The sequence below is a fragment of the Amblyomma maculatum genome, chromosome 11 (assembly GCF_055883805.1).
Source record: "Amblyomma maculatum isolate TAMU_Amacu chromosome 11, ASM5588380v1, whole genome shotgun sequence".
Lineage (NCBI taxonomy): Eukaryota > Metazoa > Arthropoda > Arachnida > Ixodida > Ixodidae > Amblyomma > Amblyomma maculatum.
In genome coordinates this window covers 8,044,599-8,269,598 of record NC_139354.1, presented here as the reverse complement: position 1 = coordinate 8,269,598, position 225,000 = coordinate 8,044,599, and the positions used below count along the sequence as shown (strand labels likewise).

Sequence of the window (225,000 nt, the reverse complement as noted above, 5' to 3'; positions counted from 1 at the left end):
AGCGGTTGCATTGTTAAGTTGTGCAAGAAAAGAAAGATTTGAAACAGTTCAAAGCCCAGATCTTTTTCGTTTTCACGGTTCCGTTATGACGAGCGCTTTGATTCACAAGATAAGCGTGAATAACATAGAAATTATTTTTTGTTGTGATAATTCAGCGCCCAAGAACTCCAATGTGACAATACGTCTGGGGCACATCTCGGACTGCCCTAACTTGCAAATAAGTGATTGCTTCAGGGTTTACTCATCACGAAACTACAGAACAACCCCGCCGGGGTGGCGCTGTGGTTACGGCGCTCGATTACTGTTCCCAAGGATGCGGGATCGAATCCCGGTCTCGGCGGCCGCTTTTCATTGGAGGCGAGAAAAGCGCGCCCGTGTGCTGTGCGTTGTCAGTGCACGTTAAAGAACCCCAGGTGGTCGAAATTTCCGGAGTCCTCTACTACGGCGTCTCTCATAGCCTGAGTTGCTTTGGGACGTTAAACCCCACAAACCAAACCAAACCAAACCAAACTGCAGAACAGATAAAAATACTAGACGTAGTACTCCCACTGTGCTTGATGTAGATAATGCACAGTCTAACTGCAATCATACATCTTTATCTCTGCCTATGAAAACCAAAACGCCATATTTATATGATCAGTGCCTCTTAGCAACAATCTGGAAGCAAAAATAATGTAGTCGCCATAAGGAGGTACAGTAAGGCTATGAAATGCTCTGCTTAGTCGTGTTCTTTTGCCAACAAAAGTGACACCGTAACGGTGCACCACTGATTGCCGTTGTTCGCTACGTGAAAAAAAAAAAAAAAAATGAAAAAAAAAAGAAGAAGATAATCGGCAAGTCCTGTAATTTTAAAATGTGAGGGCGAGCTTTTTTTATTACGCCAAAATTTTGTTTCATTTAGCTTACTCTGGAATTATATGAACGGGAAATAGGTGCGAATAATTGTATTGACGTCAAGGTTGACAACCGCATTACGATATTTTTGTTTAAGCGGGATGCTAAGATAAGCGCGCGAAATTTGAAGAGCATGCAGGTAACGAACGCTCGCGAGTGTACGAAGTCGAGGACAGGTTACCATGACAACGAATAACAACTTGCGCCTCCGGAGCGCTGCGGTTTGAAAGTGTGGAAACCTGGATGCTATGTTGTTTGAAATTGGGTACCATGTTTTGTAACTCATGGAGGCTGCTACTTGCGAAGCACAACCAAGGAAGAATATAGCACGGGGAACGAAGAAACCTTGTAGTTTTTAACCGACAAGCAATGTTGTCTGCGGCGTTCTCAACGGCAAGTATTTAATAGACAGTTTCAGTAGCAGTGGAGATGAAAAACAGCTTAGGGAGAGGAGTTCGGTAGTTAATGTAATGCTATCGTATTAGCTTACATAGTCTATCAAGGCCCAATAAAGAAGCTTGGTGTTACAAAAGTGATTTGGGAGTAATCGCTGTAAAGTGCAGCTCTAGGAGAAAAAAAAGGTGAAAGTGAAGAGCGACAGGTTAAAATATTTAAGGGACTAAATACACCCAGTTGGTTTTGTGCTGCCTTCTATCAAATATTGCATTAGAGATTATTTGCCTATAACCAATAAATAATTTATATTTTTAATTCTTGTTTCATGCGCGTTCGCTTTTCACCAGCTTGGCAATGCTGGCACATGTAGATTATTTTCAGGTCACTTGGGGTGCAATAAGCTGAAATATAATTGCTGATACGCAATTTTAACTGCAAGCGTCAACCGCGCTGCTCCAAGAGCTTGAATAGCAACAAATGCCAGTTATGTTTCTTTTTTTTTTTTTATGTGTCAGGTGAGATAAACGCGAATTTTATATCTTAGCCATCATTCGGCTGATGAAAAGAAAATCGACACAGCGCAAAACAAGAAATCTGAATATAAATTTTTAAACGATCCTACGTAGGCGAGTACTACGGATTCATCCATGTATACAAATGTCTTTTCATCATCATTATCATCATCACTAGCAAAGGCTTCTCCCATGCCCTTCCAGTTAACCCGGTCTTTTGCTAGCTGCATCGACGTGATCTCCGCGAACTTTTAAATATCATCGGCTCGTCTAACTTTCTGTCGCCAACCTCTTACTCTTGCCTTTGCATGGAATCAAGTTTGCTACCCTAACCAACCACCGGTTATCCTCCATTCTCATTACATGCCCCGTCCGTGCCTGCTTCCTATTGATTTCGACTAAATGTCGTTAAATGAAATTTGCTTCTTACAGACTCTGCCCGCTCCCTGTCTCTTAACGTTGCACCTATCATATTCCCTTCCATATACATCTCGTCGTTGTCCCAAACTTATGTGTACTTTCCTATTAGCCTCATCATTTTATACATATCGATGCGTCATTTCTAATACATAACAAGGCAGCAAAAATGTGATGTCTGTACTCTTCTGCGCTCATCAACTTTTACCTATTGGTAAGAACAAATATTGAGAAAGGGGTGAGGCAAGGCTGCATACTGTCGCCCTGCCTATTTAACCTATATGCAGAGTGCATCATGAGGAAGGCCGGTCTGGACGAGTCTTCAGCTGGAGTGAAGATTGCTGGAAAACGTATCAACAACCTGAGATATGTGGATGATACCACTTTAATGGCAGAAAGTGAAGTGGAACTCAAGAGACTTCTGATGCGCGTACAAGAAGAGAGTGAGAAGTTTGGGCTTAAACTGAACATTAAAAAGACGAAGATCATGGCGTCTTGCCCTATCAAGTCCTGGAGCATCAATGGACAAGAAGTGGAAGCTGTGACAGATTTTCTGTTCTTGGGCGCCAAGATTACCTCGGAAGGAGACTGCAGCCATGAAATTAGGAGACGCCTGCTTCTGGGAAAGAGAGCAATGGTTAGCCTTGACCGCCTAGTAAAGAGCAGAGACATTAGTCTGCCAACCAAGATCCGTATAACCCGTGCTATGGTCTTTCCTGTTGTGATGTATGGATGCGAGAGTTGGACTGTGAAAAAGGCTGACCGCCGAAGAATTGACGCGTTTGAATTGTGGTGCTGGAGAAGACTCTTAAGAGTTCCTTGGACTGCCAGAAGATCAAATCAGTCGATATTGTCGACCATAAACCCTGCCTGCTCATTGGAGGGTCAAATTCTAAAGTTAAAGCTCAGCTACTTTGGTCATCTGATGAGAAGAGAGGAGTCGCTGGAGAAAGATTTGATGGTGGGAAAGGTTGAGGGTTGCCGGAGAAGGGGTAGGCAGCGAACGCGATGGTTAGATGGCATTCTCGAGGCATTGCAGATGAAGCTATGTGATGTTAAGAAGATAGTGAGAGACCGGAAAGCGTGGCGTCACATGGTCCATAGGGTCACGAAGAGTCGGACACGACTGAACGCCTGAACTGAACTGAAGAACAAATATATCAGAAACATGTTTGCTTGGGATTCAGATGATCTGAAAAAAGAAAAACACCAACTGACCTTCATTTCAGCGAAGAACGTGGGCAACATGAATGGGTGATTGCATAATCATGCATTGTTTATTGTACAACAAACATGTGACGATTGTTTGACGCTCACTCCAAGTGAGCATTAGTCGAATAGGTGCATGCCAGTTGTGGCCGCCAGACATGCGTCTTTCACCTATTTTCACCTTTATTATTTGGCTTTGGATTCGGTCGGAGAGAATGTAGAATTGTTTTCCTTGTCGAATCCTGGCATCCTAAGCTATCTACTTCTTTTGTCAAAACTGAGAGTTGGCCAGAAAAGTAGATGGACGAAGACGCTTCTGCGATCAACATACATACTTTAGTGCTCGAAACGCGACAGCTCCTTGCCCGAGCTTTCATATCGTCACTGCACTCGCACTTTCACGTAATTCACACGACAGTACAAGCATTTGATATTTATCTTTTCCCAGCGCAAAGTATAAGATGGTGGACACCCTGATAAGAGCTGCGAAGCCACTCAACTCCGGCAGAGTTTGAATTGTGGGAGCACCTTGAACTCACACTTAAAATTTAGTTCAAAGTTTACACCTCGTGAAAGCGCCTTGAAGCAGCGTTGAAGTGTTCGCTACGCTGTTCTCAATCGTTTTTTTATTCATTCACTTTAATTATTGTAACACTTTTCAAACATACATTGTTTAGCGAATCCATAGCTGACGGATAGTGTCGAATCTATGTTCATAAATATAATATAGTGAGACGAAAAACGACACGAAAAAAAAATTGTTACACACTTTACGACATTATCACACATTATAATAAATGGATATAACTTCACATCACTGAAGCATTACATTCTTTGCATTTTTTATAGAACAGCAGTAGAGAAAGAAATATGTTGAGTCATACAAATACACATTTACCAACATCAAGGAAAAAAAAATGTATACGTCACACATGTATTGACCGACCTATATGAATAATAGATATATTCCAATACATATTCCTATATACATATGCATGCACATATATACACATTGCTATATATAATTTCGAACTTGCATGAAAGAAAGAAAATTCAGAATCATTTGCCCCAAAATATTTTTTTTAATGCTATTGTGTTTGGGATGCAAAATGTAGCAAGGATATTTTGCGGAAGAGAGCTCCATGCTTTCACACCTGTATACATCAGGCGCAGCTGGCCATAGTCGTTGTGAGAAAATGGCACTAAAAAGTTTCTCTCGGAAGCAGCGCGTGACCTAATGCGGGGAGAAGTAAACATGGCTGAAGGAAAAGGTGTTTGATTATGTATTATTCTGTAAAAAGGTATAGAGCTCCGGTAATCATGCAGAGTGGGTAAAGTCATTATTTTCGGCTTTATGTCGGTGTGCAGTTTTTATGGTACGAGAATATATAGCTCTCCTATCGTAGAAATAAATGATTTATTTACCAACTATAATAGTAGCAGTATAAAACGTTTTATATTGGGAAACTGGATCATGGGTTAAGGGCTGTGTGATCGGGTCCTCAGTCCGGACTCCGTTGGCTGATGTCTCTGCCCGAGCTCTCGCAAGCAAGGTTCTTTGTGCCGCTAGGTCGGAGCTGGACAGGGCCACCTGCCAGTCTGCCCGTAATGCGTTTTCTTTACCAGGTATGGCTTGGTTTTCTTGGGAATGGTAAACGTCTGCTTTCTGACGACAAAATGTACGTTTAGATGAGAATGTAGCTCGACTAATTTTGTGCAGTCTAGCTGGGCTGTAGCAGGAAAATGTCGTAAACGCCTGAGGTGACACTTCTGATTTATCGAATCTTTTAACAGATGCTGGGAATGTTTGTATCGCTAAGAGGACGTTTTACAGTATCTCGCGATATGTAATCACGCGTAACGTTTTCACCAAAGACGTTGCTGTATTGCAATGTTGACCGCGTGACCACTGAGAATGTACCGGTTCACGCGGTCACGTATTTTTCGCCGTCTGCGATAGCGTTTAGTAGGTTTTTTTAGGGAAGGTATGGGGAGTGGAGCTATATAACGTGCGAAGTGATATTGCTCAGCCTAATATTCGCGCATTTGATGTCACAGTTTTCAAGTATACAATGCGAAAGAGAAGGCCCTTATGTAGTACACCTTGATTCTTTCGATAATATTTCATTGGATCCAATAAACTAGCAGTGCGATTTCGCAAACCAGGACTTCGAAAAAAGGGGGACTGCAGATCACACTCGCAACCTTAGCAGACACGAACATTAACGTAATGACGGAAAGGACACCATTTGGAGCATACGTGAGCAATCCGAGTGTATTTCCATATTCAATAAAAATGAGATGGCAATCCTCGTAACTAACCGGTTATAGACTGATATGTGCTTATTGTATGTCAGAGGGAATGCACCTACGAGTTAGTACATTCTTGACAGCTTGCATGCGGGGGTACAGATTAAGCTTTCTACTATCGTTCTGAAAGGTATCAGACTTCGCATTTCTTGCTCCATAGCTGTAGGCAAGCCCAGTTTTCTCCCCTTGACACTTTCATTATTGTCATGCAAAAACGATTAACTCCATATTTATGCTGCCATTTAATGCATGCTGTGCGTTTTAACCAAAGGGTGGGTGCTAATACTAAAGTGGGCACTCACCTCGAATCAGATAGCTTGTCTCATAAGTACATAAGAAGGGAGGCAACAGCCGCAGAGACAAAGGAAAGCACAGAGATTATTCCTTTCTCTCGTGTTGACCAACGTGATAAGCCGTGTTAGCGGACTTGTTGGCGAAACATCTTGCGAAGAGCAGCGCAGGAACAGACAGGCAAAAAAACACAAGAAGACCGACGTACACAGCGTTGACTGTCCTTAGTGTGCGTGTCCCCTCCAGCGTGATGTGTGCATATTTATTACTCTTCGTCTTTTGATTGAGCAAGAAGCAGAAGCAATAGAGCCTTTCAGTTGTTATCGTTCAGCTCGTCGGTCTTCTTAATTTTTCGAGCCTGTCTGTGACTGTCTTATGTAAGAGGAAATGCGAGATATGTTCATGCGAGGCGAAATCCAGAGTGAGATCTAAATACCCAGTTCCGCCTCGAGAACGACGCCTTCATAATGAAAATAACAGCAGTAAGCCCATAAAAGAGCTTATCTGTCATGGGTAAGCATTTATCCCGGATCGCTCGGGTGCATGAGTGTCAGCGCGATTAAGTATTCATTGTGTTGTTTAGATTATAGGGACTCAAGCTCTTGGTGTGTGAGCCATTTCCTATCTGTAGAGACAACGGATGCCCCTTCAATGTCAATATGTGCTTCTGGGGATCTATGAGTTACAAAAGCGTTGATAGCAATGCAGTTCTTGCGTTCGGTGCATGATAGCTGCCGTCGCTTATGCGTCATGTACTCCCATAATAACTGGCAACTTAATTCTTTCCGGCGTCGTTCATGTGCTGTTGCTAATCTTCTCCCGAAATTACTATTGTTTTCCATGTCCACTTCCGGTTCCTTCATTGCGGGCGTTGTACCACTGCACCACCCCGGCGGGGCTGGAGTACTTCTGCGATTCGCTTTTCTGCGGTTTTCTTGCCTCGCTGTGCCCACAGCTTAATTTATTTTGTATTGCTACGTTTTGTGCAAACTTGTAGACAAACTGGCGGACGACAGATGATTGATTGATTGATTGATTTATGGGAAGGGAAAGGCGCGGTAACTGTCTCACTTGTTTTCAGGCGCTAAATGAAGACACGAAAGAGAGCGAGAGACTTACGACAATTGAAGCAAAACTGATATCTGCATCTCTTGCTGTGCCCCGCCGGAGTGGTGCAGTTTTTTTTTTCTTTATTACAATTTTTTTTAAGTCCACAGCATACACTCTGAATACACAACAACAAAGCAAAACAAAAGGAATGCTAAAAGCAGTAGGCACATTCTGCCTAAAGCGCTAGATTTAAAAGGGCTTTACTGAAGCCAGCTGGTCCAGTACAGGTAGCCACTCCGGAGAATTATCTTGTGCAGTGGTAAGACACCCGACTACTGTGCTGGAGTACCCGAGTTCGAACCCGACTGCGGCGGCTGCGTTTCGATGGAGGCGAAACGAAGAGGCGTCCGTGTGCTGTGCGATGTCAGCGCACGTTAAAAGATCCCCAGGTGGTCGAAATTACTCCGGAGCCCTCCACTACAGCTCCTCTTTCTCTCTTTCCACTTTAACTCCCACCTTCCTCCCTTCCCTTACGGCGCGGTTCAGTTGTCCACAGAAACAAGTGTGACAGATACTGCGCCTTTCTCTTCCTGTGAACCAATTATTATTATTATCATTATTATTATTATTCCTTGCTGCGCAGCGAACCACACATTCCAGGCGGTGGCCCTTGATGAAAGTGGAGTCATCGCTGGCGGAGGCGGCGATGTAACCGCGACTGTTGACGTCTCCGTGGATGGGCGGTGGCGGCGTGCCCAGCGCTTCTTCGCTCAGCGGTGCAAGAAAAAAGACGACCGCTTCTCTTCCAAGTCCGCTATGCTGGGGCTTCCCGTTACCACGGCAGCGCTCATAGCCAACCTTCTTGGCATCGGAATCGTCGCCATGCCGTTCGCCTTCTACGCAATAGGTATATGGATATTGTGTAGCAGATGCTGTGGGACGTACGACACATTGCACCTCGCTCGTAGCTTGAAGTCTGCCACAAATTTCATTTATAGACGCTGGAATGGACATGAGCAGTGCGTTTTTTTTCTAAAGCCCGTCGCACCACGTCTAGAGGAAACCGACCGACCACTAGAAAAACTAGAAAATCATGTTTAGCCCTGCTTGCTTGTGGTGCGCAGAGAAGTGGTTATATTTTGTCCATTCGAATTTAATTCACAGCTGGATGGGGTCATTTTGTTTTTCAACTAATTGGAAGCTATTATCCATTTATTAAACAGCTAATCGTTCATTCATTACTAGCAATGTAACCAACCACGTTTATTTGGCAAAACATTGAAGATATACGGCATAAAATATGCCATCCCTAAAATCACGCCCTTCAAGCTGAAGCTTCCTATTAACTGTCTTACACGCACAGTACATTGCACCTCTCTCCTATCTTAAGTTTGCCACTTTATAGGCGCTGGAATGGACGTGAGCAGTGCGATTTTTTTCTAAAGCCCGTCGCACCGCGTCTAGAGGAAACCGAGCGATCACTAGAAAAACTAGAAAATCATGTTTGCCCCTGCTTCCTTGTGGTGCGCTGAGAAGTGGTTATGTATTGTCCATTCACATTTAATTCACAACTGCATTGGATCATTTTGTTTTTCAGCTAATTAGAAGCTATTGGTCAGTCATGAAACAGCGAATAGTTAATTCATTAGTAGCAATACAACGAACCACGTTTAATCGGTAAAACATTGAAGATACGGCATAAAAAAAGGCACATCTAAAATTACGCCCTCCCCGCTGAAGCTTCCTATTACCTGTGTTGTGCGCCAACTTCATTATTTTCAAGCTTATTAAGATTTCTCACTACCAGCGTTTAAAACCTAACAGAAATTGATCCTGCATTTTCTATTTATTCTTTATTTTAGAGACGACAGACACCATCCATACTTACTACCATTCAAGTGCTGCTACTTTATAATTTACAAACTTTTGAGATACATTTCGCATAGGAGCTCAATACTGCTACGATACTTGCTTGTCTTTTTTACTGAAGTATAATGTACTGTCCTTCTCGCGCCCTCACTGATTTAGGAGGTGCGTTTAAACTTTGAGTCTTGAGGAACCATGGGAAACATCGGTTTGGACAGTGTTTTGCATTTCTGGCAACATTGAATTTCCTCTACGTCATACGTGAAGCAGCCAATCGTATCATCTTGGTTCTGAACGAGGAGACCGAGAAGCCTCTTCTCTACTTCTACAGTACCTCTACCTAGAGTAACCGTGGAGTTACCGCACTTCCCTGTACTCCCTCTCCAGTTTCCTCACACGCGCACACATACCCAGTGCGGCTGAATTAAGGTGCCGGGAAATAATCGAGTTTAAAATGCAACAATAATGTTGCGGTAGTGAACAAAGGAAACTTTTTGATCAGCTTTTGAGCGCTACAGATAGCGGAAGGATAGGCCTTCACTAAGAGCAGCTAAAATGCTTTTACAGTGAACTTTCAGTGCTTTGGTTTGATCTGACGCAAGTGCCGAGTTTTTATGCGGAATTTTTTAAAAGAAACTTTTCTTAGATAACTTTTAAAACAGCGGATCGAACAAACCACAGGTAAGTATATATTTTTGCCCAAATGATTACCGACATGCCCATGATGGACAAAAGTTTGCAGGAAGGGTTAGCTTATCGTGTTTCTGGGAAGGGGTAAAGAAAGCCTCACTATCGCCATATAGTTGTTTGTACCTCTTTTTACAGGATGGAGTGCCATCCTAGTCATTCCGTTGATGGGAGCTCTAGCCGTATTCAACGTGGGAATGCTCAACGCCAGCTGCAAAATGCTGGAAGAGCGCCGAAAGGAATACCGCAGGTTCCACTGGTACACGCATTACTTGGATGTCGCATCCAAGGCGCTAGGCCCAGGGGTAGGGTACGTGCGTCGTTTATTCTTTTTTTTTTTTTGTGGCTAAGCACATTTCATGCCAGTCATTTTGTTTCATCTTCTCAGCAGGACCCAATGCTCGAGGTCACTCGCAGCAGTTCAATATATAGCTGTAGCAGCAACAAACCTCAGCGTTCTAATCAATCAATCAATCAATCAATCAATCAATCAATCAATCAATCAATCAATCAATCAATCAATCAATCAATCAATCAATCAATCAATCAATCAATCAATCAATCAATCAATCAGTCAATCAATCAGCTAGGAAGCCAGCCAGTATGTCGATCACGTTATAGGCCAGTCGACAAGTTAGTCGATTAGGCCAGATAGTTAAAGTTGGTCAGGTAAGTCGTTTAGGTAAGTCAGACAGGTTATTCAGGACAGTCAGCCGGTAAGTATATAAAGGTAAATAAATAAAGATAACAAATGCATAAAATTAATTGTGATCTGTGCATTGGCAGCAGATATGAAACGCCAGCAATCTTGCATCAGTCTGACTACCATTCAATCGATAGTTAGTATATTAACCGGTAGTTATTTAACATAACTTTTCACCCCGAGGTGGTCACGCATGTGAGAAATATCAATGCATGGAGCAGGTCGCCGCCTAAGTCGCCTTGTTTCTGGTGCTGGTTTTGACGTTAGAGCCCAGTGATATTGCTTTGTCCATAACAGGAAAATTATCGGAGCAGCGCGCCTCCTGTGCGTGGTGGGGCTGCAAGCAGTGGTGATCGTGATCGCAGCCGAGGCAATCACCGATTTCGTGCAAGCGGTGTTGCCAATCCCATTCATGCACGGCTTGGCCTACTGCGGCTGCGTCGTCGTCTTCGGTTTGCTCGGTGTTGCCATTAACGGACCCTGCGCCACCATCGAGAGATACTGGTGAGTCGCACGCTAAAACTAGGAAAATAGCCCACTAGACACTGCCTACTAATAACCAAGGCGTGCAATGCTATAGGACAGGCACTACACGAAAACGCATAACAGTCCCATGTACGTACGTATTCTTTGAAGGTAGACCACCTATGAGCCATCCGTACACTTACGTTCGTACTTAACTTGAAGCTTACTTCAAAATAAGGTGTGGTACTCTCTTTTCATTGTTGCAGGGTTAACACTTCGAATAGCATATAACAGAACAATTATATGATTGTTCGCATGTAGGCATAAGCAGATTAGGAAACGTAGCGCAAAGACAAGGACAAAATGAGGGATACATACACGAGCGCTTACTCGCAACTGATTTTTTATTGGAAATGCTAACAGGATATACAGGATGCAAATAAAATGATCAAAGACATGACATAAAGGAGGTGAATTGACAAAACTGTGGAAAAAGCAAGTCTGGAAAGATACACAAAACACATGAAAAAACTACTTGACAACTTATTCAAGGTATGTAATCTCTACTTTTGTTAAGTTAATGGATACTTCGCGGACACACTTATCCCCTCCTTTCGTGATATGATATGCCTCTATAATTTCTGTTGTACGTTGATTGCGCGATCTGCCAAGCACGGCAGATTTATTGAAAATGGGGTGGCATTTACATTTCGAGCAATTTTTAGGCAAATTGTTTTGTGCTGTTGGGGTTAATATAGAACTCCTATGTTCAAAGAGGCGGACATTCAAACAACGGCCAGTCGGCCCTATGTAGTATTTTTCACAAGAAAGGAAAATTTCGCAAATTACCTGCGTTCTGCACTGTACATACCTAGATTTATGGTTAACATAGCAGCGGTGCTCACTTTTTAACGCGTCTTTTTTTCTTCTAACCAAGGCACACACACCTGACAATTTTGTTTGGGCTGACATTACTGTGCCTAAATCATACCGATTAACGACATCCCGCAACCCATGTAAAAAACGATGGACGTATGGCAGAATCACTGATTTTCGTTTATTGCTGCACAACTTACTTTCTCGTGTCCTTTCCCTTCACACAAAGAAGGAGTTTGTCACATCTGCTACTGATTAACGGGAGCGGACGACCAGAATTACTCAATCTGTTAACTTGATCTAGAAAACTTTTACTAATTCTATGCTCGCAAGATTTAATTAAAGCAGAGCGCAAACAAGACGAGACAATTGCATTTTTACCACTTTGGAATGTCCGGAACGAAAATGAAGTAAAGGCTTAGATAATCTATGGTGGTAACCCCAACACACGCGCTTATTCCCAAAATGAAGAGATAAGTAAAAAAATTGGAGAATATTATCATTGGGCAATTCAAAAGTAAAGTTCAAACCATGACCACTTTCTTTGAAAACCTTTAAAATATCAACGACAGAATGATTGAACCGATTGGAAGGGAGAAAAACTAAATAATCATCAACGTAAGGGAAAAGGTTAAATGAAAGGCCATCTAGATTCTTTTGAATAGCTTTGTTTATTTGGCCAAGAAAACTGTCTGAAAGAAGTGTGGGATAAGTGTGTTAGCGCAGCATCCATTAAGTTAACAAAAGTAGAGATTACATACCTTGAATAAGTTGTCAAGTGGTTTTTTCACGTGTTTTGTGTATCTTTCCAGACTTGCTTTTTCTCCATTTTTGTCAATTCGCCTCCTTTATTTCACGTCTTTGATGATTGTTTTGCACCCTATATACTTTGTTAGCATTTACAATAAAAAATCAGTTGTGAGTAAGCGCTCGTGTGTATCCCTCATTTTGTCCTTGTCTTTGCGCTACGTTTCCTAAAATGCAAACGCACCAACTCGCCCAATTCAGCATTCTTGTGCATAAGCAGAGCCCTTCGCGCTGTCTTGCGACCGTCGTTGGACAAGATGAACTTAAGCTGCATGCACAAAATATCAGCTTTCATGTTTGCTCGACTCTACCCAGCTCGCCCTCAAACAATGGAGTACTTCTTCCAAAATGTCAGCAATTTGGAGCGTTCCCAGCAGCGGCTGCATTCACCATGCATGCACACTAATGGCACGGGTGAAGTGCCTGCATATCGTCATCTAGGGTATTTGCTGCAAGCTCCTTCATTATAATTATCATCATCAGCTTGACTTGAAAGAATCGTAGTTATTCCCAGATGTCGTCGAACGTAAATGCAAGGGGACTGGGCCAAAAACATTCGATTTCTCTGAAACCAATGCTTAATGATCAAGATTTGTTGGTTTGCAGTTTAATGCGCGCAGTTTCGACTGGGCCGCTGATATTCACGAAATTAAAGGAATGAACATAATTATGCCTTTGAATATTGTATTTTGATTACTTTTGGCAGTACCCGTGTCAGGTGAAGCACTAAACATAACCTTGTAATAACGCACAGATATGGGCATTGATTCGCACGTAGAATTGCATATCCTCCTGAGTTGGTGTGATTCCATTTCTAGGGGCCACCTTATGCTTCGGGACGCAGGGTGACGCATAGAACACAGTGCTGTACCGGAGACTAGGGTGCCGTTGGACATCCTCATCGAAATGAACTTTGCATCGCAAGTCGAGCGTCGGAGCTCATCAAACAAAGCTTTGTCGTATTGGGTGGCCAGTGCCAAGTGAGCTTGAAGTGAAAACGAACTAGGAAACAGTAGTATATTTCCGCATTTCACTTGTGTAATTCAAATTTAACACTCACTTTCATCCCTATATACGCTCGGAGGTCTGCATAGATTGAAAATTGTACAAACCTTTGCCAAGTGTCTGCTCCTGACATCACGTCTAGAGATTAAGGATGCTAGAAACAGTGAGTGTACTATGGGTGAAATAAGCAACTTCGGAAGCGGAACAGTTCCCCCGCTCCATTAGCGAAATCAATTACCGAGAAAAGTTTCTGGTGTCAAAGTTGCTAATGTATTCAATATTTTATTAAATTACCTGCCTACTCGTGGTGCTGGATCTGATGCTTTCAGGTGTTCATATTAAAATGATGAAACAATTTTTCTGCACCCAGTCACGGAAGGCGAAGTATATGTATTTAATGTCCGTGATAAGATATCTTAAAATAAATCCTAATAACATTACCAGTTGTGAAATTGATGATATTTAAATGCAGCCAATCAAGTAAGTAGTTGATATATTAGCTTACATATTTGTTTACATCGTTAGCATATGCTTAAAAACAGCAGTTTTTTCCTGTAAAAATGCAATTAGCAAAAGTTGTTGCTTACAAAAATGGAGATAAAATTATTTTCGCTACCTACATGCCCCTCCCCGTTTTGCCGGTGTTCTCAAAAGCCTTACAGAAACAAAAACAAAACAACGACTCCATCTAAGGAAGTCAAACCTCTTCCATCAATTAAATTTGGCAATATTGTAACGTAACGTTACACAGAAGGCGCTGTGGCACTGTGGCACCGAAGAACACCAACAGCCAGTCAGGGCAGCACGAAAGCGGAGCACCGTTTCGCTTCGTCGTCTTCTCCGAATCGCCGGTTCAAATCTTCGTCGTCTATGAATGGCATATGTGTCATTGCCCCCCTTCTTGGCAGCATCGCCTCGATGCTGCAAATGCTGCTTGATGCGATGGGCTGACAGATGTTATTCTAGGTTGGTGTGGGATACCACAACACAAAACGGGGCACCATCAGTCTCAAGAATAGTCAGCGGGGCGATCGTGGTAGGGTTTCATCCGGACGACGTGTACAACATCAGTGAACTTGCGTCGTCTGCGGCTTGAGGGATCTTGGGTCGCGGATTCAACTTCGTAAGTAACGTCGCTGAGGCGGCGGAGGACACGATATGGACCGAAGTACCGGCGCAGCAATTTTTCAGACAACCCACGATGACGAACGGGCGTCCAAATCCAGACATAGTCTCCAGGCTCGTAGGCAGCGAAGCGCCGTCCCTTGTTGTAACGGTCAGCGTCTAGTTGCTGTTGTAGGTATATGCGCTGCCTTGCCAGCTGCCGTGCTTCTTCCGCACGCTGGGTAAAACTAGCGATGTCCAGGTCAAGCTCACCTTCGTCGTCGGTGTATACGGGCAGCATTGTATCCAGTGGAGTGGTCACTCGACGGCCGAAGACAAGCTCGAAGGGTGTGAGCCGCGTCGTCTCCTGAAGTGCCGTATTATATGCGAACGTGGCATATGGGAGGATTTGATCCCAGGTCTTATGTTCTATATCCACGTACATAGACAGCATGTCGGCCAGAGTTCTGTTTAGCCGTTCTACCAAGCCATTAGTTTGCGGGTGGTATGCCGTGGCCCGTCTATGGCTAGTATGTGTAAGGTTCAGTACAGCCTTAGTCAGGCGGGCCGTAAAAGCTGCCCCGCGGTCGGTAATGATAACAGCCGGAGCGCCATGACGCAACACGATGTCGTGGACAAAAAACTCTGCGACTTCGGTGGCAGTTCCATTTGTGAGCGACGCGGTTTCAGCATATCGGGTCAAGTAGTCTGTCGCGACAACAATCCAACGCTTTCCATTAGTTGACTTCGGGAAAGGACCGAGAAGATCCATTCCCACTTGTTGGAATGGAGTTTGCGGTGGAGCGATCGGCTGAAGAAATCCAGCTGGTTTCACGGGTGGAGTCTTTCGGCGTTGACAGTCACGGCAGGTTTTAACGTAGGATCGTACTGAAGGTAATAATTTTGGCCAATAGTATTTCTCCCGAATTCTTGCAAGCGTACGACTAACTCCCAAGTGGCCGGCGGACGGTTCGTCGTGACAAGCGCTCAAGATGTCAGGCCGTAGGTGCGTAGGTACTACGAGTAGAAATGTCCCTCTTGATCTTTCAAAATTGCGCTTGTAGAGAACTCCACTTCGTAAAGCGTATGAATGCAAGCCACGACGAAAAACAAGCGGTACTCTACCACCGCGTCCTTCCAGATAATCGATGAGCGGCGCCAGCTCCGGGTCCTTGCGTTGAAGGTCAGCCATATGGGATTGAGTAATAGCCCCAATAAAGGGGAACTCGTCGGCGTTTTCTACTGCGGTGGAGTCCAATGGCGCGCGTGACAAGCAATCCGCATCTTGGTGTTTATGTCCCGACTTATAGACAACAGTAACGTCATACTCTTGAAGACGGAGGCTCCAACGAGCTAAGCGTCCAGACGGGTCTTTAAGGCTTGCCAGCCAGCACAAGGAATGATGGTCGCTGACAATACGGAAGGGTCGTCCGTACAAATATGGTCGAAACTTGCTGATGGCCCAGATTACCGCAAGGCACTCCTTCTCCGTTGTCGAATAGTTCGCCTCTGATCGTGAGAGTGTTCGACTCGCGTAGGCGATAACCCGTTCTACTCCGCCTTGCCACTGAATGAGTACCGCGCCGAGGCCAACGTTGCTGGCATCAGTATGTACGTCTGTTGCGGCGTCTTCATCGAAATGGGCGAGTATTGGGGGTTTGTGTAGGCGGCTTCTAAGCTCCTGGAAGGCTTGCTCTTGATCGTCTCCCCACAGGAAGGGTATGTCATCTCTGGTTAGTGCTGTCAGTGGTTCAGCTATCTTAGAAAAATCTTGGACGAAGCGTCGATAGTACGAACAAAGACCTAGAAATCGTCGAAGTGCCTTTTTGTCGGTAGGACGTGGAAAATTTGACACTGCGGTAGTCTTCTCGGGATCAGGGAGAACGCCCTGTGCACTGACAACATGGCCGAGGAAGCGTAGTTCTTTGAAAGCAAAGTGGCATTTCTCAGGCTTGATCGTTAGTTGCGCGCCTTTGAGTGCTTGAAGCACGATGCGCAACCTGTCCAAGTGTTGCTCGAAAGTAGGCGAGAAAATAACAACATCATCTAAGTACACCAAGCACGACTGCCACTTGAGACCTGATAAAACCGTGTCCATCATACGTTGGAACGTGGCCGGTGCAGAGCAAAGACCAAACGGAAGCACCTTAAACTCGTATAGGCCGTCGGGCGTCACAAATGCAGTCTTCTCTCTGTCTCTCTGATCCACCTCGATTTGCCAGTATCCGCTTTTGAGGTCTAATGAGGAGAAGTACCTGGCGTCGCGTAGCCGGTCGAGGGCATCATCAATCCTGGGCAGCGGATAGACGTCCTTTTTAGTCACGTTATTTAACTTTCGGTAATCGACACAGAATCTCAAGGTGCCATCTTTCTTTTTGACAAGGACCACTGGCGATGCCCATGGGCTCGTCGAAGGCTGGATCACGTCGTCCGCAAGCATTTCATCCACTTGCATTTTAATGGCGTCACGTTCCTTAGGAGAAACCCGGTACGGGCGCTGGCATACCGGTAACGTGGTCTCATCGGTGATGATGCGGTGCTTGGCGACAGGAGTACGACCGACCTTAGAGCCTGTGGCGAAGCAGTCTGCGAAATCGCTCAGAAGAGCCGAGAGAAGATTCCTCTGATCGGGCCTCAAGTCGGGGTTAATTTTAACGGTCTGCAGAGCATGACAAGGTGCGGCCTCCTCTTTAGGGTTCGCTCCGGTGGTGCATAAATGAGGCAAGGCAGTAACATCGTGAAGGACGGCAACAGCCGTGTCCTTGGCGAGATGCCGCATCTCCTTAGCAAAATTTGTCAGGAGGACAGTAGCACAACTGTTCTGGAGTTGTACGAGTCCTCGAGCAACGGCTAATTCCTTCTCGAGTAGTAGCGGAAGGTGCCCATCCGCGATGCCCTCGTAATCGTGGAATAAGTCATGCTTTACAAGAACCAACACACTAGAACGTGCCGGAACCCTCACGTCATCGTCGACTATACGCAAAACGTTCAGACCCGGATCTTCGTTTTCAATGCGCGCCACGGCTCGTTTCGTCGAAAAGGAAACACGCGCTTCTTTCAGGTCAATGACAGCGCCGTTGGTCTGCAGGAAGTCTAGACCAAGGATCAAGTCTTTCGAACACTCAGGAAGCACGATAAATTCTCCGACATACACAAAACCACGGATTCCGACCCGCGCTGTGCACTTGCCTGCAGGTTCGATCAAGTGGCTTCCCGCCGTGCGAATTTTCGGGCCGGACCAATGTGTCAAAACTTTCTTCAATTCTCGGGCGAGACCGCGGCTCATTACTGAATAATCCGCACCAGTGTCGAGTAACGCGGTGACATCCACTCCATCAATCGTTACACATAAATCGGAGGTAGTATGCCGGATGCTGTCGCTACCTGACACAAGCGAAATCTCGTCGGGTCGGCCTGACGATGACGGAGGATCTTCACATTTCCCGACATCAGCGACCCTGCCTCCGAAGGCCGCTGGTATTAGTTTTCCCGGCTAGGGCTGGGAGAGGAGCGGCGTCGGGAAGAGTGGGGACTTGTCGAACGGTAGCTCGTCGGGGACGTAGACCGACGCTCTTGGTAACCGGACGTGACGGGATACTGTCGCGCTGCAAGGTCGCTTGCAATCTCAGTAGGCCGTTCGTCATACCGAGGGTGGAGTTCCTCCGAGGCGAAACCCCGCATGTTGACGCGGCGGTACGGGCATGCCCGGTAAAGGTGACTGGCTTCCCCGCAATGATAGCACAGGGGGCGACGGTCCCGGGGCCGCCATACTTGACGGGGTCGCTGGTACATTGGCGGAGGGGAGTACTGAGGCCCCATGCGGCTCCATGCGAGGCCCTCCATGCGAGGACCCTGCGGCTCCATTGCTGGAGCTGCGGCGTTGATACTATGGTCCGGCGGGGGAGCCCTACGTAAGACGGATGCGTAGGTGGGCCTCGCGTCGATCGTCTGGTGGGGAACGTGCTGCTGGGGAACGCGCTGCTGGGGAACGTCAGCAACTTGCTGAGCTGCCATACGCACCTCGTCCCGGACGACTTCAGCCAGTGAAGGAAAAGCTGTTGTGTTGCAAGGCATCCGGAGCGCTTGCAGTTCCTCCCGCACGACAGAACGGATGAGATTTCGTAGTGCGTCCATGTCGCTGCCGATATGCACAGGAGGTGCGTCGGACCCAATGATGTTCACGTCACGGTTGTACTGACGGGCTCGGTGTTGCAGCGTTGTCTCCATGGTCGCTGCCTCGCTGAGAAACTCCGCCACAGTGCGCGGTGGACTGCGCACCAGTCCCGCGAAAAGTTCTTGTTTAACGCCCCGCATCAGGTGACGCAGTTTCTTATCTTCAGGCATTTGTGGGTCTGCACGCTTGAAAAGGCGTGTCATGTCCTCAAAGAACATACGCACGCTCTCGTTCGGGCGCTGATTGCGCGAGTGTAGCGCAGCTTCTGCTCGCTCCCGGCGGTCGGCGCTAGGAAAGGTGGCTTTGAAATCACGACAGAAGGCTGCCCAGGATGGGAAGGCAGCCTCATGGTTTTCAAACCATGTCCGTGCACTCTTCAAGAGCGAAGTACACGTTGTGGAGCTTGCGCTCATCAGTCCACCCGTTGTAACGAGCAACTCGCTCGTAGTTCTCAAGCCAGTCCTCGGCGTCCTCGAACACGTCACCATGAAAGGAGGGGGGTGTTCGCGGCTGATGACACAGGATGTGGGTGGGAAGCCTGCTCTCAGATGTCATTGCAGCAGGTTCTACGGCCGTCTGAGGATGCGTCGTCCTGGTAGCGGCCGGAAGGGGTCCGAATTCAGGGGGCTCTCCACGTAGGCGGCGGCCGACACGTTGATGTACGGGGGTAAGCTCCGTATTGACAGGCTGATTATGCAGGACTGGATCGATACCTGGCAATTCCTCCACCAGATTTGTAACGTAACGTTACACAGAAGGCGCTGTGGCACTGTGACACCGAAGAACACCAACAGCCAGTCAGGGCAGCACGAAAGCGGAGCACCGTTTCGCTTCGTCGTCTTCTCCGAATCGCCGGTTCAAATCTTCGTCGTCTATGAATGGCATATGTGTCAATATCATTTCAGTTTGGCCGTTTCACTTCTGTTGAAGAAAATTAACCTAATCTGCACTACTTCAACAAACCGAATGTACAGAAAAGCATCTTGAAAACAAAACATTGGTGTGGTTTTGGACTATTGAAAGGCTACTCATCTGTAAGATAAAATCTTTACCCCAAGTTTAAGGTCTCTTAATCTTTTTTTTTTTTTTTTTTTTTTTATGCCGCCAGCGGATGTTGTTTAAAACCTATCAACTGATTTCGTGTAGCACTGTACAATTAAGTGGTCACATATCCTAAAATCTATTTCCTCCAAATATTTTCCAATATCTGCCTTAACCGTTACCCGAAATAAGCGTTGTTATAGTCGGCTTGATTCCATCGCAGACTCCAGCACCTGTCTTTCAATTACTTCATTAGTCGGGCTAAAACGCCGCTATCCATACTTTCCGAAGCCACAGGGGGCGTCTAGTGAAGGGAATCCGAATTTATAAATTGCCGAAGTGGAACATTGCGAACGGTAATAATCATCTCTGGCCGCTTTGTTTAATGCGCACTGCAACCGGCTTGCCACCGCCCTTGGTGCCCCTGCTTATGAAGTAAAGCATGCCCACATGTGACGCTATACGGCACGCAAAACATTTTGACCTCCTACTCTCAGGTGCATCCGTTATCTCTGGTTCTCGTGATCTTCTTAAGCACGAACTAGTAGCATGCCAATGAGGGATGTAGCGCATGAGGTAGTCGAAACCCTTGGTCTGCTTCGTTTAGGTGAGACGCTGTCACATTGTCAATGTCGTTCATGTTCTTTTTTAGTCTTTTAGTGTGAGTCTTTTAGTCTTTGGGTACGTCATTAGTGGTGTGCCAGAAAATAGAGTATAAGAGCCCAGCCGAGGTGGCGTAGTGGTTTAGATGCCCGTCTACCCTTCTGGAGCACCCGGGTTTGAACCTAAACACACGCAGTTGCGTTTAGTTGGAGGCAAAATGAAGAGGCTATCTGTGTGGTGCGCGATATCAGTGCACATTAAAAGATCCCCAGTGTTCCTTAGTCCACCACTACGGCACCTCTTTCTCTCCGTTTCCACTCCCATCATCCCCTATTCCTTTACGGCGCGGTTGAGGTGTCCACGGAACAAGTGTGACAGATACTGGTCCAATTTGCTTTCCTGTGAACCACTTATTATTATTAAGAGATCTGTACAGCGCTCTGACCTCTTCATTGCAGGTGCAGCGCTGTCGCATTGCCATTTTCTTTGATTCTACTGTCACTCATGCTCGCTGGCATCGCCGACAAATTCGAGTCCGATTCGGAGACCTTACTGACCCGATCGTTGGTGGAGCGGATTCAACTGTTGAGAGGCTCGAGACCGAGCGGAAATTCTCCCATGTCATTGACAGGGAGAATATTCGAAGAACCTTCGACCGAGTCCTTCTTTGTTGGTCTGGGCGTCGTTGCTTTCAACTACGCCAGCGTCGCCGGCTTCACGCACATCAGGAGGGACATGGTGACGCCGGCAAGCTTCAGACGTGCTGCTTCATACAGTGTTACAGGTGAGCTGTATAGCGATAGGCAATTGCACCTGTGTGGGCGCTTTTGGCGAACTGGTTTAACTTTTCAGATCGCGTTCAATATTACTTTTGCCTAGCTTTTTAAATCTTGAAGTGCCTTGTTCGCGCCTTCATTTTCTGTGCACCAAGGCTCCTAATGCCACTGGGCACAGTCTCGTTTAGCTATGTTCCCATATGCCCTCTCGTTGTTCTTTACGGAAAATAGATAATTTAGATATCGAGCCTTTCTTTATTTCTCTTTGTACTTTATTGGGCTAGAATGCATGTCTTGAAGAAAATAATTACTGCTCTTACTCTGGGTAGAATATGCGGCTGCCACTGTTTAGTTGTCTTTTTCCTTTACCAAATCTCTTTCGTTTCTTTCGTTATCTCCACTTCGTATGCATTGAGTCCATTTTTCACACCTTATCGTGCTGCCATATTGAAGCCTACGTATTCTCTCGACAATATCTTTATATTCATCAGGTAGCGCTTCAGCTTTGTCCGCTCTTCCTTCTTTCTTTGGAGAGCTGAAGAATAACGTAAATACTGGACCTTCATTTCAGGTGATTTCAGCACACGACCTTGCTGAAATCATCTGCCCACCCCATTTTGTAATTCTATGACTGCCATGTTTAACCAATAATATGTTTATTTTATATATAGTGTTTATACGTGTACCCACCCATTTTGTAATACCCCTGAACTGTGGGCCTTTGAGGTAATAAAGTGATGTGATGTGATAGCGATGTTTTCAGTGTGGAGGTCTCTGCAACATGAACTAGGTCGAAGTTTTGATGATGGAATTTATGAACACCTCTTTAATGATGTGCTGAATGCACACATTTCTTTTATTTTACAAGTATTTATGTTATTTTACGTGTCACATCCTATGCAAATACTTTTTAACTCTAGTGCAAAAATATCCGCAGCATTTACCTTCCGCAAAGTTTTTGCTCCGTTTTTTATTTGAGGGACCTGCACGTACCACGTAGCCCGTAGTGAAGGTTGAGCAAGGAGGCTGGTAAATGTTTTAGATATTTCATATCCCATGTACGTTCACGAATGAACGGGTAGGCGGACGTATATGTAAATACACAGATGCACGGAAAAGCAAAAAAAATCATGTCTCTTTCGAAGCTTACTCTGGATTATGTAATTTTGATTTCCGTCAAGGAACGAGAGGCTGTTGTTGCTGCCGGATGACAAGCCCAATAGTTGGTTTGGCGTTTTAGATTTCTGTATTATGGCACTGAAATGAATGAAGTGTAACTAATATTATTAATTCATGAGTTAAAACATATTCCAGAGATCTCCGTTTTACAAGCTACCAGATAATAAAGTAAGAAGGAAATAATTACTGATTAGCATCCACCATACGGTGGATGCTAACGGTGGATGCTAACCAGCCGCATGGCTACAAAAGAAAGCTGTACACCTTCCTCTTTACTTTTGGAGTTGAAGAAATACTCATCATATCCGAAGCTTGACTACAATGTAACGATATACAGCATTCCTTAACACCTTTGTTTCAAGTTTTAATCCGGTGTCACCACCTGCACGGGACTGTCTTTCTTCTTTTCGTCATTTTCGAAGAGTAAAATTCACTTTTTACCTGTCCTGCTTCTTTATAGTCTCACCTAAAGGCTCGTTAGAACACCCAAACGCAGGGGAGCCTTGGGTTCAGCCCTGGCTGAAGCGTTATCCTGTTCTTACCAGCAGTGCTAGTGAGTTTGTGGCTGGTTCCTCCTAATAATACCCGCACTCAAAGCAGCCACGCCTGTATGCTTGTACACCAACTGGAAAAGCACCCGCAGTGGAAATGAAACAGTAATCAAAAGCTTGACTGGCATGTTGCCGAAATCATTAGCTGACAAGATAACCTAAATAGTGCACATTTTTCGCAGATGGAAGGATTACTCAAGCAAATGTTATGGGCTGACCGGCTTCATTTACTTCATCAGATAAAACATTGCTAATAAGATATGATCGATTAGAACTGCTATATTCTTTGCAGAAGCCACTGAGTAATGCATTACACAACATATGCATCCTATTTTCAGAAGGATCAAGTCGATATGCCGGTGCATGTTATACGTTTCTTGTTAATTCTTTAAAGCTGCCATATTCCACGTAAGCGCCAACTAGCACAAACCTCTGCAACATATTCCTGGTTTTAGTTTGTTATTCTTGCTTTAAACACGATGGCTGGCTCGATTTGGGTTATTTTTAATGGGGTTTAGCGTCCCACAGAAACTACGTAAGGGGAAGGGGAAAATGCGCCCAAACTTACGTAACAAGTATATGACGTACAAAAAAGACGCGGTTGTTATAGCAGCTGCCGCCGTGTCGTCATGACCTAGCAACTCGTGGCATGCTTATGTATTCCTCCAGTGCGGGTGGCCGCAGTGATCTCAAACGTTTTCAGTTTTTCAGGCAGTAGTAGTTGGAATAACAGGCCTTGTTGGTGCAACATCTCCATTAGTTTACCTTTGCCTCCACTACTGAATTCGTATTTGCTTTGCCCTTTCCTATTTTTAATGTTCTTTTAATTGCAACTTTGCTCAAAAACGCCGTAATTTTTCACTTCCGATCATGCGGTTTACCGTGCCGTGTAAACTAGCGTACTTCCCTTTGCAGCACTAATCCCCTTACGTACTAAATGATACCAATAATGCGCACAACTTTAATTTATGAGTACAATGAAATTGGCCAAAGCTCATGCCTTTCTAATGAGGGCTTTTCTCCGTTGCTTTTAAAGGATTCACGGTAGCCTGCCTTCTTGTCGGAGCCATGGGCTATGCTGCATTCGGCTCTCGTCTGAACGGCAACATCGTGCTCTCCTTGAGCTCAATGAAGACTAGGCTGGCAGCTGATTTTTTCGTCGCCACGTGCTACCTACCGACGGCGAACCTGATCTCGCAGATACTCGAAGAGCGCGAGAGCTTCGAAGACTATGGAAAGAGTGAGTACTGAGCAGCCCAACAACTTTGTAACGAACTTCTGGAGTAGTGGTAGCACTGGTCAGGCACGTATCAAATGCGTGTAAGGTTAAAGAGAACACTAAAAAGGAATACCATAAAAACACAGAACGATTGTTTCCATAGCAAGCTACTGGCGTTTTCGTCTTCTCCTAAAGGTGGCCAATTCGAAATAAATTTTCCGAAACCTTTCTACATTGAATCCGCCGGCGAGAAATGAGAATAGTTACGTCTTTCCTACGATACATCTGTGATTTCTCCAACCAATCACGAGCGGCAGTCCTAAATATGGAAAAATTGGGCGGAAGCAGGAATAGCCAAGGCAGCTGAGCTGGCCGTCACGGCGTTGAGTTCCGAGCGAGGATCACATTTCCGCCCCGTCCCCTCCTCCTTACCGAGAGAGAGATCACGTGCTACGCGAGCGGCTGCGCCTCGTTGAAAAATACGCGCGTGTCGTAGGACTAGGTTCAGTGAGCACAAGAAAATTACGTCAAGTTGTCAAGTGAAGCTACAGACTACTGAAGAAACTGCTCACTGCACTTGCAGTCGACTACATCGGCGAAGACACAATGCACGTGGTCTCCTGTGCATTGCTGTCTTGTCGTGATGAGGGGTCCTCAGAGGCACGAGAGCAGCATTTGCGCTCTAAGGTATTCTAAGGTATCTTGCCTGTGCTCACCTATGGGGCTGAAACGTGGAGGCTAACCAAGAGAATTCTTCTTAGGTTGAGGACAACCCAGAGGGCTATGGAACGAAAAATGGTAAGGGTAACATTACGAGATAGAAAAAGTGCAGAGTGGGTCAGAGAAATAACTCAAGTTACCGACATTCTAGTAGAAATTAAGAGGAAGAAATGGACATGGGCAGGACATGTAGTGCGAAGAGAGGATAACCGATGGTCGCTGAGGGTAACAAACTGGATTCCAAGAGAAGGAAAGCGTAGCAGGGCGCGGCAGAAAGTTAGGTGGGCGGATGAGATTAAGAAGTTCGCAGGGGTCAAGTGGATGCAGCTAGCACAGTACCGGGTTAAGTGGAGAAATATGGGAGAGGCCTTCGCCCTGCAGTGGGTATAATCAGGCTGATGATGATGATGATGATGATGTATTTCATTCAGTGCAGGTGCGAGGTAGAACTCTGATGTGGAATGGTTGTCAAACGAACCGCTGTGCTTCCGATTATCTTTTGTTTGTTAATCGATTGCCCGCTGAGAGCATGTAATCGCAGGTGATCACAGATGACCCTTACTATTGACTCAATTGCACTCTTTATAATTTATGCGTTCGTGAATTTATTTCTATTCATAGTAACGATCTCAGCATTTAACTACTGTTTTCCTATTCCCGCGGCCACTCTACCTACGTGTGTAGAGTAGCCACAGCCGCAAACACGTTTGGCTAGAGGCTTAACCTTTTCCCCTATGCTCTCCTCTTGTCACCATGCAGTTCAAACCTAACAGAAAATGCGGCTGGTGTTTCACTCCAGGGATCGTGTGGAAGCGTGTCAAGGTGGCGTCTCCCCTGATGGCATGCGCCTGCCTTCTCTCCCTGGCCGTGCCCCACGCGGGTCTGCTGATGGCGCTCGTCGGCTCCCTGCTCCTGTGTCCCGTGGCCTTCGTCCTGCCGCCCATCTTCTACGCCGGCCTCTGCAGGGGTTCGCCGCAGTGGCCCGAGAGGTATCGCAAGTGGTACCTCGCTTTCTACTTTACCCTCTACTATTCTGTGCTGCTCGCATTGGTTCTTTTCCTGACTGTATTTCCTGCGGAAGTCTTTTATGGGAAAATGTCGTTGATGCCGCAGTTAACGCTCACTTGCTTGCCGATGAAAATGATCAGAACGACACTCCTCCGCCTAAAGAAGGTGGACTTTTTTGCATTAGAACGCCCAAGATACTCAAGCTTGTGTCAGAGACCTTTTTTGTTAAGTAGTTAAGCCTAGTTAAGTCGAGCACGAGAGCAGGGGAAGATTTCTCCCCACTGTGTATCACTAATGGTACCCAAAAGGATGAAATTCTGAATCTCCGATATGTGAGATGGATGCATTATTAGGAGAACGCTTAGTTGAAGGAAACCCTGGGGGCTGCCGTCCATTGGTATTTAGCCTCCGGGATAGCATTTTCTTTTCTGCTATCAGGGTTCGAACAGGTAAGCTTCGTTTGCTGCTGGTTTAGGCCACTTGGCAATCACCGCAGCTGACTTTTTTAAATTCTAGTGATAGTTAACCATGACTTGCACTTTCCGAGTACTAGTTAATGTCTATTATTAAGACGAAAGCCTTTTAATTGCTCATAGTGTCGTGGAAAACTTGTGTCCCGCTGTTGCGGCGGCTGTCGCGAGGCGTTCCTTCGCGCGTTCAAGTGTGGGAATGCAGGTGGCAGGAACGCTAGACAAGATGAGACTTCTGAAGGAAAGGCGCTGTATCCGTCACACTTCCTCCGACAAGTGTGCGTTTGGATGTACGGTACGTCATCGCTCCTGTTGTGTGGCGTTTATTGGCGCGCGTTCAAGTGTGAGATTGCAGATGACAGGAACGCTAGACAAGATGAGACTTCTCAGGCTTTCGCCTTTCACTACTTTAGTCGCTAAAGTCCCTAGTAATGTTTTGTTACATCTGCCATTTTCCACTCCATAGCAATCTGTGTTGTCCTCAACTTAAGTAGCATCCCTTTCTTTAGCCTCCACGTTACTACCCCATAGGTGAGTAGCGGTTAGATACAGCTGTTACATACTTTCCTGTTGAGCGATAGCGGTGAGCTGCTAGTCATGAGAGGTGAGTGCTTGCCAAATCTCCTATATCACAATCGGATACTCCTAGTTGTTTTTCTTCGCGCCTTGGATCTAGACCTAATCGGACTATTGGAAGGTCGTGCTCAGGCGGACCTTGTATAGCTGTATGTTGAAAGGGGTTAATTTTTTACGTTTTTTTTTGTAGGCTCAGAAACAAATTAATGCGAAAATTCGAATGAACTCGGAGCGGTGCATTTTTATCCTTCTGCAAAAACATTCCAGATGCTGAAGTTCCGCTTTAAGAGTAGAACGCGATGGGGTTACTGAATATCATCGTCACCTTTCATACTTGTCGTTCGCTATTGTATGTTTGTCAAGCAATTGACTCAGACAGCTGCTTGACCTTGTTCTGCAAATTCCTTACTTTTTTATTCACATCCGCTTCTTCTTTTGATGGGAACTGCGCTTTTCCCGTTCTTACAGTTTCCTGCTTTGCATATTATTACGAGCCACAAACCCAAGAATCTATCGGTTTTGTGATTTTATGTCCTCTTATACTACATTGCAGGCCGCTTAGCAGAAACCTGAAGGTGACCATGGCAATCGCTTTGATCATCGGCCTGGTTGTGCACATCGGTGGCACCGTAGCGGCTATAATGCAGATGGTGAAGCACTTCGAGCTGGACAGGCAGTCATGCTTCAGAGGATTCTGCTACGAGAAGCAATTCGGGCTGACGCGACCCCCACAAGTCTACATGGCGTGGCTGAGTCATTCTCTCTTGGGGACCGAACATGAACGTAACGTTGGCAATTGCAGCTACAGGTTTTCTTGAGTGGCTGTACTCTTTGAAAGTTACCTTCGCACGAAGGGACTTCTGGGTGATGGTTCAATGCTGCGGTATTATGCTTCGTGCGATTAGCCTCCAAGAGACGTCTGAGGCTTTGGTTGTGCCGTTCGCGTTTTCCAACTGCGTGCTCTTGAAGTTCGAAGTCTGATACCTGGTCGCAGCGGACAGATCTCGACGCCCGCAAAGATAAACAGACGAGCATCTATGGTTCGGTGCAAGTCCCGGATGGTCAGAACGAGTCCCGAACCTTCTTCGACCACTAGCTAAAGCATTTCTCATATAGCACAGTATTATTCTTTAGGACATAAGGAACGTTCCTTGCGTTGCTTACTACGGTCGTTTTGAACATACGGTGTAAATAGGAAGTTGGAACGAACCGAAGCGACGACCGGATTTTCGGATCTAAAATGTGTTCATGACTGATGCAGAATGCCAGGTCTGCAGTTACTGATTTGTCGAAGCTACCGTTAACCTGTTGCTTCCCAGGAGAGCACTCAATACCAAAACAGGCACAATATTAATTTAGGGATGATTGTCTCCTCATAATGTAACATCCTCGAATTAGTCAAACATTTACTCGCAGGCAAATAGCTAGATCGTTTAGGCACTATCGAAAATAGGCTTTTTATTCTTCTTCAGAAAACAGAAAGGTGCGTGTCTTGTATGAGAGACGGGATAGATCAGGCAAGTGGGGTTTCCAGGTCTACCCAAATCTTCTCACGAACATGTTCCATTGACAGGGATTGTGGCAGGAATTTTTGTATTAAAACAAGCTCAAAACACGAGCACCGTGATAGCTCAGTTCCTTAGTTTAATACTTCCTTTTTGTCAAAAATAAGTGGACTGTTAGCTGCTAAGAGTCATCATATAACTATAGGCCTCATGATAGCAGAATGTTCAGATAGAATTGCTCTGGTCACTAGCAGAGCGCCTGAGTTCAAGAGGTGTAATATTATGACAACTGAACTCAAGGGAGCGAACGGCATTTGCCATTGACTAAGTTTATCAATTATGTATCCCTCCGACAGGCTCAATCTAGAGCGACTACTTAATGACGCGAGCGGGAGTAAATACGACAATGCGACAATCAGCCGCCGTTCTTTGCGGTTAGAATATGTTGCGATTTTGATCCGGAACATTGTAGCTAAAGCTTCCCCAAACGGGCTCTGGACAAGCCGTTGAGTGTAGATTAATTACACTTACTTTTCAATGGAAGACTCGAGGTATATTGCTGAGAATGAGAGCCTTTATATTAGCTAGATTAGTTTATTGCTGTTATAGAGCAGAGAGAAACAGGTATACATCAAGATGAGGGAATGAAACTAAATACGTGCACTTTTCTCTGTTAACTGTTTAGTTTTCTAATTTTCGTGATTTCGGTTTATATTTTTTTTTGTCATTGCCCCTTTACCCTCCTTTCGTCTCACATTTTGTTAACGACGCATTAGCGTTTCGAGTTCGCACTCTCGCTGTTTTCCGAACACTTCGCTGAAGAAAGTTGTACACCTACAGTGTAGAAAGAAAATTTGCTGAAAAATAAAAAACTTTTCTGGCAGCTGTCCTGCCAGAAGTTTTCTGTTCTGCTATGCTTTCTGTTTTTGAATTCTTCTGTTATTTTACAGTTTTTCTGTTTAAACATAATAAAAATTTTTGTACGTTGAAAAAAATTTTCTGTGCGTCAATTTATTTTTCTGTCGCAGTTAAAAGATCGATGCAAATATTTTTTTAGTCGTCTTTCATTTCAGATGTTTTTCTTTCTATAATGACAATAAAATTGCGTTAAGCGCCAGTTTCTTCAATGAACACCATATTTAAGGCGAAAGCCCTGCTAACTGCAACTTACGAATATCTCTCGACGCTGGCAATGCTCGATGGAACTCATAAACTTGGCCGGGCAACTTTTGTCCAGCTACCGAAAAACGGCAAGCGGAAAAATGCGTAACAGATACCACTGTAGCAGCCCAGCCAACAATGGACCTCAATGTGGCGGCGCTATTCTTCTTTCGAATCGATATTGTTACGCAGCCGATCGTCGGACAGCGGCTTCAGGGTTGTCATGCAATTTCGCTTTCTATTCAGCATTTACTTACTATTCAAGTAAAAATCAGTTTTGCGGTAGAAAATATAACAGACAACAAAAATATATCGAATTTTTTGCCTTCTAATCAAGGTTTGGGCTGGTAGACAGAAAATTACGTTTTTATCGTGAACGTATTTCGGTTAATGAAGTAGAACAGATATTCTCTGTACGGGGACAAAATTGTTCTTAAATAATATCTGTAATTTCACACACATTTTTTACAGTGTAGTTTAATTTTGTGGAAGGTTTTTTGCCATGTTGCACACTTAAACTATCTCAGAGTTCATTTTGACTCCTGTTTTCGGGCTCTCATTTCCAAATAATTCGGAATTACCTAAAATAGTCAACTTACCAGCATGGAGGCTAGTATTTTCGATTATCAATAAAGGTTACGCAATTTGTATTGATGGTTTTCCTGTTTCTTGCTTTTCTTTGCAGTGCCTCGTTTTAGAGCCCTATAGTACCGTGCAAATAAAATCTTATGATATTTTTTTTTTGTGCTGTGTGCCTTTCTTGGAGTGACCAAATTAAGAACTCATTGGCTCGCATTGCGCCTGAGGGCACGCGCTGGCGCTACGGCAGAACTTCATTTATCGAAAAAGAAAATCTGTTATTCAATCACCGGTATTTGCCCTGAACGGAATTTATATTCGATGCTTTTTCGCATTTGTCCCATCTGGCCTTTAGTTCTCAGTCTTAAGATATTAATATCGAAACTCAATAATTAGAATCAAGCATGTCGTGCTCGTTTGCGAAGACGAATCAAAAGGAAGAAAATATGCAAAAATGTTTTGCGCACAGCGTCAGTGAGTATTCTTCGTGTTGTACAAGAGCGTAGCGCTCATTAATATGCAATATCACCTCCCGTGATTTCAAATTGTGACGCTAATAAAGACTTCTTTTCAGGGAAAACAGTGGCGATAATGAAGAGGTAACCTAGTCTTCTTTTTCGGCGACGCCAGAGCGCGAAGTTTTCGACTTCCCTGTTTGAACAAGGCAGCTTTGTGTTTAGTTTGAACGGCAAATCGTGTCTCAGCCACGCTACATAATTTGGGATATTAGAAGGCGGATTTTGTCTCCAGATCAAGCCATGACAGTAGCGCATTGAGAGTGTTTGAAATTTGGAAATCCATGCATTTCAGTGAGACTAACTTCATACCTCTCAATACCTTAAAGCTTTCCCGCACAATCATTCATCTACCATATATCTTATAGAAGCTGTATTAATATATAACGGCACATGATGTGTTTCAATAGTTCAATGGGACCACAGCCAAAACAAAATGGACGTTGCAATCTAGATCGATAGTTGCATTTCAATTTTCGGCTTCGCGTTTGCCTTGGATAGTGCTTTGCCGAAAATGCAGATTCGATTTTCGTAAACATTGGCGTGGTCTTGCCTAAAAGGAATTCGTTGATCAGTGCATTTTTGAGTTATTAAATAATTGTACTACACACCACAGTGTATCGTTTAGAGGTTATAAAAGTTGAGGTCCTTTATGGGAGGCTTGTCTCGAGAAAGCATGCACATTTCAAACTGCAGATTGACGTTTTCAGCCGCGACGCATAAAGAATTGAAGACATATCATGGTACACAATTTTAATTCCTTTGCATACCGATCATCTTGTTTAGGTGTTTTTATCACTTCAGAGCACTTTTTTCAGTGCCATATATTAAAGACCGCGCATTATTCTCCTAAATGGGTGCTCTTTGATGTGGATTGTTCCGTTCAATATGATTGTCAGATTTAAACTTGTACTGTTTAAATTCCAGAGCCCAACGTATAAAAATTATTATTTAAGAATTTTTAGTACCGATTGGGATTATCACAAGAGTGGGTTGAGTTTTCGTTTATTGAAATATGGATGTGCCCCGTTGCGGTGGTGCAGTCGTAAGGCGCCCGAACAGTGTGCCGGAGTACCCGGGTTCGATCCCGACCGCGGCGGCTGCATTTCGATGGAGGCGAAACGGAGAAGCGTCAGTGTGCCGCGTGGTGAAAGATCCCTAGGTGGTTGAATTTATTCCGCAGCCTTCCAGTTCAGCTCCCCCTTCTCTATTTCCACCTTCATTACCCCTTCCTCCCTTCCCTTATGGCGCAGTCAGGTGTCCACAGAACAAGAGTGACATATACTCGCCTTTCCTTTCCTGTGAAGGAATGGTTATTATTGAAGCGGGAGCTTCACTACGGACACCAACTCGAGCCTTCAGCGTTAGGGCCGGTGGGTGCCTGAAAGAGCACCAACTCGGGCCTCTCCGTTCATTTGGGAGGGTGACATTAGAATCAGCCTGTGATGACATTTGAATATGCGCTGCTCTTATGCCACGGGCAGGAGCTACCAACTGAGGTCGCTCCTTTCATATGGGATGGTGATATTAATCAGCCTGCCAGAACCCTTTGCATTCGCGTTACCCCTTATGCCATGTGGGCTGGTAGCTTACGCTCTCGCGTCATGCGCTTAAAGCTTTTCTCCCAATAATGTAGCTCTCTACATTGATAGTGCGGGACAGGGGAATAATGTACCAGGCAAAGGAAGCTTCCGCTTCCATCCTGGTTTAAGCAGAGCTAAACAATAGGTTGCTATTATTATTTTTAAAAGAAATTTCATGGGTGAAGGAGGCCAAAGGTGACTCACATGACCACCGGACTAGACCGAGACACCTAGAATTCATACAACCACAGTTTGAACACCATGCAAACACAATATGACAAAAACTGCACAATTTTACAGGGGGACTTCCCGGTTTCTCGTATACCAATGAATGTAAGTATGTAGCGAACTGTAAGGAACACCTTTATTAAAAAATGATATAATAATGACAAGAAATATACCACAAATAAGATCACTTGCGAGCGCGAAAAGAAAGATATCAAAAGATATAGTCGTTGATCATAACAACAACAAGTATACCGGAATTGCTTTGCCTATGCCCTCGAGCTGATTTCAACATCATTCATTTTCGTAAAGAAGGCAGAGAAAAGCAGGTTTTCATGACATCGATCAGGTCAGGATAGATGTTCACCAGGTTAGGAATTTGTCAACTGAATTCCGTAGTTTGTCTTGCATGAATTTTTGGCAGACCTGTATGATTTTTCTCAATTCGTAATGTGGCTTATATTTTGTATACTTTGATACAAATAGTGAAAAAGCAACCTCGGAGATTCGCAGCTTAAACAATCACTCAATGTCGATTCGGCCCTAAACGCAATGATGTTCAGCTACGTCTTGATAGTTCTCAATACAGCGCACGCTTTTTTTTTGCAATGAATAGAGGCTTTCCACATTTGACCTAGTAGTGGTTCCCCATACAAGTAAGCAATAATGTACCCGCGAGTGAATGGTACTGAAACTGAGCTAAAGCCGTAAATAACGAGACCACAGTGGATGGAACCTCGGCATAGTGCAACACTGCGCCGAATAAAGCGAACATGACAAAGGTGGCAGTGTTAATCTCATTGGGAATCATAAAACAAGGACAAGCCACCCAAAATACAAGAACTGAAATGCATGCAACACATGCGGATGTAGGACGTTGTATATTACATCGATTTTCGCAGCGGTTCCTCATAGATGTTCGCGGTAAGAAAACGTTGAGGTTTCAATACTTCTCCTAAAGCACTGCCAAAGTTTTATATTGTAGGCTATGTAGTAATAGGAGGACGTATTTCCTTTCAACTCGTGCGAAACGAGAAAAACTAAATGTATCATTGCTACAAAAAATAAAATAAGAACTTCCGAGAGCACTGCAGAATCTGCACTGGAGAATGCGAAAGTTTGAGCGTTGCTGCTGCATGCGGCAGATCGCGCCCCTTGTGCAGCTTTAGCCAGCAAGGCCAGGGCTTGTGCAGCGCGGACTGAATTTTGTTTCCAAGTCCCGAGTTGGTTGAACAGTGTTCCTCTAAGTGTGCGAGTGGATGGTGCACCGTCGCTCTTGTCGCATGGCATTGTTTGGCGCTCGTTCGTTGCAGTGCTCCTGCAAGTGTGGGATTGGAGGCACGGCATCACTCGTCGTACCTACAATGCAATATCGACAATACCTACTGCAATATCGTACCGTCGTACCGCCAATACCGACATGTAAACAGCTTTATCAAAGTTCATCACCATTCACCAATCCGCACACCTCTGCACTGCCTGAGCTAGCATCTTCCATAACAGACGAATCCCAGCCTACTCCCCGCCGCAGTGGGATGCACCCCGTGACCAAGGAATCGGCAACCGAATGCAAACCAACTGAGCAACCAGGAAGTTTAAATAAATCTATGTTGAGCTCGCTGTTGTATATTGTTAGGTAGTTGAAAAAGGAGCAAATAGTATCCATTATACGTATTAATCTGAGCTATACTTCATACGTTCCATCCACTGATAACGCCCATAAGGCTTTGTCAAGGTAAGAGAGAGAGAGACAAGAACGAGAACGAAAAGACATTGATGTTAATTAGGCGATACCGAGTAATTAAACTGCTCGTGGGGAGGGGAACAAAAGGAGAAGAGAAAAGAAAGTAAATAGATGATTCGTTCTTGTGCGCGAGCTCACTGTTCCCTTTATTATCGAGATGGCTGCACGCTCACCTTCAATAATTTACTGCACTCGATTGATAGGCTATTTTGCGGCATCCTAAGCTTACCCGTATAAATACTTAGTGTACATCTAGATGAGGACGAAAGGAGTACAGTGGACACACGAAGATAAGCTCGTCAAATGTGCAGAATCAATCATGTACCAATTTCGCGCAGAAAGTCGTATATCGATCAGAGCGGCAGATGCGTAAATGACCGACTTCGTGAGCATCGAAGAAACGTGAAAGAAAAACACAGAGGGCTTCTTGACACCCACTGCAGGAAATGTGAACCGAATGCCGATTCTGCTGCTGCGCCCTTTCTTACTCTAGTTCATATATGCTTTTGCACTCCTATTTAGAGAAGTGCAAAAGCGCCAAGATCAAATCTCTCTTAACAAGGATTTTAATTTGATAGTCCAATGGTGCTCAAACTGGCAAATGGCCGTCAACCTTAATAAAACAGTATCAATGTCAATTACAAAAAAAGAAATCCAAGCTTTGTCTTTGGTACAGTTGCGACAACATCATCCTGAACTCTGTCACTCAGTATAAGTATTTCGGTGTCGCATTATCACCAGATCTCGGATGAGCGGTTCATGTGGAATATTTGGCAAACAAAGCGATGCGAAAGCTAATGTTCCTGAAAAGGACCCTGCGCTACTCTACAAAGGAAGCCAAGCTTCTGGCTTATGAGACGATTATACGCCCAGCAGTTGAATACGCGAACGTGGCGTGGTTTCAATTCACCCGAAATCAAATAACTGCGTTCGAAGCTGTCCAGCGAAAAGCCGCGCGTTTTATCTGTAACAGATATAGGCGAACCGACTCGCCGATGCAGATGCTGGCCGAGATCGGTATTCATACATTATCTAGCCGAGCGATGCTACAACGTCTCAAATTTCTGTATCTCATCCTGCATAACAAGATTAAAGTAAATCCTGACACTTATATTTCTTTTAATACCTCCAGAGAAACCCGTCATAAGCATCATCTCACACTTCAAGAATATTTTTGTGCTAATAACACATACAGTTTCTCGTTTTTCCCGCGAGCTGTGCGAGACTGGAACTCTTTAGATAAGGAAGTGGTCTCACAGTCCACTATCGACAAATTTGTTGAACTTGCCGGAATTGTATATTGTCAACCACGAGGAAGTGATGACATCATTATGTGTTTGTTTTATTTCCTATGTGTAATGTGAACCTGTGATGACGTCAACCTGTGAATGACTGTATCTTTCATTTTTTATATGCTTGCTTCCTTTTCTTTTTGCTAGTATTGTAAGAGTTATCGATTTTACCCTTCTGTACATATGTGTGTATGCCTGTATGAGCAAAGAACCCACTCCTGTAAAAATCCCTGATTGGGATTGAGAGTATCTGAAAAATAAATATACAGGCTCTGCTCCCAGAACTGGTCTTAGTGCTAAATCATCTTGCTCACCACTCTATCATGGATGCACCTTCATCACGAGGAGCGTATTTGTAAACTGATGCACGAAATTGTCGCGGAAGATATAATTGGTAGTTTGCAAGAAAACTGTGTATCGAAGTCATGTGTACCCTCATCTCTGAAATAATTTTTGTACTTGCGAGGCCACTGATAATGGGCTTCCCATGCCTGCGTGATGCTTGTTCACGCTAGCATTTACTTCACTGCTCTGTTGTTCTAAACTAAATCTGTTGCGAGATAGAGCTCGTGTGTGCGCTGTACCTCATTTGTCCTCGTCTAGGTGTGCGCTAAGGTTTATGCGGATCATGTATCACCAACAAACACACAGCTCCCCGTTAGCTAAGCTGACAAGAAACGCTTGAGCGAAGAAGGAATAAAGGCTGTGAAAATAAGCTTCTTAGCGATGTCTTGTCATAGATGCTAGGAGCTGGAACCTTTAACTAACAACCGGCATGCAGCCGCATCGGCATTACATTAAGTGCCAGCGGGTAAACGGCCTACGGGAAGAGTTTTGTCGTCGTCGATGTGTGCTCTTCGCGTTCACTATCGCCTTTCCACCAACGTTGTGCAGACTGCAAGCCCCGGAGACTAGGAGGGCGGCAGAAATATGTATGGTAAAGGACAAAGTTCGTGGTGATCGTTCGTACTGCCTCGGTAATAGCTATATTCGGCCGGCGCACTGATGACTACATCTAAACTTTACCCCGATGATTGGTTGATTGGTTGACTGATTGATTGAAAACAGTTCGACTACCGATATAGGAGGTTCCCCTACTCCACCAGTCAGGTACGCAGACCCGAATCATAATTGCTACCTCTTAGCGATGACCGCATTTCCGATTTTTATCGCTGTCGTGATTAGAGGGGCTCCGGTTCCATCCACCACTTCCGCGACTGCAGCTCCCGATTTCCCGGTGGCTGCGTCAGTGTACGCCACGGTGTTCGGGTCAAGCTTGCTCATCTCCTTTTCGATGGCTTTAGCTCTGTCTTTTCCTATGCATTTGTTGTGAATGGTGCTCATGTTTCTTGGCATGAGAAATCCTACCCTACTAATCATATAAGCCTGTACTAATATCTCGACAGCGTTATTGTGAACGCTTCCATAATCACGTCCGTCTATGTCGGGACACTGAACTGACACAAACGCCTGTGAAGAAGATAAGAAATAGCGCCTCGACAAAGCATTCAAAGCCCACAGAGGGATGCATATAAGTACCCGTCAGACCGAAGCTGCTTGGGAGGGAAGCTGCCCCTGGTGCACGTAAATAAAAACGTCCCAGGAAAATAAGTTCCAGAAAAATGCAGCAAAATAAAAAAAACAAACTTAACTCGAAAAAAAGGCCCTGAAAATTGGCCACTAGGAAAATCGTTCCCAAGGCAAAAATGCGACCTCAGTATGAATTCTTCCGGAATTCACGTCGCTACAAATACACATTTTATTCCAATCTTTCTCGGCTTTGAGATAAATGTAATCATCATTTGGGACCTGGGTCCTCCGGGCGCCTGACATTTTTACATGCACAGCGAAAAAACATGGTGAAAGAGCCATGCGACTCTTTATATATTGCGTGGTTCCGAGCTCTGCTGTTCGTTAAGGCATGTCTGATCAGCTAGGTAATATTACCCGCTGAGAAAGGTACAAGCGCCTCGGAGTTTCATAGTGTTGGGGAACCGCCCAAAATAGAAGGCCTCTCTAGAACTGCCTCGAACACCTTCCGATGAAGATGATGATGATATCACGATGATCCGGTGATGACGGTGTAGAATCTTAGCGGCACTTCCGCTGGTCCTGGAGATGCTGTATTTGGGAAGGCAGGCAGAGGCTTAAACGGTCGTTGACCATTTTCACCCCAACGTATCACTTCAATATTCCCGTTCAATAAAGCCGGTGTTCAGCTCTCATTTCCCCCGCAAATAAGGCAAAAACGAAGCGCTGCCACTGTGTTATCACTTCCATCATTTTTTATTTCATGAACGCCAGCATCAATTCGATATTTTGTCACTTTCAAGCCAAAAGGTGGAGGCGCTGTACGACATATCATTGCAGCTCACCGCGGGAAACGCAATCCCTGCTTGGGCACATTTTTTCCTTCTTTGCAAATAGGGACTTTTTTTGCAGGGATGTTTCTTCCGGGGTCATGATTTCCGGAGCCATTTACTCCGGAAGCAATTTTTCCGAGGAGGTTTTTACCGGAATCCGGCTGCTCCCGGCACTACGATGATGTGAATCAGAGGCCTCCGCTGTATGCGGCGCGGGTGCGTTTGCCACCTGCGTTTGTACAACCTGTTGTGCAGGCCGACCTTGCACCCGGCGCCGCTTCGGTGGTGGACGGCGACTGTTGTAGCTGTTGCGACTGAAGGAAGACGGAAAAGAAAATGCACGGGCCTGGTGGTGGCTCTTTAGATGAGCCACCTCCGCTGCCTCGTGCGTACAGAAGAGAAAATAGAGTAGAAAGAAAAAGAAGGGAAGAAAGACGCACGTCGCAACAGCCGTCGTCCACCACCTAAACGGTAGTGGGTGCAATGACGGCCTAAAACAAATAAAAATGTGGTGGCAGGCTAGCCCCCACGACAAGCGGCAGTGACCTACCAGTCCCAGCCCCGTAGGGCCAGGAGCAGCCACCAACCTTTCTTTCTATCCTTTTCGACGGCGGCTGTTGCGATGCGAGTTTTTTTATCTTTCTCTCCCCCTCACATTTTTCTTTCCTTCTTTCTTTTCTCCTCTCTCCATACGACGCAGCGGTGGTGGTTCAGCTATAGAGCCAGTCAGCAGGCCCGTGCACTTTCTTTTCCTTCATCCAACAGTTGCAACAACACAAGCTGTTAGAATAAGGTTGGGCCAATCCATCCCCCAATTCTTACCATGACGCATTGGCCTTACAACCCTACATCGCGTTTGGAGCGCCGTGGTTTTCTTTACTCAAGTTCAGCTAGATGCAATGCACAGCCGAGCTATGATGGCAGCATTGGTATGTTTTAGCAGCAGTTAAGCTTCACCACCCGTTGCTTCTTGCGCACGATCTGATATATATATATATATATATATATATATATATATATATATATATATATATATATATATATATATATATATATATAAACACAACAGCTATAGACAACAGCCGAATAATCATTCACATCTGCCTTTTATTTGAGGCTTGGCTTAGACCACGGCAGCTGAGCGCATGTTATGTTAATGTGTAGCCTGACACTTTGTCGTGTGTATGCGTGCGCGCGCGCGCGCGCGTGTGTGCGTGTGTTTGTGTGTGTGTGTGTTTCAGTTGTCCGCACAGTACTTTCCACACGAGAAATGCACATTAAAACCTTCCTCCTAATCTGGACGGAAGCCGCGCTAAGTGTGCCCAAGAAACAACAACATTCCGATATTCGCTGGCGAGTGCTTGTGCTGTCGCTCGTTGCCAAGGGTAATTAACCGAGTGCCCTGGAACCCAGAAAGGCGGTAGGAGGCAGCGAAGGCGGCAAGTGCACGACGGGCGACTTGCGCTTCCATGTGGACGAGCCTGCTTTACATAAAGCGTCTACATATTTTCTGATCATCGGTGAGGCGCTAGTATCATTTGCCCGCATGTAGTGCAGTTCATAGCCTATGGCTCTTGCCATGCCGAGCGGCTGAAAGTCGGAAGCGGTGCTAGCTTTCAGTTCAGTCGCGACGAGCCCCACAGAGCCGTCGGTCTCGGCTCTCGCAGCGGTTCCGGCCTTAGCATTTTGGCAGCAGGTATACGTCTGCGCTTAGCACGCCATTCAGACCCATCGTTTCGGTCGTAGCGCGTTTCCTTCTGCCTTTTTTATGTAAGGGGGCATACACCAAGGTGCAGGTGATAAGGTCAATCCGAGTGCGCCTGTAAGGGGTGAGTCGTACTGTTTGGTTAATACTAGCCTCGCGCGACTCAGCTTGAAGCGTGCAAGGTACATATCACACACGCGCAGTAACTAGCTGTACGCGGTCATCTTATCAAGGATACGGCATGAGGTCGCGGGAAACAAAGACCAAAATAAAACAAAAAGGGAACAAAGAAATTGTTGCGAAATGCAGATGTCTGTTTTCTGTTTAGGAAAATGAAGGGGCTGATAAAGCAATCTTCTTACTGAAGGATGAGTAAATTTGCTGTGCATATGAAGCACTTAATAATTTCGGATACAATGTCTAAGTATGGAAAGTGTCGCAGGCTCTAGCTCTTCAATATTGAAATTCCGGACAAGTAGTCACTCCTCTTTGTTCTATCAGTGAAACATTTCGGAGAAATATACTACGAACAGAAGGCCCGAGAAATATGAGAACCAATACGCATTTTTCAGGAAGGTAAAGAATTCGTTTGAGTCCCCTCCATGCCCGCGCCCCGGAAGGAGATTTCCTACATTTCAGGCCGACAGCCGTTGTTGTCCAAATAACATATGGCACATACCCACAGAAGAGGATTGGCCAAGAATTGGGTAGTAAAGAAAGTTTTTGAAGCATACTTTCATGTAATAAAAAAAAAAACTCATTTTCCTTGTTATGTTATCACCTCTTCTTTCTTTTCGTCTTTCTGCGAAACCAACGCCCCATCCTTCATAAGGCGTCAAAGAAGAAGAATGCACACGTCACTACGGTTTCTTTTGTTTTCGGAAATAGAAGGAAATTAACAGGGGACTTTGTTTCAACGTATGAAACTACTATGCGCACGCTCATATGACCTAAGTAACGGATGCGCACGCGCAGGGCTTTACATATCTCTCCGCATTCTCCGAGGCAGCTCTAAGTGTAGCAAGAATTTCGCGCGTACTGAGACGATGGCAGAACAGCGAAGAATGAGAAACTGAAATATTCCGAGATACTTCTGCAAAATGCTACACTTACTGCAGATGCGGGGCATCGGTGACACCATTAAACACTCAGCGAAATAATTCAGCATGCTTACGCGCGGCAATCGTTTAAAGACTATGGCAGTTTCGGAGTTTGAACAAAATATATCTAATAAAAACTAGGATAGTGTTCTAAAAGGCTGCAGGGCCCTAATTATATTCAGCTTTATTTTTCTTGTTTCTACTTTTTATTTTATAAACATGTATCCAAGGCATTTTTAAACTTATGTCTGTTCTTCCGGCCTTCCACATTACATCCATTTTATTATTTTATTTGTCTTCTCGAATAACGAAAAAAAAAAACATAACAAAAAAGAATGGGAGCTTGGATCAGTAAAAGCTTTGCCTGGCTTAAAGCCAATTAAAAATAAATGAACGGGAGAAAAACCTGAAGATTAAAAAAAAAAGCTTTTTTAAACAGCGAAATAAAAATTATAATAATAAAAATTTAAAAAGAGAGAAAAAAAAAACAAGGTCCGAGTCACAAGGTGATCCACGCTGGCCAAAATAAGAAGAAAAAAACAACAACAAAAAAACAACAACAACCTAATGTAGCATGCAGACCTGCATAAATAAAGCAAAAACAGGAAACAGAACCGGAAAAGTAAAGAACAGAAGCAAAACAAGGGATATACAAACATGACAAAGAACGTACGAAGAGAGAGACAGACGTACAGAACACAAAGACGTAAGGAAAAAGAGATTGGAATGAAATAGTAAGCAGGACAGTCGACAACAAAAGGAAATAGAAATAAAATCGGGGGGAAAATAGAGATTGGCCGTCTCATACGGCATTGCAATTGGTGGTCCTCATATCCAAAAACAGCAAAAGAAAAAACAGAAAACTAAAAAACTAAAATGAGGAGCAGAAGAATACGAAAAATGGAGAAAGTTACTTCCACGCTACTTCCAGTAACCAAGGCTGGAGAGTAAGTTAACTCGACGCCATCGCGTGCCATACTCATGGGTCTGAGGATGTCATAGCGCGTCGGTAACACGGACGCGCTGCGCTTTCCCCGCGCGCACGAGAACATCTTGCCATCGTGACTTCAAGGTAACCCACCCAGCGGAAGTCGAGTCCGTCACACCCGCTGCCAGTGCACGAAGCTCCGCACGACTAGCAGCCAGGCACTTATCATGCAGTACAGATGCCTCCATTCGCCACGTACATTAATTGGCTGTTCAAGAGTCCGGGTGACACCTGCACAACATAGCCATTAGAGGAAATGGTTACCGAGATTTCCAACCGCAACTCACACTCAAGTAAATTGGGCGCCAGAATAGAGGGCACGTAGATCCAGTCTAGCCATCTTGCACCCCGCCCCCTAGCGTGCGTTGCCATAAAACTGCCACCATGTAATGCGTCCGATGCATGTGTCCTGAAGGTGCAGGGAGCGGATAAGTTTCCCCGGCTCTTTGGCATAAAATTAGAGGAGCCCTGTCGAGACTCCCTGATGTCGCGCCACGAGTCTGGCACGCAGTTAAAGTCCCCGAGAAGGACATACGTAACATTATCAAGAAAATGTGGTCCAATGAGCCTGAAGAACCCATTCGTCAAATTACGCGTGACAGGCGCGTAAACGTTGGCGAAGCGAGTCTATTGAGAAATTGGGCCACCGCAATCAAGCGACCATCGAGACCGGATGTGCAGTGAGCACTCGATCTGAATGTAGGATTAAGAAAAACCGCACTCACACCTCAACACTGCGAGTTCGTCACAGAAAGAAATACATCTATACTAAACTGAGAAAGCAAGGAAATGACATTCTGCAGGTCTTCGGAAATTGCATTCCTGCAAAAACAAAACATCGACAAACTTGTTAGGTGTAACACTTGCTGCTGCTTATTGGGATTGCGGAACCCTAACGTGTTAAGAGAAATAAAGCGAAATTCAGTCATCATAACAAAACAGTGATTGAAGTCAAAACAACGAAATAAAACCACGAAACGGGTAAACGAACAAAATGTATACAGACTCGGAGCGCAGTTCTGTGGCCCAAGTTTGCGCGTGCCACCCTGTGTCGGCTCTGGGGAATGGAATGGCGTGTATGACTTCGTAGTCCAGTTGTTCAATGCGGCGAAGGACGAAATACCGCCGGATGGGTTTGCCCTCAGTCCGCGAGGGCAAATCGGTGACCATACCCAGACTTCTTCTTCTACGTCTCCTCGCTTGCACTCTAAGTCACACTGGACGAGTCATCGAGCTTTCTCTGCACTGTGAAGGTAGGCGGCGACATCCAGGTTCTCCTCGTCTGTTACGAGTGGCAGTATTGCATCGAGCGTCGTCGTGGGCAGGGTCGACCGAGTTGTCTCTTCGACAGCGATGTTATATGCAAACATGAATTTATTTATTTATTTAAAATAGCCTAAGGGCCATACGGCATTACAGACAGTGTAATAAAAACAAAACAACAATATGAGCATAGCTTTACAAAATGTTGCTGGTTATATATTGTTACCTAAGGCATTCTTGAAATAAACAGTGCTCATTAGTTAGTGCCAGTGATGCGGGAAGGTTATTCCACTCGTCGGATGTACGGGGTAAAAATGAATAAAAATAGGTTTTTGTTCTGCAGAATGGCACTCCAACTTTGTGGGCGTGATCCATCCGGGCTGACACGTACTGCGGGAGTGAAATAAGTTCTTCGCGCAGGTGAGAATGATGAAACATTTTATGAAAAAGACGAAGACGAATTGTTTTGTGACGATACGCGAGGGATGCAGACCGAGGCTGGCTTTCATGCTGGATACGCTTGCTGGTCTATTAAAATTAGGATAAACTGGACCATTTCCAGTGAGTGCGTTAAGTTCTGCTGATAAGGATACCATATTTACGCTGCATACTCTAGTTTAGGTAATACGAGTGTCTTGTAGAGTAGACGTTTAAGAGAAGAAGGTGTTTTGCGAAAGTTACGACGAAGATATCCAAGTGTTTTGTTGGCGTTGTTAATAACGTGGGTAACATGAACAGTTCAGGTAAAGTTGTTAGTAATGTGAACACCGAGGTATCTATACGAGAATACTGAGTCTAGAAGCATGTCGTTAAGGTGATAGGAGGGCAAATTAGTATTCACTCTATACACAGGCATGAATTTGCTCTTGTTAACATTGAGGTCCATTAGCAAAGATTTATAACAGGTTAAGATGGAATCGAGATCAGATTGAAGAGTTAGTACGTTGCTTTCGCATTTTATTTTCCTAAATATTACACAGTCGTCGGCGAATAGGTAAATGTTAGATGGAATATGGGAAGGTTGATCATTATTGTAAATAAGGTAAAGAAGCGGACCGAGTACGGAGCATTGAGGAACACCGGAGTGAACCATACTCGAATCCGCTGTAAGGTCATTAATTGAAACGAGCTGTTGACGATTAATAAGAAAAGCTTCAAGCCAGTGGGAATCTTTGAGTCGGGATTAAGCTTCTGTAGTTTATATAGTAGTAAGCCTATGGCTTACTTTATCGAACTCTTTGGCGAAATCAATGAATACGCAGTCGGCTAGTGAATTACAATCAAGAATGACATGCAGCTTGTTAGTGAATGATACAAGATGAGATTCGCATTAGTAGACCTGCGGAAACTGTGTTGAAATCGCGAGAAGAAAGAGTTTGATTCTAAGAAATGAGCTATTAGGATGTGTTCAAGAGCTTTACAAGGGATGGTGGTGAGCGCGTGTGGCCGGTAGTTTAGTGGAGAATGCTTGTTACCAGATTTGTGCAGTGGAATCGCCTTCCCGACCTTCTATGCGGCTGGTAGCGAGCCCTGGTCAAGCAATTGCTAGAAAATATTTGTTAGTATGATGGAAGAATAAGCACTGGTACACTTTAAAAATACTTGGCTTTGAATAGATCACAACCCGGAGCGGCGAATATTTTTAGCGAGTTAATTTACAACATCATCAAGGTCAATTGTAACAGGATACATGGGCATATAACCGAGTGACTCTGCACTTGGAAGAGGGGGATTAGTGGAGATAAAAGAATTGGTTGTGAAAACATCGTTTAACACAGATGCCTGCAGTTCCGGGGATATGATATAGTGCCAGTATTCTCAAGAGTTATGCTATTGCTATCGCTTGGGTTAATAGTGGGCCCCAAATTTTCGTACACCAGTGGATAGCATTGATGGAAGGGTAATTTGTAAAAACAAAATATACTTTGCCTGTTCTAGAGCTGTTATGTACTCGAACGAAGCTGTTTTATAAGCATTGCAGCGGTTGTTGTTAGATAAATATTTCGCGAGTTTGTGCAGACGCTTTTTCTTGTTATACAATAGGTTGATATTTGTATTGTACCAAGGATCGTTGATGTTAGAGGTAATCCTGCGGGTTGGTATGTGCCAAACTGTTAAGTCTTTAATTTTGGCCACAAACAAGTCCCAATTGTGCTGAACGCTGCGGTTGTTAATGTCTTCCAAGAAAGGTTCTAGAAATATGCAGAGCTCACTGTTTATGGTGCCAAAGTCGGCCATATTGTAATTATTTGTTTTTGTTTTCTTCACATTTTTTGGAGAAGTGGTAATTTCAAAGGTTATGAGCGTATGGCCGCTGAGACATGACAGGTAAGTAATTTTGGAAACGAATGAAGATTGCGTTGTAAGAATTAGATCAAGTGTATTTAAAACAGTACCCGGTATTCTAGTAGCTTCGTTTACGAGTTGTGTAAAGGAGAAGGAAGTCTTTACCTTGTGTAGGGCAGGAATTAACGATAATGGGGTCAGTGTTCCACGCAGTATTTGGGATATTAAAATCACCGAGTAGAAACATAGGTAATGAAGGGTAACGAGATGTGACTAGGTTAATTGCATCGCGTAGTTCGTTCACAAAGTCAGAAGGTTCTGATGGAGGACGGTAACAAACTCCAATTATATGTTTTTGGTTATTGAAAGCGATGTTAGAACAAATTAACTCCAATGAACTGGGTACCTGAGTGCATTGTGATTGCAAGTTTTTATTGATTGCTAAGAGAACTCCGCCTCCCTGCCTGGTTGTGCCGTCACAACGATAGAAAGAAAACTTTCGGGTAGTCGGGAGAAGTTCCCAGTCGTTTATTTGTGGCCGAAGCAAGGTCTCTGTTAGTACAATAATGTCGGCGTTAATAGTTTCAAAGGCGGAGGCTAATTCGTTGCGCTTCTTAAGCATGCTACGGATGTTGCAAAAGAGAATTTGTGTGTTAGATAGACATCCTCCACGTACCCTCGCGCTTTCCTTACTGTCACCGTGGGACGATGCTTCTCCATTGCAAGCATTTGTTTTTTGTGGCATGGTTATTTCAATGATGCTGTCAGTGGAGGCATCGTATGCCTACAGTTTTTCGTTCACATTTATTTTGTTGTAACGCAACTGGAAACTCGATGAATCTGGTAGGCTTTTCGCTTATGCAACTAGCTTGATTCTGGCTGTGCGAGTGGCAGGGGAGTAACCTTCAGAAACAGTTATCTTCTTATCTGTCAGTTTGCTACGTGTTGAAAGTACTCGTTCTTTCAGTGTGAAGTTGTGGAATTTACAATAATGGGACGACATCTGGAAGGAGAATAATAGTCGAGGCAATGTCTATGTTTTATCGATAAGTCGGATAGATTATCAACAATTCCTTTTACGGCTTCTGTCGCCCTTTCTTAAGTTTGCTGACAAGACCTGCGTGAGTCAGGAATCCTTCTAAAAAGCAGGTGATTGCGGCTCCTCCAGTTTATCGAGCCAAGATTGCATAGAATCGTGCTGCTTGTGCAACGTCGGCAGGTAACGGCGGCCAATAATACTCTTCTTGGATTCGGTGTGACGTGCGTGCCATCCCGAGGTGCCCTGCTGTTGGCTCGTCGTGGAAAGCCCGCAAAATGTTCCTCCTAAGTTCTTTATAGCATGACAAGACGGTATGGGTTCCTGTTGGGTGCAAGGTTCTTCACGAGGACATCGTTTAGTAGGGTAAAAAAGGACAACAGACGCCCCAAGACAAGACATGACAAGACATTGGACATCAACCTCTCCTACGGAAACTTTAGCGCTTGCCTCAATTATTCCATAGTAGTCTCGGCACATCTCGCGCTTCAAAGAAACTGATAAGCTACGTTTAGTGATACCGAGCATGAAAAAGCAAAAAGCAGAAGATCCTTCCGTGCGGTACAATAACAGATGCACGCCTGCGGCTGTTGAAAGCAACAAATAAAAATTTGTAAGCTTCGTGACGATATGCATGGCAATTGAACGCGACGCAAGAACGAGCTGGGCAGCTGTCGTTCACACGTGCTTATTTGTAGGTGATAAAAGAAGGCCTTTGATACCACGAAAGAAATCAGAAAACCAGCCGAGAATGATATAGATTGTAGACATCACTTTCATCGCGTTCGGCGGAGATCGGAAATGCAACGGTTGTTTGGCGGCGAGAAATTTATGAAATGACGTGCCACTGTGCTGACACGTACTGTGAAGGGATGCATATCGGCTTAGTGCTTGTTTTCTTTTTCTTGGTGCCACGAGCGTCGTGCTCGCGGGTTTCCATTGCGCTAGCGAGGGGTGTGTTCTACTTGGACCTCTTTAGCTCGTTTCTTAGTTTCGCCGCCAGGTGCCGCAAGGATTGTTGGAATCGCGAATACCCTCCGCAAGTGCACACATCGTCGCATATTTATTCGTCTTCTCCACATACATCGAAAGACTGGAATGATGTGCCTGACGAAGTGCAGGACTTGACTTCTATATATTTCAGGACTTTTAAAGACATCCTTCTGCGAGGCCAGCCACGCCTCATGTAAGACACCTACTCTGGGTCAGTTAAGGTATAAAATAAATAAATAAGTAAAATTAAACAAATTGTAAGCGAATAAATATATAAATAAACGAATAGATGCGCTCAGATTTAGCATTAGGATGCATCGCAACAGTCATTAAAGTTCTTATTTGGCTTCTCGCCCCTTGAGGTGCGCTGTCGCGGGCTTGTTTCCCCATCAGAAAAAAAAAAAACGCCTGCTAGCGTTCACAATCGCTAGCAGCAGATTACGTACCAAAAGTATGGTCAACTTTTATTGCACTTACGAAGGCTATACGGTACCCTTGGAATCTAAGGGAGGACGTTACTCGCGTAAATGCGTATTTCGCTACAGTGCATTGCGACCAACAGGTTTCTTTTTTTTTTCTTCAGGCATATCTACAGAAAATAGTAAACAATAATTGGAGGGAGTTCGGGGAAGTTATATATCCTCAGAAAGCACGCCGCGTTGCTCTTACTGACGAAGCGGGATAGGAAGCCAGTGACGTCGCTTGCGCTGTTGTTCTTTTTATCACCAAAGTTTAAAAGACACCCACCTCCTGCTGTAAATTGGTAAAGACACGAGCGGCGGCTGAAATATGCTCCAAAGTGTTTTACAGAATTATTTGAGGGGGAAGTGGTAGCTAAAATTAACAAGCAATCGGCTCCTGTCGGATCAGTGAATGCGTATGAGATAAGTTCTTCATATACGAGAGTGTTGGCTCGTTTGATTAAGGAAGGATTTTGTGCATTAGCTTAAATAAGCATGGCATAAGAATGCTTTCAGAGACGGAGTCTTTTCATTTGTAAAGCAATGTTTTGAATGTCAATTAGTGTATGTACATAGCTGTTCTGTGCCCAAACACAGGAGCTCGAAAGGAAAGTGCAACCTCAGTAGACGAACTGAGACCGAGCGGTTGAAAGGGGTTTTCATGCAGCCACCCACGCATAGCAAGGAAGCGGGGACAGGACAACAAAAAGTGATCGATTGTTTGCAGTGCAGCCCAGAGCGGGCACAAAGGGTAGACTGCTAGACCAGATCTATAGAGGCGGAAGTTTAACTTAGGTATGCGAGAACGTAGTTTCGTAGAAGAAACTTCAAGCTTGAGGAAGGGTCGTTTATATTGCAGCAAGGGAAATAAAGAGGCTGGTAGTAGTTAAAGGAAGCAAGCGCCTGGACTACAAATCTTTGCCTTTATATATATCTCCGAAATGCAACCGGCGCAATATATGCACAGGTTCGTTGGAGAGCTAGTGACTATAGGTCTTGAAGACAAGCATTCGGTAAGGTATGTGCAATCTGATTTATATGGTTTTCCTGCACCCCGGCCATCAAACTGACCTTGCTAAACAATGTATTGATATACACAAACAGGGCAGGCTCGTTTGGGATTTGAAGTTTTGGTTAAAGGAGGGCCTTGGCTCTTTCCTTCCGGAAGACACTTACTTGCAAAGACAGTCAAAACTCTTTCTTTTAAATCTCCCAATCCATCAAAACTGTCATGATTTTCGAACACTATACAGGAAGATCCTTCAAAAGCAAAGTAGACTTCACTTTGTCGTTCCAGGCTTCGAACGTTGCCACTTGTTGGAACAGGTCGAGCACGTTTTTCGCATCCTCGTCCGGCTCCCCTTGGAAACAAGGGGGCTCACGGGGTTGGACGAAAACCAAGGGTGCTTTCTGCTCGACGGGTAGCATCTTCGGGGCACGTCACGGTGTTAGGATTCAGCACCCCCACTAGATGTCACGTATGACACAAATGAAGAATCTGGGAGTGCACTGAAGAAATTCTTTATTGGGGCTGACTTGCGCCCGCAAAAGAACTAAGCGATTCGGCGGCGGCGATAGCAACAATCGTGCTCGGCAGTCGTCGAACAAAGAATGGTAGTTTCACCATAGAGAAAGAGATTGGTAAAGAGCGGACACTCCCATAGGGCCCAGCGGCCCATTTGACTGTAGTGCACCAAGCGGCCGGCGGCAACTACTTCCGGTCTTGCTGAAAGGCGCGCGATTTGAATGCTAGCCATGCGCAGCGCCCTTCCCTGCCCTTTTGGCGCATTATTTTGGTTTTAAATAATCTGCTAGTGTTTCTATTTATTTTCAGCATGCATAACAACAGGAAAAATAGATTTCCAGTTCTCTAAACTGGCCAACGCAGCTGCGCCACAGCCTTTGCAAAACAGTATTGCACAAAAGACGCCAAGTGCTTTGTGAAATGAATTTATTTTGCTGCATATAAAACACGAGATGCAACAGATGTAGACGGATGCATTGACAATATTTGACACACATTAGGCGATGTGCACAATAAGGAGAAATAAAAATACACAAGGTGAAAAACAGCACTTGGGTAGAGTAAAAAAGTAGCATAACGTTGATTTCCGAATTATTGCAAATGATATTTAACAAAACGGGCATTATACATAAACTACACAGTCCCAGTAGTGGCTACCTTAGCAAGGATAACTTGTATTGTCCAGGGCAGAGAGGAGTACTGACGCTTGAGGGAAGGCCACACCAGTCACTCGTCGCATCTGCCGTGCTTCGGCTGCAGTCCGTGGGTCCATGCAGTGCTGTTGGAAAAGGAATGAACATGATGCAGAAGGTTGCAATGAAATGTAAGGCCACTGCACCGCGCACACATCTGTGCATGTGGGTGGGTACTGAAAACTTAGTGAGCAGCAGTTATGGTCCAGAACAGAAACGCTGTCATTCGTAAAATTGATACAAAAGCTACTCTTGCAACGTAGATGTCAGGAAATGCAGGCTAACCTAACCTATCTGAAAATGCATTTCTACAGAGCGTGAAATAACAGCCACTAATCTAACAATATTCCTCAAGAGCACTGAACAGCTGAAGCAATGAAGCTTGCCGCATAAAACATTTTTCACTTTAACGTTGTCCCGTTAAATGTGACGCGACACCACGCAAAAGTAGTCGTTCGCAAAACCGCGGCCTGGCCTCACCGCGGCCGGCGAGCACGTCATGTTGGCTTGCCTTTCATACGAGACTTTGTGAAGCGCAGACCACCGCGCTTCACAAACTGCCCGAAATGCCTCGCAGTTTTACAAGAATGAAACATTTTTCACCTTGCGGTTGCCCTGTTAATCGCGACACCACGCAAAACTAGCCGTTCGCAAAACCTCACGCCAGGTCACATGTCATCGCGGCCGGCGAGCCATGTTGGCGAGCGCCTTGTCATGCCTGTTGTCTGCCCTTCACGCGCGTCTTTGTGAAGCGCAGACCGCCGCACTGAGCTACACTGCCTGAAATACTTCGTAGTTTAACAAGACAGTCAAGAATGAAACGTTTCTCACTTTACCGTTGCTCTGCTAAACGCGACACTTAGCAAAACTATAGCCGTTCGGCAAACTGCGTCAGCATGGCCGCACAGGCCGGCGAACACGCCATTTTGACGCAACGGCGTGCATTGGTGCCTTCACATGCCACTTTGTCAAGCGTGACGAGCTTAACTGTTCGAAATGAAGCTGCTTCCCGGGAACACAACATATTACACCTCGCCGTGGTTGGGAACCGCCAGAGTTACGGCGTAATGAACTGCGCCTGAACAGCCGGCGCGCCTGTTCACGAGCTGCGAAACTTATTGGCACCGGCCGACATGGTCAGCGTAAACTGCTTGAAATGCAGCGTAGTTAAGCAAAAAACGTTGCTCACCTTGCCGTCGTTTCCAACTGCTGTCGTTCTGCGCAGCAGTCCACGAGAGGTCTGTGCCGCACAAGCGCGGCGAGGCACGAGCGCACAACCGCGCCCTTTGACAACTTCTTGTCGTCTGCTAATGCTCCGGCAGGCTACCGCTGCAGCGAGTGCCGTCGCGCGCGCGTCCGCGCATGCGCACGTTGGTGCCGCCATCCATCAATCGGCGGCAGGGCAAAACGTCGCGCGTCATTTCCTGGGGCCAGTTTTCGCCGAGTGACCGCTCTTTACCAATCTCTTTCTCTATGGTTTCACTTGCCAGCACTGAATTTAAAGACAGCGAGGAAAGATCTAGATAAAGCCGCAAACGGTACTAGCATGGGGTAAAAAATTGCGCAAAAAAACACAAAGGACAAAGAAGAACACATAAGACGTGTGACAAGCGCTAGCATGACCTGGGACATTGCAGAAACACACGCCAGTGGCTGCAATCTTTGAGATAAGTACCGACGCATCTTGCGCGACAAAGAAAATGATAAAGCGTCGTTTCGCGACAACGAGCATGAGCAAACATAAGCGCGCTAGAATCACGATGTTGAGACCGCATGCCAGCGGCGGTCGAATGAGAACAAGTAAAGATTTAAATAGTTCACAGCATTATTTATAGTGTTTGATTTTATAGAGACACTTAGAGAAAATACACAAAGATGATTCCTCCGTCATATTTATTATTGCAGTGGCATATTTAACCTCCCACTTGATTATTTTCTCACCAAAGAGGCTGCGATACGCAAGCGTCTTTCTGTAACACTACCGAACACGCCGTTCGTTGCTGGCAGTGTTAGCAGTGTTACCACGCATGACATCTGAATCCCTATTGACAGAGCCAAGCAATAATCTTCGGCGGGAGTGGATGAAATCAACAAAAAAGTACTGCAATATACTAAAGGCATTCCTGCAGCATATCTAGGACATTCCTGTTGATTTGAAACCCTTGAGCTATAATACACTAATTGGGCTATAGCTAGAATACACCTGCATAATTTGGGATCATTGGACCAAGTATAATACCGCAAAGCTAGAAATGATAGGAAAAAAATACAGGTGCATACAATCAAAATTTCTGGGCGCTGACTCTCCTTCCCAACTGATTTGTGTCATTGGTATTGAACCACTAGATGCTAAAAGGTGCACTAAAGAAAATTTTGAAGACGTCTTTTAATGGCGAGAACTCGATCGACAAGCTCCGAGCAGTAAAATTGGAATTATACTTCCCAGTTGTGGTGCTCTTGAAACTGTAGTGATACTAGTTGAGGCGCAGCAATGTTTACAAAACAGTGAAATCGCTCCTGGGCATTCACTGCAGGGATTGCAACATTGCCCAAACTAGAGTGATAAACAAACACCGTAATCAGCTAACCCTAGAAATTCTAGAAGCCTCAGAAATCGCGAGGTTAGATGACGCTTGTGTTAACAGTGCTTCGGTGGCATTAACAGTGAAGAAAATAACATTTTTGAAGAAAGTCAATGAAGTCGCTGTTGTCACCCTCAGCTGCAGATAGCATACGTGAATGTCATCATTTTTTTTCCTCTGTTGGTTGCGCCCGGTGCATATATTTTCATGGGGCAAGCAATAAAGCTTCAGTTGAATGTCAGCACTCGTTCGTGTACTTCCTACGTCCCCGTCTTCTTTGCGCTGTCTGCACTCATGGAGTACCAACTCGCCCAAGCCTCTGTTTTAGCTTGTAAGGGGAACCACCATGAGGGTAGTTACCTTAAAAGCAGAGGGCGGCTCAGCGAAAGCGTAGGAATGTGTAATCAGAGAGCAGTCTTACTAGCTTACGCTGTTTATCGTCCTGCTAGGTAGATGGTAGGGGCAAAGGCAATAACGTTAACCGAGGGCGGGTTCTAAGGGGAGCATTCGGGATGGCGTTACTGTGAAAGGAGGACAGTAAAGAGGAGACTACAAATGTGGCCCCATCCCTGTGGCTAGGTTGCCGCGAAACGCGACGCCCGATGAGATGGTCATTGGTGGCGGTGTCCTGCGAATGGAACGGCACTGACGACTAGAGAGGAGTGTTAGTCAAAGTGCTATCGTGATCCACAGTAAGAGGTTAATGCTTCCTCGTACCGGGATCATAACAGCACGCTGCAGCCATCTGAAGTTGCAGAAGCACTCCTGTGAGGCAGGCGCAGTGCGCCGAAATGCTTCGTCAAGTGGCAGACACTGTCGGTCTCGACGCCAGGAGCTCTTCGCCAGACGTCGCCTGCATGCAATTCCACATTCTTCCGGTACGAGAAGGCACGGTAGCACTAGTGAGCCCGTCTGAGAAACTAGAAAGACTGCTCTTTAACCCGATGCTTACGCGTGTAGGCCTCAAACTGCCTTACTCCATTACAGTTGCGCTAGTTAAATTTGACGAAGATTAAGAAGAGACGAAGTTCCCTAGCCGCAGTGAGACAGAGTTGTTAAAAGCTGTTTGTCATTGCCTTCAGTTTCTTTTCGTGCTTCTAATTTCAATTAATAAGGACTAATTAGGTAAGACTTAGTTGTTGGTTTCAGGAACAAAGTGTCAAATCTTGTAGACATCTTGGAAAAGGGCTAACGGAAAAGTTTCAGCCAGCTGCCATTCACCAGTGTATTTTGCCTGTTTTCAACGATACCACGCACAATACAAAACCTTCCGCGTGATAGTTCTCCTGTTTCAGTGTTACAAGACGCGTCTCAGAACAAGACGTGTGTTTTTAACTGCTCTCTCGATTGGGCTTTACGCGTTATTTTTGTGCGAGATATGCACGAGCAGCAGGTAATAACTTTATTTTGAGGTCTATAATTAAATCTGCTTAAGTGGAACCTTCGTGTAAACATCGCAGCCAGCTTTTTTTTTTCCAAGTTAATCTACAGCTTTCTGAATGGTAGTATCTTACTGAAGCCTTTAAATGAAAAGTTGGCTGACTAGTTTTTATTAATTATTTACATTTGCAGATGAAAAAAAAAAATGCTACAGAGTATGGTATGCTATTCCAAATGGAAATTCATCTAATTTCCCTGGGTTTCGTTACAGCCTGGTGGAACACCTTGCATACATGACAAAAATACGTCTACGGCTGTCCTTCAATCGCGTGTTAAACACTGGTAAACATTGTACGATGCTTCCAGGTTTTTTCTTCTTCCGAAGAATTGTGAAACATAGAACCCTCCCTCCGACATTGCCTTTATTACAATCCCGTCTTCATTTAGAGGCTGTAATCATGCAAAACTCAACCTATCGAGAAATTTTATATCTATAAATATATGAATCAGCCTTTTTATTTTAATAAATTCTGCAAGTGATCTTTAAGAAAAGTAAAGTGAAGTGAATAAATGTCGTTCATCGCGTTTCAAGCATGATTTCTTTTTTCGTTTTCTTTTTTTTTTTTTTTTGTCAGGACAGCACAGCGAACATGTGTCGGACCAATCGTTTTAGCCGCTGGCATGAAATTCGAACAGCGGCCGCAATGCTTCTAAATTTGTTTTGGACAAAACGGCCCTGTGCGTAAACAGTTGCGTGTGATTAGTATTTGGCGTAGCAACAGCTGAAATCATTACGATTCATCTCGGTTGATGCTGTTCGACTACATTAAAGAAATGGAGTCGACGGCCAAAGTTAATCGAGCACTGCCGTCAGACGCAGCTGCCGCTACTGAGCCTTGTTCAGGGAACAAGAATCAGTGGCGCGAATACCGTAAATCTTGTGTAACTGCTGACATAAAGCTCTTTTAGTGGTTACAACAATGCAGTATTTTGAGCTAACCGATATACTACGAAAGCTGGGGTATAGAAAAAAAAAAGCATAATAAATGTGGTCGAAAAATTAAGATCGCTAGATTTTACGAAAAATGAAATCCAAAATTTGACGTTCTGCTCAAACTTTGCAACAATGAAAGTTTGATGAGGAACCTCGCCACTGCTTTATAAATCCCACATGAAATTTACTCCGTCGCATGCAATCAGAGAAAAAGAAGTAACCAAAAATTCATATGTTTTCCATCAACATTGTCACGCTTCACCCACTGGAGTAGAAGACAATCTGTGACCTTTCTCAGAACTCAGCAAAGTTTCTGAAGCTTACCGATATTAAAAGGGCTCCCCACCACCGCCTATGCGTGTTTCTTAAGGGGCACTTACTCACCGACGAGAATGTCGGGAAGATAAGGCTTCGTGATTGCCTTGGAAAACTTTTGGGCAGAAAATGGGAATTCTAACTCAAAATCATTACCTATGCCGCGATGCTCACATTTTACATATATAAAATGGTGCTCATTCCGAGCTAATGAAAATAACTTTGGGCAGATAAGTGCTTTCTCTCAGAATGGAATAAAATATTGCTGCGGATTTCGTGAAGGTCTGCCGCGAAAAGGCTCGCAGTGCTGCGATTAAATCTGCGTTTTCTGTCCCCTCGTTCTGCCCAACATGAGGCAAACCGAATACAAAAGCACACTTTCCCGGAGTGCACTAACCACAGTGGGAGTTTCTCCCTCGAGGAGAAATGTAAAGGTTCTTTATTTCAGTACCCTCAGACCTATGAATGGCATTAGACAAGGGGTTTTGAGAGAAACATTTAGGAAATTATGAAACGTAGATTCGTTATTAACTATTAATAGTGATATCGCTAGAAGCGCTGAGTTGGTTCACAGATAAAAGTTGGTGCATACACATTTGAAGCAATGGCGAGGTAAAGGTGGTTTCAATCTGTGCAGGCTTTCGGCAGAAATGAGATACAGCGAATATTAGTACGGCGAAAGAGAATGACGACCTTTAATCGGTGGTGAATGCAATAAATGATATGTGTGAACGCTGAAAAAGAAGTTCGCTTTTTAATGACGGGCAGCAAAAAGAAACATTTATGAAACACAGACAGGAGAGAAACGTTTCGACGGAAACTGGAACTCTAAGATTTCATCTCGCTGGAAAGTCGCTAGCTGTGAGACGATAGAGGTAATGAAACGAGCGATTTTGTACAAAATCCCTGAGGTCGATTAAAGTATGCTCAGTTAGATCCCTTATAGACGGTACGTATTCCTCTTTAGGCTTTAATCGAGTTCAATATAGTGTCAATTTGAGGTATAAAGAGTATTCGAGCAAAGTTTCAACGCCAATATCCTTTGATACGATTTCCGTTCGCAGTGACAACGTTGATCTGCATGGTCCAGAAGAATCGTTTTAAGATCATGCATATATATTTAAGAATAAACTTTCTCTACTTTATGATTTCTAATAAGATCCTCAGGAAGTCTACGTTGTAAACGTAAAGGAAGGGCCCTGGAAATTTCAACATGTGGTTATTTATTCGCACAGCACACGAGCACCTCGCTTTTCACCTCCATCGAAAAGCGGCCACCTTGATGGAGATGTAAGATGTTTAGATAGGCATTTCTAACATAAAAAAAGGTTGTGCTCTCGCTCTTCCTCGTAAAAACACCAATTACCGTGTGCGCACTTAAGTCTCCTAACGTGAGCAAATTCGAAAGCATGTCGAGATTCGTGCCTAGATCCGTTATGAGCTTGTTATTTTCGTTGTTTCTCGGACGACTACTCTATGGACATGCTTGACGGTCGCATGTAGCCATGACGTCATCAACTCGTTGTTGACGTTTTCTGCCTTTACACATTCGTATCACGTAATGAGTCGACGTAATCGTTACGATTAACTATCACTACCACAACTATGATCATAACTAATAACTATCCCTACCTTATCAGCAAATATCTATTTAATCTGAGGACGTCACATGATGAATGTTAATGTTGACGTAAATTCCCATTATATTACTTTATCAGTCTCAGTTATCTTACCTCTTCATAATATCTGTATCACTAATTAACACTATCGTTAGGAATTACTATCTTAGCAGTCTTCTCAGTAACTATTGATGATGTCACATGATTACCGTTAATGTTGACCTAAGTTCCCATTGAGTTATGCTATGGATGTTATCTGTCTTATACCTTTATGACTATCGGGATTGCCATGACTCCGATCAGTAATCTGCATGCAACGTTTCTATGACATTTTGTGGTAATAAATGATCCTCTTAGTTGCCTCTTAACCTGTTATTACCTTCCTTCTTATTGTTATTTCACGTATACATTTTGTGGTGACACATCCTGTTTGCTTTCGCAATAAATATTCGCTGCCCCAAACAATGCACGCTTATTGCACAAAAGTCCCAGCGATATTCCGATCACGACTCGTCTTACTAAAGTGTTAGCAAGTGTTAGCTCAATGCCAATTCAGGACCCGGTGTCATTGCATTCATAGCTGTAGCTCGGCTCACGACTACATCCATAGGTTTTCCTTCCACGCTGTGTCGATCGTTGCCGCTGTCTAGATTTGATTTGATTTGATTTGATTTGGTTTTTATTCAGACAATGACTCGGATACAGAGGGCAAAAGGCAGATGAACTCTACCTGACGGGGGCCAAGCACCCGGCACAATGCTCGCAACAAGCAGCAGAAACAAGAAAATCATACAATCTCATTACACAGAGAACTCATAACTATGAGATGAAGCGTATACCCTCAATTTACGTTTGTCTAGTGTCAAATTAATGTTATTCCCATCGATACTTCTTTGTAACCGTGTATGCAATGAGAATATTGTTATCAATTTGAAGTGATGAACAATTTTGTGAAGGCTTATTTCGAGGCGTGACAAAGTCGGATATTTGCGACCTTTATGTGTGAAGGCTTTCTGTTATTTTGTGCTGGCGAGCGAGAGGCTGCATTTTATTTTTCCTGCTTTATGTGGTTTATGTGAACAGGGTTAACCTTTGGTTTAATTGTGGAATTTTAGTTGTATTAAATTCTTGGTCGTCAGATGAGCGAGCAGTTTAGTTAAGTTTAATTTATTATGCCTAAATCTATTCCGATAGTAGTAGGGCCCAGACGCAACCATATGGTAAATGACCATTGCTAGCAATTTTTCATGCGGCATATGGTAAAAAGCTTCATGTTTCGCCGTAACGTTAAATATATATTTTTGCATACCATGTGCCAAGTCAAGCTGGAGAGTGCCTTGCCCGATTTTGTTATCGGAACGGTGTACTTGACCGGAGCCAATTACGGCTTCTTTAAAGAAGTGGTCTCCAATGTCAGGTTTGTGACTGCCAGGTTTTCAATGGGTTACCTAAGCAATGTAAAGAAACAAACATTGTACGGAGACTCATGTCACACTCTGTTTCCGGAGCCCACGTACACGTTTTTATACTCTGGGGGCATGTATCGAAGAGGGTTACAGAGATGCAGATCCCACCGCTATCAAAAAAAAAATTCTTTTTCAAACCGCGCACTGGAGCTTTGTCTGTAAAGTGTTTCCAAGAAAAAAAAAAAGGCTTTTTCCTAACATGGGAATTCACCTCCCTTCTGTAAACAATCCAAAACAATATATCGCGTATTCTTGCACTGTTGGGAAGAGGCTTATTTTTGGGACGTGCTACAAGGAACTCTTCAAAAGACTTACCGCTCACCTCGTATGGAGCTTGATTTCTGCCTACAGGTCATGAAGATGGTTGCCATTCTTATTTAGTTATGCTCGTGGACCTTCATTGTATATGGCGCTCACAAATGACCGGGCATCAAATTTCAATCTTCTGTCCCGGACCCGTTACCAAGCTTAGAGCCTTGGTTGCGCTTAAAGAAATTTTGTGTGAGAAAGTCATATTCGAAGGAAGTGGCGGCTTTTGCTTTTTTTTTCAATGTATTTTGATGTCTGCCAAAGCCTGGCAATAAATAAAAAAATGTCTGAATTATTGGGCGAGAGCAAATTGATGAATGATTGACTGCCTTGAAAGGCGGTGGAACCGGGTTCGATCCTCGAACCAGGCCTAAATTTTATTTAACTGCAAATTTTCTGAGAAAAACTGTACAGCTTTCCTCTGTATCTGTATGGATGCGCTTGTGTGGATGTCAGTGTGTTATTTACTCTCTTGGAAGAAGGCAGCTTAGCAGGTAACAACACAAAACAAAAGAAGCACACACAAACACAAGGACAACGCTGTACTTGTGGTTTTGTGTGCTTGTTATGTTTTGTGTTGTTACCTGCTCTGCTGCTTTGAGATGTGTGGCCAACCAGCTAAACGTTCGACTCTATTATAGTAATTACTTCCTTATTATATAATTCCTGTATGGTACAATACGGTCATTTCTTTCTCTTTCTTTGAATAACCTTATCAGTTCTTACGCTGCGAACCACTTTGCACAAAAAGAGCCTGATAAATAAAAATTATTGTTTCCCTGGTAATTTTGTTAATTGTGGCATTAGGCACTTAGCCTTACAAAACTACGTATATATGTAGGTCTACCCAAAGGCTTTAAATTTGCCCCTCAGTACACCACACTGGGAAACACACCGTGCAAGATTTTATGTTAACCTTCGAGGGCTCATTGCGGTAACGTGTGGTGGATACTGACAAAATGATTTAATCTCATGGCAGCTGCAAAAGTTCCTTTCCAATTGCATTAGCCCAGAGTGATTTAGTTATGCCGATTTAGAGCACATGACGCTGCGGCGCCGATGCCACGTGGTATTTTCCCAACGCGCGGGTAAAAGTGGCGAGCGGGCAGAGAGCTGGTCACGGACCCGGAAATTTGTGACGGGCTCTGGTAGGTCTGACCAACGCTCTCCAGAGCTACGCTGTTTTGTTCTTGACTGTAGGCGGACCCAAATTAATTGCACTGCAGAATTCAAAAGAGCAATTTTTGGAAACCTAACTGATTATTACTTCATTTTTAAGAATCGAGTCAAACAGCGCTAGGGGAGACCAAACACGTGAACGACGGATACATGCGCTGTCGTTCGCGTGTTTCGTCTCCCCTAGCGCTGTTTTACTCGATTCTTAAGCATGTACCAACCAGCCCGTATTTGCCCTCTTCTGGAATTACTTCATCTTCATCAGCCGGACTATACCCACTGTAGGGCGGAGACTTCTCCGATTTTTCTGCAATTACCTATGTTCTGTGCTAGCTGCGTCCACTTGAACCCTGCGAACTTCTTAACCTCATCCACTCACCTAACTTTCTGCTGGCATCTGGTATGTTTTCCTTCCCTTGGAATCCAATTTGTTACCCTAAGCGACCATCGGTTGTCCTCTCTTCGCCATAGATGCCCTGACCATGTCCATTTCTTTTTGTTACTTACGGTTGGCGAAAAACGACTCAATATTTGACAACTCTAACTGTATTAGTTAATGTGTAACCATATGTTAGCAGTTAACCAGCTTGCTAGTCACATTTCCTAGTCAACAGCCTTCCATTTGTCAAGCATGCATAACTCTTGCGTACAGGCAGCGAGCGACGCCCAAAAACAAGAGGAGAAAAATAATCTGCTTTCATAGACAGCCCGTCCAACGCAGCAAGCTCTCTGGTAGCTTCAGCAACACAGATAAGCGAAGCAAACGCACTTCGCACAAGTTTTAAAACGTGTTCCCCAGAACCGACACCCGCTGAATTCTAATGTCTATTGTAAGATCGCTTCCTCCTGGGAACTGCCAGTTCTAACTGTTCTCACAACCATCGACTTCCGTATTGATTTTGCAAATAAAGCATAAAAGAAAACAAAAAGCGCATGCAGCCGCCGAAGCGCTAGAAGCTGCGAGAATAGCTCCTTTCTGAAAGTGCGCCTAGCGCAGTGGCTTTTTTCCCTTCCCTGCTTACTGCATCGCCTTGCACTACTCTGCTTCTCCAGAACAGGTATAGATCGAGGCTTTCAGCGGTTGATAGGCACGCGCAGAATTCTATCACAAGTCACACGTGAAGGTAACCAAGCTCTTAAATATTAGGGTGTGAATATAACAAAATGCTGCTGAGAGTCCCGTAGATTTTTTTGCGGTAGTTTTTATTATCAAAAGGTAGCTATATAGAAAAGATTAATCAGCATTTTAAGCACTAGCTTTGAAATAAAAGTGCGAATTATTGCAGATCACCAGGAGAAACAGACATTTAAAATGCCTGCAACAATGTACTGTTTACGTGATGTTTTGGTTTTAGGCTTGAGGGTGGCGGGAAGGGCTGGTTAGCTTTAACTCGCAAAATACAAAACATGCCACGTGATAATATACTCATTAAAACGTGCCACGACTAGGCCAAAACAGTAATCATTATTATTTTGAGCGCTGTTCGTGAAATTATGTTTCGTGTATCGTGGGAGAGAGAGAGATCTGCTCCAATCATAATCATAATCACCAGCCTGACTATACCCACTGCAGACCGAAAGCCTCTCCCATATTTCTCCACTTAACCCTGTTCTGTGCTAACTGCATGCACTTGACCTCTGCGAACGTCTTAACCTCTTCCGCCTACCGAACGTTCTGCCGTCCCCTGCTACTCTAATAGCCGTCCCTTATTACCGGTAATCATAACGGTAAATATACCTGTGTAAATGGTGCCTCTGTGCAAATATTTCTGGCAGCTATGACAGAAGACATGAGACTTTACTCCTGAATTCATAATGAGAAAATTGTCTACTAATACTAAATCATTACCTTTGGAAAACGATAAAGCTGCAGATTATACCAGGCGACTTTCTAGCGCCCTAGGTTCGTTTCACTGAGGAAGTACAGTTAATTCGATCATTTCTTTTTAAAAGAAACTCACTCCCTTTCCTTCTGAAAACGTGATATGGTATAATGTGAAAGGTTACCGCCGGCCGTTGCAGTCTGTAGCCATCTCGTTTAAGACTATTTCACTCAGACTACTCCCGATGTAGTCCCTAACGGAACGAAGAATTTAAATTGCCGAGATTTCTTGTCCAGTCGAATGCTGGCTCTCTAGTACTGGTCGTCGCCTCTGTTGGGCGTTGAATACTTTTATTCTCTTCCAACGCAGGGAGGAACAGTTTGTCTAGGTAGACGTAAGAAAGTTACCTTACTGTTGGTGAAGTAGTTTTGAGCGTACTTCAGTTTCTTCCCTTTAATATATTTTACTCCTTTATAGCTTCCGCGCGTTGCCTTTCCTTATGCTTTCCGGTCCTTCCTTTGTAGCCCCCTCACTCCCCCCTCCCCCTCGCATTTTTTTTTTTGTAAACACAGTGTCAACGTGGTCACGCTTTGATGTTTTGATTTATGGGCCCATGATTTGCAGTGATAGGTCTTCTTCCAAGTTTTCACCTTTCATCATGCTCTTCATCACAATCTTTCCACTGTCTTTCAACAGATTTGCATTTATCTGATCCTTCCCGGTTTCTTTACTCTCTTTTATTACTTCGAATGCTCTCTTGTTCTTGCTTACATCTTAACGAATTCCCTTTCTGCTCAACTTTTTCGAATGTAAGTCATGCGTATTCTGATCAGCTGTCATGATCTGTCTTTTTTCGCGCTGCGTGGGTTCTTTCTGGTCGGCAAATTAAGAATTCGTAGTTTCGGGGCCTGAAAGCACGTGCGGCCATTGAATTCAAATTTAATTTTTAAAGCAACAAAGCCGCGTTTCCTTATTCATTAATATTTGCCAGCAGTTGAATTTCTTCTTGCATTGTTTTCCGTTTTTTCTTCATAGTGTCTTGTTTTGGTCTCCCCAATAGCGAGACACAGCAATCTGAATTAATAAGATATGTTTGCAAAGACGACTGATGGTTTTAACGAAGCAAGGAAAATCGACAAATTATGAAAAACTGAATTCTAATTTTAATGAAGGATGAAAGTTCCAGCAACAGTGCTGATATCGATGGCCGTGGCCTAACATGAGGCGCATTAATGAGGAACATCACGGGTGTCAATTTTTCATTTTATGACTATTAAACAATCCTTCCTAGAACGAAACATTTGTCGGCAAAGAAGCAGCAGCATAGGTTCCTCTACCTGTGATCACAAAAAATAGATTTGATTTCACTCATGGAAGATTTGTTGTTATACGTTTACTTGCAATCACAGAATTGCATCTCGGACAGACTTCATAGTAACAGAATATTCGAAGCGATGAAACTGCAGATCAGCGGTCAAATTTAGCTTAATTTAATGCTTACGACTCGCCGACCTCTCTAACAGAATGTTCCTATGCATGAGGCTAATTATATATCCATACATCGAGCGTAGGTTTTAGAACCGGTATTCAGAAGTGCAGGAACTTCGTTGTTTTTGTTAGCAGGAGGAAGCGTATTGTTCCGCAACAAGTTCCGTTTTACTCAGTTTTGCGGCACCAGTGCTGTATGAAAATCGGCCTGGCCCTGACTAGTGTTTGACGAAACTAGTCAATGCTGCTTATAAGGTATAGCCGAGTTACTATTCTGGCTTTGAAAAATGCAAATGCAATAATTACTGCATTTAGGTTTTTTTTTTTATAAGCGAAAGGCGAGCAGTTTTTTGGGTTAGGATCGCGTAATAATAAGAAACCATTTCTTTGACTTTCGCCCTGGCAAGGATCACAGTTTTAAAAGCAGAATCCCCGTTTGTTCCTAGATAACATCAAATTGGGAGACTATTTTCTTCTGCAGATTCACTCTCACAATTGGTGACTCCCTGGAGTCGATAATTTCTCCTTTCCCTGCATGTGAGACTCATGACAAAGACGCGGAAGAAATAGTGAATAAACATAGGTAAAGGGCCCGGTGTGGCTAGGAGAGTGTTTGCAATGGAAGCGTAACCTTTTAAGCGCTTTTTGATGCATTAAGGCCATTATAAGTCTGCACGCTTATACATAGAACACTTTCAGCATAGCCTGGACCGCTATAGCTGCTCATTTACCTCTGCCGAAGCAGTTGTAGTGAACATAGAAGTGAGCTTAAGAAAACAAACCAAAAAGTATATATGAGCCCCAAAGAGTAGATGCCCTCTATGAAGCGTGCCTCAAGTAAAGCGCAGCGGAAACTGTAAACTGCCCGGCCCTACAAAGCAACGCCTCACTGCATTTCACAGGGGTGGCTTCATAATTGTTCAAGCATTTTTTTTTGTTTTTGTTTTCAAATGAGTCTCAATAAAAATTTGTTATTTAAAGTACACTGGCAGTGGGAATTTGCTGCCGTCTCCTTATTACTCTTCTGTTGCTCGCACGGCCAGTAATCAGTCAGTGAGAGATCCATCGAATGAACTGCGGAGAGTTGCGAATGTTGTATAGTTTAGGAAATCTGCAACGATCGTATACTGCTGCCCAGGTAGCAGAAAATATTACAGCACTGTTATATCTGTGCTTCAGTCGAGGCTTGTTTTACGTTATTTTCTTCTTTTCCAAAATTTTTAGCGAAGTTAAATATAGCATTTCATAAAAAGGTCAAACAGCATTAATCGAGCATTTATATGCAAAGTAAATGCGCAATTCTTGAAAATGATGAAGCAGCTCCACACCAGCAGGCGCAACACTCGTGATGGTACACAACGTGAGCGGTTTACGAAGACCACAATACAGCACAACTCCCGTACTGACCTGTGAGAGTCAAGATTTTATATTCATCACAGGTGAGTGTCAACTGAGTGATAGCGGTGAGTGGATAAAGCAAAACTTCATAACAAAACAATGAAGCCACGCATGCCCTCTATGGGAGGCGTCATCTCAAAGGTTTAGTTGCAAAGAAGTGTTATTTTAAAACGTGTTTAATAAAAAAAAAACTGCATAAAGACTGGGGCTCACTGCTTGAAATATATGTGCTCGATTGTTTTATAGTTAGGATTCAAAAAATGATTTTAACGTGTATAAGGGTATACTAAAACAACATTTATTTGTAATATTAATTTATTATTTGAAATACAACATAAAACATTATAGTAACATTCAAAAGTCACCATTATTATAATTTTTCTTTTAGATGTTCCACTAATGCATTTTTACGTCCCATGAAAATTCGGCAACATTCAGACAACTTACATAATACTTTCATAACATTATTCTAATGCTCCATGCTACCTGAGTAGTTCATTCCGGAAAATGCATGAGAATATCATCTCACCGCCACATTGTGTGTTTTAAAGTCTCCGTTATTCTGGCATTTCTCTTCCCTTTGTTTATGGACAAATCAGTTTAGGAAGCGAAAAAAAAAAAAAGCTTTAAGTGTATGCTAGGCCAGCATAAGCAAGGACAGCATAATGTATTTGACAGTTTCGAGGACTGAAGTGCTTGTGCAGCCTACCCACGTAGCGCTGAACGCAGACGCGACTCAGACGCGGGCCGGACAGTTGCGAAAGCGTCTCTCAGAGAAATGCGAGGCATAGCACGCAGTAGAGCTGGTGCGCACGTCCGACGGTGTACGTGTGACTGGGCTGCTAGCCGAGTACGGACTGGACACGCCTTCGATTGAAGGCTGCGCACATGCAGGGTACGCATCAGTGTGCATCACGGATGCCGTCTCCGTTATTCTTTTTTCTTTCTCTCAGGTGGGCACCATTCTTCAGTGGTCCCTTTGAAAGTGCAAGACATAGTTGGGGCCGCTAAAGATAAGGGCAGTTGAAAAGCAAAGAGAGCAACGAAAATTTATGTTTGCACCGGCGGCAGCGACTGAGTAGCAATGGCTTTCGGCTCCTCAGACCGAGGTTGTGGGAGCCAATACCGATACCGTCTGCCGATACCGTCTGCCGAGGCAGCACTTCCAAGGAGCAAAAAAAGACGACAGGGGCATAGCCATAGCTAAAGGCAAGCTTTACGCGTGGAAGGTAGATGCGCTTTCGCACCAAATAGGCTTAGTTAGCCATATTAGGTGGGAGTATGCCTAACACGCTCAGTTATGTTTAGGGATCCGTAATAACGGCAATATGTGTTTAGACATGTTCGGAGTTCATTTCCTAACCTATGCTTCAGAAGCAATAATTATCTATAGTGTTAATTGGGCTTACTTGGTTTTAACTTTTATATTGTCCTTAGTCCTGTTCATGGTACTCATAGTAGGTATAGTCACCCGTAGCAAGTCGTATTAGAGCCATGTGTATGCAACCAGCAATGGCCAGGCGGCGCTACTGAAGCTAATCGTCCAGTGCTACCAACGCCGACGCAGAGTAATTTGAGACGGCCGGCATGGTCGCGTTGCATTCGAGTCGTACGGCGGAAAGCATGTCGGTCGTCATTTTTTGCGGCTTTAAGGCCATCCAATGCCTTGAAGGCTACTTCCGACCACCGGTACTGACGAAAGAACGACGTCAATTTAAGAATGATGTTTTCAACTTGAAAGATGTCGACGATAAAGACCTCACCGAGAAATTCCTCCCACGACGGAATAAGGGCGTGTGCGACGTTGAGCCTCGCGTGAGTAAGCGCAGCTTTTTATTTATCTAATGCATGCAGACCTCCGGCTCCAAACTTTAAAAGTGAGAACAAATTTGAGAAGAAATTGATCGCTTGTTGGTTTATAGTTTGCAGCGGAATCATACCTTCATCGAATCGCTGTGCAGATTCGTATCAGGCCGAACACTAGTTTGTCGCCCTTAGCTTTGGACCCAGCCGCTGAGGTTACGGGAAGACAGGTTCAGTTGCCGGTACGGAGGCCTTGGTGATTGCAAGCAGTGGGCGGACGTAGTGTGCTTAATTGATAAACGAAAACGAGCATCTATATTGTACCTCCGCATCGCAAGCGTGGGAGCCGACGGGTAAGCCGGCACTCAACGACAAAGTGTCGATACGTGAGGCCTTTGGTGGCACGCAACGCTCTATAGCCTGAGACAAAAAACTTTTGTACAGCTTGAGAAGTCGGTGAAAGAGGTTTTGGTGCGGAACTAGACACGGAGTTCCTGCCCAGTGAGCAGGGTCTCAAGGGGCTTCCCACGTCGGCGTTTGATTTGTTCGGCCCCAATGGACTCTATCGATAATCGTCTTAGTCAAAGCTGTAACCTCTACGTCTAGACCGTCTTTTGATTTTACGTTCCGAATAAACGCCATAGTATAGAAGGCCCGATAGCAGGTCGAGCACAGAGATTTTGGAGCGAAAAGCTTCACTACGAGGGTCGGAGCCTAGCTTCGCGCGAGCCGGTGCACAACTTTGCCAGTTCTGCGCATGCTTGAAACCGAGTGATGTATGCCGTATGCCGCGATTGAGTGAAAGGCCAGCTGCGCAGCCCCCTCGCCAAGCTCTGCCGGCGTTGCCTAGCAACGCTTATGGGGTGTGCGACTCCTCCTCATTAAAAAAAAAAAATTAGTCTCCTTTAGGGAATCGAAGCCTCCATCCCTTGAATCCCCTCGTGAAACGCTGTTCAAAATTCCGCTTGTCTACCGTGAGGATGATAGCGGGATTCTGCGAGTGACAGATATTGTGATTTGTGTGCAATTTGAAAGTACCAAAGACTAAAATAGTTAAGTCCCTCAATTAAGGTGACGTCAAGGATGTGACGTCACCCATCTGCCGTCAACTATGAGAACCAAGCGGGAACGAGTGCGCTCCAACGCCGCCGGGCGGCGCTTCTTGCCTTCAGCGAGTGACAGATGCTGCGCCTTTACTTTCCTGTAAACGAATTATAGAACGCCGGTGAACTGAGACGCACTCGACATGAAAGCCAAGAAGAGTTTAGCTATTAAGGAATGGCGCAGAAGACATGAAAAATTAACTTCTTATCATCCCGAGGTAGTCACTGCTTTTCGCTACGTGTATCCAGGCATACCAGGGCTAAGCCATCTTTAATTTTTGTATTTCGGCTTCCATGAAATGCGGACATACGATACTACACGACTGCGCTTAGAGATTCAAAAGAGCATCGGTCTCTTCCATGGACAGCCCTCGATTTGAAGACGTTTTGGAAAAAGCCATTTGTTTTCACAGTCTGTGGAAGTGCGACATTTATACACAACCAAATTTCCGCCAGGACATCATACACCGCGAATTTGAAGCACAGGAAAATACAGGCGCTTTGAGCCCAGGCCTGAAATTCTGCAGGTAAGTTTTCGTTAGGTGGCGCTACAAGGTAGGCTACATTTTTCATGCATAATATCCCCTTTGAGGACACCTGTTTGTTTCCAGGTATATACAGGCCATAGCGAAGAAAAAGAAACATCAACAAAACTGGCTGAGATTAAACAAGTTTTGCTTTGCGCATATCATTTAAAACTCGGATATAGCCACTGCCTCCAAATGAATGATTTTTTTCTTTCCTAGGAACATTCGATGACCTCAAACTTACTCCCCATTAGAATCTAGCTTATCAAAAAACATGAGAGCTAGCGTCATCTGTGAAACATGTTAGAAACCTTGATATGTCCTCAAATGCTACTCATGCTACCAGCAAAAAGCAAAAAGAAAAAAGATCATCCTCAAGAGGGAATCGTGCTCCTACCACTCCGATTACCAGCTACTACTCCATGCAGTTTTTTTTTTCTTTATTGCCTGGCTTTCACACATTGCATTTCACGAAAAAAAAATCAACGAAAATTGCAGAAAACGCTATTTACGTATAACCTCCGCTAGAATTCCCGCATACACAACAAAGGCCAGGCCGGGCACGGGAGCAAAATATCTTAGTTCTCCTTGTCCAGCGTTGCTGCTGTCTCCATGGTAATGTAGGGACGCTTACAAGGAAAACGACGCATTCAACCCGGTCGCCGGGAGGTTACATAGCGCACGCCATCTGCCGCCAGCTATGAAGACCAAGCACCATAACGAGCGCGCGCCATCGCAGCCGAGTCGAGCTAGCTGATTATCTCGAATCCGACACGGAAGAAGCACTCGGGGATCGGCGTTGATCTGGCGAACAAACACTACAGTAAAATCAGCCCCAAAGGGTTTCGCCCTATCGCCCTTAAGGGATCTTAACTGCCTAAAGAATTTTTTCAGTGACTTATCCCACCTGTGGCAATAACAGGATTGGAATAAAAAGCGAAAAACTGGCATATTTCTGGCTAGGCGTTTTTTTTTTATCCGCTCACAAATTTCTTCTGAGATTCGTTTCTTTCTTTATATCTTTTTTCTTTTGCTCCACGAACTAGAAGCGAGCTCCATCGAGCGATTAGGATTGAAATAATCCCTCATTTACGGAGAACGAATTTGTTCTTCGCAGATGGAATTCTTACTCCGGATCGTGTATTTGAAAACGGCATAATATCTGCGAAAGACGCGACAAGAAATTTTGCCTTGTCGGAAGACGTGTAGGTGGAGCCGTAATATGCTAAGGTGCTCGGTGGAGTTTACTTTTCAACTATTCCTCGTCGATCACCACCAGCTTATAGTGTGTTTTAGTTTCTAGTCTCCGGGAGACAGGAATGTCTGTTCATTTTTTTTTGTTTTCTTTGCTGCAGGTGACCTCAAAAATTAGTAAGGACTGCGATTACGTGCTGGCAGCTCTAAAATGTTGCAGTCCGCTCGCAGCAGCAACTCGCGACACTTATCTCGTGTTTCAGAGTCACATTAAAATAGAGCGCGGCCGACAGCCACGGGCAATGTTGCGCAAAGCATGCCTCTGTTGTAACCGGCGACTTCTTTTGATTCTTTTTGTGGGCAGTAGCACCGGGTGAACAGGGAGTTCGCTTCAAGGCTGTCTATCTCCTCCCTGCCTTCTTTCTGTTGTTTCCACGTGAGAAGGCTGAAAGCGCGTAAAAAATAAGATCGTCGTTTCTCCCCGACTTGACTTCCCGCCGCACTGTCACTGCCGCGAGTTGCATCTGAAAGCTACAAGCATACCCCAGAAAGTGTTTTTTGATTGCGTCCAAGATCTAAATTTAGAAAAAGCCATAAACCGAAATTATTATCATGAGCCTCACACTGCAGTTGCAGTCGATCATTGTTTATCTGACGAAGCAAATGGCACCCCTATAGCCGCGGGAAACGCATGATGAAACAATAACAGCGTGAACACAGTGGAATAACACGAACTATGCTATGAAGTCGTAGGACATTATTATTCACAACACAGAGCACGAGCGCACGTCACAACTTGCTTACCTTTTACCAAATGGTAATATGGGAAGAATTTTTCGCAGCTGCTAGTTTCGGGACAACACTGCAACGCATCACATCTGGTGTCTCGTCAGTGGTGGAGGCACCCTCAGTAGAAACCTAACATCTGGCAGGGCAAAACTGGCGTCTGCACCTCAAACACCACGCGGTTCAAGCGCTTTCTTATACTGCTGCTCGCAGCAGCACAGCGAATTCGCACGCCTGTGCACCTGTTCCCAGCACCAAAATCTTCGGTCGATGGAGAAAAGCAGAGAAACCATGAAAACCTGTTAACTGTAAACATATTGCAGGTCATCCCGCTAACTATGCTCGATAAAAACAGAACATAAATGTAATATGCACAGGAATGTTTTGTTTTCAAACAAGTAGTTCTCAAATAAAAGGCGCGCTGAAGCAATCTTAATCTCTTGAGTCTTAACATTAAGAGATAGAAAGCGTGCAGAGTGGGTCAGAGAAATAACTGAAGTTACCGACATTCTAGTAGAAATTAAGAAGAAGAAATGGACATGGGCAGGACATGTAGTGCGAAGAGAGGATAACCGATGGTCGCTGAGGGTAACAAACTGGATTCCAAGGGAAGGAAAGCGTAGCAGGGGGCGGCAGAAAGTTAGGTGGGCGGATGAGATTAAGAAGTTCGCAGGGGTCAAGTGGAGGCAGCTAGCACAGAACCGGGTTAAGTGGAGAAATATGGGAGAGGCCTTCGCCCTGCAGTGGGTATAATCAGGCTGGTGATGATGATGATGATGATGAATCAATCGAAAGCAAAAGTAATCGCACATTTCTACCTCTGTCGAAGCCAAGTCGCTGAGTGATTTCAGTGTCTTCCGCAGTCTAACGTATCCGGATTGCATCGATGATAACCCTGCTCGAAGTGCAAGTAAACGAACCGGCGGAAGTGTCAGTCACCTTTCCAAAGGTGCATACGTTGAGGAATCATGACAACGGTGCTTTGGAGCAAGACTGTTTTAAGATGAAAGCCATTCTAGGCTCATGGAACGAAATCCAGTGCGCGAGAGTTGTGTGCGAGATGGGCGCGGGATCTGTGGGCTGATGTGTCACTTGTAAATTATTCTGATGACCTGAAAAATAGAAAATAAAAAACCGGGAATCCAACCTCCACCTCTCCGATCCCCAGCGGAGCGCTTTAACCAACTACGCCACGTCCGTTTTTTTTTTCTCTTTATTGCCCGACTTTTGCAAGAGAATACAAACCCACACAAGACATTGATATAATAAGCCTGCCAGGGGCTGGCTTCGTCGTTGTAAAATTCCTTTAGATCCATGAAAGGTTCTACCTTTGGCAACCACTCAGGATTATCATCGACAAACTTCACAATCTCGATAAACGCACATCATAATTTGCCTTCTCTACCATGAGGATGATAATAGCGATGGCAATGACGCTGTAACTCGTGATAATGGCAATGATAACATTAGCAATGATAATACGCTGTATTTAGTTGATAATGATAATTAGAGCAAACGTGATTAACCGTGTGCAGCAGCAACGCTACTCCGGCTTTCGCATTTGTGCCGTGTAAATTCCGCAGTGCTATCGGCATTTTTCCAATGAATGCCAAGGCTTCACCCCGTGATTATAATACTTGCGCTGTGGTTGTTGGGCTCTGTTGTGATTACAGCTGTTCGGGTTCCTTGGCTCTTCATTTTACTGGTCACTCGCGCGTAAAGAAAACTGCATTTGAAAGTGCTGACAGGGAACTTGTGTCCACAGTCTCTTCTGCGATTAGTAGCTTTCTGTGAATACAAGCAGGTGGACGGCATGCAAACATTCTAGCAAGACCGTTCTCGTGTGTTGTTTACGACAATCCTTTTTCCCTCCGCTGATAATCAATATGGTACATGCACACAGCGTTGACAGATATCAGACACACGTGTGGAAGACTTGTATAATTTCAGTTGTATCCCCTGACGATCTCGGGTGGTTCGACATATAAAACTGGTGGGAGTCGCTTGCCGAGGATAACTGTCGATCTTAGTCATAGTCTTTTTAGAATTTGACGAATAATTTTCCAGTTAGTGGTAGATACAATGTTATGCCAGTAATTTCGAGCATTGCATTAACTGCAAAGCACCCGTAAAATGGCAGCTAAGCTTCCATAGACGCCCGACCATATATTCACAACACGGTGGCTCCCAGGCTCACAACCAAACACTAAGCTGGCAACAATATTTGTGTGAAGAATCATGACGCTGAATGAGGTCATGGCTAAGAATGCTGTTAGCTTGATTATGAAGTCGACTTTTTTCTGGATTGGCCACGTCACAATTATGAGACTGTACGTTTTATTTTTTGTGTCCTTTTAATAAAGTTGATTGATTCCTCCTATTGAGCTGCCGGCAAGGAGTGCACAGGAAAGCAGTAAGCCATCAACTATTCTAAAGGAACCCGCTGAGCATAATTCTTGCAAATTTTTCCGCAAGTACTTTGCCTCACAGTACAGCAAAGTATGACTTATAAAGTACTCGCATAACGATTTAAATTCCGGTGAAGTGTCCAACCACAATGGTTTGTGTATATTATTGAATTATATCAACCCCACAAATACAACAGTAAATCATGCCAGTAAAATATACAACAGAGGCAACACCAATCGAAACATATCACACACCTATGCGCATACGTACCGCATACGGCACTGGGAATAGCTCACACGTGAAAGTTCAGCATGAAACAATGTAGTGTGACACCGACGGTACCGTCCAATTTGTCGCGATGTGCCACGGTGCATCACTCCTTCACATGTTGCTGTTTCATGCAGCTCTAAGCGTCTTGAACAAATAGAGAAGTGGGCCTCAGTCGTGTAAGACTGGGCTTTGGCCGCACGCAGAACGAGAAAACGACGGACTAACAAACCTGACAAGCAGAGGGTTGTTAGAGCGAAAGCATATATCCAGAGGTTCAGAGCCTAGCGAAATCTTTTAACGTTGGCGTGTCCGCGCATAGTGCTGCCGCACATATGCGCACATGCACGCACACACATGAAAACAATCACCAAAGCGGATGCGAGACCGGGTACTCTGGTTCAGTAGCCGAGAGTCTTGACCAGTGAACCATCGAGGCAGGTGTTTTCGCTCGTTATAACCAGGCTGCTTAAGTTGGGCCAAACCTCGGCCGCTTTATAATCCTGCCAGTGAGCAATGACTGAGAAATCAAAGTGGATTAAATCCTGCGTACCCCGGTTCAGTAGCCGAGAGTATTAACCATTGAGCCATCAGTGCGTGTGCTTTTGCTCGTTATAACGGCTAAACCTCAGCCATTTTATAATCCTGCCAAACAGCAATGACTGAGAAGCAACGAGCGTGAAAGACAAAACATTTGCAAGAGGCGCGTTTTGAAACGAGCGAGTGAACAGCATACCCTTCCCAGGCACGCTAGTGCAGGCTAGCGGGACGCCAGAGATAACAAGCTGCTTTGTTGCATGCTTCCGAAGCGCCCGCTACTGCGACCAGAACGCACAGTAAGATCTGCAAAACAGCTCTGCGAATATAAAATTCGAAATTTAACACAGAGCTTTCAGAATAAGACTGAATGTAATTAACAAGACAAGGCATTTTCACTTTTACGCTGGTTCTTTTTTTAATACAGCAATCGACTTAGTTTAGTAACTTCTTTATGTGGGTGTCTAGACCCTGTCCGGGCAGCAGCTCTTGAAATCAATTGACTCTCTCACCTCCACTACCATTTTAAATGACTCTTGTAAGCATTCGCGAGCAGTGTCTGTCCTTACGGAGCGATCTGTTTAGCGAACATGAAAATAACGCGTCTAACCTTTGTAAGAAGAAACTGATAAGTCTGCATTCCTGCATTCACGCAGAAAAAAAGTTACCTTCGGGAAACATTAAAAAACAGAATTCTTGTTGGTTTGCAGTCGTCACGTATTAATTGGAAGATATAAAATTTAACCCTATGAAGAAAATGTATTTTGCCCGTAGGCATCGTCTTCAATTATGTTGAGCCGTGAACTGATGGCAGGGCAAAAGATTCCTTACGCTACGCGTATACAGCTTGCTCAGCCGAAAAGCCGTAGCCGTCCTGTAACCCAGAATTGAGAAAAACGCGTCAGTAAAAAATGGGCATGTGATTTCTTATGAAAACTGTGACGCCACAGTTTTCATAACGCCGTAGAGCGTTCAGGATGTTTTCACAACGTTTCCCTCCCCATTTATCATCCGTCTTCTAGCCAAGTTGGAGGCTCGTTCGCGATAGGGATTCCAACCGACGACACACACTACGCCGGTAATTGTAAGCGTATGTGTCCACCCCGAACTGAGACAGATACTACGCCTTTTCTAAATATCTTTTTATACAGACAAGCACAATACATTGTTAAAAGCTCCCGGGCTGCTTCAGTCGGTCATAAATTAAAATGGCTTGCGTTAGATTAATTCACCGAGCACAATCAACCATGTGAGTGGGTATGGTTGCGCCCGGTACACATCTCGTATATCATCATCATCATCATCATCATCATCATCATCATCATCATCATCATCATCATCATCATCATCAGCAGCAGCATCATCATCATCATCAGCAGCAGCAGCAGCAGCCTGACTATACCCACTGCAGGGCAAAGGCCACTCCCATATTTTTTCTCCAGTTAACCCGGTTCTGTGCTAGCTCCATCCACTTGACCCCTGCGAACTTCTTAATCTCATCCACCCACCTAACTTTCTGCCGCCCCCTGCTACGCTTTCCTTCCCTTGGAATCCAGTTTGTTACCCTAAGCGACCATCTCGTATACAACATACACTTTCCACAACGTTTTCCCTGGTAGATCGGACATTAACATCTGCATTGTGGACAGCCATTCAAGTTTTCCATAAACTATGGAGGCCGAGGCGCATAATCATGTCGTAAGGGGCTCCTGTGTCATCTCTGCCTGTTGCTAAGTGGCGAATGTCAATCTTTGTTAAGTGTAGTTCCTTTTTTTAGTGTACGCTGTAAGGCATCCAACTAGACAATCGGGTCCCAACATTCAATGAATACATGCTCGATGGTTTCTGACTTTTTGCACAGCAAGCAGTTCGTTGTACATGGTACAAACATGCCTTTGTCAGAAAGCCATGTCTCCGGCAAGGTACCCGTGTGCAATTTGAAAAAGAATGTTTTTGGCCTTGCTTCAAGTGACATCCTTTTAATTCTTTTAGGAGCATCTTGTCCTACGCCTCCACAGTTTATTATATGCTACAGAGGGACTGGCATGAGTGCATATATAAGATCTCTGTACAGTTTTTTCCCTCTTTACAGGGCTTAGATACTCTTGTGATGACCGAACATTAAGAAATCGCACCGAGTCAACAACTTCTTTCAAATAACCTCTAGCGCCACGAGTTGACGATCTCACAGTGGACTCAATAAAATCAGGAAGAGCATTGCTCAGACGTACTTGCATCATTGAGCGCAGGAAGGAGTCTTTCTGATCCCGCAAACACATAAAACGCGACGCAACGTGGCAGACAAACAAATGCGTGAGACCCAGACCGTCATCTTGAAGACATCGAAACAGATTTGTTCTTCTGACCATTTCCCAACTTTAATTCTAAATAAACACAGCAAATACTCTATGTATTTTGTGCACATTTACGTGCGACTTAGACAGAAACTGCAAAACATACCACACTTTCGGATAAAGAAGGATAAAGAAGGTGGTCTGCAGAAAGTCTATGATGTGCTCAAGCATTCTTTTTCTACACACTGGCTTTCGCGGATTACCTAGGATTTTGGAGGGCTACCCATTATCAAAAGCTCTCTTAGGGTGCATAGCTAAGAGACTCTAGTTCTGCGTGTTAAATTGGGCGTGTTGGTACATGCTTTCTGGGCGGATCAAAACTTCCATCCAGAGTTACAGCAGCACGTCTTTGGTTAGGTATATGGGCGCTCACTGAAAAGTGCAGAAAACTAGAATTCGTGCTTTTATTTTATTTTCTCGAAATGGGAAGCTTCTTGCCTAAAATATGCGATTGATATTCCACGACGTTTTCTGTTAGAAACGCTGTAGAAAATTTTTACCGAGAATATTACCTTGGAGGATTTTGACCAGTGCATGTACCTCTTTTTGAGTAGTTCAATGCTGGAAACCATGAGCAGTGACTGCGCTGACAGTTCGTCACAAAAAGTACCTGCCAAAAGTAAAAAGCCTCACATGGGGGGGGGGGGGGGGGGGTGAGATTCTGTTTTAGCTATATATATACCAAAATGATAGTTCTTAGTGGGAAATATCGTTCGCTGACGCATCGCTTTGACGAGTAGCATTACTTGGCTCATGAGGGTAATGTTCAGAATGTGTGTACAGAAAGGGTCCGCTGTAGCTGTGTTTTACGTTAAGTTTAATAGCTACAAGTATATATCAATGGATAGCTTATGTAGAGTATATTGTCCTAAAGTTATTGTAGGTCCTAACAGTGATTAAACATTCAACTTCATGCTACAACATCAAGTCATATATAATTGGATAGCTTATCGCGAGTGCGAGTTTACTACATTAACTGCCGTTTTTCGTTACTACACTAATTGCAGGTTTTAGCAACATGCAGGCTACCATTTTTATGCGGTATTTGAAAGCAAATTAAAATTACAATTTCTCGTCTTTTTGATGTTGTACTGCTTGATCTGTACTATATAAGGCAAGATCTTTTCATTTTCCTTATAATCTTGTGACATATTTTGGCCAGTGTTCTGTTCATTGAAGCCAAATGTGTATGCGGCATTTAATAGTTTTCCTCCAAGCTCAACAAAAGTCCTCCATGCATTGATTTTTTCGTCAGCTTGCCGGCATATGAAGTGAGTATAATAGGACGAAGGTACTTTAAAAAATACTGGAGGCATTTATGTCTCTTTACGTGCTGGAAATGCGTAGAATTGAGTGCTACTGTTTCGCTCCTGTTGCGTTTATTGACTAAAACAGACGCTTGGGCAAGTTGGTAATCCATTGAGGGTAAACAGCGCAAAGAAGACGAGGACGAACGAAGTACACAAACGGAACAGTGTCAGACAAGCTTTAGCTTGATTAACACTCGGCTTTACATTGTTTTCGTGCCGTTTAGCGTTTTTTTTTTTAGATTCTACTCTTTGATACCGTTTCAATACTATATTACTTGACGTTGTAGCCTAATATGAAATTTCCTGTAAGAACTAATTAACGTTATTAAGATTTGCAATTAGAACTATGCAATCACACTCTATATAAACTATCCAAAGATATATGACTTGACGCTATTAAGGTTAGTTCAATTTTTTTCACAAGAACTCGTTGACTGTACATAACGAACACCTGCTATTAGTACAGTGCAATTATGCTCGAAGTAAGCATTCCAAAGATACATATCTTGGGACCTTAGCATAAAGTACAATCTTTATTCACAATAAATAAGTTACGATAATTATCAGCTACCAATATTTCAATACAATTATACTTGACATAACTTCAATTTAGTCACAATTGACTTATTTAATCATTTATTCAATTAGGATGAGGACCACGAAGCGAGCTATGGGGTCAAGTGGATGCTGTTAGCAAAGGACGGCTTATTTGGAGGGTAAAGTACAATCTTTATTCACAATTAATAAGTTACGATAATTATCAGCTGCCAATATTTCAATGCAATTATACTTGACATAACTTCAATTTAGTCACAATGAACTTATTTATTAAATTATTCAATTAGGATGAGGACCACGCAGAGAGCTATGGGGTCAAGTGGATGCTGTTAGCAAAGGACGGCTTAATTGGAGGAGTATGGGAGACCTCTTTGTCCTGCAGTGAGTATAGTCTGGCTGGCGACATTGATGATGGTAATTAATTGAGACCTACAATTAGTGTGGTGAAATTTTACTCGCCATAAGCTACAAAGTCACTGCGTACACATTCCTTACACTGCGCGCATGATCCAACTTATGTACGCATTGCAATATTCATCCCGCTGGCTGACATACGAATTAAGCTCACCTCTGCCGATTTCAACGCCAAGGGTAGTTTGCTAGCGTTTCAGCACTCAGTGATATATCGGTTATGTTGCTTCAGTTCAGTTCAGTCGTTCAGTCGTGTCCGACTCTTCGTGACCTTATGGACCATGTCACGCCACTCTTTCCGGTCTCTCACTATCTTCCTAACATCACATAACTTCATCTGCAGTGCCTCGAGGATGCCATCTAACCATCGCGTTCGCTGCCTACCCCTTCTCCGGCGACCCTCAACCTTTCCCAACATCAAATCTTTCTCCAGCAACTCCTCTCTCCTCTGTGGCGACTGCTCTCTTCTCATCAGATTATGTTGCTTAGCATCTGCTTATTCATGTTCCCGAGTAGTAGAAGTAGTAGTAGTTTAAAACATTTATTTGGGAAAATCGGTGGTACCACCGTAACATTCTCATCTTCTGGCGCAGTACCCTTTCTCATGGATAGCAGCGTTACCTGTGTACATGGACTTAACGCCAAGCTCACCTATATGAGAGCCGCTTTTGCTTCTTGCCCAAGGTCCACGCTTATTCTTCTGTTTGAATTATGATTTCAGCGATGTTATTTTTCAGTTTGCAATTGTGTTTTTGATTCTCGCAGCTCCTGGTAAGGCGCCTCCCCCCCCCCCCCCCTCCTGTCATCCCGCGTCTAAGCTTCTATTTGTTCGAATAACTAGTCTCACAGACCTGCCAAAAAATGGCCCACCTAAATAAAAATGTCAACAGGTTCCTGATCCCTTCACGGAAGCGGTTCAAATGGTCCAGAGATGGGTAGAATAATTCTGAAACAAAGAAGACTGATTTGACAGAGCAGATGAGAAACCAGCCATCTATCCTTGATAGCTCGCAGTGCCCTGTATTTGGGTTGAAGAAGAAAAAAAAACTTCAAAAGGTTCAGCGCAGCTGAAGTTGCAGCTGCTCTGAACCCCATGATATGTGACCACACACGGGGCCTAATCATGTGGTAATGCCGTTTGACATTAATATATGGCATGCGCTGCCTATAGCTGATGCGGAAACCCATCGAGGCGGAGCCGGGTATCTGGTCGCATCCATTGATGGTACGTCGCATGACGCCAGGCTGCGTTAGACGGTCCTTGCGATAGCGGAATGAAGCTGAGTTGGCGAAGAAGAGAACAAGACAGCATGTCGCTGTTGAAATAGATGAAGAACTATTTTATTTCGTCCATTGCTGAAGTTGCTGTGCAAGCAAAGTCTGTTTCAGTTCAACAATAAAAACCGTGTTAGCCGACGTCGACCCACTATAGGCTGACCCGACTTTAATCCCAGAAATTTTTATTAGATATTGGGAGTGGCATCCGGAGAAGTTAGAAAGTTTCGGTCAGAGGAAAGTCATACGTTTTTATTCACCTTAAAAGTGATCGGTCAGGGAAGGCTGGGTTTTTATTAATGTTTTTAACATCCTCAAAGTAAGGGATAAGACGTTTAGCATGTTTACATACATAGTGCTATCAAATTATTTGAAATGATCTTGCTCGCTAAGAATGCTTCTATCAAATCAACTTGTGTTTAAACATTTAGCGTGAGCAATTCCGTCACTTGAGCTCTGAGCTACTATTTAACACCAAACAAGAGAAGCCCAGCGACGCATGTCCGCACATAACCGTTTAGGTCAGCCTTCCGAAAAACATGTCTTGCTGAATGGATTTAACGCCCAAAGGGAAATGCATGAAATTTCTGTATATATGAGTGCATTTACAAAGCATCCCTTACTTTTTTCACGAACAAAAAAAAAAAAAAAGCTTTTCAGAAGACGCGAAAGAGCCTCGAATGAGCGCCGCAAAGCTCTGAGCTGTTCTTTCACTTCTTTTTTTTTATTTATTGCATGAATTGGTACAAAGACATAAGTAAAAGATCGTGGTTGTCATGCCCCTTGGCTGACAACCGTGCCTAATGGACTTTCATTACCACAAGTTCGCCCATCAGACTCAAGACCTCCTCCGCAGCGTCTTGCTGCTTCAAAATTTCTTTTAGTTTATACACTTTTGTTGAGCTGTTCTTTCTCTTCTTCTGAGATATTCTCTTTGTTTCGTGACTTTCTCGTGGCTATCTTTAGCTCGGTTACAGTGCCAACAGCATCAAGGGCGACGCGGCTGAACAGCGGAATGAGCGCTTAAGATTCGCGCTCTAAAAAGGGAAAGAAGTCCACAAGCTCTGAAGAGATATTCGTTAAAACACTTTTATTTTCCATGTTTGCAACCCGGCACATTCATAGTTGCTCTTCTTGGGGGAAAGTAATGAAGCAGTTGCAATTACATATTCCCTTAACAAGTGTTTTCAATCATACGGTGCAGAAGAGGCACCGCAGTATGTTCCAAATTAAGCAATAAATTAAATAAAAGATGAGCCTTAGAGCGTTTCTCTTTGTGGAACCAAACTTGCCATGATATTTCCTACACGAAAGTGATGATATCGCCATATCCTAAAGCCGCCTGCTGCACCTTGATGGTAATAAGGCTTCGTTTTTTGAAACGTTTAATTGGTTAGTAGATTATGCGTCGTTGCTTAGCAGAAGGGGCTAAGAGCGCTGATGTTACAAAAATAAAAAGCGAACAGATCACTCTTTATTGCATTGCACAAATGCAATCCTATAAACTGCAAACCCTCCCCTTTCCCTTTCTCTCCGCACATATATTGTTATTGTGAACAGTCGACCTCAAACGAGAGCGCGAAATAATGAAGGTGAGTCATAACTTTCATCTTTTCTGGAAAAAGGGTGCATTGAGGAAACCTAGGGTAACATGGCCAAGGTGCTTGTTGGGTTAAGAGCAGATCTCTTGAGTACGTCGCGGAAATTCGGGTTTTACATTTCTTGTGATGAGGATCTTGGCGAGGCAGCGTGATTTATATGCTTAGATGGCGCTGAGAGCACGAATAAACGGCACAAACCGCTGTAGTGCTTTGGCAGTAGCTGGGAAGCGAAGGAACAGAGTGGTCCGTAATGTGAGACAAAGTGCGGGTGCGGATCACCATTGTCGGCCTCGCTGATGTACAGAGAGTGAACTCTGGTGGCGAAGTGAAAAACAACATTGCGATCATCAACCTCACTCTATAAACTTTAGTTACGTGCATTCTTTCTAATCCTCAGTTCGTGTGATACATTGTCCGCGTTTATTCTGGGAAAATATGTGACCACAGTGTGCCTGTAAGCATGTGATCAGCTCAGTTAAGACGCTCATGACTGTAATGTGTAGGTTTCCGTCTGAGGAAGTAACCCTTTCTGAATGCCACGCAAATTGGGAATATTGTGCTCTATACATCACCGCGGCGGATCATTCGCACGCAAGCTTGCTGTCGAAACTGGAGAGGGCGATGGCGAATGCTTGAAGCGCACACAGCGGGTAGCAGTAGTCCATGCTGAAGCACTCCTCGGTAACGCGGCCAAACTGCATCACGATGTAGTCGGCTGAGGGGAGACAGAGAAACAAAAACAAATTACTTTGCAAAAGCGAAGAGAATCTATCGTGAGTGGAAAGTATTTCAGGTGTGAGAACGCAGTAAAACAATATACACTTTCTGTTGTTGCAACAGAACTATGCGCTTTTTGACCATGAATTTGTAGGGTGAACAGCCGTTTTTGTATTGAGATCAGAGTTTCTTGTAGTTACCGCGGAAAGGTACCGCATAACTACAGACTACAGATAATTACTATAAAAAAGAACTACAAAACATGCAAAAAAAAAATCACTACACAGCAAGAGAAAAGTTTGATGTTACAACAGAACGCAAAATATTTTGTCGTATTGTCAAGATGCTTCAATTCTTGTTTTTGTGCGATGACCCGTATAATGATGATGAAAACGTTTTATTGAAACAAAAAAGCAGCGAGATTTATGGGAAGGTGTCGGATCCGTAGTTCAAGATTCCGTTGGTTTAAGGCTGCCGCCTTCGCCCTTTCCACGAAGGCTCGCTAGTTCTAGAAGTCCGAGTTGGGCAGGGCTGCCTCCCATCCTTCCCACGTTGGCTGTGTTATAGAGATAAGAGATCGTGCCATATCATATGGTACAACTATGCTTTCTGCTCGCAAAATTTACAGCCCGCTGAGGAGGCTCGATAGCGTGAAGCTTTACTGGATAGTTAAACGTCACAGTTTGTAATCGGCGCAAATTACGTTGTTCTGCTTTCCCGTACCCTTGGCTGGGTACGGGAATTTTTTCCTCGATAAGAGCAAGTGCTTTAAATGCGTCTGCATAAGCTAACAATGACTCTGGAGAGTACGAATTTTGAGGGGGGGAGGAGGAGGAACCCCGGAGGTGATAAGCTCGGGAAGCAGCGCGTGCACATTCATTTCATTTCAAACCTTGATGACCTGCAACCAGAACAAGCTCTTTGAGCGATGCACAAACGCTAGACTCAGCATCTTGCAGGCTAGCGGCGCAATTCTGCCCTTCATATAATATTGATATACTCGAAATTCGGATGCGAAGCTGCCATAGTGATCACCACCAGAATAATTAGTGGAATGATTCTCTCATTGCGAAATAAAATTTAACCATCACACCAGTCTCTCACTGAAGGAAACTTACGGTCATTTTCGTGAACTATCTGGAAGTTTTTTACAGATGCTTGCGTCACCCGCCCGTGGAAGTTCAGCACGTACGACTGCGTATCTGATTGCAACAATAAAGAGAAGAAAAAACAGTGTGTTAGTGCAGTTAGCATATTTTGAAGTTTACTCTCGCTTAGCAAATAAACAATTTACCAGGCCCATATGCCAGGCTATTCAAATCAAAAATTAGATTTCTACCACTCAATCAGAAGGATACAATGCGTACTAATAGTGAATTCGCATGTCAGCAGACTAGTTCGTTCGCTCACTCACTCCGCCACTTCGTGATGAAGGGTTGGGAGGCATATCAGAACTGGAAATCAGATGCGGAATATCGCTCACAAATGCGGGACACATGTGCGAAAAGCGACTGCGATCAGCTGCAGCATGCCTTTGTGAATGACGCGATCGGAGCTCTTCGTCTATGTCCAATCTGATAGATGTCAAGGTCTGGCCAAGTACTGCACACGCATCGGTGACCGGCGACAGCCAATGCGAGTGTGAAGAGCGCCGATCCCGGTGACGTAAAGGGCTCTTTCTCTGCCGTGAGATGCTGCCAATTACCGTGCCAGTAACAAAGACCTACCAGCACTGCGAGCCATGCAAGGTGGCCTATGCCCGTCGCCGACATCGAAAAAAGCTTATTTTATTATGAGAAGAGTTTCGTAGTATCGGGGCGATGAAAAGTTTCGGCCCATTTCGATGTGAAACCAGCGAGGCCTAGCGAGGAGCCGGCAGAACCAGCCGTTCAATCCCTATTTTAAATTTAAAGGCGCCAAAACTACAGGCACAAACTCAAGAGAAGAAAAATGAGACAGAGCGTCCGTTCTTCTTTTGTGTGAGTGTGTGTGTGGTTTTGGCGTCTTTCAATTTAAAATGAACAGACATCAACTAGCTCAACAAGGAGTTCTATATCCCTGGTTTCATGGCTCAAAATCAAATTTTGCTTCGAAAAAATCAGGAAACTTATACTTGCGACTGGCCCCCCATTATTCAACTGCATGAAAGAGGTGAAATATTAAGGCTTTGTGTTTATATCTTATTGCAGGTCAGACGCTTTGTGTGCAGCATTGCCGTACACTTTCATGTTGGCGTACCTTCGTTCCAGACGGGTGTTTTATTACGAAGTTCCAGGAGGTTTTCCATGTCCCGGCTTTTCCATCGGTCCAGCAGGCCCCCGTGTTCCTTCGTTAGAAAATAGAGAAAAATATCAGGATATATGTTGACCAAGAAAGGAATACGATTGTTCGTAAAATCCGGTCAGCGACTAGTGGGACTGTTCAGGACTGACGCTTTTTCTTTTTGATAATATGCCAACTCTTGTTAACTTTCCGTTGCCGATTGAGCTGAATCTGCAGTATACTACACAGGAATACGCCGCACCACACAACGACAAATTAATGTATGTTTTTGTACAAGCCGCAATCCTGGCCTCATCATAGATAGTGAACAGCATTACTGTTGCTATCGACTCATCGACTTTGGTGAAGGTGGAAATTTGGAGATGTTGTTTTAACAGCGTGGAAAACATTAAGGTATTTGTGTGCGTGTGTGTGTTTTACCCACCGCTGTTCTAATCAATTTTACACAGCGGAAGCTGGAGAGGTTCTAAGAGTATTACGATATTATGGCCTAGGCTCAAGACCAGTTCAGCTGCTGTCTGGGCAGCCCGAAAGCTATTCCCGCACTGGTAACGCTGAACATGAGTCTCGTCTGAATGCTTTGATACAATGCCACGTTGTTAGGCGCACAACTTTAAAAAATATCGATTCCTAGTTAAGGCAACGCGTTTGGCTCTTTTATGTTGCTATAAATCCTACCGTTGAAACCCGTCTGAGCACACTTCGAACAACAGTCTGTTCCTTCCTGAACGGACAGAAGAGCAAACGCTAGCACAATAAAACTTTATCGTCCAACAGGAAACTCGAGCAAAGAATGTAGTAGTTGTAAAATTGTTCCATTAAAAAGACAATTGCAAAACACGCTTCATGAGATCCGGTTTTGACATCGCGGCGGCCAAAGCAAGTGCGGTTCGCCTTCGTTGTTACTGTTGAAGTCACGAAATAGCATGGGGAGCCCGCCGGCCGAACTTAATTGAGTGCGTTTATATGAACTGCGTCGTCTGTGAGAGACATTTCTTCATCCATAGTTCAAACTGAATTTTTCCTTGCTCACTGAACAAGAACCGGGGTTTGGAAAAGCTGTAACTAGGGCGGAAATACCCGCAGTGACTGCGTTTTGTTTTGAAGAATGTAGCAACTTTGTTCTTTCGAAGTTAAGAGACTTGCGTTACTCGGGAAGAAAATAATTGTATGGAGGGCGCTTAAATTTCGCAACTGAAGTGTACGTTGTCTGTTGACTGTTAAACTTAAAATTGTTTCGTTACGATGAAAGTTCCGAGTGGATTTTTCATGAAGTCTTGCGTTGCATTTACATTATTCAGGAAATATATTTTCTCGAAAAAGCTGAGAAAGAGTGGCAATTACTTTGTAAAAATAACTAGTAGTCGTGCTTAAACATCGAATATGAGGTATTTATATAGAGAAGAACTGAAGCGTTAAGTGCATATGGGGAAAATTAGACAGAAATTCATATGTTCTCAATATCTTCTCCATATCGCCTGCATATGCTTTCTAAGTAATTTGCACGTGAATTCCGTCTGATGTTCCTAGCGTGATAAGATGCCTGTATGTTTCATTTGTGGCCTGCTATTGTCACGGGGTGGTGGCAATGCCGATGGCAACAAATGAAGAGTTTGGGAGTGCACTGAAGAAACTCTTTATTGGGCTCACTTGCGCCCGGAAAAGAACTAAGCGATTCGACGGCAGTGATAGCAACACTCGTGCTCGGCGTCGTCGAACTAAGAATGCCGTTTCACTCGTCAGCGCTCAATTTAAAGGCGCAGAAGAAATCTCTAGATAAAACCGCGAACAGTGACTATAGCATACCCTGGAACATTGTAGAAGCACATGTGCGTGGCTGGAATCTTTCGAGATACATCTCGAATCATCTGCCTCAACAAAGGAACTGATAAAACCTAGTCTTGTGACAATGAACATGAACAATGAAAGAATACAGAATTGATCCGCACGGTTCGAGTCAGAGTGAAACGGCCGCATACCGCTTGCTGCCGAAACCGAACAAATAGACTTTTGAATAGTTCGCGCCACTACAGCCCATCGGATCCGCATGTTCGACATAAACTCTCCACTGGCCATATTGAACATATGCGAATTTTCTATAGTTCCATTATGGAAAGTTTTAGTACAAGTGGCACCACTGGTAACGTTCTAGCCACCCTAATTCATTTACCAAAGCATGCAGGCATAGCTGAAGTGACGGCGTCGGTGTGATCGAGCGGCATGTCAACGTAATAAAAAAAAGAATAGATTGCGGGCTCCGGGTAAAGGCAACGTACCAAAGCGCACATTTTATTGCGATATATATAACTGTTTCTATCTTCTAGAATAACTTTATTACTCAGAACACAAAAATATTGAGCACTCTCACGCCAAACAAAGGGCCTCAAAATCCTGCACGCTGGTTGCACAAAGTTTCCCCGAACTGCTCGCGGAATATAGTAATAAGCGCCGTTCCTCATTTACTATTCGCGGCACGCCTCTCCGGGAACCGGTGCCATCTCATTAGAACCGTCTCTTGACGCAATCACCGAAAGATGTTCGTCCCCTGTGTAAAAGACCGCTAGCAGTGTTTCTGGTTGAAGGCTATTCCAACTCACCTATTTGTTGTTACGGCCCAATTGTTATCATTAAAATCATTATTCTTGTGCCGTCCCCTTGACTCTGAGCACACTGTTGCTTTTCTTTAGCTGCCAACGTTTTGTCAGGGTACCCATCGAGTTTCGGCACTCTCAGAGATCTATGATATTGGTCGGCACAGAATTTCTCTCATTTTGCGCCAGTGTCCAATAATGATCTGAAATACGATTTATCATGAAAGCAATCATCATTTCCGTGCTTCTCTGTGTTTTTGGAATATTAAGCTTTTTGTTGGGCAGTGGGCGAAGAGAAAACCTTGAATAGCTACCTTCAGTCCGCTTAAGGCGTTTTTAATGCGAATAACTTGCTTTACGTGTCCACATGTACAATCTTAGGGTTATCGGCCACTAAAATAGTGTCTCTTGGAAGAAGGCAGCAGTGCCGGCAACAACACAAAACATAAGAAGCACGCACAAACACGAGGACAACGCTGCACTGACAACTATATTGACAAGAACCCGCACATATTCTCCCTTCACTTCACGCCTGCAGCCAACTCCTTCCTTGTCTTTAACACCCTGCCGGTTTGCGCAGAAATTCTAATTCCTTTTTCAATAAAACCACACAAGGCATACTGACACATTGGTCTCCCGAGTCACAGATTGCATATGCTTCATAAATTTTTCTTGCTAACTCGTCCTTTATCCTTTTCATAACCTTAACATTGTGAAGATCAGCTGGACATTTTTGGTCTCTGCAACCAACGCAGTCTTTGCTGTGCACCGCGAGATTAGTGTCAGACTTGTCCAATATTGTCATGGCGTGCACTCTAATCCTGTCATTGAGACATCTTCCTGTCTGTCCAATATACTTATTTCTACAATGCAAGGGAATCTGATAAACAACCCCCTGAATACAGTTAGAGTACCTCGTCCGATGCGAAGTTTTGCATCCAGAGTTAAGTCCTGGTTCTGGTTGTTAACCCGCACACACATCCCTTTAGCTCTGTTTGGTGCCGTTAGAATAACCCGGATGCCGTGTCTTTGACCAATATTCATTAAATTATGGTTGAAGCCATGCATATATGGTACTACTGACCACTTATTTCGTTGAGTAAGGACTTCTTTTCAAATCCTCTGCTTGATCGTCAGGACAATGCTTTCTGTTATGCTGCACAGCAAGTACTCAGGATACCCTGCCTCCAGAAGCCTCTCAGTCTGGCTTAGAAAACGTTTTTTGCCACGGTGGTGGCATGATTTGTTGAGAGCCGACGTCAATGCAGCCTTCGCAACACCTCTTTTCACTGTCTTTGAATGCTGAGATGTATATGGAAGAAACTGCTTGTTTGCTCTTGGCTGGTAAGTCCAACATCAGTGTTCCGGTAAGAATTCGAGACTCAAATCAAGGAAACGCAAAACACCTTCCTTTGGAAGTTTCCAGGTGAATCTTAGATCAGGGCAACTTTCTTCAAACACACCCAGAGCTATGTCTTTTAGTTGATCAGTCGCCTTTCCTTTCTCTAAATCACACAATATCAAAAAGTCGTCAACGTAACGAACAATCTTTACAATGCCTTTATCTTTCATAGCCGTCAGAATCCTTCTGTCACATGCGGCTAGGTACACATCGCTCAGAGCTGGTGCAACTCTTGAACCTATGCATACACCACTCCTTTGTACATACAATATTCCATCATGGGACGCAACAGTTGACTTGAGGTAAGCTGAAATCAACTCCAAGAATATATACACAAACACTCCGGCTGAATTCTGGAAAACTATAGCCTACTTCTCAATCATTTCTCGTAGTTCTTTCAACAAGCGTTCTTGTGGGATAGAATAGTACATGTCTTCAATATCGAGTGAAAATCCAGAAAGTCTCTTCTTATCATATCCCTTGATCTCAGATAATATCTCCTCAAAGTTTTTTATTCTAAAGGGATCATCCACATGTACTTGGCCGAGATGCTTGACCAAGTATTCCGAGACTAGCATCTGCCACGTGTGTGCCTCTGACAATATTGCTCGGAAAGGTATGTCAGGTTTGTGTGTTTTTGCACTGAAAACTACCGACAAGGTGTCATGTCTAGTGTCCTTAACCTTGCGGAAAAGCTGCCTCAGGTCAGTTTCCTCGAGAATCCCTAGAACCTTCCTCTTAGCTGCTTTTAAGTCCTTAGGTTGCACTTTTTGGAAGTTCTTATTCATGGCTGCCGGAGCCTTTTCTCCGTAATTAACAGAATCCAATACAACAAGACCACCTTCTTTATTCGAAAGGCACAGCTTAAATTCCTCGCTTCTCAGTTTTTTAATTACTTGTTCAAATCGCAACTTGCATCTTTCACGTCCTTTTATACGGTTGAAACAGTCGATCCCTTCAGCCACAATTCGGCTGGCCTCTTCTTCGTCCGCTTTTTCTGCGACATGTCTTACAATGGCAAGCTTCCCTGCGGCGTCAACCTCAGGGGGAAGAGCAAACTTAGGCCCATGTTCCAACACTTTTGTTGCATTAGCAGATTGCAACGAATTGCAACGAAGGTTGCATTAGCGTACGATGCAAATAGTCTAGTTCTTGTAGAGCTTTAGTCGTAATCGAATCAATCTCCTTCGACCAAGATAGGGTAGGGGGGAACGCCCGACCAAGATATTTAATTCAAAACTTATTGAAGGCAATTATTACTAAGTTCGTAGCTGAAAAAGGACGTGGAAGTTTTATCAGTGGACGACATCACGGCTGTCTTACGGAAGTTAATCTTCATTTGGAATATTTCACACTACCTGGAAAATCTGAAAAATCTGACGAATTATTTATTATGGCGAGGTAGATCAGCGGAGATGAAATTATGCCATATGACGCACAGCCATGAGCATACATTTGAATTTTAGATTGAATTTTGCAGCATAACGTGAATATATAATGCGAAAAGGAGAGGACCAGGCAGCGATCTTGGAGGGGCGCCTAATGACATATCTGCTACTGAAGAATTTAGTAATTTAGAAGCTGCGAATTGATAATGGTGAAACCAGAAGCTTATGGTTCAGTTCCCGAAATGAGGGTTGTCAAGATTGACATTTACTTTGCGCGGTAGTTTTGAATGTAGTACAGCGTGAAAAGCTTTGGAAAAACTCTACGAATAAAACGCCAATTTAAAATCCTTTATTCAGATCAAAGGCTATATGTAATGCTTGAACTCAACAAATTTTATTGTTGTGCGAAGTCTGCGCCTGAATCCAGGCTGAATATTTGAAAGAATGGCGTTTTATTAAACAAGTTTCATGTGTTTGTGTATAATGTGCTTTAGTAGTTTACATGAATAGAAAAATATAGCAATAGCTTGATGGGACCAAGAAAACTTTGCGGTATTATTTGAGGCTACTTTTTCCCGTCTACACTTGTCGACGATCAGAAGACAACGGAATTGCGGAAGTGCTGAAAATGTTTTGTATATTCCCGCTGACTTTTGCTTTAGCTGGCCAGTGTGTGAAGCGATGCAGCTGGAAACAGCCCTTTGGAGGTAGGATCCCAGACCATGCGGTATGTTGGACAGCACTCCTGTTCAAAAAGACTGCCGGTTTAACTAACCCTATTAGACAAATCACATGGTGTGGTGGCTGACCAGGATCGAAGTTGCTAGCAATTAAGAGGTTTTTGACATCTTAGTGGCGTCATCAGCAACCGGAATAATACACATGCCAACTTACAAAGGAAGGCTTCAACTCGATCCTTTTGTGGTCCTTGGTCATAGCGGGCACGATGACCGTCATTTTGCGGGGTCCCTTAAATCCGAGAACATTGGTCTCCTGAAAGCAGGAATGGCAGAGACCGACAGTATTCCTCATAACTCTAGTCCCGGGGTATACTGAAGTGCAATTTGTTCCTTCAGTTAAATTTTACTTAGAGTATATATTAGCACTTGATAAACAAAGTTAAAGTGTCCGCCTAGAGTTGCATTTCGGTCTTGTTTTCTTAAAAAACAAGGTTTCTCTTTGCGAAAACTGGAGCTAAGCTTCTTGCTTACGAAACAAGAAATAAGAGAGCTCAAACAGAATAAAAGGCAGAAGTAAATGGCGGGACACGACTCTCATCAGAATTTGCTTCAGCTCTTCCCTCACGCTACAACTTATATGCCTTTACTAACACGCGTCAGTTTTTTTGGGGAAAGCAGTCATTACTACTGCATATTTTTATTGTTGCAGTTGTTATTGTTAACAAAGTAAAAAGAGACAAATAATACATTATGTTCAAGCAAGAACAGCGTTGTAAAAATTTGAAGATAATTTTAGCAAATAATTTTATAATCGCGCGAAAGCAGTGTTGCACAGGTTTTGCTCTTTTTCTCGTACAGCTGTGTCCGATTGGCTAGAATGACACAAATATTTGTCACCAATTAAAGTTTTGCTTTTAATGGCGCGTGACTGCAGCTCCATGCTGAGGGACTTGCTGTTGCCTCCCCAATTCTTCGCTCTGTTTACAGGTGGTGTTATGCAGCTATTGCAGTGCAGCCTTGCTATTCAGCGTTGCTATGCAGCCGTTCAGCAATCACAAGCAAGCAAGACGAGATTTTTCTCGGGATAGTACCTTCAGATTAGTAATTTCGCTGTTAAACGCAGCATGGCCATTTAGGGTGTGCTACAGATCAGTACATGAGATGCAGATGCATAAAGATGCCGCAGAATATCAGGAGAATGACCGCAGGAACAAGAGAGCGTCCTCACGTAGACAACGGCTGCTATCTCGGAGCGAGTGGAGCGCTTCTCCGAGTTCCGTGTGGGTTTCTCGCCGCAGTCGTAGACAGTGAATGCGGTGCCCAGCAGGTTGGAGCGCAGCTTCCCTACGAAGGACTCGCCTCCTCGCGAGAGGTCCGTGGGGTCCACCGAGATCAAGTAGTTAGAGGTGGCGCTCTTCTTGCGCTTGCGAGCGGCCAGCAGGAAGGCCTGCAAGTACGGAGCGGCAGGCGGTGAGGAAGTGCAGCGGCGTTACAGTACTAGTTGTTGGGCGCGCTGTTGTTATGGACGTTACAGTCACGTCGTCAGTACGCGTATGGTCGTAAGCGATTGCAAATAGGGAACATCAGCAGGCAAGATTACGGCTACAGTGAAGTCGAGCCAGCGGAATGTAAGGCCATAGTCAAAGGTTCGACATAATCCTTTCTGCCAACAGGTAAGCATTGTGACTGAAGGAAACATACATTAGCCAAGAAATGAAAAACAAAATAAAAATAAAAGTTTTAAAACATCGCGTTTCAGGACCTTGTAGGTCCCTCGATCACAATACAAGCAATGTTTTGGAATTATTCACAGAAGGTTCAGCATTTTTTATTTTTTATCATCTGACCAGTGTATGTTTTCTTCGCCAGCACTGCAAGGTCGTAAGTCAGCAGACCAAAACAATGCAAGAACATGAGCATGCAGTGCTTCTGCACTGCACTATCTTGCGCGCTTAGCTGAGTTAGCTAAACTTTCTGTGAATTTTCAATTCAAGAATATTGCTTTCATTGCTAAGCGAAGAACCAGCCCAGCTTGAAAAATAACTGGAAAAATACCTTACGAGTAACAGCCATCATCAGACAGACTATACCCACTGCAGGGTGAAAGCCTCTTTATTTTCCTCTAATTAACCGGTTCTGTGCTAGCTGCATCCACTTGACCCCTGCGAGCGTCTTAAACTCATCCACCCACCTAACTTTCTGCCGTCCCCTGCTGTGCCTTTTTCCAATGGAATCCTATAGGTTACTTTTAGCGATTATCGGTTACCTTTTCTTCGCACTACATGCCCTGCGCATGCCCATTTCTTCTTCTTAATTTCAACTAGAAGGTCATTAACTCAAGTTATTTTTCTGACCCACTATGCACGCTTCCTATCTCCTAACTTTACACCTACCATTTTCCATTACATAGCTATCTGTGTTGTCGTCAACTTAAGTAGAAGGAAACCTTTTCGTTAGCCTCCACGTAAGATGCAACTGCTGTATCCTTTTCGCTTGAGCGGTACTGGTAAACTGCTAGTCATAATATGCTGGTATACGTTCCAAATGCGCTTCATGCCAATGTTATTCTCCTAGTTATTTCCCTTTCATGGTCCGAATCTGCGGTTACTCTCCGGCCTAAGTAGACGGAGGTAACATTGAACAGCCTGGTAAAAAAAAACAGCAGCTTAAACTGAGCACCAGTGGAGAGAGAAAAATAGAATTAAAATCTTATGACGTCATTAATCCGCTCTATGACTCACGCAGCAATCTGAGCATTCACTATGCGCCACTTGTATGTGTTTAGACCAGTGCGCGACCGAAGCCATCGATGCTGGAGACGATCCTACACGCATCCTACGTTCATATAATCTGGACATTAGCCGACCTCCTCGTGGCGCCAGTTTTCCCGCCGTTCGTATTAAATCTGTGCAGCAACCGTTTGTTGAACAACATTCAGAGAGGTGCCACATTATTTATCTTTGTAAATAGCATACATGTGCTAACTGAAGTTTCGGCAGATGCGGCTCTCGGAAGACGCATCAAGCATTGCTGTCTATGTGCAATACACACGCGGGCATAACTTACGAGAATAATACCAGCCTAAAGGACTTAGATTCATATCGGAAACCATAGTAGAAAATCATTCACCCGCGAAACATAAATGCTTTTGCAGTCATTTACGTAAGGAGTCCTAAATGCTTCCCTTGTTATTTTTTTTTTTGTCTTAAAGAAAGACTGTATCAATTTACGGCCATCTCGCCCGGGATCGAATACGCGATCTAGACAAGAGCATCCGAACGCTAGAGGTACCTTGGACTCATACGTGGGCAGGAAGCCCGCATTCTACAACACGCTGCGCCGCTATATCGCATTCTGTACATGTTAAAATGTTCGGGGTCAATACCTATTCGCTTATCTACAGCTTATCATAGAATGTCTGCAATGCCTTCTTTGGGTGGACGCAGGGTTTCGCGCCTATCACATCATGTTGTATATACATTCGGAAATTTGAGATATTCTAATAATTAATCTACACCTAATGTTTTCTTACAACCTTCCTAACTTTCCGCAATTAATATCTGACTCATGTTCTGGTAATTTCAGAGTATTTTTTATGCTTTCTGCGAAGAGGCGGTCATCCCATACTGTTGGGGAATCTCTGACATCGCAAAGCCTATCGATTATCGATAGAGTATTAAATATTTATATCGCGGATAGCTATTATCAACGTCTTGTATCGCGATACCGCAGTTGTCGTACAGCACTATTTACCTCATTTTTGACCATAATTGCTGAAATTAAAGTCTGATGCGTCAGAAATGCATTATCATATATCCTGAACAGGGCAAGCAAACAAAACTCCTTATATTCTTCGCGCCATAAAATGTGGTATGCAGCATGATTGATTAATGGTAGAGTAGGTGTTGTCCGTCCTATTTGTCGAAACTATATTGGACGCCAGTGCTTTCAGCTGAGTTTGAAGGTCTTTATCAACTCGAGCCAAATCTACCGCTATTTAATGGCAATGACCGATTCCCCATTTCGGCTTATCTGATGGTTGTGCGCAAGGCAGTAGGGAAGGGGTGCTGAAGGCGCCAAGATCAGGACTGCAATACGAAAGAAGCGCCAGGATACGTTGCGTCATTTCCGCTAGTCAACTAACTGGCACATTATCGTTCCAAAATAGCAACAGAAAACAGTCCACTTTTTTTAGACGACCTATTCGGCGCAGTGAACTCTTCGACAACTTCTGTAGCGGAACTACGCGGAGCGAACCTTCTTTGCTGCACATAATTCAGAAAAGAAAACTCCACACAAAACCGATAGCCGCCGAGCTATAAGGTCTCTTTTACGAAGTCCTCCATCGTGGGAAAACTTCGTCGTCAGTACCAGCTGCTTTAACTTCCCGAGCAATATTCGCCTTTCTGCGCCGTTTTGAAAAGAAGGAGAAATGAGAGATAAGGGGAGGCCGCACACGACCGCCCACACACGACGGAGCGTAGAACACTTCATTTCTGAAACAGTAGGTGGCGCTGTCGTCTCTTGCACCTCACTGCTTCCTATGCTTTTCGTGCATCGCTTGGATTCTTTTAGGACGACTTGTACACTCGAGTGTTTCGGCGGTCGTCAGTGTTCGCCGAGATGTTTCCTTCGAGTAAGTGGAGTTCTGTGCTCCGGTTTTAGAAAAGCGTGGCCCTACTTCAGAGGGGAAAGCGAAGTTTAAAACGTTTCTCGGTGAACAATGCACGCACCTTGGAAAAAGGAAACTGGTTCAACCATACACACGCTGCGCCGTCAGGGGATGCGGCTGTAAACTGGGACTGAGACCGCATTACGACAAAGCCAACCGGCATGTTGTAGATTTATGAGCTGTTCTGAGCGTCAGGACACTTGTGCGTTTCAAGCCGTCTGCACTCGTATACCAGCGAGTATTTCCTCGCATTGTACATATTGTTGGTGTTGGTGTTGTTGAAGGTGAGTAAAATGCAACTTCTCTCATGCGAATTGTCGCTGTGGTTTTCCCTTAGGTCACGATGAATGAATGCAGACATACCTGCTCTGTTTTCATGCTGACTGGAATTCTGGCCGCCGCAGCGTGCGTGCATCTCTTTGAAAGTGAAGCGCTCTACTGTTGCTGTTTCCTGCCTTACCTGAGTCTTAGCGACCGAAGTGAGTATTTGTTCAAGGAATTTATATTCCTCCTCATGCTCTGACGCAGAGCAGATCGTTCGCTTGCTTTAAACTTTGCAGGTGGTGAGTTTCCCAGACAATGATCAGAAAGGAACCAGAGCGCCATCTCGGAGAGAAGAACACTTCGTGGATGCACTCAGTGTTATTGCCCTTTCAATTTTCGCTTGTCTCAGAGGAATGCTCCTTATCCACCTTGTCTTTTTAAGAGGCCAGCTGAACCGACTCAAGAGGGTGGTTAGAAAAGTGCAAAGTTTCTGCGTCGATTCCCTGAACTTTGGAACATGTATTGATCGAGTCTGTAGTTGCTGAGCATGTTGTTACTCGTCTGCTCTTTTCAGGAAATGCGTTTGCTTCGAGCATGCTGTTAGCGATGGTCGTGTTTCAGAACAATCGTGTCGTAACTATTGGCATACACCCGGACGTAGACGCAAGGAAACGAGCGTGATGTTACTGAAACTTAATGTTTGAAGAAAACTTCGCTCCACGGAAACCTCACCAAACATCATCGCCAAAACGGGAGAAGTCCTTTTACCCATCTGCTTACTTAACTATAACAGCAGTCTGGTTGAGCCATCCGGAATAAATGAAGGACTCCATACGTAGTCGACAACAACAACCTTTAAGGGTAAGCGAGAAAGTTTACGTGAAGGAAGAAATGACAGAACGTATTTCAACGTAGACTATACCATCTTAATACTCCCGACCAAGCTTTTGTACCCCTGTGGGAATTATTCAAAGAATTCACTCTTACCGCTGGTGCGAACCTTGCAAATGTGTCAAGACCATCAGAACTCATTAAATATTTGAAGGCGGCCCGCTATCAGAGATTCACAGTAATATTCGTATTGCTTGGAAACCAATTCTAGCGTGAGGTTATTCGTGACTCTGCAAGAATATTCAGGAAGCAAGGCTGTCTCGCAAGAATTTTGTTCATTCATCTGCTTCGCCAAGATCCACATGTGGAACTCTAGTACTCATAGTGTGATCAGCAATGCTTCTTTGAATATTCGCAACTTCTCTCTCCTGCAGTACTGTACAAAATTGCATACATGCAGCTACTGTGCATATTGCATGGGACGCAACAGTTCGCTGTACGAGGGCGCTCCTATCAGTACTGATTGGGACTGGGCCCAAGCGGCTAACGTGAATGCTTAGCAAGACGCATAATTGAGTTAATGATATTGCATGTTACACGTGGTTCTTGAATGAAGTGCGTAGGATGTGGCTTGGGGACATATAAAGAGACTTACAGTTAAGTTTATGATACCTTCAGGCGTTCACTTAGGTTTGGCCGGAAATCCTTTCTGTTAATTTCAACAACAAAATAATCACCGACCGAAGGCCTGGGTGTTGAAAACGAGACGTCCCAGCTTCCCCGAGAAAGCTTTTTCACTATTGTCCTGTTTTTTTTTTTTTTTTTTTTTTTTTTTGTTGTTGTGTTTTACCCAAATAATTGGTCGGTGATCATTTTGTTATTGAAATGAAGTGACTTCCCGACCTAACGAGATTTATTTCAGCTTCAGATTTACTCCTTTCAAGGGATTGTAATGATTTCTATTCGTTTAGTCCTTGGCGAAAAGCAAGACCTGTTTGTCGAAAGTTTGTTTCCATATCAAGATAGGCATCAGGAAATTCTTAGTGATGCTATAGGTCGCAGAAAGCATGAAACATAGTAGTACTTAAACCATCACTATGATCCCACAGATTTTCCCGAATAGCGATGGACAGGACTTTATGTATGCCATTCGTCTTGCTTACTTTTCGGTTGTCTTCTTTCTCGAGGTGGAGGTAGTAGGTGGGGTAAAGACCCCGGTCGACGCCCTTCTTGTCGCGGGTGATGCGGCACCGGATGGTTGTGTTCTGTGGGCAAGGCACAGTGGCGAACTGCTCCAGCTTGCACTGTTCCAGCAGATCGGCCAAGGGCCCCAGCTCCATCACAGGCACGGACATGGCCATCTGCGTTCTCGCGCTTTCGTCCGCGCTGCCACCGCTCACGTCTTCTACCTGCGACGCACACGCAGTGCTCCCCTGAAAGTCCTGTTTTCAAGTCACTCTATGACACATTAAATTTTCGAGAAATCATGGACGAGCCGGAATCTGCTCATCATCATCATCGTAATAATTTATTAGCTACTAAATTCTTCATATTCATCTCTCAGGGAAGGGGAGACAGACAGAGGGCTATTAGTGGATAAGACAAATAAAACAAACAAATGGATCGCAGTCTGTTAGTCAAGGCATGAAAGAGACACTAGATTGAAGTAATCGAGTGAAACAACATAATTTAATACTTGGAGTAGTGAATGCTGCACAAACGTTAAATCAGGACTTTGTACTACTCACGCATAAAAGTTTGTAGAACTAGTGAATAACAGTATTTGAAGTAAATATAGCGATTGTTCACGAAACTGGGTAAGTGGTTGCTGCATGATCCTGAAAAGCCTGAAGAGTTCTGATTACTAAAGAACAGTTCTTGGTAGTCAGTTTTCTGTAGGTAGACCAATATCGATATCGGAAATACAGACAGCCAAGCTTTTTGTCACCTTTGGCGGTGTTTTAGTAATTAAAGGGTTCGAGACGGTTGCAATTTGTTGCTCTCATCGTACTTTCATGATGGTTTGTGCGTTACCTGTAAAAATAACTGCTAGTATGATCAGAGTGTAATAATACTCGCGCTTTTCTAGCGGTATCAGTTATAAATTGGGTTCTATGTCACCGCTTCACAATGTATGCCGTTTTTTCATTCACATTGCTTAGTGTAATTTTTTTTTTGCTTCTAAAAAAATCTTTCAATGACACGGTGTGTAGCGCCACGAATGAAGGAACCTTTTAAAAATAAGCCTTTATTTCAAACAATAAATATCCAGAGGTATTCACCGCATCTTGCTGTTTGCGAGCTCGAAATTATTAACTGAAATACTTGTTTTTGACCAGTGATCATGCATTTTAATTTGAAGCTGTCAGTGTGGTACCACAATATTAAAGTTTAAAAAAGTAGGAAACCCTGCATATACATGGCAGCAAACATTTCCGTAATGCATGCTTGTATAAAAATATATCCCGGTGCTATCAAGAAAGCCGGTCACCTAATATAATCACATGAATGAGAATGTACCTGTTTGTTTTACCAGCTGGCTAAATAACTGTGTTTCTGGGGGCATAAGGAAAGCTACAAATATTTTTTTTTCAGGTAGATGCGGCCTGTAAATGCGCTAAGCACTTTACACAAGTTTGGATTTTTTGGCGGAGTTTGGAGTTTGACTCACTTTGGCGTGACTCACGTACCAAAGTGAGTCACGATCAGAGACACGCTGCAGAGGATGGCTGCAGATTATTTCGACCACCTGGGGTGCTTACACACGCAATGGCATCGCACAGTACACTGGCGTCTGTCATTTTGTCCCCACATAAACACAGAAGTGGCGTCGAAGTTGTGGACATAACATACCTCGACACTAATTCTATAACCTGCATGGCGTCATGAACTGCGATGCTTATAGGTCCGCGCGAAGTGGCGCCACGGATGCATTGAACGCAACTGAGTATGCTGAGTCGTCGGACTGTTGTGACTTCACAATCTGAGCTCTATGTGAGACAACATGAAAAATTCACGCCTAACTAGCAAGTGTCGCCGAATCTCACGTTGCACATGCGTGATCCTTCTGTAACTTCTTTTTTTTTTTTTCTGCTTTTCTTCTCATGGAACTGCCGTATGTGATTCATCCAGATCTCTTCCTTCTCCTTCTGGGTAATCTAGCACGTTTCGTATTCTGTGCAGCTCTTTACATGTCCCACAAAATGGTCGCGTGCGTGTTCGGCCACTACCTGTGCTTTGACAATGAACCAGCGTGTTCCAAGAAACCCCATCGCCGTTAGGGCGTAAGTCATCTGAAAAAAGCAATGGTTCATAATCCTCCATTTCTTTGACATAACTTCACCGCATGTGAGTAGGTAATTAAGAGCTGCAGGGTCGGACGCTTATGTGTCGAGGTATTGAGAAAGTTATTGCAGACATGCACCACTAAGGACCAGTCACGTTGGGAAGTTTTATTTGCAAAATGAATTCAACTTTCCTTCTATGTTATCTTCCCCAGCTCATCCATCCTCCAGATTTATCTACTCACTTCCCTTTCACTCTCTTTCTCTCCACTTGATTTATTCGAATGAGGTTCTATTAGATCACAAAAGCGTGATGGTTGGCCACACGTATCTTATCGTTTAAGAGCCGTAGACGGCCTACTTATATTCAATAAGTAGAGTAGAAACCTGGGCTATGCTGTCGATCATGTCAGTCGGCGTGTCGGGCACAGTAGCAGTTCGACTCGGCACCGGGTCCGACGTAACAGGAGTGCTCTCCAGGTCCTCGTCTCCATTTATGCTAGTGAGGTCATCGCTCAGGTCCAGCCGCTTTAGCTTCTTCTGAACGTCTGAAAAGAGTAAACCGCATTTAGCCTGGTACAATAATCATCGGCCATGGTTCTACATTACTTAATACCGCGCCGTTTTGTGTTACTTGCCTTTTTTCTGTGTTTTACAGAAATACCGGTATGGTGGATAAGGTGTAGCGTCCAAAATCCACAACAGCTCTTAGAGGCACCTTAGTGGAGTGCTCCAAAATAATTTTGACAGTCTAGGATTTTGTAACGTGCGCTGACGTCGGACAGAACACGGGAACATTTAAACGCGTATATAGCCTGCCAAAACGTATTTCTGCCGAGGAGAGGTTTCTGAAAAGCATGTAAAAAATGTTATCGAAACTTTTGCTTTTTTGCGTCGCACGCGTTTCATATTTTCTCGTAATTTCTAAAACAATTTGAAATTAGCCCGCATTATTGGCAGTCCGACACACATAAATTGTAATAGGTAAGTTTTCCTGCAAGCTAGATCTGACAATTCATTGTGAGCCCAATTGTGAAGTGCTACTGACAGCTACAGGCCGCCTCCCAGATTGGTGGCAGCGCTTGCATTGCATTTGCTAGGCGTAATCTGCACAATGAGTTCGCTGCGCACAGCGGCTTTAGCTAGTGAACCTCTGCTTGTCATAACATCTCTACTCTTGTGTCTAGTGCACTAACAAAGTCAATATTCGCTCAATAAATGTATTCTACTCTTTCTTCCTTCTACATCTTTCGGTACCTCAGCACGCAACGGGATAACTTCTGTTAGGTTTTAGTAGGTTAAGTTGACACTGGCCGCGTAATAGCAAATGCGGCTTGAAAACAATCAGCAGAAGAGCTCAATGGTCTTCATCAAGCACCTCACAGGTTTCGACCTTTAAGCGGTTTCAGAATGCTATCGTTGCTACAAGGTGCAACACTTCGCGAAGCCGACTTGCTTCCGCTCGCAGAAAAGGATCGAAGAGAGTCATTAGGAGAAAGCTCGTTGCAGGGCTGTGGCACGCAGTTCGATATAACATTTGACCAGAAAAATTTAGTTCGACATACAGAACTAATTGCTACTCTTCTGCTACCTATTTCTGAGGGCATAACTGGGCGTTCGATATAGCCGGTCGAAATAGCCGGTTGCATATATCTGAGCTTGACTGTGCACGTCCTCTTGATTGGCACACATTATCCCGTACCTATTAAAGTGCTCTAAAAGGCTTGTGAAGCGAACGCTAGGTTTCAATGACCCCTAGATAGCACTGAATACGGAAGTGATAAAGGTGCTACACTACGCACTACTATTCGCTTAAGCGAACCAAACATATGTCATCAATTTTATTGATTACCCGGAGTCGGAGGAATCGGGCTGCTGTTATAGGCAATGGCCACGGGATTTTCTCCTTCCGTGTCGTCCTGTATCACAGCACTTTTCACTTCATCGCCGATTGGCGCATCCAGGTTGTCAGTGCTGGAGAACAGCATTGGGCCATCGTAGCCTGGAGCGGAGGAAAAAAACGACAAGCTTTGAAACTGCGTGCCGCCAAAGACGCCGGCCTTTCTTCTAGTTCTGCTAACAACAGGTGACGGTAGCAGGACCCTTCCCAAAACCCACGTGTGTGAGCCAATCCAAGGATGATGCCAGTCCCTTATTTCAAATTGCGTGCTTCTCAGAGCTTCGTGAAAGAGTCCTTAATAAAATATTCAAACCTTGTACTTATTAAGAGACTCCCCACAGTCCTAGCTCCTCCTCAGGGGCTTTCAAGGTTTCAATTCAAGGTTTGGCCTTGTGAGACCGCTGGTGCACAACTATTTACTCACTTCAAATATGGAATAAAACAGAGTGTATCATTGCTAGGTGTATTTTCTTTTCAATGACGTGGTACTCTTACAGGGATATTAAGGTTGCAAGAAAACGCCTAGTATAAGTGCAAGAGACCAACCACCAAGGAGTCTTCAAACGATAGATGAATTAATAATCTGAGTGAGCTTAGCTTTCGGACGCTGTGCCAGCTGCTTCCAGAAAGGCAAGCACAAAGTCGCTTTCTCACGTTTGATGTTCTGACTAGCGTGAGAAGGGTCCAGGCGAATAGCTCGCGCTGCCTCCTGGACTCCAACGATCTACTGACTCACTACAGAAGACTAACCTGCTTTTCACCTTTACGGGTAAAAAAAAAAAAGCAGTTACAAGAGGGCTATGGCAGTCATTAGGCAAGTCTACTCACAACCAACGACGTCTTGCACAGGTCTGTCGATGCTGAGTCCCGCCATGAGAGGGCGCGACTCATCCTTGCGCAGGCGACTGCGTATAACTGTGTTGGACGCCGGTCTTCGGGCATCGGAGGCCTGCAGTAGTCCCTGGCTTTGCCGCTTGTGACGCTGCTTCTCTTCCAGCAGCTGGCGCTGCACGAAGCAAGAAAATATGGTCACTCTTGCAGTTACATATCACTAATAATGTGAAGCGCCATTGATGTTGGAGGATTAAGCGAAATACGGTTCTGTCTCTACATACCTAAATAAAATTAATCTCTAATTTTGAAATATTCCCTGCATGGGTCACATATTGTTCCCGCTGATATTCAGGGCAGCTTTCCTAAAATAAAAAATCGCTTGTTTGATGCAGTGACCCCATGGTAACAATATATAATTTGGCTGACGAAGCCCCAGTCGACGAACTCTCTTCAGTCCTGGTGTGCCAACTGATGGAGATGAATCTTACAAACATTTGACACCCACGTTTCGCTTACATCCTGTCCTAGACAGCCTATAGGCCAAGAGAAGATATCGTAGTGTTTACAAAGCGTATTGTAAACAGTATGCTTTCGTCACTTGTGCTAACAGACCTTCGAAAATGCATCAGTATCATGATTCTTCCCCACGCACGTTTCACATGCCAGCTTCCTTGAGCGTATGAGGGAGAAAACATGTCGAATCCTAGTTTTAATTAAATTTTACATCATGAAATTAATCACATTACCTCCGTTCTGAACTCTGAAAAGATCGAGAGATCAAAAGCGTACTGCCTAAAAGCGGCTATTAGTTGGAAAGCTCAGAGAGAGCCGCCATGCTCACGTCCTACTCCACGGCATAGTATATAAGAGAAATGCGTAACAACTTAGACAGGACACAGGAAGAAACACATACAACAGTTCACGAGCGCCTCCACGGCAGCGTCCCATATTAGCTCGGCCTTCCTTTATTCTTATTTTTTTCTGCCTGCTGTTTTTTTCTTCTTCTTGATCTCTCTCTTCCGTTTCAATCTCCATTCACTGTTAGCTTTGCTCTTGGTTTTCCTTGCCTTTGCTTCACTCATATCCCCTCCGGCACCACGGCAACAAATAGCACTGGTCCAAGGCACACCAGGCTAAGCAACACAAACTAGCAATAGAAAAACTATAGCTACTACAAATATAGCTGCCTTCAGATATACGACTTGGGGTGCGTCCCCATTAACTCTCCTCGTCGTAAACAAGAATCTCACATCTAAGTATCATAACCCTGCGAAAAATACTGAGATCCGAGATTATGGGGAAATGGCCGAAGCACAGTAAACTAAAGGCCCTATATACATAGTCCTCACTGTTGTGTACGTGCCTTTGGCGTCTCAGCGCAGAATCGCAGCGCACCGCTGCAGTAGTACGGTGAAGTAGCGAAGAACACAACGCCAAATAATGGAGACCAAAGGGGTTGGTTCCGCTTCTTCGTACACGAAGAGCGCGGGAAGCTCTGGAGTGCATTTTTTTCTTTCTGAATGCTAGGTTGGAAATGAGCCGGCATTTTAAAGAGCCGCCAGCCACTACATTCTCATTTGCGCGCCGAGAAATCTGGGCTTAAGCAAGGGCGTACGTGAAGAGGTATGCTAGAGGACAGAAAAGCGACAGCTCATGGGCGAGCGCAGTAAACTACCCTATTCAAGTCATTATTGAGGAGTAAAGAAAAGTAACTGTGTTAAGTCTATTTTAAAAACCATTTTATTAATTGAAAAACTGTGTTAGACGCAGCAGCGCTCCGATTCGTTATTTCTTGTTTTTGAATACCCGGCCTTAATTTCATTTATTGACGGAGTTTGAGGGACCCATGGCTAGCACACAAGACATATATGCTGGTCACGTCGATCTACTGGAGGCACTTGTCCGTATGCTGAAGCTATAATAAGCAACTGGTTTGTATTTTGCGGTGTTGCGATGTCTAATGCTATTTAGAGTAAACAGAAATGCTCGCCTATCACATGTGTGTCCGTCGGAAAGAGAGCGGGGACACTATTATGGCAGGAAAAATATTTATTAACCTCGGGGGTGAATCCCTTAGTTCAAAACCCACGATGAATCACCTACGCTGTTCAGAATGAATGTGGTGAGGGTAGTGGCATATGTAAGCGGATAAAGCATGTCTGACCGTCACTGGAAGTATATCTCCTTTATTGGGCTTCTGAGTTGCAGCCAATGTGAATGAAAAGATAGCGAAGGGGTTAGGCCTGGTCATTTAAACACAATTCATAAAAGCAATTGAAAGATTTTGTTATTGGGTACTTGTACAAGAATTGCTTTTACGAACAGTGATATTCCTGTAGCGGCCCGCTCAATTTATGCACTCCGTTTCACAAGCTGTCTCCAGCACGACGAAAGGTGAACGCCACCTGGGCCTATCAAGAGGGCACGAACTGTGCGCTTGTGATCGCGCTCTCCTGTGCCGCCGACGGCGATAGGTCTTAGGAGCAGATTAATCTAGAGCGCACGCTTATAATTGGTCCAGATTGCCCTTACCTTTTGTAGTGCTACAGACAGCTTGTGAAACGGAGTATTATCGGTAAGCTACACTATCTAAGTAAGGAGAGCAGAAAGTTGGGTAAGTTGGCTGAACTGAATGGTTGAATATAGCGTAAATATTGCTGAAGACTTGACATCTTTTAAACTTATAGATATAGAAAACGGAAGCATGTCGATTGCTGACGACGCTGCAAGGTCCACTGCGTAACGTTCTGTGATGGCCGAACTTCGTTCGGATCCATTGCGAAGCGCGCACTGCCTATAGACCTCTGCAACGAGGGCTCCCTGGGCTCCGCCACATTGCTCTCCTGGCTGTAGTGCGCACGTTTCGTGAGCACGGTGGAAGCGGTAGCGGAACATGTTTGCAACAGCCCAGAGAGGAGATGTTTCAACATTCTCCTCGCCCGATGCGAGCGGTGCGGCTCCAGCTGCGGCGGCAGAGGGAGCGCGTAGTGACGTGGCTAGTCACGTGGTCAAACTATATCGCTGCTCCAGAGCGGCTGAGAGTTTCCTTGAAGGTCGATTGCTAGCCCACGCTTCCCTTGGCCCTAGGTGATATCGCTTCAAAAGACAGAGGAAGAAAAGCGGAAAAGGATCAGCGCTGCTCCTTGTGAGCTTTTCTTCCTCATTTTGTCTTTGCGGGCGCCTTTTTAGCCATGCTTTGAAATGTGCACGCGTAAGCCTGTGTCATGCCATCTTTTTTGCCCTGTGGCTACATCATCTGCGCTTGTTACAGATAAATTAATATGGTAGTGCACCGTATTATTTTAGTCTGTCGTGTGTAATGTGCACCCTATAATTCTTTCTTAATTTTGTGCAAAGCTTGTTTCGATTTGCTTTTTTCGTTCATAAAATCACCGCACTTCACCGCAGAGTGTGCTCAGAAATGTTAGTCTATTGAGCCCCTACAGATCTCTCTCGAAATTTGTTTAAGCAACACTTGCTGTTGGGCTAGTTGGTTCAAATCCATATTTGGGAACACAGCGCGGAACAAGACACAACACAAGAAAACGAAGGTAGACAGGACGGAGCGCTGAACTGACAACTTTTATTTGAAAAGAAAGAAGGTGACCCGTATTTAAGCGGTGCCTATCAAAACACATGATCAATTCAGGAGGAAAAACCCTGCTAAAATACCTTTCTTGAAGAAAGAATTGGCCAAAGACAGCTAAAAGGGATAAGCTCTGATAAATAATTTGCTACATGAAAGTTATCTCCATTGCTGATAACCAGAAAAAGAGATGAACATTTAAAAGCGCAAACACGACAATGTTTCTACAAACAAGAATGTGAACATGTTACTCATCGCAATGAAAAGAGGTAAACAAGTAATTTTGAATGCTAGAAATAAAAAACATTGAGAGGACTGTGAGCACGACGATAACAGGATAAAAGCCCAACAAAAACACGGCAAAAAATGATTGACAATGATAAACTAGTAATTTTTTTTTAATGCTAGAAATAAAAACATTGGCAGGACTGTGAGCATGACGATAACAGGATAAAAGCCCAACAAAAAAACACGGCAAAAATGATTGACAATGATAAACGACTAAAAACACAACCAAAAAGAGGTGAAAGTTTTTTGAACTCTGTTAAAATCTGTACTCACTTGAGAGAAAGGCTACTTCTTTTTCTGACAGTAGAATTGAAGGCATGCTTACGCACTGATCATTCATCCTTTTTATGCTGGCAGCTTCCATAATCTCACGCGTTAGCTTATCGACATGTCTCCCTATCACTGAGGTTTTTTCGAATTCTGGTAAGCATCCTGATTCCGTATGGTCACAGTCCCTACAATGAATGCCCAGATGGCGCGACTTTTTTCTTGTGTTGTGTCTTGTTCCGCGCTGTGTTCCCAAATATTCGAAATTTGTTGTTCCACTGAGCTCATATACGTACGCAACAAGTATTGATCTATATAAGAATACTTTGTTTCATGCTAATCTTACGAATCCGTTCCTTGCGGTGAATATGTTTGGGCTTTTCTACGAATGCACTACCCTCTGCCATCTTGCAATCATCAGGGTAATAACCGATTAATATGGGTGCCGTTACTGAGACTTGGTGCCATGACCTCGGTCTCGGCACTCTAACTACATGGCAGCTCAGTGACCATGAAGACTAAATAAAAAAATCTCATCGTACTGCCTACAGTGCGCCGCCTGGTTCTAAACACATGGCCCCGTCATTATTGAAAACGATCGCCAGGAACTCATTCCAAGTCATAAGAGACAGCGATTGGCTTGCGCAGTAATAGATCCCAGGTGATCCGAGTAGTGAAATATATGAAAGGAAGAGCATAGTAAGCAAGTGTTGCAGGTGAAACGTTAGGGGGCGTTAAGTGTGCTGACTTATCTTGCAGCGATCACTACAACTGTTGGGAGCGTCCTGCCTTAGACAGGTGCAAAACCAAAGTTGATCGTGATACCGTCCTTATTCCTGAACAAGTCGCTAAGCCTGAATTACGATAAAGTGTCCCTCCACTCATGTGCACGCGGAGCAGTCCCTCTATGCCTAAGCCTGACAACTTTATCCCGAGCACTTGAGCTATGAGCTGAGTACCTTGCAGCTCCGGTGAAGGCGAATTCCGGGAAAGCGAGATACATGTAGAGAGACATAAGGGAGCTGAAAACACGCCTTAATGTCGTAAACAACGTCTGGCGCTACGTAGCGCTCTGGATAGATTGCATGACTGCGTATACATATAAAACTAGAACTAAGCTCACATGTCGGAGCCACCGACGTTGGTGTTGTGACAGTAAGCCAGATTCAACGCGTAGCCAGGGCGCAAGACGACCTTTCGCACGGCTGCTAACGGTCGGGAATCAGGCTGAGTAGAAACCGTGGTTGTTCTTTGTGGTCCTTCCCACACTACGAGTTCCCGACACCGTCGCATTATTGCTATTAAGCGCCGCTCCAGAGCCACTCCCGGACATTAGCAAAGTTCGTGCTAGCATGTGCGTTATAGCCAACTGTATAGCCTTAATGTAAGCCCAGAAAAAAATGCAATGGCAGATTTACCTGCGAAAAGCTGGTTGCAAGTGATGTAGTACAGCGCTCGCCGACTGCGCTCGGGACTTGTTGGAATCAGTATGGTTTTTCTGGTTTAACGTTTGAAAGCGACACAGTCTATAATGCACGCCCTAATAGCGGCATCGAGAAATGTGACCAACTGGGGTTCCTTAACGCGCACTAATATCGCACAGTACACGGGCGTCGTGTTTTCCGCCTACATCTTAAAGTGGCCGACGCAACCCATACTGAACCCTGGTCGCTTGGCTGATCGTGACCGCGGCGTTTCGAAATGCGAGTGACAGAATGCTAGCAGAAAAACTTGGGCAGAGAATCATGAGTTCTGTGGTACTTTTCAGTGTGTGCATAAGGAAGTATTGAGAGAACTTCGCTTGGACGAGCTGTGGATGAAATGTTTCGCACTGAAGCTTAGTTCTACAAAAACTATAGTTCAGCTGTCCAGCGTCCTAATTACTGAGCTACCGCGGCGGAAGCTTTCGACTTGTTATGGCTCTTCTTATTACGAGAACTCTCTGGTGAAGACTTGGCGTTGTTTTGCAATGCTCCAGTGGCCTGTGCTCAGACTCGTAATGAATAGATTCATTGATTGATGAAATGACTGAAACGACGTTCAGTCTTTAATAAAAAGCGCGGAAGGCGCTGCGGTAGAAGGGATCGGACAAGAATAGGGAGGCACAGAAGAGCTAACCATAAAGACTATAAATGTATTACATAAAAAAGGAAGGGGAGCTGGGGGGGGGGGGGGGGCGGAGCAAAGGGGAAAAAAAAGAAGCCGACACTCCGTGCAGTGAAGCACCACCAGGTGGGGTATTTAAGTTGACCGGGGGGGGGGGGGGGGTCGAAGTGCATTCATACTGTCATATGATGCTTTCTTTCCGTTGAGCCGTATACACAATGAAGCAGTTTCCAATTCAGACAAGTGAAACCTGAACACCTCATATTTAGGCGTACATAAACATAAGTGGTGATATTAAGCGTGGTAGCATTTTTTCCTAGGTTATGTTCTTCGTGTGCGACTTTCTTTCCTACTTATTCCCTTTCTTCATTTCAAGCTGGCCTGAAAATACTCCGTCTTTGTGTTTACGAAAGCGTGTGACTGAAAATTGGGTGCTCTCTGCATTTACACAGGCAAGCTTTGGCCTGGAATAATAAAGAAGCGACCTAAGCAGAACATATTCAGATCTGTTGTCTCGAAATTACACTAAGCGAACTTGCGAATACACGTATTTCTTCGTCATTTGCATACGTGCTTCATAACCGCTGACCATGTGAGCATGATGGAAGAACATTTATCTTCATACAATAAAAAACTTTTTCCGCCGTGGGACTAAGTTCCCCTAGTAAAGGCTCTTGAGTGTAGTGTCACCCTGTTTGCTTACAGGACACCAATAACTTTGTGGTTAGCTACTAAGCTTTCCCTTCTAAGTTTCCCCCTCTCCCCTATTGCAATATGACTAGAAACGGATTCGTTCTGAAGCTGTTTTCAGACATGTAAAATGTTCTGAAAATGTTCAATGCATGAAGTTCGACTCAGTACTTAATTCTTTGCGGTACAAAACCCCTGTCTGTGCAAGACACTTTTCAAAAATTTTTTGGAAGCGACAGTGGAGTTGTTTTCAAAAACAAGAAGGCAGAGAGAGGACGACATATGAAATCTCTTTAAAAGGAGGCTAATTTAGTGCATAGTAAAAGTAATCGCTTTTCTTACCTCTTAAATAGCGATGGACATCTTCATGTTCATGCACGCTTATTTTCATGCAAGTTCTACGGCGCGTCTAGCGAATGCTTACCAGTTCTATGCCTTTTTCTTCCTAGCGTGGTGCAACGTTTTATTAAAGACCCACTGTGCTAAAGTTTTCGTTGAGCGAAAGCTTAGAACTATAAGTAAACTAAATAACCGGGCGTAACCATTTAAATACAAGGCTGATATGCACCGAGGTTGTAAGTCGAAGGTGTTCATGATTTCAATAAACATTTTTAGCCATTCAAATTGCCTTTTCTTTTTCTTTTCTTGCGAAAAAATTCGGTCCAAATATAAGCACAAAAATTTTCATTATTGTCTCGATAATAAAATCGGGTCTGTCATTGTCGCGTGAAAAACAGTAACGTACAGCCACGAGAGCAAGGTTATCAGATGGCTCCAAATACCGGTTATTAAATTAGACTCCGTAGTATCACAACGTTGTTAACATCGAAATCTTTAAGTAGCTGAATAGTAGTCGTAAAGTACTGTTCATTGTGAAGTGTTTTGTTATGTGCACAGAAATAATTTTGTGCCGGTATATCTATATATTAGCTCTTTCCAAGCAAAACCTCTGAGAATGCGCGTGTGACGTAGTTTTTCCGCAAGGCGCGCACAATCACAAAGACCATGACCACGGAATGTAGATGCTGTACCAAACAACTATCCCAGCAACGCAGTCATGCTATCAAATTACTGATATCCATATATGGTCATGCAAACGCTGCCTTTAGTTCTCACAAGCATAAAAAGAACAACACTGAAATGTCACCACCCAGTACTCTTGCCGAGCATTGATATACGTTTTAATATTCATTGCAGTTACAGAATAGCAATATGCAGAAAACGCAGTTGTTCAACAGCCTCGGAAATGAACAGCAGTATACGTCAGGTAGCGAGGTGCTGTAAGTGGTAAAGGAATACGAGTGCTTAAGACACGTATAGTGAGACAGAAACTAAAAACGAGAGTGAGATAACTACAAATTTAATAAAGTGGTGAGCTGCATTTTTTTTTTTTCACATACTCTATGACCATGAATATCAGTTTACCAGCGCACCTCAGAAACCACCAAAAGTGCTTCTACTTAAATAGTTGTCAAAGAAGGGAGCTGTGGGAAGGAAAATATAGATGTAATGCTAAGAGACAAGAAGCGTGCAGAATGGGTTGGAGGCATACGCGAGTCACTGGCATTCCAGTCGAAATCAAGAAGAAACGGGCACGGGTAGGACATGTAATGAAGACAACTGATGGTGACTAGGTGTAAACAAGAAACTAGATTCCAAGGAAAGAACGCAGCTCTGCAAGTATGGTATAGGAATATGAAACGAGGAGGCTTGCTGGGATCAGGTGGACACAATTGGCACTAAACCTGGTTTGTGGGAAAGATATGAGAGACGTTTTTGCAGTGCAGTGGGTGTAGTCGCGCCGCTGCGCGTGATATTGAGAGATCATGAGAATTTCGCTGAACACCACACAATAAATGAAAGAATATAATGAACTACAAGGCATAATCTAGTAATAAAAATAGAAAAAAAAGGTAGAAAATAACTGCAGGCCTATGGGTAATTGGGATATGGAAGTTCTTGGTCTCTACCGATTGTTGCACCTGGAACGGGACTAAAACTCCTGTTCAAGGTAAGTAACAGCAGCGTTCGTCCCTGGCCAGGCCAGACTGCAAATGGAGGACCGCTTTCAATGTGTCGTTCAACATTCGGTTTCGCAGGGCGCTGTTGGTGTGGAACATCTGGACGTTCACTCTTTGAATGGCAATATTTGGCACGGGTAGGGGTATACCAAACAGGACGCCAGATTTGACATGAGTGAGAGCGTCTGCTAGCCAGCAGCAGTTCTTGTATAGTGTCGTGTCGTGTCATGGTGTGCGTGCGTGCGTGCGTGTGCGTGTGCGTGTGCGCGCGCGTGTGCGTGTGCGTGTGCGTGTGCGTGTGCGTGTGCGTGTGTGTGTGTGTGTGTGTGTGTGTGTGTGTGTGTGTGTGTGTGTGTGTGTGTGTGTGTGTGTGTGTGTGTGTGTGTGTGTGTGTGTGTGTGTGTGTGTGTGTGTGTGTGTGTGTGTGTGTGTGTGCGTGTGTGTGTGTGTGTGAATTTGCAGTTTCGAAGTTATACGCATAAGAATACCTAGACTACTTTTCAAGAAATGAAGATCAAATAATTAAAAATGCAATAAAAAACAAACTGAACCGCACGCAGGTCAACTATAGTGCACATTGCTTAAACTGAACAACAGGCAAAATGATATGTATGTATTGCTATCCGAACTACACGGAGAATACCGTCTAATGGTACAGCAAGAAGAAATCGAAACTTAGCGATTTAATTCGAATATAAAGTTCGACTTTAATTTGGCATCGAGGTTTTCTCACGTTCAGACTACCTAATTGTGGCCCGCCACTGATTGTGTGTACCAAGGAGAGGCGTACCATCAAGTCTATGTACTGTGTATCCGAAATTGAGACCGTGGCAAACTGCGCACAGACCAACCATCGATCTTCGTGTCTATAAAGTCTAACTTTGAATAAAGACATGCTTTACACACAGCAAAACCTCGACATTGTCTTAATTGCTAAACCGGTATAGCCTTACATATAGGATAACCAAGCTCAAGCAAGCTAAACAAACAGTAGCTGTAACTTTCGCTACGTATATCCTGGCTTCGCTGAGCTAAGCCGCTGCAAATTTTCTTGCTATTCGCATTGTGCTAGTAGTAAGAGAAAACGGTGAGGAGAACTTTGCTGTAAGTTCCACAAAAATAACAGGCGAAAACAAAGGATTGCATGGGTAACTGAATGGGATTCATCCTCGCATCAGATCCAAACAGTGTTTCGTTTTTATATCTCGGAATGTGTTCGTTCCAAAACCCTGCTTTAGCACTCCTGTGCCTTGTAGGCACATTAGCGTTCCCAAGGAAGTGTAATTGATAGCATCAGGTGGTTAGGCGGATTAACTGACAGTCGAGGAGAATATACTCGCCGTGCACCTGACGCCATCTATTCCGTAGGATGGGAATTAGGAAGGATTGCAGTGAAACACGCTCGGACACAGTCGTACTTGACTGCACGAGCCGCACTTGAGCTTTCCGATATCTTCGTAAACCTCTGGGACACGACGACTACCAGTTCTCCTTTTTTGTCAAGATGTCATTACTCTGCATTAGAATCATTCTGCAGGGAAATCGTGTAGGGCTTCCTTCTTTTTTTTTTCTTTTATGGCCACAACAGCGCCAACTTTTTGTCGAACATTCGGTGTATGCAATGTTGTGGCTCCCATTGCCCAACATTGCTACATTTTTATGTCCAGCTCAAGTTGTCTGCAGCCAATAGAGGTACCCGGGCAGCAAAGTAACGCCCGCTATGAACTAGCCTTAAAGGTGCACAGTTGGTATGGCGATAGGAGTACGCCCGAAGCGCCCTCGTCCTCCCAGAGGTAGTGGAGAGAAAGAAGCTAGTGCTATGTGTGAATGAGGTGGAAAATAGCACTGCTAGGCTCGGCGTTGGAAGCACAAGCTAATTGAGATGAGACGAAAATGAAGATACGTGCACGCAGGGCAGGCGCTGACCTGTGTGTTCTAAATGTGGAACGCCACGCATTCACGTGTTTGAGGTGGTGGTATACAGCGCTTTATTCGTACATTGTCGGCGTCATACTTTGTTAACTGCAGCAGCCCGTTGTATAATTATGCAACGTGATAGTCGACACAGCCGCGCTCGACCATTATTGCGACGACAACAGTCACAAGTAAGTGTTGAGATCGAGAAAACGGCTGCTCGAGGCAAAAACAGCGAAACTAAAGCTTCATCGCCTTACCAAACTTTTTATGTGTAAATCAGCTTCTGGTACTCAGTGATAATAAAATCCTGGCATTAATTCTACTTAGCCACACTTCGTACGCTGTATTCCTGATTTATACATAGCCACTTCGCTTATTCCATGACATCTTGGGGTAACACATACGACAATTAGCATTCGTGCTTCAGTCCCCTTCAATATCAAGCACTCAGATTGATTACTTTCAGCGTTTTCCATGCACCTATTCTTAATTTTTACCACACTCTTAACATTCTCTCATTTTCGTCATGCTTCGTTTTAGGCTGGCATCTGTTATTTTAACGAGGCGGTTTTAAAGGCTCCATTTACCGAAAATTCGAGGTTGGCGGCTGTCCGCCGGAGTTGGCGTTGTGATCGAAAAATCACGTACATGGAGCTGGCAGCTGCTAGCTGGTGGCTGACGCGGCCTCTCACTGACCTGACATTACGTTTGGCAGGAGCTGCCAATTGTGACTCTTCATATGGGAAAGTGATATCAGAATCAGGCTGCCAGGACCATTGCATTAATGTTACCCTTTAGTCACACAGGTAAGTTCATACAGCTTTGTCGAAGCGGGGCTTTATATGTGGGCCTTCGCTACAGTGTCATGCCCTTAAAAACAGAGCTTAGGGATTCACAATAATTTCTTAAAGCGGGTAATAATCATGTCGATGTCAATAGCTTTGATTACTTCAAGCTCTTTAACAATAATAACATCAAACTTGCTGAATAGCATAACTTATTTTATTTAAGGTGAGGACCAATTAGTGAAAATAAACCGCATGCATTTCCGACATCTTTGTGTGAATTCATTCACATCCAATCGCAGCGAACTCTTCATTCCTTTCATCGCTCATTATAGACTTGCATATTTTGTACCCTGTTTTGCTCCGCCGACTAATGTTCTTTGTATGGTTGTTTGGATTTTTACTTTATATCATTTAATTCGTTTTCAATAATTTGTTATAAATTTATGCAATGGTACACGCTGATTCGGCGTTTATTTATTTTTTTCCTCTCTTTAGATTTTTTATTCCTGCTTTTCCTTAGGACTGTATTACATACTTTCTTTTTGTCCGCTTGTATATTCCTCCATTATTATTTGCCGTGTGAGTTACCAAGTAGATTAATTGATTTTGTCATAAGAAGTCTCCCGGAGGTTTATGTTTCGGCATTTCCTCCTGTAATTCTAATAATTTCAAAACGTGTATCTCATGACGAAAATAAAAGTGATGGTGATGATTATTCATGGGGGTGACCGCGTGGAGTGCCGGCGGCAGAAAGGGAGGGTCCAGGGCAATACTGATTTTGCTAAATCCTGAAGCGCAAGAAAGACAGGGACGTGAGCAAGACGCAGGAGAAAGTTCTAACTTGCAAATGAATTTTATTTGGAACACGGAAGCATATATACGGAAGAAAGCATTCCAAATAAGAGAAACAAGAAGACAATCATCGCACGCTCATGTCATAACCACTGAGGAGCCCGATTTCCTTATCTGATAAATACATCTAGGAAGTACAGGCGCAAACGTGCTCTGTGTGGCAAGCCGCTTAATCACGAGCTTAATAATGTGCCACACAACCACACAGACGATTAATTGTAACCGACGCGACGGAGCGTTGCAGTTCTACTGCATTGCACTTCTTGGCGACATAGTAAGACGGGATGGACGTTAGTGTCAGTTTTCTGGGCGCATATAAGTCGCCTTGCGCGCTCATCCGGAGATTGGTGCCAAGACACCACAGCAATGCAGCAGCGACAAGATTTTAACTCTAACGCTTTGATATCATGAGAACCGCATAAGCGTGAAGACGAGCGGCGGTCAGAAAAATGTAAAAGGCGGGAGATGCTCGACGACTTAATCGACAGCTTATGCTGTCGATTAAGTGAAGCTCAGCTGAGGCCCACCTTTCTCATTCCTACCTATGTGATTCTAGGAGCGCTTCGATTTCTCTATGTGGCGTTTTGCTAGGCCACAGACATGGGTAGGTATAGTACCGCTCTCAGTGTCATTTTGTGACTGGGTTCAGGCGGCGATACCCTATATGCACAACTTAGCCTTGCTCAGGTGGCGTTGACCTTTTTCACTTGTGGCTCTGAATGTTTGTTCTCAATTGTCGAAAGGGAAGGCGGGTGGAGATAGAACAGTTATAGCTGTTTCGCCCAACTGGCTACAGCCGACACCGCTCAACGCATATCTATTTAACATTTCCTTAACCCCTTGGGACCTCGAGTGGATACTAACTATAACTGACAGAGAAGAAATGAGATGGCGAAGTTATCATTAACAAAAAATTACTGCCCTTCTACCTCTTGGTAAAAATAGCTCTTGCCAATCATTCTTAATCTGAAAGGGGCGGTGTTGACCCGACAGACTCAGGACTTGTAGTGGATTCCATCAAAGTGCGAGATGTTGACGATTTGGTACCGATATTAGTATGAATTCGGTTTACATTAGGCGTTATACTGGCCAGGGTTTTTTTTTTTTCACTTTTCTTCTTACCAGAAAGGTCCTAGAAAGAAAAACTACAGTTATTGCTTTGCTTTGGTATGTTGCTTTTGTGTTTTTGTAAGGTAATTTTGAGTAGGGCAAAGCTGTGCTTCCAGGACTTTCGGGCGTGGTCGTGTTGTCGCTTCCGGACACTTAATCACGCAAAGGCACACGCCCTGAGAAACGTTCCCTATCATCGATTGAATCCTAAATGTATTTGCTCCACCCTAGTGTTGCAAGCGAAAACTGGTAAACCAGAGAGTTCTGCTCGTGGTATATTTAATTTACTTCTAGATTGTTCGCATCTTCTTTTGAGTTTGTTTCAAACTTTATCATGAAGGGCTTTCTTTTTGTGTATAAAGGTAACTGCTTTGTCAACTCTCGATTAAGCAGAAGTAGGCATTTTATTACATAAAAACACGTTTTTAAAGTTCTCTAGCAGGCGGTATTGGATAAACAAAACAAGTTATACCTATCTATGGAAGACAAGCACTACCCTTTCAAATAACGAAGGCTTTGAACCGACACGGTATACAGATATATTTCAATAAAGGTAGACAAGCATTTAAGAACTACTGCAGGCAGTTTCTTCTGATTAGCAACGTTAAATTTTCATGACTGTAAATCATTCCAAAAGAGTGTTGTTTTGTTATTTCCTACATTTGGGAGGTGGTGTGTTGAAGCCTTGGATGCGCGTGGACTGTCATGGCTCTGCGTAAAGACATAGAAAGCTCTCATTGCAGTCTATTGTGTACGCATTGGCTTATTGCTGCGACATGTTTCTGATATATCGTTTATTCACGTTCCTTTTGACATGTTACAGTATGGCCAATCATATCGCTGTGTTGGCTTGCCATTCTAATGGTGATTAGTCTTTTCTTGCATTGGTTGCCACTGTCTCCGTCTAGGACGACTGCTGGACCGAACATAGTAAAACCTTACTATGCTTTGCCCGTGTACATTGTATAAAGGGGTCGGGGTCCTTGTCAGACGTTTTGTCACCTTTAGCCTCGACTCTCTCTTAGACAGCGTGCCATAACATATCTCTAGAGCCTTGTGTAAGCTGTTTGCAATAGAACGTGTCTTTTTTTAACGTTTCCCTTCTCGGATATCAGCTATGTTCGACATTTGCGGCAATTCTTCCCGACTGCGGAGTTCTGTTGGAGGCATACTGTTTATCCTTGACAGCGCGTTTTTTACGTGGCCTAAATAAGAAATGAAGAAACAGCTAGTTTTAGCGCTGAAAACATCAGCATCCCCAGTGCACATCCAAACAAGAAGGTGCAGAGTCATTCGGTAATAAATAAAGACGACGAGCACCTTGCCGTCCACGGAGGGGAATTAACACGACACTGATCATTAAATGGTCCCGTTATACATATATATATATATATATATATATATATATATATATTACAAAAGAAAGCACTGAATAAAATAGAATGAATAGATGAAGTAGAGTAGAATAGAATAGAAAGAAATTGACAGAACAGAATAGAATGATATATTCCAATCATGCAAATGAAGCCTAACCACAGTACAACGAGCCGAGTAGGACACTTCATCATTACTGCTTTGTTCACCATTGTGTCATTTAAGTTTTACTAATAATCAAGAGTGCAAATTGAAGCGCAGAAAATATCAGGCCACTTGAGCATTGGGTCTCTACTGACTATCGGTAGTCGTGCAGAGGGGCGTGGTGTACCAGGCAGGAAAATCACAGCTGGTGTTTTCTTGAAATGTCACCGAGCAAAACACATTTTCAGCTGCCGGTTCTCCGAATCCCGGCAGTTCTTTGGCGACGCCTCATTAGTTCGCTTTCACCGTGGCCTTTTCCAAGGCACGAGCTTAAAAAGAGAGTGAGCAGGAAGGCAAAAAGAAAAGCGGACTCATTCTAAATATTGCCATTTACATCCTCACCAGGCAAGAGGACATCTGGGCGATGCTGGACTTTATCCCTTCGTTAGCCTTTATTCGTTGGTGTGTTTTTCAGTTCGGAACATTTCAAATTACACTAGAGAGAGCCGTAGTCACTTTAATTACTCTGCAGCATGTTCAATTTACGTTTTTTGCTTCCTTTCTTTTTTTTTTTCAGAGATGAGAACGCGACGCGTAGAGGAAGTACTCTGTACTAGAAAGAGCAAAAGGAAATGAACACGGAAACGCCGGCGAACTACAGGGCGCGGGAAGCGAACGACTCGTCCATTAAGGAGTGTCGGTTCTAATGAGCCGTAATTACATCTGATTAAACTCGTTCAGGGCGGAGCTGGGTGGACGAGGTCTGGGCGCAGGGGCTTATCTTACTGCAGCGATGGGTGCGGCTCACTCCCTCAGTGACTTACATGGGCGCGCTTGGTTCACTAACACTTCGGCGGTAAACAAGTCGAAAGCAGTGAAAACTCACTCTTTTTTTTTTTTTTTTCATTGCCCAGCCATGCAACCACACAGTAGGTAGCTGTGCGGATGCGCCAAGAGGGGATAAAAATAAATAATGACATGACTACTAGGATTCGGCTAGAGGCTTGCCAAAGGCTGCTTGTGAGCTGCACCCCTAACGACTGATAACGAACCATCTGGCTTGTACGATATAAAGCAGGCCGTGAAATATGTATGCTCTTCCGTAAGCTCTTTTATGTAAAGAGGTTATCCATCCTACAGTGAGCTGATGAGTTGAGAAATGCTGCATTTTAGTGCATGCAATTTAATGCAGCGAAACATGCACTTAACATCGTATACTGTACTTGAAAGCGGCGTAGTTGTGAGCATATTTCAGAACGTGCAGATATGTATGTATGTATGTATGTATGTATGTATGTATGTATGTATGTATGTATGTATGTATGTATGTATGTATGTATGTATGTATGTATGTATGTATGTATGTATGTATGTATGTATGTATGTATGTATGTATGTATGTATGTATGTATGTATGTGTGTGTGTGTGTGTGTATGTATGTATGTATGTATGTATGTATGTATGTATGTATGTATGTATGTATGTATGTATGTATGTATGTATGTATGTATGTATGTATGTATGTATGTATGTATGTTGATGATTATGACGATTGATTCACAGGAAAGGACAGGCGCCGTATCTGTCACACTTGTTTCTGTAGACACCTGACCCGCGCCATAAGGGAAGGGAGGAAGGTGGGAGTGAAAGTGGAAAGAGAGAAAGAGGAGCCGTAGTGGAGGGCTACGGAGTAATTTCGACCACCTGGGGATCTTTAACGTGCGCTGACATCGCACAGCACACGGACGCATCTTCGTTTCGCCTCCATCGAAACGCAGCCGCTGAGGTCGAGTTTGAACTTGGTGTATGTTTTCAGAAAGGGAACTCTGTTATTGAATATATCCATACTGTCAACCATGTGATAGAAAAAGGCTAGGAATATAATCAGCTCCGATACATTTGCTCATTGATTACGAGTTATTGTTCGACTCAGTGGAAACCTCAGCAGTCGGGCAGGCGCTACGAAATCAGGCTATAAACGAGCTTTATGGGAAAGTACTGAAAAATATCTATTATGGCTGCACAGCAACTACAGTTCCCAATAAAGAAATAAATGACGTTCCCATAAAGAAAGGCGTTAGACAAGCAGGCACGATCTCCCCAGTGCTATTCACAACTTGCTTAGAGGATGTTTTCATATAGACTTGGAATGGGAGCAACTAGAAATGAGGGTTGATAGAAAATACCCTAGTTCTGCTATTCGCTGAAGAAAATCCATTGCTACACTCTTAATCTGGTTACACATATGTTCCGCCTATAAGTAGAACTTTTAAAAAAGTTCCGCTTACTAAGCGGAACTTAAAGAAGTTCGACTTATGACTGGAACCTATGTGGAACGAAATTAAGAGTGTAAGGGGGTGGAAGAAAGACGGGATGGCATGGTTAAGAAGTCTGCAGGGGTCAAGTGGATGGATCTAGCGCATGACCGGGTTAATTGAAGAAATATGGGAAAGGATTTCTCTCTGCAGTGGGAATAGTGCGGCTGATGATGATGAAGATTACATATATGGGGCTATGACCCAACTTATTTCAGGAGGCACAGCTTCCTCGAAGTGTTTCATTCTGCCCCGCTTCGCCGCCCGTTACAACAGAATGGCTCGTGCTGCTCGAGGATGCGCCTAATCGGAGCTCCTGCCGGACTCTCCTCGCTTTGGCTTTCGCCGCTCTGATCAGGTCTTCGTGCCCGCCGACCACCTGTGACGAATCGCGATAAACTGCAAATGCAAAGTTGCACTGCTTCCGCGCGCTGTAACACGGGGGTTAGAAAACAAACAAAAACAAAACGGACGTAGTTTAAAATGCTGAAAGAGCCGTAGGAAGTTGAAACGAAATTAGCTTCCCAAAGCTACTCGGGCTATGATACACACCGTAGTGGACGGATCCGAAAATTTCGGACACCTGGGATTCTTGATAACGAGCAATGACAAGGCATAGCACACGGGTGCCTTCTTTTTTACCTCCATCGAAACGCGGCCGTCGCGGGCCGAGTTCCGAATCCGATTTCTCCACTTCAGTAGCCCAGCATGATTACCAGTGAGCTACCATTTCGGAGTCTAAAGGCGAGAAATATAGTTGTTTGTTATTTTCTGCACGCTTCTATACAGCTCCCTGATGGTATACTGCAGAAATGGTCTTTTATCCAGTGGAACTTAGGAAAACCTGCCTGGTCCTTTGCATGACTGAAGTCTGAGGTTGCCTCGAGTCTATTAGTGATTAACTTACTAAACGTATTTTCGTGAACAGAGCGAAAGCTAATCGGTTTGCAGTCGCGCAAGTCAATGACGTCTATTTTTGTATGAATAAGATCATCCTTTTAGCAATCCTCTACGGTGAAGGTTCGCAAGGCATTTCGTCTAGGGGTCACCAGTTTTCTAGCCTAGTCTCCGCATCGTCTTTCAAAAGGCCTTTAGTTGCCTATTCCTCGTTCCCACTCTTAGTGCTTTGTGCTGTTTCTAACGTATTTCTTCTAAAGTTTTGCAAGGCAGCGTTGAATCGTCGCCACTGGTATGCACTGCGCCCACAATGCGCTTAACTACGCTTCCGGTGGCAATGTTTGCAGTGCACGTAGCAGACGAACTGCTGCCAGTATACTACCCCGAAAGCATGCTTTACTCGTGTTAGTGTAGCTTGCGTGCCATATTAAAGTTGTCACTGTATTCTCGCACTTGACAGCTGCGTGCAAGTGCGTCTAAACGCCACTTGAGTGGGCAGATGGGCTGTTTAGCGCTGCTCGAGCCGAGGTACGCGAAAAAAGTGCAGCGACGAACATTGTGCGTGGGATTCGGTTTCTCTATATTTCGAAATGAAAAATTTGGAAAGACGCATGTGGCTCTGCAACGGGTCTACGGATTTCTTGCATTACCCACGACACTTGATTTCGATCTTTTCTGCATATGTGACCTAGACATAGCGCTTCAGAGTTTACCCCAGGGAGTATCTGCGAACGTTTTGGAGGAGATGTATCCCGGATAAGCGCAGGATAGGCACCAATTAGGTTACCCCAAAATCTGTACATATAAAATGTGCGACCTTGCCCAGTTTAGAATTTTGAAAGTTCGTGGGACATGCGCTGTTTCCCGGGGGTGTCATGGTCACCCTAGCGATTACTTTTTTTTTTCTTGTATACACATCCTGGGAGCCTATGCTTGCGCTAGGACGATAATGCAAGCTCGCCGCCTAACTCGGCAACCCGCCAGTTTAACTCGATCACTGCACTGAAGATGCACTGTGTTTAAAGATGCCAACACGACAGGGTGACACGAGAGGCATGAAGCGCGGACTTCCAAGTATAGACTACACACTCGCATGTCGACTTTTATTCGCACGCATGGCGCGCAGTAAAAAATAAACCACCCCCATGCACTTAGCCCGGCTTGGTGTATTAATGAGCTACCAATAATTGCAACAGAGGACAGCAATCTTTGGGTAAAGAAAAAAAAACACATTTCTCTAGGGTGGTAACAATAACGCTTCCAAATTCCTACCCTTCGATTTCACAGAAGCGCTGCTGCCCCTCACCATTATCTGCGTTCCGAGTCAGTCCAAGGCGTTGCTGGACCTGTTTCTCGACCTCGGCTCGAGCAGCGCTAAGCAGCGCAGCTGCCCATCCGAAATGGCATTTATTTGCGACAATTTCGTGCAGCTGTCGCGCGCGGCGACGGCCGGCCGATATTCCTGTGTTCGCGAGTTTCAAAAGGCAGTCTGCGCCGCGCGAGGAAACCATGCTAGTGGAGGCGTTCGTCTGCTACGCGCACCATACGTATAGTGGCTGGCGGGGCAGTTGGGTAGAGGCGGCCTATAGTAGACGAGAGCCCGTGTCTGGAGCGAGGACCAGGCACTGTGCAGCTCAAATTAGGACCACGTTTACTATAAAATTTACTGATTTCAGCCCTTGACTGATGAATTTGACTGATTTTAAAACTAAAAGCCACTAAACGAAGTCGTACTTTATTGAGCAATAATATGCGACGTTGAGTCATGAAGCCCAGACACATTTTTCCGCGAATTCACACTTTATTGAGCAAATGGAACAATGCGCATTAGCGCATTATCGCAGCATGTCTTCCGCAAGAAGCCTCTGTTCGCGAATTAGTTTAATTACTACACTACCTCAGAGTACGCTTTATCAAAGGGGGGCGAAAGCTAAGGTAAGTAATGCACTTAAACTTAACCGAAACGAAATTCATAGTCGGTTTCATTCTGCTTGGTTTCATTCGCACATTGACTGCTTACAATCAAAGAATGAGAGCTTGCATCTGTGTCTCTTGTATCTTGTTGCATAGTTTATAGTCTCTGCTTCATGAAACGCTTCACCAGAACCGCAAAATTAATCACTGTGGTTCCGATGTGGTTAACTTTGACTGGAAGGTTCATTTTTGAGATAAAACCTTCAATAATATCCTGTCGAATTAAAACTTTCCGTGAGTATTTTGTTCCCAGTGTAAACACTTTTCCGAAGCTTCTACTGAAGTCACCACACGTCAGTACCTGCCAGTGTGAGAGAATCGTTTTTCCGCACTCGACCTCTTACACTTCTGCAGTTGCAGTTAACTTCGTATGTCCTGAGGATATTCAGCAGGCCGCACGTTCTTTTTGTACTTGCTCAAACTTTCTGTGCTACTAATTTCTCACATGCTTCCTTGCCTAGAGTTTAAATACATTAAACAAGAAATTCTATAAATACACGAAGAAAAAAACAACGCTGGATACTATCGGTGCTTAGTGACCCCTGTTGAGTACCGAGGTCGACTGTTTTCTGTCATGGCTTTTACTTATCGCTATTCTTACAAGGTTTCCCGGATAATATGATAAACCCATCATCTACTACTGTACGCTTGTAAAGAGATGTCATATCTAACTAAGTTTCGACCCAGAATTTTATCTTTATGTTATCTAAGTGATTAAACAAAATCGCTGTCGTAAATAGAGTGCACTAGGAATAGCTGCTAGGGTTCCTCCTTGAACTACTGGATAATCCACATTCGTGTTGAAGCAGATAAACAAGCAAGATAACTCATTGTGTCACTCAAACCTACCGCTCAGACTTTCCCGCGCAATCGGCTTCTGGCAAGTGCGGCTATACTCTCCACCGACCAACAAGCTATCGCGTGTAGCAGTTGTGGAAGGCGAAGGGGTGGCGACACCCAGCCTTATACTTCTTGGCCCTTCGACTAGGCTTCAAGTCCATCGCCTACGGGCACGACTCGCATCAGTATATGTAAAGAAAGAGCAGAGGCAGCGGGGGCCTGATCGCTTATTTACTTCGCGTCGAACACGCAATAGCACTTAAGGCCGCCATGTTCACGCTTCTGGATGGACAGCGGCAAGCTAGAAGCCGAGGAAACCTGAGCTAAGAACGCTTTCTCTGCCACGTAAACGACAAGGGCCCGTTCGGTCCGGTCATTTTTTCTTGCTTCATTAATGTTTCCGCCACACATGCATGCTGCAGGGATTACAGCATGAAAGTTGACATGAGCGGCCATGAAAATAGTGAAGTCTGATGCCGGTCACAGACCCCACTTACAAGTGCCAGCGAGTCTTCTTTTCCTGTACTTGCGCAAGGGAAAAAAAGGACAGTCTTAGTTCCCTTCGCTGACATAAAACTCCCATGTATTCATAAATCCAGAAGATGCTATAGAACCCCCTGGCCCAGTTGATAGTTAACATGCGCTGGCTGCGAGCTGTTATGGATCTCTTGTGTTTCTGTCCGGGAAACGTGGACTGCGAGGGGTTCAATTAATGAAAGGAAGGATCTGAGTTAATTTAGACACCGACGTGATTCTGTATAAGCGTCCGCCAGAAGGCGTGCGCCCGAGCAATTTGGCGCCTTCCCTGTCGCCGCAAAACGAGTGCCTAGGCGGTAGATCAGCCCGTCGACGCGAAGCTGCTCAAGCGTAAATCTCGGATACGAAGCCGGCGCTGTGAAGGTTTCACGACTGAAAGTAATTGCGCGATACGTTATCCAAGTAATTAGGGCTCCAAGGTATCAGTTTTCCGACAACGGTGGTGCAAGTGACACAGTATAGAAAGCAACGAATTCGTAAAACGGACACCATTTTATGGGGTGCATTTTACTGTGTTTAGGGATTCCCTCTCGCCTGATGTAATGCCTAGAAATACGAGCCCCAGTTGGTTTCCTTTGGAGTATATTAAGCTTCTATACTTTTGCTTTTGCCTTGGCGCGGTGGTGCTCGTCTCTAAACTGTCTGTAAATATCTGGCCAATATATAAAGGTAAGTAGGATTTTGTATACAAAATCATCTATATGGAAAGGCATGTTTATGGACGCCTTTTTTTCTGTTTCTTCTGCGACGGGGGGAGGGGGGGGGAGGGGTGCGGTTAGCGAGTTTTATTTGCACAGTGTTCTCATCGAAGCACACACCACAAAGCAATGAAGTGGATGATAAAGTGGGCCTGAAATGGTTAAATCTTTCGCTCTCCGCGCTGAAAAAGTATTCACAAATCAGTTTTGCGCACACTCCTTCAGTACAGTCCCGCATGTGACTTTTTTTTTAACTCGAGGAGCTCCACAAGGAGTCACCGTTATCGAAAGAACGTCGCATATGCAGTTTTGGATGTCCTAGGATCTCGTAATCTGCATGGCAGCGCACAGGTCGCATCCAAAAGAGACAAAAATTACGAGGGACTTTAGCGACTAAAGTAGTGAAAGGCGAAAGCCTGAGTGCCACATTCTGCTAAGCAACTGGCACTAAGTAGTAAATAATAATTAATCATTGCTTTAAAATGTAATTATTTATTAATTACTTCATCAATCAACTAATAATTATTAATAAATTACTTACCTATTCATCAATTAGTCATTAATTATTCATTATTGGTAATTGATTATTGATTGACATAAGGCCATGTAAGGCACGAATTTGCGCATACTGTGGCGGTGCTGTTTGATTGGTCAAGACCTCTATGACGTCATCCCTCCTCGGCCAATCAGAGCCGCCGCAAAAATGGGAGACATTTTGTCCCCGACAGCATGAACCATTAAAGACTTTAGCCTTAATGAAGCAAGAACAAAAGACTCCGACGACACTTTATTATCATTAGCTCTGAAAATGCAGGATCTTAAGAACCTCGTTGTGAATTGCCATCAAGAACCACCATGCAGTACCCTAAGCGTACCACGATGCATGACTGCCCAGGACATAAGTAGACCGCCACACCTAGCGCATTTCAATTCACTGAAATCTTTCATTTTCCTGTGGTGGTCCCCTTCATATCTCTCCGTTCTTCACATTAGAAGAGGAAAGGAGAGTTCGCTATCTCTCCGCTCAGCCACCTGCCATTCATGGCAGGAGGCAGGTCGCACCTGCCTGTTCCGTGCACCAACCTTAGGCGGCGACAGATTGCAGTCGATGCCTTATAGATGGCGTATACGACGAGTGTTTGACACTGGTGACGTCAAGTATTCACTCCACGAGGCCTTTATGAAATCGCATAATTATCAATGAAGTCAGTATGCCGGTCCCTATCTGTGCTTTATAAGTATGATATAATATATGTCGACGCCAGGCGGTATGAAGAGGACTCATACGATTGACTGGGGCGAATGGCGGTAGTCCTATGCGCACGAGCTTAATTAGCTAAGTGCTGGCAGCCTGGATAGGTGAGATCTTTACGAGCATCTTTGCGCTTGTTTGCTGTGCGGTTTCTGCAAGGTAAATTGAATTACACGCGTCATTTTTTTTTTTTTTTTGCTAGCTTTCGTATGTGACGCTTTGTGTGCAGTCTCGAAAGGTAGGCACGAGAACCACAACCTCATGCCGCAGGCGACAGGCAAGTGAACTCGTGATCGTTGCATTATTGCAGATGAGGGTGGGAGAATTGAGTTACCAGGAGCCGTCGCTAACTCAACACTCGCGAGAAGTTCGAGCGCATTTTTGCGCGCTGTCTAACCTGCAGGCGTGGAAAGCAGCACTCCAGGAAGTGCAAAGCTTTCTCTTTAAATACAGGAATGTCAACTGACGTGCGGTTCGTGTCATTAACGCTGACAGCTGTCTACAGAGGAAACGAGGAGACTCTTCCTTACATTGCAAGTATAAGCTGAAGAGTAACTGAACGGGAAGAGTTCCTGATCATTTCCGACTTGCTGGCGACTATTGGCGAAGCATGATAAAGGCGACTTCCAGTGCGAGGTTATAATACAATCACACATACACAAAGAAAAACAACACCCGCAAATGCGTTTTGTGTAAACAAATATACTCAAAAGTGACAATCCGGCAAGGCACAATATAATTAGGTGCATTAAAGTTTTTCTTCTTTTTGGATCATGGGGTTTAACGACCCAAAACGAATCCGGCTATGTGAGACACCATGTGTAGGGATCGGGAAATTTTTACCCCCTGAGGTTCTTAACATGCCGTAATATGCAGACAAACCACGTGAACCATTTGCGTCTTGTGTTTACACGGATATTACCAGCGACGCGCGTCGCATCCGAAGGCGCTTATGCACGGATCGTGCTACGTTCCTGTCTTACACAGTAATGGAACCGAATCAGACGACACTACTTTTGGATATAGAAAGCAAAATCTGTACTTGAAAGCCGTAATGAACAATGCGCTAATTTTATTTATTTGTTTTATAGAGAGGGTATGGTAGGGGGGATGTTGGCTCCAGAAGGAGTGGGAATGCGCATTGTAGATTTTATGTCTAGGTTCGTAGTACAATTCCTTCTGTTTTTCCCTAAGTGCTTTGTTCTTGTTCGTAATGCTGCTCTCTAGATATTGAGGACCATCTCGCACGACATCTTACTCTTGAGGACTTGCGTGATAGTGTTTCCCCAAGTGCTTTCTTCTTGTTTGTAACGCTGCTCTCTAGATATGCAGGACCATCTCGCACGACATCTTACTCTTGAGTACTTGCGCGACAGTGTTTAACACACTAAAGCTCTAAACACTACAGGCCTACAGTTTTTAAAACTTTGGGGGGTTAAACACTGTGAACATCACGAGTCTTCACAAGAATGAAGTATTGGTCCGGGATGTTAAACACTGTGAACGACACGAGAGTCCTCAAGACTAAGTTGTCGGGCGAGTTGGTCCAAGACAGGAGCACAAAGGAAAGGGCAGACGCAGGTGAACTACGAACTTAGACTTAAAATCTACTGTGTAGGTCCCTACTCGTGCAGAAGTTCCAGAACCGCTCAACAGAAAGTCCACGGCAAGACGAATACTCTTACTGCCATCTCAATTCTGCCGCGACTAGCAGCTTCCCTTTTAGGCCATTCTGTTACGAATCTGATTTTTTTTTTAACTTGAGTAGACAGATAGACAGCAAGTTGAAGTTGCAAAAAGAGAAAAGAGCTAAGCGAGCGATTGTACAGTGTCTGATTTTTTTTTTTTATATTGCGTCTCCCAGTTTGACCTTTCTAACTGCATTATGCAAAGGTTTTGTAACGTTGAGGTCGCTTCCCAATATTTTCTAATAGCAGTGTTGCCTATACACAAATTCTGACCAAAACTTATTTGAAGTATAGTAGCAGCGACTGACACTCCTACGCAGTTTACTGGGAATGCTGGTCGGCATGTCAATTTCATAGGCACCTATGATCACTGGCAGCCACTATTGTATTAACTCTCGGGCAGCTTGTTTACGTACACAGGCTTGCTCACTTTCGACCGCCAGTCGGAAGAGCGCCCGCTTCAGAACAACACCGTCCCTTTGTGTACTCGCCTTGAGACGAATGGATTCCGCTTTCAAAAGAGTCATCGCTACCTATTTTTCGCCGATGTGGGACGAGGCAGCGAGCGATCTCACATTGCAGCACCCGTATTCCTAGTTCGGAAACATGACGCCATGCATCGCTCGTATCCGAAAAATCCGCAGCGATCAGCTTATGCCAGAAATGTATCCATGCCCACATGGACTGCCGGAGATGCGTGCATTTCATCTCTCTCTGAGGGGCGGCGAAACGGAAGTGGCGCCAACAATAATAGTCGAGTGGTTCCGCCCATGTACATAGATATATACGAGTACGTTTTGCTATATCCACCCGTGCTTGGTAAGAGAGGCAGAAACACACGAGCGGGCTGCTCCGTAATAGCCGAGCTTGCACGCTTTGACAAACGGACTCCCTTCTTCCGTTGACACTCGGCTACCGGAAGAGGAAGTAAAAAGAAAGAAAAGCTAGGAGCCATAGGCGCGCTCCGCTGCGTTAGCGGAAATAAGCCAGAGCTTGAGCTCCGCTTCGCTTCGCCGGAATACGCGGAGCAGGCAGAAGGCGCTGAAGGAGGGCGCGTCGAGAATGAGAGGGCGACTCCCCGCGCATCATCTGCGGTCCACAACAAGCGAAGAAAAGCTCCGAGCCAAGCCCAACCAAGCCGAGCCAAGAAAGCATAAACAGGAAAGGGAACACCTAGGCCTAGCTGGCGCTCAGCGAGGGGCCAAACCTGAACAACAATGGCGTACACGGCGGTGACGGCCAACGTAGAAATAATGAGCGCCGTCTGCGATGGAAACTATGAAACTATCGTCTGTGACTACTGCTGCGTTCTCTGTTTAGGTTTCTGCGCGCGCTCGTCTGGCTTTCTCTATGTCATCGTCTCCTCGTCTGCTTGTCTGCTACTTCTGCTGCTGCTGCTGCAGCTGGTAATGCGGCTGCTCTGAGGGCAGGGAGTTTTTGTCTTGATCGTTTCGTCTATGGTTTTTCCCCACTACTCTTTCTCGTGGCTAGTGGGTACGTACATTCGTGTACCCATTTTTCCCTCTGTTTCGGCTTCTATGGGTATATCTCCTGGCCTTTTGTTGGCCTCGTACCCTCCTTGGCGCCGTTATATAGGAGGAGGCCCTCCATTAAATGAGAGACACGAAGTGTTCTGCCGTTGTTTAGTGATCGATGCTTTGTGTGACTTTCAGACCTCCTCGAGCAGAAAGTGGTTACTGTTGTCTTTCCCTCCTGTCCTTCGCTGTATTTTTTTTCTCTAGGTTCTATCGTTTCGGAGCATTTATCTGCTCTCAGTCTAAAGAACAAGAAAAAACCAGCTTAAATCTTACCAGTGAGGCACTTACTTCGACGCACGTTTAAAGGTCTTTTTTTTTTTTGCTTTTACACCTTTTTCGCCCCAGTCATTAAAAGGACAAAGGGCCATTTAAGCTCCTTTATATTTCTTTTTTCTCTTCACCAAGGTTTTGTCTAACCCTAAGTTCGAGAGGACCGATAAGAAGGCATCGAGCTTTTTCCAGTAATTCTCATTTTTCAGCGTTTTCTCTTGTTTTTTTTTTTTTTTTGTTACCTTCTAATAATGCAGCGAGATGAAAAGAAAGACTTGGGCTTAGAAATAAATGCTCTCGCAGTCACATTTTTCTGCCGGTGAGTTGGGGAAGAGGGGCTTTGTTTCGAACAGTTTAAGCCAAGATATCGCAATAATGGTCCTAATCGCTTTGCGAAGGTGCATCCATTGGTCACGCCATTTCTTAATTAAAGTTGGGTCCACCGTTACCCTCTCAGTTCATGCAGAAAAAAAAAAAAGGAAGCGGTGAAATATACAATGGCAATTCACTTTGACATGTAACAATGTGCTGCCTATAACTACCGCTATTATAATGCCTGCTGTTGGTGCCTGTTCGTCTAACACCTTCTCAGTTTTCCTGCATTGCCTAATTTCTTCTTTAGCAGTTGGAGTCCTTTATCCAAAATATCGTAATGTCATATCATAAACCACAGACATAGCCAAGAATATACGCAGTTCGGTATAAATAAGTGAGTAATGTTTTGAAATGGCCTTTCTTTATAGTTTTTTTTTCTCATGTTTCATGAATTCCTCGCTTAAACGTACGGAGCTAACAGTAAATCCCGTCATATGGGCACGACTTAGCCGACGATATCCGCGACTGCCGTGCGCAATCGCTACTTTCTATGCTTTAGGATCCGTGAATTGAAATTTCTGAATGCTGATTTTGCCGCCAAAGGTAACGGAAAGTAAAGAGATTGTCTTAGGTTTTAAAATGAGCTAAAAACATATCGCCAGTATGTTACGAGTTGCTTTAGTATTTTGATTGCGAACCATTTGGCGCGTAATATCTAGCTTCATACTGTTTCTCTTATTTGCGTAGAGACTGATGCATATGTAGCCTTTCATTCTTGATTTTAGTTTTCTTGTTCAAATATTTACTGCACCTTTTCTTCGTTTCATACCGCTGTTCCCCAGCGCCTAGGACTACAAATGGGCGTAGTTTCAACTTAATAAATGCCGCCCCTGTCCTATAAAGCAAATAGTAAGATATACTTCATGACCTTGAGTTCTTTTCTCATATGATGTGAAGTTCGTGCCTAGAAAGGCAACTTTACTTTTAGGTGGAATAATAAATTTCGCTTAGTAAGATGCGGAGACAATATTTACGTAGCCTATGTTTAATTCCACGCCGGTTTTCATCTTTTACAATACAATAATATAAACAAACATATAACAAAAGAAAGTCCTCAATGCAACAAAGATACAACGAGTTGCAATGAAAACATAAAAGCTCTATTTTGTTTTTGTGAAATCCACCAAGAAGAAGGAATTGACTTACCGATAACTTGCCACACAGTAACAGCTACTTTGCGGCAATTAAATGCGAAAATAAGAAAAACAACGGCAAAAACATCTACGGCCAACGCGCTAAGAGCTGGGCTAAATGCTCCGTGACTCGTTCCTGGCACTCCGCCAGGAAAGAAGAATCAAGACAAACGTAGAAAACGTCGGTGCATTCGGCAAGAACTTTCCAAAACCTGCACACACAGAAGGCGCCGTGCCCTGTACCAGGCTGTTCCGGTTCGTTAGTGGTAAGGCGCTGAAGAATGGCCGTCATTATTTATACGAAGCGCTCAGGAACAGCTAGGGAGCAGAAGCGGTCCACTCCAGCCGCTGCGACGTTGGATCATTAAACGAGAAAGCTAACGAGAGATTGAAGATAACGGCGATACAAAGCGAATAGGTAACAGGGAAAACGATAGAACGCTGGTCTTGCGCGCAGAGTATGCTGCATCGAAAAGAAAGTTTTTGGTGGTGAGTTAGGTAATTTCTCCGCTAATGTATAGTAGGCTGATTGTTTCCTCCTTTTTTGTTTCATCCCGCGAATGGCAAGTCTTTCCGGAAAAGTTTAATAAACACGCGACGCGTCTCAGAACATGAATAATTAACGAGAACGATGCGCATTCCAGGTTGATTAGGCGGCTTCTGCGCGTCAGACGCATATTTAGCTTAGATAATGTAAATCAATTTCAAGTTCCTATCTCTGGGTTTGTAACCAAATTAAGAAACAAAAAGACGACCACATTTGCAGAATGAGGCAAACGATCGCTTTCTTTCTTTTATGTCTGCCGCAATAATGATTGCAAGGCCCTGCTCACAGCCCTAGCACACCAAGGTACAACCACGTTGGACAAGTATGCTACGGGTGCACCTCATGCTTAGTTTAATAAGTTAGCCTAACTTTGCTTTTCGTTTTCCGGAACATTTGTGAATTTAAGGTGGTATTTTATCTTCGCATTCGAAATGGAGCAGCATTCAGAGGCGCCTGGACAAAACTGAAACGACGGCAATATCGGGAAGCCAGTAATGCACGCCTGATGGATTAAATAATTGTTTGCTTGGAAAAATTGAGTCTTGCTCGCAAAGCGGATCGAATACTTGCTTTCATTCTGAAGTGTTTCTTTTCCGGCGTGATCGGGAAACGCTGCGCACTTAAGACGGTAAAAATTGATGATGATGCATTAAAAATCGGAATATATACTTAATTCTGCTCTTGGTCAAAAGACACCCCGAGCTTAATTGCAGCACGTATAGGGACAGTGACCAACAAAAAACCAACCAAAAAAGCTGTAGATGGTAGTTACGTTTGTCGAATAACTCAAAACGTGATTGCAAGCTAACTTTCAAACAAATATTCGTGGGCAGTGATTACATCTCTGTGTATGGAGATTGCCGGTGCACATTAGCCAGCGTGCCTTCGTTATTAGCTTCCAGGAAACATAGAGCAAAGCATAGATTGCTTACCATATTCACAATAACTGTGACAATTTCTTTCAAGCGGAAAACTGAAAGAAGAAGCTCAAGTGGAGGCGAGGGGTGTAGTTTGCTAATCTTAAGCTTCTCTGGATTTGTACATTTGACAAGCTTTTCATTGCCTTTTGTTTTTCTATCGGAGAAATTTGGATTAAATAAGCATAGTCTTTAAATAAAATTTTGTGTTATTTGGCAGCCCTGTAAATAATCGTTTCTTTCACTCAAAACATATTTTCCCTGAGAAAACAATGAGCCCACATTTGACACAGACGCGGACACAAGCTTTTTTGAAATATATCTCGAGGAACAACCAGCAAACATCGTCTAGTTGCCACCGCACCAGTCACATGAATAGATGACGGCATCTACTGTAAAAGCCGTAGCCATTCATGATCACACAAGCTGAAACCTTGACGGATGCTTTCCTGAGTGCCAGGATGGATATCATCATCAGCCTGACTATACCCACTGCAGGGTGAATGCCTCTCCCATATTTCTACAATTAACCCGATTCTATGCTAGCTGCATCCACTTGCCTGATGATCGCTCTGTCCAGACGAAAACAAGTCCACTGGTCTAAACGTTGGCGCGACCTGCGAACTGAGGTTTCCCCCCTCTATCCTTCTTCAGTGCTCTTTCATGTCGGCCCGATCAAGACACTTGAGCATTAATTTGTTCTAAAGGACAGTGAGTATTGTATACGTTCACTACGCTCAGAAAGCGCAATACGCTGAAGTTCATCGAATGTTTCACTTTGCTGAAAGTTCTTTTCACTTTGGCACGATATATCACCTTTAATAGCAATGTGTTTTTTTTTTTTTTTTTTTTTTTGCGGCTAGCGCATCTTTCTTCGGCAGCGTACGCGTAATTCACCGTGCACAGAAGCATCCCTAGGCAAGCAGAGTATAGAAAAGTATAAAGAAAACCCAACAGTTTTAGTTTTAAATCAGGGCGTGGTGTAGAATTACGGAAGTGATGGTTCCCGTAATGATGTCATGGCATGACGCATACCAAAATTGGAGCGAAGCTGCAGCGATCAGGTTACGTGGTTTCACCAATTTCGAGAGAAACAGTATAACGACCGACGAATCCATGGTATTGACGACAACTATATTATGTCCTACACTACAGTTTCTCATTATAGAACCATATGGAGCTCCTATTAAAATTTAGGTGTTCCCCTTGTAACCGGAAGGAAACTAAATAAATGCTGTTGTTTTTTTGTCACAAGACAATTTCGGTGTGGTTTTTGACAGTGAAATTGTCGTGGAAAACGAAATTTCTGTAGTATTTTGTACTTACTACCGACAAGCATTACAGAACTTACAGAATTAGAAAACAGAAAAGTACTACATAACTACAGACTACTGAAAACTACGGCAGAACTACAAAGTATTCTATCGTATTTTGACACAGTCTGTAGATTTTTTTTTTGTTTTGCCGGGCTGGGTGTCAAAAGCGTCGGTTCCCTTTAGCCAACTATATCGCTCCAACTCTCGCCTGTTTCTTAGCTGCTTCTGTTTCTCTACAGGAGTCAAGAGATCGCTACGATATTTATATCTAAGTACCGTCGTGGTTAAAATTCAACGCGAAAAGACAGGGACTTAAAAAAGAAAAAAAAAAACATACACTAGTCTTGACATGTATAAACCGGCTGATTGTTGAGAAGGCAACAAAATAGATAACATGAAAAAAAAAGTACAGGGTCACTTAGAGAGCAGCTGCATCAGTTTTCAAGAATTCCGCCATATTCAAGGATTCAAGTCTATATAAGCTGTAGGTAATGCATACAAAGTATCTTTGCGCAGGTATTCAAAACTGATGACGTAGTCAACTATTAAATCTTGAGGTTCTCCTAACAACACTGAAGGAATGCCGAGAAGCTTGGTGATGACATCACGGATGGTAATACTTCTTATTTTCGCTGCCTTCGCCCACACCCTGCGGTGCATTTTTGGAGGCCACAAAAAACGTTTCTGGTGAATTCTTTGCTTTCGTTAGCCTTGTTCTCACTTCTTCAAACCAAGAGGGTCCTATGCAGAAGATGTACAGGTACCATCAATGAAGTCATAATGCGACCCCTACTCGTCGCTGTGCGGTGAGGAGAAGGGTGAAAGTCTTTGGAGTTTTAATTGCGCCACTGTTTCAGACGCTAGAATTAATATATTTATTATGCTTAATTAAACTGCAATTTATAATCGTTTGCCCCTTCGAAACTTATCAAAATCTAAAACCGGTGCAGTTTCAAGCCAGACAGGAACACACAACTTTCACTCATTTCGTGGGCCCAGGATGTCGCCCCCACCTGGGGGCCACACAGAACCCATCTGCCCTAATTCACGACATCTGGGGCAAATAAAGTTGTTTCTCTCTCTCTCTCCCTCTCTCTCTCTCTCTTTAAGCTCCGCCTTACATTAACAGCTCGCGTCCGCGGTTCGCCTTGCGGTGAATTCTCGTCCACGAACATGCAGTCTCTGCTGGCTTAACAGTCGATCCCATAATTTTTGCCTCTAAATATCTTGTACATCGATGTCAGCATAGAGTCCTAAGCTATCCCTCTACTGGTTGTAGGCTACCACTAGACATAGATGTAGAGCCCTTTAATATAGCCGTATACGACCGTGTCTGCGTGGTCTGGGAGTAACGCGCTTTGATCGGAATCCAAGAAGCCCGCCTGGAATGCTGAATCCTGTTTAACACTCACACCTGCAAACGAGTCGCCCCTGTTTGCAGCTCCTACCAACATCTTGGTATACTGGGGTCCCGTTAATTCACCCAGCTAAACCATCAAGGAATCAGTGCAGGGCCGGATTTTCTGCAGAGTGGGCCTTGAACGCTGCCGCGTTTATAATAGGGGAGCAACTGAAGCTCCACATTAAAAAATAATACTGTGGTTTAAACCTGCTAAAGTCAGAGTTGGTTACGTTTCTTTTTACTCAGCATCGTGATCACTATCGATATTATCATTATTATCAACTAAATGCACCATCAATGTCATCGCTACTACCGTCAGCATCATTATCACTAACTGGAGCATCATTTATCATGGCTACTATCATCATTGTCATCATCACTAACTGCATAATTATTGTTATCACTACTATTATCCTCATGAGGCAAGGAAAATTACGAACTGTTTATTACGAGCCCGGTGTGGAGTAGTAGTTTGCGCGCTCGGCTGGGGATGGGAGGGGCATAAGAGCTTTCGATTCCCAGTGGAGACAGTTCTTTCAGTCTTTGCTTACAGCCCCACTTTGTCTTCAGACTCCTCGAAAGTTCACTGCTAGCCCACGCTGGCCTTGGCCCTTGATGGCTAAATGAAGCGCTTCAAAACTCTGACGTGGCAAATTTAACGACACCGGTTTGCTAGCTGACTTTGCGGATCGTCGTTTGCGTCTGTGTCGTTCACTTTGTTACACGCTTTATCAGCAGTCATTGATTCATGCTTGAAAGCCTTTATTTCCTCATAGTTGTCAGCAAAAGTGTCACGCTTTTGCGATGGCTCTGATTGGTCGAGACGGGATGACGTCATGGAGGTATCGACCAATCACAGAGCACCACACAGTATGCGCTAATGCGTGCCTCATATGGCCATATATGCCAATCAATGATGAATTACTAATAAAGACTAATTATTAAGTAACCTTTAATCCCAAAATAATCTCTAATTAATGAAATGAGCGTTATATACAAATTACGGATTACTAATTATTTACTAAGCACTAAATAATGCCTGTGTAAATATAATTAATCAGATCCAGTTGCGTAATTAAAAACCTAAATACTAATTACTGCCGTGCACACGATAAAATCAACCACACAACAGTAAACCTAGTACAACTGCGAAGATACAAGGAGAGCGATCTCATCACTACCAAGCAGAATTCACTGAACAAATGCACTCGCAGAATGGGAAAGAGTAGTCGCTCGCTTTACTTGTAGCAGCATTCATCGCTGCATGCGCTACAGTCGCGTAGCAGAATGCAGCACTCAGGCTTTCGCCTTTCATCACGTTAGTTGCCAAAGTGTCCACGAATTTTTTCACATATATTCATTACCAAACAGTCATGAAATACTGAATTACGTCAAAGACCATCTAACATAGGATAACGTCCTGAAGGGAACAAAATGTAGCGCACCAAGACAAGGACAGAGAAAGAAGACACACACAGCGTATGTACCAACAAGCCCAAGTATCTACCCTTCTGAATAACGTCCTGCTTTAACGAAGCCATGCGACGAGCCTGGGTGGTATAGAGGCGGTGTGTCAAACTCGGTTTCGAAGGATCGTGAAAGGCTGAACATTTATTTCATTCTTCCTTCTCAAAGGTGGAGCCTGTGTTGGCAGAGCATGCCGATTCGGCCATGCCAAGTGGTCTCGTGACGTCACAGCCTCCTGACGACCAATCAGTGCTCATCCGTGTCATCTGTCAAGTGCAAACTGATCTTTAGCTGACAGCGCGAATGCCGACATTGGAATCATGAGAACGGAGTCCGTAGAGCTATCGTGTTGGGGGGTAAAAACATGTTTCATGACGTTATACAAAAGGCGAGATTATCACACACACACACACACACACACACACACACACACACACACACACACACACACACACACACACACACACACACACACACACACACGCACACGCACACGCACACGCACACGCACACGCACACGCACACACACACACACACACACACACACACACGCACACGCACACGCACACGCACACGCACACGCACACGCACGCACGCACGCACACACACACACACACACACACACACACACACACACACACACACACACACACACACACACACACACACACACACACACACACACACACACACACACACACACACACACACACACACACACACACACACAATAAGTTCTAATTAAAGGCTTGAGACTTGAAAAGAGGAGAGTCTGGCACCGCAATCAGAATCATATAAACATGTGAGGTAAAATAAGTTTGGCATGTCTGTCTCGAATGTCAGCCATTATAACAGTAATTTCGAAATTATGATAACAATGAATCACGTTTATAAGTCCGATTGCATGCTGGTGGCGGTGGATATATTAATTCATGAGAACACGCTCATACAGGCACATACAACTGCGCTCTCTTGCGCGCGCCGAGAAAGCACACAGAAGCCCAAATGCATATTGCCAAGGCTCATTTAAAATGACAACGAGAGCCCCAAATATTCGCCCACAAAAAAAAACCCCGCAAATTTTCAGTATGCAAATTTGTCATTGGGGCACACAAGAATGCGGCGGTGGTAAATTTGCTGTTTTTTTTATTATCCGCGAATGTCTCAGGGTCGGAGCGAGCCGATTGGATTGCGAATAAAATGCAGGGTTCCTCGAATTTGAGAGTCGAGGAGAAAACAAGGCTCTAGTGAAGGGAGCGAGGAAATGTAAATGCCCAGACCAGCGGAACTATCTCAAATCTAAGCAACTGGAAAGAGGTTCCTGCCGAGAAATTGTGGGTGTTAAAATAAAGGAAGAAGGAACGGAATGGAATGAAACTGGAGAAAAATATGCGAAAACGAATTAAAGTCAGCAACTTGAAAGGGTATATCCTACAGGAATGCCGCCTGACAAAGATTACTTCAAAGAAGAAATATATGAGGCTATGCGGAAACGAAGACCTCAGGCAAAAAAAGTGATGTATATAAATGTGCCTGTTTCGCCAGGAGCTGTTTCCCACGCGAAACGCAGCAAGTTGGCAGAGCGCATCGATGCTCTTTACCTTCAAGCACTAACAGCGAAAAATAAGATTCGAAGGCGGTCGAACGCCTCAACAAGACCGCGTCTGTTATCAGGAAGAATTGGAAAGAGAAGTTCCTTGAAAATAGAAACGTCATTCCCCTTCGCGCTTGTATTTCACACTCAGGGCCCTAAGTGTCAAATTACGATCGGGGTTAGGGAGAAGCCCGTTCAGCGGACGGTCTCACTGTCGCGCCTTTAAAGTCGGGAAAAAAGAAGAAAAACATAAAACAGGAACAGTACCGTTGAGAGAACGGTAATTGCTTCTGGAAATGCCTTATTTTTGTGCAATATCGATCGCAGCGTACCCGCTGTGGTCTTTTCAAGCGTCGTTGAAATGCTTCGTGGCTTACGTCGGGTAGCCCCCCCCCCATATTTATTTATTTCCTTTTCTCAAACTTCTTCGGTAAAGGCCCTATGAATTTGGACGGGAATTCCATGCGGCATAGTGTACAATTTAAGATTCTGTCTCAAGAATGGACAGCAACTTTAGAGTCCATTTCCGGCTTTGACTCACCCAGTATTCCCTCATCAACCAGATTGAGTGATGATGTATGCCGTAAAAGTTAGTGGCCGATGTGAATCATGTAAACCGGAACTCCGTAGATATGTCTTTTCATAACCCGTGTTTCATTTGCCTTGTCTGTGCTTATATTTCGTGCGAAATTTACAGAACAAAACAATGAGCAGTAAAAATATAGTAAGTTACACTGATTGTTTGCTTTCTGGGGCGTTTTTGAATTATAGCCCGAATAGCCGACAAAATTTGGCCCCCTCTGGCCCATATGGCCAAGTTGGACGGAGGCAACCACAATAATACTCATTAGGGGCCCGTTTACGGGTCACACTGGCCAGCCCAAATTGGTTTTTCTTTTTATTTGTGCGTCATATAGGCGTGGCTAGGGCTAACTGAGCACATATTCCCAATCTGACCCTCAAGGGTATGGGGAATTTTAAGGCAGGTGCAATGCTTATGTAGAAAAAGGGTTTTATGTACAAAATGCTGGGCTAACCTAAATGGGGCTGCCCCATAAAAAGCTGAATAGGCCCCTCATAGACCGTGGCGGGGATAAAAACGGGCAAACCCACATGTTGCCTACGTGCGTCCCTTGAGGGGTTAAGGGGTACTCGATGGAAGGTCTGGCGGAATTGTGATCTTGATGCAGAAAACTACTGGGCTACACCGAATGGGGCTGCCCACCATAAAAAAAAATATATATATATATATATATATATATATATATATATATATATATATATATATATATATATATATATATATAGTTTGCGCATGGGCTGTTGCGAGGCTGGAAATGGATCATAACCGCATCTGTCCACATTGGTCTCTTGCGGTGCCCTTTGGGGCAGATGCGACGAAAATATGGGCCTAAAGCAGATAGCAGATGGGATAGCTTAAATGGGGCTGCCCGCTCAAAAGCCGAATAGGTCCCGCATTGGTCGTGGCCGGGCTGAAAAGCGGACGTGCCTCCACGGTTCCCACACGGGCCTTTCTTGGGGTACTTGCGAGCAAATGCAACATGTATCTGGATTTTAAGAGGTAAAAATACAATGAATCCAATTGAGGCTGCCCATGAAGGCGGCAGTGGGCCCCAAATTGACCGCAGTGGGGCTTAACACTCAGAACCTCCCCTATCCTATTTTAACTGAGCCATTTTATTTATGTAATTCACATTATACGCGCCGGTAATTGCCTCTTATGATAGTTTCACATAACTTTTCTAAGCATATTATGCCGTTACTACCGACTATATCTTTTTTACTCTGGAAACTATGATATTATGCAGCGTTAGTAGAAAATATGCCACAGTAACTATACCGCTTTACGAGTATGTACTGAACTACCTCAGAATTTTCCCTGCGCTATTATTGCTCGGAATAAATTTTCAAATTTCCGGATCAACATTTAGGGGGAATGTGGGCCAACCAATATTCTATAAGTTTTGGGAATAAATTTCTCTTATGTTGCTGAGTATCCAATACCAGGTAAAGAAATAGTGTTCAATGTTTAACACTTGATGATTAATGAGACTTGGGCAGCCCCGAAAACGCCAACTTGAACCCATGAGGGCAACACGTGGGTCAGCCCAAATCAGGCTGGCTTCTGTAAAGCCCGAGCCGGTATTAATCGGGTATTGGAGGGATTAACTGACAAAAGCATTAAAGCGTTGATAAATGGTGCGGCGCCCGCTTGTACAAAAGTAGAGCGCATTAGTAATTTTGGTAGTCTGCCGACTTTTGGGTATATGGGGCGAATGCGGGCAGCCCTATTTGGGCTGCCCACGCAGGTACGAATCGGGACCGATCGTGGCGAAATTGGGCACACCACGCGGGGTCTCTCTGAGCACGCGTTGCAAATCCCGCATAGCGCGGCCCCCCTCCTCACAGCCCATTTTGTGCTTCTTGGGATCGGTGAACAAATCGTATGGGAATATCTGTCCGTTACATAGAATTCTTTTAAATTATAAAGAATTGCGATTCGTCATGACTAATGGCGCATTCTGTTGTGGGGACGAGAGCAAAGGTGCCGAGCATCGCAGAGCACCACAGGAGCCGCCATTTTGAGCATCACCGACTCAAGAGAAACAGAAAAGAAAAGATGGCGCGGATATGACGCCTTATGCCATGCGACTTCCTTTACACTTGCTTTAGACGAGAGAGCAGCCGGGAGTGCACTCGGCTGTTCTCAGCAGAGGAAAAGCGCTCCTCCTCTACAATTAGTGATTCTACTCCTGGTCTACCACTGGAGAGCGCCCGTTTGTCTGAGAGCAGTCTCGAAGTGCTCTCGAGTGCACCTGCTCTCCTACTCGAATCATAAGCAGCAAATATTAGACCCCTTTATCATACCGTATTAGCGTTACCATTGTCAGGAGCGCCAGGAGCACGCCCTGAATTGTGTCGACGTGGCAGGCGTGCGTGGATTTGATTTGACTAGAGTTGCTATATAAGCTGAATGTATGTCCATTGCGTTGTAATAAAAGGGGTGAAATGGGTTCAGTTTGTCCAAAATAAGGAGCAAAATGGCTGGATAATTCTGTTGACGAAAAACAAAATGTCGTGTGCACAGCCTACTTTCAATTAAATAGTGTCAAGCAGAGGTTCCAACAACGTGTTCGTGTTTAATACCCACGCGTTCTTCACAAGAGATGCACACGCATAAGAATTAAGAGCAGATATTTGGAAATTGTCTCTTGTTAAGGGAATGGCACAAAGCGCAGACCGAATGGGCTATTCAGCAAACATATTTTAGTACTGCGTTTTTGAAATTCCACGAAAGCACAGCATGATGACAGCTCTGAAAGATATTCTCAGTCGTCTCCATTCCTTGCATCTCAAGCAGTTCACGCACCATGGTGCAACAATTAATTTTCTCTGTCGTCATGCCTTCACTGAGGCTGCTGCACGCAGGAACTTTTCTACTACGTTGTTAAGCGGGGTTTTGTATCTATGTCCCGTGGAATTTAGCCCGGTCTGGCATCTTACTAATGCATATTGATGAGCTCGTCGGAGATTGGAGAGACAGTAATTAGGGGAGTGAGCGCCATATAGAAGTCATGCAACAAAACACGAAACGGGCAAAAATCTGAATCAACCGCTTAATTTACCACTGGTATATAACAATGCATGTCTGCGAGAGTACGCGAAAGAGGATAATCAAGAAAAGCCACTGACGAGAGTCATTAATGCAATCGCTTGATACCCTCGGATGCCGAGCTTAAGGGCTCTGAAAATTACGTACCTACTTTTTTAAAAGATAACGATGAGGGGTCTAAACAAAGTACTCAAATTTCGACGGCAAGCACCTGTTTTGACGCGTGCGTTCAGCGTCGCGCGGAGTAGGCGTTCCGGAGGCGAAAACGATAACATGCTTCCTAACATGCAGTTTAACCTTGCGGATTTAAATGTGGTGTCATCGTGTGCCACACCTGAACTGTCTCTCTGACGAAGCTTCTTACTTTAGACATAGAAGCTGTAGCCCTCACGGGTACTCAAGTGTTCCATATTTCATCCCTGAATACTGCCTATTCTGTACGCCTTACTCGGATCGTGTTATCCACTGTACGACAGAAAGCGTCGCTGTTGAGGCGGGCTCATAGGGAAGTTAATAGTTTTTCCAGCTAAACTTGTTCCCGTCCTGGTGGTTTGGAAAACAGCTTTTCAAGAGTTAGAACCTGCGCTGCCGTTCCGAAGCCGACCCTAAGTTCGCTCTGCTTGGTGCAGAAACCGCACAGCAAAAGCTCACATTTTCGTTTCGATTGCGTGTACCTCTGCCCATCGGCGTCCTGGGAAAACAGGTGGCGGCGAGCCTCGCTCATGAACTTCTGTTTGCGGTAACAGTCGAGAAAAATCCTTTTAGATGGCACAAGGTCCTTCAAGAAAGCTGTGTTGAACCATTTCATATCCCTGCGGCGATTGCTGAGTCGACCATGTGTAACCAAACAAATAAGGAGACTGCACGTCACACTGCTGCACCACGTACGCACGGAGTCTTCTCACACCCCATGGGAATGCAAACACGCGTCATTAAACCACTGTGTGCGTTTTTTGCGGAGTTCTACACCTCAGTGTCATGTTCAGCTCCGATTACAAAGCGGATTGGTGTATCCTGTTTGCTTCCTTTAAGAAGGCGGGAATTTAAAACATTGTTTAGCAGCCCAGACGCCGGTAACATGGAAATGATGAGTCGCGCTTTCTTTAAAACTTCTTTAAAATACTAATCTATAGTCAAAATGACGATCGCAACTATCGAGAACTATTGTGGTGCGTTTATGTTCGCTGTGGTGTAGCGGTGAATAGGTCCGCGAAAGTGGTGCCAGAGAAATTCAGATTTCAGTAATCACTATGGTGGCGCTGGTGCCGGCAAAATTATTACAAATCGCAAGTAGCTAACCGCAAATCACTTTAGTTATGGCGAGCTGCTGGTGACATTAGGTTTTCGGATATTCTACCGGTAATTTATTCACCACAGCGACACCTAAATATCAGTTCGCATAGATCTGCCACACGTGCACTTACAAGCATTAGGTGGACGTTCAAGCTTCGCCTTAAGAGCAGACGCGATAGAGCCTTTAAAGCCGCCTTTTCATCCCGCGTTTCTTTTTATTTATTTGGATAACAATGGCTTTTAAATTAACCTCGAACCTCGTCCCCAAACCCAACCCCACCGGGAGGACTGGGAGGCCACTCTGCTCGGCTGCTCCCTATAATGCGCAGCCCACCTAGTGATTATAAGAGGTGTCCCCGGCCACCTTAACGTTTCTTCCTGTAAAATACTCGAAATAAAGATTATGTACAGACAGACTTAGTTTTAAGAAAACAAAGGCGCTGTATCCTAGTCACTTCACGGCGAACGCCTACGCTTAAAATTAACAGCATCGAATACTTATCGCAAACCAACCTATAACTTTACTAACAGACGGAGGTTAAATGCGAAGCGGGATGATATGACCTCCCCCCCCCCCCCCCCCTTCCTTCCCCTCTCCCTGAACACTGGACAAAGAACAGCCTCGTCACAGTTTTGATACCAAGTTACGTGCCTGTTTTGCAAACTGTTTCCGACTCGACTTTGAAAAATTCTTCTCAGACTGGGCTATGTGATGGCGCTGCGGCAGAAAGAGAGTTATGCGGCATGGGATAATAAATGTTACCTGCTACACTGCTGTTGATCGGACGCTTTCACAACACTTTCGTTGGTGCGTTCATTGGCGGCGATTCAAGAAATTCTCAATTATTTATCCGCTTTTACGGCTTTTTAATTCACTTCGATTTTTAGGTGCGAACCAATGCCGATTGTTCTGGTTTTTTATGAAGAACGCGGATAACGGTCGCAAATATATTCTTCTCACAAGTGAGTTACAACTTACAGCCGCTGAAGATACACAAGGAATGAATAAGAACGGGAAATAAAGTAAGAAGAAAAGAGAAAATGAAATTAATAATGGTACTGAGGCAGGCACTCATTATATAGTTATTCCCGACGTGGCTCGCAGCTATTATTATCTGTCCTGTCTGCCTGCGCAAATAAAATGCAGCTTTGGTAATAGAACACTTGTGGCAGTTAAATGTGTGCACGAGCAAGTAACGTATTAATGAGAAAAATTAGTGTCCCAATGCGTAAATGAAAGCGCCGCCTCTTGCGTGTTCCTGGAAGTAGCAGCATGTCAGTAGCACCTCACATCGTGCAGTAATTGCTTTGTCGGCTGGCGCGAACCTGCCAAACGCGCGACTTAAATATAAAAACAATACACCACCGGCTATCTACAGTGTTTACTTCGACATTCAGAAAGAAAAAGCAGGGAAAAGCAAAATGTGCACCTAGCTTTCCTTTGAGGCAAAGAAAACAATGTGGTAAGCGAAAATATCGCATTTCGCCGTCCCAATTTGACGATGGCGCTGGCGCGTCTGTCATCCAAGCAGGTTATTTCTTTTCCTGCGTGTGGCTGGGCCGAAGGCGGGGCTCGCACTGGCCATGGAAGCTTTTCCCGGGGAGTGCCAATCGGTCTAGGTTTTCTGAATGCCGTCCTGTTTGCGTGCGTTGCCGGCGGGCTCTGCTGTGGCATGACGCTCAAATGAATGAATGAATGAATGAATGAATGAATGAATGAATGAATGAATGAATGAATGAATGAATGAATGAATGAATGAATGAATGAATGAATGAATGAAATAGCAAGCATAGGGTGTGAGAATTTATGATAGCCATGTAGGGAAATAAAGAATGAAGACAAAAACAACTAAATAGCTGGGCCACAATTTACTGCCAGGAAAGGTGGAGACATTCTCTGTGAGAAAGGGCGGCTGGTCTATTAACATACACTAGAGGAAAAGAGAGGAAAACAAAGGAATATATTGAGGATGGGATGCCATGACCTTTCTGGGAACTTTAACTTTTCTGGAATTGCGTTGCTGTACTAGAAGGACCAAGTGGTTGCATTTATCTATCTCTGAATAGTTACTGCTCCGCAAGTTTACGTCTTCGAAAATATATCAAGAGAGTAATATATATGCACAATGTGGACGTGCAGACGGGTGTAGAGAATGAGTGCGCTTAAGGCAGAAAGCAAAAATGAACAAACAGATATATAGAAGCGAAAATTTTTAAAATTACATAACGATTTTGAAAGTGAACTGAAAAACGCTACAAAATACAGAAGGAATGATGAGTTATAGGGAACAATTTAGAAGAACAGGGATGTAGGTGCTGCAATGCTCTTCTATCTGGGCACCTGAAACTAAGCGAACAGACCATAAACAAACGATATCGCTGTTGCACATGCACACCTAGATCTGTGAACTCAGGTAAGCACGTCAAGAAAATTTCAATCCCGACATGCATTCAGTTTCTGCCCTCTCGCGTCAGAACACGTGCACGCCCTACCTGGACCGCAGCTAATTTCGAAAACCCTGTCGTGATTGAACGGTGACTGCATTCTAAATTAACGCGCTGATCATTTCTGCCACGCTTTACTAGACAAAAAAAAAGAAGGCAACGCGAAGGGGATGATGATGGCAAAATAAAAAAAAGCAAAACAAAAAAATAACAAGAACATTAACGATTCAAACCAAATGAGAATCTCGGTCGCCGCGGCCGCTTTTCGATAGAGGCGAAAAGCAAGGTGTCCGTGTGCTGTGCGCCGTCAGTGCCGGTTAAAAACCCCAGGTGGACGACACTTCCCGAGCCCTCCACTACGGCGTCTCTTATAGCCTAAGTCGCTTTGGCACGCTAAGCCCTACAAACTAAATTAAAGTAAACTAACCAATTGAGGAAAATAAATTGAGTGAGATGTAATTTCTGGCATAAAAACAAAAGCTAGAAAAGTTAAAAACAGCAAAAATAGTTACGCTCCCGGCTTTCGTATATAGGATTATTAGCATATATTGATCGGAGTAGCGAAATCATGCTAATATTAGGCAGAAACCTGAATAACACCGGGATTTTGAGAGCACAAAGAGATTTGTGCATAACACCACTGGCATTATATATACCTCGAGTATGAAGCTATGTCAGCATCGCTGGGAGATGTAAATGGATCTAGACCATGACAACTGCCCCAAAACTGTTCCAAGTCTACAACGAGTGAAAACGCAAATGACCCAGTGTGCACTGGGCCAGCGGAGCCTCGGTAGTAAAAACGAAACTCATTAGCCCTCGTGACAAGAGTGTGAGAAAAAAGAAGAGGAACGGCAGTGAAAAACAGCGCGCTGCGTGCGGGTCTACGCCCCTAAGCTGTGCACATATCGGTGAGGGGGACTCAGTGATTCTTTCCGAACACGTATATGCAGGCCTAAAAGTGTTGTTTCACGACTTCCGGAATAAGCGTGCTACGTGATCCAGGCGGCATAAATACGTGCGGGCCGCGGGCGTTAGGGAACGGTAAATGCGCCACTCGCTTGTGGGGCGGCAGATGGCGCGAACGGCACCTCTCGGCGCCGTAATGGAATTCTATTTTATTATTTTTCTTTGCATTATACCCTGCGCCCGTTCGAGCTCGCCGCTTCGATATCGCAGACCCATATGGCGCGCCTAGGAGCCCGTTCTGTGCGATTTCCTTTTTCCGGGTCGTTTGCAGTGCTTTAGGGCGGCACCTGGCGGCGGCTGCTGGCGTTGCTGGTGCTGAACGCATCAGGCAATCTAGGAGCCCACAGTCAGCCGTAAACGCGAATGAGAAAGTGTAGGGACGGAGAAAGCAAAGGCAGTATGACGGGAAAGAGTTCGAAGGGGGGAGGGGGTGGGGGAAGTGGGGTTGCTGAATGCGGAATCGGCTCGAGGGCCTACAAAAAGCGCGGGAAGATGCTCGGATCAAGCAGAACATGACTCACTTAGTTTCCGATATTGATCGATGTGCGCCTTCATAACATCTTTATGGAGTCCTTAATTAAATTTAAAAAAGGCGTTAGAAGCGCCGCTAAGTAATGCTGTCTAGATTAACATGGGGCTTGTTTCGTGGTTTTTTGTTATCGGGCCACATCTTCCGAATGTTGACTTGTTCTGCGCGTAATTACCGGTTGTCCGTTCCGCGATTAAGCAGTTGGAGGAGTAGCGGGTTTTTCAAAACTCCGCACTTCTAATACGTTCTTCGATATGTCTTCTGATTCCTCCCTGCCAGCCATCCGTAGAAAACATTGTTTACTACGTAAGTGATACGCCAGTGCAAGCCGTTGTATGAATGCACAATAAACCAGCGCAAAAGCCAGAAACTAGCTTAGAAATAATATATATATATATATATATATATATATATATATTTAATCTAAAATATTGCAGTTCGAGGCTTGTTTTTCGTCTTAATACAAATCCTTCCTTCCTTCCTTCCTTCCTTCCTTCCTTCCTTCCTTCCTTCCTTCCTTCCTTCCTTCCTTCCTTCCTTCCTTCCTTCCTTCCTTCCTTCCTTCCTTCCTTCCTTCCTTCCTTCCTTCCTTCCTTCCTTCCTTCCTTCCTTCCTTCCTTCCTTCCTTCCTTCCTTCCTTCCTTCCTTCCTTCCTTCCTTCCTTCCTTCCTTCCTTCCTTCCTTCCTTCCTTCCTTCCTTCCTTCCTTCCTTCCTTCCTTCCTTTCCTTTCCTTTCCTTTCCTTTCCTTTCCTTTCCTTTCCTTTCCTTTCCTTTCCTTTCCTTTCTGTCCTACTTTCTTTCTTTCTCTCCTTCTTTCTTTATTCTTTTCTTTCTTCTTCGTTTCTTTCACTCTTTCTTTATTTCCTCCTTCCTTCCGTCCTTCCTTCGTACTTTCTTTATTCGTTTCTCTCTGCATATTTTGACAAAAAGTGCTTGCGCTATTGTTCGGTAAATGAAAAAAATTGTGTATTATTGCATATATCGCACAGTTTATTTTTCTTTTTGAGGGCATTCCTCTCGTCGTAGCATAAGTCATCAAAGCCTTACCTCTGTTGAGTACAGTAAATAAAGCAAAAATATATTCGTCGGCTGCGAACCTTGTCTAATAACAATAACGCATGAATATAAAATGTGCGTAATGTTTCACCATCGAACTTCTCACCCTTCATGTGATCTGCATAGTAGAAAAAGCTCAGAAAAATTAGTAACTAGATTACCAGCCTAAAAATAAATGGACAGTTAACAGAAATGCGCCGTGCTCCTCCGACCAAGTGAACAGCCATAACAATATCAGAAGAAAACGAACCGCATAAAACCAGTCAAGTCTCTGTGAAAGGTACCAAAGAAAAAACCGAAACACAGCACATTTTTCTTTCCTTGCATGCAAAATGCTCCGACTCCAATCGTAATTTGGAGTCAGAGTCAGCCTGCGAATCCTACAAAGACGAAGAAGTCTCAACTCTCTAGATTAGGATTTAATCCCCGCTTTCAACGAGGCCTACAGTCAAAGCTTCAGCGCTGTGCCTGCCATTCAGGGCCGCTAATAGACTTCAGTGAGTGTTAAATTAACCCCCCGTCTGACAAACCTGCTGTCAAAGAGAAGTGACGCTTTCCACAGCTCCTGACGCGAAGTGCGACTCCGCCTTCCTTAGTGAGCGAATACTACTACTAAACACATCGTTTCGAGGAACTCTTAAGGACTTATAAAAACAAATGAAAACTTCCTAACCGAGCATATTGAGCTCTGTACGTCCTTTTCTATTACCCAGGCTCATTTAGCCAGAGAGCATTAATTGGAGTGCATCGAAGAGCCGTAAGCGAGATAGGCCGAAGGTGATTTCTCAAAGCCGGCTCTCATTAAATCTAAGTACCTACTTTACAATTCAAACCTCTATAATATTGGCGATTTAATCCTGCTCCTTCAATTTCCGAAGAAGAAACATGTGAGGGGAAGGACTGGCTTCAATTGAGCTCACTCGTAGATTAAGCGACTAAAGGTGGCCGTTCTTATTCGCGCACGATTGTAATAAGCTTTAAATTAACTAATGCTAAACAGGTTTATTGAACTATTAAAGCACTTGTCGAAAACTAATTTTAATTATTGCGAATGTATTTGAAATACTGCACTACTGTGTGCTGAAATATATTCTGATACTCAATATGTGAGTACCTAAAGATAGGAACATGTTTCCGCTGGTGACATTTATTTCTTTACTGCTGGAACGAAGAACATGTACGAGAGTAATATTGCGCATATTTGTTCTTGGCTTTTTTTTTAACTATTCAGTGTATATATTGTTATGTATATTAAACAAATAAAAAATTATTCATATATTTTTATCGAAGTGATGAAGACATTCGTTCTTTATGTATAAGGAGCTTTTGTACCAGTACCCTGATTATGTTTCCCATAATCACTGCCAGACTTTATTTATCAGTGAGTATTGTCCTCCTTGATACCATGCAAGAGGTCAGAATGATTGAACAACCTTCAGAACAGTAGAAAATGTATAAATACAACCTTTCAACTTCCTCTCTCGCCGCTTTCTGCCGAACCTCCACTTTTTGCATTTAATTTCTGCTTGTAAGCTTTCCTTGCAAACAATCACGAGTTTGAAGCCAATGCGTACTATTTCCATACAATTGAAACAAACTCATGTTAATCGTATTGGTTATGCAATAAGACTTCAGCTTGAGACTACAGTATGTGAAAAGTACATAAATAAGAACCAGCCTGAAATCTCGTTCCTGGTGAAAGCTTCTCCACCACTTGCATCGTGTTAGCCGAAACCAAATTGATCACACCTTTTCTTTTGGTTACGGATCACAGTTTCTTTGTCGTATGCAGTAGTATATTAAGATAAAAACAACAGGTTCTGTCTCTTTCTTTCCGTTCATGTCACATAATCGAGGGCCTGGCTAGTTTAAGAGTAAGTATGGGATATACTAATCTATCTTAAGAATTTTTCAACCAAGATGACATGAGTCATTGCTTAAGTTTGCACAGAGCTTGCCTTACTCACTCCGTTTATTACAAAAACCATTTACCCACCAGATACTTCTACAGACATTATTATTTTAATACACTATGTGGAAAAATTTAACGTGATAGTTTTTAAGGCCTCGTTCGGCATTCGACATTGTCGGAATTGTGAATGAAAAAAGTTACAAGATCGTACTTAAGTTTGCTTAAGAGCGGAAATGGTGAAAGCCATTTTACAGGACTATTTTCAATAACTACATCGTCATTTTCAACCCTACTATCATAATCATCATCATCACTAGGGCTACTATCATCTTTATCAACTGCATGCATTGTCATCGTCATTGCTATAACCATCATTACATCCTCACTAAATGCAGCGCAATTATCATCGCTAGAGTCATAATTATCATGGTCACTAAGTGCATCGTCATTTTCATCGCTATCATCCTCACGCTGAATAAGGGGAATTACGATCGGATTTTCACGAGCCGTATTGTGCAGCCCGGCGATATTGCATGAGCTGTTTTAGTTTCCGTTCCTAGCAAGTTTTCTAGTGCAATAAAGAAAAAAAAACGACCTAAAGTACTGGTTAGCGCACTCGACTGGCAATTAGAGGAACAGTGGTTCGATTCCCGATGGAGGCAGATTTTTGTTTTTATCGCACACAAACATAACCACAAACCTATGGATATATAGAGAATGTTTCGCCTTAAAATCGAGAGCATGCCTCTGACAGCAGTCAGTTGGCAGGCTACATGACTGAACACTGATTCCTAGATTGATGTGTGATTTAAGAACGCCACATGTCGTTCTGCATAAAGAAAGTAACAAAATTCCCATAAAGAAAGGTGTTAGGCAAGGAGACACAATCTCCCCAGTACTATTCACAGCTTGTTTAGAGGAAGTATTCAGGGACTTGGAATGGAAGCAGTTGGGGATAAGGGTAGATGGAGAATACCTCAGTAATCTGCGATTTGCTGATGACATTGCCTTGCTAAGCAACTCGGGGGAAGAACTGCAAATAATGATTGATGATCTAGACAGGAAAAGTAGAAAGGTAGGCTTGAAAATCAATATGCAGAAGACTAAGGTAATGTTCAACAGCCTCGGGAAGGAACAGCAGTTTACATTAGGTAGCGAAGTACCGGAAGTAGTAGGCGATTATGTCTACTTAGGACAGGTAGTAACTGCAGATCCGGACCATGAAAAGGAAATAACAAGAAGAATAAGAATGGGATGGAGCGCATTTGGCAAGCACTCGCAGATTATGACTAGCAGCTTACCGGTATCGCTCAAGAGGAAAGTATACAACAGTTGCATCTTACCTGTACTCACCTATGAGGCTGAAACGTGGAGGCTAACCAAGAGAGTTCTACTTAAGTTGAGGACAACCCAGAGGCCTATGGAACGAAAAATGGTAGGGGTAACATTAAGAGATAGGAAGCGTGCAGAGTGGGTCAGAGAAATACCTCAAGTTACCGACATTCTTGTGGAAATTAAGAAGCAGAAATGGACATGGGCAGGACATGTAGTGCGAAAAGAGGATAACCGATGGTCGCTTAGAGTAACAAACTGGATTACAAGGGAAGGAAAGCGTTGCAGGGGGCGGCAGAAAGTTAGGTGGGCGGATGAGGTTAAAAAGTTCACGGGGGTCAAGTGTATGCAGCTAGCACAGAACCGGGTTAAGTGGATAAATATGGGAGAGGCCTTCGTCCTGCAGTGGGTATAGTCAGGCTGATGATGATGAGGATGATGACGTCACAAAGTTTGAAGGAGTTGCCAAGTTGGGTTGCTCATTTGAAAGCGGAATATGAGATTAGATCCAACCTTCCAGGACTTTTGAATGCGCTATGAACGAGGCCACACGGACACGTTCATAAGGCTTGGTTAAAGCGGGGCTTTATACCTACGTAGTGTTTTCATCTACGCCCGATAGATGGAGAACATGGGGGACCTATATGTCCCAATGTCCCACAGAGGGTTCTAAGACTTTATGTTACAAAGAATCTGCGAGATATTCGATACACAAATTAAGCGATTTGTAATCAAGCGGGCAGAGGTCAAGAGGCGAACGAGGAGCCGCAGGGAGATCCGCAGACCTAACCTCAAAAGCTACCAGGAAGCTTGTGTTCTAATAATTTTGCTCATTCTTTCGTATACTGGTACATGTCAGTATTTTGGCCCTTTTCTCAACACTTTATTCATTTATTGGCTGCGGGTGCAGCATTTGGATGCACTTTGTAGACATGCGTTAGTGAATAAATGAACCCGCAGAAAATGTGCCACGTGGAAGAAAAAAAATTTGTTGCTACATTCGATCATACTTTTCGTACGTAATTCTAGTACATTCCTAATTTTCTCAACAAACAAATAATAAAACTGAAGCACATAGGTCCCGTTTGGCCCCTCTCTCCAATTAAGCAGGCTTCGAAGTGCAACACGTCGAAGGAGCGGCTCCCATATTCGAAATATAAGGACGGCAGGACGAGCAAGGCAGAGCAAGTGCACTGGCTCGACATCGACGTTCGTCCATGCTCGGAGAAGGGGCGCAAAAAAAAATCTGCATAAGTTATGAGCCCCAATCCCTGAATAACGAGGTGCCGTTATTCGTTTCTCTGTCGTTTTTCGTTTATCTTTCTATTTCGTGTCATTCCGTCTTGCAAGGTACCTTTTTTTTTTTTGCTTTATTGTTCTTTTGTGCCGCTCTGGCTGCGTTTTTTAGGAAGGGTGCGGCGAGTGAAAATCACATCACTGTTAGGAAAAAGAACGACCTCAACACTTCCGGAAGCAAATCTTCCGAAGCCACAGGAAAGAACCTTGACGCACGGACGCAGTGGCGTGAAAATGGCGCTCCTGATTATGTGAACCAAGTTCCTGAATTTGAATGCGGATAAATGCAATGACTGCCGCCAAGCATTAGTTTAGACTGGACAATAAAAAAGGGGCACCCGTATTTTTTGTTTTTGCAGTGTTTAAACGCATAAGTCCTCAATACTTGCTTCAGTGAATATATATATTTGCCTTCGACCGCCAAGGCCTTGTTCATACTTTATTTCAGTTCCTTGCTGCACTTTGTGTATTTATTTACACATTGCGCAAATTGGGAATCTCCACTGCTGCTGTTTTCCTGTTTCCAGGTTCGTACTTTCAAGCCTACCTTCTTCATTACGCCTTGCTGAAACTAGCTATGCAGAGTCAACAAGCTTTTCGTGCGAAGGAAAATAAAAAAATTGCTAGAGTTCAACGCTGCTGAACCAAATATTGAGTGAAAACATTAGCTGCGGGTGACCGACCGTTCTTCTTCTCTTTTTCTTCTTCCTTAGCCCACATATTAATCCCCTCTTTAAGCAAGCCGTATGAATGTGCCTTAGTGGCCTATAGGGGTAACGTGAATGCAAGGGTCCTAGCAGGCTGATTCTGACATAACCGTCCCATGTGAAACGAGAGACCCAAGTTGGCAGCTCCTGTCAAATGAGCCGCGGCTCCGACCGCGCCACGCCGACCGCTTGAGTTGGGAGCCCATCTCTCGCTTTTGTGTCACGTGGGGTGTGACATCACAACGTCTCGTGGGTGAGACGTGGCTACCGCGGCGCTACGCCGACCGCTTCAGTTGGTAGTCCAGCTCTCACCCTAGTGTCACGTGGGGTGTGACGTCACAGCGTCACTAGGTAAGACGTAAGTGACTATCGTCACGCTACGCTGAAGGCTCGAAACCTAGAGTAGTATTGCTTTGGCAATAAAAGTTAAAGATAGAATAACTCTAGCGTGGCCTTGAAATAAAGCAAAGGTGCAGCAGTCTTCGAATCCTCCACTTTGCGGGGTAAGTTTAATTTTGCTGGACCTCAGAAAGTTCGCACTTTTTAGGGCTTTGTCGATACTTTTGTGTTCATAAACATCGGTGCTAGCTCAGCAGTTGAGTTCTTGCTTCTCGCTGTATGTATGCTGCGTCTGTTCAGCTCTCGTGAAAACGAAAAGAGTCGCAAAAATGCCTTAGCCGAGCCAGAAAGAAGGTAAAACACGAGAAAACTGTGTTATTAAAGAAAATCTCCCTTCTGACATGAAACGGTGAGGCAGCGCTATTATCCGTATAGGAGCACAAGAGCATTATAGAAACATGTAAACGCACACGGTTAATCAGCATCTCAACCAACAATTACAAGAAAATCATCGGATGCACATGTGCGTGTTTTACGCATCTGGGATTTTTCCTTACTCTGTCGCGGTGCTCTTCAGCCTAAATGAGCTCCATTAGTTGGCTCAGAACTCAAATATTGGTTTTCGTTGAACAAGTCTATAATTCTGTGAGCGTCAGTGGGCCTACTACTTTGATAATATGGTGCATAGCAGCGCCATCTGCAGCTGCCTTTTCTTGTTTAGGTGTTTAGGAGTGGCCAATAAAGAAGTAGGATCAGTTTAAAAGGGATTATTTATAGTAACGCTTCTGACGTTGTCTCAATAGCTTATGCAGCTACCATACAGTTCGCCTACCCAGCTGCATATTTGGGCGGGTAAATTACATCCTCCTTTTTAATTCATCATAAGCGTTTTGGTAACTCTCGTTATCACCTTGTGAAGGAAGAAAACGATTCTGCACAAAGTTTTGGCAAAGAAAACCTTGTTGAAACGAACGAAACTAACTAATGAGTCCTTGAGAATTACCATTCACTTTAACAATAACCAGTCTGCGCCCGTGTAAATCAATTCATATTTGCTCACAATCAACTGTGTTTCGTACAACAATTGTTGTTGTACTATCTTTGAAGAACATGCAACAATATACTTAAAGAAAGAACCTGAAAGCTAGCTTGAATGGCCAGCCCCGAAGCCAGACACACATATATTTTCTTCTCCGAAAACCCCGCGTCTCATGTTGAACAAATTTGGTGGTATCACGCGTCGGCATCTTATTTTCTTTCAAAGAATAATCGGGAAGGTATTGCGGTTATTGCTATTTTTCCTATTTTTTACTTGCATCACTTGAAGTGCTAATGCTATTAGTTTTATTGACAATATTGTGCGTGATATATTTTGCTTCACCATACGGTGGCATCATAAGAGGAAACACGTCACAAGGAAGCATAATTCCAGCCGCCGTCAGAATGCAAGGAAAATAATGTGGAAGGAAATAAATTTACCATGCACACACAGCACAGGACAGCAGCTTGGGCAAGCTGGTTATCCATTTGTAATAAACAGCTCGTAGCAACGGAACAAGACACAAGCGCTGACTTACAACTATCTTTATTTCAAAGAAACACGACTTCTTATAACATCTGCTCCACAGCTCAGCTCACATGCGTCGCAGCCATATCATTGAGGCAATCTCAAATGACAAGCAGTCTTATAATCAAAGAAGCGAATCACATTCTTGGCATAATCAATTCCTTGTCTGTTAATGCAACTGACGGCGTGTTGATAAAACCTTTTGCTTACTAGTACACCTGAGCTCAGCATATGCAAAGCAATTGTCACACACAAAGAAACGCTGGTCCGAGAAATTATCCAGGCAGCTTCGATAGCGAGGCGGAGCGACAGTTGTATCAGCACATAATCTGTTGCATTAACAGACAAAGAATTGATCATGTCAAGAATGTGATTCGCTTCTTGGATTACAAAGCTTGCAATTGGGAATTTCCTCAATGATATGGTTGTGGCAATTTGAGGTGTGGGTAAGATGTAAGAAATTGTAATCCTTAGAAATAAAGACAGTTGTAAGTCAGCGCTTGTGCCTTGTCCCATTGCTAAGCGCTGTTTGGTCGCAAACACACAGCGTAGAACTAAAACACGCAAAAAAAAATAATAACAAGGCACCCGCAATACAAAAAATGAAACAAGTAAAAGGGAACAGGTACATTCGCTAGATGTAACCTAAGACTGGCCCTTCTGATGTAATCCTCTTGTATTCCCATCGTCTTTGTATCTACCGCCCTTTCCACAATACTTCCAGGCCACCGAATCGGACTCTGGCCACTTCTGTGTGTCTCGTGTAGTGTTTCGAGAGCTAGACATCCACGGAGCATGCAGAGTTTCCACTCGTAGCTTTGAAATGTGAGAAGGGCTGGACAGTCACGCTACAGGGGTGGCTTGCCTCTGTGGCCTAGAAACGTTGGAGAATGCGGAACTCTGCTTGTGCGTAATCTACAGCCGATGGTTAATGGTTACTACTTGTATCTCTTTTCACAAGGTACGCAAAGTCGCCGGGACATCTCTTCCCAATACATTTTTGAAGAGCACTGAAGGCAAGTGCGGGCGATAAAAAATAACTTCTTTTTTTCTTCCGCAGAGGGCAGAAGCACGGCACAGTATAATGAGAACACAAACTAAAAATGGGTATGACAGCACCAGTTTACCCGCTACGAATTATTTATTGGTAGTAAAGGAAACAACGTTAAAGGTGGAAGGAAAATTGCGGTTTTTTTTTGCTCTTTATATAACGTCAAAAACTACCTTATTGCAGAATATATGGACGCTAATGAACAACATTCAGCTTTTTTGAAAAAAATATTAAAATCAGGAAATAACTTGTCAACGTTTTATTCCTACATTCTTCGCGAATATGCAGGGGGCCCTCATAAGTGAGGGAGCGGGTACGTAGATCGCCATTTGAGGTGAGCGCGCACCTAACGTTCGTGCTGGTCAATATTATTGTGAAAATTTTAAGGTGGACATGAATTTATTTTGTGCCCACAAGAAATTTTGATGGGAAAGGGAACGGCTTTTACACCAACCATTGAAACTAATTAAAATCGGCGTGTTGCCTATGGAGTCCAAGTCTTAAGTCTGCATACAATACCATAAATAAACAACAGTGATCATCAAAAATAAATATAGCAAATCATTTGAATAAACAACGTACGATGCCTTGAATTTTAGTGCATAGCGGGCAATAAAAAAAGGGCTCAGTATGCTTGACTTTCAGCCTTCTTGATCCACTAAAGTACTTCTTCCCTTCCATTGGAAGCAGAAGTTTCATTTAGTGGATATCGTGCGCGCCCTTTTTATTGCCGAGTAGCTGAAGCCGAAAGTGCTTTTCAAGTATATAAAGTCCTTTATGGTCTCCACTATGACTCACCGGCGAACGTCTACAAACTGAGGTAGTGAGGAGAAAAGTTGGCTTTACATTTTGCTTAAATCTGGCTGCGAAACGAGGATGGCTGTTCCAGAAAACTGATTATAGGTCGTGTAGAAAGAGGGTTTTTTCCGTGAAGGTTTTCGCAGACACGGCGCCCATAGCAGCTTCATTATTTATTTCACACGTGTGCACTAACTCAGAAGAAATGCTTGGAAGAAGTAGTAACACTTTTTTAGTTGTATTGTTTTGTATTCATAGTTAATGCTTTACTTGTGTTACAATGAACACGTTTTCATTTCCCACGCTTTGACAGGCTTTAAAAAATGCGTGAAACATGAAGCAGATGTTCAGACTAAATGTGAGACTTATATCGGACTGGGATTATTACAAACTAAATCGTGAAGTAACTAGAGAGAAGCCAATAGCAGTAAGCGTGAGAAATTCCACAATCTTTTATTGATTCCTTCATAGAACGATTGAACCACGGTGGTTAACTACATAGACTTAGTAAGCGCCTGATAAAGGTCCGATAAAGATTATTAGCTACAATTCATGGCAATAAAATTGCAAAGATGGGTGAGAAAGGTGGTATAAATAAATCAGTTCTGCTCTAGGAAAGGGGGGGAGGGGGGTGGCAGACGGAAACGCAAGTGGTTAAAACATACATTACAACTCACCATCACGAAGAACATCAAGGGCACCATATCGCTGACGAAGCTGGTTAGGGCGAGTGATGAGACAGCTATTAAAAGAAAGTCCGTTCTTTACCGAATACTCGAACAGCTAGAGCGAAATGTCCGAACTCACGCAAAGCGAAACTGGCAGTCCGTGAAACACCATGCCTTCTAGTCCGACAGCGCTCTCCCGAAGCCGCGTCGTCTGCTCAATGAACCCCATCGTCTGCAAGCCGCGGCGTGCGTTCGCCGACCGGGGCGCATGCGCGAGCGTCTTTGAATCACTAGCGCCATCTTTTGCGAGGGGATGAATTCAAAGGGCTGCTTCAACGCTTCGCTGTCAGTGTTTCATGTGTAGCTGCCCCCCCCCCCCCCCCCCTTTTTTTTTTCTTTAAGCGCATTTCTTTCCTGGTGTTTTTTCGAGAAGTGGAGCAGCAGAGGGGGGTTGAGGATTTCAGCGTCGCCTCCTTACGGCCCGTTTCTTTTGAAAGTCGAGTTGGTCGGCTGCGTAAAAGAAACCGGCTCTCGGCGCGTTTTATGGCTTCGGCTAACGGGAAAGAGCTGAAGTTCAATTTAAGGCGGGCCACCCACAGTACTCCCTGCCCTCACCAGCGGTCAATAATCCACCTCATTTGGGCTCGGCATCGTGCAAAATTTATGAACGCCACTGGCAAGTTCGGGCGTATACGACGTATAACGAAAGTTTCGAGACTTCGTTTAACGTTCCTGGTTCTTTATCACACGCGCCTCACTGTGGGAACTTTTTCTTGTTTATGCCACGTTTACGAAGTCCTCGCTTTATGAGGTTTCTATCAAGAAAAGTTGGGCCAATTTCTTCCAGTCCAAACTGGGGAGAGAAAAAGAGGCAAAAAATGCGAGGGTCCTGATCACAGACGGCACCGTGTCTTCGACGCCATAAAGAATGGAGACAGATGTTACTTCTTGGCACGCTTGGTTTGCCATTCAACGATGCGTTGAGCACGTGTTCTTTGTTCTGAGGCTGCCCCACTTTCGTGGCCTACGCTTAAGCGAACTGATGCAGAAAACGGCGTGCACTTTTAGTTTTGCCTCTCATGCAGCTCCTTAGGCAAGGATCACTGATCTTAATAAACACAGAAAGTATCAAGATATTGACTTCTTTGTTTATATATAGTTTCCGCCAACTCCTCATTCTAGCTTTTTCCTGTTCTCTTAAGATGATATACTTCTTTTTCCTTGTGTTCCTATTCTTTTTTTTTCTTTTTTTTTTTTTTTTGCGGAGGTGCCAACAATATCAGCCAAGTATAGCGCTTCATTTCTCTCCGTGGTCGATGCTACCACCTGCACAATGTTTATTGGACTTCAGTGATCTGTGAAATTCGTGCTCCTTGCTGGTAAATATTGCACTAGCAAAATGGGCTCACTGTTTCCAGCTCATGCAAACGCCTTTCTTTCTTTCTTTCTTTCTTTCTTTCTTTCTTTCTTTCTTTCTTTCTTTCTTTCTTTCTTTCTTTCTTTCTTTCTTTCTTTCTTTCTTTCTTTCTTTCTTTCTTCTTTCTTTCTTTCTTTCTTTCTTTCTTTCTTTCTTTCTTTCTCTTCTTTCTTCTTTCTTTCTTTCTTTCTTTCTTTCTTTCTTTCTTTCTTTCTTTCTTTCTTTCTTTCTTTCTTTCTTTCTTTCTTTCTTTCTTTCTTTCTTTCTTTCTTTTCCTATTTACTACCTCCTCTTCAACCTAGCGTTCTTTTTTATTGTCTTTCTTCCCCCTTTCCTAAAGTGACCTGACGGGCTATACAGAACTCAATGATCAAAACAAGACCCAAACGTCGACGAGGCCTTTTTTTCTCTTCTCCCTTCCGAAGTTCTTTTACGAGCTCATTCTTTTATTTGCCTAATAATGTCCTAAGAAATATTGCCTGGTGTCCATTTCTGCCATCTTTCCTCGTAGACGTCTTGCGTTTTATCTTTAACAATTTCCACTGCAGAAACTTCATTTCAGTGAACCGTTCAACCAGGTTTCATTTTTTTTCCTACCAAGAAGCAAGAACACACCTCGAATGCCCTAACCCAGATGAAACAACTAGTCTCTCCCGCAACCTGCGCTCTTTGAAGCCGTGTGTTTAGTTCGCATTAACTGCTAGTGTGCAGCCAATCTTGAAATGTTGAGCTTGCCTTTCGCTACGGAGAAATATGGGTCGGTCAGCGTGCTTTCCAGTTGACGTCAGAAAGTAACACATGTGAGCGGAGCGTATTTCGAAAAGCATTATTTATTCCGAAATAATCAATTCGCAGTTTTTGCCTCCGCGACATAGTGAATAACATAAACAAAAATCAAGCAATGCTTAGATTTTTGTGAAACCACTTCTTAAACCGCTTTTTGTTCCAAACTCGCTTATATTATTAACTCCGTGATGTGTGTGTTAAAATGTTCTAGCTTTTCGGACACCACTGCGTGCAAAAAAATTAGGCGAAATTCCGTGATATGTTGGGGTTTTGCTGATTCCAGCCTAAAGGGATGCATAATTTAATGTAACATTTCATAGTTTTAGTTATGCCTATTATGAGTGCACAATCGGGCGCTTATAGATTGAATATAGATTTTTATTCCCAGCTTTGACACAATTAGACTGAGGTGCTTTTTATTTCAAGTTTGTTGGACAGACAATATTGCTTTACCTTTTTTCGCCCAATTTTTTTTCTTGTTTCCTCGTTGTATTTTGTCGGATGCTACGTATTTTCATGTAATGGACAACCAGTGACCACGATCAGTTCTTTTCATCGATTCCCAACCTTGAACACCGGTCAAATGCTATCGGTCAACAAGCGCCGACGCAATTAATCCTTAAATATTCATTTCCACTTGTAAAATCACTCACAACAATCGCCCTGCCGCGCTATTTCAGCGGTTAGGGCTCTAGACGACTAAACCAAAAGAAGAAGGTTTGATCACGGCCACGGTGGCCGCTTTCTATGGGAGTGCAGAGCAAGGCACCCATCTATTCACTGCACGTTATAGAACAATAGCTAGCAGAAATTTTCACAACTCTTCACTGCGGTATCCTTCATAGTGTGAGTAGCTTTGGGTAAACCCTTTAAACCAAACCAAACTAAACCAAACCAAACCAAACCAAGCAGTGTCGATTCTAAGAAATCTAGCATCTTACTTTGACTTTGTTTTCCATGAATAGCGACATGAGTGCGTTAAATTCATCAGCAGTCTCGCGTTAACCATCTGTTTACACAACGCTGCTACCTCACGGCCCGCAGGCGTCGGCCGCATAGTCAGATTTGATAGGCCCTACATACGTCAAATATCTGGCTGCGCCCAAAAGTTTAAGCTAGGTTTTTACACCTGCAATACGAGGATGTTTATAAGTTGAAAGGCAGAAGACAACCGATGTTCATGCTTTGCTTTCCTCTTGTTGAACATAAGTCATTGCTGTGCGGCCACTTTTGCAACAAACAGCTGCTAAAATATAGCGCGCGCTACAGCGAAATAACCGCGCTCTATTTCGCGAAAGCCCCTTTGAGCTATAAAAAATATTGGCGCCTCCATTCTGGCTTATAACTTCCATGCAGCATTTGAAGTGCTTATAAAGCATCACAAAACAGAAAGTTTGAAGCGTTTATTACCACGTGACAAAACTGTTGCCGATTGGTCGCTGATTTTACGGTTGTCGTCCTCAGTCCGCTCCTTGAGTGTCTAAGAAAGCAAACAGCTTGCCAGTCACACTCACAGTCCTCACGGAAAGACAAGTGGTGTCGCGAATTCCTCTCGCTTATGAGTTAAAGCATGCCATAGGCTTAGCAACACTGCACGCTAGTTATTTCCCCGGTGGAGCACGGAGAAAATTGCAGGATTGCCACATTCGCGCGAGACAGCCGTTATTCACGGCATGCAAAGGTTTTGTGGTAAAAGCGAAAAAAAAAAATAATAACGCTGTTCATCTTATTATCAAGTTGCTGCAACGCTCGCAGCAAAAAAAAAAAAAAAAAAAAATCAGTCTGGCGTATCTGCGAAGCCTTTGGAAAGCTCTCGACCACATGTCACTCCTTTGCTGACGGCGACGTCGCTGCTACTGTATACGACCAAGGAGGAGGGAGCGTTATGTCAACCTTGTGTGATCACCATGAGATCATAAATGTTTGCCCGGGTTCATTTAATCATCGCGTTTCTCTTTCACGCGGCACGCTGAAGGGTAATGCGGGAAACGTGGGGTTACGACATGTGTACTGGCGCTATAGGTCTGCGTCTCCTTTCGGACTTCCAGGAGTGTGGATCCTGTGTCAGGCTTCTTTTTCTACTCCTCTCCGGCCCCACTCACATTCTCCACCATTCTTACGACACGCAGGAGCCACGAAGCTTTTGTCGAGATGAGAATCTTGACATTTGGATGAAAACTGCATCCACTCTTGTATAAAAAACTTGAAAAAAAAAAAGAATACGAAAAAAAAAAAAGTTGCGTCTTCGCCGCACGTCTTCTCATTCAACAGTTAAAAAGAAAGCAAGAATAATAGCGGCCTTTCACGTGAACTTTCTAAGGGTGGTGAACAGGCTTTGCGATCCGCTTGAAGCGTTGGCTGCTGTATTGCATAATTTTTTTTTGTTTATTTGCTAATGCATTTGCACGCTTAATTTTACGAGTTCCTCCTTCTTTTGTGGGATTAAGTTTTTTTCTAAACTGCTTGAGAGCTAAGCGTTGTGAAACAGCGGGCAATTAACGAACAGCTCACTTTGGAGCGCAGTCTTTGTTCAGCGCCTCTGGCGTCACACAAAGCCGCTCCTTTCTTTTTCCTTACTTTGTTATTAACCAGCCACTATAGAAAGCGTGCTAGGGTCCGGTCATGCGCATAATAAATCTTCGTACCTTTGTCGCTTCTAATACCTTCTCTGCGCATCAGTCAGTCTGCACTAATGCAATGGAATGTCGGAGCGTAAAACAAACGCCCTCTGTTAATTTATGTGCAAATTTGAGCCGTACATCCGCCCAAATTTTTATTAACTTTCTTGTCTTAATAACCCATTCAAAGAAGTGCTTGAGCTACTGTAAACAGCCTGCATGCGAAAAAAGAAACACCAAATACAATTTGGCTAACTAGTTTTTGGTCGAATTAGGTCGAAGCATGTGCACAAGCAGCGGAGGGGATTGCTCCTTGTACGTTATGATTTGCACATGGCCTGTCAAGAGGTTACCTGACCTCGCTTATCAGTATTTATTAACAGAATGTAGTTTTGCGCAACCGATTATCTAAAGCCTTTTATTATGCACTCGTAAATGTATTGCAGTACGCAGCATTTCATCCCTTCTGAAGAGCAAATTAGAAACTTTTCGACGAACAAAAGTTTTTTTTTAGAACAAGACATGCCAGACTAAAAGAATATGACGCGAAATGGAATAGTGGGAAGAGGCGACTGTGATACTCAATCTCAAATGAAGGACTATGTGCGAGATTTAAGGATGCCCATAACATACATAAAGAAAACAGGCAAATATTTCCGAATCTCATGTATGTAGTCCATTATCCCTTCTCCAACCCTCTTGTTTTGCTTCACCTTGGCAACAAGAATAAAAGAAAAAGACGCTATTGACACCTGGACGCTATACTGCTGTCCTTTGAGAACGCTAGTAAATATATTAGACATTTCAAGGTCATTTTAGCCCAATTAAATTTAGTCCTTAATAGAGACGACTAATGCTTCGTCTAAGCAATCTTCAACAGAATACATGAAATATAATGTTTATTTGTTTAATTTGTGATTGGTGTTCTGCATAAAACATGGCGTACTCCGTAAGGGTGCATGAAGCCAGTCAACAATTGAGTTATATTGTAATCCATTAAGCATCAAGTTTTTCCGTGTCTTTCTCCTTCACCCCAGCCTTTTTCTGCCTACCAAAAAAGAAAGGAGACAAACTTGCAGCGCGTCACATTTCAGGACACGTCTTCTTTCATTCAATCCGTGCTACTAGGAGACTGAAGCTATACTAATTTCCTTTTGTCTTCACAACGTTCGGACACCGTAAGCAAGAGAATTCTGAACACACTTCGCTCTACTCAGCCATCGAAGAAGGATCTTTTCGACTAAACTTGTCCAGCTTCACTTAGCTTTGCCGAAGAGTTTCCGATTATCGTGGCTGAAAGAGTACACGAGGAAGAAGTTAGCGGTGTCCTCTTGACGACCTTACTAACCTTCTCAACTGAGCGAAACGATCTGAACCAGACGTAACATCAGCGCCGGTAATTTGTCCTGACGTGACTGAGATCGTTTGCGAAGAGAAGACGAATCGAGACGGTCGGCGACTCCCGTGGTTCTTTATACTACGCCTTATTATCACTGCTTTCAGGATGATATATAGACGACACTATGTCGCTACCAGTGGCACCTAGTTGAGTCGTAACCAGGCGCCTCGTCGACCACTTACTGGGGAACAGTCTCAAGTGGTGGTTGCAAAAAATAATAATAAAGAAATAAAAAAAAAGAAAGGGAGGGGGTGAGAGGGGTAGGTGTAGTGACCATGTCTGCAGCAACACATCGTAAAACGCTTGGTGGGGGGTTACAAGGGCTCCAAGTGAAGCACTTTGAAGAAGAGGCCGAGAGGTTAAAGAAGCATTAAATAAGTAGAACATGACTCACGTGAACGAAAGTACGTCATTCAGGGGTTGTTTTTTGGCGTCCGTAATGGGATGCGCTGCGAAATAACTTCAATAGCGCTCGAAAGAACTACGTCTTATTTAAGACTGCCATTGAAAGCACTGGTACACAACTGTGCATAGGCATTCTTTACTTCTTCAATTGTAATGCACCGCGGGACAACCCTAACCAAGTGAGCGACCTTGGGCACAATATAGAGTTCGGAATAGGAATGAAAAAAAAAAAAAAACATAAACAAAAGGAAGAGGTTGACCACCTGCTAAGCAAGAAAAGCAATGTTGCAGAATACAACGACGCAATAGCTTACATTTCCCCGTATACATGCATAAAGGCGGATTTTTGTTTTTCAATTTATGACTTTCTTTGTGAAAGAAACATGCTGGTCGAAATGTTTGCTACAGAAAATAAATTTTCGCATGAAATAATGTTCAACAACGGAATTTTTTGGGAACAATTGGTCAGACAATGTTGTGGGGGGCACGACAAATCGAGGCAGCGAGATTTTCAACCATTCATTCGTCAGGCAGTCGCAGAGCCGTTAATGTGTGATCGACGCACGTATAACCGCGCTTTCATGTAGTTTATCCATGGTTATCTCCCCTCCATTTGGCGAGATATCTTCCTAGCTTATTTTTTTTCTTGTTATTGCTGACGCGGAGAAGCTGTTGTCGCTTCCTGCAATGCTTTTCTAACAAATCTCAGTTGTTTGTTTTTCGCCCTGTCAATATCTCGTTCTCACTTCTCGTCTGAAGTCGCGGTTCCTTTTTCCCACACCGACATGGTGTTAGGAGTTCATTTTAAACTAAGACCCCTTCCTAACATAAGATAGTCAATAGGAATAGTGAAGTAAAGTTCAACAAAAGAAGTTCGAAAAAAGCATAGATCGAGACAATCGAACAGGAGGTATCATCTCGCATCCCATAGCGCCCAGGTTGGCATCCCCCAGTCAAGTACATTCCTGCCTGTAAATCATGCATCGCTGCACAATGACCCTATATGCGGCAAAGCAAACTTTACATATACTACTCGCCACACTGAACAGATAGCGCTTCAAACTGTTGGTCAATTGCCGCTCCTCTTGCTATTCGCTACCTGTCGTAGTTAGCTTTGGAGACAGTGCGGTAACTGGGGGAAGTGGGTCCTTCGGGTTAAAACTCTGATAATTAGGTGTTTTATGGAATAGTAAGTTCAGGAGAGACACCGTCGCTGCCTGCCAAGAGCTAGGACCCAAGGCTATTTTCTTATTCTAAATATATTTCTCATAGCAGTCAGTCCCTATAATAGTTTGCTACATACTGGCGTTTCCTACAAGCTACCTCAATCAAGAACTTAACTATTTCCTCAGTAAATTTAGCATTGGATTGTATCAAAATAGTCAGCGCTTCTAACCAGCGATGATTATTTTGATACGATGGACTATTGACATCATTTATTTTCAGAATCATGTGTTATTATGTTTATAGCTTGTATCTTCTCCCCATCTTAGTTTCCAGTTTGTACTTTGAATACCTACTAGTTTTTGTTTCGCATTTTCAAGTTTTGCTAATATTATTTTTGATGTATTAATAACATGTTTTGTCCCCCCCCCCCCCCCCCCCCTTCTATGGCTCTCTCCAAGTGTCTGCAGTATTTTCCAAGTAAATAAATATGGGGTTTAGTTATAAAAGGCAGTAGCTAGTTTACTTATTTTAATATCTTATGTGGTATTGACGAAAACTTTCGTTATCGAAAAAGAAACATTTTAAATAACTAGCCGAATTTCGCACATACATAAAAAAAGAAGGAGAACATAGCTATAGAAAGGACAAGAGATTGGCATGAAGCATATTATTCGAGCTCACTACTGAGTGGAAGACAATTAAAAGGAATAAAAGTTTGATGTAGACTAAGAGACATTATGTACAGCGTAGTGAAATAATGAAACCTGTGATGAATTAGAGAGGAGATATAATGCGTGACTTCGAACTTGGTATGGCGACCTCATTTCGTTTTACTACTTTAAAGACATCGTTAACGATGCCACATAATGGGCGGGACAAAAAATAAAATACCTTTTTTTTTTTTTTTTTACTCACAATGCAGTGAAACACTTTAAAGGAATGTCGAATCGTAGGTGATGGCAAGTGGGAAAGGTCGTTCCAGTTGGCGGCTGGTGTTCTTGAAAAGATTAACTTTTAAGAGATGACCGTACGGGTGCGTAGTCGTGAAGCCTGAAGGAGTTTGAGCAGTGCATTACTGAAAGTGCTAAGACAAAAAAAGGGGACTCAGATGTAGGGTTCCGGATGAAGGGCAATGTCTGCGGTAAATATTCAGGCTGGCAATGGCGCGGCGAAGCAAAATGTACAGTATATTACATGTATATCAGATTAGTCTTAAAAATATACAGTGCTGATATCGTGTTAGTCGAATGAATGTGTTAAAATAGTGGCTTCGTTTTAGACCGCCTTGAGGACACTACGGGATTCCCAACTGCAGATGAATACTCTAATTTCGGTATTGCCAATGGCGTGGAAGCGACTTGACTTACATGTAAAAGAGAGCTACGGGTTTAACGCTTCAAAAAACCTGTTGACTTTGTAGCAGATGAGATAACGTTAGTTAGATGTAGATGTCAGGTTAAATCAGTAGGCAAGCAAATTTTTATCGACAGTACTAGATCTACTGGTGGCCGGAAATATTAGACGAAAATAAAAGTGTCCGACTCGATCCCAATGCAAAGCAAGTGCAGCAGCGGACGACAGAAAATTAGAAGGGCGGAAGAGATTAGGAAGCGTGCAGGTATTAAATGGACGCAGCTGGCACATTACTGGATTAATTGAATGGACGTGGGAGAGGAGTAGGCACAGTCAGGCTGGTGATGATAGTAATGACTGAGGTAAAATAATGGTAAGTTATTCGCTAAACCAGCTTTTCAGAGTATCTGATAATAGCCACTTTTAAGTAGCAGCAAGTAATGCTTCGCGCAGAATGCCTCTTGAATCCGGCAACCTTTCAAGTTCACGGACTGCCAAGGCTCTAATGCCGAATTACGGAGTAAAATGACTCATCCCCAAGAAGCAGCTTTTTTGTGTTATGTTTGCCTGAACTATTAAAAATCAGAGGCTCTCGACGCAAGAAACGCATTAGGAAAATAAATGGTAAACTTAACAAAGTACGCTTCGCATGAAAAAAGAAAACATGAAACGCTTTTTGTGCAAGTTCACGAAAAGAAATTAAAAATAACAAAAAAAAACATTGATAGAGCACCATGGTTTTAAAGAGCCAAAAACTGGGGAAAGTGATGTGGCTAAAACGGGAGGTTTCGCCCACTGAAATTTGTCACATAAAGAAGAACGGGAAAGTTTGAAAAAAAAAAAAAAATGCGAACAATAAACAAAAAGTTGTACTGGCCGAAAACCAAGCAAACTGAAAATAAGTAAAAGCAAGAGCAAGCTTCTCCGGAAGGATTCTGTGTGGGTTTAGCCAATTTGAAGCAGAACGCACCAACTTGGTAGGAAGAATGATTGCTGAGAGCCCAGTATGCTTTTCAAAGTGAGTGCGAAGAATATACACCAACTTAGTAGGAAGAATGATTGCTGAGAGCCCAGTATGCTTTTCAAAGTGAGTGCGAAGAATATACTCAGTACCTCCGAGACGCACCGCGCAAATATGAAGCTAAATGGAAACATCACATTTGTTTTCTGTTATTAGTTTGCCGGAGGAATTGGGCCCCTTTATGCTAGCCTGGCTACGTGATGGCGTAATTTGGAATTCCCGTAGCTTTTTGCAAAATCGCCAGCATTTCGCATGAGAAATTGTACTGCAGGCTTAGAAAAGTAATATTATATTGCGTGCTCTGTGGATCAAGCACAGCGTTTTCGTGATGCCTGCAAGAAAAAGAAGGAATGTCTCGGGGGCAGTTGATTTACGTGGCTCTGGGAATATAAATTATCCGTCAGGCAGCGGTGAAGCCGTAATTTCTTTGCGAGCAACACCGAATAATGTTGCTCGTTCTCGTGCCTGCTACTTAGTCTGCCAGTTAAAGTGTTACATTTGCTGGATCGCAATTTCCGTGTGATCATTGCGTGCTCGTAGTTTCTAGCAAATTACAATGCAACAGAAAAACAAATAAAAGGAATAAATAAACACATCGGGAAAGAAAGAAAGGGAGAGAAAAACTAGATGAGTCAGTGACGAAGTGAGTGAATTTACGTTTACTGTCTCAGATTGGCACTTAGGCACAAATAAAATGGCGAAGGTAGGTTGAAAGTTTTGCGTAGGCGGTTAGACAAAAAAAAATACAATAATTAAGGAAACGTTGCCAAGCACACGACGCAAAAGCGGGAGGACATACGGAACAGAGAAAGGAAAGGGAGAAAAGAAAAAGAACAAAAAAAAAATTACAGAATAATGCAAAGCGATATTGAGGAAGAACAAATAACAAAGCGACAGGCGTTCAAAACAGCCGGAACGAAACGCCCACTACTCATCTTTTTATGTCTGCGGGAACGTTGGCAGTGAAATATGCCTCTTGCCTTGTTTATGTTGCACTAAAATTTTAAAGCAGCCTAGTAAGCGTAATTTGTTGCAAACTTTACACTTTTCGGTGAGCGGAAAATCGCGGGCTCTTGAGAGAAGATGATATGCCTGGCAGGGGTTCAAAACGGATTCTTACTCACTGTTTTAGGTACCTGTTCTTTTTTTGCTTTAGTTCTATGCTAGCACGGCCTACAAGGGTACTATACATATATATATATATTCTTTTTTTCGTGGCTGCGTGGTGGTATAGGGGATGAGAAACAATCAAAGAAAAAAGGTGCTATCGCTCAGCAAACTAATCGGGAGGCAGTAGCATACGCCTGCATCAATAGAAAGAGAGGTAATAATCGGCCGCAGGGCCATAATCGGCGGCATTGTAAATAATGTTTCCTACCCTACTTGCATTTATGGCGCCATCTGAGGCCTCTCAAGAGCGCCCGCTTTATCTCCACGCTGGGGCGGATGCTAGTGACGAACATTTGTGTTTCGAAGACCCTGCCACGCAGCGAGCTGCGTTTATGGCATGCACCAGCGCCTTAAAATATGCGGGCGATCTGTTTTCCTTTTGTTATGCTTAAGACCGACTGTTATAAGAAGCATGCTCCTATCTTCTCTAACGGTTGCGAGAAGCGAAGGAATTACATTTTTCGCTGCGTTTGTGGAAGCATAATGCCATCGGCGTCCGAAGAAAATGAGATCTCTCTGAACAGTAAGGTTAAAAAATTGTGGCCCACTCATTGCGACGGGTATTGTTGACGCCGACATGCTCGCTCAAACAGAGCGCGACAGGAGTGGAGGAATTTTAACAGATCAGCACTCAGACCCGGAGACTAAACAAAAATTAACAGCAATACGTTTAATCACGATTTAGGACCACAACTGAGGTGGCTTTTCAGATACCCGCAGAGATGCAATATTGTATATACTGTGGTCGCCACCAGCGGGAAATGACGCCATCGCACGAATAGTCAAATTACCGATTTCAATTGACTTATTACCAAATCTTTATGCGACCCTTTCATTGAATGGTTACCAATATTATCAATGGCTTGCTGGTTTGTGCGATTCGGTTGGTTTGGTTTGGTTTGTGGGGTTTAACGTCCCAAAGCAACTCAAGCTATGAGAGACGCCGTAGTGGAGGACTCCGGAAATTTCGACCACCTGGGGTTCTTTAACGTGCACTGACATCGCACAGCACACGGGCACCTTGCTTTTCGCCTCCATTGAAAAGCGGCCGCCGAGGCCGGGATTCGATCCCGCGTCCTTGGGAACAGTAGTCGAGTGCCGTAACCACTGCGCCACCCCGGAGGGGATGGTTTGTGCGATTCGTTCATCTTTGAAAATGTTTTAGTCTTAATGAAACTGCGTTGTGTGTGTGTGTGTGTGTGTGTGTGTGTGTGTGTGTGTGTGTGTGTGTGTGTGTGTGTGTGTGTGTGTGTGTGTGTGTGTGTGTGTGTGTGTGTGTGTGTGTGTGTGTGTGTGTGTGTGTGTGTGTGTGTGTGTGTGTGTGTGTGTGTGTGTGTGTGTGTGTGTGTGTGTGTGTGTGTGCGTGCGTGCGTGCGTGCGTGCGTGTGTGTGCGTGCGTGCGTGCGTGCGTGCGTGTGTGTGTGTGCGTGTGCGTGTGTGTGTGCGTGTGCGTGTGCGTGTGCGTGTGCGTGTGCGTGTGTGTGTGTGTGTGTGTGTGTGTGTGTGTGTGTGTGTGTGTGTGTGTGTGTGTGTGTGTGTGTGTGTGTGTGTGTGTGTGTGTGTGTTTTACCTCATTTTCTTTCGGCCTCGCATTTTTGGCAGTTTCTTTAACATAAATTTTATGCCAAAGCTTTGAGCAGCATCCATTCACAGATGCGTTGACGCTTCAACCAAGGCAATGTTCCACTGAATGTTTCTTCAAAGTTCATTTCAGCCTATAGCCTTTGACTATATGTCTCTACCGCCTAGATGTGCAGTAGATTCTGGCATTTAAGGTAATGAAAGTATATAGGCTCTCCCAGCCGGGCAAGAAAGAGGGACTCTCGCAGTTTAAAAACAAACTCTTTTGTCCCAATTCTAACACTGCACTGGTTGGGATTCTGTGACACCCACGCTGGGCTTTGTGAGAGTGATTGAAGCCGTACATTCGGACGGCGCAATTCAATGGGCACCCATGGAAGCAGATGGTAACGAAATTTTCCGTCTATTTTTAATCATAGTCAGTTTTCTTGTGAAACTTCGGTGCGGTATTTTATTTTAACAGGGTGAGAGTGAGGGTTAGTGACTACACGTTATGTTCCATAGCGCTTCTAGACACAAGGGACATACACGGGGCACTTTATTGTGTGCGCATGTATGCGAAGTGCAAAGGTTTTTTGTGCGTGCTTTTTTTCTTGATGCTTATGATGTCTAACAGCAATTGAAACGTGCAGCTAATTTAATATTTTTCACTGTATTTTGTTCACGGTTTAGCGTAATGTATCGACAATCATTGCAGTCAGTGTTCATAGAAAACAATCTTTTCAAGTTCTCGCGTTGTACTTGGATTAACCTGCAGCATTTTCCCAAACAAAACGTGCAACACCGACATTCTCGCAAACGAAAGTCCGCCGCCGAAACAACCACGAAGAAGTGACATTAACATGAAGCTAAAGCGAACGGTATCATTTCATTTCATTGTATTACCATAGATACCATTAGCTGTATTACGTAATTATCGGTGGATACACCATCGCTGTGACCAAGAAACAATCAAAAATTTAGTAACAATTTCTTCAAGAGAGATGAACAAGTGAAGATAGTGATGTCTTTGGATAGGTGATTCTAGTATGTAGATGCATATACTGAAGCAGCGAAGGTGACAATGCCTACAGGAGTCGAGAAAATGGGAAAAGGTGACGAATGCGGTGAAATATGCGGGCTGGTTGGAAAACTTAGAATGCGCAGCTCATGAAAATATGCAGACGTTTATGATATAAGCCAATTCCAGTAATACGGTAATGAAGTAAGAGACCTTAATAAACCAAATTCCACTTTCAAAAATGGCTCACTAATATTGTCTCAGTGCGAATAAGGAATGAATCTGGATAGTTTGTTTTGAGTTGACTAGAGTGTACTTCTCAGTATACTGTAATGGTACACTCTAATGGCAGGCCTAATGGTGGTTTCAGGTGGGCAATGCATATTGTAGCTTTGACCAGGCAATAGAGCTGTTAGCCATTAAATTCATGTGGCGGGGCCATGACGAAAGCGGCGCTGTAAAAATGCGAACGCTTTTCTGGCAAATGAAATGATGCTAGCTTCTTGCATAGCCAAGGAAATGTAGTTAAAGAAGGCGACGCTTAAGCTTTTGAATTATATAAAAGATAGTAATAGACATACATATAGATTATTCTGGTTAAAAAGGCGGTGGAAAGGCAATCATTTATATTATGAAATTTAAGTTTAGTACACAACAATCATACCATCACTATTGTGTGTCAGGTCGTATCGAAGGTATATTTCGTCTGAAAACACAAATTTTTGTTGACAAGCTTCGTCTTTTTTTTTTTTTGTCTTGTACGACTATACGCGTATTATAACTTTTTTACTTCATGAAAGCCTATGAAAATATTAAGTGTCAGTATATTAGGCATCAGATTCCTAAGCGTAGCTTAATTCATTATTTCACATTACTCATAGCTGTACACATTGTATTATCCTAAAGGATAATATAATGTTTTGCAGCTCCATCCAAAGAGTAGAGATTTTTGGGTAATCCTAAACTTTTGTAATAAGCACCATGCCGGCAGCTTTCACTTGACCTTCTTCGAAATGCACGATTTGTTAAATTGCAAACCATTCAATTATTAACGTTATCGGAATAATGCAATAGAAGTAATCATATCATAATTTATAACTTTTTGTTAGTCATTTTGTAAAAACATTTCAATGTCACTACCAAATCGTATGACGTGTAAAGAAATGCCGCCGTTGACTAGCGCCATTTAAGGGCGCTCTAAATAGAAATTATATTTTAAGGCAACTTCGCCACCAGTTTTCTAAAAACGCCAAATCAAGGCTGAGAATGTTTATCTCTTGAAAGGACGTTTTATTTTTAACGCTTTAGTTCTGATGAGCTTTAACTCAGCGTTCATAAGCTCTTCTGTCTTTATTTGCAGGTACTCCCTGATCGATTAGATTAAAGTGCCTCTCCATGTCCACTTTAAAATTCTACTGAGATCGAAATGCTATCATAAACCACGCAAAACTCACTCTTCTTTTTTTGTGTGTGTGCTAGAAGAAGAAAAACAAGCAAACAGCACACCTAGACATGGGATGCAGCAACTACTAACACATAAAATGTCTTCTAGGCTTACCCTGTCTGCGGTGTCGTAAGTATTTTTTATTTCGTTCTCGGGCTACTTGGTTCCTTCGGCTAAGGAAAGCGAAGATAGCCAGCGCGTCTTTGCTGCTTTTTTGCGTCTTCGAGGACGACGACCGCACAGGCATCAACGCCGAACGCAATAAATGCGCATCGAACTCGACCTCGCGCATCAATCACGCTGAGGTGAGGTAAACTCGGCATCCAAGCTTGGAGACAGCACCGAAGCCGAGTTGGAGCCGAGCAACAAATCGCGCTTGAAAATTCTGACACGCAGCGTAGCTCCAGCACTGTCTGGAAAGGATAACAAATTTGCGTCCGGCCGTGCCCTTGCTAGAACTGCATAAATATACAGCAAATAAAATAACAAATCAGAGATGTAGAAGATGTCTATAGTAAATGTTTTTCCACCCTGCGGGCGGCGACTGGCCGAATATTTACTTGAATGACCTATGGCGCGGAATAAGGTGCCCATCTTTCTGCCATGCCCTTTATAATTTACTTTAACTTCTTGTGTTTTCGCCAAACTTTTGTACGTTGCTTATTTTCTGCCATTTTTGTCCTGTGTTGATCTGACACGGGCTAACGATGAGACATCAGCCAAGGATGGGTGATGAGTCCCGAGGAAAGAAATAAATGATCTCCTTAAAGATATGCGAAGCCATCACAATAGAATGTCGAAAAAAACTTCTGACCGAAATAATATAGCTTTATTATAAGCCACAAGAACGTTTAGGTTTTGGCCGAAATGTAAGCTAATTCCGAAGGCAGTCTTATTCTACTGAACCAAAAATAAGTTCTCTCTGGTTACAATATAGCTGTAAATAGGACCAGACGCTGGTTTGTGTGCGAAAGTGAGCAATTGCTGAGTTTTTAATTTTTATTTTTCACTTTCGGCCTGCGCTCTAACTGACATCCTCTACACTATCACCAGTGGGCCGCTGCTTACAAAAAGCGATAACGTACGCACGTAAGCAGATTAGCCCCAGTGGCTGAAATCTGTCCGCTCATGCAGTGATAATCAATACGCTTGCTGTATACTAGCTGATTAGCCCCAGTGGCTGAAATCTGTCCGCTCATGCAGTGATAATCAATACGCTTGCTGTATACTTATCTGTTTGGAGCAGAGATCGCATACTGAAGCGCGCCATCATAAAAAAAAAAATATACTTGCGGATGGAAATAAGAGAAATTGCGCGGAAATATATCCACACCGGCAAAGTGAAAACTAGTGCATCGCGCTGGAAGTGGCCGCTAAAGAACTCCCATTATTTACACAAAAGCGGTGATAAACCAGCATTTGTATACTGGCGACGCTCAGAGTGAAAAGCTGATCCGTTATGAACAAAAAAAAAAAAAAAAGAAAACTGCCCCCCCCCCCCCCCCCCCGCCCTCTTCCTCCATAAAAAAGAAAAAAGAAAAGAACAAGACATCCAGCAACCAATAGAAAGATCAGTGTTGCGTACAAAGTGAACAGCGGCGGGCGCGCGCGATATGAATATTTATTCCGAAAGCTACCCGCCAGCGATGGCTCGCTCAGTGCAAAGCGTCCAGCAGTTTTCTCGTGAGACGCAAGCAGTCACAGTAGCCATGCATGGCAGCCATCTTTTCCTGCGACATTACTTTGCTTGGCTGCTCGGGCATTTGGGCGAAAAGAGCATGCAGGAAGAGGGGGGGGGGGGGGGGGGGTGGGGTAGTCACGGGGTAATAGAACGCCGAGCAACTCATCCAGAAGCAATACCGAAAGGTCTGCTAAGGGGGAGAGAAAGGAGTGAGAGAGGGTGGAGGAAAGAAAAAAAAAACGATAGCAAGCTGTGGTAGGGAAACGGCGAAAACTAGCCGGACTGCCGAGCCGAGAGCGATGCGCGAATGGAAACAGATTCTCCGTTCTCTCACTACGAGGCGCCCCCTTAGCTTCTCTTTCTCTCTATATCACTCTCTCAGAGAGCACCCGACAGAAGAGCAGGCAGCCGAGGTAGTAGCCGTTCGCTGGCTAAGAAAGAAGACTTTCTGCTTATGCTTTGGATCAGGGAGAGCACAGGGCTGCTATAGGAGCCGTCCGGGAAAGGCGCGACGTACTGCACGTTTCGCTCGACTGACCGGGCCCATCACTCTTAATACAGCGGCTGCTTCATAACGAAGCCTGTCAGAGGGAAAGCCACCTTGCACTTTACACGTAAAAACGCCAACAGAAGCACAAGTCTTCCGCTGCATGCGATAGACCCGAGCAAGTGAGAAAGGTAAGATGGAGAAGAAGGAGGGAGAATGGGAAAGAGGGGAGAAGGCTACATCGAGGGCAGGTTTCGGATGCATCCGATGTTCGAGTATAAACGTAACATATAGCGAGCTAGAAACCGCGCCGACACGTATGGAGTTCAAAGCAAAAAAGCAGGTTGTCAGGCAGCAAGCTTCTCCAAGGTTTGATAGTAGAAAAAAACAAAGCATTCAAAAGAAATACGTCGAGAGCAAACTTCGGGCATCGCGAATATTTCTACCCGGCCGTTTAGAAGCCCTATCAAACTTCAAGGTGAGTTATGAGTATAGCTCACTTATCCCGATACGCATTCGGTGCCCGACCTTCCCTGCCTTGCAGAAGCCTATCAGAAAAGCCCGCGCAGCAGTGGAGGCAAAACGAATGTTGCAAGTACAAAGTTAAATAACAGATTGCTTTTTTTTTTACTTGCTTGTACCTGGCTTGCTCTTCGTACATACGATGCAGTTATTTTGATTGGGCTCTTGAAGGATTCGCTGCACCGGTTCTTTATTGCTTCATGTGCCTTCGGCAAATCGGCTAATATATAAAAGTTTGTGGTGCGTGAAAAAGGCGAACAGCAGACGACGACCTATATCATTCTGGTTCATCGCACTACCAAAACTGAATTACGTCGATTTCTTGAGGTATGTAAGAATACGAAAAAAAGGCATGCAGCAGAACGAGAAAAGGCAGGAGGCAACCTGTCCTTTTTACAGCTATTTGATAAATGAGTTCGATTTGCTGGCGAAACTTGATATTAAAAATGAAAACGCAGGAGCGTAAACCCTTGAAAGCAGCTTCTTAAAAAAGTCACAAGAACTATGTAAAGCTAAGATTTTTGTATCAGATAGGGCTAATAATGCTCTTAAGGCAACAATTCGATTTAATTCACAATCATTTCTTAAGCTGAAAAAGAGAAAAAAAGATTTAACATTAGACCTTGGGCCTCTTCAAATCTCTAAAGGGATGAAGTCTTCTTCACAGCAAAGACTATATATGCCCATTAAAAGGGATGACTGATTATATTCGTATTTCTACAGTTACTAATTAGACATCCAGCGGAGAAGCCTTCTTCATATGGAGTATTTATTTATCAGTTTATCTGTGATGCCTTCAGAGTACAATAGTACATAGCAAAAAAAGGGAGGGGAGCAAAATGAAAAATGTGGCGGGAAATACAAAATATAGAACACAAAATGCATAAAAACATTTCTGGACACGTTCGGATGGAAAGGATAATATGACTTAGTTAGATTATTCAGCAGTTCTCAACAGGTTGCCACGTAGCTAACTCAGGAACTGAATTACGCATGAAATGTGAAACGAAAAACAGCTATAACATGAAGCATACTGACAATTAAAACAATGCATTATAAAACAGTTTTTGTTCTGCAGTTATAAGTTGCCAGTACCATTCTAACAATGCTTGCTAACGACGCAGGATTGCGGTTTAGTTATGATGGCAGTGATTAGGTGATTAATAGTAATTATAGTGATTTAAAAATGGAACCCATGGTGGCGCTGGAATGGGAAAAGAACCTAATGCGGAATCGTAAAGGTATTTTTATAATGAAGACCAAGAAAAATGAGCGTCCTGTAAGCCATTACAAAGGCCTGCGTGAGAACGCTGGCTTACATGGCTGTCCTCTGGTAGGTCGTCAAGTTCAAGTATGCGGAGAGATATTTGAGAGTATCTAGGGATGGCAAGACTGGCGCACCTGTCATCTTGAACTGACGATGTGTATTGAACCTATTCACGAATGTAAGTTGTTTGTATTAATAGAGTAGAGATGCTAGTAAAAGGGAAACATTGCCATTAATGTATTCCAGAGTATCGTTACGACTAGCTAGCCTCAGGGTTGACGTAATCAATGCATTGATTATAAGATAGATCATGTCAGTGAAAGATGTCAGGTACTGATAACATGTTGCGAACTAAAATGGGAGGTTGTTTAGCAATAGGTGAGAGAAGTGGGACAGCAGTGGTATATTCTCATTGACATTTGCAATCATTTATGCCGAACGGTAATGAGCGTGGTCATAAACTTACCCGTGAACTTGACGTCCGGGCGCCGGTGGACGGCCTGATCAACCCACAGGCATGCTTCACTATCAGCCGGACTATACCCTCTGCAGAGCAAAGACCTCTCCCATGACATACAGTTGAAGCGCACAACCAGAGGAGGACGGTGAAAGAGACGAGAGGCAAACGAGCGCAACACGCCCAAACAACCACTTTGCTGAACCTCTCCCTCGTTTCTCCAAACAACCCGGTCCTGTGCTAACTCTGCATCCAAGTGACCCTGCCAACTTAATCTCATTTACCCACCTAATTCTCTGCCTCCCCCTGCTACGCATTCTTTCCCTTGGAATCCAATTTATCACCCTTAGCGACCATCGGTTATTCTCTTTACCCCATGTGTCCCGCTCGTGCCCATTTCTTGATTTCAACTAGAATGTCCCTACCTGTAGTTATTAAGCCGTAAGCCTCTATAGGCTCATCAGTGTCCGTCCGCGAGAGGTGTCACACTTATTCACGAGATTCCGCGGGATACCGCGAGATAGGGATGTCATCGCTAGTGACGTCATCGGCCATGACCGGACGTGATGTCATGACCGAATTGACGTCATCATAATGTCACATCTGGTCACGTATAATAACCACAACTGACGTCATCATGACGCCACATCCGGTCATGACCGATGACACCACCAGGTGATTCACGCATATACTAAGCTGACACCTCCGGGCGTCTTATCCAGGCGTCTGTGCTGCGCCTTTCATTCCTTTCGTGAACTCTTCTGACATACATCATGACTACACCTGCCGCAAGGACGATGACTCCCTCATATATACCGGATTAACTAACTCGCGTTTGACTCGCCATGTGCATACACTCAATCCCTGAAGACTCACTAATCTCGTGCTTCCACCAAAGTTCCTACCACCCCTGCTGCGCTTGCCTGCTTTTGGAGTCTGGTCTTAATGACAACCTTATATTGCATTCCACGTTTTGCATATACCCATTTTGTTCTTGTTCACGGGTACGATATCGTTAACTCGCATTCATTCCTAGACCCCTCTGCTCTTTCCTTGTGTTTAACACTACAACTTACAACCTACACCATAAAATTACTCTTCGCATAAAAGTTGTCGGGGAGAAAATTTTAAATTGAAGCGTTTAATTAGATAAATTAACAAGAGAATGCGCGTAACGACAACAAAAACAAATATGCTTACATACAATCCTATGTAAATGGGATTTACCTAAACTAAATGGTTCAATTGTGTAAAGACAACATCGCGCCTGGATATGCTGTACATTTCAGCAAAATGTGCAACTCTACTGTTAGTTTATCCACATTTGACACACACCAGGCTTATGTCTTCCGCAAAGTCGTACCGATGAGATTTCTGCCAGGAAAATTAAATTCTGCACTTCAGCAAGTAGCTACGATGTACAAAAAGAGGCTCAAGATAAAATAAAGTAAGAAGGATGACAAAAAAATATAAGTGATAGAAAAATAAAAGGAAAGGAGCCATTGCAAGTAAAATAATACAAAAAGAACGAAACCAAACGAAGCCATTTTAAAGGAATCCAGTCGAGTTCAGCAATGTAAAGGGCAGCATCCTTATGCCTCGAAGGCAAGTCCTTTAATTCTTCGCGAACCTTAAAGTTTACTTCGAGAGGAAGTGCACTATTTCTTCTTGACGCAGTGCGCCTCAGCAGCATCTGTAATTGTGGCTTTAGGCAGTGTGCGCTAGGCATGCCCAGTAGCAGTCATCTTCTCCATTGCGTGAGAGTTCACTTCAGAAAAGTTTTGCTACCTTAACATGGAAGTGGTTATCAACCTAATTACACTTCTAGCTTGGAGGCTGAACACTGAACTACTTAAAACTCTCTAGCCTGCCCACAGGCACATGTCTCTAGACAGTAAATCCCATTATAGATTGCGATCAGCATTACCAAAGAAAGGCAGTGATGTAGCAAAAAAAGGGGGAGAAATGCGAGATTTTTTAAATAAACTGAAATGTTGACTCCAATAAATGTTCCGGTGGTTCAACAACTTTAACCGCGTTTGAGAAGTCAAACTACATTTAGCTAACGAATTACCAGGTGACAGGGGTTTCAAAAAAAAAAAGCGCATAAGTTGCAAGCGAATAAGTCGTCACTCTATAAATAAACGAAGTCGTCGGTATGGCTCGCGCTTTTTGATCTGCTTAGATGACTTCTTAATGAGCAGTGAAAGATATGACAACGCGAAGTATGCATGGTGATTTACGGCATGGTGGGCTGTATGTCTGAGATAGTACGTACTTTTATGACGATTGGTTGTATTTTATTAATGATTATGTTAGCTATAATGTTTAGGCACAATAATACATCCTGGACTCGCAGGTTTATACTAACGCATAAAAGAATAAACAATTTTTTTTTAAACACGAGTTGTGCGAGATATTAAACGTGTAATTGTAAACGTGAAACTATCCCGATGACATTTCGAGAATGTGACAGAGCCCTACCTCGACACGGGTGACCCTTGGTCACAAAAAAAGCACGTCCGCATCTTAAGGTACAACAGGCAAGGCAAGGCTTGCACCGTTCGTCGTTAGGGCGATCTAGAGTCTGCTTCTCTTTCCCAACCTGCAATGCTGCGCTCAATATCACTGTTTATTTGGTTCCCCCTAAGGAGATATATCACATAGCAACATGGAATGTAAGATCTATGACGCAAGGTAAACTGGATATCGTCAAGCGAGAAATGGACAGATTGAACATTGATATATTGGGTATCAGCGAGCTCAAGTGGACCGGAATGGGAGAATTTAACTCCGGCGACCATTATGTCCTTTATTGTGGGCACGAATCCAAGAGAAGGAATGGGGTCGCTCTCATAGTAAACAGAAGAATGGGCAAAGCAGTGCTAGGGTACAACCCCAAAAACGACCGAATGATTTCACTTCGGATCCAAGGTCACCCTTTCAACATAACAGTTATCCAAGTCTATGCACCGACCACTGCAGCTGAAGAAGCTGACGTTGAGAGATTTTATGCGGACCTACAATGCCTTTTAGACCGCACCCCATCATCAGACGTAGTTTTTCTCATAGGAGACTGGAATGCTAAGGTCGGGAGTGAAGAAATATCCGGAATTACAGGCAAGTTCGGTCTTGGTGAGCCAAATGAAGCTGGGCAGAGGCTAGTAGAGTTCTGTCAAGAAAACAACCTGACCATAGCGAATACTCATTTTCAACAGCACAAGAGGCGCCTGTACACATGGATTTCACCCGTTGGTCTGTACAGGAATCAGATCGATTATATTATTTGCCGGCAGAGATGGAGAAGCGCTATACAAGCAGTAAAAACAAGGCCTGGGGCCGATTGTGGCACCGATCATCAGCTTATTGTTGCCAAAATTAAGCTTCGATTGAGGAAAACGCAGAAAACTAGAAGGCCTTTCAGGTATGATCTGGATCAGATTCCATTAGAATATGCTGTGGAAGTGAGCAATCGATTTCAAGATTTAGATCTAGAAGACAAAGAGCCCGAAGAGATGTGGACTGATGTTCGTGATATAATACAAGAAGTTGCTACTAAGGTAGTTCCAAAGCAAAAGAAATGCAAAAAAGCAAACTGGTTATCTGAAGAGGCTTTGCAAATAGCTGAGGAAAGGAGAATGGCAAAAGGTATGGGCGAAAGAGAAAGATACAAGGTTCTCAATGCGAATTTTCAGAAAATAGCAAGGAGAGATAAGAATGCCTTCTTGAACGTACAGTGTCAAGCAGTTGAGGACAACAGCCAATTAAGGAACACAAGAGCTCTGTATAAGACAATCAAAGATATCAAAGGAAGCTTCTGTGCTAAGCTGGGCGTGATAAAGAACAAACGAGGCAAGGACCTCACTGAAGCCTCAGAGATAAAGAAGAGGTGGCAGGAATACACAGAAGAACTGTACAAGAAGGACCCGGATGTGCAAACCCAACATAGGACGGTTGTGATTACTGATCTCGAGCCGGGCATCCTGAAGAGTGAAGTTGAATGGGCCTTAGCCAGCCCTGCTAAGAACAAAGCTAGCGGAATTGATGGTATTCCAGCTGAGTTGCTTCAAAACCTCAACCACGACGCTGTTAACACACTGCATACATTATGTCAAAAGATTTGGACAACCCTGCAGTGGCCACAGGATTGGAGGAGGTCAGTTTACATCCCCATTCCAAAGAAAGGCAGTGCCAAAGATTGTTCCAACTACCGCACGATCGCGCTTATTTCGCATGCTAGCAAGGTGATGTTAAAAATCCTGCAAGGTAGGCTGCAGCAGTATGTGGATCGGGAGCTTCCGGACGTGCAAGCTGGGTTTCGCAAGGGCAGAGGAACTAGAGACCAAATTGCCAACCTTCGCTGGATCATGGAAAAAGCAAGAGAGTTCCAGAAACCCATTTACTTCTGCTTTATTGATTATGCGAAAGCGTTTGACTGCGTAGATCACAGCAGATTGTGGCAAGCTCTCCAAGAGATGGGAGTTCCAATTCACCTCATCTGTCTCCTCAGGAACCTTTATGAAGGGCAAGAGGCCACAGTCAGAACTGGGCATGGTCTTACTGATTGGTTTCCGATTGAGAAAGGGGTGAGGCAAGGCTGCATACTGTCGCCCTGCCTATTTAACCTATATGCAGAGTGCATCATGAGGAAGGCCGGTCTGGACGAGTCTTCAGCTGGAGTGAAGATCGCTGGAAAACGCATCAACAACCTTAGATATGCGGATGATACCACTTTAATGGCAGAAAGTGAATTGGATCTCAAGAGACTTCTGATGCGCGTACAAGAAGAGAGTGAGAAGTTTGGGCTTAAACTGAACATTAAAAAGACGAAGATCATGGCGTCTTGCCCTATCAAGTCCTGGAGCATCAATGGACAAAAAGTGGAAGCTGTGACAGATTTTCTGTTCTTGGGCACCAAGATTACCTCGGAAGGAGACTGCAGCCATGAAATTAGGAGACGCCTGCTTCTGGGAAAGAGAGCCATGGTTAGCCTTGACCGCCTAGTAAAGAGCAGAGACATTAGTCTGCCAACCAAGATCCGTATAACCCGTGCTATGGTCTTTCCAGTTGTGATGTAAGGATGCGAGAGTTGGACTGTGAAAAAGGCTGACCGCCGAAGAATTGACGCGTTTGAATTGTGGTGCTGGCGAAGACTCTTAAGAGTTCCTTGGACTGCCAGAAGATCAAATCAGTCGATATTGTCGACCATAAACCCTGACTGCTCATTGGAGGGTCAAATTCTAAAGTTAAAGCTCAGCTACTTTGGTCATCTGATGAGAAGAGAGGAGTCGCTGGAGAAAGATTTGATGTTGGGAAAGGTTGAGGGTCGCCGGAGAAGGGGTAGGCAGCGAACGCGATGGTTAGATGGCATTCTCGAGGCATTGCAGATGAAGCTATGTGATGTTAAGAAGATAGTGAGAGACCGGAAAGCGTGGCGTGACATGGTCCATAGGGTCACGAAGAGTCGGACACGACTGAACGCCTGAACTGAACTGAAGTTCTAGAGATAAATAAAACCTGAGTGGAGTTCTCAAAAATATCAATATATAATTGAAACTCATGTTTGGATCCAGATTGTGTACTACATCAACCTACAGTATGCTGCACAGCAGAGTTTTTTATGGCGGCGCCTCTCAGCGTGTTTAGCGTCTGAACGCAAGCAAAAGGCGCCAGTCAGTCCGACGCGCATGGAACGCTATTTCGTTTTTGTGTCTTAAGTTGTCCCCAGGTGAGAAGGACATCTATACTAGTTGTAATTATAGCCATTGTAAGACATCTTACAATTTTGTAAGATCTGGATAACTATAAAAGTCCAGATGCACCTCGAAACTACATCGTTCAGGACTACTGTCTACAACAAGTCCATGGTCATAAAGCCGCCTGTGCTGTAACATTTGTCTCTGTCTGCCATCACCCCCTTCGCTACCATTGCACTCTCTCACACAAGGCCATGGTAGATATACAAACAAAAAGCGAAGAGTCAATACTGTAACTTTGACCCTCTCTTTCTCATTGATATCAGCCACTTGATCCGAATACAATTCCCGCCATTCCACAAGAAGGAAGAGGGGTGGGGGGTAGTGCAGCTCCTACATCCGCATGTTTAAACTGCTCAGTTCAAAGTCCTTCTTTAGCTTGAACTGACGCCAATGGGCCTGTTCATGCACCATTCACACAGGCAACAAATTCTCATCCGGCGCTGTGGCGCAGGCCACTGGGCTGCCGGAATAGGCGGACCACCCACAACTCTGAGAATTTCCATGCACTCAATAAAGGTTTCAATCAATCAATCAATCAATCAATCAATCAATCAATCAATCAATCAATCAATCAATCAATCAATCATCCAGGGAGGGTTACCTGACGCTCCAGCTTTTTTTGTCGCTGAGTAGTCGGTGGCGACGACGGCGACCTCTCTTCATCAGCACTCCCTGGAGGCGCAGCGGGCCACTCTGTGCTGTAAGAATAAGAAGAGAGAAGCTAACGTGAAATTATCTCCGCTTAACTCACGGCAACCGAACACAAGCAAGCGACCCGATTTTATTTGAGGCTTCAATTTTGATTAGCAGCTCCAGGCCTTGTCTATGCAGACATATTGCCCCCTTTACATTTCAGCATGCACTGAAAGTCAGAGGAGATAATGCTCGATGGGCGAAATCCCATCTGTATTTAGCCAGAAATATTTCCCAAAAAGCTACACCCAACCGCTGTGTTTTTTTGTTTTTTTTTTTTCATTTCCGATGAATCCGTGGAATAAATAAACTAGCGGTGTAACAACGATTGTTCTGCTATTGAAAAATTGCATACCAAAACAGCGCAACCTGTTAACTGCTTCAGCCGTACTACTTTGTATGTGGACGATTTATAATTAAGGTTTTAAGGCGAAATCCTTTATTTAATAATCATGACACGTCAGCGTGTCCGTCCGTTCGTGCGTCCGCGAGAAGTTTCCGCGAGATTCCACGGCATACCGCGAGACTGTGACGTCACCACCTGGTGACGTCACAGTATCAGAATATGCCGTGGAGTCTCGCGCCCCAGCCGCAAGAGGCGTTGACCTACCGTCCCAGCCCCATAGAGCCAGGAACAGCCACCATTCACCATCTCTCTCGGGGGCTAGCCACCTGCCGAAATTTTATCTGTTGTAGGCAGTCAGTGCACCCGCCAACGCTTAGGTGGTGGACGACGGCTGTTGTTGCGGCGCGCGTCTTTCTCTCGCTCTTCTTTTGCTTTCTTCTCTATTTTTGTGACGCGAGACTGTGACGTCATAACCTGGTGACGTCCTCAAGACGTCACGTCTGGTCATAACGGATAACATCAGGTGATCCACACTGCGAAGCTGAATAGCCGGGCGCCGTGCGGCGCCTTTTATTTGGCGCTTATTTGAACGCCGCACCGCTGAGCATACCGAAACAGGTACAGTATAGCAGGAATCAGCGGCGTTTCGGATGGATTTACAGGTAAGAGAAGACGCAGTATCTGTCACAATTCTCGGCGGAGGCGGAGTCAAAGAAGAAAGACAGAGAGAGACAGGTGCCGTGGTGGAGGGCTCATTACCGCGCTTACAGGCTTTCGTCTCATCGCACTTTTGTAGTCCAAAGTGCCCTCTATAATTTTTTAGGACTTATGCAAAAACTCGCTATATGAATAGCATTACTCAGTGGTTCGGCCTTGCATTTATGCTTGTCCCCAGTTTCGGATAGCAGCAGAGTAGACCTCTAGAGCCCTTTCCTCACAATTTCTCTCGTGGTAGTAGAGGTTCACATATATTTTCCGTCTATACAGTAGACGTTTTCTTCCCTCCATACGCAAGGATTCTTGTGGACCGCATATATAGCCGCATAAATTCTTCAATCAGCACCGGTAACTAGAGTATAAACTTAACGGAAATATTATAACCGCAGAGTCTGAGGCAGGAAGACATCACACGTACTTAGTAGCTCATAAACAGAAGTTTCTTTTCAGCCTCTTACGCTCAGTACACTAGCGGACACAGCTCCGTGGCCGAATTTCCTTATCTTGCCTAGCATCTCAGCGACCGTTCCTCAGGCATTCAATATTCTTGGCACGTTGTATCGAATAAAATGTTCCCTTCCAGCTAGTTTGCATACGGAGTCCAGAAAAACTAGTTAAAAGACACACAAAGACAACGACGAGCACTCGGAAAATCAGGCAATCACTCAGACTGCTATGCGGGCTTGCGGGTGTGTGTTTTCTTTCTGTCGATGGGGCAAGCCATGTTTCGAGCAGAACTGGGCTACACTACACGCATCTGCGCCCTTGCAGCGGAAGCGCTGCTCGAAGGAATGCTAAGAGAAAAGGCAGACAGCACTGGTTGCCCAGATGTATGGAATGCAATTTTCGTGAAGAAGCACCACCCTGCATCTACGTATCGAGAAATATCTTGGGCACGCGCGTGCGCTGAACGCGTACGCACATCTTTTTCACAGGACTACGCCAGCCTTCCAACTACAACCTAGAAAAGAAAGGAAAAGGTCGAAAATATGCTGAGTATGGTTTTTCGGTGTTTCTAATCGATTCTTTTCCCTGTGACGCCGAAGTAAAAACAGAACAAAGTTTTCCCTAAATATTGAAGCGCCTACAAGGACGCAATTGCTGTAGGGTATTGTATGTTTGCATACGTGTGTCATGTTTACAGTACACTAGTTTTAGACGCCAAATTTATTGAATTGGTAATAACTATGTTAAATCTGCATGCTACGGACCCTCGCACGCAGGTGTTTCGTCACCAATTAAAATGAGGAAACGGAAGACGTTATGATGAAGTACCGGACGTCTTCTCCCTTACAGGAGCACAGACCTGAACGAAAGGTCTTCTAAAGGCACTCTTGGGTCAAATTTAAGTCGGCCTTTATCCTTAGGCTAAGGCAACTTGGCAACGGGAATAGAGCTGTCAGAAACAATGCCGCAACAGTGGAAATAATACTGTGTTTTCTTCCTTTAGTCCCCGTTTGTTCGCGCTGTTTTTTTTTTTTGTTTTATCTTTTTTTGGAAATGTATCACCAACTCGCCCGCTTAGCTATCCTGAAGTAATACGGCTGACGCCATGACGTCAATTTCAAAAGTAAATTGCATTCATCGACATCATCATCATCATCACCATCATCATCATCATCAGCCTGACTATACCTACTGCAGGGCAAAGGCCTCTCCCATATTTCTCCAATTAACCCGGTTCTGTGCTAGCTGCATCCACTTGACCCTGCGAACTTCTTACCCTCATCCGCCCACCTAACTTTCTGCCGCCCCCTGCTACGCTTTCCCTTCCTTGGAATCCAGTTTGTTACCTTAAGCGACCATAGGTTATCCTCTCTTCGCACTACATGTCCTGCCCATGTCCATTTCTTCTTCTTAATTTCCACTAGAATGTCAGTAACTTTAGTTATTTCTCTGACCCACTCTGCACGCTTTCTATCTCTTAATTTTACCCCTACCGTTTTTCGTTCCATAGCCCTTTACGTTGTCCTCAACTTAAGTAGAACCCTCTTTGTTAGTTTCCATGTTTCAGCCCCATAGGTGAGTACAGGTAACTCTTGTATACTTTCCTCTTGAGCGATACCGGTAAGCTGCTAATCATAATCTGCGAGTGCTTGCCAAATGCGCTCCATCCCAATCTTATTCTTCTTGGTATTTCCTTTTCATGGTCCGAATCTGCGGTTACAACCTGTCCTAAGTAGACATATTCGCCTACCACTTCCAGTGCCTCGCTGCCTAACGTAAACTCTTGAGATCGGACCTCAGATGCTACGATACAATGCCATTAATTGCATCATGACGGCAACCATGCTTTCAGGCGCCACAAGTTTCATTCCAGTGAGGGTATAGTGTTTTAATCAAAATTTAGCGGTCACTAATACGTATTTTCTAGTCCAGATAACAGTGTGGCCATACACACTGCGCAAACTTCCGCGCAGCCTCCGCTTTGTTATCATCCGTCCCAGCGTAACATGGCCACACGCTGGACTGCCTCATCGATAAAACACAGCGCCACCGCTGCGTCCGCCGAGGCATGCGTCACCGAAGGCGGCTACAAAAACAGGCTGCCCGGCTGGGAAGTACGGCGCTTTCCATTCCACTTCGGAGACGAGTGTGGCGTCAGTATGCTCGTCCGCTACCACTGTTAACCAAATAAACAGTCGTTACGTTTTTAGGCTGGAATGCGTCCTTCGGCAGAAACGACATCCAACTAAAGTTAACATGTTCACAAATTGTAAAAGAAGAAATATTTAGAGACGACAGCAACTGGGTAGAGTGGCGTTTAATGGCCCTACGAAAAACCAGAGGAAAACACTTTTCAGAGCAGGTCTTTGAGAGTTTCGATCACCGCGTCACGCCTACGATCAGCAGTTCAGTTCAGTCGTTCAGTCGTGTCCGACTCTTCGTGACCCTATGGACCATGTCACGCCACGCTTTCCGGTCTTTCACTATCTTCCTAATATCACATAACTTCATCTGCACTGCCTCGAGGATGCCATCTAACCATCGCGTTCGCTGCCTACCCATTCTCCCGCGACTCTCAATCTTTCCCAACATCAAATCTTTCTCCAGAGACTCCTCTCTTCTGATCAGATAACCAAAGTAGCTGAGCTTTAACTTTAGAATTTGACCCTCCAATGAGCAGTCAGGGTTTATGGTCGACAATATCGACTGATTTGATCTTCTGGCAGTCCAAGGAACTCTCAAGAGTCTTCGCCAGCACCACAATTCAAACGCGTCAATTCTTCAGCGGTCAGCCGTTTTCACAGTCCAACTCTCGCATCCATACATCACAACTGGAAAGACCATAGCACGAGTTATACGGATCTTGGTTGGCAGACTAATGTCTCTGCTCTTTACTAGGCGGTCAAGGCTAACCATTGCTCTCTTTCCCAGAAGCAGGCGTCTCCTGATTTCATGGCTGCAGTCTCCTTCCGAGGTAATCTTGGAGCCCAAGAAGAGAAAATCTGTCACCGCCTCTACTTCTTGTCCCTTGATGCTCCAGGACTTCATAGGGCAAGACGCCATGATCTTTGTCTTTTTAACGTTCACTTTAAGCCCAAACTTCTCGCTCTGTTCTTGTACGCGCATCAGAAGCCTCTTGAGTTCCACTTCACTTTCTGCCATCTACGATCAGCACTGGTTATTTATTCTCCTTTAGACCGCTTATTGGATATTGCACTAGAGCGACAGTATGTCCACACGTCCTAGCTTTGAGAATACGAGTTTTCCAAGGAGTTTTAGTCTATTCTGCACTAACGCATTGCTTTCAATTCTATGACGCGCTGTGAACCTGGCAGACTGAGAGTTAGGCTTCAATGGACGTATATAAATGCATGTGCGTGCGTGCGTGCGTGCGTGCGCGTGCGTGCGTGTGTGTGTGTGTCTGTGTGCGTGTGCGTGTGCGTGTGCGTGTGCGTGCGCGCGCGTGTGTGTGTGTGTGTGTGTGTGTGTGTGTGTGTGTGTGTGTGTGTGTGTGTGTGTGTGTGTGTGTGTGTGTGTGTGTGTGTGTGTGTGTGTGTGTGTGTGTGTGTGTGTGTGTGTGTGTGTGTGTGTGTGTGTGTGTGTGTGTGTGTGTGTGTGTGTGTGTGTGTGTGTGTGTGTGTGTGTGTGTGTGTGTGTGTGTGTGTGTGTGTGTGTGTGTGTGTGTGTGTGTGTGTGTGTGTGTGTGTGTGTGTGTGTGTGTGTGTGTGTGTGTGTGTGTGTGTGTGTGTGTGTGTGTGTGTGTGTGTGTGTGTGTGTGTGTGTGTGTGTGTGTGTGTGTGTGTGTGTGTGTGTGTGTGTGTGTGTGTGTGTGTGTGTGTGTGTGTGTGTGTGTGTGTGTGTGTGTGTGTGTGTGTGTGTGTGTGTGTGTGTGTGTGTGTGTGTGTGTGTGTGTGTTCGCTCTGCAGTGCTTTTTAGTATGACCAGCAATTGCGAAGATTCCCAAATGAATAATGTATTTAAAAAAACGGCAGTTCTAATTGGTCATAATTTGGTATTTCCGCATAGTTTCCGGCCGTATAAACTAAATCGTATGCGAGTTTAAAACAGTTGATAAATGCACGACCATCTGGCAAATAAAATCAAATGGACAGACGCGACAAAAAATTGTATTAAAGATGTAACAGCCATAGCGACAATTAAAGGAGAAAATTAAAAATTACAGAATTGTACTTAGCTTCGCTTAAGTGCGTAATGGTGAAAGCCTGTCCTCCTTCTTCTCTTCTTCCTCTTTTGTGCACCTCTCCACTTCTTCCTCTAACTTGCGTGTTTGAGTACTCGTTATAATTTCATTACTTTCTTTTCTCGGGTTCATCGTCAGAACATATTGCCGCGTCATTATCGGAGAAATTATTTTGTCGTTAAAATTTATTGCGACGTCTCACTGACAATCTCGCAGAATATTCGTATCACGAACACATCTCGCGGAATCTCGGGGAATGACGCGGATACATCTTTCAGACGCGAGATTTTCATCATGAGTCTAGAAAGGCCTTCGCCTTAGAAGAAAAAGAGATTTTCAGAAGTCAATTCTGGCAATAAATGGTAACTTTCATTGGCCGCTTCTTGACGGTGCCGTGATCCGCAATTTTAAATATAGTGAAAGGTCTTGATCTAGCCGCGCTTCCTTGCGATAGGTTGATTAGCAGCACCTAACCTCTCCGCCGCCAAGCTCCGCCCAAAAGGTCCAGCAGTGCTCGCTGCGCCGCTGAAATGCAGGGCGGTCTGCGCGTGAGAGCGTGATATTGGCAGATTAGTGAAGCAAAAAGTACTTCATACGCCTCAATTGCACTTTTAGGAGTGTATACGCAGCACTTGATGCTTAAGTGGACGCAATAATTACGTGTCTGAACTCAGCTTTTGCAGCGCACGCTTGACATGAAACTATGCCAAGCTGCTGTGCATTCGGCTGCCGTAACCGTGGGGAAGACACGAAAACATTATTTTCCATTCCTTGCAGTGACGATAACAGCAACAAAGTTTGTAATACTGGCACCTCATGCATTCTAGAAGGCACCATTTATTAAGCGATATTTTATACAGCTCGTTCAGCAGAAAAGCGGTCGGCGTCGTATAGTAGTAGTAGTAGTTGTTGTAGTAGTAGTTGACGGCACCGCGACTCGTAAATAATTGAGGGTTGCGTAGGAAAAATTTTAACAATTTGTTGTTCTAGTGATGTTGATTGTGTGTGATACGCAATGTCGCATGAATGAAATCAATGTACTTGATGAAATAAAGAAATTATAAAATGGAGAAAAGGGAGTTTCAAAGGTGTCAGCACAAAATTCTAATGCTTGATGATGCTAATTAAAGTTTCCAATGTCCGTTTGATCAATTCATTGAAATAACTGAAAATAAAATGAAAAAGTGGATTGAGAGGTGTCAGATTGCTCTGAATGAAAATTCGGAGCTGGCTGATGCTAATTAAGATAACTTTGAGTGTTAATTAATCAAATAAGGTAATAATACATTAAAAATGTAAAATGAAAGGTGTCGAAATTCTAAGAATGAGAAGCCAATGCTTGAGGATGCTTATGAAAAAGTGTGTGCGATTGGCCAGTTAACTGATATAATTGAAAAATGAAACATTGGGTGAAGAGTACAAATTGGTTATATGTTCGGAATCAATAGCCAATGCTTGCCTATGCTAGGCATCCTTGTATAAAAAAGAAAGATTTACAGCATAATAAATGATAAACCGTTCGTGAATGTGAAACGATATTGCGTAATTCATTTAACGGAAGAGTCCCCCGTCATTGCATCGAATGCGAACAACGCGTTCCGCTGAACGCGCACAGGGACGCATGAAGTTTCAAGAAGCGGAATTCGAGCTTATTGGTGACATCACCTGACACTCTACAGGGAAAACAAATATAAAGCAAATAAAGAAAGTGAGAAAACATTATTCGTTAGCTTTGCTGACGCATCAGGGTTTGGACTCCCCTGATGGGGGCTGGGACAGGTAAGTTACCGCCACTTGCGGCGGGGGCTGGCCTGCCACCGAATTTTTATCTGTTGTAGGCCGTCATTGTACCCGCCACTGCTTCGGTAGTGGACGATGGCTGTTGTTGCGGCGTGCGTCTTTCTCTCCCTCTTCTTTTTCGTTCTTCTCTATTTTCTCTTCTGTCTGCACGAGGCAGCGGAGGTGGCTTAGCTACAGAGCCAGTAGCAGGCCCGTGCATTTTCTTTTCCTTCTTCCTAAAGCCACAACAACAACAACAACAACATCATACCCGGCTTTCTTTATATATGTTTTTAGTTTTTAGAAGGTATTCATGGGCTGGTAATCCACAGTTGCAGGGAAACCGAGTTTTTCTTCAAAATGAAGCTATTGAAATATTGTGTAAACGAAATGAACTCGAAGCAAAAAGCGTGTAAAACGGAGTACTGCCGAACGGTTACAAACACAATGACGCCCATTGCATTAGAGCTGTGTGCGCAACGGTGTTTCAAAAAGCTGCAGAACACTCTCAGTATGCCTATTTTTTAGTTAGAAAACGAGCCCAAAAAGTTTAGTGAAATAGTGTTTTTACTCCAAGTTCGCTATTAATTTCAAGGCACAATTAACAATTTCCTAGCCGCTGTACTAAGGCGAATGATTAGAAGAATGAGGTGGCTCGTTTAACGCACGCGCTTTATTTCGACGGTTATGTAGCGCAGGCAAGTGTAAGTTACTGTCCCTGTCTTTTGATTCTTCCTGAGCAGCATATGTAGGACACAAATCTGTTGAATTAAATGCTTTGTGTGTGCACCGAGCCCGGCTTCAAAAGTACGCTTTATGCACTAAAGAGAGCGGCGAGTCGTCTGCTACCGCTACCCCTTGGACGCCTCCAAAGGACGCTCGTCTAGTTGTCGCTACCTTTGAAAAAATAGAGGAGCCTTACAAGCACCCAAGGAATGCATACTGAAACTCACTATTCACTAGTCAAAACTATCACGACAGGTATGATCTAACAGCTTTGATCTAGGGCCCTATTCTCGACAGTTCGCCATTTTGTTGTGGTTGTTGTTGTTGTTATGAACTTTATTTTTCCACCGATGTAGGAGGCCCCGCCCCCGGCACGCAGGCCTATGGGACGGAGGCCGGGGCTTCCGCGACTAAAGACAGGCGAAGCGACAGTGTTTCTTCGCGGCTTCAGCTGCCAGGCGGATAGCTTGCTGCTGGTTGGCGGGGGACTCGCTCCATTGTGACGTACGCGTGACGTGTGTAGTAGTACGGTGCCAGGTTACGTAAGCACACAATCGGGTTACGCATTCTGAAGAAAAGAGAAACAAAGAGACAGAAAAAAGCGCGCTGTCGTCTGCTATAACATATTGACGCCAAATATGAAAAACGACGGTGCTGCTGCAGGAACCGATACTCTGCGGTGCATTCCGCGATTCGGAAGCCTCGGGTTGCAGTGAGGTGAGTGAAGTATGTTGTGGCGTTGCGGAATTAGTGTGTCATGACATAGTTGCGGTCGAACATTCGGCATCAGTTACGCACGGAAAGGCTGCGGGAGTTTCAGCTGAGGAGCAAGAACGGCAACGCAATATTCGCAATGGGTTGGTGCAAAATGGAAGCGGAAAGTAGCATTGCTGTTCATAAGCGCCGACGACCTCTCACGTTCACTTATCAGCGGCTTTTAAATGCAGAAACTGAAACGTTTAAGGACTTGGTCGTAAACAGAAGGAATCGACAGATTTCCAAAGTAGCTCCATGCACTGACGAAGAGGCGCCGGCGCAGCCGGTAATGTCCATCTCTGAGGATAACGGTCGCAGTCTCAAAATATTAGTTACTGGCTGTGATACCCACCCACCTTTTTCGAAAAGCCGCGTTATGACCAGCTACTGACAGGTCACCAAGTCTGCTTAAGTTTCTAACATACTGTGTCGGCTTGAGTTGTGTAGAGCGCGGAAAGCAGCGCAGATATAGAGAGAGAGAGTCTTCTTCACACACGAAGTGGAATTTGGCATACGCTGGGCCTTATACTATAGTCGGTTAAATTTTCATGCCCTGGCGCGCAAAAAGCTCTTGCGAAACGTAAAACATGTCCGAGAACAAGAACGAAACAGAAGAACTGAATAGCAGGAAGGTTAATTAGGCGATTCCCAGGCTATCATATACATGCAGAGGGGGGTAAGCGGAGATTAGGGTTAGAAAGCGAAATATGACAAAGGAAATCGTGGTATGAAGCTAGGGCGAAGCCGCGCGCGCGTATGCCTTACTGTCGAAACGGTAAAATGCAAATCAATAAAGGGAGATTATTTTAGGCTGTATTAAAAAAAAAAACAATCGACACAAATTGTCACTCACCTGCATCATATGATTAGAGCGTACCGTCATAACGTGCCGCGGAGTACTTATCTCTTTTTCTAAAATATAAGCAAATGGTGAGCCCGCATGCATATTAAAAGAAATATTTATAATGAAACACATCACATCTGGCAAGCAAAGATGTGCCATGTACATGGCACATACATTCCTTTATTAAAATAGAAGCTGTGAGTACTTTTACTTCCTTTGCCCATCGTAGAAGGGCTGTTCAATTGATTAACATTGCAGTGAGTGCATAGTGCAAGGCAAAAGAGGCAGTGTTTAGGGCCAACGTTTAAGAAAGACTTTGGTGATCCCTCGCTGCCTGTCGCGTCGAAGTTCCTGCACAGCCATCGAACCATATGACCCCTCAGGTTGTACTCACGAACCGATCAGGCTGATAATTATAAAGCATCGCGGCGCTCTCTGAAATTCGTGATGATTTTGTGGGCGCTGTTTAACACAGAGACAAAGAGAAGAAAGCACGGGACTGGCGCCTTTATTTCTCATATTTTCTTTATCTCTGTGTTAAAGAGCGCCCACAAAACCGTCACGAACAACCTTCAACTCGCCCAACTTGTCCTTCTGTTGCTCTCTGAAATGCCTCGTCTCGCGCAGATCAACCGCTTGTGTTAGCGAGCCACATTGCTGCGCTTGGCAACGACGGCGCGGATCGATGGTTTTTCTATGAGAGCAAAGCATTTGCAAAGGGAGGGTGGCTACAACCCTCGTGAGGCTGTAAATCTGCGTCTTCATTATTAATCCTCTAAAATATGACGTAGCTGAAAAGTTCCCTTATGACGTAGTTTCAGTGCTTTTTGTAATTACAACAAGATGTGTCAGCTTACTTCACAACCCACCATACTATCTACCAAACTGCGGTGAGCTAACAGCCGTTACACTACACGTCGAATTCGCCATGTTTTATGTGCGGCCGCCTCAAGTGGTTCAAAATGCGGCACACAACTTTGGTCTTTTACAGCAATGGCAGAACATCCTTTGCGTAATGAAACGTCATTTTGACGTCATCATTAAATGTTTATGCATGACGTGTTTCCCACCATACAACGTCAGCCAATCAGATTTCAGAAGTCGGCTCTTGTCCGTGGGCAGTTCATTCCAGCCCATTCGTAACACAAGCGAAAGTGCTTCCCTTTCTATCACATATACCTCTGTTTTCCCTCCACAGTTACTTATATATACCCTCCATGCATCCGTTTTCACGCTCGAGTAATTTTTACGCAACCGCAAAAAGCCATTTGAACACACCGAAATTTCGCGCCACAAATTTGAAACACGTGACTGTTCTGAGAATCAATCAGAGAAAAAAAATGGCGCCGAACGGCGGCCATGTGTGTCGAGAATAGGGCCCCTGCCCCTAGCCGCGTGCAAATACGACTTTCAAAGTAAGTTTGAATTGTCTGACGTCAAGGCGCCCGTGTGCTGTGTGATGTCAGTGCACGTTAAAGAACCCCAAGTGGTCGAAATTTCCGGAGTCCTCCACTACGGCGTCTCTCATAGCCTAAGTCGCTTTGGGACGTTAAACTCAACAAACAAAACCAAACCAAACATGAAGAACACTCGCGCGTGAGATATGATTACCGCATTCGGCATATTATCGCAGTGCAGATAACACAAAAAACAAACATGGCGAACTAATCCTATTTCCGAGAGCACTGCCATACCATACGCAATCAAGAACCGATGGCATCGGGCGGACTTCCAACCAGACGCCATATTAAAAAAATAACATTAACATGCAGACAAGGATGCAGGCATGAACAGAGGGAGGAGAAAAAATAAGCTGTTGGAAAAACACGAGAAAGGAAGAAGTCAGTCCTCCTCCTGTACGTGTAGTGGTCTCGCGAGAACTGATTTTGCGAGAACTCCCGAACATCTTCTCTGGGGCGAGCGAGTTTCGTTGGAACAAGTTTTCTTCACGAGGAAGCTAGCATCCAAGCATAGCTAAGCGCTACGAATGAGGTTCGGGAAAAAGGCGAAAAATTGCCGGAGGAAATATTGGCTAGAATTGAAGGTTGAGATGGCACGGTCGGAGTTCTTTTCATGTACCCACAACTCCGTGTAGCATGGTTGGGTGGGGCAGCACTCGCGTTTGTGGGGAATGAGAGGAGGAGTAAGACAGAGGGGAGAGGAGGACAACAATGGATTATCGACCCGGTACAATATCGCCGAAGCATCGATTCCGCCCGCAACGCGCGCTTCGGGCGTGATTGTCGATCCCTTTATTCTCGTCTGGTGGCAGTACAGCGGGCTGCTGCCGCAGCGCGTCTCGCAGACGAAGTTTGACACGCCAGCAGGGCTCGCTACGAGTACACTCGCTCGGGACCATTTAGCGGACGACATCTCGGTGCAGCAGACGACAGCCCCGAGAGGCGTAGCAGACGACGTCATTGCTCTTGGCTGCCTAGTATATTTTTCTCGTTGTTTTGTGGTAGTATGGCGTCCGTTTTTTCTTGCTTAGCGCTGCTGTGACCTGGCGTCCTCAAAGGAAGAACATTTTTCGCGATTTTTCTATCGAGCACACGGCTGACTTGCTCATTCGTTTTCTCGTTATATGTTCTTGGTTTGGCGCGCGCTCTGTAATGCCCGTTCCGAGAAGCTCTCGAAGTAATCAAATTCACCATGTCGAACGCTGTACGCAGAGGCACTTAGGGAAGCCTGTGCGACTCGTCCGGGTTCTCTCAGGGCAACGCGAGTAATCCATTTGTTCAGAGGTTCTTCTTCGAAGGTTCAGAGGAAATGCGACGCAAATAAAAGGAAAATAAATATCATCGCAGCTCACCTTTGTTTTACGAAAAGAACAATAGAAATGCGGTCCTGCCCCCCCCCCCCCTCCCACCCGCCCCAATCATCGTATTTTAGCTCCTGAGACGTCATAAACCTTTTACGCGTGGATATTTTAGGGTTCCTTCCTGCCTCGTCGGTGTGCGAGTTCCCGGTGTTCGGCACTCCGCGAACTGAGCCTGCAGAAGGATACCAGGACGAAACTTCCCTTTTGGAATATTAATTGTGAAACCTGCAAGGTACAGGCAGAAAGCGACAAACGAGATCTATAGTACTGAAGTGGCATACTTCCTCGGAGTTGCCAAAGGCAGCCATAATATGAGATATTTTTTGAATGACTAAAAGAGAGAATGAGTCGGAAGAAAAAATGACTGTTTGCAAAAGTTCTGCAAAGTCCTGTTTGTTTGTTGCTGTTTTTTTTTTTTTTTTCAGAGCGCACTAGCTTACCGGCTTTACAGGTTGTTGTTTTTTTTTTCCCCCACTAGCGCACTGCAAAGAGCTTGAGCGCAAGAGAGACGGTACCTGCCCTCCCACTCTAAACAGTCGCTTTCGGAGAACCATGCCAGGTCATATTTTGAAATGAAGTGTTTTTTTTTTTTTTTTGTCCAATTCCTTCTTTTGCAATTGAGCCCACATCCCCCAGAAAAGGCTGTTGGGCGGACACAAAAATTTTTCAATTTCCTGAGAAACTGTCAGAATAAAACGCACTGCGTATAGACAGTGTACACAGACCCGTTCCCAGGACGGTAACAAAGGGCTGCCACTCGGCTTTGTCGAGCTCGTTCTATCCATGGAAAAAGCGGCGTCTGTAAACAAAACTAACTTTCTGTTTTTTCTACGCCTATTGTGATGGCAGTTTCCAAACTTCGAGAACAAACTTTGTGTCACCCGAAAGTGACTTACTGTTATGTTTTTTTTTTTTTGCTTGTAGTTGGCGATGCGCTATACTGGGCAGTGTTTAATCTGTTCAGTTTAACAGTTTTATGCTTGGATGAGCCAAAATGCTTTTCTCGCTGCCTCTCTGCCTAAATGCAAAATAACGACCGTGTACCTCGAACACCTAATTATAAGGTGATTCTGGACAAGCACTTTTTTCTCAGTTGATTAACTTGCGTTTTTCTTTCGCTCCGTTAACAATTTCAGGTGCGCCCTCTAAACTTTGCGTCATCCTTTCCTTTAAAACATTTCTGCGCTAGCTCCTTAAGTATATATTACTGCACGCAGTTGCTGCAATAATTTTGAAAATAGTCGAAATACACCCATGTGGCTTGAGAAAAATGCATTAAAAGCAAAACTATGCACCGTCGTCTCTGATAGAAGTTTTACCATGTACGCGTTATAGTAGGAATATAATGCATATTAGGCATGCGGGCAACCCCTATCACTAACGATCGGAGCTGTAAAAATACTTCCGTAACACTTAGTTACGTGAAAATAGCAAACATGGCTGCCAAATAAAACAAAAAAAAACATTAAAAGAAACCCAGTGCATCATTTTGGCGGTCGTAAATATTAGCTCGGCTTTAGTACCCAGACAACGAATAACTGCTGGCATCTGCTGACAGGCGACCGGCACGTGTGCCCACTTAAAAAAAAACATAGAGAGGATAACAAGGAAGCCTTTAAATTTCAATTTCGGCTAGGATCATTCAACGAGTTTTGTTTGATTGTCTTCTATGAGGACATTCGATTGGGCCCAGTAAAGCGTAAAAAGAAAATATCTTCCATGACGTGTTCTCTTTATAGTTGGTCTAAATACAGTACAGCGATAAAAGTATTGTAATCCCGATCGCCATCAGCTCGCGCGCCAACCCGAAAAGGTAGACGAAGTGGAGCCGGAGCCTTGTTGGCACTGCACTGTTGATTCGAACGCTACCCCCGTCGCTTTGGTTTGCGGATGTTGCTTGCGGTCTTGGTGCTCCAATAAACACCTTACACTTGGTGGAGGTTCGGTCGTCGCCCCAGTCCTCCTCGCAAATTTCACCCTGGAACTTCGGAACCGCACGCTACCGCCTTCGGTCACAACCATGCAGGACGCTCCCAGCCAACCATCGACGCCCATCCCTGCCACTCCTGCCACCATCTTCTGTCCCGGGGCACAACGCCCCCGTGACCCACCTTTCTTCAGTGGTACCGACGACCACGACGTTGACGACTGGCTGGCCTCTTTCGAGCGCGTCAGCACTTACAACCGCTGGGACGATTCCATAAAACTGAGCAACGTCCTCTTCTACCTCACGGACATGGCGAATCTGTGGTTTCGAAACCACGAAGACGATCTTCCGACGTGGTCTGTCTTCAAGAAGAACTTCGCGGATGTCTTCGGCCGTCCTGCGGTACGTAAACCGAGCCCGAAAGAGTCACACATATTCTAAAAAGTCTCACTGATGATGCGTACTATATGATGTCGGCCAGGGACCCTACTTCCGTATCCGACATTATAACACTGTGCCAGAGGTTTGACGAGCTACGAAAGCAACGCGCTCCTACGCGGCGGGCTGCCACACCTGCCGGCATTGCTGGCTTGGCACTGGCTACGCCGTCTGCGGAACAGTCTCAATTTATGCAGAATATCCAAGACTTCATCCGCGAAGAAGTTGCACGCCAGCTGTCCCTCCTCCATCCAATTCAGCCGACCGTCTGCACTTCGCAATTAGCGCTGGCCAACGCGCCATCCATCTCGCCGGCTATCCGCCAAGTTATCGAGGAGAAAGTCGCCGAAGCGCTGCCTTCTAGTGTTCCCATCGCTCCTGTGCAAGCCCCACTCACTTACGCACAAGTAACCGCTGGAACACGCGGTCCGCTTCCAACATCGTCTTACCAGAACTGCCCTACATTTTATGCTCCACCTCGTTTCATGGCCCCTCAGTCTCCGATCCCTCGACCGCGACGCCGCATTACGAACCCATGGCGAACCGCCGACAATCGCCCAATTTGCTATGCTTGCGGGCTCCCGGGTCACGTCGCTCGCCTTTGCCGTCAGCGCCCGCTTCATCCTGAGAACACAGTCCGTCAGTACCACTACGATCCCGAGCCGCCCTTGAGCAACGTCTCTTCTGGATCGTCTCCACCTCGGGCTCAGTACTCGACACGCCGTTCGCCTTCGCCTCGCCGTCGTTCCATTTCGCCAATGCTCCGGCGACAGGGCCCTACGCAAGGGAAAACTAAATGCCGCAGTTCCGGAGGCAAGAACTGCGCGTTTGACGAACTCGTTAAGTCCTCCGCCTTCTCCCAACAACGTCATTGAAGTGTTCGTAGAAGGTTTTCCCGTTCTTGCGCTGGTGGATACAGGTGCTGCCGTTTCCGTAATTAGTGATGCCCTTCGCTGCAAAATTCGCAAGGTCGCGACGCCGCTTTCTGCCTTTTCGCTTCGTACGGCCAGTTCAGAGCGCATCACCCCTGTGGCAGCGTGCACGGTACGAGTTTGCATCAAAGACATTACATATCTCGTCGAGATGGTGGTGCTTTACGACTGCTCCCACGACATCATCCTCGGCTACGACTTTCTGTCAACTCACAGTGCTGTGATTGATTGTGCCCGTGCTGAAGTTGAGCTTTCCCCTGTGTGTAATGTTTCCCTGTGTGACCCGCCTGTGCGCCCTGCTAAACTCCTTGTAGCTGCAGACACCGACATTCCTCCCTTTTCTTCTGTTCTCGTTCCCCTTATTTCGACATCTGCCCTCCCTAGTCCTGTTCTCTTTACGCCCAAACTCGCCTCCGCCCACCATAACCGCCTCTTTCTTCCTTTCGCCGTTCTAACCATTTCTGATGGCAGCTGTGTCATCTATGCTTCCAACCCTTTTCCCTGCCCAACGGCTGTTCTTCGCGGGGAGTGCCTCGGCTACATTGAAGAGCTGGACCCTGATCGCACTTACATGTTCTCCGAACTTGAAGTTTTTCCTCACGTCGCTGCCCTGACGTCTTGTGCTGCTACGAGTGATGAGCTTCCTGTCGACTCCCTTTATCGAGCTATCGCGACCGACCTTCCGTCCGCCCAACGGGACCAAATAGTCGCCCTCCTTCAGCGCTTCAGTGCATCTTTCGACGTGTCCCAGCCTCCTTGGGTCGCGCCTTGACCGTTTCTCATGCAATCGACACTGGTCCTCATGCTCCCCTGCGGCAGCGACCATATCGCGTGTCGCCCACTGAGCGCCGCGTCATTCGTGACAATGCCGCCGATATGCTTCAACGGGGCATCATACGACCATCTCATAGCCTTTCGGCCTCCCCCGTCGTGTTGGTGACGAAGAAAGATGGCACGATCCGCTTCTGTGTGGACTACCGGCGTCTGAATAAGATAACCCGCAAAGATGTTTACCCACTACCACGAATTGACGACGCGCTAGATTGTTTGCAAGGAGCGGAGTTCTTTTCGTCGCTAGATTTGCACTCTGGCTATTGGCAAGTACCGATGGCTTCCGCTGACCGCCCGAAAACAGCCTTCATCACTTCCGATGGCTTGTATGAATTCAATGTGATGCCGTTCGGACTGTGCAACGCCCCCGCCACCTTCGAGAGAATGATGGATAACATTCTCAGTGGGCTCAAATGGGAAACATGTCTTTGTTATCTAGATGACATTGTCGTTTTCTCGAAAGATTTCCCTTCCCACCTTCTGCGTCTTCAGCGTGTCCTTACGTGCCTTACTGAAGCCGGCCTAAAGCTCAACTTGAAGAAATATCACTTTGCCGCTACCAAGCTCACAATACTTGGTCATGTTATATCCAAGGATGGCGTTCTACCGGATCCTACCAAACTTCGTGCCCTCGCAGACTTCCCCAAGCCCACAACCTTGAAAAAACTTCGAAGTTTTATCGGTCTATGTTCGTATTTCCGCCGTTTTATCCGCAACTTCGCCAGTATCATCGCCCCTTTAACGCAACTTCTCGCCGGAGGCCCGAACCTCTCCTCGGCGTTCAGTCACTACGCCGTCTACTGGTCTCTCCCCCTATACTCCGCCATTTTGACCCTGCCTGCTCGACCGAAATACACACTGATGCAAGCGGCGTAGGTCTGGGTGCTGTTCTTGCTCAACGGAAACCTGGATATTCCGAGTATGTCGTCGCGTACGCTAGTCGTAACCTCACGAAAGCGGAATCGAACTATTCTGTGACCGAAAAGGAGTGTCTGGCCATCATATGGGCCATTACCAAGTTTCGTCCTTATATTTACGGTCGCCCATTCTACGTTGTTACCAACCACCACGCGCTCTGTTGGCTATCCTCCCTCAAAGACCCCTCCGGCCGCCTCGCCCGCTGGGCGTTACGTCTTCAGGAGTACGATATCCACGTCATCTATCGATCTGGATGCAAGCACACCGACGCTGATGCCCTTTCCCGTTCATCGCTTCCTAACGACTCGACGGCTGGCTTCGTTTGTGCCTACGATATGTCGCCGCTCAACATTACCAACATGAAATCTGAGCAGCAAAAGGATCCATGGATATCCTCTTTCTTAACATTCCTGTCTACGCCCGCAGAGCTGTCTCCGTCACGTGCACTTCGTAGTCAGGCCCACCACTTCGCCACTCGTGATGGACTTTTATACCGCCGCAATTACCATCCTACAGGGCGAAAGTGGCTTCTCGTGATTCCGCGACATCTCCGTGCTGAAATCTGCGCCTCTTTCCACGCCGATCCCCAATGCGGCCATGCAGGTGTCATGAAAACCTATTCTCGACTGCGTATGAGATATTATTGGCGCGGCATGTACCGCTTCATTCGTCAGTACATTCGATCCTGTAGCGCCTGCCAACGTCGCAAGAATCCATCCCCTCAGCCAGCCGCTCCGTTGCAGCCATTGCCTTGCCCCAGCCGCCCTTTTGACCGTGTCGGTATCGATCTGTATGGCCCGCTTCCGACCACGTTTGCTAACAACCGCTGGGTCATCGTAGCCGTTGACCACCTAACTCGTTACATGGAAACATTGGCCTTACAGTCTGCCACCGCACGGGATGTTGCTTCGTTCATTCTGCATCGCCTCGTTCTTCGTCACGGCGCACCGAAAGAATTGATCAGTGACCGCGGACGTGCGTTTCTGTGTCAAAGCCCTCCTCAAACAGTGCCAGATCATTCACCGGAGCACCACAGCGTATCACCCCCAAACGAACGGCATGACTGAGCGATTTAATCGCACTCTTAGTGACATGCTAGCCATGTACGTTGATAGCGCTCACTCTAATTGAGACCAAGTGCTGCCTTTCGTAACGTACGCCTACAATACGGTTACGCAGACTACGACTGGGTTCTCCCCCTTCTTTCTTTTATATGGTCGTGAACCCACGTCCACCATGGATACTATCCTGCCCTACCAACCCGACGCTTCAGAGACCACTCTACTGTCTGAAGCGCACACATTTGCCGAAGAATGCCGACAACTGGCGCGCTCCTTCACAACGGAGAACCAGGCACAACAAAAGCATAACCGGGACTCTACAAATCCAGCGCCTTCATATCCCTCAGGTGCCCTCGTTTGGCTCTGGGTGCCTTCCTCTGCACCCGGCCTCTCATCCAAACTCCTATCGCGCTATCGTGGACCTTACCGCATTCTCGAACAATCTTCTCCCGTCAATTACGTAGCAGAGCCCTTGAACCCATCTCCAGATCATCGCCGCCGCGGCCGAGAAACTGTACATGTCGACCGCCTCAAGCCATATTATGATCCCCCTACCCTTTCCTCACCATGAGTCACCAGGATGGCTCCTTTTCCGCCTGGGGGTATTGTAGTAATCCCGATCGCCATCAGCTCGCGCGCCAACCCGAAGAGGTAGACGAAGTGGAGCCGGAACCTTGTTGGCACTGCACTGTTGATTCGAACGCTACCCCCGTCGCTTTGGTTTGCGGACGTTGCTTGCGGTCTTGGTGCTCCAATAAACACCTTACAGTATCATTATTAAGCGTAATACGCACAGCTTCACTCCTTGTTAAGTTTCAGGTTACTGTGATCTTAACTGGACTTTCAACAAACAACACTCTAGGCGGCAGCCACCAGTCATAACATCAAACCTCCTTAAGGGCAAGTTTCCCTACGACCAACATTACTAAATCTAGCTTCGATTTAAAAGCTTCAGAGCGTTGCGTGGCGCCTCCGCTGCCTTGCGCAGTGAGTGGGGCTGCATTCGACTCAGGTCGTGGTTAAACATCTGCCATTTGACGCGGCGGCTCGCAGATGGTACCACATGTAAGCTGAAATGCAGAGCACCACACCCATAGCCATAAATAGATTATATCAAGCAGGTATCATGTAGGGAAAAAAGCCAACTGCACCGAGTTAAAACAAATAAGACAAAAAAAAGCACGTGCTTTAGCACTATCAGTGGTGCACTCGGTGCGGACTGCACCGAGGACAGCGCTTGTGAGCGTGCAGCTGGGGAGAGGAGCGGAAGAGAGGGGAAGTGGCAGGATGAATTGATACTGAGTTACTCTGTGAAATGGTGAAAAAGCGCAGCATACCTGTCGCTAAGACGAAAAGTAGCAAGTCTCTGATCCCTATGCGCTGACTAACAAAACGGAGAACACAAAACAAAAATTAGTTGATGTTGACTTAGATGTAGCGTCACGACAGGCCATGACGTCACCAGGCGATTCATGCAACGTTAACCCAGTATTGGCCTTTCACATACTACCAGGGGAACAGGAAAATGATCTTTTTAAAGCATGAGGGGAGAAGGGTATTCTCGACTACATTCTATGGGAATGCGTCGACTCCCCTGGAGTCGAGGAAAATAATAGCAGAGAGAGCTGGGAAACTCTGCTGCGGAGCGAAGACCCCGCTCGGCAGAAACAAGCCGTCCGCCTGGGGGCCGGGGCCGCGACGAGTCAAAATCTCTTTTAGCCTGTAGTCGTGGAGGCTCCAGACCCCATCCCCTAAGCCTGCGTGCCGGGGGTGGGGAGTAAGGGGCCTCTAAGGTGGACAATAAAAGTTGTCATCCATCCATCCATGTATATACGAAGCGGACCCCGCCGGGCGTCCGATCCATTCGTCCGTGCGGCGTCTTTCATTTGCCGCTTCCTTGAATGCCGCCGGACGCAGCAGAAGCAGACCCAGATGTCTTGTAGGCGTTAGTACAGCAGGCATCAGCGGTGTTATTGTTATTATTATTATTATTATTGTTATTATTATTAATTAGCTCACGGGAAAGGAATGGCGTGTCACACGTGCTTTGTGGACACCTGAACCGCACCGTAAGGGAAGGGAGGAAGGTGGGAGTTAATGTGGAAATAGAGAAAGAGGAGCCGTAGTGGAGGGCTACGGAGTAATTCCGACCACCTGGGGATCTTTAACGTGCGCTGGCATCGCATAGCACACGGACGCCACGTCGTTTCGCCTCCATCGAAACGCAGCCGCCGAGGTCGGGTTCGAACCCGGGTACTCAGGCACAGTAGTCGGGCGTCTTACCACTGCACCACCGCGGCGGGGCTGGCTTAGGGGTAGCGTGTCTGAATCAGCATACAAGAGTTGATTCTTATTCCACTTTGCCCCCTCAAATGAGCAACCGTAGTTGGCAGCTCCCCCAATTTTCTAACAACATATGGTCCTGCTAAGCCGCACAATACATCGAAGAATCAGTGCTCGGTCGAAATTACTCCAAGCCCTCCACTACCGCTTCTCTTTCTGTCTTTTCAATTTCACTCTCATCGTCCTCCTTTCCCTCACGGTGTGGTTCAGGTGTCCACAGAAACAAGTGTGAAAGATACTGCTCCTTTCCCTTCCTGTGAACCAATCAATAATCAGTGCTCGGTCATGCCAGTTGCCGGCTTCCAACTGCCAGCGACCACCTGACAGCGCCATGCTCGTCACTTTTCGTTCCGAACGCCGACGCTGCCTTTACTGATGAACGGGCTTCTTAACGCTATCGCGTTAATATAGTATTAGAATTCGCATAGTATTATAATTCTAAGATTTTATTGTTTTGGCAAACTTATGCCAGCAGTTAAATGAAAACATGTCGGTGCCCGTGGTTGCTATGCGCGTGCAGTTGTCAGCCATGGACGTAAAAATAACCGTGATTGTCGGTTATCGTTCACTCGCACATAACATAGAACAGAAACCGCAGGTGCATCAACGTGAACACTCACGAACAAAGTGTATATGCGGTATAGTCTAGGGTTCGACGAAGGTTTGGTCAGGAATGGTAGTGAACAAATTGAAGCCCCCTGACCATGATAAGGAAACATGTTTCGACCTTCTGGAATCAGTACAGGTTCTTTGTTTAATGAGGTGGCCAAGATATTGTAGTTAGGCGTACGATGCGCAGAGCATACGCAAGATGAGGTTGCAGGGCGCTTAGGATACGCATGAGGAGCACTCAGCCATTCCGGAACCAAGTCAATATATCGCTTCAATTCTTTAATGTTTTTGTCTTGCAGGCTACAGAGTACCAAAACTTCAAAACACTGTAACGCAATAGAAGGCGAAGACAAGAACAGAAAACAACAGGACGAGCGCTATACTTACAACCAATTTTATTCTTCTTAAGCAGCACCTTTATGCGCAAAAAAAAAGTGAATCAATTAGATCCCGTAATGAGTTCCATAAAGCAGTACCACCTTCTCAGAAATGCTTTTGATACTGTTTTGCAAAACTGATTACGCGTTTTGTGGCGTATAAATGTGCTGCTTGAAAAGAACATAAGTTGTTGGGGTTCTTTTTTATTCTTGCGGCCTCGCCTTCTGTGCTACTACAGCGTTTTGAAGCTATCAACTCATCATCATCATCAGCCTGACTACACCCACTGCAGGGCGAAGAACTCTCCATATATCTCCAATTAACCCGGTTTTGTGCTAGCTGCATCCACTTGACCCCGCGAACTACTTAACTTTATCCGCCCACCTAACTTTCTGCCGCCCCCTGCTACGCTTTGCTTCCCTTGGAATCCAGTTTGTTACCCTCAGCGACCATCGGTTATCCTCTCTTCCACTACATGTCCTGCCCATGTCCATTTCTTCTTTTTAATTTCCACTAGAATGCCCGTACTCATCTTAAAGCAGCGCGAAAACACAAGACTAAAAGGAACAGGAGGCGACACAAGCGCTTTAGTCTTCTGTTTTCGCGCTGCTTTAAGATGAATCCAATCCAACTCACACAGTTTTCTATACTCGCGAATGTCAGTAACTTGAGTTATTTCTCTGACCCACTCTGCACGGCCCCGCCGGGGTGGAGCAGTGGTTACGGCGCTCGGCTACTTTTCCCAAGGATGCGGGATCGAATCCCGGCCTCGGCGGCCGCTTTTCGATGGAGGCGAAAAGCAAGGCGCCCGTGTGCTGTGCGATGTCAGTTGCACGTTAAAGAACCCCAGGTGGTCGAAATTTCCGGAGCCCTCCACTACGGCGTCTCTCATAGCCGGTGTCGCTTTGGGACGTTAAACCCCACAAACCAAACCAAACCACTCTGCACGCTTCCTTTCTCTTAATGTTACCCCTGCCATCTTTTTCGTTCCATAGCAGTCTGCGTTGTCCTCAACTGAAGTAGAACCCTCTTAGTTAGCCTCCAAGTTTCAGCCCCATAGGTGAGTACAGGTAAGATGCAACTGTTGTATACTTTCCTCTTGAACGATACCGGTAAGCTGCTAGTCATAATCCTCGAGTGCTTGCCAAATGCGCTCCATCCTAATCTTATTCTTCTTGTTAACTAACAATGCTAAAAAGCCACGCTCTGTAGAGTATGTAGGCTCTATCAAATAATCGAATAGACTTGGCCTGGTTTGCAACGCAAAGTACCATGTTTTGTTTTCAGCAGGTCAACAAAATGTAATACATATTTTATTGCAATTGGTAACATTGAAACAACGAAATTTGCGAAGCGAGTCCTGAAAGAACTACATGGACCCACATGTATTGATAAAATAGTTGTTTCCAGCGCATAGAAAAACGCATTATTACGACCTAAATGTCTATCTATACCAGCATGTCGATGGATGCAGCTTCAGATTCTCTTTAGAAATGGCACTCAGAACATTAGACAAATAACAGGAAAACTCCCCCCTCCCCCCCCCCCGCTTCAATATAAAAAGTATAATTCTTCCGTTAGCTACCCAGCCACTTCGAGATAAAGCTATGATTACGCCTTAGATAAAAGCCGTTAGCCAGAACCAATAATGAACAGTTTTCTAAAACTGCTCCATGGAGAAACCCTCCGATGCCTCAGGTTCTCGGAGAACGGAAATTATTGCCATTATTTCATGCCTAAAGACCACGATAAATGAATTAAGCATTAAGATTACTACTCACCTGCTGAAAGCTCTCGACCACACGGGCAAGTCACTGCGGGTCACCATGGCCAAGCGCAGGTTGAGTCTTCACAAAAGTCTCTAAGCGACGAGTTACTTTCACTTTCACTTCTCTTCTTGATATGTTACCGCACAGCTGACGTCATTGCCAAACTAAATGTACACCACTATGATTATATGCCAAAATTTAACTAAACCGACCGAGATGTGCCGCGTGCTATCAGTAGCATATTTGCTATGACTGCTCGTGAGGAAATTTGTTCTTTTTTTTTTACTTAACCAAGCTCAGCTGCACTACGTTCTCGTCCAGAGGTACAAACCGCTCGTTGGACACTACAATCTGAATAAGGGGACTGTGATGATTGACCACTGTATTGAGGGGCTACTTTCAAGCACTGTAACAAACGGGAAGGATAACTTCGACTGGTATTTGCCTGATGTATTAGAGAACGTAGGTATCGATTAACGCGATGCGTCCTACGTTGGCCGTCTGAAACGAATGACGGGACGTCCTCTACCGTAACTGGGTGGTTAAAATTTCCGCGAACGTCGATAAACGCCTCGCTTGTTCCACAATGCATTTTAACATGCGCTGACGATCTCGTGACTTTATCCAGCCCATTGATGCTCTCTTAGCCTTTCTTCCTCTCAAATAAAGCTGGCACACTTAAAACAACTCAATATGGGAAAGTGCTCCTTTTGAACCAATACTTTTTTTTTTTTTTTTTTGCGAAATTTGGGCTATGCACGAAAACTCACATCCGCTTGCCTCCCCTCGACAAATATACTTTCCGATAGCAGAGAGAAGGTAACAGTTTACTATACGTTCCGCGCAATTCAATTCACCGGGAAAAACAGTCCGTCTCGGTTGATGAAACAGCTTTCAATAGAAGGCGTCGTTTTAAGATTACTTCTTTGTAGACGTAAATCAGATGCCAAAAATCAATAGCACGCTGATTGTATTCAAGACACCGTTATTATTACCATCGCCTGAGCAGTGTTATTTTCATCGGAATATCCCACCAATATTGCGGTGTGCCGAGTTGTTCATTTTCCTCGTGAAAACATGATTAGCGTCCGATTTGAGTCTTTTGCTAGTCACTGCACTCGAAAAAAAAAAATGGGAAAGCTGTGCACAACGACCCTTCTGGTTTTCCGAACCCAGACTTAGCAAGTCACTATTCGATACAATCGTATTTGATCACCACGAAATGCGTACGGCACTTCCAGAAGCAGTCTTCGGAACTCACTGTACTCCTCAAGGCCAAAGGTATTGCTTGCGTAGCACGGTCTGTCCACAATTTTTGAACACGATTCCTAGCAATGCAAGGCGTCGTTGTTTCAAGGATGGAAGGTGGCAGAGAGTCTTCCTGAAATGACAGCTGGTATTACAGAGAAGACTGACGATCTGTATCGCAATACGGTGACGGCAGTCATCGCATGGTCACCGCATATTTCACTTTCGCGCACAGGACTTCAGAGTGGCTCGGTTGTCACGCAGTGGTATTCAAAGACAATGGCGCAGCAGCGTACACTCGTAACACTATGTCTTCAAGGCACAGTACCTCGCAGAATATGGCGCGACGCACTCCAGCTGCACTGGGAGGAGTTCTAAGTAGCCAAGACGAAGTCTATACGCACAAAAGCCGCGGCCCGACCCTTGGCTGTGGCGTCGATAGTCCTTGTCAGCGTCGACCCGGCGTACGCGAAGACGTCGATAGCTTCAAAAAGGTGGCGCGGCCTGCTGGCTTCTTTCCTTTTTCATGCATTTGGTTTCTTAACAAAGAAACAAGAGGTGACCGAATCGCCGCTTGGTGGCGACTAGGGGAGCGCGGATTGCTAGCCGGTCGAACAATAGTGAAGTGACTTCGCGTGCCTCGTTGAAACGTCCGGCTCTTCGCAGACCTGTGCAACGTTTCCCGGCCCGCAACCCGTACGGCGCGCACCACGTGTGCCAGTGGGGAGCGAGTGTTTTTGCAAACCAAGCCGTTGCCAAGGGTGACTGCGCGCTCTGAGTTGCCGAGGGTAACGATTTTTTCACCTGTCCCGCTGTTGTCCACAAGGCGATACATGAAACGCGCTTGCTACGCCGGCAAGGAGCAGCCAACGATGTGGCTTCGGTGTCGCTCGCTTGACGCCGTGAAAATTTGTACCATGCTTGTTCTCTTTTCGAAAATGATAGTATTTGTATGCTGTCTTCATAGCGTTTCCGCTTACTTCTGCCAATGGTGCTCGAAAACGGTGATAATATCACTGAAGTAATACACTCTGATGGGCTAGTTGGTTCATTCTAATTGAACGGGTAAAACTGCGCGAAAAACACGGGACGAAAGAAACACCCAGGCACAAACAAGACGCAGACTTCCAACTAGTTTTATTCACGAAACAGCTGGCTTATATAGCCTCTCAACACTATCGCGAAAAACGCTCGACAGTTACAACAGCACATTATGACAGAATCAAAGCGACTGTAGAACCCGAACATGCCCTTCTAGATACTCTATCTCCTGTATCGATAGCGATACTGACGGCGAACTGACGCAATCGTCTCTTTTTTTGGCGATTAGGCAGGCCTCGATGACCTCCCTTTCAGTTTTGTCCCTTGCCCTACCGAGGAAAGTGGTTCTATCCAGACAGGGGCCACATCCGCAGCTTTTGCAATGCAGAAGTAAATTGCTACCTGTGCCGGTGCGCATAGACCTATTGTGTTCAAGGGCCCGCTCATTGAAGCACCGGCCTGTTTGGCCGATGTATACCCGGCCGCAAGATCGAGGTATCTGGTAGATAACCCCGGAGGCACACCTGGTGAACTTGGTCTGATGGTTTATCCTGCACCTGCTGTGCTCCGTGTCTTTTCTTTCCTTTTCTGTCGAAAGCAATGGGCAAACTTTTTTCAGCTTTACAGGCGCCGAAAATACAACACGGATCCTATATCTGTCTGCTACCTTTCTGATATTATGAGATAGGCAGCGATAATAAGGCATGACAACTGTAGGAATCTTGTCTTTGCATCGCTCTTTCCTTTCAGAGTTTTTTAACTTCTGAAGAAGGCCTTCACAGGAACTAAGAATTAAGTGCTGAGGGTAGCCCGAGAATTCGAGCCGCTGGGAATCAAGTCCAGTGGCTTGTAGACTTTTTCGGGAATATTCACCGCGACTAAAGACAGAGAAGAGGACCTGTGGAGCAGCCTGCACATCGCCCCCTTTTTTTTTTTCTTGGTCGCACTAATTGAATCCTGTTGCACCATTTTCTGGAAACTTCACAAGGGGACACCATAGTGTAAATTAACGTTCTAAAAGGCCTCTGGCGTTTCTGGGCTGTAAGCGCCACTATTTTACGCACAATATCGGCTCTCTGCACATGGCTCTGCACTCTTGATGTGGACACGTGAACACGTGGTTACTAGGTGCTGCTGCGGCCACGACGGTTGCACATCGAAGGAACAAGGCGCATGCGTGGAGGGACCTGGAGTTGGTGTTTAACATGGCCTGGCTTCAGGTCCATTCGTTTCGGCTGCACCTTCTGAACTGGTTCACAGCTGGTTCACTGCGGTGCACGGATGGTTCAGCACTCTTGCAGCCGCAATACAGTGGTGCAGCTAGAGCGCGATACTAGCGCCACTCTGAAACGAATGCTGAGGTGCAGATGTTTTGCAAAAGATCTGCAAGCCTTCTGCTCCCCGTGTGCCGCTGTGCGTGGTCGTGCTGTGCTGTGCCCGTTAGAATTTTCGCGTTTTAGCCGTAGTGTTTGTGTTCCCTTTTTGCTGCCCGTGGTGTCTAAAGGACGATGTTAACCTGTGATGTACTGTCTTGTCAACGTAGCCATGGAGCTCATAGATTCGGACAGCGACGACGACATGGCTGAAAAGTTGGTGAGGATGGACAGAAACCGCGCTACTACGAATACGTGGTTGGAAGTTATTTTGATTTTGAATTCAAGAGACTCTTCCGGCTTTCACGCGATACTTTCTGCAATCTAGCAGCGCGCTATGAAACTTCACAGTTCTTCCCAGAAGGTCACGGCGGGCGCCCGCGTATCAGTGCTGAGAAGACCTGCCTCGTTGTGTTAGGCTATCTGGGAAGCCAGTGCAGTATGTATTCTCTCGCTGACAAATTTGACATATCGGAATCCTCAGTGCATGCGTGCATTGAAAGGGTGCTCAACTTCTTGCATAGCATCAGTGAAGAAGTCATCTCATGGCCAAGCCAGCAAGAACGAGAGCGTGTAAAGGCTGGCTTTTTGTCAAAAAGTGCAGGCAAGGGACCGCGGAACTCCATTGGCTGTGTGGATGGTTGCCACGTGGAAATAAACACCCCGATGGAGTCAGCCCCCTCGTATTTCAATCGCAAAAAGTTTCCCTCTGTGATACTCCAGGGAATATGCGACGACAGGAATAAATTTATTGATGTGTTGGTCGGGTTCCCAGGGTCAGCCCATGATGCTAGAGTTCTTCGTGAAGGCCCGTTCTACGACGAAGCAGAGACAAAATGCGGTGATGACTACCTGCTGGGAGATAGTGCATACCCGTTGCTGCCTTGGCTGCTTACTCCCTACAGGGACACTGAGCACAACTTCCAGGTATGGAAGAAGAAATACAATAAATGTCATTCCCAGCAAAGAACTGCAATAGAGAACACATTCGGCCTTCTCAAGCAGCGGTTCAGAAGGCTGTATCTGGCTGATGCTGTTACCATCAAGCAGTGCTGTCTGATCATCATGGGTGCATGCGTATTGCACAACATGTGTAATGCAGAGCGGGACTTCTTCGACGAGCTTCAGCAAATTCATCAGCCTGAAGAGGTAGGGAATGATGATGAAAATGACAATGTCGACCGCAGTTTGGCAGTGTACAGCGAAAGCCTGCGAAAGGCCATAGCGCAGAAGCAGTGCTGAGTCCATATTCTCCAGAAGTGTGCACCAGCGTCAGTGTTCTTGTGAAATGAATAGTGCAACATCGCACGTATACTATTGCAAATACAACAATGTTGCAGCACATTGTCTGGTGGAACCAATGAAAATTTATTTATTTCAATCAGTGGATGCCACCTTCTCGACAGCCGTGACGAGGCGCTCAAGCAGTGTCATTTTTTTTTTCAAAGCGGTCAGCTCTCTCTTTCCTTGCCTCCCTGAATTCATCAAGGAGGCCTGTTACGGAACTTTCTTTCCGCCTTTTTTTTTTTCACAGTGTTTTTGCTGTGCCGATATTAAGGGCTGCGGCTCTTCATCCAAACAGCTGATTCCCTCTTCAGGTTCGTCGCTACAATGTGAAGGGAGGGAATGCTTAGCTTCTGAATAGCTGCAGCTTACGAATTAGCAGTAAAGGAACCCACCTGCTTTTTCCCATTATTTTTCCAGGTGCGAGGAGCACAGTTGGAGCTATATGGTGTTCTTTCTCAAGAACGTCGCTCAACTCCCTAGAGAAAGGAATACAAATTAGAAGCCTGAAAAGGCACAATGCAGAAAATAGACTAATACACTCACTCTTCATGCTCGCATGACGTCCTGGAATGCCCAGAAGAACCATTTTTTGCCTTGGCTCTTTTATAGGCTCGTTCAAGGCTCTTCCATTTATTCTGCACCTGCAGCGCCGTGGTTATCGCCGAAAATTCGGCAGAAATCAAATCTGCCAGTTTTTGCCATGAGGCTTTCTTTGTTCTAAGGAAAGAAACAGGCACAAACTCAGCCACATGTAAACTCAACACTTCTGCTCTTTTTTTTGCATCTAAATGCATGTCGAGCTCAAACAAAAATTATTTAACGCTGTCATTTCACATAAGAACCATGCATGTTAAATATGCTAATAAATGTACTTGATTTTATAAACTACTGCCTATGCATCTGATAATTCTGGTCGTGATCAAGTTCATAAGCTTTAGTGTGTCATCTAATTTCAGAGCTGCATTTTATACCGTCGAGCACCTGAGCATGCAGAAAGCTACACATATGACAGCTGCTTCAAAAAGGCCAGACTTGATGACAGATTGGCCTTCACTGCCTGAAATCATGCAGAACTATGGCCACTCGAAGCTATTTAGACTATCACTCAAATATCCATTTAGCGTGACTTGCCGAAAACCACCCTTTTTCCCGACATTTTCCTTGAGCTCCTTGTACTTTGAGATCAGAAAGCGGGCCTTCGGCCCATTCCAGAGGTCAGGCTCGGGGGAGCCTAGGCGCTCATCGGGCGTAACCTGCGCTACGGGTGATGAAGCGGTCGACGCCACGGTTGGAGACGGCGCAGGCGACGCTGAGGCCGACTCCGCAGGTGGAGCCATCGGTGGTGCAGCCGTCTGCATTACGACGGACACGATCTCCCCATCTGTGTACAGAAAATATATGGGAACGTATGACGGCTTGGACGCTTACGATTTGGCGCTAACACTGGAACAAAGCTATACATTAGATGTTAACAACATAACACACAAGTATGTTATAATTTAACATCCAATAGGTAGTAGCGAGAATTTTTGCAAAAAGACAGTAGACAGCTACAGCGCTACAGTGAACCAAAGATCTCTACAAAAAAGAAAAAAAAAAGGAACCACGTGCGTTTACATACGCACGCACGTTGTTAGTGCACGTACCTGGCGTGGCGTAGGCAAAACCTTCACCCTGACGAGTGCGGGCCCCGTTTTTGTCGACTACAGGCCTCAGCGTCGTGAGCTGGCCATTTATTAGCACGTTCAGTGCTCCATCAATTTCGCCTGAATTGCCATCGTCTGCTGCGTCCCGCTCTGCACCACCGTTGCACACAACCGGCACCTCCGACTGCGGTGGTTCAGAAATTTCGTGAACCAGCCCTGCACCTTTGCTGAACTTTTTGAAACGAACGGTAGGGTGCAGAGGGCGCTAGGCTGCACCGCTGAAACGAATGGAAGTTGGCAGCACCACGTGAACCAGTTCAGGAGGTACAGCTGAAACGAATGGACCTTTCGTATCAGTTCGAAGCACTGTCTGGTGGGAGGTATTTTGGCCTCCAGGGGGAGCTGCCACGCGGACACATGTTCACTCTAAGATTGGACGAACCTGTACATCACCTGCCTGTACATCGTCGACCCCACATTATAACATCTATACGAGTGCTAGTTGTTTGCTAAGCAACCCATTGCCGCAAACATTAGACCTTCAATGATGAGCCTTTACTCCTGTGGAAACCTTATTGCAATGGGGCGCTGGTCACGATTACTTTGCCGATCTAGGCAGAGATGGAGAAGCGCTATACAAGCAGTAAAAACAAGGCCTGGGGCCGATTGTGGCACCGATCATCAGCTTCTTGTTGCCAAAATTAAGCTTCGATTGAGGAAAACGCAGAAAACTAGAAGGCCTTTCAGGTATGATCTGGATCAGATTCCATTAGAATATGCTGTGGAAGTGAGGAATCGATTTCAAGAATTAGATCTAGAAGACAAAGAGCCCGAAGAGATGTGGACTGATGTTCGTGATATAATACAAGAAGTTGCTACTAAGGTAGTTCCAAAGCAAAAGAAATGCAAAAAAGCAAGCTGGTTATCTGAAGAGGCTTTGCAAATAGCTGAGGAAAGGAGGATGGCAAAAGGTATGGGGGAAAGAGAAAGATACAAGGTTCTCAATGCGGATTTTCAGAAAATAGCAAGGAGAGATAAGAATGCCTTCCTGAACATACAGTGTCAAGCAGTTGAGGACAACAGCCAATTAAGGAACACAAGAGCTCTGTATAAGACAATCAAAGATATCAAAGGAAGCTTCTGTGCTAAGCTGGGCGTGATAAAGGACAAACGAGGCAAGGACCTCACTGAAGCCTCAGAGATAAAGAAGAGGTGGCAGGAATACACAGAAGAACTGTACAAGAAGGACCCGGATGTGCAAACCCAACATAAGCCGGTTGTGATTACTGATCTCGAGCCGGGCATCCTGAAGAGTGAAGTTGAATGGGCCTTAGCCAGCCTTGCTAAGAACAAAGCTAGCGGAATTGATGGTATTCCAGCTGAGTTGCTTCAAAACCTCAACCACGACGCTGTTAACACACTGCATACATTATGTCAAAAGATTTGGACAACCCTGCAGTGGCCACAGGATTGGAGGGGGTCAGTTTACATCCCCATTCCAAAGAAAGGCAGTGCCAAAGATTGTTCCAACTACCGCACGATCGCGCTTATTTCGCATGCTAGCAAGGTGATGTTAAAAATCCTGCAAGGTAGGCTGCAGCAGTATGTGGATCGGGAGCTTCCGGACGTGCAAGCTGGGTTTCGCAAGGGCAGAGGAACTAGAGACCAAATTGCCAACCTTCGCTGGATCATGGAAAAAGCAAGAGAGTTCCAGAAACCCATTTACTTCTGCTTTATTGATTATGCGAAAGCGTTTGACTGCGTAGATCACAGCAGATTGTGGCAAGCTCTCCAAGAGATGGGAGTTCCAATTCACCTCATCTGTCTCCTCAGGAACATTTATGAAGGGCAAGAGGCCACAGTCAGAACTGGGCATGGTCTTACTGATTGGTTTCCGATTGAGAAAGGGGTGAGGCAAGGCTGCATACTGTCGCCCTGCCTATTTAACCTATATGCAGAGTGCATCATGAGAAAGGCCGGTCTGGACGAGTCTTCAGCTGGAGTGAAGATTGCTGGAAAACGTATCAACAACCTTAGATATGCGGATGATACCACTTTAATGGCAGAAAGTGAAGTGGAACTCAAGAGACTTCTGATGCGCGTACAAGAAGAGAGTGAGAAGTTTGGGCTTAAACTGAACATTAAAAAGACGAAGATCATGGCGTCTTGCCCTATCAAGTCCTGGAGCATCAATGGACAAGAAGTGGAAGCTGTGACAGATTTTCTGTTCTTGGGCGCCAAGATTACCTCGGAAGGAGACTGCAGCCATGAAATTAGGAGACGCCTGCTTCTGGGAAAGAGAGCAATGGTTAGCCTTGACCGCCTAGTAAAGAGCAGAGACATTAGTCTGCCAACCAAGATCCGTATAACCCGTGCTATGGTCTTTCCAGTTGTGATGTATGGATGCGAGAGTTGGACTGTGAAAAAGGCTGACCGCCGAAGAATTGACGCGTTTGAATTGTGGTGCTGGCGAAGACTCTTAAGAGTTCCTTGGACTGCCAGAAGATCAAATCAGTCGATATTGTCGACCATAAACCCTGACTGCTCATTGGAGGGTCAAATTCTAAAGTTAAAGCTCAGCTACTTTGGTCATCTGATGAGAAGAGAGGAGTCGCTGGAGAAAGATTTGATGTTGGGAAAGGTTGAGGGTCGCCGGAGAAGGGGTAGGCAGCGAACGCGATGGTTAGATGGCATTATCGAGGCATTGCAGATGAAGCTATGTGATGTTAAGAAGATAGTGAGAGACCGGAAAGCGTGGCGTGACATGGTCCATAGGGTCACGAAGAGTCGGACACGACTGAACGCCTGAACTGAACAGTAGGACATAATTTTTTATTTTAGTGTGAAAGTCTATTGCCTGCGCACGCTTCCCTCGGGGATGCGCGATATAAACGAGTAAGGCACCACCTTCCATTGTGCAAACTGACTTTAGAAGACATTTCCTTAGGGAAGAAATTATAGCACCTCTTAAACGAAATTGTAGATAATCAGCTGCTTCCCGGAGTTTCAGGGATAGATATCTATCTGCTAAATTGCTGCATTAACTAAGTAACGATAGGCAATTACGTCGACAATGTTCCGATTGTATAGCAAGCAGTTGTAATGAGCTCGTATAGCAAAATCGTATAGCTATTCCAAGCAGTTGTAATGAGCTGTGAACACTATATGTACCTCTTAATAGGAGGGAAATAGAAGCTCATGAAGGTAGGGAGCGAGAATTTCCAGCCTGCTTGAGTTCCATTCCGAAGACCTGCTCGCATTTGCATGCTTCTCACAACATGGCGCAGCAGTGCCTGGCTTCGGCATAATCACAGCAGCTGTAGTTAACGAAACGGCAGCAATTGCTACAACGATTCCTTTTCTATTTATAAGCTTAGAGCTGTTGCATTGGCCGCTTTCTTGTCGTTCTATTGCTTGTTTTTTTTTTCCTACTCACAGTTGCCCAATATGGTGCGTGCCTTGAACTGGCTGAATGATTTTAATGAGTCCCATTTTGTTTTTAATGTCCCATGGGAATCACTTCTAATTGTAGCTTCGCAGATATTATTCGATCAGCGAAGTGTCTTATCAGCCAGATCGTTTAAATGATACAGGTCATTCCTTTGTTACTGCGTTGAGAACAGAGGCAGTGCTATGATATACGTACAAAATAGACGCAAAGTATGTGCAATATATGTCTCTGTTCTCGGTTATTTTATATAGCGTTGTTTTTATGGCTCCGCTACTTAACGCTGATGAGGGTAATTTTCTCAGGATGAGCGCTCTGATAAGCGATCACTCAATAGAACCATGAACGGGGAGTTTTCAAGAAACAAGGTGCGTCAGGTCAAGCTGAGCACCAGAATTGTAAAATAGTTAGGCATATACGCGATTTATGCTTGTTAAATGATTTGGTCTAGCAGCATGAACACGCGATGCTACACGAAAGTGCACACAGAGGCGTGAGAGCTAACATCAAACAGTTCATTTATTGTTAATGCCCCTATATATGTGCACACACTAAGAACCGGCATGAAATTCGAAAGAAAAAATTAAGGGATAGTATTAATGGCTCCTGTCGCGGATCGTCTTGCGGACCCTAGCTCACGTACACGCACCTTGCTACTGACTTAATTACTAACCCCTTCAATCGTATCCACGTTGTGACACGCTACGCAGCAACTGATGGAAAAGGAGTGGAAGTGACTGTGGCGAGAAGAGGAGACTGACGAAGTGCGAGGGACGTTGGCCTGGCTGCCTGTTCTGCCTCGAGTCCACCCTCCATCACCTGCCTTAATCTGTAAATAACGCATATCCCATCCGTAACAATATATGATGGATCTGCTGGGTATGTCACCCTGGATCCGCTGGCTTTCGTCGCAGCCGCCGCTTAACTGCTTTGCTACCTCTCCAGTCGGAAACCAACGTCGCCGTCATGCCAGCTTAAAAAGCTCAGACTCAATATTTCGAACAACCCAGGTCTTGGCCACCCCATCGAGAACCCCGCCCGTATACAGGTAAATCTGATGACAGAGATTGAAGACTGACTGACCCATTACCAACAAGTCAGCAGGTACAATCGTTGGGATCCGACTGCTCAGCTCAGTAAGGTTGACTTGTTTCTCGCCGGGTACGCCCTATGTGGCTCGAGAATCACGATGATAAACTTACCACTTGTACCCGGTTTGTGGACGAAATCGCCAAGTGCTTCGATGATGCTTTGGCCAAAAAAAAAAAAAAGAAAGCCGAACAGACTCATGCACAAAGAGCTCTGGTTTTAGGTGAGACATCAAGAAAGTGCTAATAATTTGTCGGCTTGTCAACAGAAAGATGTCTGAAGAGGACAAGGTGGGCCACCTCTTGAAAGGAACTGCTGACGACGTTTACAACTTCCTCGTTACGAAAGAAAACCTTGCCTCTATAGCTGACGTGGATGCAGCCGTGTCGTGCATTCGAGGCACTCAAGTCGCGGCGAATTTTCCCAAAATTTGGCCGGCTATCTAACTTCGCAAATGTCACCAGCATCGACTTTCCTGCTTCTGAAGACATAGCCTCAATGGTTCGGCGGATCGTGTGTGAAGAGTTGATCTCTCAGCTACAATAGGCCGCCCATGATAAAGCGCAGCACGTATGCTCGTTTCTTGAGCCGCGTATGGACCAGCCTACTCCCTGGGCTCAATGAACCAACAAAGAGTGGAGCACCGGCCAGAGCGGACATGATCTGTCCCTTCTTTCTGAATTTTATGAGCACCAACATCAACCGGATCAGTATTCTTACGAAGAAAGTCCTTCTGAACCATCTCGACACACGCCTACCGGATGTTCTCGTTCGACGCGGAGTCACCCATTCTACTTCCACGGTAGCCGAGAGGTGCCGGTCTGTTACAGCTGCGGCTGCAGCAAACAAATCTCCCACTATTGCCAGCCTCGTCGACCTACGCGTGATTCCGCACGACGTCCATCTCGATTTTAAGATGACGCGCCACGGCAGCCGCCTGCTTTTTTTCGCCAATCCTCTTCTACCCGCAGCGACTGCACTGATTTTCCTGCTTCAGAGCGGAGCATGGCTTCGCCTCCAATGTGAGCCGCGATGTTCACCGTCGCCGTGTCGCCGCTCCAGTCTGCCACCGATGGGAAACTAGTTGGTGCGACCGATTGAGGTCGCCGACCGCTCAACTTCGCCCATACCTCTTCCTATTGTCATACTTAATGCACAAGAAGAAAGCGTGTGTGCTTGTGAACAATGTTAGTACAATTGCTCTGGTGGACATGGGTGCCGCTGTGTCTGTGATGATACGTTCATTTAAAAATTGTTTCGGCCAGGTAGTTATTTTTACTTGAGACCGAGCGACCCCGTTTTGTGGTGTTGGGGGCGAAACTTCTCCTGTCAGCCTTTGCTCGGACTTTGTCGAATTGGGTGGCACAAGAGTTAGATCCTAATTTGTTGCATTACCTCGTGCCACGCATTACGTCATTCTGGGCATCAACGTTTTGCACGAGTGTGACGGAACACTCGATATCGGAGCCGGCGAAATTTCTGTGTGTCGACACATGCTGTCCGCCTTAGTTGAAGATTCTTCCTGCAGTCACGGCGATTTGTTTTTTCTTCACGCGAATTGTGGTCTTGCCAGCCTGCGCATTCTTCCAGAATTCGACTGGGCTTGTCAACTTGTAATTTAACCGGACACCTGCGATGCGTTGAAGTAAAATGTGTTTGTCGCTCGTGCTGTTTTCGACGCAGAAGACGGTTGCACGCACATGTGGACCCTGAACCTATCCGCACAGCCTGTGTGTATGCCAGTTGGCTCTAAACTCCTATATTTGCACGTTATTTTATTTATTTTATTTGAACATACTGCCGCCCTGTTTGGCTATTGCAGGAGTGGGTTTGAAGGACATAGTGTCAAGAACAAAGAACAAAGCATTGCAGAATAATAGAGGCAGTATGAGCAATACAAATCATTAACTAAAAATACAATACAATGCGAAAACAAAGCTCTTACATTCCAATAGTCGTTAAAAATATGTTTAATGAAAAAGAACGAGGAGCGCCTGGCAACGAATTCAAGGATTCTATTACTCTAGGAAGGAAGCTGTATTTAAAAGTGTCAGCAAGGGCAAAATAAGGTATTCAGGTGATGGTGAGTTGTAGTAATAGATGGCTTAGCAGGAATTAGGCACTTGTCCGAAAATATCCGGGAAGAGAAATTAATATTACAATGCAGAAATTTCAGTGATTCCGTGCGTCGGTGATGTGAGATTGGTTGCTAACCCAGTGAAGAAAATGTTGCGGAAGATGAAAAATTCCTATCAAACCTACCTGATTATGTTACCGAAGCTGTCCCGGCCATTTATGATTGCCCCTGAACTGCACCCAAGACGTCGTACTATTCTGACGAGTTAGAAGCGATGATCAGCAATTAGTTATTGTCGTTATCATCTACAAATCGAAGTGCACTGCAGGACGTTCTCGTGTCTCGTGCTTCTGTGTTTGACTTTGCAAGGACAGGATCTCTTTCTTTTGAGCCAGACTCTCGTATGCAACATTCAATTAACACGGGGAATGCCCATCCCATCAAACAGAAATCTTATCGAGTCTTTTCAGCCATGCGGAAAATTATTCACGATCAAGTCCAAACGATGCTGTAGAAAGGAGTGATCGGGAGTATTCGAGTTCGCTGGCCGCGCCCGTAATACTAGTGAGAACGAAGGACCACTCATGGCGATTTTCCGTCGATTATCGTCGCTTGAATGCTGTCACGAAAAAGGACGTGTACCCACTGCCGCGCATTGATGACGCTGTCTAGTGTCTGCGCTCGGCGTTGTACTTCTCGTCCGTTGATCTCCGCCGGTTATTAGCAAATACTGATGCGCCCGCGCGACAGAGAAAAAAAAACTGCCTTTGTGACTCCTGAAAGCTAGTTATAATATAATGGATATTCGTTCTGCTTGTGGTATGCGCCTGCGACGTTCGAGCTTTTCATGAATACGGTTCTTCGTGGCCTCGAATGAATATTTGTATATGCTGTTTGGATGCCGTTATCTTTGACGAGACATTTGCAGAGCAAAATGAACGCCTTCGAATCATCCTTGACTGTATCAAAAAGGCTGGACTCATCTTAAATTCCAAGAAGTGACACTTCGAAGAACTACAAACTCTTGTCCTTGGCTTCTTCGTAGATAAGGACGACATTTGACCTGATCCGCAGAAGCTTACTACAATTAGAGACTTTCAACAGCCACGTGCGATCAAACAGAGGAGTTTTCTTGAACTGTCGTCGTATTTCCGCCGCTTTATCCCTGGCTTTGCGCACCTTGCACGTCCCCTAGCCCCCCTTTCGCACAAGGACGCGCAATTTCTTTAAACACCAGACTGTAATTTGGTTTTAAACCAGCTGGCATTTGCTTTGATCTCGGCGCCCCTTCTGCGCCACTTTGATCCTGCCGCAGTCATGGAAATTCACACTGATGTCAGTGGCGTCGGCCTCGGAGTGGTGCTCGTACATTCATGGCGGTGCCCAGCATGTAATTGCGCATGTCAGGTGCACCTTAACGAAGTCAGAGAGCAATTACACCATAACTGAACTGGAATGCCAAGCTGTCGTCTTTGCCGCCCAAACGTTCCGCCAATACCAATATGAATATTCGTTTATGGTCATGACTGATCTTCATTCCTTGTGCTGGCCCATAGGCCTACGCGATCCATCTGGGGGTCCTACGCCTGCAGGAATATGACTTTTATGTCACCGACAAAAATGGTTGTCACCACAGTGACGCAAACTACTTGTCGCGCAATTCGTTTCCAAACACTACCGGACAGGCAGACTTCGAGGAATGTTTGGCCTCACTTTCCAATAGTTTCCAAATAAAGAGACCTTCCGTCGAGGGAAACAAAATGACCTCGCTCTGCAGCGTTTTGTTGCTACGGCTAACGCAGGAGCACGCGTTTTACCTGTACACCATTCATCATGGAAGATGAACTCCTGTACAAGAATTGCTCGGCTGATGGTACAACCGAGCTTTTGGTTGTCCCGGAAGTAAGAGAAGGAAGGGGGAGGAGGAGTAAAGGCAGAGAGATTAACCGGTAAAAGAAACCGCGAGTGAATATAAAAGTTATGGGTAATGGAGGGATAGGTGAAGTCAGTATGGTCATATCATAGCCATATATCACATGACATCACGCCACAGTCCTATCACATCACATGACAGCAAAATTACAGCCTATCGATCAGGCCCGTGGTTGTCATGAAGCGGATCAGTGCATGGGAGGCCTTCACCGCTGACGATCGCCGCGGCCATGGACCTAGAATTTTGATTTCAATCAGTCGGCGTCTATCTAGACGCTCCAGCGCACGTCAGAGACACTGTCTTTCCGCACTGTATGTGGGGCACTCACACAAATTGTGGCCTATAGTCTCGTCACACAAGCAGGTTGAACATCCAGGGCTATTTGCCATACCTATCACAAACAAATAAGAGTTTATGAACGCTGCACAAACCCACAGGCGACACAGCAAAGTTTCTTCGCGCCTGGGTAGGCCTAGTAGAAACCAAAGCTTCAGGTCAGGGTCTAGGGATTTTAAACGGGAGTTCGCGAACTGGCCAGAATTCCGCAAGGCGAGCGTTTGCTCCCGCGCAAGGGCGCGAAGCCTGCCCCCCGCGTCTGTCCTGGAAAAGGGTATCAAAACATAATCGACATCTTGGTGGGCGGTTCGCGTGACATCGTCCGCACGGAGATTGCCCGCTATGCCGCTGTGTACTGGAAGCCATTGATAGATGAAGTCATGTCCTTTATTAATAGCACAGTGATGAAGTTCGCGTATTTTCGTGACGAGTTGCTCATGGGCTCCACGGCGAAGAGCCGCTTGCAAGGCTTGGGGGGCTGCTTTCGAATCTGTGAGAGTAGGCCACTGCTGGGGGCTCTGCTGACTGAAATTCCTAACTGCTACACGAAGAGCGGTTAGTTCTGCGGTTGTCAAAGACGCCCGGTGATTTTTTTAACTTTTATTTCTATAGTCCTTTCGGAGATGACTATGGAACCTGAAGAACTCACGGCATTCAGTGAGCCGTCGATGTAGACGTGCAAGCGGTTTCCACAGTGCTCATGAAAGTATTAGAAAGTGACTTGTTTTACTTCTGTTGACGATAGCTCGACCTTCTTCCAAATGCCGGGTACACAAAGAAGCATACAGGGTTGATGCAGGCTCCATAGTGGAGAAGACGGTCTAGAGGCGGGTGTAAACTGGGACGGCGGAATAGCCCGATGTGTATACCAACTGTCTCTGTAAAAGCTGTATGCGGCCTAGTAATAGGAAGACTGGCCAAATGATTAGAGGGAACTCGGGAAATATGTCGAAAATGTGCCCTCAGGGCGTCAACTGTTAGGTAGGTAGCGATGGGATGCTTCTTGGCGATTAATACTGTAGCAGCCGTAGAGGCGCATTTCGGCAATCCCAGGCAGATTGGCTAGAGCTTGAGCTTGAACGCTCTGTAGTATTCTTAAGTTGGTTTTTTCTAATATTTCCCAGTGCAGGTAAGCTGTACCGAAGGAATATTTTAAATAAGGCATTGTACAGCTGAAGCATCGTCCGCACTGATGCTCCCCATGACTCTCCCCTCAGAAAGGCAAGTACGTGAGCAATCGCTGCCAGCCTCTTTTTCATGAATGAAATATTGGGAGTTCACGAAAGATTTCGGTCGATGATCACTCCTAGAAAGTGATGGCTGCTTTCGTAGGGTATTGATCACCATTAATGCATACAGTGTAAGGTTAAATGTTCGTAGTTGTAAATACAACTTGCGAACACTTATTGGTTGAATGTGCAGTCCTTGCAGGTGGAGGTAGGACGCAACTATACTTGCCGCCTTTTGAAGCTTCGCTCGAACCTGTACGCGCGTAACTCTTCATGCCCAGATACAGATGTCGTCTGCATAGATTGAAAGTTGCGCCGGCTTTGGCATTAAGTCGACAAGCCTGACAAGAGTAAGAATAAAAAGCATTGGGCTTAGTACTCCACCCTGTGGGACTCCACGGGAAGGGAAGTGAGAAGATTTGGGGTCATCCTCAGTCTGCATAAAGTAATATCTGTTGAATAAATAACTCCGTATCCAGCAGAAAACACGACCGCCAAGCTCGACAGCTTCCAGAGCATCCAAAATGGCCTGGTGAGTGACGCTGTCATATGCGCCCTTTATATCCCGCCCGGAAAATCTCCGCAATTATGTGCTGCACGCCATGCATGACGACATCTCATTGGTCACCTTGAATTCTGCCGTATATTGCACAGGATTCGTCAGCGCTTTTACGGGCCGAAAATGTATAAGATCACAAAACAACATGTCTCCAGCTTTGACCAATGTCAGCCCTTCAAGTCCCGCACCCCTCCCCTCTGAAGGCCTTCTGCAAACCGCTTTTGAAAAGGTTGGCATCGATTTGCTCGGCCCATTTCTCAAGTCTGCAGAAGGACGCCGCTAGGTTATAACCTCTGTGGATTATTTGACGAGGTATGTGGAGACTGCAGCGCTCGTATCCGCCAAGGCAAGTGATGTATCGGCGTATATGCTGCATTCGATTGTTCTCCACCATGGTGCTCTCCGTGTTGTCAACAGCGACCGCGGGCGAGAGTTCACTGCTGATATTGTAGGAGAATTCGGTTGTGTGGCTCCAACTACCGCCACTCAACTCCTTACCGCCCACAGACCAATGGTCTGACTGAGCACACAAACCGCACGCTCACCAACATGCTGTCGATGTATGTCGCATCGGACCACCGGAACTGGAACACCGTGTTGCCATTCATGATATAAGGCTGTTTCATATGATGCGATTCTCGCCGCAGTGGAGAGTGATTTCAGCCGCACAGCGACAGAAGGGCACGCCGCTCCTGTTGCAGTGC

The 225,000-nt window shown here is 44.6% G+C and overlaps 2 protein-coding genes across 2 annotated transcripts in view; one reads left to right on the top strand and one right to left on the bottom strand.

The window, feature by feature from the left end:
- The window catches only part of LOC146172742 (uncharacterized), a 29,838-nt gene extending 704 nt beyond the window's left edge, over positions 1-29,134 (top strand). The window contains exons 2-8 of the mRNA XM_084584257.1: positions 7,723-7,986; positions 9,771-9,942; positions 10,633-10,839; positions 20,869-21,194; positions 23,953-24,156; positions 25,655-25,844; positions 27,463-29,134. Coding sequence (XP_084440383.1) covers positions 7,723-7,986; positions 9,771-9,942; positions 10,633-10,839; positions 20,869-21,194; positions 23,953-24,156; positions 25,655-25,844; positions 27,463-27,727 — 1,628 coding nt within the window. The 3' untranslated portion in view covers positions 27,728-29,134. The remainder of the gene's footprint in view (positions 1-7,722; positions 7,987-9,770; positions 9,943-10,632; positions 10,840-20,868; positions 21,195-23,952; positions 24,157-25,654; positions 25,845-27,462) is intronic.
- Positions 29,135-80,112: 50,978 nt separating this feature from the next.
- ktub (Tub domain-containing protein ktub) lies at positions 80,113-207,751 on the bottom strand. The gene is made up of 11 exons (XM_084585075.1): positions 207,043-207,751; positions 183,093-183,189; positions 101,451-101,628; positions 100,575-100,724; positions 99,110-99,270; positions 96,602-96,847; positions 90,900-91,118; positions 89,886-89,984; positions 83,566-83,653; positions 82,446-82,529; positions 80,113-81,325 (listed from the first exon to the last, which is right to left on the bottom strand). Exons 1-11 carry the CDS (start codon positions 207,087-207,089, stop codon positions 81,192-81,194), a joined length of 1,503 nt encoding a protein of 500 aa, XP_084441201.1. The 5' UTR covers positions 207,090-207,751; the 3' UTR covers positions 80,113-81,191.
- Between the last annotated feature and the right edge of the window lie 17,249 nt (positions 207,752-225,000).

Coding starts and splice junctions, on each gene's coding strand:
- ktub (XM_084585075.1), bottom strand. CDS start 207,089: ATGGTGACCCGCAGTGACTTGCCCGTGTGGTCGAGAGCTTTCAGCAG. Junction 183,190..207,042: donor TGGTCGAGAGCTTTCAGCAG/GTGAGTAGTAAT, acceptor TTATTCTTACAG/CACAGAGTGGCCCGCTGCGC. Junction 91,119..96,601: donor AGAAAGAAGACAACCGAAAA/GTAAGCAAGACG, acceptor CCGTACTTGCAG/GCCTTCCTGCTGGCCGCTCG.